Raw genomic sequence first — 283,304 nt, forward strand, 5'->3', positions numbered from 1 at the left:
GACCGCAATGGCTTTAAAATTAAAATGTGGTCCAGCGCTGAGTAGCAAATGGTATCAAAAGCCCACAAGAGAGTGATGTTTATATTGTTGTGTTTCGCCGAGCTGGTTGTTTTGTTCGATATGTCCTACATAAAATATGTATATATTTATATTGTAACGTAGTAGTTTTGTTCTATTAAATAGCCCCCATTTTTTAATGCTGTATGTATATTTTTACATTTTTAAACATATGATTTAAAAACATTGCACATTTATATTTGTGATGGTTTGATAATGTTTGAATTTTTTTTATGTATTTAGGTTCATTTTGGTTGATTTTAACATCAAAAAGTGTATTTATATCTGCAGGTAACATGAGTATGACTGTTACTGAAACCTATTTCTGTATTAAAGAATGTAAATTTTCACACCCTGGACCATCACTTATCAAATGCATTTTCACAACCTCCTGGAACTACACAAAGGTAAGGATCACCGGTTAAATGTATTGAAGAGAACCTCAATGTTGATTCGACGTCTAGATGTTCAAATGATCACTAGCTATTAGTGCTGATCGCGCTAATAGCTATTAGCCATCATTCGAACGTCTACTCAATAAACGTCTAAAAAAAACTTTCACATATAGACGTCTAATAGACGTCTATTCCGTAGCTGTCTTAAGGACGTCGAAAAGACGTCTATACCATAGACGTCTAAAAGACGTTTATAGCATAGCCGTCTATTAGACGTCTTTTCGACGTCATTTAGACGTCTATGCTATAGACGTCTATGGCATAGACGTTGTTGGATTTAGTTAGATTTGGTCCACAATTTGGGAAGTGTGCTATCTGCGCCTCACAGCAAAAGCCATAGCAAATCATCTGTTATCTAATTTACTCACTGTGTGTTCATTTTCTTTTTCAGTTTTAGGAAAAGACTAAGACACCGAAACAAACTTAGACCTATAAAATAAGTAATCAGTTACTTTTTCGAAACTGATACCCAGATTGAGGGGGCTTGTGACGGACGAAAAGACTTAGGTTGAATTTAGAATTATGGTCTCATTATTACTTTTCTTTGTTTTATGATGACTTATGACTTATGTGAAGTTGTGGGTGTGACATCAATTTGTTAATGTTCCCTGACTATGCAAAGTTCTTACCATTTACCATGCATTTGTTTGTTCTTTTGTCACTCCATGTACTTGTTTACATTGTCACATTCTTAGTTTAATTATGCTTCCAACCGTATTTTTCATTATGAAGTTATAAAAACCTATGTCATTCCCAAATATAAAAATGTCGTTATATCTTCTTTATTGGTTTGATGTGTAGGTATAGTTTTTGCTTAAAATGTTTCTTTTATTGATTTAACATGTCAGTATACTTGTCTTCTTATGTACTTTATTCAATGAGGTTTGAGCATATCTGGTTTTGTAGCTAGGCAGGACTTCTGTCACAGCGTGGAATGGAGCAGGGCGCCCAAGTGCAGCTTGGACGAGGGTTTATTGACAAAACTCAAAATCCAGACTCAATAAACTGACATGACTTCACAAAACAATAACATGACTGACTAACCAAATCGTACTTCAAGATGACAGGAACCAAAAGGACATGAAGACGACACTACACTAAAACAACAAGCAACAGCAACCACAACAAAACTACATTAAGACAATGATCAGACGGGGAGTGAGGGGCAGACAGGATTTATATACACGACAGGTAACAAGAGGCAGGTGAGAACAATCAAACCAATCATGGGCACACAGGAGGGGAGGGGCGAGCACACAGACAGAAACCAAGACAACCGACATAGTGGAACAGCTGGGGACGAGACGTGACAACTTTTTGTATTTCGACCCCATTCCTTCAACGTCTATATTTTTTACACTTTTTAGACGACTTTTAGCCGAGACGTCTGGTTCGCATACAGATGTCTAATAGACGTGTATTAGACGTCAAAATGCTCGTAGGGTAATTAAATACATTAAATAGTGTATATTCACCCAAAATATAAGTTCACAACTGGATCAGAGTAAAACAAAATATCAACTCGCACGAAAGGCGATCGGGGAGAGTACCCTAAATCATAAATACAATGCATGGACGTAAATAAAACTTAGACTCGACGGCTATGGCTCAGTGGGGAGGTTTTGGTCAGCTTGTCCACGTCAGTGTTATTGATTTTACCGTAAAAAAAAAAAAAAAGTCATAAAGACCTGTTGTTTTGTTTTCCGACAGCAGGGGGCGGGCACGCGTGTGTTTCCCTCGGAATTCCATGAAGGAGGAGGCGCGGCCATACCTGTCCACACCTGCACGGACTCGACTTGCCTTGACACTGTCTGCCTCCGAGGTAGCTGCGTGGACTACAGTGGACTCGTCTGATCTGGATACATTGTGGGTCAACTTTCCAGGAAGTGACAGCAGCAGACATGGTGAGGCCAACGTCTTGGTGACACACCTTTATCCTGGTTCTGCTCCGTGTGTGTATGTGATCGTGGTTCTGCTCCTTGTCTTGGTGCTGGTTCTAATCCACATCTCGCCTCTGATCCTTGTACTTGGGGCTGTGAACGCTTGCTTCTATTCTGGAACGTTTACCTTGACTTTTTTCTTTCTCCTGGTGGTCCTGGTTTCTGGTTTGTTTAGCAGATCAGAAGATCAACGTATCAAACATTTTTCAGGCAAAATGGTTAAAAAAAAAAAAAAGACGATGCCAAAAAATTATTGTGACCCAAAAGTACATTGCCATACTAGCTCTGGGCATCAATACACACACGCGAACACGCACACACACATGCACACACATGCACACGCACGCACACAACCCTGAGTCGAGGCACAGGCTGAGTGTGTACGTGTGTCCACTAACATGAGCCAACAGGACTTTGGAATGCTGGAAATTCAGGAGACACACCCACAGCTCACATTATCAAGACGTTCTCTGACATTGTGCACCAGTAAAGCCTGAAGCCAGTTTGAGTGCAAAACCACCATTTTTACCTTTGCCCTCAAATCTGTCTTCAAATGTGTTGAACAGAGTGGGTTCACTCAATGTTCTCAGCCTTGCACTGGAAGTGTGTGTTTGGTATGTGTGTGTGTTCGTGTGTATGTGTGCGCGTGTTTTTGGGGACAAAAAAATTGAGCAAGCGGCCGTGATTGCCCCACCCACACAGGGCAGCAAAGAGCGCTATCATTGGCTGGCTCAGGACGTGAAGGTGAGCGGCGTGGACGACATGGTGCTCCTGTCCAAAATCAACGAGGACGCCATCACGGAGAACCTCAAGAAGAGATACATGGATGACTACATCTTTGTATCCTCAAACACACGCGTGCACTGTTTTCAGTCCATCACAGTCACTGCTCGTGTAACCCTTGACCCATTTTTGTCAGACCTACATTGGACCAGTTCTGATCTCTGTCAATCCGTTTAAACAACTTCCCTACTTCACGGACCGAGAAGTGGACCTCTACCAGGGCGCGGTAGCACATGCACGCTCGCACATCCACATTTGTAATCGTCAACCTGCAACGTCAGCTTCGGCTTGCTGGTAGATTTTGAAGCTGTCGCATATAAGCCTGGCACAGAGATTCTCAAGCGTTGAGTCCAAAAGTGCCTCTTTAAGAAAGTAAGGCCCAACACAATGCCATAAAAGTCAATCCAGTCCAAGGAAATATTCCAAGTGCACAAAATGCAGTTTCCACATGTCACATCATCATGTTTTATTTTAGGAAAGTCCCTGAAGCCGCTAGGTTGCTTGCGGGGTGTAGCAATGCGCAAGACGTAATCGTACACGGTCAGAAATGCACAGCCGTGTTTTTTTTGTTTTTTTTTTTACTACTAGTTGTCATAACCACCCCAAAGTGGCTCCACCCGCCTGTTTTGAGTCCTGAGCCCCCCCTCCCCACCACCACCATGTGTCTCTTGACGATGACCTGTGTCGCAGGCTCATTACGAGAACCCGCCTCATGTCTACGCGTTGGCTGACAACGTTTACCGCAACATGATGATTGACTGCGAGAACCAGTGTGTCATCATCAGGTGGGCAGGACTTTGTTTCCTAAAGCTGAGAGGGAGTCCCCTCTGACTTCCCATCTGACTTTGTGGCCCATCCTCAGTGGTGAGAGTGGCGCAGGGAAGACGGTGGCGGCCAAATACATCATGAGCTACGTATCCAAGGTGTCAGGGGGTGGTGACAAGGTGCAGGTGAGTGGAGGGGCTCCAGCGGAGGCGGGGCCCTAAGTAATGTGTGTGCTGGTGCAGCACGTGAAGGACATCATCCTGCAGTCCAACCCCTTGCTGGAGGCCTTCGGGAACGCCAAGACGGTCCGGAACAATAATTCCAGCCGCTTTGTGAGTATTGGAACGAGCATGCAGGTCCACACCCCAACACAAATGCGCATGACGAGTGCACTCGCCTGACAGGGAAAGTACTTTGAGATCCAGTTCGGCCGCGGCGGCGCTCCCGACGGAGGAAAGATCTCTAACTTCCTGTTGGAGAAGAGCCGAGTGGTTTCGCAAAATCCAGGAGAGAGGAATTTCCACATCTACTACCAGGTACTAGCAGGTCCCAGCGGGCAGCAGAAGATATGAGTCAGGACTACCAGATAGGATCCCGGATTTTGCCAGGCACGAGCTGTTCCCACTGCAGCTAGCTGTTCCCACTGCAGCAGGCAGCGCTCGGCCAGCGCTTCAAACTCAGTCTGCTCACCTTTGACCTCTCTGGCCCTCAGCTGCTAGAGGGGGCGAGTGGGCAGCAGAGGGAAAACCTTGGGGTCACAACCCCCGACTACTACAACTACCTTAACCAATCAGGAACTTTCACAGTCGAAGACGTCAACGACAAGAAGGAGTTCTCTGACACCTTGGTGGGTCTGCACCTTCCCCCCCCTCCCCATTTTTCGCTCGTTCAATGTCTCCGTCCCTTTCTGTCCGTCTGTATTTATGTGTGTTTACGTGTCAGGGCGCCATGTCGGTGGTAGGCCTGTCCATGGAAGACCAGGATTCGGTTGTTCAGCTGGTCGCGGGCATCCTCCACCTTGGCAACATAAACTTTCGCGAGGAGAACAACTTTGCGGTGGTGGAGAGCGTTGACTGTAAGATACGCATGACGGAGGTGGCGGGTGAGCTCATGTAACGCCGTGCGCTTGCTTCAGTTCTGGCCTTCCCGTCCTTCCTGCTGGGGATCCCCCAGGACGCTCTATGCAGCAAACTGACCAGCAGGATCATGGATAGCAAGTGGGGCGGCAAGAGTGAGTCCATCTCAGTCACCCTCAACACGGAGCAGGCCTGCTTCACCCGTGACGCCCTGGCCAAAGCCCTCTACAGCCGCCTCTTTGACTTCCTGGTGGACGTGAGTCTGCATCCACACTGTCCTGCTCCATCACCTTTCACTGATTGTGTGAGTGCATGCGTGTCAGTGTGTCAATAGAGCCATACAGAAGGACCGGGAGGAGTTCAACATCGGAGTCCTGGACATCTACGGCTTTGAGATCTTCCAAGTGCGACCACACGACCACACGACCACACGCCACACGACCACACACACACACACACACACGACCACACACACACACACACACACACACACACACACACACACACACACACACACACACACACACACACACACACACACACACACACACACACACACACGACTCGCTAACCCTGCGTTTGCTTTGTGACTTCAGCAAAACGGGTTTGAACAGTTCTGTATCAACTTTGTCAACGAGAAGCTGCAGCAGATTTTCATTGAACTCACATTGAAGGCGGAGCAGGTGTTATGATTTTACCAGCCCCTCCTGCCATCCAAGAACCTCCCTGTCAGACTTCTGTCCCTGTGTGTGTAGGAGGAGTACGTTCAGGAGGGCATCAAGTGGACGCCCATCGAGTATTTCAACAACAAAGTTGTGTGTGACCTCATTGAATCCAAGCTGGTGAGTTGTCCAATGGCACAGTTTTTCAACATTGCATCGTCTTTACTTCAAATTCATGCTTGGTTAATTCTGGCTCAGGGTCTTCGCAATCCGCCATTTTGGCAGCTGCTGAGGACCTTTTCATTCCAAAGTTCTTGAGCAATGTGAACGAGTCTTTTGGATGCAATATCTGAGTTGACCGCCCAACATCTTCCCAGAATCCTCCTGGCATCATGAGCGTGTTGGACGACGTGTGCGCCACCATGCATGCCAAAGGCGATGGCGCCGACCAGACTCTGCTGCAGAAACTCCAAGGTCAAGTGGGCTCACATCAACACTTCAGCAGCTGGAACAAAGGCTTCGTGGTGCACCACTACGCCGGAAAGGTGTGGGCAGGCGGAGCTTGTGCGGCCCCTGCTCGTTGACCCCGTCTGAGGGAGCATGTGTCATTCAGGTGTCCTATGACGTCAGCGGCTTCTGCGAGAGGAACAGAGATGTGCTGTTCAACGACATCATTGAGCTGATGCAAGGCAGCGAGTTGTAAGTCCTCGGCGGCGTGCTACGCCACAACTTTGTAGTCGTGAGCTGACGGCTGCGCGCCACGCTTTTATGTCAGTCCCTTCATTCGAGCGCTTTTCCTCGAGAACCTGGACGCGGACAAGAGAGGACGGCCCACCACGGCTGGCAGCAAGATCAAGGTGGGCGGCTCGCTCTGGCTCTTGCTCGTGTGGTGAATTGTCTTCGTGGCTCCGCTGGTCTTCACAAAACACTTGATGAAAAATGGCTGGCTTAAGAGAAGGAAAGCTTCAGTGACACATGGCTGGTTGGAAAAAGATTTTATTCAGCCGATGTCAGATGATGTTTTCTCACGCCCCACAGACACGATGGTAAAAGTCCTTCCGTCTGCCGGGCAACGCCTCTCTTATACCTGGCGAGACTCATGATCTCATCGCTCTCAATAGTAGCTACGCTTTGAGACCCCGTACATGTGTTGGCTGTCTGCCCTTAAAAGGCCTTCGACTTGGTTGTTTTCCTGATCCTGAACAACTGGCCATTCTATATTTCTGTCATGCCTATACATCACTGAAAGTACGCACATTTGCTTAACGCAAATAACTCTTGTCCCCCTCACTGCCGGTACGCATATCCCAGCTGTCCTTGGGCCTCATACAGAGACATGTGCAGGCAAAAATATACTACACTCGCCTCCTTCTGATCCTCCCTCCTCTGCGTAGAAACAAGCCAACACGCTGGTCCAGACACTCATGAGGTGTACGCCTCACTACGTTCGCTGCATCAAACCCAACGAGACCAAACGCCCTCGGGACTGGGAGGAGAGCAGAGTACGGCACCAGGTGGAATACCTGGGCCTCCGCGAGAACATCCGGGTCCGCCGAGCCGGATATGCGTACCGGCGCCTTTTCAGCAAGTTCCTGCAGAGGTCGGTGTCGTGAGATGAAACACCAATGGCGTCACCCGCCTTCTCTGACCTCTCTGCTGCATAGGTATGCCGTCCTGACCAAAGAGACCTGGCCCACCTGGCAAGGTGACGAGCGTCAGGGTGTCCTGCACCTCCTGAACTCTGTCAACATGGACCAGGACCAATTCCAGCTGGGGAAGACAAAAGTATTTGTCAAGGCTCCCGAGTCGGTACGAAGGCATGCGGCGCTAACGCAGGTGCCGGCGCAGGTGCCGTGGCTGGCGCTGGTGTAGGTGCTGGTGTAGGTGTTTTTTTTTTCCTTCAAAAGTAAAAATCCGCTGTGTCTCCTGCAGCTCTTCCTGCTGGAAGAAATGAGGGAGAGGAAGTACAACGGTTATGCCCGGCTCATCCAAAAGGCCTGGCGGAAGCATGTCGCCGTCCGCAAGTATGTCAAGATGAGGGAGGAAGGTGAGACCTCATCTCCGCTCGGCACCGTCATCGTTCTCGCGGTTTTCTTTCTTGGTCTTCCAGCGTCCGACATCCTGCTGAACAAGAAGGAACGGCGCCAGAACAGCTTGAACCGCAACTTTGTGGGCGATTACATCGGCACCGATGTCCATCCGGAGATCCGGCAGTTTGTCGGCCGCAGGGAAAGGATCGACTTTGCCGACGTGGTCATCAAATTTGACCGCAGGTTCAGGGTAAGGCAAGGGACACTGAACTGGAGGCACCATGGAGGAGAAAGCTGCTCGGCCTCACACCTCACACTTTGCTCTTTTCCTTTGGAGCAGATGGTGAAGCGTGACCTCATACTCACCCCCAAATTCTTGTACCTGATCGGTCGTGAGAAGGTGAAACAGGGGCCGGACAAGGGTCAAATACGGGAGGTTCTCAAGAGGAAGGTGGAACTCGCAAATATCCGTTCTGTCTCCTTAAGGTACGACAGTACGGTCAGAAGGCAGACTTGGACCGGTTTTGAAAAACCAAGCGCAAAAAACATTGAGCAAACGGCACGACAACAATTTTAGGAGCGCACCGTTTGGTGACAAAGCTGCAAGCCTGCTGAAATGTGGCAATCTTTGCGTATTGCTTGTAGCGCCCTTCAAGACGACATCTTCATCGTCCACCAACAAGACTATGACAGTGTCCTCCAGAGTATTTTCAAGACCGAGTTCCTCAGTCTACTCGTCAAACGTCATCACGAGCAAACTCAGAGTAAACTTCCGCTTAAGTTCAACAACCTGTTAGTACCCACAAGTCCATTGGGTGTCCTCGCGCCAGCCTAGTCAGGCTCCCAGTTCAGATTGATTGGGCTTCACCTCCCCCTCCACTTTCAGTTTGGAGTTCAAGGTCAAGAAGGGAGGCTGGGGCCCGTTCAGCTCATCGGGTTCCAGACAGATCCAGTTCCAGCTGGGTCAGGGGGACGAGGCAGTCCTGAAACCCAGTGGCAAGGTTCTGCATGTCTCCATTGGACCGGGTCTGCCCAAAAGCTCGCGTAAGCACCAAACGCTCTGGTCAGCACAAGCAGTCTTTCTGACTCACTGTCTTTTCTCAGGACCCACCAGGAGGGACAACCGTAAGAGTTTCTACCGAGAGAATCAGGCCGCACCCACCGCCCAGAATGACTCGGGTACCGGTTGAACATCCCATAATTTTAAGGACGGGGAGCGTGTGGCTGATTTTCCCCCTCCGTGACTTCCTCAGGTCCTCAAAACGGAGGCATCGGGACACGCCGAGGAAGCTCCTCCAGAGGCGCATCGCTGAGGAAGCAGTCCAGCATGGAGCAGCCCAGTCTTCCCCGACTCCAGAACCGGCATCGGCGCGACAGCGGCCATTCTCAGCACGTGGACATGGGCTTCATGAGCGTCCCAGACCAGGGCGCCGCCGGGTGAGAACACTCAGACCAGTGCTCATTGTTATGCCGAATGCCAAAGGCTTTTGAGCTGGGGGCAGGCGAGTTGAGCCAAACGAGTTGGCCAATTGCTATGTGACGTGCGTATAAACACGATTAAAGCCTTTCAAAATCGACCCGACGATTGTACTGAGTGACCTTAGAGATAGCCGCATGCAAAGTCCGGGACATGAAGTTAGGCAAGCTGGCGGGGGATGTGTTACACCGGTACAGCTCCACCCACTCGGCTTGTGCTTGCCTTTAGGCTGCAGCGTCGACGTTCCAAGGAGCTGAAGCCGGTCCCTGGAGCGGGCCGACCAAAACCGGCGCCCAAGTCGAGGCCTCGTTCCCCACAGTGTCGCGCCCTCTTCGCTTACGATGCCCAAGACACAGATGAGCTCAGTTTCAACATGGCTGATGTCATTGAGATTCTCACTGAGGGTACCAGTGCAGCTGCAGCACTCGTCTTCTTCGCCTCCTTCTCTTCATATTTTCCCTTCCTCCTCTTCCTTCTGAAAAAATGACTTTTCATTGGCTTGTCGTTTAGATCCGTCGGGTTGGTGGTTTGGACGCCTTCGCGGACGAGAGGGAATGTTCCCCGGAAACTACGTGGAGAAGATCTAGATGTTGAGGTCATAGCAAACTGACCATTCGTTTACTATTTCAGAAAAAAAACTTTGTTTTTACAGACTGACATGTCAGTCTTCACCCCAGGGGTCACGGGTCAATGGGGTAGCTGGCATCAAAGTGGCTTGTTGCCATGGAAAACAGGAAGAAAGTCAGATTGAGTCAAATTCACCTTTATTCATTTGAAGCCAATTGATGTTACTGAGGGTTCTGTTCGCCTGAAATCAACTAAGTCACTCATCTTCAATAAAATGAACGAGTCGGGATGCACACTTTTGTTCTTTTTAAGCCTTCCAAGTGTAGCGTGTCTCGTGTGATGTCAGCCGGAGGTCAACAACACCAAGAAAAAGTGACATCTGTTGTGTTGTCTGGATTCGAAAAGGCAAGGCACCTTTATTTCTGTAGCGCATTTCATACACAATTAGCAACTTGTTGTGCTCTACATCAGTGGTACCCAACCTTTTTTGTGCCACGGACCGGTTACGCGTCAGAAATATTTTTGCGGACTGGCCTTTATATAAATAAATAATAAATTTATTATAAATATATAAATACAATGAAATAAAATGATACAACTGGCATAAAACAAATATAAACCACAGAAAAAAAAATTCACCATTATGTTGAATTATTGGGAGCACCGAGCTTGTTTTTCAGAAACAAGCCGGTCCCATCTAGGCGTAATCGGAAACAATGACACCTGAAGTGGTTATGGTTTGTCTTTTAATGCAGGATGGTTGGTCTCCATGTGCCGAAGCAGTTTTGAAGGCTTCATAGCCTCGTCAGCTAGCCTGTCACCACTTGTGCCGAGTGGGCTTGGCGCGTCAGTCACCTGTGGCGATAAATCCATATTTTAAGTAGGACTCCAGAAATGTTCTTTTAAATGCAGCTTTCCTTTTCTTAGAAGTAGTAGCCTCTTATCCTGCAGTCTCCTCATTGTTTTTTTCCCTTTCCGAAGAAGCTTTCCAAACTTCTCTGTTTCTTGCTCATTTTTGCTAAACCTCGCTGGCTCGACTGGGGTGACATGTCGTCACGTGACCAAGACGAGCGTCTTGTGTCAAGAGACAGCGATGGATGCAATTGGGAGAGAATTGCCACATTTAGGGCACCCTGCTCTACATGATTGAAAGTTCACCTTTGAACACCAAGCCTACTTAAGACATTTTAAAAAGAAAGCTTACAGAAATGACCAAAAGAACGTAGCTAGTGTGCAAATAAAAGATTTGAAAATGCTTAAATATGAAAAACAGTTCTCGAAAGACAAAAATTCAAAAGTTGCCTTTTTAAGTTCGGTCATGTTGCTTCCGGGCGCTAGTGGGACGTACGTGCCTCGAACACGTTCCCGTCCTGTTGTGTTTGAACGTGACTGAGTGCATCGACATTGCTCGACGCTTGGCGTACGCGGGAAGATTTTGTCAAAGCCACCAAATCGTTCTGGCGTGATGTATTTGGCCGTCGATGACGTCACCATACATCAGCGGAAATAATAGAGGGGGTATTTGAAAAAGAGCAACTTACACATATTTCGCCGAAAATAGGGCACGTGCGACACAATGTGTGCGCGTTGTTTATTCTGTAACTTGGAGGGGTTTCTAAAACGTCTATTCGTGAACAAAACTCAGAAACACTGTTTTACAAGTAAGATAATGGTACGGTCACTTTTTGATGACGTAATCCACGCGCCGAACAACGACCAGGCTTCCCCCACAGTCGACGCTCGGACTGGAGCTTGGATGGATGTCAATTATGGAGCCTCGATGACACAACAGTAGACGAAGTAAAAGATTCCCATTGGGAGAAGACTGTGAAGGCAACTTTAACCTCTCACACGCTCATCGCCACACAGCAACACAAACATTCGAACACTGGACCGGAAACGTGCATGACCCATGGACGATTTTCTATCTACTTGCCACGCAGCCGTCCAGGTAGCGCACACACACGCACACAGAGTCGCGCGTCCACGGCGGCAATGACAGTCATCGAAGGTGGGGCCGTTTGACACATTTTTTGTTTGACACACGCTTGACATTTTCTCCTTGTAGCAACGCGAACGTGAGCTTGCCTCAATCCCGCGAGACATCGAGCTGCGTCAACACAAGAGAATGGCAGGCAGTCACACGTGGCCTCTGCCAATTTAACTCAAAAGAGAACAGTTTTCGCGGTTGGAGATCTGCCTCGTTTTGCCAGTCGGATGTAGGCCGGGATTTAGGGGGGGGTAGGGTGTTGTAGCTGGTGAGACGGATGCTGCATATCATATGTTTTTTGTGGGCTGCCCTTGGCTCAGGGAAGTGCCGGCTTGCCGTCTGGCCGTCCGTTCCACGTGGTTCTGGGAAACGAGGCCTGCGACCTGGACTCCATGGCGTCTTCATTGGCGTACGCCTACTTCCTCTCCAAGGTGAGTCTATGTCCCGTCTCGCTTCGTCTCGTCCAATGTGCTGTGCAAGCGGCCACATTTTCTGGGCAGACCTGCGGCATCGAAGAGGCGCTCGTCGTGCCGCTGCTCAATATCCGGCGGGAGGAGCTACCGCTCCGCTCCGACAACGTGTTCCTGCTGCGCCAGATAGGCTTGTCTCCGGACCTCCTGCTCTTCCGGGACCAGATTGACTTGGCAGCGCTGCGGCGGTTGGGTCGCCTGCGCCTCACGCTCGTCGACCACAACGTCCTTCCCAGGTAAAAACTTGGAAGGTTGCTGTCCTGCAAGGAGGCACGAAAAGATCATAAAAAGTGCATCAATACAAACAAGTCAAACATTGTAGTGATGTTCAATCAGAGGCGGTCCTGGCTACTTTTGCGCCCTGGGGGAACCAGCCATCGCCACCCCCTGCTCGCCCCCGCAAAAAGGTTTTTGCAAACACCACCTGGTCCGTCAAACAAACTTAACTTAACATTGATCACGTCACGTATGCATGTATCAGGTAATGCATACACTGTCTGTTTTTTAATATATTTTTTTGTGTGCAAATTTTTCACATAACCCAATTCATTACATGTGGATAGGTATTATTATTTTTATGAATAAGTAAAATTTATTTGGAAGCAGTTTTGTGGCGTTGGAATCCCTCGCTCCCTTTCCTCTCCGGTCTCTGCTGCCGGCCGCCGCTCTCTTGCCTGCTGGGGGAGGGAGGGGCGGGGCAAGAGGAGAGGGCTGCTCTTCTGACACGCACGCACGAAGAACGAAAGAACCCCGACACAACTCTCAGCAGCAAAATGACATCACCCCAGTGCCCACTGAACAGATTTGAGATGGAACTGAGTGAGCTAGAAAACTGGCGATTTTTTTTTTTATGTTTTTTTTTTCTTCTTGAGCGTGCTCATGAGCCCCCACGTGGATTGCGCCCTAAGCGGTCGCCCATATTGCCCATAGCAAAAATCGGCCCTGTGTCCAACCACTGGCAGTTGGGGCTTAGGAGGAGTGGGGTGACCTTGTCAGGTGTTTGTCCCTGCAGTTCAGATGCCATCCTTGAGGGGGCGGTGGTGGAGGTGATCGACCATCACATGCTGGAGCGAGAGCCCAGCCCCTCCTGCCCGGCTACCGTGGAGACAGTGGGCTCCTGCGCCACTCTGGTGACTGAGCGCCTCCTGCAGAAGGCACCACACATCATGGACCGGCAGCTGGCGCAGCTTCTCTACGGTAAGCAAGGGTTTAGAGCCGCCAGGTCGCCCCTGACTGATGAGCATTGGGTGTGTTGTTTAGCGACAATCCTGGCGGACTGCGTCAACATGGCACCCGCGGCGGGGAAGGTGACGGCTAAAGACAGCCTGTTCGCCACTGCCCTAGAAGCGCGTTTCCCCTCCCTGCCACCGCGTGCCGCTCTTTTCCAGGCCCTGCACAATGCCAAGTTTGATGTGTCAGGTGAGTCCGCCCTGCTCGGGGCCTATTATGTCACGCGTGAGGTCACGTGATTATGTCATCGTCCTCAGGCCTCAACACGGAACAGATGTTGATGAAGGACATGAAGATGCTCAAAGGAAGTTTGTCCATGGCCATCTCCGTACTCTACGTGCCCATTGAGGTTCTCTCGCTCTCTTGCTCTCTCTCACTCACACAGCTCTTTGTGTGTGTAACTCGAGGTCGGGAAAAAACTTGTGTGTATGAGCATGTGTGTTAAACCTTACATATCACTATATAAATTGTGCGTTAAACTTACATATCACTATAAATTATATATAAATTCTTGCATTTTACGCATTCAGTTGTGGTCTATGTAAAGTGGAACAGCGATGCTTTTGTCCGAATTTCTTGTTTTGATTGCGGTCCCTCTTATATTTGTTCTGAGGTGCGGGTCAGAGCATGCTGTTTTGGTGCGGTCTCTTTAAATGCAAATGAGATACTTCACAACCTACTCCTTCCAGGCCGGAAGATGTGCGCCTCCTTTTCCGGTCGCACATATTTGTAAACAAGCACTGCAGTCAAGATATGAAATCAGCTAATGCTAGCGTTAGCGAGAAGCTAACGAATGCATTTAACACATTATTGTGTTCTTAAGAATAAAACATCACCTTCAATGCAATTCATCTGATACAACTAGTCAAAATACACTCAAGAAGTGAAAATATAGAGCGCACAGCTCTAAAATCAGCAGAGACTGATGCTAATGCTATAGAAACCAATGCATAGAAACGCAATATTATTAAAGTGAAAGACAGTTTATTATTTTTATGTCATCTCAAGTTTACCGCTTTACTGTGTTCGTTGTTTCCATAGATTGAAGGAACTGAACCGTCAACGAAACAAAGTTGGCAAATCCTTTTCTATACTGACAAAGATTTTCTGAAACACTTGTCCTTGAACTAACAGGACTTTGCCCACAGATATGGGAACCAAGCTTGAAAAATAACATTTGATCAGGCACTTCTATGATGTTCTGATGCTGGTGGACAATGCAATAAGTTGTGATGCATTCTACAATGAAACATTTTGATCTCTCCACTTTGGCATCCTTGAGTTGTTTGGACTACAAAAGTCTCTCAGACTGGCGGATTTGAGAAACCGTTTGGTCGCGGCCGTTTTGTTTGGTAGTTCCGCCCCAACGGATGTGACTTAACAGATGAAAATATGTAATGGAAAATGGAGAAAACTGAACAGAGTAAAAAATAGCCCCCAAACAGATCATAAACGTAAATCTGCAACACCTGGAGGGATAACTTACACTTTTCTACAATTTTGGAGACTCCAAGTGCACAATAAAATGAATTTAAAAGCAAAAAAAGTGGATTCCCCATGATATGTGGCGGCTGTGGCTCAGGCAGTAGTGGATTGTTTAGTAACCGGAGGGTTGGCGGTTCGATTCCAGCTCTGTCACAGTCACATGTCGTTGTGTCCTTGGGCAAGACACTTCACATACCTTGCCTCCAGGTCGCCAATGTAAATGAAAAATGTTCTCAATTGGCTTACCTGGGAAAACATTGAATTAAAAAATATGTCTTCGTGGGTCATTGTGAGTGTGTGTGTCAGGTGTTCCTGCAGAGGGCGGAGCTAGAGGAGGAGCTTTCTGGATTCTGCCGCAAGTTGGCTTTGGATGTGCTGGTTTTGATGAGTATCTCCTTCACAGAAGCCAAACAGCCCATCCGAGAGCTGGCACTCTTTAGTCACAGCGCCACCTGCAGGGAACAGGTAAGCTGTACGCGTGTGCGCGCACGAGGCTGGCTCTGGAAGCCCTTTGTTCCCTGTCTTTTTGTAAGGAGCGGCGATGAAAATGGTGCATATGGTTTGATGAAATGACCTCTCACGACCACTCCCCCGCCTGCCCCTGACAGGTAAGCCACTTCCTGGAGCGGGCTGACGACCCTGCTCTGGACCTGCATGCCATCAGCTGCCCTCATGCCCACGTGGCGGCCTTTCACCAAGGTAAGACGCGTGCCCTCCAAGATTAAAAATGAGCACCATGAGCTGCTGGTAAAACACAGGAACCATGCCGCAGTTAGAGTTGGATCTCAGCCATTGGAAAGTCACAATCTGATTCGGCATGGGCAATTGGGTAAAATGGAATTGTGGTTTGAATTTTGGCGACTCGCCATTCGAAAAGCCTTTTCATCCAAGAAAAACAAAGCCATCAATGTGCCTCCCTGCAAATGTGCTGCTGCGGACAGACTCTCAGCGAGGCGATCCCGCCTTTGCCTCCGGCGCTTCGTGATGCGCCCAGCCCTGCCGAGCTTTTTGGAACCATCTCGACTGTTGATTCTCAATCAAAGCAATTTGATGTCTTTTGATCAGGTTCAAAAGTTGAGTGCAAAATCGCTAAAATTGATTCATTTGTCCTTGTATGGCTTTATTTTTTTTGTCTTCTGGGAAATAGGTCACTTAGTGACATACATGCGGTTGGCGTTAGGATGAAAGTGTGGGAAGGTGTGAAGAAAAAAAATTGTTGAGCTGCAGCTTTCACCCCACAATGAGTCGCGCACGCACCCACGAGCAAGCTACCCTCATGAGACTGACGACACGATGCGACAACTCGGACCTAGCAGCTTTTCCTCTCAAGGACAGGCCGCTACTGATTCCTCAGCTTTTCACTCTCATTAGTTGCTGTTGCTCTCTCCGCTGTAGTTTGTCAACCTCCTCAGACAGGTCATTGGAATGCGTCACCATCTGCAAACTCTGGGCCTTCTTGTACGGGTTGGGGAAAAGGCCTCATTGAGGCCTTGTGAGGCCAAAGCAGCGTGGAAGGTTGCCACCAATGGGGTTGTCTTTGGTCCATCTGTTCTTCAGGTAATGCGTCGGCGTCGCGAAAGAAGCTTCTGCCGCTGCTCAAAGACTTTGTGGGGGCGCGCCGCGGCCAGGACGACGAGGACGTGGAGCGCCAGTTGCCGCCTACGCCCGCCAACAGCCTGGTGGAGGGCTGCCCCCTGGATGCCGGACCGCCCCCCATCAGTGACCATGCTCTGCACGACAAGTTTGGCCAGATCGACGCTCGTTGAGCCCGCAAGATGTGCTCTTCTCCAACTGCACTGTCATTTATGTGCAAATAAAGGTAATAAGTCAAAGTCCGCTTTATTGTCAATTCCTTCACATGCCAGGCACACAAAGAGATCGAAATTACGTTTCCCACCGTCCCACGGTGACTAGACAGTACACAACACACATCAAATAGCACAAAGAGTAAAAACGAACAGACAAGAGCAACCTCACATGGGTCACTTTTCTTGTGCACTGCAGCAGGCAATGTCGAGTTGGGTGAAAGGGCCTCTGTGTGTGAGAGGAGCGCTTCGGAGGAGCGCTTCGGAGGAGCGCAGCGTGAATGTTTTGGCTTGCACTGGCATTCTAAAATCAAGGTACATCTGTCAGTGCCGCTTGAGGACTGCTCTGCCCATCGGGAAATGAATCGCCTGGCAAATGTTGAGATCGCCCGCAGATTTCACCACACTAAGCTGACGTGCTCTGGATAGCGGAGTTGGCTCCAGACTCCATCCTGTTTACAAGCATGTAGGATGGCCGCCCTCTGGCATTTCTCGGTTGCGAAAGATTTTGTGGGACGCCTCATGGTCTGACTTTCTACCACTGACAGCTAAGTGTGTGCGTTGATGACAGCGTCTCCTTCCCACAGGATGCCTGCGTGTGAATTCATAGACACGAGAATAATGTGCGATGAGAGCGGCGCCACAACAACCAGTGCTTGGCCTGCCAGTAGGCAACTACACATCGCCAATTTATTCCACGGTCTAGGAAGGTGGGCTTGATACCGCCTCGCGTTGTCTCTGTTGCAACATAGATGGCTGACAGCTACAACTTAACTCGTGTGCACCCGATCCCAAGGGGCGCTCAACTTCCCGCCTTGCAGCAATCAAAAAGGGGCTGCTCTCCTCAAATTAGGGCAAACACCTTTCACAACACGACGCTCTGGGATAGCCTGTCTATTGGCTTCCTAATTCTGGCTTAGCATTAAGGTAGCCAAGGCCAATTGATCTTTTTGGTGAGCTGTCGTACTTTGTGGCTCTCTTTCCCATGCATGTACGCACACCGGCATCGTTTTTGCACATCTTTTTCGCACTGAAGCCTGTGTCAGCTTTCGGTTCTCACATAAAGCAACCCAACAGACCAACTTCATGATGCCTAAGCTGAAAATCTCAAGTCAGACTTACTTTGTCAAATAAAAACAAGGATTTGGCGTAAAACTCAATGTATTTCAGTAAAAAGTTAACATTGAACATGAAAAGGAATTAAAAAAAGAAAGCTGGTTGTTTCGTCTAAGCGTTGCCACGGCAATGGCCTGAAGGTTTCAGTATACGGCTTCGTCCATGTCTTCGTCGCTTTCGGTGCCAAAATCTTCGCCGTTGTCAAAGTAGGACATGATGTAATCTGTGTCCTGTCACAAACACAGAGTGACCTTTCAAAATAAAAGCCGTTCATGCACGGGCTCACCTCCTCCAACTCTTCTTCGTACTCCTCGTCGACCTCCTGATCGTCCTCCTTCTTCTCCTCCTCGTCCTCGGAGCCCCGATGCTCCTTGTTTGCCAGCGTCTCCATGACGACCACATGCGGCAGATGATTAGTTGAAAGAGAAGTGACGGACAGCAGCCACGTGTCTACAGCACAACCGAAGGTAGCGAGCGAAACGTGTTGAAGGTGGTGAAGAGTGTGGAAGGCAGCATTGAGGGTACCGGCGTGTATTGAAGGCGGAATGAGGGGTGTTGACGGCGGTGAGGTGGACTTGATGTTGTTAGTGGTTGGCTCACCTCCAGTTTGAGGAGGACTTGTTGTTTTTCTTTCACGCTTTCCTTCTGCTCATCTGCCCGACCTCTCTTGGATCGCAGCGCCGCTCCAGACACACCTAATGTTTGGGTTTGAGCAAGGACACCACATTGCGTTCTGTATTTATTTGCTAGTGGCTAAATTTGGGCAAGTTGTTGAGTGCCACGCCAGACACACACATCCTGTGTTGGATTGTCAGTGCCAAAACTGGTGAGCGTTTTTCTCGCTCTTTATTAATTTAGGTGACAAGCTGACAATCACTGTAAATTTGGCCAAGTCATTGACTGCCATGCCAGACACACACATCCTGTGTTGTCAGTGACAAAACTTGCGACACGTCGACGTTTCTCTTGCGTTTCATTAATTTAGGTGACGAGCTGAAAATCACCACCGAATGTTTAACTGTGCTTCCTTCAAATCCAAAGTGATGGATGCTACCATCTCCTGGTGTCTGTTAATCATTGCAGTGGACGTGAACTGACTGGCTGGTGCCTGGCGGGCAACGCTTGGCTTCAACGTTGCCCAAGAAAAACATTCTCGGCTAGGGATGTCCAATTTGCACATCTAATCATTGGACATAAATTTTCATCATAAAATCTATAATATGTGGCCCGCCAGGACTGTTGACTCTGGCTGCATGAACCTCTGACTCCTTACAGCCAATTATTGAAATGGCGACCGCAAATAAAAATGGAAAGTTGACAGGGAGAGTCGGCGCTTCCAGGACAAGTGGAAATACGACTATTTTTTTTATTGAAATACAAAACAACTGTGTCCACCTAATTTGCCAAGAGACTGTCTGTTTTAAAGCAATACAATGTCAATAGACACAACCAGACTAAACGTGACATATACAACAAGGTAACAGGGAAGGAACGCAGCGAAAAACTGCAGCAGCTGGAAGGTGGTTTAGCAGCGATTTTTTACAAGAGCCAGAGAGTCAAATGAAAATGCCACAAAGGTGAGCTACGAGGTGGCAAAGCTGATTGCGAAGCACTGCAAACTTTTTACCAAGGGTGAATTTGTCAAAGACTGTGTGTGATGTCAATGGTAGAGAAAATCTGCCCTGAGAAAAAGCAAGAATTTGCCAATGTTTGCCTGATGTGAAGAATTGAAGATATTTTGTCAGATATTAAGAGCCAGTTCAGGGCCAGAGGAGAGAAGTTTGACTTGTTTTCCTTAGCTTGCGACAAAAGCATGGATGCATCGGAACCGCTCAGTTACTTTTTTTTTTTTTTTAAAGGAGTGGACAGTGAAATGAATGTGACTGAAGAGGTACTTGACCTCAAGAGCCTAACAAGCCAAACAAAGGAATGGATTTATTCACTTCTGTTTGCTCCCCTCCGTGAGTCGTCACCTTATCGTGGTGGAGGGGTTTGCGTGCCCCTATGATCCTAGGAGCCATGTTGTCTGGGGCTTCATGCCCCTGGTAGGGTCACCCATGGCAAAAGGGTCCTAGGTGAGGGGCCAGACAAAGCACGGCTTAGAAGACCCCTTATGATGAAAAAGATATATGGATGTCGTTTTCCCTCGCCCGGACGCGGGTCACCGGGGCCCCTCTCTGGAGCCAGGCCTGGAAGTGGGGCTCGAAGGCGAGCGCCTGGTGGCCGGGCCTTCGCTCATGGGGTCCAGTCGGGCATAGCCCGAAAAGAAAACGTGGGTCCCCCTTCCAATGGGCTCACCACCTATAGGAGGGGCCAAAGGGGTCGGGTGCATAGTGAGCTGGGCGGCGGCCAAAGGCGGGGACCTTGGCGGTCCAATCCCCGGCTGCAGAGGCTGGCTCTAGGGACATGGAATGTCACCTCTCTGGCTGGAAAGGAGCCCAAGCTGGTGTGTGAGGCAGAGAGGTTCCGACTAGACCTAGTCGGACTTGGCTCCACACATAGTTTGGGCTCTGGTACAAGCCCTCTCGAGAGGGGCTGGACTCTCTTCCACTCTGGAGTTGCCCACGGTGAGAGGCGCCGAGCAGGTGTTGGCACACTTATTGCCCCCCGGCTGGGCGCCTGCACATTGGGGTTCACCCTGGTGAGCGAGAGGGTAGCCTCCCTCCGCCTTCGGGTGGGGGGGACGGGTCCTGACTGTTGTTTGTGTCTATGCACCGAACGGCAGCTCAGAGTACCCACCCTTCTTAGAGTCCCTGGAGGAAGTGCTGGAGAGCGCTCCTTCTGGGGACTCCATCGTTCTACTGGGTGACTTCAATACTCACAGAACTATGTGATCCAGTTTGGCTGGTTGATTTGGGCTTTTTAGTCGACACAAGAACGCACCTGAACATGCTGAACACTAGCCTTCAAGGGCCCAATGCAGTGGTAAGCCAACTGTATTCACACATCAAAGCCTTTTGGAACCAAGATGCAACTTTTCCAAAGGCAACTGTCACAAACGCAGCCTCATACCACACACTTTCCATCGCTGCAGGAAATCATGACCAGCTTTCCACACAATAATATCAACGCTCAAACAAAGAGGAACGCGGCAGACATCTAATCTCTGGCTGAGTTCCAACAACGCTTTCGGGATTTTTCAGCAATTGAGAAAGAGATCACAATTTTTTCCTCTCCTTTCTCCCTGGACCTCGATGTTGCTCCAGACCACCTGAAACTGCAAGACACTGCAACATTAAGCTGCAGTGTGACGCAGATTGCCGCAGTCGACAACTACAGCTCTCTTTTGCGGACTTTTACTGCCATAAGGTTCCATGAGATTCTAACCAAGAAAATGCTGCGCTTGTTTGGCTTGACGTATTTGTGTAAGAAGACCTTTTTGGTTATAAACAAGAGCCGCGGAAGAACACTACTAACTAATCCTCCTTTGCGTAACATCTTGCACATCAAAACCACTGCCTTTGAGCCAGACGGTGTACTAAAGTTCAGATAGTGTGAAGGCGAAGGCCTTCACACTATTATTCTACTTTATTTTTCTTATTATTATTATTAGTGTGAAGGCGAAGGCAAATTTGTGCCTTAAAATCCCCCATTCATTCTTAATGGCGCATTCAACACGAGCGACGTTCACGAGTGAGTTCGAATTTTGACATCTGACAACTTTTATCATGATTTCTTTCCTTAACTCATTTATTTTTTTTATTTTTTATTCATTCATTTATTTATTCATTTAATTTTAGTTTAAAAACATCATTTTAATAATTCATTTCAGTCATTTACCATTTATTTCTTGTTTAATAGCATCATTCCACCATGATCTACCGCCGTGATAGTGTGTCACTGTTTAGCTCAGTAAATAGAGAATGGCGATTTCAACTCTTGCCACTTTGACGAGTGAGTTCGAATCCCATTTGGCCGTTATTTTTTATTCATTAATTTTTCATTCATTCAATTTTAACACATCACTTTAATAATTATTTGCATCATCATCATTAATTTACCATTATTTTATTTAATCATCATTATTAATTTACCATTTTTATTTCATTTAATCATTATTTTGAGTCCCACAATAGTGTGAAGTGCCTTCGCCTTCACACGCAATTTCTCCAGAAATTGCCAATTCTAGTTAATTTTGTTTTGTGTATCAAAGCCCCATTTATGTGTTTGTACTCCTGAATAAGATTAGCTATTTCTCTGTTTTGAATTTAAAAGTTCCAATATCTTGTCGTGTTTACAGTGAGCATTTACTTGCCAATAATGTCATTTTTCAAAAAAACTGACATCTTTAAGCTTCTAGAAATATAAATAAGAAAGGCTCATAAAATGAGTGACTTAGTCAAAATTGTTTGGATTTGTGTTCCATGTCAAGAATGTCAGGCTGAATGGTCAGCCCTCACACATTTTCCCCTCACCAAATCTGGCCCTTTTAAATAAGTTTGGACACCCCTGTTGTCGGCAGTCAACAATGATGAGCCCGCTTCTACTTGCCGCTGTGCGTGCGCGTGTTTCTATGCACTCACCTGTTTTTAGAGATCTTCTCACACAAAGTTGTATTTCTTTTGGGAACCTCTTCCAGTCTGGACAAGAAAAAACAGAAAATAAAAGTGAACCCGTTGAGGCAAATCTGCAAGAGACACCCATGTGACTGAAGACGGCAGCGGCGATCTGGCCAATGCAAGCACACACCTGAGTTCTCAAGACTCAAAAGGAAGCTGGGAAACGGCGCGACCAGCTCGACTCATGGAAAAGGAATGGTGGAGGTAAAAAAGCTTGCAGATGCTCTTGGTTTGTGCGCCAATGTTGCTCAAGCTTGTAATATTTGCACTCGGGACGCAAACACTGCTGCTGTGTTGCCCTGCTTGGTTGAGTCTCGGATTGATTTCATTTCATGGCAAGAGCCATCAGTTTTCTTTTCATGACTGAAATCCAAATCTAACTTCAACCATGTTGAACCTCCTGAGAGGAAACACGCCGACTGGGCTCTTGTATTTTTTTCCATGGCTCTTTGGTGTGTTCAACTTGTTTTGAAGACAAAACCTTATGAGAAACAAACAACAAGAATTTCCGCTGTGTTCGCGGTTAATGACATTGAAGCTTAAAATGCCTTTGCTTTACAGTCAGTGACTTTGGAACACGGCGTATTGTTTGGCAACTCTTGAGTACATATAAAAATGCCAATCGAGCCTTCGCATATCAAATGTAATAATTTGGTGAACCAAAAGACAATGGCTCAGTAGAGACGCAAAAAAAGCCGGTCACAATTGAATGGCTCCAAAATGTATTGAAAGTAGGGCTCCTAAAATCTGAAAAGTAGCTTCAAGAATCATCATCTCTTGGCAGCAATTGTACTAGTTGTTGAGCAGATCTCCTTGACGTGGAGACTGACAGTGCTCCCTAGTGGTGGGATGCTGAGTAAGATCGTTACCACACATCGTGGCAAATGTTGTTGACCCTCAACCCCTGCTTCTAATAATAATAATAATACATTTTATTTGTATGGCGCCTTTCACGGCACTCAAGGTCGCCGAACACACATGAAATCGACACAATTAAAAGAAAAGAAGTCTAAAAGCAAAGAGACCTCTTGAGCAGAGCAATAAAATTAGACAAATGCCTGCCTAAACAGGTGGGTTTTGAGGTGAGATTTAAAAAGTTCGATGGAGTCAATGTTTCTGATGTCCGGGGGGAGGAAATTCCAGAGGCGAGGGGCAGAGCAACTGAAGGCTCTGGCCCCCATAGTTGACAGATGAAATGAGGGGACAGTGAGGGTGATACTGGAGGCAGACCTGAGAGACCGGGTAGGACTGTGTACATGAAGGAGGTCTGACAGGTATGGAGGAGCAAGGTTATGGATGGCCTTGAATGTGTGAAGGAGAATTTTATAATCAATGCGCTGTTTTATGGGGAGCCAGTGAAGTTGGTGTAGAACGGGAGTGATATGATGGTAGACAGTGGTTCCAGTGACAATGCGAGCAGTAGCGTTCTGGACCAGTTGCAATTTATGGAGGAGTTTTTGAGGGAGACCAAAAAGGATGGAGTTGCAGTAATCTAAGCGAGAGGTGACAAGTGAGTGGACTAAGATAGCAGCGCTGGATGGGGTGAGTGATGAGCGGAGGCGATTAATGTTACGGAGGTGAAAATAAGCGGAACGGATAGTGTTGTTTATGTGGGTGCTGAATGATAGGTTGCAATCAAGGACGACACCCAGACTCTTTGTCTGAGGGGAAGGGGAAACCGAGGAGGTGTCAATGGTGAGAGTAAAACAGGGTCGTTTATTGAGAGAAGCTTTGGAACCTATAAGGATTACCTCAGTTTTGTCGCTGTTTAGTTTAAGGAAGTTTGAGGTGAACCAGGATTTTATTTCTTGAAGGCACGCACTGAGAGATGAGGTTGTGAGGCTGAAAGGGGGTTTTGAAGAGACATAGAGCTGGGTGTCGTCCGCGTAACAGTGAAAATTAATGTTATGTTTACGGAAAATCTGACCAAGTGGGAGGAGATAAATGATAAATAGGAGGGGACCAAGGACAGAACCCTGGGGAACACCAGAGGACACGGGGGAGGGTTGAGATGTGAATGATTTTAACTGGATAAATTGAGAACGGCCAGAAAGATAAGAGTGAAACCAGTGCTGGGGTGTGTCAACCAGTCCAATAGCAGCTAGTCTTCCTAAGAGGATGGAGTGAGAGATAGTGTCAAAAGCTGCACTTAAATCAAGAAGAATGAGTATGGATATGAGACCAGAGTCGGCTGCAATCAGGAGATCATTAGTGATTTTAATAAGGACTGTTTCTGTACTGTGTCGAGGGCGAAAACCAGACTGGAACTGTTTGTATAGATTATTATTAGTGAGGTGGGTGTGGATCTGAGATGCAACCACTTTTTCAAGAATTTTGGACAGAAATGGCAGGTTGGAGATGGGACGGAAGTTACTGAGGATATTGGGATCTAAACCTGTTTTTTTAATAATTGGGGTAACTATAGCAGATTTGAGAGATAGAGGGACAGAACCAGAGGTGAGGGAAGAATTGATAATAGCAGTAATCAAGGGGAGCAGAGAGGGAAGGGAGGCTAAAACCAGAGGAGTAGGCAGAGGGTCAAGTTGACATGTAGATGGCTTTAAATTTCGAATGAGTTTGGATAGATCAGCAGCAGAGGGATGTTGGAAGCAGGAAAGAGAGGTGGGGTGGGATGAGGAAGGAAAGAAGATGAATAGCTAGACATGTGAGAGGTCAGTTGTTGGTGGATAGTGGCTATTTTATTGTCAAAGAAGGACATTAGGGTGTTACAGTGACCGATAGAGTAGAAATGTGGGGGGAGGGAGTCACGTGGGCGGGTTGAATTATTAATTATGTAAAACGGCTCTGGTGTTCCCCGCACCAGCTGCAATTTTCTCCGCAAAATCACACTATTTTGCGGAGGAAATTGCAGCCTTATATTGCATTATGTGAGTATGGTACAACAGTTTATGAATCATGAGTCCAGTTTTGCGAGAAAGCCGTTCCAGCTGTCGTCCTTTGGTTGACGTAGATGAGTTGAGAACCAGGCTGCAGAGTGGGGGAAAGAAACAGTTCGGGTTTTGAGGGGGGCAAATGAGTTTAGCAGAGTTTGTAGTCCAGTGTCGTAAGCAGAAACAAGCTGATCCGGGGTATATGGGGGAGTGACGGTGGGGAGACTGCCAATGGCTGAGGTGAAATCTGCTAAGTTGATATTTTTGATATTGCGGAAGGATATGGTACGGGATTGTTTGATTTTGGACAGTGTGAGACTGAGATTAAAAGAAACTAATAAATGATCAGAGAGGCCTGCTCCCAGATCAACAGGAGAGCAGTTAAGAGGAGTGACACCAGAGCAGCAGACTAGATCTAAAATATGGCCTTTGGTGTGGGTGGGGAAATTAATGTGTTGTTTAAGTCCAAAACTGTCCAGGCAGAACATAAAATCCTTAGTGAGAGTGGTGTTGGAGTTGTCCATGTGGATATTTAAGTCCCCAAGCAGAATGATGTTGTATGAAAGTGAGCAGATGTAAGTGAGGAATGTAGTGAATTCCGAAATAAAGTCCTTATTTGGTTTGGGTGGACGGTAGATATTAGCTAAAATAATTGGAGTGGGTCCATTTAGCTGCAGAGCAACCGATTCAAAAGAACTGGTCTCTGGCAGCAACCGAAACAGATGAGACCTTCCAAGTTTTACGATGAAATATTGCTAGACCTCCTCCTCGACCAGTGAGGCGTGGTTTGCTCATATAAACAAACCCGGGTGGACATGATTCATTCAACTGAGAAAAGTCACCAGGATGTTGCCATGTTTCAGTCAAACACAGAAAGTCAAACTTGCTGTCAAGGAGGAGGTCCTGTAGCAGCTGTCCTTTGCCGGTGAGGGAGCGAATGTTAAGTAGTCCCAGATTGACGTCACAGTGTTGGTTCGAGCAGGAAGCATTAGCTACCCTAGCTAGGCTAGCCAATGCACTGTGATCCACCTTCCTGTTCATGTTTCTCGGTGGATGGCGGCGGGTGTAGGACCAGATGGTGTTTATGGCAGTGGAGTCATCGATGTGGTAGTTGCGTCGAGCTCCACGGTGGCTGTATCTCCGGTGGTGACGGTGAGCGATGTCCGGAAAGCATTGCAGTGCAGGTGGGGGAACAAACCGGCAATGCTGGAGCTGGAGAAGCACTGCGTTTGTGTAACGAATCCGGGTTGACTTCATGCTGGATGAATCATGGCGGACAGGGAAGTCCACCAGAGCATGGAGCTCACAGCAGGTTTGATATGTATGATACACGGGCCAGACAGGAAAACAGCGGAGCAGCGACCAGCTAGCACACAGGTAGCAGCTGAACAGTGTAGGCAACCACGCTACAAACAAACAAGTCCACTTGAGAGTTGTCCAAGAGTAAAACGACATTCGTCCAAGTTTAGTGATCTGCTGCAGACTTTGCAGGAAATCGAGCAAAACGTCAAAAAACATAAAAAATTGTCCAGAGAGCAGCGGCAGCAATACGCGCCAGCGTTCACTCACCAAGGGGGTTCTGGGAAAAAACTCAAAATCTGACTGCTTTGAGAGCGAACCGGGTTGGTTCGCGAGCCTCGGGATGGACCCCGCTAGTTTAAGCTGACGTCTCGCCATATGGGACTCAGGTGGCAGAGTCCAATAAGCGGAGGGTCTGCCATTTGAATCCCACTGAGTCATGCGTGGTCGGTCGGGCAAGACTTTTCACCCTGCTTGCCGCTCGTTTGGTGGCAGTGGGAGGGTCCTCGTGAGCATCGGCAGCCACCCCACCGTCTGTCGGCCTGCCTACACGGGGCAGCCGTGGCGACTGTCTAAAGCCAATGCATAATAATCGCGACTGGAGTACTTGATGGTTGTGAAGTTTTGCCTCACACATAATTTGTCACCTGCACTTGTGCACGAGCAAGAAGTGGTCTCCCCCGTTTTGACTGTCCTGGGAAAAGAAAGCCACCTTATCGTGGTGGAAGGGTTTGCGTGTCCCAATGATCCTAGGAGCCATGTTGTCTGGGGATTCATGCCCTTGGTAGGGTCACCCATGGCAAAAGGTCCTAGGTGAGGGGCCAGACAAAGCACGGCTCACACAAGCCCCTTATGAAGAAAAACATAAATGGACTTCATTTTCCCTCGCCCGGACGCAGGTCACCGTGGCCCCCTCTGGAGCCAGGCCTGGAGGTGGGGCTCGAAGGCGAGCATCTGGTGGCTTTCGCCCATAGGGCCCGGCCGGGCACAGCCCGAAAAGGAGACATGGGTCCCCCTTCCCATGGGCTCACCACCTGTGGGAGGGGCCAAAGGGGTCGGGTGTGAAGTGATCTGGGCGGCGGCCAAAGGCGCCGGCCAAGGGAGTGACCCCTTGGCGGTCCGATCCTCGGCTGCAGAAGCTGGCTCTTGGGACATGGAATGTCACCTCTCTGGTTGGAAAGAACACCGAGCTGGTGTGCGAGGCAGAAAAGTTTCGACTACACACAGTTTGGGCCCTGATGCAAGCCCTCTTGAGAGGGGCTGGACTCTATTCCACTCTGGAGTTGCCCACGGTGAGAGGCATCGAGCAGGTGTGGGCATACTTGTTGCCTCCTGGCTGGGCGCCTGCACATTGGGGTTCATCCCGGTGAACGAGAGGGTAGCCTCCCTCCGCCTTTGGGTGGGGGGACGGGTCCTGACTGTTGTTTGTGTCTATGCACCAAACGGCAGCTCAGAGTACCCACCCTTTTTGGGGTCCTTGGAAGAAGTGCTGGAGAGCGCTCCTTCTGGGGACTCATCGTTCTACTGGGTGACTTCAATACTCACGTGGGCAATGACAGTGAGACCTGGAAGGGCGTGATTGGGAGGGAACGTCTGGCAGAATCCCCTGTCAGGAAGAGTTTCAACTCCCACCTCGGGCAGAGCTTTTCCCATATCCTGGAGGAGGCAGGGAAAATTGAGTCCAAGTGGACCATGTTCTGTGCCTCCATTATTGAGGCGGCTGACCAGAGCTTTGGCTGTAAGGTGGTCGGTGCCTGTCGTGGCGGCAACCCACAAACTAGCTGGTGGACACCGGCAGTAAGGGATGCCGTCAAGCTGAAGAAGGAGTCCTATCGGGCCGTTTTGGCTTGTGGGACTCCGGATGGCCAAGCGGAACGCAGCTTGGCCGGGCGTGGAAGGAGTTTGGCAAGGCCATGGAGAATGACTGCCCCAAGTGGAGGAGTTCAAGTATCTTGGGGTCTTCTTCACGAGTGAGGGCAGGATTGAGCGTGAGATCGACAGGCGGATTGGTGCAGCGTCGGCTGCAATGCGGACTCTGTACCGGTCCGTCGTGGTGAAAAGACAGCTGAGCCAAAAGGCAAAGCTCTCAATTTACCAGTCGATCTACGCTCTTACCCTCACCTATGGTCACGAGCTATGGGTCGTGACTGAAAGAACGAGATCCCGGAAACAAGCGGCCAAAATGAGTTTCCTCCGCAGGGTGTCCGGGCTCTCCCTTAGCGATAGGGTGAGAAGCTCGGTCATCCGGGAGAGACTTGGATTATAGTCGCTTCTCCTCCACGTTGAGAGGAACCAGATGAGGTGGCTCGGGCATATCATCAGGATGCTTCCTGGACGCCTCCCTGGGGAGATGTTCTGGGCATGTCCCACCGGCAGGAGACCCCGTGGACGACCCAGGACACGATGGAGAGACTGTCTCTCAGCTGGCCTGGGAAAGCCTTGGGATTCCCCGGAATGAGCTGGATGAAGTGGCTGGGGAGAGTATGGGAGGCCCTCAGAAGGGCTGCTGCCTCCGCGACCCGACCCGGATAAGCGTAAGATGGATGGATAGGAAAACAAAGGTATGGCAAGCGGGAGTCCAAGTCCATAAATGTACCTGTGATCCAGTTGGTCAGCGCATCCGTTTGCTCGCTGGAGTTGTGATATTTGTCCGAATATCTTTCCACATCTGAATATCAGATCAAAATCAAACAACGGATCTACATATGTGCAGCAGCAGCGCAAGGTCTCTGACCTGCGTGTGACCTGTGACCCGCATGCGGCTGGATAAAACCTGGTCGCGCGCCCATGGCGCCTCTGAGCTCCTGCTTGAGGGCCAACAGGTACTCTGCCTCTTCGCCACACGTCAGGGGGAGGGGCTTGTGCTCCATCACCTGCGCCGCACAGGACAAAGATCAAAGGTGACAAGTCGAGCCGGGCCAATTCCGATGTTGGTCACTTACGGGAAACAGAGGACTGGGCTGCTGGACGGACGGCAGGAGCGGTTCGCCTCTGGTGACACTTGCGCCCTCTGCACTGCGCCGGCCACGACCACGCCCCGACATCCCGCCTACGAGGCACCAAAAGCATGACTGTTTTTGCTCGGGAGGTGGTCGCCGTGGCAACGCAAGAAAGCCACAACTTATGTGTTCATGTAAGATGCAACTGTAGTGACCTTTGGCAGCCGGTTGTGAACTACAGTGCCTTCAAAAAGTATTTCCCTTCTGAATATGGAACAAAATAGAAAGGTTCAAGAGTGCACCATATATTATCCAAAAGTAGGACTGCGAAAATAAATAACAGGTCAAATCAATTGTAGATGAGAAGCAGAAAAGAAAAACTTCAAATAAAATCATTCATGTTCAGTAGAATATATTTAACCAAATGTTTGATCAAATCAACATGTGATTTTTTTCATTCAATCACTCTTTTATATTGATTAAAATACATCAATTAACCAACCAATTAATAACAAAGAGTCAAACCTCTACATACGATTGCTTAAACAAACGAATTCTTCAACATAGGATGTGAAATTAGATCAAATATTTGACCCAAAATTCAATATAAAACAAACATTTTTCATCATATCATGTGAAATTAGATCAAATATTTGACTCAATAGCCAAAGTAATTTTGTTGGGGTGACGTCAGTTAGTGTCCCAAGATGGCTAACGCAAATGGTAGTTGTGGTGAAAAAAAAAAGTTGATGATGATCTGTTAATGTTTCGAGTAAATTTACGGATCGATATGGGAGGGAAACATAGGTAAGCAGTACCGAGGTGTTAGATCGAACTTTAGTCAGTTCTGATAATTTTTTTAAGCCCTCGTTTGAGAAACGCGATTGTTTACACTTTGCTGAGGCTCATGAGAGTCTGCGAGCTGAGGCTCATGTGAGTTTGGCTAATGCTATAGTGATAGCTGCTATACGCACGATGCTATTTCATGTCAAAATAGGCTGCTCTGTTCATGTTTCGAGTAAATTTACGGATTGATATGGAAGGGAAACATAGGTAAGCAGTACCAAGGTGTTAGATCGAACTTTAATCAGTTCCGATCATTTTTAAGGCCTCGTTTGAGAAACGCGATTGTTTACACTTTGCTGAGGCTCATGGGAGTTTGGGGGTGGCTAATGCTATAGTGATAGCTGCTATACGCACGAGGCTATTTCATGTCAAAATCGGCTGCTCTGTTAATGTTTCGAGTAAATTTACGGATCGATATGGAAGGGAAACATAGGTAAGCAGTACCAAGGTGTTAGATCGAACTTTAGTCAGTTCTGATCATTTTATAGGATAGTTTGAGAAACGCGATCGTTTACAGAGGGGTCATTGGTTATTGGCTAATGGATGCATATCGCAACCCTAGTCAATCACAGTTTGTTGCAGTATAGCTTCTATTTTATGCGCCTTATAATCCGGTGCGCCTTATATATGGACAAAGTTTTACAATGGGCCGTTCATTGAAAGTGCGCCTTCTAATCCGGTGCACCTTTTGGTCCGGAAAATACGGTATATATATATAAATAAATAAAAAAGCCAAGTTAGTTTGAAGTTCACGTACTGTGGTACAGTAAGTTATGCAATATATGTTTCTGTCTCTCTAAGGTACAGTGACAATAAAAACTCTTTTATTAATGATTTCTTTGCAATTGATTTCTTTTTACGTCTCTCTGATATGATGCATTTGGTTTTTTGACATGTGTAATTATCTGCAGTATTTATCAGGGAGTTATCGGGTTTTTTTTGGGGGGTGGTTGTGGAACGAATTAAAGTGTACCGTAATTTTCGCTCCGGAGTATAAATCGCACCAGAAATGCACAATAAAGTGAAAAAAAAACATATATAGGTCGCACCGGAGTATAAGTCGCACTTTTGGGGTACATTTATTTGTCAAAATCCAACACCAAAAACAGAAATGAACCAGCAATAACAGGCTAAACAATACGGTATGCTAACGTGACATATACACAAACGAGGAGCTGAGAACGGGCCTGACGTAACATTCAGAGTTATTCAAGTAAGTATTACATAAATAACACGTTTATCAAACCATCTGTGTCACTCCAATTCATTAAATCCATCGATCGTGCTTTATGTAAACAATGCCGAATGCGCCGCATATGATGACGTCGGACCCGTTGTAAGTTGCATTTCTAATTATTCCACAGATCCATATAACCATATATAAAATATATTTCAAATAACTATCATATTAAAACAATATTATCAAACCATCTGTGTTACTCCAAATCATTAAATCCATCGATCAAATTCCTCATTCTTTATGTCAACAACGCCGCGTTGTAGCGTTAACAAAGTACCAGGAAAGACGTGGGTTTGGTAAACGGCTCTTTATTTAACAAAACAAGAGTTCAACGAGCCAACAACTACTGAACTTCCAGCCACGGAGGTGGAAGAGAGCTCCATAGAATAGGAGCGGGCGTGCGTAAAAGCCATGTCCGAGCCCCATCCACAGTCCCCGGACAGCCACCCGGCCGAGCGCCGGCGCCCGACTTCCATCCACGGAGGTGAAAGAAAGCTCCGTAGAGTATGACCGGGCGTGCGTAAAAGCCATGTCCGAGCCCCATCCACCGTTCCCCGGACAGCCACCCGGCCGAGCGCCGGCCCCCGACTTCCATCCACGGAGGTGAAAGAGAGCTCCCGTCGAGAAGGACCGGGCGTGCGTAAAAGCCATAATAGTTTTTCAAACCTTCTGTGTCACTCCAAATCATTAAATCCTTCAAACTCTTCGTCCTCCGTGTCACATACAAACAAAGCTGCTAATGGTGCCGATAGTACGTGGGGCCCTTCGTCATCCCGTGATCGAATCCTTTGCCCTTTATGTAAACAACCGCCGCGCGGCACGGGTGACGTCACTTGCAGTTCAAATGACTTGCTACATCGCGGTTCGTTTATCGCGGTTTCACTACATCGCGGATTTTTGAATTTTGAAAATTTGTGAAAAAAATCACATATAAGTTGCTCCTGAGTATAAGTCGCCCCACCCCCACCCAAACTATGACAAAAACCGTGACTTATAGTCTGAAAATTACGGTATTCTTATTTGATCCAACATACAAATATTTCAACATACGAAGTAGGTCCCGGTGTTACGTGTCAACTTGCTCCCATGTTATCTTGCTCCCCGTCTCGAGTTACGACTATTATGGTAAAGTGGTTTTGTGTTTCGCGACTGGAGACCTGTCACAAGCGACTTGGAACTTGCCTGACTGCAAAACTGTTCAAATTCTCAATAAAAACGCTGAACGAAACGTCTCGTTTGCATTTTTGACTGGCTGCGACACATAGCAAACACACAAAAATATATAAAATAGAAAAATCATAAGCGGGATTTGAACACGTGACGCAAAGAATTAACATACAACATACTAAGCCCAACCTTAACCGCTGCGCTAGAGAACAAGATTTCTCAAATGGTTGTCTGTCATGCGATGCACGGAGGGTGAGCGGTGGGAGATACAAAAGTAAAATTCACCTTTACTGACTTTACAGTTGTTTGTCTCTAATTATTCATCACATTGTAACGGTCCTTACACTACTATTTCAAAATCCATGCATTGACATCATCCCTGACATGGTGGTGTAAAGAAACTTGAACATTGTATTCAGATGCCTTGAAGGACTTTCGAATGTCAAACATAGAACAACAATTCATCCTTGGCTGCTGTTAAACTTTTGTTCACCCTCCGCGCGTCGCATGACAGACAGCCATTTGAGAAATTTTGTTCTCTCCACACTCCTATCAATACACGCAAAGCCGATCAATATAACACCGCTGCTTCAGTACTTGGACCAATTCCTTATGTGTCTAGAAAGTTGATCATGTCATAAATGCATGATGCCCAGCTGCGAGGTTGGCGTGAAGCTTTGAAACGCGACCATGTTAAGTTGGTTCCGAGGAGCCAGTTAACATGGGCGGGTATACACAAGGCATCAGCTCAACACGTACCGCCAGGTAATTTAGTATTGGTTATATAGAACATTATCTACTTCATTTGCTCTATGTCACGATAGCACAGCGGTTATGGCGGTTCACGGTACGCAAATTGTTGTTTCTTTGCGTCACGGGTTCAAATCCCGCTTATGACTTTTCTATTTTATATATTTTTTAGTGTTTGCTATGTGTTTCAGCCAGTCGGAAATGCAAACGAGGAGTTTCGTTCAGCCTTTTTTATTGAGAATTTGAACAGTTTTACAGTCAGGCAAGTTCCAAGTCGCTTGTGACGAATCTCCAGTCGCGAAACACAAAATCGCTAGACCGTAACAGTCGTAACTCGAGACGGGGAGCAAGATAACATGGGAGCAAGTTGACATGTAACACCTGTTCGAATTAAATTTGTATGTAGAGGTTTGTGTTTGTTTTAATTGGGAAGACGATTTCGTTTACGTTTCGTTTATTTTTTTATTTCAAACGTGGAAATAACTGACTATGTGAATGTTGCATTAAATCGCCACCAAAACATACTTTGTTCAGCCATCGAAAATTCGATTGTTGGTTTACTCAATCTAACATCCAACTTGGACGTAATGTCATTCGAGACTAGTGATGAAGTCAGTTCTCCTTTCAGTCGTGCACTGTAGAACGTCGATAGGATGGTGACCGTGACGTTATCAGCGAGAGAAAAAAAGCATGCCGTCAAGCGCAATCGGAGAGCGGACATATTTCGTCGTAGTTGATGTCCGTCTTACTGGCCACGTGTTAAACAAATGAAGCAAGTTTTCCAAGCAGACACGACAACGCGCCTTGCTTGAAGCTCCACTCACGCGTTGAGTGAAGCTCCACTCAGCAGTCGTCGTAATGCACTAAGTTCAAACATTTTGCGCAAAGCTTTCTTTCTTCTTTCCATCCAAAGTCTTACTTTGGCTGTGAGTCGTCAGTCGGCGGAAAAATAAAGCCTTTCGTAGTCGCCTGAGTCCTTATGCACCAGCCGCCATCTTCTTGTTGTTTCTACTTTCGGCTGTTTGGATCCTTCAGCCAATCAGACGTCAGTGCGCCGTCTCCTGGCGGCTCGCCGAAGCACTGCAGCAAACTCAACTTCAGATCCTGGCAAACCAGGCCATTGCTACAGCGATCGGTCTGGTGCTAGTGGGTATAGCGTGACTATAATAAGACACACTCGACTCCGCGCGTGGCGTTCGTGATAACGTACTTTATTTTCTCACAGACACGTACCACCTCACAACATCCCGCATGTAGCAACACTAGATGGCACGCGCCTAGTGATGGGTCCATGAGGCCTCGTGTGTCGTTCCTACACATTGGCAAACTGTATTGACACTGTGTCGATACTGTGTCGCTGACTGCTGACACCCGCTGGACCTTAAAAACCAGCTCAGTGGCCTAGTAGTAGTGTCCGCCCTGAGACTGGAAGGTTGTGCGTTAAAACCCCGGCCGGGTCATACCAAAGACTATAAAAATGGAACCCATTGCCTCCCTGCTTGGCACTCAGCATTAAGGGTTGGAATTGGGGGGTTAGATCACCAAATGATTCCCGCGCGCGGCACCGCTGCTGCTCACTGCTCCCCTCTCCCCCAGGGGATGGATCAAAATCACATGGGGATGGGTTAATTGCAGAGGACAAATTTCGCCACACGCAGATATGTGTGATGATGATCATTGGGACTTTAAATACAACAGGCATCGTAGTTGACACATTCAATTGACACTGATTTGATGACCTAGTTTATACATTAATTCATCCATCCATCTATTTTCTGAATTGCATTGTCCCCACGGGGGTTGCGGGTGTGCTGGAGCCTATCCCAGCCATCATTGGGCAGTAAGCAAAACACCCTGGACCAGTTGCCAGCTAATCGCAGCGCACACGGAGACGAACAACCATTCCTACTCGCACTCATACCTAGGGACAATTTAGAGTCTTCAAACGGCCTACCAAGCATGTTTTTGGGATGTGGGAAGAAACCGGCGAAAACCCACGCGGACACGGGGAGAACATGCAAACTTCACACAGGGAGGGCCGGAGGTGGAATCGAACCCGCACCCTCCTAACTGTGAGGCGGACGTGCTACCCAGTGCGCCACCGAGCCGCCTATACATTAGTATGTTTAAGTAATTATATGTTATATTGTAAAATCTAATATACATTTTCTGGACCCCTTTATCCCCACGGCGGTCGCGGGCGTGCTGGAGCCTGTCCCAGCCGTCATCGGGCAGCAGGCGGGGGACTCCCTGAACTGCTTGCCAGCCAATTGCAGGGCACACAGAGACAAACAGCCATCCGCACTCGCGCTCACACCTAGGGGCAAATGAGGGGCAAATGAGGGAATGCTCAATCGGCCTACCAAGCATGTTTTGGGGGTGTGGGAGGAAACTGGAGTGCCTGGAGAAAACCCACGCGGGCTCGGGGAGAACATGCAAACTCCACACAGGGAGGGCTGGAGGTGGAATCGAACCCGCACCCTCCTAACTGTGAGGGGGACATGCTATCCAGTGCGCCACCGAGCCACCTATAATATATATTTGAATTTAAAATATATTTTATTTTTTTGTTACAGTCACTGTGAACATGTAAGAGGATGCTTGTGGACTGGGATTTGTGTTTTACAGATTTTTATTAAAAAATAATGTTTTTCCAATGTCTTAAAATGTAACCGTGTTGCCGTTTTGATTTCTTTATTTAGATGTATTCTTTCACTGATTCCTCGAGATGATGTATCTGGTCAGAATGTTTGCCGTTTTATATGATTTTGCCTCATACAATGAACATCTTTCATAAATCTGACCTGCAAGTGTTACAGGTTAACTTGCTCCCATGTTATCTTGCACCCCGTTTCCAGTTGCGTTCGTTAGGGTAAAACGAGTTGCGCAATCTTGTGTTTCGTGACTGCATATTTGTCACAAGCGACATGAAATTTGCCTGACTGCAAAACTGTTCATATTCTCAATAAAAATGGTGAACGAAACGTCTCATTTACATTTCCGACTGGCTGCAAGGAATAGCAAACACACACACACAAAATAGAACAGTCATAACCAGTATTTGAACCCGTGACGCAAAGTAATAAAGAATAGCTCACGGGCCATCGGCTTAACCGCTATGTTAACCCACTACCACCAGGGAAAATTATTTTACATATACCTAAAACCAAATTACCCGGCATGGGTACGAGTTAATCTGATGCCTAGAGTATACCCGCCCATGTTAACTGGCTCCTCGGAACCAACTTGACATTGACGCGTTTCCAGGCTTCACGCCAACCTCGCAGTAGGGCATTTATGACTTGATCAACTTTCTAGACACATAAGGAATGAGTCCAAGCACTAAAGCAACGGTGTCACCAATGTTATATTGATTGGATTTGACTATTAATAAGAGTGTGGAGAGAACAGAATTTCACAAATGGTTGTCTGTCATGTGACGCGCAAAGGGTGAGCGGTGGGATATACAAAAGTTTACAGCTGAAAACGTGGTAGACTTGCGCAGCCTCCCAGCCAAGGATAGTTTATTGTTCCGTTAAGTTCTGTTAAGTTTGATTAGTTTGAGTTTAAGCACTCTTTGCACAATGTTGACATTCAAAAGTCCTGTTAGGATACGGATTTTTAGCTGTTGATCTGACTCCAAATTGCGATCAACACTTAACAGAAGTTTCTATGTCCCAATCCACACACTGGCGCACCTAACAATTTTGCGAGTTCGTTCTGTCAAAGAGAAGACCAGTAGATCAATCAGACCAAATTTACCAATTGTTTATTCCTAACAAAGCGCACTAATACAGGCCTGGGTCCCGGGTCCCTCACACTAAAACTCGTGCGTTTTTGTGACCACCAAAAGACGACACATTCTTCCGGGTTGCCCAGTTTTAAAGAAACACAATATGAATATTAAAGCATGCAAAATATTGTGTGATGATTAGTCGATGGCCATCTCCTCCTCGTCGAGGTGTCATCTCTGTGGTCAGAGAGGGTTTTTTCCTCTCGAAGCCCGACCACCTGGACGTGGTGTTGTTCTTTGTTCTCGTTCCTCACCGACCTTGAGGTGTTATCGTCCGGTACTCCCCTCGTCCCGTACCGTCCCGTACTCCCTGTCTGGGCCTGTTTTACAACACTTCGCAGAAAACAAGTTCATGCAGTGTGCCTGCACATTCCTCCCCCCCCCACCAATCCACACAAGCACTCCAATACTAGATATTATATTGATATGATTATATGTTTAACACAACCTTAAAAAATATGTTTGCAAACTGCTGAAGCACATTTCCCTTTATTCCTTCTCATGACCTCATTTATGAGGTCATCACCCGTTACTCTAGCAAACAGCTACCAGCGCGCTATCGGTCCTTCCTTACCCCCGCGGCTCATCTTGAGTCACCAGGGTATATTGGCCTATCGGTGGCAACGGTTTTCTCGATCAACTGGACAGTGAGTGATCTAATACATGGAATACAACAACAACCGCAGAACATCATAATTGTAGTAAAAATAGCCACAGAAACAAGCACAGACATGATGAGCCCCTTTCCAGTTTCCGAACGTTTTTATCCAATCAGACCAAATATCGGTGTGTAACACCTGAATGATCTTTCATCTTTTTGTTCAGTGTCTTTAGTCCTTCCAACGCCTTGGTAAGTCGTCCCCCTGGTGCCGTGTTGTTTGGGATGAAAGTACAACATGCATCACCAAACATTTCACACACACCATGTTCCTTAGCCAATACCATGTCCAACGCAATTCTATTTTGGAACGCCATTAATGACGTTGCGGCCAATTGTTCATGAACTGCAGCAAACGATTCAGCTGTATAATTACCCAGTCGTTGGACATTCTAATGAACGTAATTAATACAGTCTACATTTTTATTGGGGGTGATCCATAGGAAGATATTTTCAAATCCCGAGGCCACTTGATTAATGAGTTTATACTCATCTGGTACACCTCGGGGCACTCCTATAACGTCAATATATGTTGGATCGTCGTCGCTCAACCACGGGGGCAAAACGTCTCTTTTGGCTCGCTTCAGGAGCTCCGCCAATGGGGACTCCAGGTCCCAATTGAGATTCTGTATTTCAATGGGGACAACCACCACAGGCATTATCAAAGACACAAGGGCACAGATACCTGATGCATTCTTTGGCAAGCAATCATATAATTTGTCATCACCACACCACAACCAGATGTCTGCACGAGTGAGAGGAGAGGTTACAGTCAGTGACAAATTAAATTTGCACCATGTGGAATCTATTGTCCCAATACTTATGCCAGTTCCCTTTAACTTTAAACATGTCATATTTTGTTGAGTCACATGGTTGTCAAAAATGGGCTTTCTTTTTTAGTGAATAATTGTATGCCGTGACTCTCCAATGCCCTCTCAACTGAGGACAAACCAAACTCATTCCCTAAGCATTGAAAAACCATAAATAAAATAAAACAACCACATTTCTCCATATGTTAACTTCTTTTGTCCATGACATGAAGCAACTACAAACTGTCCATCCTCTTTACATTCGTGAATGCATGTCCATTCTCTGTCTGGTGGGGCTAAATCCAATACTTCCTTTACCTGTTCAATTTGCTTCCTCCAGACCCTTCTCTGGTACTTTTCTAATTTGTCCTGTAACGTTTGGTTTGTCTCCGTCCAATTAAACAATGTGACATACGTTTGCCAATTTCCGCTGTCACATCTCCGTCTCAAACCCCCCTGTTCCTCTCGTGAGAGCTCTGCGGTTGTGTTCACCTCAGCTTCATAAACTACTTTTCCTCTGCATCGATATTGTCCATTGGTGGGTGAAATTTGAATCTGGGACGTTTTCTGCTGGATGGTCTCATCAATTGTCATCAATGTCCACACAAAAAGAAAACTTAATAATAGCACTACTGAAATAAATTCTGAAACATTCGAAAAACCTTTCCGGCCCTCCCCTTTGCTTTTCCATATTGCTGCTCCTTCTCCTTCTGTCTCCCCCGTCTTGGCCGGGTCCGGGACACGGCCAAACAGGAATACCTTCATCCTGACGGAACAAACTCTGGGACCGGACGTAAGTGTGAGTAGTGATACCACCGGCGTCCTTTGAAGTCGAGCTGGGCCGCGTGAGACGTCCTGGCCAAGACACGAAAGGGGCCCTTCCACCGGGGGTCCGTCCACTTTCTGGAGATATCTCGGACGTACACGTATGCGTGAGCTGTTTCTCCACCGACACGCCTTCCTCCGCCGCAGCCGCAGCGGATTTCTCTCCAATCTGTGCAGAAACACTGGACACCAAAGCAGACAAATAGGACCAGTATGCTGTATGAGACAAATTTGGTACCGTAACATCCTCCGGTGGGACGAGCGTCGTTGCTGGTCCCGGCATTAGACGACCTGTCATCAATTCAAACGGTGCAAATCCAGTGTGCCTGTTAACAGATTGCCGCACAGACAACAAGGCAAGCGGAATCGCTTGAAGCCAATTCATTTTCGTTTGAGCCATAATTTTGGCCAGTTTTTCCTTCAATCTTCGGTTCATTCGTTCAACTTTGCCCTGGCTCAGAGGATGGTAGACACTGCCAAATCGATGCTTCAAACCCAAAATTGATTCCACCTTGACCAAGGCTTTGTTGTTAAAGTGTGTACCATTGTCAGAGCGGATCAGGGCCGGAAAACCATGTGTGGGGATGCAATGGGTGATCAAAGCCTTGATCACAGCAGCAGAATCTTCTTTCGAGCACGGATATGGCTCAGGGCAGCCTGAGTAAGCGTCAACCAACACAAGCAAAAAGCGTTTCCCATTCACTCTTGTATACATGTCGGTGAAATCAATGATCACCTCTGTTCCCGGCTACGGGGTCGGCTGAAACAGGCCAGGCTTAGGCTTCAACGTAGGACGTGCATTGAATGTCTGGCAGGACTCACAATCCGCAACGAATTTCCAGACCATGTCCGAGAGTCTGGGATGCCACCAACTTCGAAGATGGATCATCATGGGATGGGGACCCACATGGGAAGTTGTGTGTGCCTGTGACAGGATCTCTGCCATTAGCCTTCCCTCCGGAAGAGCGGGCTGGCCTTTGGGTCCTACCCACAAGCCATCTGATCGTTTGACAGCCTTTGCTGCCAGCCAGACTGATTTTTGTTCTGGGGACGTGGCATCCTGGGCGGCACACAGATCGGCATGTGAGAGCGACAGAGGCAAACAGCAGTCGGGGTGTTCCCCGTCCAGGATTATTGGACCGCGGGACACCATCATCATCTCCAGCAATCCTGTTTCTGCCATGGGTTGTTTAATTTGGTATGCATTCTGAGACTCAGACCAGTACAAATTAGGAATGTGAGTTTTCCGCCAATCGGTCTGTTGCAACAACTGCTTGACCATTGAGCCCAATTGTCTGGCCTCGTGTCCTGGGGCAATAGCCAGCGAAATGTGTGGCACCCCTTTCTCTGTCATTTTGAACCACTGCATTTGTTCATATGTCAGTTCAGTTGCCGCTGCAACTCCCTCTTTACCAATCAAAATACGTGACGAAGTTAAATCCCACATGTGCCCTTCAATTTCTTCAAACAAATCCCGATATACATCATCACTTTTTCGGTCATAATATAGAGTGCAATGCAAAGGATCAACAGGTGGGTGGTATGGCGCCAGTGAGCAGATCCAAGGTTTCCAAAGTAGGTAGGTCGAGAACAGACCACCACCAGCATGGGTTTCTGGCTCCAGCTTGGCCCAGTAGATGGTTGCAGTTTCTGCTTCTGTCGGTAGGGGCGCCATCAGCCACTGACCATGTTGTTGTATTTGTTGTGAGCACTGGATGCTGACGCCATTTGGAAATTGAATAATCACTGTGTCCACTAGCATCTGCACAGGTTTTTCCTCCACTGTCACATGAAGCACTGGCTCCGCTGGGCCACTGCTTCTCTTGCTCCCCGGGCAGCCCTATTCAAATTGTCCACACCAGAGATCATCATGTTGGTAGTACTGACCTCCGTGTGTTTGTGGCTGTTGCCAGGGCCGTTCACCAGACGGAGCTGTTCCTGGTTGTTGCATCGGCGCCTCGGGTTGATGTGGCGGGCCTCCGGCTGGGCAGGCGGCTCCGCGCGGTCGATACTGCGGGCATTCTCTTGCCCAGTGAACGGTTTCGCCGCAGATGAAGCATGCGTTGGGCGAATGGGGTTTGTATGTTGCCCTCCCCGGGTAAGCAGGTGCATTCCCTCCCCGGCCTCTGTATCCGCCTGAGGAGCCTGTGACATTTGCATTTCCTTTTTCTGTGATTTAGACTGTTTAGCTTCACCATGCATTTTTGCCAACTGTAATTTCAACAACTGTCTGGATAATGCGTCTGTCTCGTTATCAACTTTAGTTTGTGACTCAGTGAACATTCTGCAGTGATGCAAAAGATGACGTTTAAATCGTTCCTCGGCACAAACCAGAATGTCAGGGTCTGACATTAGCTGCTTCTTCACATCTGACGGAAGTCCATCCACCAGCGTCGTCCGGAAGAGCACCTCTGCCTCGTGCGTGAGAGCCGGATAGCGACCTGTGGTTTCAATCCAACTCTCCACACATGTTACATAATGTTGGGCAGGTGACATTTTCACATCATAAGGAAACATAGTGGGGGCCAGATTGGTGGGTTGTGGGAAAGTCATTTTAATGTTTTCAAACTACTCCTGCTACTTGTGGCAAGGGCACCTCCCTCCCCAGTCTCGCTGTGCCTGCTGCTTCCTCAATCGCCTGTAATTGCACTAGGGAGCATGCTCCTGCCAACATCTGGCGCATGTCACCAAGTGTGCAGGTCTGCCCACTCGTCAGAGCCAAAAATTTGTTCAGCCACACCTTGCCTCCTCTGCTTTTCTCACATTAACAACACTTTCTACGGGCAGTTTCTTCTGAGTGGCGAACAAAGCTGTTGCAGCTGTTGCCATATTGTGCAAAGAGCGTCGCTATTCCTCTCTCTCCCTAATGTGCTTCTTGAGCACCTTGCGCTCACGCCAGCCGGCCCCTTTCTGCTCGTCTTCTAAGGAGAGCTTTCTATTCAGCACCTGACCCTCTTTTTGCTGCAATTGCCGTGAGAGACGTTCCATGTCCCAAGTTGTTGAAAAACCCTGAAACAATTTGTCAGCTTCCAATTTTGCGAAGACTTTTTGGTGTCTCACACGCTCCTTTGCCACCTTCTTTCTGTCAATGCCACTCACAATTTGCGCTTAACACAAGTTTCTATGTCCCAATCCACACACTGGCGCACCTAACAATTTTGCGAGTTCGTTCTGTCAAAGAGAAGACCAGTAGATCAATCAGACCAAATTTACCAATTGTTTATTCCTAACAAGGCCTGGGTCCCGGTCCCTCACACTAAAACTCGTGCGTTTTTGTGACCACCAAACGACGACACATTCTTCCGGGTTGCCCAGTTTTAAAGAAACACAATATGAATATTAAAGCATGCAAAATATTGTGTGATGATTGGTCGATGGCCATCTCCTCCCCGTCGAGGTGTCATCACTGTGGTCAGGGGGTTGGGTTTTTTCCTCTCGAAGCCCGACCACCTGGACGTGGTGTTGTTCTTTGTTCTCGTTCCTCATCGACCTTGAGGTGTTATCGTCTGGTACTCGCCTCGTCCCGTACCATCCCGTACTCCCTGTCTGGGCCTGTTTTACAACACTTCGCAGAAAACAAGTTCATGCAGTGTGCCTGCACATTCCTCACCCCCCACCAATCCACACAAGGACTCCAATACTAGATTTTATATTGATATGATTATATGTTTAACACAACCTTAAAAATTATGTTTGCAAACTGCTGAAAGCACATTTCCCTTTAGTCCTTATCGGCATTTGAATACACGCGCACGCCCACACACACTCATGGTGGAGAATTCCGAATGGAATACAATTTAACACAGAGGTGTCAAACTCATTTTGGTCTGCGGGCCGCATACACCTTAATCTGAGCTCAAAGGGGCCAGACCAGTAAACTCATTCCAAAATTACATAGAACTAACAGCAAGTCCACTTTTTTTCTTTGTATTAATGCAAAGAAGAAATAAATTATAAAAATCCATCCATCCATTTTCTGAACCGCTTTGTCCCCACGGGGGTCGCGGGCGTGCTGGAGCCTATCCCAGCTGTCATCGGGCAGGAGGCGGGGGACACCCTGAACTGCGGTATAGAAAATGGATGGATGGGTATTTAAGTGCATTATACATTTTTAAAAAAAACTCATCACAGTGATTGTACAATGTCCACACACTTGAGATTTAAAGTGGCAGCTTTACAAACATTTGATTAAGTAAATTTGCCCCCTTCCTTGTTAACGCATAAAATGTAAATAAATAAATAAAAACGCACATAGATCACATATGTGGCATGCATAAGACATAATATTTTACTTAAAGTTAAAGTCCCAAAGTCCCAATGATCATCGTCATACACACATCTGGATGTGGTGAAATTTGTCCTCTGCATTTAACCCATCCCCATGTGATTTTGATCCATCCTCTGAAGGAGAGGGGAGCAGTGAGCAGCAGCGATTTCGCGCTCGGGAATCATTTTGGTGATCTAATCCCCTAATTCCAACCCCTTAATGCTGAGTGCCAAGTAGGGAGGCAATGGGTCCTATTTTTATAGTCTTTGGTATGACCCAACCCGGGGTTTGAACCCACAACCTTCCAGTTTCAGGGAGGACACTCTACCACTGGGGCACTGAGCTGAGTTTCTGACTTTCACAGCAATTACTAGTGCAAATATTCACATTTGTTGATTTTATAGTGCAACGCTCAAAGCAGCATTCCATAAAATTTTGTCTCGCTCAGTCCTTGCCCCTGAAACTTGGCATTTTTTAGCCTGTACAAGTGCATCAATGTCAGGCATCATATCCTGCAGCCAGTTCCAGAATCTCATTTAAGTGCTTATGTGTGAGTTTTGAGCATAGCTTGGTTTTATTAATGTTCATTAGTGAGTAAATTTGCTCACAAAGGTAGGTGTCATGGTTTTAGCGATTTGTTTGGCCCACATGCAGAAACCAACTCAGGAGTCCCAGATGGATATGGAGTTTTTATTGAAGGGAGTGAGGTAGCGATAGCGCTGGAGGGTCCGAGCCAGGGGTACGCAGTTGGAGCTGTGATGGTGGAGCGTGGGCTGCTCGGTGTTAGGATACGGATTTTAGCTATTGATCTGACTCCAAATTGCGATCAACACTTAACACAAGTTGCTATGTCTCAATCCACACACTGGCGCACCTAACAATTTTGCGAGTTCATCTTCATCCTTCATCTTCTTCCCCGCTTGTATCCTGGATCTCGTTCTTTCGGTCACGACCCATAGCTCGTGACCATAGGTGAGGGTAGGAGCGTAGATCGACCGGTAAATCGAGAGCTTTGCCATTTGGCTCAGCTCTCTCTTCACCGTGACAGACCGGTGCAGAGTCCGCATTACTGCCGACGCTGCACCGATCCGCCTGTCGATCTCGCGCTCCATCCTGCCCTCACTCGTGAACAAGACCCCAAGATACTTGAACTCCTCCACTTGGGGCAGGATCTCATCCCCGATCCGGAGAGGGCATTCCACCCTTTTCCGACCGAGGACCATGGACTCGGATTTGGAGGTGCTGACCCTCATCCCGACCGCTTCACACTCGGCTGCGAACCGCTCCAGTGAGAGCTGGAGATCACGGACTGAAGAAGCCAACAGCACCACGTCATCTGCAAAAAGCAGTGACGCGATGCTGAGGTCCCCAAACCGGACCCCCTCAACGCCTCGGCTGCGCCTAGAAATTCTGTCCATAAAAATTATCAACATAATCGGTGACAAAGGGCAGCCTTGGCGGAGTTCAACCCTCACTGGGAACGAATCCGACTTACTGCCGGAAATGCGGACCAAACTCTGGCATCGGTGATACAGGGACCGAACCGCCCTTATCAGTTGGCTCCCTCCAGAGAACGTCCCGAGGGACACGGTCGAACGCCTTCCCCAAGTCCACAAAACACATGTCCCAATCACGCCCTTCCAGGTCTCACTGTCATTGCCCACGTGAGCATTGAAGTCACCCATTGGAGTCCCCAGAAGGAGCGCTCTCCAGCACTTCCTCCAGGGACTCTAAGAAGGGTGGGTACTCTGAGCTGCCGTTCGGTGCATAGACACAAACAACAGTCAGGACCCGTCCCCCCATCCAAAGGCGGAGGGAGGCTACCCTCTCGCTCACCGGGGTGAACCCCAATGTACAGGCGCCCAGCCGGGGGGCAATAAGTATGCCAACACCTGCTCGACGCCTCTCACCGTGGGCAACTCCAGAGTGGAAGAGAGTCCAGCCCCTCTCGAGAGGGCTTGTACCAGAGCCCAAACTATGTGTGGAGGCAAGTCCGACTATGTCTAGGCGGAACCTTTCTGCCTCACACACCAGCTTGGGCTCCTTTCCAGCCAGAGAATGTCACTCCATGTCCCTAGAGCCAGCCTTTGCAGCTGGGGATCGGACCGCCAAGGTCCCCGCCTTTGGCCGCCGCCCAGCTCACTATGCACCCGATCCCTTTGGCCCCTCCTATAGGTGATGAGCCCATTGGAAGGGGGACCCACGTTTTCTTTTCGGGCTATGCCCGACCGGACCCCATGAGCGAAGGCCCGGCCACCAGGCGCTCGCCTTCGAGCCCCACCTCCAGGCCTGGCTCCAGAGAGGGGCCCCGGTGACCCGCGTCCGGGCGAGGGAAAACGACATCCATATATTGTATTCATCATAAGGGGTCTTCTGAGCCGTGCTTTGTCTGGCCCCTCACCTAGGACCCTTCTGCCATTGGTGACCCTACCAGGGGCATGAAGCCCCAGACAACATGGCTCCTAGGATCATAGGGGCACGCAAACCCCTCCACCACGATAAGGTGACGACTCACGGAGGGGAATTTCATATTCAAATCAACATAAATTGCAACACCACCCCCACCTTTACTTTGTCTGTTATTATGTATGAATTCATAGCCTTCCATCTCAAAGTGCATTCCCTTCTCAGTCGTAATCCAGGTCTTAGAAATAGTAATTATATTAAATGGTTGTTTGAATGTGTTTCAGTAATCCCGAATGCTACTAAAATTTCTATATAGACTCCGGCCATTGAAATGGATAATAGATAGTTCATCTTTTGTTAAGATGTCCGTGTTGTACTGATCATTGCTATAATAATAACATGTGTTGTTTGTGGTGGAGAAGAAATTATTGTCTGGGTCAATGTCCTGATCTATGTCCAGAGTGCTGCTTTCACTGTAATCAACGTTAGTTGGAGTTGTTCATGTTCTTGTATCCACTGTGTTACATGTCCATTGTTGCTTGATGTAGGTTGAGTAGTGTCCCTGAGCATTATGTTTATGTTTTGTGTTGTTACCTCCATTCAGTTCCAAGTCCACTCCAGTTAATTTTCTATTGAGGATACTTAGTCAAAGTCAAAGTCCGCTTTATTGTCAATTTCTTCACATGCCAGGCACACAAAGAGATCGAAATTACGTTTCCCACCGTCCCACGGTGACTAGACAGTACACAACACTCACATCAAATAGCACAAAGAGTAAAAACGAACAGACAAGAGCAACGAATAAGTAATAAGCAAATAACCCAAATAAATAAACAATAAATAAATAAATAGACAAATAAGAGCAGCAAAATGGAGCAAGCGCGCTAATAGCAGACAGCCAGATCATAGCGCAAAAGAACAGGACGTCATGTAGCAGAGGGTGGAGTGTGGAGGATCCGGACAGCTTGGAGCACAAAGCTGTCCCTGAGTCTGGTGGTGCGGGAGCGCATGCATCTGTATCTCTTCCTAGAGGGCAGAAGTACAAACAAAGAGTGAGCGGGGTGACTCTCATCACACACAATCGCAGCCGCTTTGCGGGTGAGACGGGAGGCGTAAACTTCCTTCAGGGAGGGGAGTGGAGCCCCGATGATTTTACTCGCAGTGGTCACTATGCGCTGCAGGGCCTTCATGTTGTACTCAGAGCAGCCACCACCCCACACAGCGATGCAGCTGGAGAGGACGCTCTCAATGGTGCCACGGTAGAATGTGGTCATGACGGCGGGAGGAGCACAGACAGACAGACAGACAGACAGACAGACAGACAGACAGATAGATAGATAGATAGATAGATAGATAGATAGATAGAGAGAGAGAGAGAGAGAGAGAGAGAGAGAGAGAGAGAGAGAGAGAGAGAGAGAGAGAGAGAGACTCTCAATCCAAATACCATTTATTCTCCATCACTCCAAAGACGCGTTAGGGGAAGGGGCGAGACAAAGGTTTGGGGTTAAGAGAAAGGAATGGGATTGGGCTTCTCTCTTTCTTTCTCCTGCCCTCCATCCACTTCCAACCTCGGCAGTGCAGCAGCGCCAACTACGAGGATGTCTGGTCAGTGGTCACTATCGGCATGGCCCACCGCCAATGCGACCCGGTGGGAGGCTCCCACGTATGGGGCGGCGGCTCGCTTCCGCGTGGGGGCCACGGCGCTACTGTTTGCCATAGCAGCCGCCGGCAACCTGACGCTGATGGCCAGCGTGTGGGGCGGGCGCAACCGACGTCATTCAGCCTCTCGCCTGCGACCGCTCATGGTCAGCCTGGTGTCAGCCGATCTCATGATGACCTTTGTGGTGATGCCACTTGACACAGCATGGAACGCCACAGTGCAGTGGTACGGGGGCGACGCCTTGTGCAAGTTGCTCAGCTTCCTGAAGTTGCTGGCCATGTACGCCTCGGCTTCGGCGCTGGTGGTCATTGGCCTGGACCGCCATTGCGCCATTGTGCGACCTCTTCACGCTCTGAGCGCCCGGCGCAGGAACAGACGCATGATGGTGCTGGCCTGGAGCCTCAGCCTGTTGCTCGCTGGACCACAGGTGTGTGCTTTGGAGTCACGATGGCCGTGAGAGGTTGCTTTGGCGCTACAATGGCCATGAGTCGTTGTTGCGCACCGCCGGCGGCGCCACCCTCATGAAGTGAAAATGTTGCGGTTCATGTAGCGGACGAGCAGGAATGGGGTCGCCGGTATGTTGGGTAATCCATGGGCGATCGTGACCCCGATAGCAGTGAACATGGAAGACGCTAGATCATTAAAATCGTGAACGATAAGATTGGCAACTTGCGTGGAAGGTTGCCCATCCGAGTGTGTGCTCAGCGGAGGCCGCAGCAGCGAGCAGTAAATCTCGTCTGGAATGTTTTGGAAATTTAATGATGAGGACCACCTGCTGCTAGCTCGGGCTAATGCCACGAGGAATGCTCACAATGCTGACAATGCTAAGAGGCTCCCTGCAGAAAGCTAGCAATACTCGAGACTTGTTTTCTTCATGTCGTGATGTCCCGTTTTCATTGTGTCAAGTTTTGGTGACGTCACCGTGCTCTGGTATCAATTGCAGCTGTTTGTGTTCGGCACGGTGGACGCGGGCGTCGACTTTACACAGTGTGCAACGCACGCCACGCTCAGTGTCCACTGGCAGGAAACGTTCTACAACATGTTCCACTTCAGCACCTTGTACGCGCTCCCCCTGCTGGTGATGAGCTGCTGCTACGGCCGCATTATGCTGCACATCAACAACACGCACCTGAGGAATAAAGGTAAGCTGAGCAATACGTCCAACGCCCTTGAAATGCGCCCACCATCCAATTTTCACTTTGCTTCTTCGAGATTTTTTTTGTTGGGGGGGGGGGATAACAGTCGTGGGTGAAGGGGAGAACATGACAAGCAACATGGCAGAAGGTTAGCATTCAAGAGCCAAGAAGGATGGCTTTTAAATGCGGCACCTGACGGTGTGTCCTCAGGCCAACTACGTCGTAGCGGCACCGACGGCATCTCCAAGGCCAGGATGAAGACTCTGAAGATGACCGTGGTCATCGTGTTCTCGTTCATAGTGTGCTGGACGCCGTACTACCTGCTGGGAGTATGGTACTGGTTCCAGCCCGAAGTGGTCCACTTCACGCCCGAGTACATCCACCATGGCCTCTTCCTCTTTGGGAACCTCAACACTTGCTGCGACCCACTCATCTACGGCTTCTACACACCCTCCTTCCGGGCAGACCTGGCCGCTTGCTGCTGCCCCAATCGGCGGGGACCGGCCCCCGCCGACTTTGGGCTCCCCGTCCCCCGTGCCCGGAACGAGTCAGAAGGACGAGAAAGGCTGCCGTGTCCCCATGCCCAACAGGAAGGAACAGGTCTCAGCCTTTTACCAACAATTTGCCAAAAATTGCCAAGTGTGAACACATCGGAAAAGAAGTCTGTACGTGACGAAATGAACGATGGGAATAGGCCTGGCAATTTCTTTCCAGCGAGTGTCCTCTAGGTGGCGCAATGATAAACCATCCGTCAATATGAACATAATGTGCTGTGCCTTAATATATATTATATTATATTATCCATCCATTTTCTGAACCGCTTAGTCCCCACGGGGGTCGCGGGCGTGCTGGAGCCTATCCCAGCCGTCATCGGGCAGTAGGCGGGGGACACCCTGAACTGGTTGCCAACCAATCGCAGGGCACACAGAGACGAACAACCATTTGCACTCGCACTCACACCTAGGGACAATTTGGAGTGCTCAATCGGCCTATCAAGCATGTTTTTTGGGATGTGGGAGGAAACCGGAGTGCCCGGAGAAAACCCACGCGGACACGGGGAGAACATGCAAACTCCACACAGGGAGGGCCGGAGGTGGAATCGAACCCGTACCCTCCTAACTGTGAGGCGGACGTGCTACCCAGTGCCCCACCGAGCCGCCCTATATTATATTATATTATATTATATTATATTATATTATATTATATTATATTATACTATATTATATTATAATATATTATATTATATTATATTATATTATATTATATTATATTATATTATTATTGGCGGCTCGGTGGTACACTGGATCACATGTCCGCCTCACAGTTAGGAGGGGCGGGTTGGATTCCACCTCTGGCCCTCCCTGTGTGGAGTTTGCATGTTCTCCCCGTGTCCGCGTGGGTTTTCTCCGGGCACTCCAGTTTCCTCCCACATCCCAAAAACATGCTTGGTAGGCCGATTGAAGACTCTAAGTTGTCCCTAGGTATGAGTGCGAGTGCGGATGGTTGTTCGTGTCTGTGTGCCCTGCGATTGGCTGGCAACCGGTTCAGGGTGTCCCCCGGCTACTGCCCGATGACGGCTGGGATAGGCTCCAGCGTGCCCGCGACCCCCGTGGGGACAAAGCGGTTCAGAAAATGGATGGATGGATTATATTATTTTAATGACCTCGCCACAACACGCAGATATAACAATAATCTCATCCGACTGAAATGAGCTGAAATGCCATTCATCTGCTCCAGGATAAAAAGGCTTTTCTTTTTACTGCAGAAAAGTATTTTTTCCTATGGTAATTGTAGTGAATTGTGTGCAACTGTCTGCCAGCACCCCTTATTTTTACAGTGGAGCCTCGGTTTTCGAACACAATCCGTTCCAGAAGGCTGTTCGAGAAGTGAATCGTTCGAATTCCGAATCATGTTTTCCCATTACAAATAATGGAAAACAAATTAATCTGTTCCAAGAAAAAACCCCGCCTTTTTAAAGCATTTTTTCATTTGCACATTTCTGTCCAATCGCGCAGCTGAATATTTTTAAAGTCCTGATGTACTTTCCAAAATTGAAGTGGACCTCAGTGCGCAGGGATCTTAATTTTGTCCGATCGCGCAACCGTAGCGCGTCACCGACCGCGCAACTGCACCGCGCTGGTTGCATTATTGTGACAGAGCCGTCGCTGAAATTTAGAAAATATTTTTAAAGCCCTGATGTACTTTCCAAAATTGAAGTGGACCTTAGTGCGCAGGGAGCTTAATTTGGTCCGATCGCACAACCGCAGCGCGCCGGCCGGGCGCTCACTGTCACATTCCTTGAGGAGCGTCTTTGTGTTTTAGGATGGCTTTACTGCTCCCACTTGCTTCATTTGGAGCCATTATTAGAGTTGATGCAATCCTCAGAGTGACGAGAATGTAATAACGAACGGAGTCAGTTGGCATACAGGTCCTCTCGGCTCATCTCACGAGTTTCGACAACCAAATTTCGTCCGACATCCGAAGCAAAAAAATCTCCAATTTTTTGTTCAAATACCGAATTGTTCGAGAGCCGGGACGTTCGAAAACCGAGGCTCCACTGTATTTATTCGTTTGTTATTGGGCACCACTATACTCAGAATAGATTAGTTAGTGGAAGTGGTTAGCCTGACAAGCTAGACCAGGGGTGGCAAACCTTTTGACTTGCGGGCCGATTTGGGTTCTAAATTTTGACCGGGGGGGCCGAACCAGGAGCAGATGGATGTCGTGTTTGTGTGAAGTAATGTGTAAACATGTATAAACATGTAAAGGTCATTCCATAAACTGTTTTGGCCTTTAGTCGGTAGGAAAGCATAGATATTAAAAAAAGAATTTATTAACAGCATTAAAAAATATATTTCACCCAAAACTACTATCACTAATTCTCATTAAATACGACACTGTTATTATGAATAACAGTTTCCATCACTTCAGCACCTGTGTTACAGGTTAACTTGCTCCCATGTTATCTTGCTCCCCGTCTCCAGTTGTGCTCGTTAGGGTAAAGTGAGTTGCGCAGTCTTGTGTTTCGTGACTGCAGATTCGTCACAAGGAACTTGCGGACTGCAAAACGGTTCAAATTCTCAATAAAAACATTGAACGAAACATCTCGTTGACATTTCCGACTGGTTACAAGAAATAGCAAACACAAATAAAAACTAGAATTTGCAATTTCTGGAGAAATTGCGTGTGAAGGCGAAGAAGCTGAATATTTTTTGGGGGGAATATTGCGGAATGATTTTGGAATGAGTTGAATTTCTCGAGAAACGTAGAATTTAGAGGTGAAAAACGGAATTTTTGAGAATTTGGTGGAATTTCGAATTTGAAAATGTGGAATCTATGGGAGATGGGAATTTGCGGAAAGAAGATGAAGAGTTGAAAGTCAGAATGGGTTGAATCGGTGGAAAAATGTGGAAATTAGAGGTGAAAAACGGAATTTTGGAGAATTTGGTGGAATTTCAAATTTGAAAATGTGGAATTTATGCGAAATGGAAATTTGGGGAATAGGAAAGAAAAAGATGAAGAGTTGAAAGTTGGAATGGGTTGAATCAGTTGAAAAATATGGAAAATAGAGGTGAAAAACGGAATTTCGGAGAATTTGGTGGAATTTCAAAAAAATATAAATATTTCTGTTCAATTTGGGTAACTTCCGGTTTATTTGGGTCACTTTCGGTCCAATTTAGGCCACTTCCGGTTTATTTGGGTCACTTCCGGTTAAATTTAGGACACTTCCGGTTTAGCTGAGGTCACTTCCGGTTTATTTGGGTCACTTCCGGTTCAATGTAGGCAGCTTCCGGTTTAGCTGAGGTCACTTCCGATTTATTAGGGTCACTTCCGGTTGAATTTTGCCCACTTCCGGTTTAGCTGAGGTCACTTCCGGTTTATTTGGGTCACTTCCGGTTCAATTTGGGCCACTTCCGGTTTAGCTGGAGTCACTCCCGGTTCATTTTGGGTCACTTCCGGTTTGCCTGAGGTCACTTCCGGTCTATTTGGGGTCACTTCCGGTTTGCCTGAGGTCACTTCCGGTCTATTTGGAGTCACTTTCGGTTTGCCTGAGGTCACTTCCGGTTCATTGGGGGTCAATTCCGGTTCATTTGGGGGTCACTTCCGGGGTACCTGGGGTCACTAAGGGTTGGAATTGGGGGGTTAGATCACCAAAAATGATTCCCGAGCGCGGCGCCGCTGCTGCTCACTGCTCCCCTCTCCCCCAGGGGATGGATCAAAATCACATGGGGATGGGTTAAATGCAGAGGACAGAGCCCTTTGAGACTGCTTGTGATTTAGGGCTATATAAACTTGACTTGATTGATTGATTGACTTCCAGTCCAATCAGGGCTCATTGGGGTCACTTTAGGGTCAATCCAAGATGGCCGCCACATAGTGGAAGTGGGGGTCAAGGGGGTGAATATGGGAAGCATAAGGTGAATAAAGTTGGAATGGGTTGAATCGGTTGAAAAATGTGGAATTTAGAGGTGAAAAACGGAATTTTGGGGAATTTGGTGGAATTTAAAATTTGAAAATGCGGAATTTTTGGGAAGTGGAAATTTGGGGAATAGCGTGGAAGAATATGAAGAGTTGAAAGCTAGAATGGGTTGAATCGGTTGAAAAACGTGGAATTTAGAGGTGAAAAACGGAATTTTGGGGAATTTGGTGGAATTTGGTGGAATTTGGTGGAATTTAGTGGAATTTGGTGGAATTTCAAATTTGAAAATGCGGAATTTTTGGGAAGTGGGAATTTGGGGAATAGGGAGGAATAACATGAAGAGTTGAAAGCTGGAATGGGTTGAATCGGTTGAAAAATGTGGAATTTAGAGGTGAAAAACGGAATTGTGGGGAATTTGGTGGAATTTCAAACTTGAAAATGCGGAATTTTTGGGAAGTGGGAATTTGGGGAATAGCGTGGAAGAATATGAAGAGTTGAAAGCTGGAATGGGTTGAATCGGTTGAAAAATGTGGAAACTAGAGGTGAAAAACGGAATTTTGGGGAATTTGGTGGAATTTGGTGGAATTTCAAAATTGAAAATGCGGAATTTTTCGGAAGTGGGAAGTTGGGGAATGTTGAGAATCTTTCCCAATGTGATGTGAATGTGCTGAATGGTGTGAATTTCAAACTGGAACGACGTGAATGTGAAATGTTGAATGTGCCATTGAGAATGAATGGGGAAAAATTTGTCGGAAATTTGGGAATTTTGCGGAATCTGAGAATTTTCGGAATAAGAAAAATGGAAGCGCTCATCTTGGGAATATTTGGAATGTGTGAAAAGTGGAATGGAGTGAATGGGTTTAATTGTGTGGAAGAAGGACAGAAATCGCGGAGAATAAAATAGAATAATAATAATAAAATAAAAGGCCTTCGCCTTCACACAATAAAAAAATAGAACAGTCATAAGTGGGATTTGAACCCGTGACGCCAAGTAATAAAGAATAGCTCACTGGCCATAGGCTTAACCGCTACGTTATTGTACACCCACTGCGACTAGGGCAAATTATCTTGGATATAGCCAAAACTAAATTATCCGGTGAGGGTACGAGTTGATCTGATGCCTAGTGCCCATGTTAACTGGAACCAACTTGACATGGTCGCGTTCCCAGGCTTCATGCAAACCTCACTGTAGGGCATTTTGCATGTATGACATGATCAACTTCCTAGACACATAAAGAATGGGTCTTAGCACTAAATCAACGGTGTCACCAATGTTATATTGATCGGCTTTGCGTATTGTTAGGATACGGATTTTAGCTATTGATCTGACTCCAAATTATGATCAACACTTAACACAAGTTTCTATGTCCTAATCCACACACTGGCGCACCTAACAATTTTGCGAGTTCGTTCTGTCAAAGAGAAGACCAGTAGATCAATCAGACCAAATTTACCAAATGTTTATTCCTAACAAAGCGCACTAATACAGGCCTGGGTCCCGGGTCCCTCACACTAAAACTTGTGCGTTTCTGTGACCACCAAAAGACGACACATTCTTCCGGGTTGCCCAGTTTTAAAGAAACACAATATGAATATTAAAGCATGCAAAATATTGTGTGATGATTGGTCGATGGTCATCTCCTCCCCGTCGAGGTGTCATCACTGTGGTCAGGAGTTGGGGATTTTCCTCTTGAAGCCCAACCACCTGGACGTGGTATTGTTCTTTGTTCTCGCTCCTCACCCACCTCGAGGTGTTATCGTCTGGTACTCTGTTGGAATAATCTCGGGGGAAGCCTTGGCCTGCCAGACCAGGAGGCCTTATCTTTATGAGTTTACGACTCTCCTTTAAACTAAATGCTTTCTATTTGGTTCAAGGAATGTCTTTTGATCCCCGTCAGCCTTATGTTTCCTTCCTGTCCTTATGTTACTTTTGTGTTTGTTTTGTAAGAAGTCTTCAATGACAATGAGCAGAGCTTCTTTGCATAGGCGAAATGTTCTTTGTCAGTTTAAAGGGACTTCATTCCTTTTAGTTAACTGTAGCTTTGATTCATAGATTGTAGATGATCAAAATTGGTTATATACAGTTTGAAGAAGTCACATTAAAGTTATCCCATATTTACTCAATGTTCGTTTAAGGAACTGTATATCAGTTACCTTACATTTACTTAATATGTGCTGAAAGGTTTAAGTAAGGTTAGATATTATTATTATTATTATGTGTTGTGTTAGTTTACTAAGAAGTTAAACTTAGCAAGGGGTTAGTTGCATTGTTCCACAGGTAAGCGACATTCAAAGTGCTTCAAGTTATCTGATCACAGTTGAGCAGGAGTCGGCCACCTGTGGAGAGGACAACTGGTTGGGGGAAGAAAGCAGACTCTGCACTCCCAATGTGGGGGTCGAGAAGATCAATTCACACTACACTACATTCCTTAGCTAATCAGCGTTGCTACAGCCACTATCTCCCCTCCCTTTAGTGTAGCAACGCCTCTGTAGCCAGGGCATCCAAGACATTAAAAGGAGGAGCACGTGGGGGAGGAACTCAGAACTGGTGGAGATTGTAACTGAGCTTCCTTTCTCTATCGTTCTCCTCGCGAGTAAACTCATCCTGGTTGTCTTCTCCTCTTTGTTCCAGCATGTGATTTAATGTCTGATCATATTCAGACCTAACATACTCCCTTCGTTCCGTACCGTCCCGTACTCCCTTCCTGGGCCTGTTCCATAACTCTTAGAAGAAACAAGTTCATGCAGTGTGCCTGCACATTCCTCACCCCCACCAATCCACACAAGCACTCCAATACTAGATATTATATTGATATGATTATATGTTTAACACAACCTTGAAAAATATGTTTGCTAACTGCTGAAAGCACATTTCCCTTTAGTATTAATAGAGGATATGCACGTGACGTCACAGACCGGCTGACGGTTTGTTTGGGTGGCAAAAAGCGGCAGACGCTAATAGGGCCAAAGCTGAATTAAGCTTTAGAGATACGTGTACTGGGGCATTGTTTTAGCATTTTATCGGTGGCAGATCGGGGCAGAGTTTTTACGTTGCAACTTTGACCATGGTGAAGAGTTGTTGTGCCATAGAATGTGCCTATCGCTTCCAAAAAGGCGATACCAAGAAGCTGTATCGGTTCCCTGCGGACCAGAATAGAAAGAATAGCTGGGTGGCGGCGCTCCGTAGGGTGGAACAGGGCCGCAACAGCTCCAAGCTTAGAAAGCCAACTATCCATTTTTACATCTGCTCAGATCACTTTGTGGGAAGTACGTAATTTTGTTTTATTGACGTCAACATTCATCTGTGAGGTATACTGGATGTAGTGCTATAAGGTCCAACATCAGAGGACGCTGGCATGAATGCCTCTCATAACATTTGAAATGTACTCTTCATTTATTTTAAAATATGTGATGTTTGTTTTTTATCCTGTGGGCCAAGACCCTCCTCTCCAGCACCCCTGAATAGACCTTAATAGGGTGGCTGAGGAGTGTGATTCCCCTATAATTGGAACACACCCTCCGGTCCCCCTTCTTAAAGAGGGGAACCACCACCCCAGTCTGCCAATCCAGAGGCACCATCCCCAAAGACCATGCAATGCTGTAGAGGCGTGCCAGCCATGACAGCCCCACAACATCCAGAGCCTTTAAGAACTCCGTGCGGATCTCATCCACCCCTGGGGCCCTACCACCGAGGAGTTTTTTAACTACTGTTAGGATACTAATACAGGCCTGGGTCCCGGGTCCCTCACACTAAAACTCGTGCGTTTTTGTGACCACCAAAAGACGACACATTCTTCCGGGTTGCCCAGTTTTAAAGAAACACAATATGAATATTAAAGCATGCAAAATATTGTGTGATGATTGGTCGATGGTCATCTCCTCCCCGTCGAGGTGTCATCACTGTGGTCAGGAGTTGGGGATTTTCCTCTCGAAGCCCGACCACCTGGACGTGGTGTTGTTCTTTGTTCTCGTTCCTCACCGACCTTGAGGTGTTATCGTCCGGTACTCCCCGTCTGGGCCTGTTTTGCTACACTTCGCAGAAAACAAGTTCATGCAGTGTGCCTGCACATTCCTCACCCCCCACCAATCCACACAAGCACTCCAATACTAGATATTATATTGATATGATTATATGTTTCACACAGCCTTAAAAAATATGTTTGAAAACTGCTAAAAGCACATTTCCCTTTATTCCCTCTCATGACCTCATTTATGAGGTCATCACCCGTTACTCTAGCAAACAGCTACCAGCGCGCTATCGGTCCTTCCTTCCTCCCGCGGCTCATGTTGAGTCACCAGGGTATATTGGCCTATCGGTGGCAACGGGCCTCGATCAATTGGACAGCGAATGATCTAATACATGGAATACAACAACAACCGCATAACATCATAATTGTAGCAAAAATAGCCACAGCAACAGGCACAGACATGATGAGCCCTTTCCAGTTTCCGAACGTTTTCATTCAATCAAACCAAATATCGGTGTGTACACCTGAATGATCTTTCATCATTTTGTTCAGTGTTTTTAGTCCTTCCAACGCCTTGGTCAGTCGTCCCCCTGGTGCCGTGTTGTTTGGGATGAAAGTACAACATGCATCACCAAACATTCCACACACACCATGTTCTTTAGCCAATAGCATGTCCAACGCAATTCTATCTTGGAACGCCATTAATGACGTTGCGGCCAATTGTTCATGAACTGCGGCAAATGATTCAGCTGTATAATTACCCAGTCGTTGGACATTGTAATGAATGTAATTAATACGGTCTACATTTTTATTGAGGGTGATCCATACGAAGATACTTTCGAATCCCGAGGCCACTTGATTAACAAGTTTATACTCATCTGGTACACCTCGGGGCACTCCTATAGCGTCAATATATGTTGGATCGTCGTCGCTCAACCACGGGGGCAAAACGTCTCTTTTGGCTCGCTTCAGGAGCTCCGCCAATGGGGACTCCGGTCCCAATTGAGATTCTGTATTTCAATGGGGACAACCACCACAGGCATTATCAAAGACACAAGGGCACAGATACCTGATGCATTCTTTGGCAAGCGATCATATAATTTGTCATCACCACACCACAACCAGATGTCTGCACGAGTGAGAGGAGAGGTTACAGTCAGTGACAAATTAAATTTGCACCATGTGGAATCTATTGTCCCAATACTTATGCCAGTTCCCTTTAACTTTAAACATGTCATATTTTGTTGAGTCACATGGTTGTCAAAAACGGGCTTTCTTTTTTAGTGAATAATTGTATGCCGTGACTCTCCAATGCCCTCTCAACCGAGGACAAACCAAACTCATTCCCTAAGCATTGAAAAACCATAAATAAAATAAAACAACCACATTTTTCCATATGTTAACTTCTTTTGTCCATGACATTAAGCAACTACAAACCGTCCATCTTCTTTACATTGGTGAATACATGTCCCTTCTCTGTCTGGTGGGGCTAAATCCAATACTTCCCTTACCTGTTCAATTTGCTTCCTCCACACCCTTCTCTGGTACTTTTCCAATTTGTCCTGTAACGTTTGGTTTGTCTCTGTCCAATTAAACAACGTGACATACGTTTGCCAATTTCCGCTGTCACATCTCTGTCTCAAACCTCCCTGTTCCTCTCGTGAGAGCTCTTCTGTTGTGTCCACCTCAGCTTCATAAACTACTTTTCCTCTGCATCAATATTGTCTATAGGTGGGTGAAATTAGAATTTGGGACGTTTTCTGCTGGATGGTCTCATCAATTGTCATCAATGTCCACACAAAAAGAAAACTTAATAAAAATAGCACTACTGAAATAAATTCTGAAACATCCGAAAAACCTTTCCGGCCCTCCCCTTTGCTTTTCCATATTGCTGCTCCTTCTCCTTCTGTCTCCCCCCTCTTGGCCGGGTCCGGGACACGGCCAAACAGGAATACCTTCATCCTGACGGAACAAACTCTGGGGCCGGACGTAGGTGTGAGTAGTGATACCACCGGCGTCCTTTGAAGTCGCGCTGGGCCGCGTGAGACGTCCGCAGCCGCAGTGGATTTCTCTCCAATCTGTGCAGAAACACTGGACACCAAAGCAGACAAATAGGACCAGTATGCTGTATGAGACAAATTTGGTACCGTAACATCCTCCGGTTGGACGAGCGTTGTCGCTGGTCCCGGCATTAACCAGTCATCAATTCAAACGGTGCGAATCCAAGGTGCCTGTTAACAGATTGCCGCACAGACAACAAGGCAAGCGGAATCGCTTGGAGCCAATTCATTCTCATTTGAGCAATAATTTTGGCCAGTTTTTTCCTTCAACGTCCGGTTCATTCGTTCAACTTTGCCCTGGCTCTGAGGATGGTAGACACAGCCAAATCGATGCTTCAAACCCAAAATTGATTCCACCTTGGCCAAGGCTTTGTTGTTAAAGTGTGTACCATTGTCAGAGCGGATCAGGGCCGGAAAACCATGTGTGGGGATGTAATGGGTGATCAAAGCCTTGATCACAGCAGCAGAATCTTCTTTCGAGCACGGATATGCCTCAGGCCAGCCTGAGTAAGCTTCAACCAACACAAGTAAAAAGCGTTTCCCATTCACTCTTGTATACATGTCAGTGAAATCAATGATCACCTCTGCTCCCGGCCACGGGGTCGGCTGAAACAGGCCGGGCTTAGGCTTCAACGTAGGACGCAAACAGGAGTATGGATGTTCCCCGTCCAGATTACTGGACCGCGGGAAACCAACATCATCTCCAGCAATCCTGTCTGCCATGGGTTGTTTAATTTGGTATGCATTCTGAGACTCAAACCAGTACAAATTAGGAATGTGAGTTTTCCGCCAATCGGTCTGTTGCAACAACTGCTTGACCATTGAGCCCAATTGTCTGGCCTCGTGTCCTGGGGCAATATCCAGCGAAATGTGTGGCACCCCTTTCTCTGTCATTTTGAACCACTGCATTTGTTCATATGTCAGTTCAGTTGCCGCTGCAACTCCCTCTTTACCAATCAAAATGCGTGATGAAGTTAAATTCCACATGTGCCCTTCAATTTCTTCAAACAAATCCCGATATACATCATCACTTTTTCGGTCATAATATAGAGTGCAATGCAAAGGATCAACAGGTGGGTGGTATGGCGCCAGTGAGCAGATCCAAGGTTTCCAAAGTAGGTAGGTCGAGAACAGACCACCACCAGCATGGGTTTCTGGCTCCAGCTTGGCCCAGTAGATGGTTGCAGTTTCTGCTTCTGTCGGTAGGGGCGCCATCAGCCACTGACCATGTTGTTGTATTTGTTGTGAGCACTGGATGCTGACGCCATCTGGAAATTGAATAATCACTGTGTCCACTAGCATCTGCACAGGTTTTTCCTCCACTGTCACATGAAGCACTGGCTCCGCTGGGCCACTGCTTCTCTTGCTCCCCGGGCAGCCCTATTCAAATTGTCCACACCAGAGATCATCATGTTGGTAGTACTGACCTCCGTGTGTTTGTGGCTGTTGCCAGGGCCGTTCACCAGACGGAGCTGTTCCTGGTTGTTGCATCGGCGCCTCGGGTTGATGTGGCGGGCCTCCGGCTGGGCAGGCGGCTCCGCGCGGTCGATACTGCGGGCATTCTCTTGCCCAGTGATCGCTTTCGCCGCAGATGAAGCATGCGTCGGGCGAATGGTTTTTGTATGATGCCCTCCCCGGGTAAGCAGGTGCACTCCCTCTCCGGCCTCTGTATCCGTCCCGGAACTGGCCCCTTCCTCGCCCCACCACCTGAGGAGCCTGTGACATTTGCATTTCCTTTTTCTGTGATTTGGACTGTTTAGCTTCACCATGTATTTTGCCAACTGTAATTTCAACAACTGTTTGAATAATGCGTCTGTCTCGTTATCAACTTTAGCTTGTGACTCAGTGAACATTCTGCAGTGATGCAAAAGATGACGTTTAAATTGTTCCTCGGCACAAACCAGAATGTCAGGGTCTGACATTAGCTGCTTCTTCACATCTGACGGAAGTCCATCCACCAGCGTCGTCCGGAAGAGCACCTCTGCCTCGTGCGTGAGAGCCGGATAGCGACCTGTGGTTTCAATCCAACTCTCCACACATGTTACATAATGTTGGGCAGGTGACATTTTCACATCATAAGAAACATAATGGGGGCCAGATCGGTGGGTTGTGGGAAAGTCATTTTAATGTTTTCAAACAGGGGCGCTGCTACTTGTGGCAAGGGCACCTCCCTCCTCAGTCTCGCTGTGCCTGCTGCTTCCTCAATCGCCTGTAATTGCACTAGGGAGCATGCTCCTGCCAACATCTGGCGAATGTCACCAAGTGTGCAGGTCTGCCCACTCATCAGAGCCAAAAATTTGTTCAGCCACACCTTGCCTCCTCCGCTTTTCTCACATTAACAACACTTTCTACGGGCAGTTTCTTCTGAGTGGCGAACAAAGCTGTTGCAGCTGTTGCCATATTGCGCAAAGAGCGTCGCTCTTCCTCTCTCTCCCTGATGTGCTTTTCGAGCACCTTGCGCTCACGCCATCCGGCCCCTTTCTGCTTGTCTTCTAAGGAGAGCTTTCTTTTCAGCACCTGACCCTCTTTTTGCTGCAATTGCCGTGAGAGACGTTCCATGTCCCAAGTTGTTGAAAAACCCTGAAACAATTTGTCAGCTTCCAATTTCGCGAAGACTTTTTGGTGTCTCACACGCTCCTTTGCCACTTTCTTTCTGTCATCGCCACTCACAATTTGCGCTACCACATTGCATACATTCTTTCAATCTCACTCCATTCATTCCTCTCAGCGCACACACACCTCTCATCACACACACTATCTCACTCCATTCATTCCTCTCAGCACACGCACTCTCATCTCACACACACACACACACACACACACACACACACACACACACACACACACACACACACACACACACACACACACACACACACACACACACACACACACACACACACACACTCCCCCCAATTTGATTCATTTTGGATATTTTAGCGGTCTGATCTCTCACAGGAGGAACTGTTACCACCAGATGTTTTTGGGAGGCTTCACTTCTCCCAGGATCTCAAAAAACCTTGCTATTTGGATACGCTCGTCAACGTACCCTTGTCCACCACGACGAAGCTAGGTCCCGGACCTATCCGTTTTACGCGTAAGTCCCTGACTTTACCGTACACGTCACACACGTAAGTTCCAAACTTATTCACCGTATCTTTTGCACACTTTATTTGATCTGAACAACAGTCTCCTCTTAAATTTCCTCTTTCAATTTGCAGAATTTCAACTTATAGTAACAGGTATTCTGCTTACATTAAGAGTGACGAGCGCTCAGGGTTGAGGAGACGTACCAGCTCAACGTTGTGCACTTTATTCCAAACGGTTCGCCGACCGAGAGACAGCGTCCCAGACGCTGTCCGGTGTCCTGGATACAGACCACGAGTTGTCAATTACCCTTCTCTTGACATCACGTCGGGGTCACCAAGAAATTGTTAGGTTACGGATTTTAGCTATTGATCTGACTCCAAATTGCGATCAACACTTAACACAAGTTTCTATGTCCCAATCCACACACTGGCGCACCTAACAATTTTGCGAGTTCGTTCTGTCAAAGAGAAGACCAGTAGATCAATCAGACCAAATTTACCAATTGTTTATTCCTAACAAAGCGCACTAATACAGGCCTGGGTCCCGGGTCCCTCACACTAAAACTCGTGCGTTTTTGTGACCACCAAAAGACGACACATTCTTCCGGGTTGCCCAGTTTTAAAGAAACACAATATGAATATTAAAGCATGCAAAATATTGTGGGATGATTGGTCGATGGTCATCTCCTCCCCGTCGAGGTGTCATCACTGTGGTCAGGAGTTGGGGATTTTCCTCTCGAAGCCCGACCACCTGGACGTGGTGTTGTTCTTTGTTCTCGTTCCTCACCGACCTTGAGGTGTTATCGTCCGGTACTCCCCGTCTGGGCCTGTTTTGCTACACTTCGCAGAAAACAAGTTCATGCAGTGTGCCTGCACATTCCTCACCCCCCACCAATCCACACAAGCACTCCAATACTAGATATTATATTGATATGATTATATGTTTCACACAACCTTAAAAAATATGTTTGAAAACTGCTAAAAGCACATTTCCCTATACCACCTCAGTGACTTCGACTCCAGAGATTGGAGAGTCCGCCTCAGAGTCTCCAGGCCCTGTCTGGATATGTTACTGGCGAAAAAGTCACCTTATCAGAGGACCAATCGAGGAGGGGGGAGGGAATTCAGGATCTGGACAGCTTGGAGTACGAAACTGTTTCTGAGTCTGGTGGTGCGGGAGCGCAGGCATCTGTACCTCCTCCTAGAGGGCAGAAGTACAAACAAAGAGTGAGCCGGGTGACTCACATCACACACAATCGCGGCCGCTTTGCAGGTGAGACGGGAGGCGTAAATTTCCTTCAGGGAGGGGAGTGGAGCCCCGATGATTTTACTTGCAGTGTTCACTATGCGCTGCAGGGCCTTCATGTTGTACTCAGAGCAGCCACCACCCCACACAGCGATACAACTGGAGAGGACGCTCTCAATGGTGCCACGGTAGAATGTGGTCATGATGGCGGGAGGAGCACTTGCTCGCCTGAGTTTCCGCAGAAGGTACAGGCGGCGCTGAGCTTTCTTCGCCAGCGACGCAGCGTTGGTGGTCCAGGAGAGGTCCTCACTGATGTGCACCCCCAGGAATCTGGTGCTGCTCACTCTCTCCACCACAGCACCGTCGACAATCAGCGGCAGGTGGTGGGTGTGACCCTTCCGGAAGTCAATGATAATCTCCTTGGTCTTGTTGATGTTCAGCGGAAGGTTGTTGTCCCTGCACCATCCGGCCAAAAGGTCGACCTCCGATCTGTAGTGAGTCTCGTCGCCACCGGTGATCAGACCCACCACAGTCGTGTCATCGGCATATTTCAGCACGCGGTTGCTGCTGTAGGTCGCAGTGCAGTCATGCGTCAGCAGGGTGAAGAGCAGCGGACTGAGCACGCAGCCTTGAGGGGCCCCGTGCTCAGCGTGATGCTGCCGGAGACATTGCCCACACGCACTACTTGAGGCCTCTGACAGAGGAAGTCCAGTAGCCAGTTGCAAAGGGAGGTACTGAGGCCCAGCTTGTCGAGCTTGCAAATGAGACGCTGTGGAACAATGGTGTTGAATGCAGAAGGGAAGTCCACAAACAGCAATCTCACATACAAGTCCCTGTTCTCCAGGTGGGTGAGGGCAGAGTGGAGGGCAGAGCAGACGGCATCCTCAGAGGACCGATTGGGTTGGAAGGCAAACTGGAAGGGGTCAACGGTGGGGGGAAGAACAGATCTGATGTGCGCCAAGACAAGCCGCTCAAAGCACTTCATGACAATGGGGGTCAGTGCCACAGGGCGGTAGTCATTGAAGCAGGAAGGAGCAGGAACATGGCCACTTTGTAATATTTAATATTAAGTAATATTTACTTTTGAATCACAGCCCCGCGTGAAGAATCGCTGTTGTGATGCCAGTTCAGCTTGGAGCTGCTTCACTTTATCAGCGCGGTCACTCCCTGTTAACTTGTCGTATGTGTTAGCAAGTTTAGTCTGATAGTGTCTCTTTAGGTTGAAATCCTTAAACAAGGCAACCGTCTCTTTATAAATTAGACAAACACAATTGCCTTGATTTTCATTGAAGAAATAGTATTGTAATTCCCATTTCTCTTTAAAGCGACGGCCCTCAATGTCGTTTTCTTTGCAGTCACCATGGCAGAAATCAGCGGCAATGGGTGGTGCTTTCACCTTTTGGTAATAGGAGGAATTACAGTTTCAAGTTTCATGATATTTTTTCTAATTCAGTTTGACAGTGCAGGCGGTCCATAAATAATACATTATAAAATCGAAGCTGCGGGCCGTATGAAATCTGAATGGGGGCCGGATTTTGGACAAGCTTGCCTTAAAAGAACTGGAATGCACATTACTAACTTGAATACACGTGCATGCCTGCGCGCACGCACGCCCCCCCCCCCACACACAGAGTTTGAATGTTCAAGTTTGTTTGCACTATGTCAGGCATGATGTCAATGCATGGATTTTGGTATACTAGTGTAAGCTACTTAAATAAAGATGGATACCTGATCTGTTAAATCAGTGGTGTCAAACCTACGGCCTGCGGGCAAAAACCGGCCCAGGGATAAAGTTGCATTCTTAAAAAATGAAAAATGAAAAAAGAATAAACTTCATTTTCTTTCAAATCTGCAGTTCCTATGTTGGTCGCTCGATGTGTTGTGTTTTAGTCAGTTCAATCGGTTTACCTGCTTTTACTCTTCGAACAGGCACCCTCATCAGCGAAAAAGAGAAAAGTGGACAAAGAATGTCAGATTTTTCAAGAAAAAATTGACTTCTCCCAATATGTTCACAGAGGTGAATGGGAAACCCGTGTGCCTGGTGTGCATGCAGCATGTTTCGGTGCTTAAGGAGTGCGACATTCAGCGCCACCATGAAATTCAGCTTGGTGAAAAATACAACAGCTTGCACAGAGAACTTAGAAAACAGAAGGTAAATGAAATGTTGGTTGGTCTGAGGAAAGGCAATCTGTTTTCACCCGGAGCCGAGATGTCAGTGATGCTGCGGTGAAAGCCAGCTACTGTTAGGCTACGGATTTTAGCTTTTGATCTGACTCCAAATTGCGATCAACACTTAACACAAGTTGCTATGTCCCAATCCACACACTGGCGCACCTAACAATTTTTGCGAGTTCGTTCATTCAAAGAGAAAACCAGTAGATCAATCAGACCAAATTTACCAATTGTTTTTTCCTGACAAAGCGCACTAATACAGGCCTGGGTCCCGGGTCCCTCTAAAACTCGTGCGTTTTTGTGACCACCAAAAGACGACACATTCTTCCGGGTTGCCCAGTTTTAAAGAAACACAATATGAATATGAAAACATGCAAAACATTGTGTGATAATTGGTCGATGGCCATCTCCTCCCCGTCGAGGTGTTATCACTGTGGTCAGGGGGTTGGGTTTTTTCCTCTCGAAGCCCGACCACCTGGACGTGGTGTTGTTCTTTGTTCTCGTTCCTCACCGACCTTGAGGTGTTATCATCCGGTACTCCCTTCGTCCCGTACTCCCTTCGTCCGGTACTCCATGTCTGGGCCTGTTCCACAACACTTCGAAGAAGACAAGTTCATGCAGTGTGCCTGCACATTCTTCACCCCCCACCAATCCACACGAGCACTCCAATACTAGATATTATATTGATATGATTATAAGTTTAACACAACCTTAAAAAATATGTTTGCAAACTGCTGAAAGCACATTTCCCTTTACTACGTAATTGCTAGCCAAGTAGCATTAGCGTCAAGGCTGTATTCTGAGAAGAAAACCTGTTCAGAAATTACAGTGCCCACTTTGGCTGCAGGACCCAAAAAATGTGTAACAGTATTATGACAGCATACGTGCATTCAAGTTAAAGCTCACGTTATGGGAGACGCAGATAACAAGCAGAGACCCTGCTCATTTTCCCTGTCTCCGAGATGTGTGCTCACAAAGTGGTAATCCTGATGTGAAACAGTACAAAGACAAGATTTCAGGGTTGCTGAGGGAGTTTGAAAAACGATTTCAGGTCTTTAGCGAACCCGAGACAGAATTCGCAGTTTTTCGCTCACCAGAGCTTCTGATGTGCCTGTTGACATGCAACTTAACATGCAACAATAATTGATTTGCAGTGTGATGTAGAATTAAAGGACAAATTTGCCTCTGTGGGCTTGGACACATTTCACAAGTATCTCCTACCACGCTATCCTAAATAGATAGCACTGGCTGCAAAAATGTTGTCCGTGTTTGGGACTACCTACTGTCAGGGTCCGGGAGGTTTTCCCTCTTATCCACAGGGGGCAGCTGTGAGCAGAGTGACAGAGGACCCACAGGTGTGGCTGATCAGGCTCATTAAGAGGAAGCTTTTTAAGGAGCGTACTGCCAGAATGTCTGCCTACATTGTAGTCATAGCTTCTTTCGGAGGACCCTTATGACTGTCAACCCAAATAAATGTATGAGCACCACATATTTCCATAATTTTGAGACTATAAGTCCCTCCGGAGTTTAAGTTGCACCAGCCATAAAATGCACAATAAAGTGAAGGAAAAAAAAACATATATAAGTCGCACCGGAGTATAAGTCGCATTTTTGGGGCATATGTATTTGTCAAAATCCAATACCAAGAACAGACATGAACCAGCAACAACAGGCTAAATGATACGGTATGCTAACGTGACATATACACAAACAAGGAGCTGAGAACGGGCCTGACGTAACATTCAGAGTTATTCAAATAAGTATTACATAAATAACACGTTTATCAAACCATCTGTGTCAGCCCAATTCATTAAATCCATCTATCGTCCTTTATGTTGTTGGAATATTTTTCTAATTTAACATGAACTCGAGTTACTAATCTGACTCCAATTTGTGACTTTACCCAACTGCCACTCATCCAACAATATGCGCGCTCGTTCTGCAATAGAAAGGTATCAGGAAGCCGGCATTTTCACACACGAGTGGATTTATTCCTAACACACAAATCTAATACATCACCTGGGTCTCGGGTCCCTCTCAATACACCTCTGTACGCCTCTGTTGCCACCAGCAGACGTACTCTACATCCGAGTTGCCCAGCCATTAATTATACTACACAATATGCAAATGGCACATCAACAAAGGCATTCTGTCATTATTCTATTGGCTATGTGTCAACTGCAGTTAACTTTAGCTTGCTCTCATTGGTCTTTCTTCTCCTGCCGAATAACTTGCTCGCTCCTCCTGGTTGTAGTTTTCCATATAGGGTCACCAGTTGTTATCGATCAGCTGGCCCTGTGGGTCGTCCTTGTTGCTGCTCCTGGGTTATCTTTTTGTTCTGGAACGCAGACGTCCTCGCACCAACCACATATTTTGTTTTGTTCCCACTGTCACACACTCAGCAGTTTCATACTCTCATGCACAAGATGTCTAATGAACTATTTCAAGATCAAATTCTTATATTCCTTCATTCCCTCTCATGACCTCAGACCACTGAGGTCATCACTCGAATACCTTGTTTTCTTGTTAAACACAAGCTAAAAATCACTAGCCGTAAGCTAAAAATCAGCAAACAATTTAATTCTAGTAGACAATCAGGAGAAAATTTCATACCCTCCCATGGCCCCAGGTCCCTGAGGCCACCTTCACATACTCACATCCCGGAGGGCCACAGCTTTCTCCGCCTCCTGGGGGTCCTTCTGAGGGATCATCATGTACTGGCCACCCGGAGGGAGTGGCCCCAACGTGCGTTCAATTGTCTTAACAGTTAATGATCTGATACATGGAATACAGCAACATCCGCATAACACCATAATAGCAGCAAACACAGCGATAGAAATCAGTACTGATGCAATCAAGCTTTTATATTTGCCAAAGACGTTTAACCAGTCAGAGTACCAACTGGTGTTCACACCTGAGTGCTCCTTCATTTTGTTACTTAGCGTGCGCAGACCCTCCAATGCCTTAGTGAGCCGACCGTCAGGAGACGTATTGTTGGGAATCAGAGTACAGCACTGATCCCCAAAAATACCACAGACTCCTCCTCTTTCCGCTAACACCATATCTAAACCTATTCTATTTTGGAATGCCATAAGAGACGTGGCTGCTAATTGCTCATGCACTGCCTGGAGTGCCGAGGTGGTGAAGTTCGCCAATCGTTGGACATTGTAGTGGACATAATTAATCCGGTCCACATTTTTGTTTACTGTAATGAGCAGGAAAATACTCTCCCATCCTGCCGCCACTTGATTCACCAATTTGTATTCATCAGGGACCCCTCTCGGAACTCCAATTGCATCTATGTACGTGGGGTCTCCTGCATTCAACCATTCTTGCATGTCCTTTTTCCTCCTCACAAGGAAGGGGATTCTTCCCCACCGTCCAACGCCTTCCCAATTTATTCTGGACACGTCTAATGCTGTCACACTAATTGGCATGATCAGCGTTACTAGGGCGCACTTACCTGAGGCATTGGAGGGAAGCCTATCGTACAACACTTTTGCTCCACACCACAGCCAAACATCAGCACGAGCTAGAGGGATTCCTGCTGGCAAAGACACATTTTCATTACACCATGACTCCTGGATATTTCCAATCCCAGGGCCAGTCCCATTTAACTTTAGGCAGGTGAAATTTTGTTGTGCAACATTGCCGTAAAAAATTGGCTTTTTCTTTCCTGTGGGCGTACCAAGGGCCAGTCCTGGTACCGTGGTTGATAATTGTCCAATTTATCTAACAAATCAAGCCATTGTTGAGTCCAGTTGAAATTTGTCACCCAAGCTTTCACCTGTATCGGTTGTTTATACCTCAGATTTAGCAGTAGTTGTTGTGTCTGTGGCTTCAGCGTCTTACCACCATCTTGCTCTGCTTCATACCATACCGTTCCATTACAGGAATGATACACCATCACTCGTTCTTCTTTCGCTCCATCACTTCTGAAAATAGTCAATAAAGTTAAACATTTGCATCGTCGTCGTCGTCGTTGTTCAGACACTTTCGAGTCCGACTTGGATCCAATTCCCGCCATTGTCACATTCCCTCTCTTGACCTGCCTGTCCAGGCGGTCAACCTTTAAGCCCACCATTGGCAGACACTGTGCCCCTGTGTCCTCCATACCTTTGGCTGCTTCCTTCGGCCATCAATATTGAGGACGGCGGACCGGACTGGAGCAATCAACTTCCAATTGGATCGGCTGAACCGTATGACAAAAACCAACATCAAATGGACCCTGTGACCACAAGGTCTGTGGCATTTGATCCAGCATCGCCTGTGCAGACTCATGGTCCGTCTGTTCCCGCCCATGATGGCGGTCCAGGAAGACCAATTCAAGGTCTGACTCATCTACCATTTTTGCCATTGTCCTGTAACTTTTGGTTGCGGCCGAATGCCACACATCTGGAATCTCAGTCATCATCCAGTCATGTTGTTGTGTTAATCGTTTCACCATGGGCCCCAATTGGCGGGGCTCATGGCCTGGCGACACAGCCAGTGACACGTGCGGCAAACCTTCCTCACTCATTCGATACCATTGCTCTTGCTCCGGCGACAACTGTACATATGCTGCCACCCCCTCGGGGCCCACAAAGATGCATGGTGATTGTAATGTCCAATCATCTCCCTCAATTTCTTCAAACGCATCTCTATATATCTCATCTGATTCTCTATCATAATATAGAGTGCAATGCAATGGATCCACTGGGGGGTGGTACGGTGCCCATGCCTGGATCCACGGTTTCCACAAGAGGTATGTGGAGTAGACACCTCCCCCAAACGGAGTCTCAGGTTTCAATCTCGCCCAGTAGATTCGTGCCGTTTCTGGTACTGTGGGGAGTGGTGCCATCAACCACTGACCCTGAGGTGTCACAGGCTGGGAGCATTCCAGAACCTGTCCGTCAGGAAATGTCACTGTAAGTCCCTTCTCGCCGCACAGAATCTGGGCTCTCAATGCTGACAACATGTCTCTGCCCATCAAGTTGATGGGTGTGTCCATTGCATGAACATATGAATGATATAGTTTCTGTCCGGTGTTTGTGATTTCCGTTTTCAATGGCCGAGTAAAGGGCAGAGTCTGAGGACGTCCCGAGAAGCCGACCAACGTTGTAACTCGTTTTGACAACGCTGTACTTGGCAGTGGCATGTTGATCGATGAATGTGTTGCTCCAGTGTCCACCAACATCTGGACCGGAGTGTCTGCCACTGTCAACTGAAGCATTGGCTCTGCCTGACCAGTGCTTCCCGAGCTTCCCAGGCCCCCCTATTCGTCCGGGCCGTACCACGGGTCGGCTTGGTAATACTGCCCCTGTGGATTCGGCTGTGGCCACGGGCGGGGCTGCTGCGGTCCCCTTTGGTGTGGTGGCCCTGCTTGCTGGTTCTGCTGCTCCGCCCCTGGTGGTGGTGGGTTGCCATTACAATCTCGTGCCCAGTGATCAGGGGACACACAGTTGAAGCAAGTCCCTAGAGCGAACCAATTCCGCCCTCGTCCCAGGGGGGCGCCACGACCACGCCCTCTGTATCCACCACGGAACCCTTGGCCTCGGCCCCGTCCAGCCCCCACTGGAGTCTGATACATCTGTTTTTGTTTAACCTTTTCTTGTTTTGCCTCACCATGCAACTTTGCCAACTGTAATTTAACCAAACTAGTCGCCAGAGCGTCAGTTTCCTTTTGATCTTTATTTGCTTTTTCCATGTAGATGCGGCAATGGTGTATCAAATGCCTCTTGAATCTCGGTTCCGGACAGACCAAAATGTCCGGATCACTTCTCATAATCGCTTACACCTCATTTGGGAGGCCGTTCAGCATCGCCGTCCTGAACATCATCTCAGCTTCAGGGTAGCTGCCTGGGTGTTTACCTGTGGTCTCAATCCACATTCATTTTAAAGATATTAATTTCATTCGTTAACATCTACATCGGTTGTTGACAAAGTACACAAATAAACATCATACTTTCTCCATGGCCAGATGCAACACAGCGGATCACACTGCAAAGGCCAAATTGATCTTTTTTAAATCAACACAATGCAGCATAATTTTGAGAGTGTTCTATATAAATTGCCAACTCATCTCTCCCCTATTCATTATGACTCTTAGTTCCCACAAATACCATATTGTTAAAGTTAACAAAACAGCAACCAAGATGGCCACCTAACATGCAATAACGTCATTGTTTCTTTACATAACGTTTTTGCCACTGTTAAGGCATTCAGTGTTAATTTTGAAACAATTCAATCCATTTTGAGAATGCATCTATTATGATCAGGCATTATAACCCTATGGATTCTCTTTAGCACATGTCAAACAAGCTCTACAAAATGTATGTTTATATAACTTAGAGAACCCATATAAGGTGTTATATTACTACATACGATTACATTATCATTTAATATGACACATCTTTCAAAATTGCTTTTGTTTTGCGGTGCAAATCAGATAGACTACAGTCTAATAAATTCTTTTTATTTACCTATTTTAGCCAATTTCATCCTTTTAACACATAACACTGACAGCACACAGAGAACACAAAAAACAGCAGAGACACAGCTCACAAACAATAACAACAAATAACGCTGCGCAAACGTCATAGAGGATGACGTTTTGGTTATACTTTTTTTCATCAGCGCCTTCTATCCTTCATGCAAATGTGCATCACTCTTCTTCAAACATTCTCTGAAAACCTCACACTTTCTCTGCCTCACCTGCAGCCATAACACGAGGGGGGACGCGGCATCAATGTTGATTGCTCACAGGCTGGCCATTTCCTGCAACAATCATGATGCCGGCCCACCACACACACGAGCATAGCACAGACCCACGACTACGCGCAAGCGCAGCACGCTCCTCAATCTCACCCTCTCAAAGTGCAGGCCTACTTTACTGTTCCCCCTTCATCATGTTCACATTCAACATCTTTCACTGTCTTCTACACAACATTTTGTTGTCTCTTATTCTCATCCTATCAGGCCACCTTTCTAGTCACTTTCTGTCACACACTTTATAGTCTCTACTGCCACACACCTTATTTTCTCTACTGCCACACCTCAATCATCTTAGTTTCTCCAACCAACTTAAACATACTCATCGTCTACTTCTCAACTTCCCTATTATCGCTCAACAGGCTCCTGAACATTCTCCATGACTAATTTCTTCCATAGGACACACATCTCACTCACACACACGTATACATACACACACACACACACACACACACACACACACACACACACACACACACACACACACACACACACACACACACACACACACACACACACATACATCCACACACTCATTCATGAGGATCCTCTGCGCACACGCACGCTACACACACGTTTGGCGCACAACATAAAAGACCACAAAGAGCACACTAAGAACACCTTTTTGCTCATCTTACTTGTCTGATTTATTCTCTATTTTACTTTTAGACGCTATTTGTAATTCTTTTCCTTTTATTTTGCAAATTTTAACTTCAGTGTTTCTCTCTTACTTTTCCTTTAACGCGAATATCTCCTGTACATTTAAGATAATTTCCGTTTCTTTTTTTTTTCCTCAGCCAGGTTCCCACTCTGTTACATGGGTTTGATCCGTTTATCTAGATTTTTATTTCGATCAGGATCCTGCCTTTCACTTATTTTCCAATCTTTACATTTTAAACTATCTCGGATATTAATTTTGCTCTTTCTCCATGAAACAATTCATCCTTCTTTAATTTCAGAAACAACTTCTGACACCGTTCTTTTTCCTTCTTAATTTTCTTACTTTTTATTCCATTAATTTGAAGGGACCCTTACTTTGAAGGGACCCTTAATTTGAAGGGACCCTGAGGGACCTTTAATTTGGAGGGACCTTTAATTTGGAGGGACCCGAGACCATTATCCCACTTCCTCTTATCCGCCATCTTTAAATCCACTCGTGTGTCTCCCAACCACTTTTTACGCAGAACAATTTTAGATTCCACACTCTCACTCCCACTCACACTGCTTTCACACTGATACGTAAATCCCAGATTTTAAACCGTATCGTAACCACGAATAGTTCCAAACTATTCTAGTAGGTAAATCCCAGATTTTATACCCTACTAAATCCACACTTGTACTGATACGTAAATCCCAGATTTTAAACCGTATAGTAACCGCAAATAGTTCCAAACTATTCTAGTAGGTAAATCCCAGATTTTATACCCTACTACACACTTTCACTGTTCCGCTCATCCTTCCTCTTATAATTTAGCGTTGTCAATGTGCAGAATTTGAAAAGGAATCTGCTTACCTTGTCTCACTGTGGGCCCAAGAGGAAAGACGGTCGGACGTGTGGCGTCTTTATCAGGTCGTCACCTGGTGTGGACGTGGGTCCCAGACCCCGAGTCCCAGACTCTTGTGGTTACTGAAGTCCCAGACTTCTTTAGAGTCCCAGACTCTTTTACCTCTCATGCATCACGTCGGGGTCACCATAAATTGTTGGAATATTTTTCTAATTTAACATGAACTCGAGTTACTAATCTGACTCCAATTTGTGACTTTACCCAACTGCCACTCATCCAACAATATGCGCGCTCGTTCTGCAATAGAAAGGTATCAGGAAGCCGGCATTTTCACACACGAGTGGATTTATTCCTAACACACAAATCTAATACATCACCTGGGTCTCGGGTCCCTCTCAATACACCTCTGTACGCCTCTGTTGCCACCAGCAGACGTACTCTACATCCGAGTTGCCCAGCCATTAATTATACTACACAATATGCAAATGGCACATCAACAAAGGCATTCTGTCATTATTCTATTGGCTATGTGTCAACTGCAGTTAACTTTAGCTTGCTCTCATTGGTCTTTCTTCTCCTGCCGAATAACTTGCTCGCTCCTCCTGGTTGTAGTTTTCCATATAGGGTCACCAGTTGTTATCGATCAGCTGGCCCTGTGGGTCGTCCTTGTTGCTGCTCCTGGGTTATCTTTTTGTTCTGGAACGCAGACGTCCTCGCACCAACCACATATTTTGTTTTGTTCCCACTGTCACACACTCAGCAGTTTCATACTCTCATGCACAAGATGTCTAATGAACTATTTCAAGATCAAATTCTTATATTCCTTCAATGTAAACAATGCCGCGTATACGCCGTATATGCGCCGCGCCGCGCCACTGACATCTGACTCGTTGTAAGTTGCATTTCTAATTATTACACAGACCCATACAATGATATATAAAGTATATTTCAAATAACTATCATATAACAACAATATTATCAAACCATCTGTGTCACTGCTAAACATTAAATGCATCGATCAAATTCCTCATCCTTTATGTCAACAACGCCGAGCGCGCGCCGCACAGATCTAGTATATAACTATAGTGTAGCGTTAACTAAGTACCAGGAAAGACGTGGGTATGGTAAACGGCTCTTTATTTAACAAAACAAGAGTTCAACGAGCCAACAAGTACTGAACTGTAACGATAAAAACATATACAAGTTGCGACACGAAATAAAATATATTAAATAACTATAACATAAATAAGTTTTTCAAACGTGTCATTCAAAATAATTAAATCCTTCAAACGTGTGGGGCCCTTCGTCATCTTCGTCATCCCGTGATCGAATTCTTTGTCTTTTATGTAAACAACCGCCGCACGGCACCAGTGACGTCACTTGCAGTTCAAATGACAGTAATCCCTTGCTACATCGCGGTTCGTTTATCGCGGTTTCACTACATCGCGGATTTTTGAATTTTGAAAATTTGTGAAAAAAAATCACATATAAGTCGCTCCTGAGTATAAGTCGCCCCCCCACCCAAACTATGAAAAAAAACGCGACCTATAGTCTGAAAATTACGGTATATACAGTAAAAGTAAAAACAAATAACTCGTTTTCAAATCAGATGAGTAAAAACTGGTCAAATATTTTTCAAAAAAGATATTAAAAGTGAAGACAATTTGCAATTCTAGTAATGACACAAATTTGATGCACAATTTGTCATCACGGGCCATATAAAATTATGTGGGGAGCCGTATCTGGCCCCTGGGCCTTGAGTCCGACACCTGTGGCCTATGTGATCTCTACGGCTGTGCCTCTAGCAATTATTGAGTCAACCCTACTCGTCTACACTGCGTCTCCTGATTCTCCAGTCTGCCTGCTCGATCTTTGCCTTATTTCCACGGAACTCTCTGACCCTTTTGTTGTTGCCTTCCAGCTCTTGGATTCCCCTCCATGGACCTTCAACCAAATCCACTCTGTTCTGACCACTAAAGAGAAATGTGCTTTCAGCAGTTTGCAAACATATTTTTTAAGGTTGTGTTGAACTTATAATCATATCAATATAATATCTAGTATTGGAGTGCTCGTGTGGATTGGTGGGGGGTGAGGAATGTGCAGACACACTGCATGAACTTGTCTTCTTTGAAGTGTTGTGGAACAGGCCCAGGAAGGGAGTACCAGACGAAGGGAGTACGGGACGAAGGGAGTACCGGAGGATAACACCTCAAGGTCGGTGAGGAACGAGAACAAAGAACAACACCACGTCCAGGTGGTCGGGCTTCGAGAGGAGAAAGCCCAGCCCCTGACCACAGTGATGACACCTCGACGGGGAGGAGATGGCCATCGACCAATCATCACACAATGTTTTAATATTCATATTGTGTTTCTTTAAAACTGGGCAACCCGGAAGAATGTGTTGTCTTTTGGTGGTCACAAAAACGCACGAGTTTTAGTGTGAGGGACCCAGGCCTGTATTAGTGCGCTTTGTTAGGAATAAACAATTGGTAAATTTGGTCTGATTGATCTACTGGTCTTCTCTTTGACAGAACAAACTCGCAAAACAAACAAACAAACAAACAAAAAAAATTCCCCTCCGTGAGTCGTCACCTTATCGTGGTGGAGGGGTTTGCGTGCCCCTATGATCCTAGGAGCCATGTTGTCTGGGGCTTCATGCCCCTGGTGAGTCACCCATGGCAGAAGGGTCCTAGGTGAGGGGCCAGACAAAACACGGCTCAGAAGACCCCTTATGATGAATACAATATATGGATGTCGTTTTCCCTCGCCCGGACGTGGGTCACCGGGGCCCCTCTCTGGAGCCAGGCCTGGAGGTGGGGCTCGAAGGCGAGCGCCTGATGGCCGGGCCTTCGCTCATGGGGTCCGGTCGGGCATAGCCCGAAAAGAAAAAGTGGGTCCCCCTTCCAATGGGCTCACCACCTATAGGAGGGGCCAAAAGGGTCGGGTGCATAGTGAGCTGGGCGGCGGCCAAAGGCGGGGACCTTGGCGGTCCGATCCCCAGCTGCAAAGGCTGGCTCTAGGGACATGGAATGTCACCTCTCTGGCTGGAAAGGAGCCCAAGCTGGTGTGTGAGGCAGAAAGGTTCCGCCTAGACATAGTCGGACTTGCCTCCACACATAGTTTGGGCTCTGGTACAAGCCCTCTCGAGAGGGGCTGGACTCTCTTCCACTCTGGAGTTGCCCACGGTGAGAGGCGTCGAGCAGGTGTTGGCATACTTATTGCCCCCCGGCTGGGCGCCTGTACATTGGGGTTCACCCCGGTGAGCGAGAGGGTAGCCTCCCTCCGCCTTTGGATGGGGGGACGGGTCCTGACTGTTGTTTGTGTCTATGCACCGAACGGCAGCTCAGAGTACCCACCCTTCTTAGAGTCCCTGGAGGAAGTGCTGGAGAGCGCTCCTTCTGGGGACTCCATCGTTCTACTGGGTGACTTCAATGCTCACGTGGGCAATGACAGTGAGACCTGGAAGTGCGTGATTGGGAGGAACGGCCCCCCCCGATCTGAACCCGAGCGGTGTTCTATTATTGGAATTCTGTGCTCGACACGGATTTTCTATAATGAACACCATGTTCAAGCATAAGGGTGTCCATGTGTGCACTTGGCACCAGGACACCCTAGGCCGCAGTTTGTTGATCGACCTTGTAGTCGTGTCATCGGATTTGCGGCCGCATGTTTTGGACACTCGGGTGAAGAGAGGGGCGGAGCTGTCAACTGATCACCACCTGGTGGTGGGTTGGCTCCGATGGTGGGGGAAGATGCCGGTCCGACCTGGCAGACCCAAACGCTCTGTGAGGGTCTGCTGGGAACGTCTGGCAGAATCCCCTGTCAGGAAGAGCTTCAACTCCCACCTCCGGCAGAGCTTTTCCCACGTCCCGGGGGAGGCGGGGGACATTGAGTCCGAGTGGACCTTGTTCCGCGCCTCCATTGTCGAGGCAGCCGACCGGAGCTGTGGCCGTAAGGTTGTTGGTGCCTGTCGTGGCGGCAATCCCCCAACCCGCTGGTGGACACCGGCAGTAAGGGATGCCGTCAAGCTGAAGAAGGAGTCCTATAGGGCCGTTTTGGCCTGCGGGACTCCGGAGGCAGCTGACAGGTACCGGATGGCCAAGCGGAACGCGGCTTCGGCGGTTGCTGAAGCAAAAACTCGGGCGTGGGAGGAGTTTGGCGAGGCCATGGAGAATGACTTCCGGACGGCTTCGAGGAAATTCTGGTCCACCATCCGGCGTCTCAGGAGGGGGAAGCAGTGCACGGTCAACACTGTTTACAGTGGAGATGGTGTGCTGCTGACCTCGACTCCGGATGTCGTGAGTCGTGGGGGGAATACTTCGAAGACCTCCTCAATTCCACCGACACGCCTTCCATTGTGGAAGCAGGGCCTGAGGACTCTGAGGCGGACTCTCCAATCTCGGAGGTCAAAGTCACTGAGGTAGTTAAAAAACTCCTCGGTGGCAAGGCCCCGGGGGTGTATGAGATCCGCCCGGAGTTCTTAAAGGCTCTGGATGTTGTGGGGCTGTCATGGCTGACACGCCTCTACAGCATTGCGTGGACATCGGGGACGGTGCCTCTGGATTGGCAGACTGGGGTGGTGGTTCCCCTCTTTAAGAAGGGGGACCGGAGGGTGTGTTCCAATTACAGGGGAATCACACTCCTCAGCCTCCCTGGTAAGGTCTATTCAGGGGTGCTGGAGAGGAGGATCCGTCGGGAGGTCGAACCTCGGATTCAGGAGGAGCAGTGTGGCTTTCTTCCTGGCCGTGGAACAGTGGACCAGCTCTACACCCTCGGCAGGATCCTCGAGGGTGCATGGGAGTTCGCCCAACCAGTCCACATGTGTTTTGTGGACTTGGAGAAGGCATTCAACCGTGTCCCTCGAGAGGTTCTGTGGAGGGTGCTTTGGGAGTACGGGGTGCCGAGCCAACTGATAAGGGCGGTTCGGTCCCTGTATCACCGATGCCAGAGTTTGGTCCGCATTTCCAGCAGTAAGTCGGATTCGTTCCCAGTGAGGGTTGGACTCCGCCAAGGCTGCCCTTTGTCACCGATTCTGTTCATAATTTTTATGGACAGAATTTCTCGGCGCAGCCGAGGCGTTGAGGGGGTCCAGTTTGAGGACCTCAGCATTGCGTCACTGCTTTTTGCAGATGACGTGGTGTTGTTGGCTTCTTCAGGCCGTGATCTCCAGCTCTCACTGGAGCGGTTCGCAGCCGAGTGTGAAGCGGTCAGGATGAGGGTCAGCACCTCCAAATCCAAGTTCATGGTCCTCGGTCGGAAAAGGGTGGAATGCCCTCTCCGGATCGGGGATGAGATCCTGCCCCAAGTGGAGGAGTTCAAGTATCTTGGGGTCTTCTTCCTGAGTGAGGGCAGGATGGAGCGCGAGATTGACAGGCGGATCGGTGCAGCGTCGGCAGTAATGCGGACTCTGTACCGGTCCGTCGTGGGGAAGAGAGAGCTGAGCCAAATGGCAAAGCTCTCGATTTACCGGTGGATCTGCGCTCCTACCCTCACCTATGGTCACGAGCTATGGGTCGTGACCGAAAGAACGAGATCCAGGATACAAGCGGCCGAAATGAGTTTCCTCCGCAGGGTGTCCGGGCTCTCCCTTAGAGATAGGGTGAGAAGCTCGGTCATCCGGGAGAGACTCGGAGTAGAGCCGCTGCTCCTCCACGTTGAGAGGAGACAGATGAGGTGGCTCGGGCATCTCATCAGGATGCCTCCTGGACGCCTCCCTGGGGAGGTGTTCCGGGCATGTCCCACCGGTAGGAGACCCCGTGGACGACCCAGGACGCGCTGGAGAGACTATGTCTCTCGGCTAGCCTGGGAACGCCTTGGGATCCCCCGGGATGAGCTGGATGAAGTAGCTGGGGAGAGGGAGGTCTGGGAGTCTCTCCTAAAGCTGCTGCCCCCGCGACCCGACCCCGGATAAGCGGAAGAAGATGGATGGATGGATGGATGGATGGATGGACGGACGGACGGACGGACGGACGGGCGGGCGGGCGGGCGGGCGGGCGGACGGACGGACGGACGGACGGATGGATTGATGGATGGATGGGTTCGACAGTTCTTATCTTTGTATTCAGCCTTTTCCGGAATAAATTCCATCCACTTGTCAAAAGGAATATGAAGCTGAAATGATGTGTTTTTTTTTCAATTCTATATTGTATGAACTTTTTATTTTCTTTATTTTTTACACATTTTACTTACATTGGTCGATGGTCACTTCCCAGAAAAAACGCTTTCTGTCACTCACTGTTATTAAATCTTCGGAGATAGTTGTGCATTTGTCGCTTGAAAAAGTTGCACGTCTTTGTTTTTCGCCACCCTGTTGCCACATGTCTTACCGCCCTGCAGAGGTCACTTTGCATGGTAATTAGTTGGGTAATACATGTGTAAGAATTGAGGAGTTGTCAGGAGGTCAAGTAAAAAAACCTTCGAATAAAATACATGACAGGGGGTTAATGAAGATCCATGATTTTAATCATGAAAAATTGCAATGGCACAAACAAATGGTTAAATAACGATCTATGGAGCAAGGATTTGACATTTCCAGAAGATAAATTAATATTAAATAAATGGAAAATTGAATGATTCACTGAGTGCAAACTAACTTTTTTTGCGGCACAATCGGTACCATTTTGGGTCCATTTGGAGTTAAATGGGGGCTGAGTGACGACAAACAAAACTTTTTGCAGCACAAACCAGCACAAACGAAGCACAAACAAAAATTGGGTCCATTTGGAGAAAAATGGGGGGTTGGGTGACGTCATCGCCATAAAATAATTGTCTAATATCTACGAAACCGGAGCAGCACAAACCAAAATTTTTGCAGCACAAACCAGCACAAACGAAGTACAAACGAACGGTACCATTTTGGGTCCATTTGGAGGAAAATGGGGGGCTGGGTGACTTCATCGCTATAAAATAAATGTCTAATATCCACGAAACCGGAGCAGCACAAACGAAAATTTTTGCATCACAAACCAGCACAGACGAACGGTACCATTTTGGGTCCATTTGGAGTAAAATGGGGGGCTGGGTGAACTCTGGATGACCTATAAAAGAATCTTTCATAACTAAAAAACCATAGCGGCACAAACGAAAATTTTTGCAGCACAAACCAGCACAAACGAACGGTACCATTTTGAGTCCATTTGGAGGAAAAAGGGGGGCTGGGTGACGTCATCGCAATAAAATAAATGTCTAATATTTACGAAACCAGAGGAGCACAAACGAAAATTTTTGCAGCACAAATGAATGGTACCATTTTGCGTCCATTTGGAGTAAAATGGGGGCTGGGTGAACTCTGGATGACGTATAAAATTATCTTTCATAACTAAAAAACTATAGCAGCACAAACGAAAATTTTTGCAGCACAAACCAGCACAAACGAAGCACAAACAAACAGTACCATTTTGGGTCCATTTGGAGGAAAATGGGGGGCTGGGTGAACTCTGGATGACCTATAAAATAATCTTTTATAAGTCGAAAATTGTTGCTGCACAAACGAAAATCTTTATGGCACAAACCAGCACAAACGAAGCACAAACGAAACAGACTATTTTCCTTAAATTTTGCGTGGGATGGAGGCCAGCTTCACGCAGGTCAATCTTCAGCTCAGTCCAACTGAGCATGCTGACTTATGTACCGACTGCCGTGTAGAGAACATACTGATTGTGAATGATGATGCCTTCATTTCTACCAAACACGCTGAACTCAGCAACTGGAAACAGAACAATGTGTTTGAAGAGGTCAAAGATGAAGGTCAGAAATGCATCTCCACAAGGTGGGTGTGCACACTCAGAGAAACACCACAGGGAGGGGTACCTAAAGCCAGATTAGTTGCAAGAGGCTTTGAGGAAATGAACAGACGAGCTCCCAAAAGACTCACCCATATGTGCCTCAGTCTTTAAAAATGATTATGGCTGTTATATGTCAGAAGGAATGGCAGCTGAACTCTGTGGACATTAAAGCAGCCTTTTTGCAAGGTAGTTAACCAGAAATGTCTACATTGAAAAATTGAAAAAGTGTGTTTTTGGCCTGGCAGACGCATCTCTGTACTGGTACAACAGGGTGAAAGACATCATGCATCAGTCAGGAGATACTGTGTCAAAAGTGGACCCTGCAGTGTTCTACTGGTTAGATGACTGGCAATGTGATGGGAGTCCTTGCTTGTCATGTGGATGACTTCATTTTTTGGGTCAGAAAGATTCTCCATGACAGTCATTTCACACTTGAAAGCTGTCTTTCAAATTGGACGTGAAGAACACAACAGCTTCAGCTGCATTGGAATGGAGGTTCTCTCTGGCAAGCATGAAATACAGGTGCAACAAGGGACCTACATAAAAAATCTTCAACCCATTCCTATTGACCCCAAGGAGCCACACAGTGAGGGGCCCCTTAAAAGACACTGAACATGACATGCTCAAGTCAACAATTGGACAGATACTGTGGGTAGCGAGACAAAGTAGACCTGATATCATGTGTGACATATCCATCCTAGCATCCAGTACAAAGCATGCCACAGTCCAGACTCTGCATTGTGCAAATAAACTGATCAGGAAACTTAAATCAGAGGACGTGACTTTGAAGTTTCAGTACTTCGGAAAAGACAGCTCCCTAAAGCTGGTGGTGTTCAGTGATTCGTCCATGGGAAATCTTCCAGATGGAGGCACTCAAGGGGGGCATCTCATCATGCTTAAGATTCTCACCTATATGGTGGCAATCAAAGAGGATCAGGAGAGTTGTTCGAAGCACTTTAGCAGGAGAGACTTTGGCACTTGGAGATGGTATTGACAGTGCAGGCTTCTTAGGCACACTGTATTCAGAGCTCACCACAAGTGACTGTAAACAAAACAATTTGCCTATTGTTTGTAACAGACAACCACTCTCTTTTAGACGCCATCAAATCCATCAAATCTGTAATAGAGAAAAGACTCAGACTCGAGATCAGCAGTATGAAGGAACTCCTCAGCTCTGGGACTATTCAGCAGATCCTGTGGTCATCGACTAAGGAGCAACTCGCTGACTGTTTGACCAAAAAAGAGGCGTCTGCACTTGTTTTGCTGAGGGCCCTCAGTGAAGGTGTATAGCAGCTTAAAAACTAAATGGACTTGACACAAAAGACCTTTTGTTCATACTCTTGTTATTAAAGCTGAAACCTTAAATTTGGTTATGTTTATAGGAAATATTTTCTTTGTACTGAATTTCTTTAAAGAAAAAAAGGGGAGTTTGATATGCTTTTCCTCCTGCGCGTTTGTTGTATGCATTTGTAATATGCTTTCCCTACTGCACATGTGCAGACGTGTTGTATGTTGGGAGTGGGTGAAATGATTGGGTTGTGGGAACATGGTCACGTGGTGCAGGTGTACAAGTAAAGTCTAGTGAGACGCACAGTTGTTGTTATTGTCATTATTCAACTTAACACAACTACGGAGCAGATGATTGAGAAGCCTTCCTCCTCTAGCAGCTGTTCACGCAGGCGCTCCATTTTGAGATCAGGTTCCATACCTCGTCCCCACCACCGCATTTTTCTTGCCCGCTTGTCTCTGCTCGCTTGCCTCAGCGCACAAAATGGGTTAAGATCTACACAATTTTATATTCTGTGAGAGTATCAGCAGCAAACCTACCAAAAGAGTTCTTTCGCCAGGCAATCCGATTTCTCACTGCATCTTTAATCAATTCACCAACAAAAAAACAAAGGCAAGAAAGTGCAAGTAAATACGTCAGGCTGTTGGCCTCAGGGCCTGGAATGTGAGCTGTCCCTAGTTATCTGACTCCCAACGTTTTGGCATTTCTCTCACTCTTACTCAACTTGACAAGCTGAGATTCACACCCTGCACGCTATCTCAAGTCCAAAAGCTGCGCTGATCTCCAATCCAAAGCCCCCCCATGTCTGCATCGACACGGTTTGTTGGCTGACGCCGTGGTTGTCCAACTTGCAGACAAACCGGGCGAGATCTCTTTTTCGTCTATGGCGGTCAAGGCTCAGATTTCAGTAGACAAGGCGTGCCCAAGTCGACCCAGCCTGTTTGCGATGGAGTCCACCAACAACACATTGGGCGTATTGCCGTCGGGATACATCGCCAATAGGCTGGGTCCATACGGGAGCAAACTGCAGTTGACCAATAGAAACGCCTCTGGCAGTGGAGACCGAAGGATTTGAGGGTATCCGCTGCCGAGCTGATGAGCGTGTCGGGATCAGGTCCAAGGTGAGCGAGCCCCAGGACGTGATCAGGGGGAGCCCCTTCATAATCAAGATGGTGGTCAACTTCTGCCGACACGAGCACGGCCGCAACGTCTTGCGGGAGGTGCTGGGTCTGGTGGTGCGTGAGGTCCTGGCGGACGGAGAACTCGACATCAGGACCGACCCCCTGGACATCTACAAGAGCTGGATCTACCAGACAGAGAGCCGGAGTGGACCCAAGAGGTTTGACCGTGCCCTCCCGAATCCCGACCCGTCAGCCACCTGCTCACCTGCCCCTCCCGCCAGCTCGCTTCCCTACGACGTCTCCCCCGAGGACGCTCTGTCTCATCCTGAAGTCCGCCACCGTGTCAACATCGCCGTGGTGAACCCAAAGGATGCTCAAGGCCATCACCTCCAACATCAATAAACTTCCGTGCGCTGTCTTTGAAAGCCCCCCCCCCCTTTTTTTCACACCAGTGCTCGTGTTTGTGCAGATATGACTTTCGCTACACATCGAAGGTTCTTTGGGACAGCCTGAGGGCAACGTTTCCAGCTGCCAGTGAAGATGACGTCTACAAGGTCATCACAAATGTTTCTTACTGAAGCGGGTCCTTTTGGAACGGTACGAAGCAGGTCCGTTGCGGTGATGTAATCCTGTCTGCGCACAGGTACTTTGCAACCTGGTGTATTATCGCTTCATGAATCCCGCCATCGTGGCGCCGGACGCTTTTGACGTGTTGGAGCCTTCGGAGGTGATGGCCCGCCTGCTGCAGAGCCCTTCCTGGGACACGGCGAGCACGTTGATGCCCTCAACTGCTACGTTGCGCGTGCGCGCACCACTTTCAGGTCTGGATGCATACCACTGCCTCTTCAATAAATAATAACCGCACCTTATCTAAGCCAACCATGGAGGAAATGGTCACTTTGTTTGAGTGCCGCCATCTACGAGAGGAAGGATATCTGTGGCCTTAAGAGTGTCATCTCGGCACGCAGCAGGAAGTTTGTGTGGTGGGTATTGTTAGGGTTTATGAACTATCTTGATCGTATGATTATGTTGGGATGTAGACTAGAATGATGAACTTTGTTTTAACCTGTTTTAACCTTTTACCTTTCCTTGACTCTGAAAGGTTTAACCATTTAGTTGTTGCCACTTTCCAAATGGTGTGTTGTTTAGTTAGTCATCTGGAAGGCTCCACTAGGTTTTATTTCCACGACCTCGTAAAACAATAAACTGGGACCCTCTGAAGTGGTTAACCATTTGCTGAGGTGACCACCACACATGTAAATTGTCACCCCCACCTTGGCCACTCTCACCCCCACCCTTCTTTTCTCAATAAATACTCTCTTGCATGACTCCAACGGCAGACTTTGTTCGGATATTGCTGTATCTACAGTAACGAACAAATTCTCCACTTGCAAGTGTTCAAAGGGCATACTGTCTCTCGTGTGGTTCTTGCAAAATAAGTTAGAGTCAGAACATCCCTAACATTTTGGTGCCGTGACCCGGATTCCAACATACCCACTGCTGATCGACGGAGGACGACGTGCTGCATTGTCGACAAACCAGCGTCCATTAGGAGGACCTGGTAAAGAAAAGACCTGGCAAGAAAATTCTTCGCTGGGCCAGCATCTTAGGTCTGCCTTTGTCTGACAACAGTGGATTGACGGGATCCGGCAGTGCAACGAACCAGGGGACAAGTAAGTTAAAGCCCTAAAATTGTGTGATTGTGTTGTTGTGAAACGCGTGAGAGTGGAAAGTGCACGAAATATAGCTTGGGTTCAAGTCCCAGTGGAAGGAACAGACTAAGAAAAACAGAGCTTCCTTTTCGTTCATCGAAGATGTGCGTAGATTCTTCTTTGTCTGTTCTTCCAAGCTACGGGATCTGGCTTGGGTTGGAGTCCCAGTGGAAGGAACATGCTAAGGAACACAGAGCTTCTTTTTTCTGATTCAAAGAAGGGTGTAGATTTTTCTTTGTACGTTTTTCCGAGCCATAGAACAGCTTGGGTCCAAGACCCAGTGGAGGGAACGGGTTAAAAAAGACAGAGCTTCTTTTTCTTAATTGGAGAAGGGCGTAGATTCTTTTTTGTCCGTTTTTTCCCAGCTGTTTGGAAGGGTTTTTATACCCATCCGAGATAGGCCAAAAAGTAAAAAAGCGCTAAGTTGTGTGGTTGAGTGTGTGACTGGTAGGATAATTTGACTAAGAGGCAATTGCTGTTGAACGGTCAATTTAAACCTGCATTGAGGATCCTCAAAGAAAGAATTTTTTTTATATAAATCCTGAAAAACTAAGTTAAGATGGGAAATAAAAATGGCAAATCTCTAGCTCTCGAAGGTGATGAGAAGTACACGGCAAGTAGATTTCTTAATTGTATGCGATACATGCCAAAGTGGAAGAAACTGTATGGAGTAGAAGGGATGTTGAAAGTTGAAATGTGGAAGAAGTGATAGAGGTTTTGGAGGAGTGTGGCTAGGAAGACAAAAGGGATTGAGAAAGGAAAGAAAAGAGAGAGAATTGCAATGTGCTAGAGTGTGGTTGAAAACTTCACAAGAGCGAAGAGAACAAATTCAAAAGACCAAAAATGGAAAGCTAAAAAGTGATGAGGCTGCCATTCCATTAAGATTTGAAAAAGAATTTAGGGTGCATAATGGCATCCCATTCAAAGATGCAGCTGAGAGTGCTTATCAGCAACAGCTAAAAAATGCGCTCCTCACTGCCCCCCCCCCCCCTGAATTAGACAACTGGGCGCGGAAACACTTGGTGGAAGCACACAGATGATAATCATCTAGATGAAGATGCAACAGTCTTCTTCCAAAGTTCCCAATGGGGCAGAGGAAGAGGTCAAGGCCAACAAGGTCGCAGGCCGCCATATGGTTCAAAACCCCCACCAGATTCTGACAACTGTTGGTACTGTGGGAGACGAGGACACTTTGCGAGAGTGTGTCGATATGCAAAACGAGACCAATCAAAGGGTGGAGGAAGGGGCAGAGGAAAAGCCAAATTTTCAGCATAACGGGCTTCCTCCCCTTTGACCGCTCATGCTCCTACTTTTGGTTTAGAACATTTTTTTAGGTTATTAGAACTCCTGTACATACAATGAAATTATGACAATGCTGATTGTATGCCCAACGGCAAATGACAAGGGGTCAAATTATGTGTGCACACTGAAGTTAAAATTTGCAAATCAAGTGGTAAAGAAATACAACTTGTTTCTAAAAGATAAATAGAAAAATTAGAATGTGCTGTCCTCGTGTGCGTGGGTGGGACCAGCTTCATGATCGACCGCAAGAAATGGCCAGCTTGTGACGAATCATTGATGCCAGGTCCCCTCCCCTCGCACCGAGAGCTGTACGTGTGTGCACATTTGTTAAACTGATCAAATTGGCTAAACCTGTGTACAAAGAAATTTGTTAGACTGTGGTCTATCCAATTTGCACCGCAAAACAGAAACAATTTTGTAGAATAAAAATAAAAAAAAAATAGAAAAATAAAAAAGAGAGGAAATGAAAGAAATCTGTTTGAAGGCAGAAACTGGTTTACACTAGTGCTCATTAGTGTCTCATCCTGATGACAAATTCAAAAGACAGAGAAAACATGTTTTCTGGAATTGGATGAAGCAAAATTGTGGATTTTATACATTGCAAAACTAAATTTGAAAAAAAAAAAGATTAGTTGTGTTGTAAGAGTCTACAAACTTCTATATTTTAGTTAAATCCGAGAGATTGAGTTGGTTAATTTAAAAAATAATAATAATAATCTGATTAATTCGCCGGCTGTTTTTTTGTGTTGAGTTTTTTTTGGATTGGTGAATTGTTCTATTGGGAACATTAGGAATAATTACGAAAGGGATTGTGTTGAGAATGGTGTATGAATGTTGTGTGGAGGACTTGGATAACTTGAGACCAATCTGATGAAAAGACTCCTCTTTGGTGACTGTGTGTGAGATGCAAATGAGCAGGGACGAATGATTTCCTGGATGAAAGGAGAATATAGGTTGAATGGTTGAAGTTGTTGGAGACTACTATGAGAAATTGGTAGAGCAACTTTGATGAAAGAGTGATTTTGTGCAAGTTAAATGCTAAGAAAACAAAAACAAAAAACCCTAAGAAAATGTTGTTTTTGGATTGCTAATTACTAACGAAGCTGTGAGGAAGTGGTGTGGGTGTTTAGAAGGGCACGCGCTTATGCGCTTCCCTGGCTAATCGGCATTTGTTTGACTGATCAAAGGAACCATTTGTTACAGGACTTAACATCCAAATCCAACCTGGTTCAGAGAATCTCCTTTAAACCAGGAGGCAATAAATGGGACAGCCCCTGTCATAAATGGTCTATTGTCAGGAGGAATCCTTAGGAAGTGCTTGGATTCTCCCTGCAAGACTCCTGTTTTTCCAGTCCAAAGGGCCAATAAAATTGATTGGCGAATGATACAAGATTTACAGACAGGAGCACCTGATGTGCCTGACCCATACACGCTTCTAAACACTTTTTAAGGCAGCAGCAATTGCGACACATGGGCCTTGCCATGTGTCGACAGGAGGGATGAGGTCAATTCACGACCTTTGGTTTAGATGCTAACTTAAAAAATTTTTTTTTGTAAAGCATGTCCTGTTTGTGTGAAACATAATCCACAAGGAAACATGAGACCTAAGAGAGGCTCATTTCCAAAACCGTCTTACCCATTCCAAATCATGCACATGGATTTTATTGAACTCACACAAAGTGGACCTCACAAATACTGCCTAGTGATGATTGATGCATTTTCCAAATGGGTTGAAATAGTTCCATCTAAACGAGCAGATGCCTTAACAGTGGCAAAAGCCATTTGCAAAACCGTCATACCGGTTCATGGCACCCCGCAGATCATTTACAGTGACAATGGTCCAAACTTTGTGAACCAAGTTGTACAAAACATGGCTGTACACCTTGGGATAACGTTAAAAAAAAAACACTGTGCTTGGCACCCATCCAGTGCAGGCCTGGTTGAACGAGCAAACACTACTATCAAAAGCAGGTTGAAAAAAAATGTATGGAATCAACAGGCAGAGCCTGGCTGGAGTGCCTAGACTTGGTGAAACTCTATATGAGAATCACCCCCAATTCAGAAGGGCTATCACCTTTTGAAATCATCCATGAGAGACCATATAGACTACCCGTGTTCACTCCAGATTTGCAAAAAGCAGATGAAGAACAGTCCTTGGCAGATTACATGATCAGAACGCTCAAAATGAAAGATGTGTTAAATGCAAATTTACTGCCGCTTGATTTTTATTCCCCACAGGTCAACAACCGCTCCAAGCCAGGAGACTGGGTTGACATAAAGGTCGTCAAAAGGACAAACTAGGCCAACCATGGTGGGAGGGACCATTCCAAGCCCTACTCGCCACACCCACTGCCGTTAAGATTGCAGAAAGACCCAGCTGGATACATCTCAGCCACTGTAAGCTGCAGAGAGTGCTTGGCTCCTAGGCCCTGGTCAGGGTGAAGTCTGGCTACAAAGGGGGTGTCAATTATAGTTTGGCATCAGTCTCAAACCAGTGAAACACTCAGAACCCTGGCCATTTAGCTCCCTAGGGGTTCAGGTGTCTTTGTGGAACTGAATAGAAAATGGCACTCAGAGGAGTGCTTGTCTGTGCTGTGGCTGTAGCATGCTTGCAAATAACATGGAGTGTCCAGGATCCCAAAGGGGAAAATGGAACTCCCGCTTGAATCAAGAGAATGACGACCGAACTGTTGACAAAGTATATAAAACTAAACCCAGATGCAGACAACATGTGGTACCAGTATGTGTCAATGTCGACCAAGGACAAAGATGGTCACATGATGAGAACTTTGAGGACTGGTCATGGGACCCCAGAAACCCATACGAAACCAACACTTGGTACCGGTATGTGAAGTTCACCGTGAGAGCTCACACACAGGAGGGATGCTATGTGTGTGTTCCAAACTCCCCCCCCCTTCCTCCACAAAAGTTTACCTGGAGGCAAGAACAATGACTGTCACTGAAGCAAATGCATGGCCTTTGTGGGAGGGTTTTGGATTTCAACACCGTGCTCTCCCAGTCAGTGATGGTACCCCTACCGCCCTGGACTCACAGAAAAGAACCTGTGATCGAACTCTTTTGGATTAATGTCAACGCGACTGTTAAAGGACGAACATTGCCGCAAGTGGCCTACACAGAGAGACCAGCTGGAGTGAACTACACATGTTACATCCAAGGAAACGAGACCCACAAATGCATCAACGACGACTGCTCTCCAGGAGGAAACTGGATGGGAGCTTTGGACATCACCGCTGAGTGTCAGGATAAGAGAGCCATTTCAAGTGGTGAGGGATCTCCCACCGATATGGCTGCACCATCAAACGGGACCTACTTCATACAGAATGGCTGGTGGCTTTGTGGTCACAAGGTTTATCCGATGCTGCCCGCCAACTGGACAGGAGTGTGTGCTCCAGTGTGGGTGACAGACCACACCTACAGGATACAACATCATCAGCTGACGACAGCACACAACTCTTCTGGACGTCGACGCAGGGCTGTTGCAACCTTTGACCCTCATGATCCCTGTCTGGGGTGCGAACGTGCCAGACGATCATAAAATATGGTCCGTCGTAGACAAAGTTGTTCATGCGCTTTTTCCTTGGATCGGAGTTGGAAAACAAGGACTCTACATCGAGACACTGAACTATCGTTTCCAATCGTTTGTGAATCTCTCGCTGCAGATCAATGATGGTCAAAACAGAGAAATTCAGGCTATTAGGCTAATGGTCTTACAAAACAGGATGGTTCTGGACTTGATGACTGCAGCGCAAGGTGGTGTGTGCCACATTATTGGGACCTTCTGTTGCACATACATACCAGGAGAAAATGACACGCACATCAACGACGCCATGAATTCACTGAAGAACTTACAGCAGGCCATGTCAAAAGACAAAGTCCCACATCAATGAGATTTCTTTTCGTGGCTATTCTCTGGCAACTGGTGGCAACTGCTGTTGAAATTTGTGACTCCTGTGCTTTTTGTGCTTGTGTTGATGTGCTTATTTGCAACCTGTGTTATCCCGTGTTTGAAGTCTGCTGTATCAAGATTTTTATCTTCTACCATAGCACAAGTGCAAATACAACATATCAGACATGTCAAATGTGATGACTATGATGGCTGAACAATCATGAGCAGTTTTTGTCTTGACTGTTGTTATTGATAACATTATGGTCGCCTAAGGCAGAGGGACCGTGTGAGACTTTTCCTGCATTATAACATCTTGCCGCAGGTTTTTCACTCACACACTAAAATTGATCTACGTAGATTGCGTAGATGATGTTTAGCCGAGCATGTTTTACAGAAACTTAATGATTTGACCATCGAAAATGCTTCGCAAGTGATGGGTACAATGATGTGCTGTTTCTGTGTTTTGATTTTATTGTTGTTTTTCTTTCTTCATTATATTTTCTTACTTATGTTTGATTGATCGGGGTGGGCATAATCATATGATAAACAGGAGGGATATGTTAGGGTTTATGAACTATCTTGATCGTATGATTATGTTGGGATGTAGACTAGAATGATGAACTTTGTTTTCACCTGTTTTAACCTTTTACCTTTCCTTGACTCTGAAAAGTTTAACCATTCAGTTGTTACCACTTTCCAAATGGTGTGTTGTTTAGTTAGTCATCTGGAAGGCTCCACTAGGTTTTATTTCCACGACCTCGTAAAACAATAAACTGGGACCCTCTGAAGTGGTTAACCATTTGCTGAGGTGACCACCACACATGTAAATTGTCACCCCCACCTTGGCCACTCTCACCCCCACCCTTCTTTTCTCAATAAATACTCTCTTGCATGACTCCAACGGCAGACTTTGTTCGGACATTGCTGTATCTACAGTAACGAACAAATTCTCCACTTGCAAGTGTTCAAAGGGCATACTGTCTCTCGTGTGGTTCTTGCAAAATAAGTTAGAGTCAGAACATCCCTAACAGGTATGTGACGTTCCCGAGCTGCCAGAGCGCTTTGCGATGGACGAATACTCTGAGACGCTGATGTTCAGCTGGTCGCTCGTCTACATCTCACTGGATGAGCTGCTGGACACGCACAAGAACGCACTGAAACTAGGCCAGACTCTGTGCTGCCTGCGCGCCAATAGCGGCTTCCTGGGCCAGCAGGTGTCACAAACATTCCTCCCTGTTTGGACCGGCTGACGGCCGTCGAGTAAGCTGCTCTCGTCAGCTGCTCGTCAGCTGCTCGTCAGCTGCTCGTCAGCTCCTTGGCACCCAGCGGCCTGTGACGCTTTGCAGGCGACCCGGTGGTAAGAAAATGGAGGATGCGCGAGCCAAAAAGAAGTTTCCGCTTGTGAGCTACACAGCCACGCGCCGAAACAAGAAAGGCATTGTGCTGGAGATCCGGGACCTGCCCCCCCCCACTCAGTGAGTGTGCATGCGGTGGTTGGTTTGTAGAAATAAAACTGGTCAGCGCTAAGAGGAGCGATTTGGCCTTGGCTTTCATGAAGAAAACCAAAGACGGACTCAAAAGATGGTGCTCCTCATCCGGCCAGATGCCACCAAGTTGCAACGCCTGCTGGCGCTTTGGCCCCCTTTTTAAAAAGAAAGCTGCTGCGTCTAATCGTACTTTTCTTACACATTAGCATGTGGGACCCTACTGGTTGGTACGGAAGAGGATTACGGCCAGTGAAGAAAAAAAAACGAGGGGTGATCTATATTTATTTATTTATTTATTTATTTATTTATTTATTTATTTATTTATAACAGTAGTCATACTATCCAACCGGTGGTGGCATTTCAATGTCACTAGTTCGAATACTTGCTAGAGACATCGAACCTTGTTCTTTTGATGTTGCTGTGACATCATCATTCTACCAGTCATGACTTCATTGGGATGCCGTCACAAACCCCAAGATAGATAGATAGATAGATAGATAGATAGATAGATAGATAGATAGATAGATAGATAGATAGATAGATAGATAGATAGATAGATAGATAGATAGATAGATAGATAGATAGATAGATAGATCGATCGATCGATCGATCGATCGATCGATCGATAGATAGATAGATAGATAGATAGATAGATAGATAGATAGATAGATAGATAGATAGATAGATAGATAGATAGATAGATAGATAGATAGATAGATAGATAGATAGATAGATAGATAGATAGATAGATAGATAGATAGATAGATAGATAGATAGATAGATAGATAGATAGATGAATTGCGTTTTGAGTGAATATGCACAATTGAGTCATTGCCAAAAACAACCAAAAGAGTTGAGCCTTCCCATAACGCTTCTTCTTCTCTCTTTTGGCTGAAGGTTTAAGAATGTGGTCTTCGATATCACCAACGACGCAGAGAAAGGAAGCTTCCTTGTCAAAGCTCGCTTTCCCGGCGTGGACATGGAAGAATTCCACATCAAATACCAGGTAAAGCTAAGCATGTGTGTCAATGCCGAGACAGCCGTCAATCAATCGCTCATGTGCCTTTAGGTCCTCCTCCAGCTGCAGTACGATGGCGTGGTGGTAATGAAGATGTTTGACAAAGCCAAAGTCAACATCAACTTGCTCATATTCCTCCTGAACAAAATGTTCTTTATCAAATGAAAAAGAAACCTTTGGGAGTTTACTTTGTTTTTATCTTTCAATTGAGCCACAGATAACCATCATCACTTTTGTACTGTGTACATGTTTCTTTCTTCACATTTGTTAAGAACTATCCTGTGCGAGACAAGACATGGAAGTGTTTTTTGACAAGCACATGTGGACAGTACAACATGCATGTGGCCACGTGGCACTCGCGTGTGCTCCTTGCGAATGCCAATGTGCGCTTAGGCGAAAAGCTCATTAATAGAAACCCGTCCTGAAGACAAATCAGCATTGAAAAATTTGACTGGCCAGAGAAACGTCTTTTCAGCTGAAGTAGAAGCATAAGCTTTCAGTCGCTTGTCGTGCCACTTTGGAAAGTAAATCGATCGAGTGATCAAGTGAGCGAAAAATCAATAGATTGTCAGCAAATGAACAATAAGCCAATCTTGTCGAGTGTTCTGAGAGTTAAATAGAAAATGTTTTAACCCAGCAGGGGTCTGCCCACTTTTCAGCTCCACCCCCTCTCACTCGCCTCCACTTGCCAGCTGTTTTCATTGTACCCAAAACAGCTAGGTTCCTCCGTTCCCGTGCCAGGTTTTTGGGGCTCTGCGGTCACATTGGAACCGTTCCTCAGAACGAACCAGCAGGCTGTGTCGTCACTATCCTTTGATTGGCCGACAGATGTTGGGCGTCAACTCTATTGCGCATGCCCGTTTGCCTGCTTTCGAGCCAGTCGGCCACCGTCAACTCGTTAAGCCGTAGAAACATGTATTATGTTTGTTCATATTGACTATTTCATGCATACAGATTGAAGAAATATTCAAACTTGTGGTTAAAAAAAATAAAAGAAAAAAATTATCAGGCAGCGCACATTGTGAGCCCTCCATTCAAATGAACAAGCAGTGAAGCAGTGATCCCGCAAAACCTGCCGGTGGTCTTGAGACCGACAAAGACGTCCTCCAGTCGAAGCCTTGGCAATCCCCCGGTCCGACAGTCACGGCTCTCACCTCGGATGATGAAAAGATATCAAACACATAAGCTTTACTCATCAACACTCTGTCGGCACGAGCTAAGATAGATCTGATCCATGTTGAGAACAATATGTTGCCAAATAACTGAGCTGACACATCAATATCCAGTATGTTTATCGCCCCTTTGTGTGTCTAATTAGGATAGTGACGTGATCAAACATGGCAAAGCCTGTGCTAAAGAGATGTTTCTTAGCGGGAGCCCCCATTGAAGAGCAGAAGCGGTCAGCCCATCCATGAAGATGTCAATCGCCGTTTGACTCCATGACCTTCTCAGCCAGAATCTCTTGGAAAGTGGAGAGCTGCTTCATCTGCTCCGTCTGCATGGAGTGCCTCCTCGTGAGCTTTTTTTTCACCTTGAAGTCGGGACCACGTTTGGGCGAAGCTGGGACCACGGGAACCAAGATTTTGTGAGCGGCGTGGACCGGCGAGGGGGGCTTGCTGTTGCAGCGGATATCTGGGATGGGTCTCTGGAGGTTCATGTTGAGTGGTGGCAGGAAACCGGGCCTGGTGTGTGCTATGCGATCCAGGAGTAAGGTGCCGGACCCGCGCCGCTCCAGGAGTCCGGGGCTCCGGCGATGCGCTGCCGCAGGGGACAAGGGGTTGGGGATGTTGTCGAGAGACTCCCGAGATGAGCTTGCGACCAGGGAAAGGGGGGATGCATTGTACCTCTTCCGCTCCACGGACACCCGCCCAGATTCAGGGGATGCGGGTATGGATTCTGGGCCCGCGTGGCCGTCAGCCTCGTAATACTCCATCCGGGTCAGTTTGGGATATACCAAGCTCTGTGGACCAGCGGCGTGTTCTTGGGACTCCGGCGGCGGTTTACTGCAATGTAACGTTTGGTGCTGCTGAACCTTGTCCACCCAGGTGGAGTGAGCGAGGACCTCGGAGCAGGGCCGCTCTGTGCCTTCTGGGGAACAAGGCTCATGGGTCTCGATGCTGTGTCGCCGAGACAACAGAGGTCTGGCAGACTCGCTGAGGCACAGTCCGTTCATTCGATGACTGAGACGGCAGACGCCCTCCGCTTCCTCCGGAAACCCTCTGACGCTCTCCTTAGGAAGCCCGCCCGAGGCCAAGGGGGCCACCAGACCCCAAGGCTCTGAGTTGAGCCTCTTGAGCAGCTTGTGAGGAGGTGCCGCCGCCGCTCTCTTGTCTCCCTGAGGCCGGCTGTCGAGTAGCGGCAACGCAGAGGCCAGCGGGAAGCTGAAGATTCGATCCTCACCTCCTCCCGTGTCACGCCCCGCTGGAGAGGAGGTGACGATCTCCACGTCCGATGGAGACATGCAGGCGGCGGGTGTGCACTTGGGGGACACCTTGTCGGCCACGCTCGGAGACGGAGGGGAGTTTAGGTACTGCTTTGTCTTTTTGGTACCGGATGGTGACGTGTCGGTGGTGATGATGATGACTTCCTTGCCTTTGGCCCGGCAGGCATCCAGCAGGACCTGCAGGGTGTCACGGTCGCTCGTGTTCAGGGCATGCATGAGGGCCGAGCATCCCGAGTAGTCTTTGAGACTGGGATCGGCCCCATTCTCCAGTAGGAGGGAGACGGCTTCCTTCCCGGCCCGCTTGGCGCAGGCGTGCATCAAGGCCGTTCTGCCACTCTTGTCTGGGATGTTGGGGTCAGCACCCTTCTCCAGCAGGAAGCGCACCATCCGCAGGCGGTTCCGAGGGTCCCCGTAGTTGGCCAGGCAGGCCGCTGACACTGGGGTTTGGCCCAGCTCGTTCCCCTCATTGACATAGGCGCCGCCCTCCAGCAGCAGACGGGTCAGCCTCAGCTTCCCCTGGGAGACGGCTTTGAGGAGGGCGTTGCCTTCCATCTGCGGCCGCTCCGCGTCTCCCATGGTCAGGAGGTCTTTTCAAGATATTGCCGGACCTGGGGAAGGAGCCCAGACAAAGTGTTGGTGGGTTTTGCCGTAGATGTTTTTTTGTCATTCCGTCTCTGGTCATCTTAGTAAAGCAGCAAATGCCAAATGCTTCAAAACATTGCTCTCCCATCCAGGGCAGACTGGTTCTGTTTGGAAGCCGCCATTTTCGCGTGCGTAAACGGCGACGTCGCCAGGCCAAGACCAATTTGCACACTCCCATTACAGCGTGTTGCAATGGGCTAAAGGAACAGAGCACCCCTGCCAATTGCAGCCCATCATTCCGATCGATGTGGTGCTTTAAGTGGCCAGTCTGAGGTACCAGTACTTTTCAATGTTAGCCTCTAGCTATCGTGCTGCCAATTTTTCCACAGTACCTTCTCTTCTGCGTTATGCTTTGTGCCACAGTCGCTGGTGGTCTTGAGGTACATTTGCCTCTCTCTCTCTCTCTCTCTCTCTCTCTCTCTCTCTCTCTCTCTCTCTCTCTCTCTCTCTCTCTCTCTCTCTCTCTCTCTCTCTCTCTCTCTCTCTCTCTCTCTCTCTCTCTCTCTCTCTCTCTCTCTCTCTCTCTCTCTCTCTCTCTCTCTCTCTCTCTCTCTCTCTTGATCTCTCTCGATCTCATTCTAGGCATACCGGGCACTTTTACCCATTTAAAGCACTGGATTGAGGTGTTTAGATGGAGCATTGTCATTCGATTTGGTCACCACGGGAACCTGGCTAGTGACATCGCGGTGACATGTTTATGTAACAGTGACATCACAGTTGCGTTTGTGATGTCACCTTGGTATCATTGGTATCATGATGATGTCATAGTGGGGTTTGTGACGGCATCCCAATGAAGTCGTGGCTGGTAGAATGATGATGTCACGGCAACATCAAAACAACAAGGTTCGATGTCTCTAGCAAGTATTCGAACTAGTCGTTAGCATAGCATTTACCTGACATGTTGATGCCGTCTTGTATCGCTGCACGCGCACCGTCACGTCAAATCGACATTTCAAGACTCTTGCCTCTTTCTCGCGTGCACACGTGCACACACACACACACACGCACACACAGACACACACACACGCACGCACACACACACACACACACACACACACACACACACACACACACACACACACACACACACACACATAACACACACACACAAACGAAGGGGCGCTAGAGAATAAATAGATTTTACTACCTACCGCCGGGCGAGAGATTCTTCATCGCCATCCTCATCTTGCTCATCTTTATAAGAAAGCCGTGAACGACTGACGCATTGATTCTCCTCTTCTTCTTCCTCCTCCTCGTCCTCATTGAGCAGTTTAACCCTTAGCTGGCTGCATCCGAGTCACGTGGCTACGTTGGCATCAGCATGTAACTTGACTGTCACTATGGCAACCGAGAACTGCCACTTCTTTGCAGGTACCTGAAGCCGTGCCTACCGACGAATCAGCTCGAGCCGTGAGAGTGCAAGTGTCTAAACACTTTAATTTTTGCTTCCTTTATTCATGAGCTGTTTTCGCGGGAAGCCCCAGGCGCACTTGTGCACATGTCAGGCTGTCCACACAGCATCTTGATGTGCCACACCTGTGAGATGAGTTGTATTTTAACAGCTTTGGAGAGCTTTGTGTGCAGTATTTGCGAGAAAGGCCTTTGCGTAAACGGGAACGGGTTAGTGAGGTCAGTGTCAAAAGTCGAGTGTGTGCGCGCTTGCCAAAAAGGGAAAAAGGGCAAGTATTTATTCTTTTGTAAGTATTTTGTGGCATATTTAAACTCTACAGTACAGAAATAAATATTGAAAGAATGAAATGATGATGTAAATGAAATACAGTACATAACATGCATAAACCGTTTATGTATGTGTTATATACCGTATTTCATTTACACCATCGTCGTTTATGATAAACGGTACGTAAACACCGCATGACACGTTGAATCAGATTTTGTTGGTCTTCGTGGGTTTTCGCTTGATGTCCCGATCGACCTCCAGGTCGGCAGGTGGCGACATATCGATGTTGCTGTGCACCACCTGCCGCCATTTCAGCCGGAGCCGGATTGTTGGCGGAAATGAAGCCAGGATGTTGCCAGTTGGCTTGAAGCAAACATTCGACGGTAAATTATCTTCTTTTACTGTTTCTACGTCTTCGAGCCTTTAAAACAGACATTTGTTCAACAATTTGGGACATCGATTCTTGCTTTACAAGCGCAGTGGCATTTATTCAGACTGGCTTTTTCAGGCTGTCGTGCATAACGTTCCAGACTTTTAGTGACTGAGCAAAACGTCCTCATCATCTTTGACGGCTCAAACGACACAAGCACATCTCAGTTGCCGTTTATTTTTGTCGCTGTAACTAACCTCGGGGTAATTTTTGACCAAACGATCTCCTTTCAAAAGCACATTAAGAATATAACCAGAATTGCGTTTTTTCACCTTCGTAATATTGCTAAGATTCGCCCAATCCTCTCGACCGGTGATGCGGAAATTATTATACATGCGTTTATCACGTCGCGCCTGGACTACTGTAATGCATTATTTTCTGGTCTTGCCAAGTCCAGCATCAAAAGTCCACAGTTAGTACAAAATGCTGCTGCAAGGCTGCTCTCAGGGACTCGAAAATTTGATCACATTACCCCAATATTAGCCAATTTACACTGGCTCCCGGTCCATTTAAGATGTGACTTCAAGGTTCTTCTATTAACCTATAAATCATTGCATGGCTTAGCGCCTTCCTATCTCATGGACCTATCCTTATGTTCTGTCTCGTAACCTTCGTTCGTAAAACGATAGTCTTTTAGTGACACCGAGGGCCAAGAAAATGTCTGCAGGGTCTAGAGCATTTTCTATTCGGGCTCCAGAGCTCTGGAATGCCCTACCAATGGATATTAGAACTGCTACCTCAGTAGAAACATTCAAGACATGTTTAAAGACATATTTCTATGATATGGCCTTTAATTAACCTGTAGTGGCCGATGCGGCTGGAGTTTGTTCTTGCTCCCTCTCCCCGGGCCCACTTCCCCCACCCCTCCCCGGTTGGGGAGGTGGTTAGGTGACACCCAAGCTGACAGCGGCTATCTAGATTCTCGTGGACCAATTCAGGATGAGGGAACTGCAGAGGATTACCCTCCTCGAAGACACTGCCAGGACAATCGAGGGCTGCTCTGACAGCTCTTGGCTTTGGCCTGGACATCCACTTTTTGATTTCCATATTATGTATTTTATGTGCCCTCTTTGCATCTATTGCAGCCTGGTGGGAGCAAAAACAAACTCCAACCGAATCGGCCACTACAGGTTGATTAAAGGCCATATCATAGAAATATGTCTTTAAGATTCAAGAATTTGTGTTCGCCATGTTTGAGCGTCCCAAACAAGGAATTTGACTTTGGTACATAACAGCCTCTGTTCAACATTTACTAGGTGACTAACAACACTCAGGACATGTGAAAATGACAAATATTCTCAGCCATCCCCTGATCTTAAACTCCCATGAGCGCAAGGAAAAACTCAAAACTCCGACTTGGCGAAACGTGTCTTAAATGTTTCTACTGAGGTAGCAGTTCTAATATCCATTGGTAGGGCATTCCAGAGATCTGGAGCCCGAATAGAAAATGCTCTAGACCCTGCAGACATTTTCTTGGCCCTCAGTGTCACTAAAAGACTAGTGTTTTGCGAATGAAGGTTACGAGTGAAAGATGGCCTGCATAGTTAGGTTTGATTAATCCCTCAACGGTCATGATAAAATAACTGCATAACTTGTTTGTCTTTGTGTAGATAGATGGCGAGTAGAAAAAAATCAAGTCTCTTTTTTTTGTTTTTTTGTTAACGTCATCAGCAGGGATGCGCGAGGACGATGCAGACGAGGGAGAAGTGTCTTTTTTGTTCAATATCAGCAGTGCTGGACTGGAAGATGACTGGAGACCATTGTCAGGTGACTGAGAACGAATGTGACATCATCACCATCATGCAACATCAGCACAGTCACATGACGGATGTTGTCTGCCATGTTGCTCAGGTGGGCAACAGCCGCAGAAGTTCAGTGAAGACGAGCTGGGCCGACTGGACATCGATCTGGCCAGAAAATCCAGACGGCACAACTTGACGTCTGGCAACGTGCGCACCATCCTGCATGTCAGTCTCTCTCTGTCGCTCTCTGACGAGCACACATAGCTGAGGGCAACGGAATTCATGTCAGCCATGACTTGGAGTTGCACCCCCCAAGATGTCAAGATGTTACTCTGCTGAATAGAACATCTTCATGGCTGTATTTCTTGTATTATTATCATCTAAATAATTCTCAAGACGTCTGATTTAGAGCCCAAGTCGAATTCTTGCGATGTACCCTGTTGGCTTTACAATTGAACCGATAGCCACAAATAAGTGCTTTTTATGGGTGGGAAAGGTCCGAGAATGGTATAAAGGGGACCATTTGTCTTCCTTTTTTTTTTTTTTTTGCATGTAAGGGTAAAACGCGTGCAAGGTCTGCAAGTAAATGCCACTGTTGTAAAACACCAAAGGGAAGCGGAATTCTCCCCACCAGGGTTGGGAAACTTTGTGCACCTAATCTTGTGCTTTTCTCAGGAGGTGATTACTCACGAGCGTGTGGTGGACATGATGAAAGCTGCCATCAGAGCAACCCAGGACATGCCCATGTTTGTAGGTCACGGCGGCATGGATGCCATTCATGAGAATGCGTGCTTATTATGCCTTGTCCCTTGTTGCCAAACCAGGAGCCAAAGATGACGCGCTCAAGATTGAAGAGAGCCATCCAGCAGGGACAGGTAACCGGTTCGCTATGCACAACTTCGTTGTTGTCATCGGTGTCATCTACTTGACAAACTGTCCTTGTGCCAGTGTCTCGACTGGAATTTGTCCGCAGAGCAAAATTTGCTGGTAAAACAAGATAGCCGCCCCTCCAATGTCAGCGCGCTGAGTCAAATGCTGATGCCGTATTTTGTCTTCAAGCAGCCTCAGTTTGTCGACATCCATCTCAATGCCGATGAAGACTCCTCGGATGAAGAGTACTGTCCCGAAGATGAAGACGACGATGACACAGCTGAAGAGGTCCGTCCGTCTTTGAGAGCGGCCTGATGAACGCTTTGAAGCGTGTGGCTTCCGCCTGTCATGTTGCTGCATCATGACTCAAAGCTTCTCTTGTTTGCTCTTTTGTGCGAACGTAGACTTTCCTCAGTGATGGTGACGTCATTTCGCCTGACAAACCTTGTGACTCCAGCTCCCAGGTAACCTGTGACCTCCCCCTATGTTGCCTGGTGGTGTGCGTTGACGTGGCCTCTGGCGGGATTCTTTTTCAGGGGTACTCGATTTTGGCCGCCCACCAACTCACAGACGCTGCTGGTCCTTCCTTCCTGGAACGCCTGAATGCTGTGGAGGAGGAGCTCAACTGTGGTCCCGCCTATGCGTCCTTGCCGGTAAACATCCGCAGTCGGAGTGTGGGACATGGCGGCACGCAAACTTTGAAAAATGGCCGCGGCATCAGGGGTCACCAAGCAGGTGGCCGCCAAGGAGTGCAGGAGTACCGTCAGGCGGGTCTGTTCTTAAAAATCCGCGCCACGTATGATGCATTTGAAATAAATCCATCTGTTTTAATACATGTTGTGCCCTATAATATTAAGTTGTTTTTTTTTTACAATTTTTTTCCCCCACAAATTTTTACTTGTTGTTTTTCCATTTCCGAGCTTCCAAAAAAAGCCAAAGTTCAGCATCCCTTCTTTGGTGGTTGAGGTAAACACAAATAACCTTTGTGCAAATACACTCACATACTGGCACAAATGTTGACAGTACTATCAGTGGAGATTATTTTCTTGTAAAGTTGTTGAAGTGATCGTTTGAAAATGTAAAAAACCTGGCAACGTGTCATGAAAAGAATTTCTTACATTCTGCTAAGAGTGGTTCTTAACCTTGTTGGAGGTACCGAACCCCACTAGTTTCATATGCGCAATCACCGAACCCCTCTTCAGTAAAATTAAAATGAATTTTTTTTCAAATTCAAGACAGATTTTTTTTACTGGTGCACAAAATGAGCCGTGCATGAACATCACCTTGTTCAAAGAACAAAACCAACACAATGCATGAACTCATAACAAATTACATATCAGGAAATCAGTGTGACTTCTGCGTCATCACAAATTTACACAACATACAGGTGTGTTCGGACCTCCGCAGTGGAGGGTCTGCTGAACCCCTGAGACTGACCCACCGAACCCCTAGGGTTCGATCAAACCCAGGTTAAGAACCACTGTACTAAATGGTTGAGAAATTGTTAACACATAAATGAATGTCATTTATTATGAATTGACATATAAAGCAGATTTTTTTGCAAATATTGCAAATGAACATACATCAATTCGAAAACCTTCATTGTCATTGTGTGGTGCCGCAACCACCAAAACGGGCTTCAGGAACATCAAAGAGAACAGGCAGTACAGGAATGATGATGATATTGTAGCATACCCACACCACCGTCGGGATTGTCAACGCTTGGGCCTCCAGTTCATTTGCCTTTGTGTGCAGTCTCACAGGACAGAAGATGTGGAGGAGGAGGAGCTGAGGGATGAAGGCTCCAGCGGCTTGGCGTTCCGCACGCGTTCTAAACTTCGCCTGGTCAACATCCCCCTGGAACAGCTAGAGGCGAGGCTTTTGGCTCCCGACATCACAGCCGACATGTATGAACAAAGCCCCTGCTGCAAGGAGGAAGACCGCCACTGGGCACGCTGGCTGCAAGGACTCATGGCCACCGACAACCAAGGTCAGCAAAAGATGAACGATCGCTCGCTCACCACTTGGGCAAAAAACGCAAAGCTTCAGCCCTGTTCAACTCCAATATGACCACCTTTGTCGTTTGGCATGTACTTGTATAACGTGTTGGTATTTTCAATTCAGTTCTTTTCAGTTGAAAGTTACTCGTCAGCACCAATGTGAGTATTTGGAAGGAAGACCTCACTCCCTCAATGCAAGTTCCTTCTTTTTTCAACGACTTAACTCAATCCTCGTGCCGCCACAATTCTCCCGTCTCAAGGAGACCCAAAAAACACACAAAAAATGTCTAAAATATTGACCAAAATTGGACGTAAGAGGTTTCTACCCAGCGATTTGTCAAGGGCCATGAGACAAAACAAAGGTTAACCTTGAAAACTCTCTAAATAGTTTTGTTTTTGGTCCAGAAAGAGCAGTGTTTGGAGTCTTTTCTAAGCTTTGTTGAACCCATCCATCCCTATTTTCACTTGTACCTATTTTGAATTCGAACATTTGTGCTCATCAGTTGGATGACGCTGGAAGAATGTGTTATGGCTTTGTGCAGAGGAAGCTGACGACGACGACGACCCAGAGTACAACTTCTTGGATGACCTGGATGAACCGGACCTGGAGGACTACAGGACGGACCGGGCTGTTCAGATCACCAGTGCGTGTCCCATGATGATGTTTGGGCCAGCGTGTACATCCCGCTTTTCAGTCCTAGTATTGATCAGTCCTAGTATCGAGATCCCAACTATTGATACTAATTGATTCATGGGCAAGTCAAATCTCAAATGCTCTTGACAATAACGTCTTCTATGCTGCTCCACTCATCCAAAGATGCCATTCGACTGAATCTCGTTTTTGTGGAAAATGAATGAGGCCGCCAAAGCCACCCACTCATGTGTCAGTATCTCGGGGAGGGGGGGGTTAGGGGGCGTTACGAGAACAAACTCAGAAAACAGACGGTCGTCGTTACCTGACCCCAAAGCCACCCTAATGTCATTTTCAGTCAATAACGAGCAGAAGTGGGCAATTTCCCAAACTTCCATCAAAACCCACTAAATCTGTGGCAGAACCGGCGACCGAGCGTGGACTCGTGTCCAGCCCCAAAAGCCAAGAGTTGGACGAGAGCTGCGAGCATTGCGATGCTTTACAAGCACCTTTCTCTCGCTCTCTCTCTCTCTCTCTCTCTCTCTCTCTCTCTCTCTCTCTCTCTCTCTCTCTCTCTCTCTCTCTCTCTCCTTTTTCAGAGAGGGAAGTCAACAAGCTGCTGGAGGAGCTCTTTGACACGGTGGGTTAATCTTCTTTCTGCCGCCTGCAAGGATGCGGGCCAGATGCTTGAGGAGTTGATAGGCTTTGTCATCGTGCGTTTGCAGCTCTGGGATGACCGTCCGACTGAGGAAGAAGACGAGGAGGACGATGAGGAAGAGGAGCATCCAGCTGAGGAGGAGGAGCCAGAGGCCAGCCCTGGCTTCAATATCCCGCAGCCTTTGTGGTAAGACAACACAGCTCGGGTTTTGCGTCCCGATGCGCCCTCTTGTTGGGACGTTCCAGCAAAGATGTGCTGTGAGCGTTTGGGTCAGGAGGAAGAGCAACGTGCTCCTCTTGTGCAGAATCTTCAAATAAGCGCTGCGAAGGAAGACTAGTTGACCTGGAGAGGAAACATTCCTTCTTGGGAAGGGTGGGGCGGGGGGCTTTCCGTTCACACTTTTTGCCACGTTTGCCCTTTGTAGCTTGGAGCCACCTTTAACCGGCACACTAACTATGCGGAGACGGGAACCATTCAGGAGAGCCCTGCAAGACACCACCAACCACCCGTGGCATGCAGCCGCACCCGCTCCGTTGTTGCTTCCTAAAGTGCTGTGCCCCATTTTGGCCCACAAACGCCAACTGCAACAACAAATCCAACAGGTGCTCACCCTTTCTTTCCTTTCCCCCAATTAAGCAACGTCTGGTCTCTTGATCTGCTCCCCTCTCTCAGCACGTGCAGCTTCTGACAGAAGTTCATCTGCTGAGTCGAGGCGTCAGCGCCCTGAAACACGAAGCGTCTGTCACCAAACACTTCTTGGTCAGTCGAGTCAAGAGCAGGGCAGAAACACTGCTGACCAAACACACAAACCAAAGCATGTAACGTGTCGAGCAGGAGGAGCTGCAGCGTTTTGCCGTGCAGCAGGAGCAACTCTTGCGCGCCTCGTCTTTCCGGGCGTGCAACCTGCAGGGAGCACTGGACCTTCTTCGGGAGATTGAGCATCGAGTGGATCTTCCTCCTCCCCCACCTCCCGTGTCCAGGCGCTGGCTCCCTGTGATGTCTTCTTCAACCATTAGTAAGGACAAATGACCCCACCACCACCACCACCTGTTCCCAGCCTTGTGACTAAAGTTCCTGCTGTGTTTAGGTCACGCCTTTCCCGTATTGCCCTCTGACACTGCCTGGTTGCTTGCCACACGAGTGGTTTTCCTCTACCCAGAACTACTTCCTGTTTGTAACCTGGATCCCTCCGACCACCCACGACCCCATCGCAGTATTTTTACTGCAGGAGAGGACGGGTAAATAAATACACACGTTCGTTCTTAGGCAACTTGATAAGTTGAGTTTCCCAACTTATTTAGAAAAGGTCAGCCGGCTCTCAATCAGATTTTCCATAAAATCTTTGCTCGATCGTGTTATAACAAATGGTGTTGGCGTCTAGGCTGATTGTTTTAGGTCTAAAGCACTTTGAGGGGGCCATCCAGCCCGAGCATTTGATCAGCTCCTACCTGCTCTGCAAAAGCGCTTGGAAGTTGACTAAACACATCCGTGAGATGAGCAGCTCTAGAGCGCCGTGTGAAAATGTGCTCAAGGTGAATATGGGAAAAGGTCCCTTGTTGGACACAAGTTGTTGAGCTCTTTCTGCTCGTTGCAGATGTTCCTTGCTCGTCGGCTTGCTACGCCGTTGCCACTGGCCTGTGCGAGAGTGCAACCTGGAGACCAGCGCCCTCCAGTGGAGAGAGATTCCTCCATCATGCCCTTTTGGCTCAAGGTATGAATGAGAGACCTTCAATCGCAGGGCTGATTTCTGTCCTCGTGATCAGAAGTTGCTGCACGAGCCAAAGTCTTTCCAAAATTAGGACATGAACTAAAATACATACCGTAATTTTCGGACTATAAGTCCCTCCGGAGTATAGGTCGCACCAGCCATAAAATGCACAATAAAGTGAAAAAAAAACATATAAGTAGCACCGGAGTATAAGTCGCACTTTTGGGGCAAATTTATTTGTCAAAATCCAACACCAAGAACAGACATGAACCAGCAACAACAGGCTAAACGATACGGTATGCTAATGTGATATATACACAATCGAGGAGCTGAGAACGGACAGGCTTGACGTAACATTAAGAGTTATTCAAATAAGTATTCCACAAATAACACGTTTATCAAACCATCTGTGTCACTCAATTCATTAAATCCATCGATCGTCCTTTATGTAAACAAATATGCGCCGCTGACATCGGACTCATTGTAAGTTGCATTTCTAATTATTCCACAGACCCATATAACGATATATAAAGTATATTTCAAATAACGATCATATAACAACAATATTTTCAAACCATCTGTGTCACTCCAAATCATTAAATCCATCGATCAAATTCCTCGTCCTTTGTCAACAAAGCCGCGTGTGCGCCCTGACGTCAGCCTCGTCGTTATTCCACAGATCTAGTATGTAACTATATTGTAGCGTTAACAAAGTACAAGCAAAGACGTGTGTTTGGTAAACGGCTCTTTATTTAACAAAACAAGAGTTCAACGAGCCAACAACTACTGAACTTCCAGCCATGGAGGTGGAAGAGAGCTCCATAGAATAGGACCGGGCGTGCGTAAAAGCCATGTCCGAGCCCCATCCACCGTCCCCGGACAGCCACCCGGCCGAGGGCCGGCCTCCGACTTCCATCCACGGAGGTGAAAGAAAGCTCCGTCGAGTATGATGGGGCGTGCGTAAAAGCCATGGCCGAGCCCCATCCACCATCCCCGGACAGCCACCCGAGCGCCGACGAGCGCCGGCCCACGCCTTTCATCCACGGAGCTGAAAGAGAGCTCCCGTCGAGAAGGACCGGGCGTGCGTAAAAGCCATAATAGTTTTTCAAACCTTCTGTGTCACTCCAAATCATTAAATCCTTCAAACTCTTCGTCCTCCGTGTCACTCCGGGGACGGTGGATGGGGCTCGGACATGGCTTTGCCCCAAAAGTGCGACTTATACTCCGGTGCGATTTATATATGGGGTTTTTTTTCACTTTACTGTGCATTTTATGGCTGGTGCGACTTGTACTCCGGAGGGACTTATAATCCGAAAATTACGGTATACCCACACCTGCTCGACGCCTCTCACTGTGGGCAACTCCAGAGTGGAAGGGAGTTCAGCCCCTCTCGAGAGGGCTTGTACCACAACCCAAACTGTTCTGGAGGCAAGTCCGACTATATCTAGTCTGAACTTTTCTGCCTCCCCAACAGCTCGGGCTCTTTACCAGCCAGAAAGGAGACATTCCATGTCCCTTGAGCCAGCTTCTGCAGCTGGGGATCAAACACCTTTGGTCGCCGCCCAGCTCACTATTCACCCGACCCCTTTGGCCCCTCCCACAGGGGGTGATCCCATGGGAAGGGGGACCCATGTTCCCTTTTTGGGCTGTGCATGGCTGCGCCTCATGGGCGAAGGCCCGGCCACCAGACGCTCGCCTTCGAGCCCCCACACCAGCATGCTTGAATCAGTCAAATGGAAATACCAGGAGGGACGTTTTTTCAACTCAGTTCTATTTTTTGAGCACTTTTAAAACACAATACAAACAATGATTAAGACAAGTTATTTGATTGCAATATCCAAAAAAAGATTCCTTTATGTTGGCATTTAGTGTACAGCTACTCCAGAATGGTTCAGGTGTCCAAAAAAAAAAAGCCACAGTTCAGGAGTGTCAAAAAAAATTTGTGCTGCATCTGAATGCGGCAGTCTTGCTTCTCAAGTCCTTATTCTTCTCAGAATCAGCATCACTGTCTGCTTTCCAGAATAGCCACCAGGTCATCCAGATGACTCACGTGAACGCCTGTTCGCCAGGCTACCCTCGCTTCCTTCCCAAAGGCTGCAACTTGAGGCTTTACCCCTCCCGCCTCCAAAAGCCCTCACGCCAACCCGGCTCCTCCCAGAGACGTCTTTTCACGCTGGCCCATAATGCATCGCTGCAGCCCATCTGCTCAGCAGAAAGAAAGACGGAGCTGCTTCTGTCCTCTGAGTCTGAGCCACGTGCGATCCAAGCAAGCAACTTCCTCCTTCAAAAGGACGCCACCTCGCAAAATGCATCTTCCGCACCCGTGCCAACTCCCAACGCATCCATAGAGCTGGGCAAGGCGCGCCATCAAAAGGCATCCCACTCCCAACAGCTCGGACGCCGCCGGACCCATGCTAGTGAGGGTGACGAGCGACACAGAGGAGAAGGACAGGGGCGTTGCGGTGAGATGCGGGAGCCAGCAGAGGAAGGACAAGGTGAGGAAGAGGAGCAGGAAGAAGCAGATGAAGGCGCAGGAGAGGAGGCGGGGCGGGAAGGAGAAGAGGCAGGGAAACCTCAGGAAGAGGAGCAGGAAGCAAGGGAACAAGGACAAGGAGAGGAACAGGAGCAAGGCGACGGAGAGAAGGATGAAGATCAAGAAAAGCAGGAGGAGGAGGATGACGACGAAGACTTTGATGAGCTTACGCAGGATGAAGATGAGGAGGAGGAGGCGATGTCGTCGGCCTCGGAAGAGTCTCTGTTGTCCATCCCAGAGCTGCAGGTGACCATTGGGCTTGGCCTGTGGGAGTGCCCTAAGCAGCTGACCTTTGACCCCTGTCCTGCTCAGGAAACCATGAAGCAGCTGGCCCGGCTGGCGTCCAGGAGGAGGCCAGCCGCCGAGTCAGAGGAAGACCACTCACCCGGATCGCAGGAGGAGGAGGATGAGGAGGAGGAAGAGTCACCGAAAGGCCACCAGGCCGCTCGAAGGACAGCTGCTGTGGTGTCCGAAGATGAAGACGCTGCAAACGCTGGCGAGGAAGAAGCGCCCCGAGTAGGACGAAGAGGAGGGGGCAGGCGAGGAAGAGGTGAGATTTCTTGAACTGCCTTACTCTGTTGCCCTCCAAATTTCCAGGCATTCTTTGCATTGACCTTGTCCCAAAAACATGTCAGTCCCCCAAATGAAAAAGCAGTTCCAGATCCAGCAATGTGTGGATTTTGTTTTTGTGCATTAGGTCAGCCAAGTCGAGCTCTCGGGGGGACGCGGCGAGCGAGTCGGGAGCATCACAGGAAATACCAGAGCAAAGTGTGTCTGCTCTACGATGAAAACATGCTGGAGAACGACCCTCAGCGCCAAAGCAAAGATGTGGCCTTCGCTCAGAGCTACCTAGATAGGGTGAGGTGCTTTTGCACAAGTTTCCTTCCAGCACTGCTTCCCCATTCTTTGCTGCGAGCTGCAAGCTGTCTGCTTGAGTGAAGCGAGACCTGCAATGTCAGTTAGAGCTCGCTCTTGGTTTGTCCGTCATTCGAGGTGTGACTTCTTGTTCTCTCTCCCTCCCGATGTATGCAAAGGTTTGGGCACCCCTTATAAATCATTGATTGTTTGGGTCAGCAATTTCAGTTAAATATATTATATAGCAGACAAACAGTAATATTTGAGAAGTGAAATGAAGTTCATAGGATTTACAGAAAGTGTGCAATCATTACTTGAACAAAAATAGGCAGGTGCGTAAATTTGGGCACCCCAACAGAAAAATTCTCCTTTTGCAGAAATTCCAATGAGAGTATGGATTCTGGTTGAAAGTATTTTGGCCATTCTTCTTTACAAAACATTTCTAGTTAGGGTTATTTAAGGTGGTCAGTTGCAAGTTGTTCTCCTCTTTGCGTCTTCTCTGAAGAGTAGCAACATGGAAGCCTCAAAACAACTGACGAATGACCTGAAAACAAAGATTGTTCAACGTCATAGTTTAGGGCACAGGTGTTAAACTCAAGATCCGGGGGCCAGATACGGCCCGACACAACATTTTGTGTGGCCTGCGAAGACAAATTGTGCATCAAATTTGTGTCATTACTAGAATTGCAAATTATCTTCACTTTTAATATCTTTTTTTTAAATATTTGACCAGTTTTTACCCGTCTGATTTGAAAACTAGTTATTTGTCAGTTTGTTTTGTAGCTTTTACTGTATATAATATGAGGTGCTCATACATTTATTTAGGTTGATAGTCATAATGGCCCTCCGAAAGAAGCTATGACTACAATGCGGCCCATGAAAAAAATGAGTTTGACACCCCTGGTTGAGGGGAAGCATACAAAAGCTAACTCAGAAGGTTCAGCTGTCAGTTTTCACTGTGAGGAACAGTGAGGAAATGGAAGACCACAGGCACAGTTCTAGTTAAGGCCAAGAGTGGCAGGCCTCATGCAGATGGTGACACTGTGCATCATTCAACTATTCAGTGCACTTTGTACAAGGAGAGAGAGGGGGAGAGAGAGGGGGAGAGAGAGAGAGATTTTTAATGATTTTGAGTGACTTTAATGATTTGGAGTGACACAGATAATACAGATACAAACACAGATACTGATAATTTCAGTATTTCCATTTGACTGATTCAAGCATGCTGAAGTGGGGGCTCGAAGGCAAGCGTCTGGTGGCCGGGCCTTCGCCCATGAAGCGCAGCCATGCACAGCCCAAAGAGCGAACATGGGTCCCCCTTCCCATGGGATCACCCCCTGTGGGAGGGGCCAAAGGGGTCGGGTGAATAGTGAACTGGGCGGCGACCAAGGGTGTTTTTTTCCCCGGCTGTTGAAGCTGGCTCAAGGGATATGGAACATGGAAACATGGAGTTTCCGCAGAAAGTACAGGTGGCGTTGAGCCTTCTTCGCCAGCGACGCAGTGTTGGTGCATCCCCAGGAATCTGGTGCTACTCACTCTCTCCACCACAGCACCGTCGACGGTCAGCGGCAGGTGGTGGGCGTGACCCTTCCGGAAGTCAATGATAATCTCCTTGGTCTTGTTGACGTTCAGCAGAAGGTTGTTGTCCCTGCACCAAGCGGCCAAAAGGTCGACCTCCGATCTGTAGTGAGTCTCGTCGCCACCGGTGATCAGACCCACCACAGTCGTGTCGTCGGCATATTTCAGCACGCTGCTGTAGGTCGCAGTGCAGTCATGCGTCAGCAGGGTGAAGAGCAGCGGACTGAGCACGCAGCCTTGAGGGGCCCCCGTCCTCAGCGTGATGCTGCCGGAGACATTGTCGCCCACATGCACTACTTGAGGCCTCTGACAGAGGAAGTCCAGTAGCCAGTTGCAAAGGGAGGTACTGAGGCCCAGCTTGTCCATTTTGCAAATGAGACGCTGTGGAACAATGGTGTTGAATGCAGAACTGAAGTCCACAAACAGCAATCTCACATACGAGTCCCTGTTCTCCAGGTGGGTGAGGGCAGAGCAGATGGCATCCTCAGAGGACCGATTGGGTCGAAAGGCAAACTGGAAGGGGTCCACGGTGGGGGGAAGAACAGATCTGACGTGCGCCAAGACAAGCCTCTCAAAGCACTTCATGACGATGGGGGTTAGTGCCACAGGGCGGTAGTCATTGAAGCAGGAGGGAGCAGGATTTTTCGGCACAGGTATGTTGGTGGCGGCCTTGAAGCAAGAAGGGACGACGGCCTGCCGCAGGGAAATGTTAAAGATGTCCGTGAAGACATCCATCAGCTCCTCAGCGCAGTCCTTCAGCACCCGTCCCGGGATGTTGTCCGGGCCCGCCGCCTTACGGGTGTTGATAGCAGCAAGCGTCCTCCTCACGCTAACGGCAGAGAGGCACAGAGGCTGCTCATCCGGATGGGGAGGGGTCTTCAGCGGGCAAGTGTCGTTCTGTGCGTCGAAGCGAGCAAAGAAGCGGTTCAGTACGTTGAGCAGAGGGACGTCGCCCTCACATCTCTGCGGCGCGGGCTTGTAGTCCGTGATGGTCTGAATGCCTCGCCACAGGCCCCGAGCATCCCCGCTGTCCTTGAAGTGGGCATTCATCTTGGAAGAGAACGCCTTTTTCGCATCTTTGATGCCCCGGGACAGATTCGCCCTAGCTGATCTCACGCCCGTTTCATCCCCAGCCCTGTAGGCTTTGTCCCTGGCCCTCAGCAGCCCGAGGACAGCCCCTGTCAGCCATGGCTTCCAGTTAGCCCGAGTGACGACGTACTTCGTGAGGGTCACATCATCAATGCACTTAGCGATGTAAGAGGTCACAGAGTCAGCATACTTCTCAATGTCCGTCTGATTGTCGTAAGTGGCTGCCTGCTTAAACATTTCCCAGTCTGTAGTGCCAAAGCAGTCCCGAAGAGCATCAGAGGCCCCCTCAGGCCACACCCTAACACGTTTGCGAACCAGCCTGGAAGTTCTCACTCTCTGTCTGTACGCGGGGGTAAGCAGAACGGTGACGTGGTCAGAAAGTCCGATGTTGGACTCTTCGTCCTCCGTGTCACTTACAAACAAAGCCGCTAATGATGCCGGTAGTACATGGGGCCCTTCGTCATCTTCGTCCCGTTATCGAATCCTTTGCCTTTTATGTAAACAACCGCCGCGCGGCACGGGTGACGTCACTAGCAGTTCAAATGACAGTAATCCCTTGCTACATCGCAGTTCGTTTATTGCGGTTTCACTACATCACAGATTTTTTAATTTTGAAAATTTGTGAAAAAAATCACATATAAGTCGCTCCTGAGTATAAGTCGCCCCCCCCACCCAAACTATGACAAAAACCATGACTTATAGTCCGAAGATTACGGTAAATGTATTGTTACTTCAAAACATAACAATGAATATGTAAAATGCTGGCAACAAACGTGAGTAGACCCTCACTGAAAATGTCAAAATTGGACCTTAATGTCAATATTTTGTGTGGCCACCAGTAGAGCTTTTAGACATGCAGTTCACCAGAACTTCACAGGTCGCCGCTGGAATCCTCTTCCATGATGACATCACGGAGCTGGTGGATGTTGGAGACCTTGCGCTCCTCCACCTTCCGTTTGAGGATGCCCCACAGATGTTCAATAGGATCTAGGTCTGGGGACATGCTTGGCCAGTCCATCAGCTTCACCCTCAGCTTTTTTAGGAAGGCAGTGGTTTTCTTGGAGGTGTGTTTGGGGTCGTTACCGCGGCCCAGTTTACAGAGGTAAGGGATTATGCTTTGCTTCAGTATTCCACAGTACATGTTGGCATTCATTGTTCCCTCAATGAACTGTAGCTCTCCAGTGCCAGCAGCACTCATACAGCCCCAGACCATGACGCTCCCACCACCATGCTTGACTGTAGGCAAGACACACTTGTCTTTGTACGCTTCACCTGGTTGCCGGCACACACACTGGACACCATCTGAACCAAATATATTTATCTTGGTCTCAACAGACTACAGGACATGGTTCTCGTAACCCATATCCTTTGTCTGCTTGTCTTCTGCAAACCTTTTGCGAGCTTCCTTGTGCATCTTTAACTGAAATTGCTGATCCCAACAACCAAGGATTTATAAAGGGAAAATCTTGAAAATGATCAGGGGTGGGCACCCCTGCAAACTTTTGCATACGACTGACTGTACATGCTTTGGCTCATCTCATGTGAAAATTGGCCTCCAAGTCACGTGGTTGCTCGTTTGGCCCCCGAGGTCCGGGAGGCGCTGCGTGACGTCCCGGAGAAGATGGAGGAGTTTGTGTCGCTGCTCAACGATTTGGAGCGGCTAGAAGGGCGGGAAGTGGTCTGCGTCTTCAGGAAGCTGCGCTGCATCCTGGGTAGCTGCACAGAATTGATGCGGGACTTTGCCGCCTTTCTGCATCCCGAGCAAGCACTTGAGTGCGGACTGGTAAGAAGACTCTTGCGGGGAAAAGCGCAAGGCCATTGAAAAGCATCAGTGGTTCCCCCTCCCTCGCAAATTTACAGAGCCCTTCTGGCTTTCTTTCTTTTTTTGGGAGTGGGTCGCAGCTAGTGAAAAAGTTGCCACCCATGAAGGGAAAGGGACAAAAACTGTTCCTTTTTCTTGTGCTCTCACGACAAATGCATTGCAAACCCATTGTTATCGGCTTCTTGTCAAGTAGGTGGCAACAAATGCGGGTCCCAGGCCCACTTTCTCCATGTCAGTAATTTGCAGCGTGTGCTGTGCTGTGTGCAGTTTCAAGAACAGCAAGCCTTCGAGCGCAGTCGACGCTTCTTGCGGCAACTGGAGATAACGTTTGGAGATAATCCGTCTCACTACAGTAAAATCATCAAGGCCCTGCAGCCTGGACCACACCTCAGCCCCGCTGGCGTCAACGAGGTATGTTCCTCTTTACCCTATGGGGCTGCTCGTCGTCAACTCTGTCCGTCTGCCGCTGGCCGTCCCTCAGCTCAAGGCGCAAATGGCCGCGCTGCTCAAAGGACACCCTCATCTGCAAGCCGAATTCTGGGTGTTTTTCGACGAGCTCCGCCCGCCCCCCGCTTGCCCGGGACAATTCGAAGAAGCTCATTGGCCGGAGGAAGCCGGAACAGGTGAGGGCCCGGGCCACCTGATCAGGGCCGTGGCCGATGGCGCTTTTGAGGAAGTCACTTTACCGGACGTGGATATGGATGAGGACGGACACAAAATGGACGTCGCCATGAGCCAGCGCCAGAGGAGGAAGCACCGGTCGCACGCGGCCGACAAGGTGGGAACAGACAGGAAGCCTCACGGAAACGGCCTATGCAAGCTCATTTTTGGACTTTCTTGTCAGGAGTCCAATTGGCTGTGCTTCGGTCACCACTCCAAGAGCCGCACGCACTGTCGCAGAGGATGTGCTCGTTGCCACGCCAACAAGGTGCACACGCCATACCTCGACCACGCCGTCAGCCGTGTGATGCATCCTGTCCAGGCCTCAGGAGGCGTGTCTGGGGCCATGAAGAGTCTCGAGCCGCTCTACGCTCAGATAGGCTCTGCCTCAGAGGACAAAGATGGCGAGACCAAGGTGGCAGAATGCCAGCGTGCCGGCGTGCCCTCTTGGGAACGTTCATTCCCGTTAGTCGGCGATGAAGAAACAGATGACGGCGACACAGTGGAGTCGCCACTTCCCAAGAGGAAAAGGGGAGTGGAGCTCCATCCTCCCTTCCTGGGCTCCTCCAGCCCAGCCTCGATGCCTCTGGACCTCCCTGTGCGTGCCAAAAATATTTCTGTGACGCCGAGTGGAGAGAAGGTTATCCTGTGGACCAGGTGCCCCCCCTTTCCCTCTGACTGGTCAGGGTGTGCCGAGTTCAATAAACTGTGACTTGTTTTTTAGAGAAGCCGATCGAGTCATTTTGACTACGTGCCGGCAGGAAGGAGCCAATCAAAACACCTTCCAGGGCATCTCCGGTCGACTGGGGAACAAGACTCCCGGCGAGGTGATTGGCCACTGTGATGCGTTGGGCAGAAGCTCTCGGTCGGTCGTTGTGCTTTTTTTGCAGGTTCAATCAGTCAGACGTTGACATTGTTGTTGTGCTTTTGTTGCAGGTTTCGCGACGCTTTCGAGACTTAATGCGTCTTTTTCAGAGCGCGATTCGTAACGCAGGCTCAGAGGATGAGGCTCCGCCCACTGAACTTGTGGCCAATGAAGAACAGGAATGATCTGTTTGGGATGTGTCACCTGTAAACAAGTGTCCTCTGCTCACTATTGAAAGGTGTATGAGAATAAAATAACCTGCGGACTTTTGGTTTCCTTTTGACAGCCATGGACTAAGGGCAGCCAACAAGAAGAACATTTTGGAGACTCCCCTCTAATCTGAGTCATTCCAAACAGGAAGGTTCAAGTGCCAATTTTTTTGGCAACCGAGAACTGACATTTCTACGGCGTCCGGTAAAATGCTCTGACACATTTATACAAACCGGATTTGGTTGAAGTTGGGAAATTGTGTAAAATGTAAATAAAAACAAAATACAATCCTTCTCAACCCATATTCAATTGAATACACTACAAAGACAACGTATTTAATGTTCAAACTGATAAACTTAATTGTTTTTTGCCAATTAATAATTAACTTAGAATTTCATGGCTGCAACACGTACAGTAGAAGTTGTGAAAGGTGGCAAAAAATACTGAGAAAGCTGAGAAAAGCTCATCAAACACCCATTTGAAACAGCCCACGTGATCAGGCTAATTGGGAACAGGTGGGTACCATGATTGGGTATAAAAGGAGCCTCCCCAAATATGCTCAGTCATTCGCAAGAAAGGATGGGGTGAGGTTCACTTTGTTCACAACTGCGTGAGAAATAGTTGAACAGTTCAAGAACATTTCTCAAAGCGGAATTTAGGGATTTCAACATCTACGGTCCATAATATCATCTAAAGGTTAAGAGAATCTGGTAAAATCACTGCACGTAAGCGCCACGGCAGGAAACCATAACTGAATGACCGTGACCTTCGATCCCTCAGACGGCACTGCCTTAAAAACCGACATGAGTGTGTAAAGGATATCACCAAATGGGCTCAGGAAAACTTAAGAAAACCACTGTCAGTAAATACAGTTCGTCACTACATCAGTAAGTGCGGGTTAAAATTCTACCATGCAAAGCAAAAGCTGTTTATGAATAACATCCAGAAACGCCGCTGGGTTCTCTGGGCTCGAGCTCATGTATAATGGACTGATGCACTTTGGAAAAGTGTTTTGTGGTCTGATAAGTCCACTTTTCAAACTGTTTTTGGAAACACTGGACGTCGTGTCCTCCGGACCAAAGAGGAAGCAGACCATCCGCACTGTTATCAACGCAAAGTTCAAAAGCCAGCATCTGTGATGGTATGGGGGTGCATTAGTTCCCATGGCATGGGTGACTTACATTTCTGTTAAGGCAACGTAAACGCTGAGAAGTACATACAGATTTTGGAGCAACATATCCTGCCATCCGATGTCTTTTTCATGGACGCCGTTGGTTATTTCAGCAAGATAATGCCAAGCCGCATTCTGCACGTTACAACAGCGTGGCTTCGAAGTAAAAGAGTCCAGGTTCTCCCCTGGCCCGCTTGCAGTCCAGACCTGTCTCCCATTGAAAATGTGTGGCGCATTATGAAGCATAAAATACAACAGGGAAGCGAAGGAACTGAAGCGGTTCCTCAAGCAAGAATGGGAAAGGATTCCACATGAGAAGCTAAGAGAATTAGTCTCCTCTTTTCTAAAACGTTTGAGTGTTATTAAAAGGAAAGGTGATGTAACGAAGTGGTAAACATGCCCTTTCCCAACTTCTACTACACGGATTGCAGCCATGAAATTCTAAGTTAATTATTATTTGAAAAATAAAGTTCATGAGTTTGAGCATTAAATATGTTGTCTTTATAGTGTATTCAATTGAATATAGGTTGAAAAGAGATTTTCAAATCATTGTATTTTGGTTTATTTACATTTTACACAATTTCCCAACTTCAACCGAATCCGCTTTGTAGGTTTAGTAAAACGTAAATGAATTAAAGAAACAAAAGAGTTTTTTATTTTCGAAAAGTACATATAATGCCGTTTGGTTTTGTTTCATTTCATTTTTGTTTCATTTTCGAATAATGTTATTTTGTTTCGTTTCAGTTGCTAACATGAATTGGACCAGTGAGCATCGGCTTTCATTGTGGAAACGTTTATCAAGAACGAATCTGTAACTGCAACACAACGAGCGTTCCGTTTGTGCTTCAGACTTGGTAGACATCATCCCGTACCTGCTCAAAACAATCTTGTTATGGGTTACGAACTTCAGAGCCAGTGGATCAGTATTGAAACGAAAATCAACCGGCTGACCTCGCACCACCAGAACTCCAGAAAATGTGGCAGCGTTAAGACCAAAATAACATTATTCGAAAAGGAAAGGAAACAAAACAACATTGTAAGTACCTTTCTAAAATAAAAAACGTTTTTCTTTAATCTATTTGCATTTTATTAACCCAACCAATGTGTCAGATCATTTTGTCGAACCCAGAATGAGATGTGTTCAAGTTTACAGAGGAAGTTGTCTACAAGAATAGAATAAGAATAATTTGTTTTATTTTGAAAGCACCAAGCAAATGCTTGAAAAACTGCAAGGTCAAGTTGATGTCACTGCAATTGTTTCTCTGCAACTCTTGCTGCTTTTCATCCCCAGAACCTCTGGCGGCCCACGGGCGACGAAGCGTCGGGACGCTGGGGCGAGCTCCACAGGTATGCAGATGATTCTGCCGTGAAAACGAACACCAAGTTGGCAGTCATCATGGCCAGACTGGGCAGCAAGGACAAACCCTGTCCAAAAGTGCGAACGCTGCTGCCCAACGCGGCGGCCAGCCAGTAAACCGCCCTACGGAGAGAAAGTTGATTTATCCCTGTTGCACCAGAGCCCAAGGCCAAACCAGCCTCACCGTCCCAAGGCGAAGACGAGAGCGAGCAGAGGCACAAGCTTCAGCTGCTCCTGGCTCAGGTACATTGCCATAACTACCAGTTGCAGAAAGTACAACAGGAAGAGGCTGACAGACTGACGAGTGTAGTTCCTGTGAACGCTGAGGTCCTCAACATCCGCCGCCACCTCCGCTTCATTCAAAAGCGGCCTAACCACGCCAAACCTGAGACGTGCTACGCCCACCGCCAGCCAGCCTGACCGGCGCGCACAAAAAGGCAAAGGACATGTAAGTCATACGCACAGAAGGACAGAGCGAGCGGATGGGTCAGCAAAGATTGTAGTTACCCAGGGCAACCGGCGTGGCACCAAAGACGGAGCAGCGTAACGCGTAGAGCATCCTGAGGGGTGCGCTGTCCAGCAGGGGGGCATCAAAGGGCAAAAAGACAAACCCACCCCACACCAGGAAGGGGAAGAAGATCGCCGAGGTCAGCAGAGACACGCCCACCTTCAGGATATGACGACTGGGACAGCCATGGGTGCCTGAGACAAAAAAGGAAAAAAGGGTGGCGGCCACGCAGGAAGCACCGACCAATCCAGGGTTTGAAGAGTTCCCAGGATTTACCTCCAGCGGGGGACCTGTCACCCCAGTAGCTGCGTCGCTTGAGACCTTTGGCGAGATTCCTCTCGTCCCTTTCCCAGAACGCTTGGGCCTCTTCGGGCTCGGCCATGGGTGTCGGGCCTGCTCAGCGGGGAGCATGACAATTACATGCTTTGACTTTGCATATTTGTTGCTTAATTTATCATAGTGCTTGGAATATCACCATGTAGAAATGTCACAATACAGCAAATATGATAACCTGTGTAAACTTGATTTTATTCACAATAAGTTCATCATTGGAATGAATTATGACATGAACAACGTCATGGGAGCTATTGCGTCGTCCTTAACTGTAAACCAACTCAAGTCAACCTTTTAAGCCGAGAATTTGGAAAACAAAACAAACCCCCCACGTTAGTACGATTATGAACATTGCCTACATCAGATTAATTGTGAACGTTCATGGCAGACTCGATTCACGTTCACAGGCTAACATGCTAATTGACGACAGCAAGAAGTCAAACATTTAAAAGGATTTGAACGAAGTTCGACTGACCACTGAGAGCTCTCGTCCTGTTTGTTCCTGTCGGGGTAGTTGGCCGACCGGCAAGCTGGCGTTAAAAAAAGTTAAGTGTGCTTCAGGTGAGCGATGTAAACTTAGCAAACTCCTCCTTTGAAAAGTTGGAAAGCGGAAGTGACATTTCCACTCCGACGTCCAACTTGTTAAGAGAATGTAAATGCAGGTCCAGAAAGTCAAAACCCTTCCACAATTTGGATTTAGCTACGGGTGTTTCTACTAAACCAACAGGTAAACTGCAGTCTGCAGCATTGTTTCTCGTGCTCAAGCAGGTAAAGCAGGATGCTCGAGCTCGTTTACCTGCTTGAGCACGAGAAAACCACCAGTGGCTGAAACCAAGGGTTGGCAGATTTTTTACTTTAAAGGGAAATGTGCTTTCAGCGGTTTGCAAACATATTTTTTAAGGTTGTGTGAAACATATAATCATATCAATATAATATCTAGTATTGGAGTGCTTGTGTGGATTGGTGGGGGGTGAGGAATGTGCAGGCACACTTCATGAACTTGTTTTCTGCGAAGTGTAGCAAAACAGGCCCAGACGGGGAGTACCGGACGATAACACCTCAAGGTCGGTGAGGAACGAGAACAAAGAACAACACCACGTCCAGGTGGTCAGGCTTCGAGAGGAAAAACCCCAACTCCCGACCACAGTGATGACACCTCGACGGGGAGAAGATGACCATCGAACAATCATCACACAATATTTTGCATGCTTTAATATTCATATTGTGTTTCTTTAAAACTGGGCAACCCGGAAGAATGTGTCGTCTTTTGGTGGTCACAAAAACGCACGAGTTTTAGTGTGAGGGACCCGGGACCCAGGCCTGTATTAGTGCGCTTTGTTAGGAATAAACAATTGGTCAATTTGGTCTGATTGATCTACCTGTCTTCTCTTTGACAGAACGAACTCGCAAAATTGTTAGGTGCGCCAGTGTGTGGATTGGGACATAGAAACTTGTTTTAAGTGTTGATCGCAATTTGGAGTCAGATCAATAGCTAAAATCCGTAACCTAACACTTTCTACGCCAGAATTTCACAGCTCCAGTCTTGGAATGATTTCTTCACGCAATAATCCAATTACTTGTTTTGTGTCTCATTTACTGTTAAACACGACGTTGAAGGTTGAAGAGAGCTTGAAGTGGAAACCTGAAAACCTGAGTCTATCATTGATGTTTCATCTTGCAACTTGAACTGCGAGTATATATGTCCATCCATCCATCCATCCATCCATCCATCCATCCATCCATCCATCCATCCATCCATCCATCCATCCATCCATCAGGTGACAGAAATGTGTTGGTTTGTTCTTGTGGACTTTTCATTGTTTGAATTGTATGCCTTCTTTTGTTAATGTGATATTTTGATATAACAAATATTAAAATGTTGTCCCCGAGTGGTAACACGACATCTTCGTCTTCGCCCGCTGCTTCAAAGAGATTACTTGCAAATTCTTGTAGATTTCTTAACTCAAAATGTCATTTTTCCTACACACTCAAATTATCCTTTTTTGTGTGTGCATCCACGAGGAGTCCGTCCACGTTACATTTCATTTTTGTATTAGCTTTTTTTTTTGTTTGTTTGTTTTCTGATATTTTTCTACCTCATCCTCTACCGCTTATTCGGGGTCAGGTCCCGGGGGCAGCAGCTTTGGGAGGGACGCCCAGACTTCCCTCTCCGCAGCCACAATGTAAGGCGTGTCCGTGGAACTTGCAACATGTCCGAAGTTCGGCCCGCTGGCCAAATCCGGTCCCCGGTCAGATTTCATACGGCCCGAAGCTTCGGTCTTATAATGTATTATTTATGGCCCGCCTGCACTGTTAAACTACATTAAAAAAAGAAACTTGAAACTATAATTCCTCCTTTTACCAATGGGTGGCAGCACCACTTTAATAATATCAGTCTGCATCCGTGTAGCGAACCCCTCTCCGCTCATTTCTGCCATGCCGACTGCAAAGAAAGCGAGGAAAGTTGACATTGAGGGCCGTCGCTTTCAAGAGAGATGGGAATTACAATACTTCACTGAAATTCAAGGCAATTGTTGTACTATGTTCAAACCTTTTTTCAATTGTCAATTATTTTACTGGTTCTTTTTATCACAAACAAATTATTTAGGTTTCATACATCCCTGCGAGCATTTTGACGTCTAATAGACGTCTATAAGACTTGGTTACATGCCAACCAGACGTCTCGGCTAAAACACGTCAAAACGTGTAACAAATATAGACATCTGTGCCATAGACGTCTAGACATGCTCATTTCTAGCAGAAAAGTACTTCAGGAACAAGCCACAAGGAAAGATAAGAGAAAAAAAGCAAAAATTTCAAAAACGGGGGGGACGTCTACGGCATAGACTTCTATTAGATGTCTCTATGTGAAAGGGTTTTTTTTTACGTTTATTGAGTAGACGTTCGAATGATGGCTAATAGCTATTAGCGTGATTAGCGCTAATCACGCTAATAGCTAGTGATCATTTGAACATCTAGACATCTATTCAACATAGAGGTTCTCTTCAATACATTTAACCGGTGATCCTAACCTTTATGTTCCAGGATGTTGTGAAAATGCATTTGATTAGTGATGGTTGTGTTATTGTTATGTTACCTGCAGATATAAATACACCTTTTGATGTTAAAATTAACCAAAACAAAAAATGAGCTTAAATAAATACATTTTTTTCAAACGTTATACAACCATCACAAATATAAATGTGCAATGTTTTTAAATCATATGTTTAAACCCCTTCGTGAGTCATCACCTTATTGTGGTGGAGGGGTTTGCGTGACCCTATGATCCTAGGAGCCATGTTGTCTGGGGCTTCATGCCCCTGGTAGGGTCACCCATGGCAAAAGGTCCTAGGTGAGGGTCTAGACAAAGCACGGCTCACCCAAGCCTGACTGTTGTTTGTGTCTATGCACTAAACGGCAGCTCAGAGTACCCACCCTTCTTGGAGTCCTTGGAGGAAGTGCTGGAGAGCGCTCCTTCTGGGGACTCCATCGTTCTACTGGGTGACTTCAATGCTCACGTGGGAAAGACAGTGAGACCTGGAAGGGCGTGATTGGGAGGAACGCCCCCCGATCTGAACCCGAGCAGTGTTCTATTGTTGGACTCATGTGCTCGACACGGATTTTCTCTAATGAACACCATGTTCAAACATAAGAGTGTCCATGTGTGCACTTGGCACTAGGACACTTTAGGCCGCAGTTTGATGATCGACTTTGTAGCCGTGTCATCGGATTTGCGGCCGCATGTGAAAGAGAGGGGCGGAGCTGTCAACTGATCACCACATGGTGGTGGGTTGGCTCCGATGGTGGGGCAAGATGCCGGTCCGACCTGGCAGACCCAAATGCTCTGTGAGGGTCTGCTGGGAACATCTGGCAGAATCCCCTGTCTGGAAGAGTTTCAACTCCCACCTCCGGCAGAGCTTTTCCCACGTCCCGGGGGAGGCGGGGGACATTGAGTCCGAGTGGACTATTTTCTGCGCCTCCGTTGTTGAGGCAGCCGACCGGAGCTGTGGCAGTAAGGTCGTCGGTGCCTGTCGTGGCGGCAATCCCCGAATCTGCTGGTGGACACCGGCGGTAAGGGATGCCGTCAAGATGAAGAAGTCCTATCAGGCCGTTTTGGCCTGCGGTACTCTGGAGGCAGCTGACAGGTACCGGATGGCCAAGCGGAACGCGGCTTCGGCGGTTGCTGAGGCAAAAACTCGGGCGTGGGAGGAGTTTGGCGAGGCCATGGAAAATGACTTCCGGACGCCTTCGAGGAAATTCTGGTCCAGCATCCGGCGTCTCAGGAGGGGGAAGCAGTGCACAGTCAACACTGTTTACAGTGGAGTGAGGTGCTGCTGACCTCGACTCGGGACGTCGTGAGTCGGCGAGGAGAACACTTCGAAGACCTCCTCAATTCCACCAACACGCCTTCCATTGTGGAAGCAGGGCCTGGAGATTCTGAGGTGGACTCTCCAATCTCTGGGGTCGAAGTCACTGAGGTAGTTAAAAAACTCCTCAGTGGCAGGGCCCGGGGGTGGATGAGATCCGCCCGGAGTTCTTAAAGACTCTGGATGTTGTGGGGATGTCATGGCTGACACGCCTCTACAGCATTGCGTGGACATCGGGGACGGTGCCTCTGGATTGGCAGACTGGGGTGGTGGTTCCCCTCTTTAAGAAGGGGGACCGGAGGGTGTGTTCCAATTACAGGGGAATCACACTCCTCAGCCTCCCTGGTAAGGTCTATTCAGGGATGCTGGAGAGGAGGATCCGTCGGGAGTTCGAACCTCGGATTCAGGAGGAGCACTGTGGCTTTAGTCCTGGCTGTGGAACACTGGACCAGTTCTACACCCTCGGCAAGATCCTCGAGGGTGCATGGGAGTTCGCCCAACCAGTCCACATGTGTTTTGTGGACTTGGAGAAGGCCTTCGACTTTGTCCCTCGGGAGGATCTGTGGAGGGTGCTTCGGGAGTACGGGGTGCCGAGCCAACTGATAAGGACGGTTCGGTGCCTGTATCACCGATGCCAGAGTCTGGTCCGCATTTCCAGCAGTAAGTCGGATTCGTTCCCAGTGAGGGTTGGACTCCGCCAAGGCTGCCCTTTGTCACCGATTCTGTTCATAATTTTTATGGACAGAATATCTAGGCGCAGCCGAGGCGTTGAGGGTGTCCGGTTTGGGGACCTCAGCACCGTGTCTCTGCTTTTTGCAGAGGACGTGGTGCTGTTGGCTTCTTCAGGCCGTGATCTCCAGCTCTCACTGGAGCGTGTCGCAGCCGAGTGTGAAGCGGTCGGGATGAGGGTCAGCACCTCCAGATCCGAGTCCATGGTCCTCGGTCGGAAAAGGGTGGAATGCCCTCTCCGGATCGGGGATGAGATCCTGCCCCAAGTGGAGGAGTTCAAGTATCTTGGGGTCTTGTTCACGAGTGAGGGCAGGATGGAGCGCGAGATCGACAGGCAGATTGATGCAGCGTCGGCAGTAATGCAGACTCTGTACCGGTCTGTCGTGGTGAAGAGAGAGCTGAGCCATAAGGTAAAGCTCTCGATTTACCGGCTGATCTATGCTCCTACCCTCACCTATGGTCACGAGCTATGGGTCGTGACGGAAAGAACGAGATCCAGGATACAAGCGGCCGAAATGAGTTTCAGGCTCTCTCTTAGAGATAAGGTGAGAAGCTCGGTCATCTGGGAGAGACTCGGAGTAGACCCGCTGCTCCTCCACGTTGAGAGGAGCCAGATGAGGTGGCTCGGGCATCTCATCAGGATGCCTCCTGGATGCCTCCCTGGTGAGGTGTTCTGGGGATGTCCCACCGGTAGGAGACCCCGGGGACGACCCACGATGCGCTGGAGAGACTATGTCTCTCAGCTGGCCTGGGAACGCCTTGGGATCCCCCAGGATGAGCTGGATGAAGTGGCTGGGGAGAGGGAATTCTGGGAGTCCCTCCTAAAGCTGCTGCCCCACGACCCGACCCCGGATAAGCAGAAGAAGATGGATGGATGGATGGATGGATGGATGGATGGATGGATGGATGGATGGATGGATGGATGGATGGATGGAAAAAAAACACGACTACCTGTAAAATAGTTTTTCTTTGATGCATCTCATGTCAGTCGCACATTTCAAACATGTAATAATAGCACAGGAATGAACAGACAGGTTTTTTTATTATTATTTACCAGCGCTATCAGAGCCTGAGGGCCCTCTGCACGAGTCACACGAGCATGCATATTGAACGTTGTCATTTATGTTGAGTCTACAACAGAAAAAAAATGTCAACATTGAGCGCAGCCACCACATTGTAAGCCTTCACTGTTGTCTTTTTTTAATCTACAGTACAAATGTCAAACTAATCATACCGGTCCATGGTCTTGGAAACACGCAGGTCTTCAAATCAGCGGCCTCCTAACACAAGACTGCTTTGCAATCTGTATACAAGGAATTATGAACAGTGTCTCAGAAGAGTGGAATTAAAAGTAGACAAAATTGAATTGAGGACTATTTTTCATGTAAATCAAGCAAAAATGCAACTGAAAAGCCACAAACTTTGACAGTACAGCAATTAGACCAAACAGAACCCTACAGGTTCCATTTTTAAGCTATCAAGAGTGTGTGGGGGGGGACATCCAAAATTTTTACTAACTAATAACTAACTAATTCTAAGCGTAATCATTCTGTCATTCAGTTTTGCATCCTGTTTGTCATTTATTTCCTTGGACATCATGTCAAAGGTCTCTAGATCAGTCATGGGCACCGCCCACTCTCTGCGTCACATTCTGAACGAGCGTTGAGGATCCTCAGCCCAGGGATTGCCAGAGGGGGCTCCACGATGACCTTCAGAAACTCTGAGAATAAAGAGAAATAGAAAAAAAATACTCACTTAAATTACTGCAGATATGACCTCTTTTTAAATGACTAATGCCTACAAAAGAACTCTTACTTTTACCTGTCATAGGTGTTTCACACTCACTTCCTAGCTGTTGAAGAATGAAGCAAATGTCAGCTGCAATATTCAAATGAACCATTCTCCAATGATACACTTTGCCCTGTTTGAAAAAAAATTGTGGCATTCTGTCGGTGCCTTTGAATGTGGTGCAAATTAATTTAGCTGTTGTACATATCCAATCACGTTATTTTAAAATAGTACTGATAAAGTTGTTATCCAAATGATGAAAATGTACAGGGTAAATCTGGGTTTTATTTTGCACTTTGACATCCGCCATGGTTTCTGGAGTGTAAAAGTCAAGGCAATGAATGGCATGTCATAAATGCAAGTTCTATATTGAAGATTGCAATTACAACATACACTTTTTGCATATGCGCGACAGTAGCTAAGCATACATAAGTATATTCAAACCATCAATAACAGAGCATTTTCCAAAGATAACGCAAGGCAGTTGTGATTACATCTACAATCAAGAATAAATCAAAATTCCATCTGTACCTTGTGGAGTCCGGTCAGTTTTTGATACAGATCCTCCTCTTATCTCCAGACTTGAAGTCTGAAAAGGGGAAAGGGAAAAAAAGGATGTCTGATTTGACAAATCACCCATTAACCGCTGTTAATAACATGACTCAGCACAATTTTAACTTCTGAAGTTCCAAAACAAAGTTAGGTGCACATTTTAATGACATCAGAAGATAAACACCTACTTTTTCACGTGCCACTCGAGCTAAATCTGGAGTCACATATCCAAGGGTAAAAAAGCTATTTTAGCTAAAAAAGATGACAAAATTAATAATTAATTAATTATTAAATAATTATTTAATAATTATTATAATTATCAAATATTATAATTATTACTTTACTCTGATCCACTTGATGAGCTATTTTTTTGAGCGTACACTATCTATCTATCCATCCATCCATTTTCTGAACCGCTTTGTCCCCACGGGGGTTGCGGGCGTGCTGGAGCCTATCCCAGCCATCATCGGGCAGCAGGCGGGGGTCACTCTGAACCGGTTGCCAGCCAATCACAGGGCACACAGAGACGACCAACCAACTGCAATTGCACTCATACCTAGGGACAATTTAGAGTCTTCAATCGGCCTACCATGCATGTTTTTGGGATGTGGGAGGAAGTGCCCGGGAGAACATGCAAACTCCACACAGGGGAGGGCCGGAGGTGGAACCGAAGCTGCATCCTCCTAACTGTGAGGCGGACGTAGGCGTACACTATCTAATTAACTATTTAATTCAATCCGCCACATGGTCAGACAATTTACAAGTAGACGTCCATTTATCCATTTTCTGAACTGCTTTGTCCCCACGGGGGTCGCGGGCGTGCTGGAGCCTATCCCAGCTGTCGTCGGGCAGTAGGCGGGGGACACCCTGCCAGCCAATCGCAGGGCACACAGAGACAAACAACCATCCGCACTCGCACTCATACCTAGGGACAATTGAGAGTCTTCAATCGGCCTACCAAGCATGTTTTTGGTATGTGGGAGGAAACCGGAGTGCCCGGAGAAAACCCACACGGGCTCGGGGAGAACATGCTAACTCCACACAGGGAGGGGCGGAGGTGGAATCGAACCCGCACCCTCCTAACTGTGAGGCGGACGTGCTACCCAGTGCGCCACCGAGCCGCACAAGTGTATGGTTGAAATTAATAATAATTGTTTGAAATTTTGTACATTATACCACTTACAGCTGGTTCTGAATTTTATATTTTAATTTATATGTCTATTTTAGGTTATTCTATAGCCCTAATATCAGGTTACCGAAATAACCACACTTAACACGGCAATGGTTGTTTAAAACAGAGCATCACAACTTCTGTACAATATTAAAATTTAATATTAAATTTAGAAATTCCCATTTTCAAATGGGTAGGCTCTGCCTATTTTGTGCCGTGGATTTTTTTCCGTTTGTACCTGTTGTTTGTACAGAGTCATAGTTTGAATGACTTTCACCTTGCTCGTGCTTTTGACTGTATTTGTCTTCATTTGATTGGTTATGTGTGGTTTGCCTGTTCGAAATGAATGAATTCAATCCAATTCAATTTAATTCAAATTTCAGATTGGTTTTGGGCTTTATGTTTCATATTTGATGCATTTAATTTTGTCGTCTATTTTAGGTCTATGTGTAGATTCTATTTTAGGTTATTCGATAGACCCAATATAAGTCTATGTGTAGATTTACCGTAATTTTTGGACTATTAGTCGCTCCAGAATATAAATCGCACCACCGATAAAATGCACAATAACGTGAAAAAAAACATATATAAGTCGCTCCGGAGTATAAGTCGCACTTTTGGGGCAAATGTATTTGTCAAAATCCAACACCAAAAACAGACACGAACCAGCAACAACAGGCTAAACGATACGGTATGCTAACGTGACATACACAAACGAGAGGCTGAGAACGGGCCTAACGTAACATTCAGAGTTATTCAAATGATTATTACATAAATAACACGTTTATCAAACCATCTGTGTCACTCCAAATCATAAAATACATCGATCATCGATCGTGTAAACAATGCCGCGTACGCGCGCCGTCGGACTTGTGATTTGCATGTCTAATTATTCCACAGACCCATATAACGATATATAAAGTATATTTCAAATAACTATCATATAGCAACAATATTACCAAACCATCTGTCACTCCAAATCATAAAATATATCGATCATCGATCGTGTAAACAATGCCGCGTACGCGCGCCGTCAGACTCGTGATTTGCATGTCTAATTATTCCACAGACCCATATAACGATATACAAAGTATATTTCAAATAACTATCATATAGCAACAATATTACCTATAAAGTATATTTCAAATAACTATCATATAGCAACAATATTACCAAACCATCTGTCACTCCAAATCATAAAATACATCGATCATCGATCGTGTAAACAATCCCGCGTACGCACGCCGTCGGACTCGTGATTTGCATGTCTGGCGTGATGTGTGCTTGCATGCTGTCCATCGCTTGCATCCTAAATTGCATTGCTGCCCCGACAGTTTTTTTTTTTTTCTTTACATCACCACACTAAATCCTCTTCACCAGACCTGTGCTTTTTAAAAACTCAAAAAAACAGCGCTTTCCCCTCCCAGTTGTTGCGTCACGGCCAGTGGTGAAATTTAAATCACCCTCGTTCAGTTTAGTTTGAAAATAACTATATTCCTTTTTCAGTTTTTTTTTTGTTTATTTGTTTCATGAACTTTAATATTGTGCTTTAAAGTGTGAATTGCTTTATTCGTTTTTTCAGTGTATTAAAAATAATATGTGAGGTGATCAACTGTACTAGTAAGTAATGTGTTAATGATCAAGTAAATTTTTTTGAAAAAAAAAACATAAGTCGCTCCTGAGTATAAGTCGCCCCCCCACCCAAACTATGAAAAAAAACGCGATTTATAGTCCGAAAATTACGGTAATATAGACATCTAAATTAGGTTCATGGATCGACCTAATATAGACATCTATTTTACGTCGATATATAAACGTAATTTAGACATCTATAAAATAACCTAAAATAACCTAATTTAGACGTCTATTTTAGGTCTATCTATAGATAGACGTAATTTAGACGTCTATAAAATAACCTAAAATAGACGTCTATATCAGGTTACAGAAATAACCAATTCACATGTACGGATCAATATGCTTGTTTAACACAAATCCAAACAACTTCTGTAGACATCTAAATTAGGTTTATGGATCGACCTAATATAGACATCTATTTTAGGTCGATATATAAACGTAATTTAGACATCTATAAAATAACCTAAAATAACCTAATTTAGACGTCTATTTTAGGTCTATCTATATATAGACGTAATTTAGACGTCTATAAAATAACCTAAAATAGACGTCTATATCAGGTTACAGAAATAACCAATTCACATGTACGGATCAATATGCTTGTTTAACACAAATCCAAACAACTTCTGTACATTATTTATACAATTTACAGCTGGTTCAGACTTTAAAATTTTGAAATATGATCATATTTAATGTCTTTAATTTAGACGTCTATTTTAGGTCTATACCGTAACCAATTTTAGACGTCTAAATTAGGTCTTTACATGACCAGACGTCTAATCTATGGCTGACAGGGATGCTAACATATACAAAAAGCTAATTGGGAGTGACCGCGCTGATAAAGTGAAGCAGTTCCAAGCTGAACTGGCATCACAACAGCGATTCTTCACGCAGATATTGACAATAACAGATAAAGCATGCTACGAAGTGGCCATGTTAATACTGTGGATGTTATGAACCTGTTGACATGACACCAACTATGACTTTCTGAAAGAGATTATAAATGACAAGACCAAAATTCAATTGTTTTAAGTTTTAATAATAACAGACAACTTTGCATTACTTATAACTCCGGTTTAAAATGCTCATGAGGCAAAAATTATTTTAAACTCATGTAAATTTAAGGTATTTCATACAGTTTGTTCAATGTAATCTGACTCTTCAGATGTGAATGAAAAGAAGAATTTGTGTTTTTAGAGCTGTACACATCTGCCCAAGTGGCTTATATTTGGTTATTTTGTCATTTGTGACAATGAAAATTGTTTTATAACCCCGTGCCTGCGTGGGTTTTCTCCGGGCACTTGGGTTTCCTCCCACAGTGTGTATTTGCATGACAATTTTGTTGTTAAAAAATGTCCGAAAAAACTATTGGCCCCTGGGCCCCTTCACTTGATCAATCTGGCCCTCTTTGCAAAAGGTTTGGACACCCTTGTAAGGACATGAAGTATTCTCCCCACCGATTCACGACGTCCCGAGTCGAGGTCAGCAGCACATCGTCTCCACTGTACACAGTGCGAACGGTGCACTGTTTCCCCCTCTTGAGATGCCGGATGGTGAACCAAAATTTCCTCGAAGTCGTCCGGAAGTCATTCTCCATGGCTTCGCCAAACTCCTCCGCAACTGCCGAAGCCATGTTCCGCTTGTCCATCTGCTACTTGTCAGCTGCCTCTGGAGTCGCACAGGCTAAAATGGCCTGATGGGACTCATCCTTCAGCTTTACGGCATCCCTTACTGCTGGTGGTATTTGTGAGGGTCTGCTGGGAACGTCTGGCAGAATCCCCTATCAGAAAGGGTCTCAACTCACACCTCAGGGGACATTGAGTCTGAGTGGACCATGTTCTATCCCTCCATTAGGGCGGTCGACCGAAGCTGTGGAAGTAAGGTGGTCGCATCGTGGCGGAAATCCCGAACCTGCTGGTGACACACATTCTCATGTAGCGCGTGGTGGGGATTGTCCATGATGGATGTTAGCTTTGCTAACATCCTCTTCTCTCGCACCACCACTTCATACACCGTTAAGACTGCTGGGTTAAAATTTAACCGATCTGGGAAGTTGGGTTGGTTTGACCCAACTTTGGGTTGTTTTGCAAAGAAAGAAAAATCCCAAAACAATATGTTGGGAGGTGGCACGGTGAGCCACTGGTTAGCACGTCCGCCTCACAGTTCAGAAGGTACGGGTTCGATTCCTCCTCCAGCCTTCCCTGTGTGGAATTTGCATGTTCTCCCCGTGCCTGCGTGGGGGGGTTCTCCGGGCACTTGGGTTTCCTCCCACTTCCCAAAAACATCCTTAGTAGGCTGATTGAGCACTCCAAATTGCCCGTAGGTGTGAGTACGGATGGTTGTTTGTCTCTGTGTGCCCTGCGATTGGCTGACAACCGGTTTAGGGTGTCCCCTGCCTCCTGCCCGATGACGGCTGGGATAGGCTCCACCATGCCCGCGACCCACTTGGGGACAAAGCAGAACAGAAAATGGATGGATGGACAATATGTTGGGTTATATTGCGCAAACAATTCAGGAAGTTGGGTCGATTTCCAACCTGGGTTGGTCCAATTTTTTTTCCAAATTGAGTTGTTTTCAACCCATCATATTTAAGGATGCTGTTTCCCAATGAATATGAGAAATCATCAATATGATGATCAGTGTCTATTAATACCACACAATAGTTGCATACTTAAAAGTAATTTTAGGAAATTTATTTCAGGAATGGGGCGGCTCAGTGGAGCACCGGGTAGCACGTCCGCCTCACAGTTAGGAGGGTGTGGGTTCGATTCCTCCTCCGGCCCTCCCTGTGTGGAGTTTGCATGTTCTCCCCGTGTCCGTGTGGGTTTTCTGTGGGCACTCCGGTTTCCTCCTACATCCCAAAAACATGCTTGGTAGGCCGATTGAGCTCCAAATTGTCCCTAGGTGTGAGCGTGAGTGCGAATGGTTGTTTGTCTTTGTGTGCCCTGCGATTGGCTGGCAACCAGTTCAAGGTGTCTCCCGCCTACTGCCCGATGACGGCTGGGATAGGCTCCAGCATGCCCACACCCCCGTGGGGACAAAACGGTTCAGAAAATGGATGGATGGATTTCAGGAATGTATATCCTCTGTATCTGTCTGTTTCAAAAATGTTGGCAAGCCCAGAACATGACAATTTGAGAAAGAATTTGGGGATTTTGAAAAAAAAAAAAGTGACGTCTCTCTTGCTTTTATTTGTACATCACCGGCGTACCCCGGTGATGTACAAATAAAGGATACCATAGCGGGTTCCACGTCATCAGAAGAATGTGGAGCCAGCCACTTCACTTCCGACAGGATTCTGAATGGCTCTCAAGCGCCACGTGATCAGTCGACACGTTGTAATAGTAATGGACTCCGCCCACACGACTCCGCCCCGCCCTCCGCCACGTCCCGGGATACAAAGCGAACCCCTCTAGAGTGTGCTGGGCGGGGCTTCGCGTAGGATCGTCTCAGGTATTGGTCAAAGGCTCCGACTGTTGTCTGAGCTGCTATTGGACAGCACCGCCGATGCTGCCTGTCACTCCAGAGCTAGCCCCGCGCCCAGACTGCAGCCTGTTCGTGGACCTGGACCCGAACCTCAACCCAATCCGACGGATATCAATCGATGACTGATCGAATGACCGATTGATTTAGTATTGACTGACTGTTGGCTCCACGTGAACACTTGGGCGGACAGGATGTCCCGGCTGTTGGAGGGAAGGAACAAGGACAAGATGAAAGAAATGAACGCAAAGGTGAGCCCTCTTGAAAGCAAAATGAACGAATGCCGTCATTGTTAATTGATTATTAGCCGTCAAAAGATTTAGTTTAAAGCAAGTCTTTTTTCGGCTCTTCTTTGGTTCCGTCCCCCCCCCCCCCCCTCCTTTAATGTTTCATCTACCTAAAGTCTGTAAAGCCGATATTTACCCGTGATCGGGTGATTGGTCGCGCGATCACTTTGCGTTTGGAACAGTGGGAAGAGTTTGCGCGCGCGTGATCTGAAGCAACTTGGCGGAAATTGAAGCGTTTTTTTCCTGTTGAGATTTGAAAACCAAAATAAATAAGAATAAAGGACGTTTTTACTCCCGGTAGTGGCGTGTTGTGATTGTGGTCTTGCGTATCGTTTTAGCGCTTCTTTTGAGCTTCGTGTGTGTCTAAGTCCGTTACTCTCAGCGTGGCCGCTTTGTCCTACAGAGGAAACGGGCGGGGGGAGGGGAGGCCCGAAGTGCGCGTGTCCAAACAGGAAGTGAAAATGTATAACTACAAATTGTTAAGAGCACTTCATCAAAGACTTTCATATGAATTATTATTACAGAGTTGTAATGATTACAACTGTATTGGTCTTTATAAAAAAAGTTTTGTAACGGTTAATCAAATACTGTTTAAATAATTAGGGTTAGGGATGGATTGAAAGGATTGATAACAGTTCATGAGACATTACACGTGCATGCATGCCTGTTACATTGCGCGTTGACCCCAAAAATGCAATTTGACTAATGAAACTAAGAGTGGGGTGCCTCAAGGATCAACTTGAGGTCCAGTTCTTTTTCATCTTGACCTGCTTCCCTACATCAGCTTTCATGTTTACACAGACAAAGCACAGCTGTACGTTGCCATGTCTCAATCTGGGATATTAGTGTCATGTTTGTCTCTGGTACCAAAGATGGGCTTTTGTATTTTTTTTTCACCATTTGAAGTGTCTGTGGTGCGTTTTGAATGTATGTAAATGATTCTGGAAAATAGATTTGATTTGTGACCGGCTAGCAACCAGTCCGAGCTGTAGGCCAAGTCTCGGCCAAAGTACCATCTTGGCCTGAATATAAAACGACCCTGATTATTAGATGACCCCCTCTTTTTCAAGACTCAAGTTTGAAAAAAGACTTTTTGAACACCAATTTTAATTTATATACAGAAAATAATTACATTACATCTGAAACAAATGGCTTTGGCCTGGGGAGATAAAAGATATTCAAAGATATCTGGCGCCATCTAGCGTTGTGAATAGGTATAATGTATAGACCCCGGATGTTAGACGAGCCCCATTTTCAGCCTTATTCCAATGCAAAAAACACCATCTTATATTCGGACCAATATAGTATATGATATTTCTTTGCAGTGGCATGCTTAGATCTTTCCTGTGTGGTGCTATGAGGGTGTGCTTTTTGCTGGTGGTCAAGCAGTGTGACTGGTGTCTCATGACGCCTGCACGCTCGCATGCACAGTGAGTCTTGATTCTTGTCAGCTGATATCTGAACCGTTTGAGAGGCAAAAGAGACACCGGTCTTCTTTTTGTTGTTATTTTATATCCATTCATTACTTTTATTTGTTGACATTTGAATGGAAAGCTGCAAGCTGAAATTATAAATCGGATTGTTGAAAATCCTTCTTGTGTGAAGACATGTAAACTACTATACGCACACTTCCTGTCCTGGGTGTGTGGCACAGTAACTAAGTGAAAGAAGAAAAGTCATCTTCATTATTTACATTGCATTTCAAACAGGAGCCTCATGTAAACATTTCATCTCCTGAGGTCACTGTGTGTGTGTTTGTGTTGTTGTCAGAACAAGGAAAAGGAGCGAGTTAAGGAGCGCGAGAAGGAGGCTCGCTCCAACAAAGGTCACCTGTTCACGTCCCTCACAGTCTCATCCACCACGTTGTGCTCGGCGTGCAACCGAAGCATCACTGCCAAGGAGGCCCTCAGCTGCCCTGGTAACACGCACATATGCACGCAGGCAATCGCGGCAATTGACAGCACCGACAGTGACGATGATTGAACGATTGACTGTCTCTAATTGGTCCGTCTGTCAGGTTGTAACGTGACCATTCACAACCGTTGCCGAGACAGTTTGGCGAGCTGTGCCAAGATGAAGCAGAAGGTAACTGACAACGCAAGACCTGGTCCGCGAGGAACGTTAGTCTGCTTCCAAAGAACTAGATCTCATTCACAAATGGGAATGGGCAAAATTGGAAAATCGTTCACGTTCTTTGTGAGTGCCATTTAAAAAAAAAAAGAGGTAAATCGCAAGTAACCAAGGGATCTTAAAAACATGCTGAAAAAAATCTGCAACAGAATGTGAGAATTTGTGACAGGCAAAGCACAATTACGCAGGAGTCATCCGTGCTTCCAGTAGTACTGAATGGCAGCGGACCTGTCTCGCTCTTATGTCGGTCTCTTGCCTGTCTGGTTAACAGCAACAGAAGCTGGCGATGGCCAGAAACAGTTCAGCTCTTCAGAATGTTGCTCTGCGGGCAAAAAGTGAGTTGACCTAATTCTGCCGGTCCGCAGTGTTTGTGCGTGCGTTTGTGTGTGCGCGTGTGCACGTGTGTGTGTATTGTGCGTGGATGGGTGGTTGTGATGTGACGAGTTTGTCACTTGGCTGTTCAGCTCCGGCTATGAAGCAGCGTCCCAGTTCGGCCATCTACCCATCAGACAGCCTCCGCCAGTCTCTGCTGGGTTCCCGACGGGTCCGCTCCGGCCTCTCGCTTGCTAAGAGCGTCTCCACCAATAATATCGCAGGGTAAGTGGTGAGCGCTGGCCGACTTCTCCTTCGCCCAGTGTCACATCGTAGCCTACCTGTTAGAAGAAATCCATCCGTGTGTCCAGCGCGAGCGAGGACCCGGTCGGCCTCAGGAGGATTCTGTCTCAGTCCACTGAGTCTCTCAACTTTCGAAGCAGGACTTTGTCCATGGAGTCACTCACTGATGACGGTGCGTATTTTTCCGACACTGCTTATTGTTTGTCGGAGTGGGGTGAAAGTGAAGGCTGCCGTGTCCTAGGAGACTGGTGGTGGAGCCCCCTACTGGAGGAGCTGGAGACGGAGGGCCGGAGCGTACAAGCCGACAGTTGGAGTCTGGTGGTGGAGCCCAAATTCCTGCAGACGCTCCACAAAGACCTGATTAAACAGCAAGACGTCATTTACGGTACGCCGCATCCCACATGGGATGCTAACATACAGCTTTGAGTGTCCTCGTTGTTGCGACGATGGCCACGCCACGGCCCTTCGTTTGCTCGCTGTGCAGAGTTGATTCAGACGGAATTCAACCACGTCCGCACGCTACGGATCATGGAGGGCGTGTATAGGCGGGGCATGCTGGAGGAGGTGATGTTGGAGGCGGGCGTGGTCCATACCATTTTCCCGTGCCTGGACCAGCTGCTGGAGCTCCACACCGCCTTCCTAGCCCAGCTCGTGGCCCGCAGGAAGCAGGGCACGGCCGAGGGCAGTGACGCCAACTTCATCATCCCTAACATTGGGGAGCTGCTCCTTGCGCAGGTGGTAATGCCAGCCTGAAGGTGATAGGTGAAAGGTGATAATCGGTCGGCTCTGCGTGTGTGTGTGTTTGCGCGTCTAGTTTTCAGGTCAGAGCGCAGACGACATGAAGAAAGTTTACTCGGAATTTTGCAGTCGTCACCCGAAAGCTGTGAAACTCTACAAGGAGGTTTTAACTCGTGACAGAAGACTGCAGTATTTCATCAGGGTGAGAAAGCACCTACACCTGAATTTCAGTTGAAGCAGTAGGAGGAAATCACCTACACCTGAATTTCAGTTGAATCAGTAGGAGGACATGAGATCTGTATCGGGTCCCCTAGCCTCACGCAGACATGACTCCAATGCAAGGAAGACATTTTGCCAGATCTTGGACCTACCCGCAACAGTCAAGCATAATGGTCTACCGCCAAGTAGTTGTGTCTGGGTCCCAACACAGACAGGTCTGGCCTATGGAGACTGACACTCGTTAGGGTTTTGGTGATCTGCAAAAGGTTGAAATAAACAGGGCGGCTTCGACTAGTTAGATGTATCACTTAGCATATGCACTCGTTGGACTGAGGGACATATCTCTGTTGTTGTCTGTGCTCCACTGGTTGCTGTTGAAGCTTGTCCACTAAGAGTGGTGCTCTTTTGCTTGTTTCCCATCCTGCTCAGCGTGCCTGCCGCGGTCCTCTGCTGCGTCGTCACGGCGTTCCAGAATGCATCCTGCTGGTCACCCAGAGGATCACCAAATACCCTGTTCTCATTCAGAGAATCCTAGACAACACCAAAGGTACGCGCGGCACTTCCCGTCCATCAATTTGGGATCCCACATATCACAGGTGTGCTGGAGTCCTTCCAGCCCACTTTGGGCAGAGGCAGAAATAGCTGGACACAGTATATGGCAAGACTTGGAAAGGGACAGCCTAGAAAGCGAAGGCTCCATCATCGGGTTTGTGGAAGGCCTTTGCGCTATCCATTGAAACGAAAGAGCATGTATTAATTGGATTAATTGATTAATTGGAGCACCAAAGCAGTCCGTTAGCCATTCCCCCAAACATCATGTTAACATGTGAATCTTCAAGGTTAAAATGGCAAAGGGGGTCATTTTGCAACCTGGTTGCGGGTTGCTCATCAAGGTCGCCGTAGTCAATTGCTCACCACGTCCTGACCTCCCTCCCGCTAGGCAACGAGGAGGAGGGGCAAGCTCTCGACCGAGCCTTGGTCCTCCTCAAGGACCTGATCGTCTCGGTGAATAAGCAGGTTCTGGAGTTGGAACGTAGCAGAAGGCTGCAGGAAGTCCAAGCTCGTCTGGACCCCCGAGCTCAAGCTGAGGTGCGTGGCGGAGGTGTGTTCCGAGGAGGGGAGCTTCTGCGAAGAAAGCTCCTTCATGAAGGAATGCTCCTTTGGAAAGTCCAAGGCTCCAGGATGAAAGGTACCAGGCGGGAGATGCGAACCGGCCCGCCAGCCAGCCGGCGCTTACGCAATCGGGTGACTTCGTTTTATTTGTATTTCCAGATGTGCATGTCCTGTTGATGTCGGACATCTTGGTTTTTCTCCAGGAAAAGGACCAGAAGTTCACCTTTGCGTCCTTTGTAAGTTCTTGCCGGTGACCCTGAGGGATTCATCGCCTGCCCACTACGGCTACAATGTGCGTGTTGTGTGTATGACAGGACAAGTCTCCGGTGGTTTCTCTGACCAAGCTCATTGTCAGAGACATAGCTAATCAGGAGCGAGGGATGTACCTGATCAGTGACTCCACCCCCCCGGAGATGTATGAGCTGCACGCTTCTTCCAAAGATGACCGACGCACTTGGATGAACCTCATACAGCAGGCCTCGCTCAGGTGACCCCCGCGACACTGCCTCTGCCTGGCTCGGGTAGCATACGCAAGTTGGTCATTTATGGCGTGGAATTTTGGAACGCTATGTGGTGTTGGGGTATGCTCGCCCGACGCGGGCAGTGAGGGTTTGATTCCCGTTCAGTGTTGCCATGTGTGCGGCTATGGCTGGTTGTTCATCTCAATATGTGCCCAGCGACCGACTGGCGACCTGCTTGGGGTGCAGTCTGCCTTTGGTCCAATGTCTGCCGGTATAGGCTCCGGCACCCGCCGCAACCCTGAACAGGATAAGCGGTGTTGAAAATGAATGGGCGGGTGGTTTGGAATGCAACCGTCAACACCCTTTATGTAGCGGCGCTTCGATCGCTCCATTTCTGTGGATAAGTCGGCCTATGTCGATCACTGCTGTTCATGGCCTATCACAAAAAAACGCCGCAGCCTGCGTGCAGTGTAGCGTCTACTCATCCCTTTTCTGAACACTGCACGAGCACGTCACAAAGCAAACAAATCTGCGGTCGTGCGGAGCTGTTGTGGAATTTGAGAATGTGCAGCTCATGCAAATGATCGGAATTGGGATCGTCCAATCTCCCCCTTGGTTAATTGGCACGGGAGTCAGTAGCGTCAAATCCTGATCAAAGCAAGCTTGGATTTATGACACTCTCATTAACCTTTCCCGTACTCTTACAAACTAATTTATAGGGCTGGGTCCATGGAATATTTTTAGAATCCAAGCCACCATCTCATGAATTGTACAAATGAGTGCATAGAAATTGATTTTTTCCACAAACCCGTCAAATTCATCAATGGTGAGGCAAAGGTATTCTTTCTGTCCATTTGGGATTGCCATTCTCATGTTGTAATCTGTCGCATTTGGGCCCTTGACTAGGCATGCCTTTAAAAGGCGGGGCCTGGCGAGTGATGTGGGAGGCAGTCCGTGAACGTTGATAGCTCAGGTTTGCCCAAGTGCGCGCTTTATGGCCAAGGCGATTGTGTGTTTGATTTTGTCATCGTTTGGACAATAAGGTGATGGGTGGCTATCCATGACCACCTGTGGAGGGATTACCGTCACATCTAATATGCGGTAGTACGATGCATGAAAGTAAGTATCTAGCCATCTTGAACATTTACAGTTGACACTGTCTCTCGTGAGGTGTAAAATGATGCCAAATGTGTCTGTCTCGGGCACACTTTTTTAGCAGTCATTATTACTATATGAGTGCAGTAACGTAAGCCTGCCATGTAGCTAGAAATCTGCCATAGAAAGCAAGTTTATGCAATTGAATGAAACATTTGGGATTCATTGAGAGCATGAAAAGTAAGGCGGGATTTGACGAGGGACGACTGTTCCTATTTCATGTGAGACGGCAGTTCATAAACATGCACACCGCACCATTGCACTGATGACATACGTACATTCACATTGTCTGTCCACATCTTCTGCCTGTGCGTGTGTCTTTGTGTGCATGTGCAGTTGCCCTTCCAGAGAAGAATTGCCTCTAATTGAAACCGAAGACAAAGCTCTACTGCGACGACTTAAAGGTAGCGCCGCCTTACTTGCTCTCGCTCATTGTTATCATTGTCTTGACGGTGCGCTTGTTGGTCAGCGGACATCTTGCAGAAGGATCGTGAGGTTTTGGAGCTACTCCAGGAGCGCGTGACTTTGTTTTCTGAGCTGGCCGAGGCGATGGGAAAAAGCGGAGCAGGGGAAGGAGCTCCAGATGTTGGCTGCGCACCTTCCAGGTCGTCCGACAACAGGAAGCTGTTCCGAGCGGACGTCGCTCACGTGCCTCTTGCCGGCCCGCTGCTCGCAGGCGCCATCTGTGAAGGTGAAGACCAAAGTTGCTTGTCGCTGGTCTGCTGGAAAGGATGAAGGACTCACCACTGTAACCCCTTGTTACAGTGGACAAACTGAGCCATCTGCTGGCAGGATGCAGCATCATTAAAGCGTCGCTCACCAACTGCAACCGGGAATTGAGCAGTGAGGGGCCGCTGTCCTCAACACTTCCAGAATAAGAATAATACTTCATCTTCACTTGATGTTGTGTTTGCATCAGACGGTGAACCCGCGACACTCAACACTTCTCTTGAGCTCAACGCTTCAAAAGTAAGTTGACTGGCTGTCAAGCAGGCGCCATTCAAATGGATGAAACTGGGCGCTTTGGGGAGCAAAGGTTATGTATGACGCCATTTTTTTTGCCATATTTGTCTATTGTGACACTCGAAGCTTGATTGGTAGTGAATTTAATCCAAATTGCATGATCAGTCAGGAAAATGGCAATTAAATTGTTTCCTGAAATGCTGTAATGCTTGCTATGGAGCCTTTTACACATTGGCCAAGACTACGTACAGTCTTCGTCACCTCCTCGTTCTTGCTGCAGGACACAAATGGAAACCAGCTGCAGGAAGTTGTGTTGAAGGAGGTGAGCCTCCCGTCCCGCGTGTGCCGAGCGCGTGTGCGTCCGTGCTAATCGTATACTTTCTGCAGGAAGTGCGCGAGCGTCTGGTCAGCGTGAGCGCACAACTTCACGCTCTTCAGGTCAGGGGTCGTTACCTTGGTCTGGCCCGACCGGTTTCCTCTTGGCTCACTCTTTGACTCCGCTCCCAGGCTGCTGTCATTCGCCAGGACTCGGCGGTAGAGCTGTTTGTCCGGACCGGCGCCGCCCCCAAGCCCGCCTCAGGACCCTTCCTCAGCCGCTCGATGTCGTGGGACTTGTGTCTGGACGGCGGCGAGGCGGCGCTGCTGAGACGGCAAGTGGAGCTTCTGCAGGGCGAAGTTAAACGGCTGCGGCCTCGAGAGGAGGGGCTTGGCAAGCAGGAGGCGCAGTCGGCTGGCAGGAGGAGGAGCAACGGAGACCTGAGCGACATTGTCAAGGCAGAGTCGGTAAGGAACAAGCGACGGCACCCGAGTTTGATGCGGGTCGCTGCCTCATGTTTTAATGAGCAAGCAATATTTGAGTCGCAACATGGCTGATGTAATGGCCAATCAAGTCAAGTCAAGTCATGTTTTTATATAGCCCTAAATCACAAGCAGTCTCAAAGGGCGCTGTCCTCTGCATTTAACCCATCCCCATGTGATTTTGATCCATCCCCTGGGGGAGAGGGGAGCAGTGAGCAGCAGCGGCGCCGCGCTCGGGAATCATTTTTGGTGATCTAACCCCCCAATTCCAACCCTTAATGCTGAGTGCCAAGCAGGGAGGCAATGGGTTCCATTTTTATAGTCTTTGGTATGACCCGGCCGGGGTTTGAACCCACAACCTTCCAGTCTCAGGGCGGACACTCTACTACTAGGCCACTGAGCTGGTCTGAGCAATCAAACATGAGCTTTCGCCGTAGAAAATGTCTTTTCCAGCTACCAGGCGACATCCAACAGTATCAAAACAGTAGATACAGTGTATGTAGTTTTGTTTGGGATGAATGACGTAAGTTTTATTATTTGATAAAAAAAGAGAGAAAATTGGAAATTATCCTGGACTCGGGGACCAAAGAGGTTCAAAACAATGCTGAAAAGGCAAGTGCCAGATGGCAGTATGCATGGCGAGCAGTGAGCCAAAATAGGTGGGGCCTTTTCAATCGTGTTCCTAATGAAGTGGCCTTGGGTTGATACATTGATGTGTCCTACGCCTTTCCTCGCATGACCAATTTCTCCTTTGCACTTTGACCAGGCGAGGAAAAGGCGGGGCAGTCGAGAGTTGGAACTCCACCCCCTCGCTCCATTAGCCACTCATGACCCGCTTGACCAATTAGACGGCCTTCAGGAAGCCAATGAGGACGAGCAAGACCAACAGGTCGTAAAGATTTCTCCTCGATCTGACAGCCCCAGAGGTCAGTCGCCGGTACAGAGTGCCAAGGGCAGGGCCGGACTGGGAGATTTTTTCAGGCCAGGAGTCAGTTATGTAACCAGGCCACCCTGGCCTTGCCCACATGTGCATGTTCACACCCACACTTAGAATGTATGGGCACAAGCAAAACGCATTTGTCCGCACACACATGCACACAATCATTCTTTGGGTTTTGTTGGTGGTGGTACTGGAAAAACAAATCAAAATCTCTAGAATGAGGACGAGCAAAATAATCAAAAGGTCTCTCTGAGTCTGACTGTCTGTCTGTGTCCTGAGTTGGCCTTTCCCATCCACTGCTCCATGGACTTGTCTTGCCAGTATACTCTGCATCTGCTGGGAGTGTCTGGACAACCAGCATAATAATTATATTATCGACAATAACACATTTAATCAATATCAAAAGAATGATATGGTTAAATATATGCTTTTTTTTTCCAAATGTTTCATGCATAGCCTATTCAATCCCATGCAGTGATAGATGACTGTTCTTTACCTGTTAGCTGCTCAGAGCTTGTACGGGCTTACTGTCTGAAGCACTAAAAGTGGCAAGATTTCCACCTTTGCATAGGAATCATAGAGATATATTTTAATTTTAATTTAGCCAGGGCCAGTTACAAAGTTTAGATGACTGTGGAAGTAAGAAAGAATAACAAATGACTCTTCAACTTACAAAATCAACTAGAACTAAATCTAACAATAAATCAGCAGAGGGACAGCCTTATTACATGGCAGCGGCACATATGCACACAACACATGCAAACTGGCATGCCTACACGCGCGGGCACACACAGAAGTTTTAATGGGACCGTGTGTGTGTGTGTTGGGGGGGGGCTGAATAAATCCATAACTTTTCTGCATTTGGCCGCATTCTCCTCCAGCACCTTTTTTTGTTTTTTGTCCCTCTCTTACAACGTTCGAAGTCCATTATTCTCACTTGCACCCCTCGCTAGCTACACAGCAGCCAGCACCTGACATGCGTAACACACCCCTTCCTCCACTGTGTGGTTGAGACGGACTGTCGAGGCGGGTGTTAATTGATATAAACCAATCGTCTTTCCCTCCTCACCTGCTCCTGGCCTGAGTGGCCTGGCCTGTCTCTCTGATAGGCGCGCCGCCGCGACCAGCGAGCTAGCATGGTGCCAAAAAAAAAACAGCGGGCCAATCCTAGGCCGGCGCTTCGGGAATTCTCCCGGTTCTCCCTATGGTCAGTCCGGGCGTGGCCAAGGGCACATACATATGGAAAGCACGTTGGCCTGGTCCTCTGAATGTATGTGTGTACAAATTGTCCCTCGCGACTGAAGCTGGAGTACGGTCATCTTAGATTGCTACTATTACTGACAAGCTCTGTTCATAGTGCGTGTTGTATACTCGGATTCCTGTATGGAGTCAGGATGGCCTTTTAAAGGGGTCAGGAGTGGGGGTAGTGCCAGTGGCACCTGTGGCAGGTGATGCTATTAACCACTTGGCCAATGCTGCCCGTGGTTCACGCTTGTGGCTTTTCCGTGGGTAGTCTTTGCCAATCTCCCGCATTCCAAAAACGTGCTTGCATGAGAGCATCATTGAAGACATGTGCTACAGTGCTGGACAAATCTGGACCCAAACCTCACTGGCCGCCCGCTGAACGCAAAAAGTCTGTATGCGTGGAGTCCATTGAGCTGGAGTAGCAGGTTTTCTGTGCTTTTTAATGCTACGACGTTCGTATCAAAGAGGAGCTGCTGTGCATGCATAACTTATAATACAAAGTGCATGGGGAAGGATGACTGAAAATACATCGGAGGTAGGCTTCACATAATCAGACAACACGGATGAACAAAACAACTTTACAATATTTACTATTCAAGCTACTCATAAGAAAATACAGTCAATGCACAAATTCTATAACTTTCTAAGTTTACAATTTCATGTTGATGTCATCCTTTCAAATCCATTTGGTGAGTGGTGCTGTGCTGGATATTGTAGTTTATGGCTAACAATGACCTCTGACCTTTCAGACTTACAGGACATCCCAGAGGAGAGCGAGTGTGGAGCTGAACCCAGTTAATGTCTCACTGTGATGTCACTGGCAAATAGAATAGAGTCAGCACACAAGACGTCATTGCCTGCTCCAGATGGACTTTTCCCAACAATGCTGTCTAACTTGAAACAGGAAGCACATAGGAGTGGGTGGGGCTGGTGATGTGTGTAAAGCTCACTCAGAGACTTGTCTACTACACCAGCCACAATGCCTTTGGCCAAAATCCTCAAGACTATTTATTTGCCTAGAGTAGAAAAGACTAAAACCTTGCATCTGATTTTTAATGGCTGATGAAAGCAAAGAGGGAAGCTCTCAGCATGCGAGCGAGAAGGTGATTTCAAAATAGAGAGCAGACATTCGTCTCTGAGACATTTTGAGGCACTTCCATTTCAAGGGAAATCCGGGCTGCTCTTAATTTGTTATCATCCGATTTTTTCTCTGTAATCCTCAGAACTCATTGTTGTTGTGTTTTTTTTTTATTTTATAAAACCGTTTAAAGACCATGTACATTAGTTGTGATGTAAATCAAATAAGCTTGTCATTACTGCTGCATGCTCTCTTATTCTTGAATATTTCGGGACGTGTTTATGAAATACAAACTACGACAATAAAGGACTATACAATAGTCCATACATATACATGTAACTATACATAAGTCATTAATCTATTTTATATTTTATTGACCAAAGTTGGCGAGGGTCGTCTTTCTGCGTCACTTCCTGTTCGCAAAAACGCGGAAAAAGGCGGAGTTCCAACTTGGGTGTTGGTTGAATACGGAAGCCGAGTCGTGCTGAGCGCAACCTAGAGCAACACCCAAACCGGAATCTACGCCAAACTCTAGACAGGGGTGATCTGCACACCTTCTAGCTGAAGACAAGAAGTTTTGCTTCCGTCATTCGCATTCCGCCTGCTATCAGTAGCTACTAACGTTTGACGACTCGTCCAGGTAACGAATGTTCGCACGCGCGCGCACACACGCACACACTACCACGCGTGTACGTTTGATGCTAACAGGACAATGAGACCGTGAGGGCCGGTGGTCCTCTTTAGGTTCAGGAGCGAGCTAGCATGGTGCCATCGAGTAACCCTTACTCGGCAGCTGTCGTTTGTCGCAAAGTTTGCCACTTTTTACCTCCTACTAATGAGAAAACGAGGACAGTGAACGCGTCATGACACGTTCGTCTTGTGACGTCACAAGAACACTACACGCCTGGATCCACCCAAACCTGCTTCACTACACCTAAGCGTCAGTGGGAATGTTTGTGATCCTTTTTCATGAAGCCACATCTTTGATTTTGGCGCCTTATTAAGAAATTAATGAACTACATGTCTTGTTCCCTTCTCATTGTCATTCACACAAAAAGTAACTTATTGCTATTTCCTTGATAGAACAAGAACATGAGCGGAGTAAGCAGCATTGAGGCAGTGAAGAAGAAGATCAAAGTTCTTCAGGGGCAAGCGGAAGAAGCTGAAGAACGAGCAGAGGTGCTGCAAAGACAACTTGAGGAGGAGAAGAGGGCTCGTGATGAGGTTAGTTAAAGCATGCACACAACTGTGACCTTATTTATTGTTTATTTGTTTGGGTTATTTGCTTATTACTTATTCATTGCTCTTGTCTGTTTGTTTTTACTCTTTGTGCTATTTGATTGTATGTGTTGTGTACTGAGGCGGCTCGGTGGGGCAGTGGGTAGCACGCCCGCCTCACAGTTGCGGGTTCGATTCCACCTCCGGCCCTCCCTGTGTGGAGTTTGCATGTTCTCCCCGTGTCCGCGTGGGTTTTCTCCGGGCACTCCGGTTTCCTCCCACATCCCAAAAACATGCTTGATAGGCCGATTGAGCACTCCAAATTGTCCCTAGGTGTGAGTGCGAATGGTTGTTCGTTTCTGTGTGCCCTGCGATTGGTTGGCAACCAGTTCAGGGTGTCCCCCGCCTACTGCCCGATGACGGCTGGGATAGGCTCTAGCACGCCCGCGACCCCCGTGAGGACTAAGCGGTTCAGAAAATGGATGGATGGATGGATGGATGGATGTTGTGTACTGTGTCTAGTCACCGTGGGACGGTGGGAAATGTAATTTTGATCTCTTTGTGTGTCTTAACATGTGAAGAAACTGACAATAAAGCGGACTTTGACATTGCGTGTGCTGATTGGCTGTAATTTGACTTGCAGGCAGAGGCGGAAGTGGCATCGCTCAGTCGGCGTCTTCAGATGACTGAGGACAACCTGGACCAGACACATGAGCAGCTCACTTCTGCCATTGAAAAGCTGGACAAGCTGGAGAAGGTGGCCGACGAGAGTGAGAGGTCAGCTCCCATTCGAGTGATGGTGATGATGGTGATGACGGTCTCGACGATGATTATGACAATGTTCTCAGAGGAATTCGTGTAATTGAGACTCGAGCCATGAAGGATGAGGAGAAGATGGAACGTTTGGCCGTTGAACTCAAGCAGGCTCAAATTATTGCTGAGGAGGCTGACCGCAAATATGAGGAAGTATGTACGCAATATATATACACACACACACACACACACACACACACACACACACACACACACACACACACACACACACACACACACACACACACACACACACACACACACGTATGGTAGGACTAGACAATTCCAGCCTAAAGGATCATCACGACTATTTCGATCAATATTGTAACCAGAATTATCAAGTAAAAATTATTCGGGTATTCATGTAAAACAATTTGTGATGGTAGTGAATACATGTATATTTCGTTGCCAAAGATGCTTTCAGCTCAAATGGCAGCAGGGCAAGCCCAGAAAATACAATAGTTTAATTTCTGGGAGTGAAGAATGGAGCAGTGTCCTGTCGTACAATGCCATCTAGTGGCTGCTCATACGCTGGATGATAGCGCACTGCATCAACACATTGAGCTTCTTGAGTTGCTTGTTGTAGTTACACACGTTTGTTGTACGGTATGGCTTGTTTGCTGAGTTGATGTTTGATGGACAGGTGGCTCGCAAACTGGTGATGGGGGAGCAGGAACTGGAGCGTGCTGAAGCCCGAGCTGAGCTAGCTGAGAGGTTACCCCACGCACGCACGCACGCACGCACGCACGTGCACAAAACACACACAGTGTCCATCCTGTTTTTCCCCACGTGGCTTACGATAATGCTAGTAGACAAGGTGTTTGGTCCAATTGGTAAAGGGTCACCTGAACCCGCCGGTATTCGACCGCCTCAGCCAACTCAAACCTGTGCTTTTCCCCACTGTGTTTGTGACCTCGGCCCCACAGCAAAACTCGCGCCTTGGAGGAGGAGCTGAAGAGTCTGATAGCCAGTTCCAAGAGTTTTGAGTCTCAGGCTGAGAAGGTGAGAGATGGGCCGTGAGACCTGTGCTTGCTCAGCGTGTTTCATCTCGCTGTTTGTTCTTGTAGTTCTCTATGCAGGAGGAGCGCAGCGAGCTGGAGCTCAGCAGCCTCAGGAGTAAACTGATGGAGGTGAGACATGCTCTTGAGCTGTCCCCGGTTTGGGTTAGGCTGAGGGCATTGACGCTCACGCAGCACTCACACTGCTTCCTCTTCACGGCACGTCCAGGCAGATAACAGGGCCGATTCTGCCGAGCGCACAGTGGCCAAGCTGGAGAGAACAGTGGACGATTTGGAAGGTGCGGCGCGCCCCCGGTGTGCCGACAACCCCAAGCCGCGCAATGCTGACCCGTCCGTCTTTGCGTGTTTGCAGAATCGCTGGCGGTGGCCAAGGCGGCCAACCTAGAGCTGCACGCCACGCTCAACCGGACTATGGAGGAGCTCAATGCCTGCTGAACATTCCTCATCCTTTCACCTTCGACAGTGGGATCAATAATCGAACATGCGCTTTATTTCTTGCTCGCTTTGTGGGCATGTGCTTGGAAGGGAACAGCCAATCAGGCTTTTCTGCCAACTCTATGGGGCCAATTATAGGTCAGTCACACCACTGCATTCCGCAGCAGCTGTCGCTCATTTAGGCTGTGGTGATGTCAATGTGTGACATCATCACAGCATAAAGTCAGGGGCCAATCAGAGGTCATAGATGTCTACCTGATCAGTTGTCACGTGGTCTTACGCTGTGATGTCATGGTAGCCTTTTTTTCTGAAATAAAAGCACTATGTCATTTATTTGCCGTCTTTATTGAGAGGTTAAGTATGGACTGATAATCAAAATCAAATGGGACATGATTTGGCCAATTTGTACATACAAATACAAACAGTGGACGTCCGTGTCGGGTTACCACCAGGATGGGGGATTTGCCAACAGGAATCAAACATTCAAGCTTGTGCCCTTGCAAATACACATCTGGGGCTTTAAGTATTGGTCGTGAGCAGGAGGAGGGTGGGACTTTAGGTATTGATCGTGAGTGGGAGGGGGACTGTGAGGCTTTAGGTATTGATCGTGAGTGGAACACAGGTTAGAGTCTAATATGTTGAACAAACAGATGACTCAAATGTTTGCACCCCCCTAAAATTCATCACCAAAGGGAGACAGATGCTGAAGTGAACGCACAGTTGCTATAGCATAACCAACAAAATTGTGAAGGGGCATTAGTCGCGAAGATGCACATCAATGATTTTGAAACCAATTAATTTTGTTTCAAAACTGGTATTGTTTTCAAACAATAGGTCTTTGATGGCCTTGGCCAAAATAGCGAGTTCTAGCAATTACATCTCAAATGTAAACATTGATTTCGTTCTGTGAAAAATATTCCTTCCAGGCGGTCTAATTTGGAAAGTGTCAAGTGCGTCGTCACGATAGATAGACAGACATAGATAGATAGACAGACAGACAGACACTATATCGATCCCTGGGGGGTAATGATCAGCCGAGTCATAAAGCTGTGTTGAATGCGGCTTGGCTGGTTTTGGTCGATCAGTGACGGGTCGCCTCCGCCGCCAGTGCGAGGATTGGCCGCAACTGGTCATCTAACGAGGGGGCGTCGTCCTCATTTGTGATGGTCCAATGGAAGTCCACCCCACTGTCCAACCCGCACTCAGACTCTGCGTCATCCACGCCTGTGGTACGCACGCACGCACGCACGCACACACACACACACACACACACACACGCACACACACACACACACACGCACACACACACACACACACACACACACACACACACACACACACACACACACACACACACACACACACACACACACACACACACACACACACACACACACACACACACACTAAATTAAGATGGAAAGGAGGGCAGGGAGCTAAATGGGGCCCGGTCCATCGTACCCGGTGTGAAGATCCACCCCCTACGCCTGCGCGTTTCTTCTCGACTTTCCACACGCACACAGCGAGTCTGTTGAGGGAATTTGGCCCAAAACCAGCAAAGGTCCGACATCCGCCGCGCATCACTCACCACCTGAGCAATCACAGAGCAGGGTAGCGCTCGCCGGTTGCCACGGCTACATCGGAGGTCACTGAGGGACGTACCCAAACCGGCTGGTGCGCTCCTCTTGTCGCCAGCTGGCAGAAAAATCCGGGATCTCGCCATCTCCGAGCTTCACCCCAGCTGATCATGTCGGCCCGGTAGAGCTCTTTGTAAGGGCTGGAACCCGATAGTTGCTTGGCGTCCAGTCCGTGTTCCTGCACATGCGCGTTCGACACTGTGACAATGACGAGCACACATTCACACAAGCGTGTGCCGAACAGGCCTTTCCGTTGGGAGACCAAGATGTCAAAGTCAAAGTCCGCTTTATTGTCAATTTCTTCACATGCCAGGCACACAAAGAGATCGAAATTACGTTTCCCACCGTCCCACGGATTCTTCAGCTTTTGACACGGCATTGATTGTTTGGTTGTAGCCGATTTCTTGTGTGTCTAGTTTATTGAAATGTCGTTTTGACTTTCTTTGATTTTAAGTCAGTTTTTACTCCAAGTACAGCACTTTGTTTGCACCTGTTTTTTCTCTCAGCGCTCCGTCAATAAGTTACATTAGTGCCTGAATATTTACGTCAAAGATTCGTCTAGTTGTTTTTTTTAAGTGGACTTGAATTATTCTTAAGTTTGGGGTTTATTATTCCATTACTTCGTTCTTATAATAGAAATCCAGTTTGCGATTTAAGTGTCGTTCTAACACGCTTGCTAGTTTCGTTGATTGTTCGCTGGCATTTGCTTCTTCCCCCACACACACACACACACACACACACACACACACACACACACACACACACACACACACACACACACACACACACACACACACACACACACACACACACACACACACACACACACACACACACACACACACACACGTATGGTAGGACTAGACAATTCCAGCCTAAAGGATCATCACGACTATTTCGATCAATATTGTAACCAGAATTATCAAGTAAAAATTATTCGGGTATTCATGTAAAACAATTTGTGATGGTAGTGAATACATGTATATTTCGTTGCCAAAGATGCTTTCAGCTCAAATGGCAGCAGGGCAAGCCCAGAAAATACAATAGTTTAATTTCTGGGAGTGAAGAATGGAGCAGTGTCCTGTCGTACAATGCCATCTAGTGGCTGCTCATACGCTGGATGATAGCGCACTGCATCAACACATTGAGCTTCTTGAGTTGCTTGTTGTAGTTACACACGTTTGTTGTACGGTATGGCTTGTTTGCTGAGTTGATGTTTGATGGACAGGTGGCTCGCAAACTGGTGATGGGGGAGCAGGAACTGGAGCGTGCTGAAGCCCGAGCTGAGCTAGCTGAGAGGTTACCCCACGCACGCACGCACGCACGCACGCACGTGCACAAAACACACACAGTGTCCATCCTGTTTTTCCCCACGTGGCTTACGATAATGCTAGTAGACAAGGTGTTTGGTCCAATTGGTAAAGGGTCACCTGAACCCGCCGGTATTCGACCGCCTCAGCCAACTCAAACCTGTGCTTTTCCCCACTGTGTTTGTGACCTCGGCCCCACAGCAAAACTCGCGCCTTGGAGGAGGAGCTGAAGAGTCTGATAGCCAGTTCCAAGAGTTTTGAGTCTCAGGCTGAGAAGGTGAGAGATGGGCCGTGAGACCTGTGCTTGCTCAGCGTGTTTCATCTCGCTGTTTGTTCTTGTAGTTCTCTATGCAGGAGGAGCGCAGCGAGCTGGAGCTCAGCAGCCTCAGGAGTAAACTGATGGAGGTGAGACATGCTCTTGAGCTGTCCCCGGTTTGGGTTAGGCTGAGGGCATTGACGCTCACGCAGCACTCACACTGCTTCCTCTTCACGGCACGTCCAGGCAGATAACAGGGCCGATTCTGCCGAGCGCACAGTGGCCAAGCTGGAGAGAACAGTGGACGATTTGGAAGGTGCGGCGCGCCCCCGGTGTGCCGACAACCCCAAGCCGCGCAATGCTGACCCGTCCGTCTTTGCGTGTTTGCAGAATCGCTGGCGGTGGCCAAGGCGGCCAACCTAGAGCTGCACGCCACGCTCAACCGGACTATGGAGGAGCTCAATGCCTGCTGAACATTCCTCATCCTTTCACCTTCGACAGTGGGATCAATAATCGAACATGCGCTTTATTTCTTGCTCGCTTTGTGGGCATGTGCTTGGAAGGGAACAGCCAATCAGGCTTTTCTGCCAACTCTATGGGGCCAATTATAGGTCAGTCACACCACTGCATTCCGCAGCAGCTGTCGCTCATTTAGGCTGTGGTGATGTCAATGTGTGACATCATCACAGCATAAAGTCAGGGGCCAATCAGAGGTCATAGATGTCTACCTGATCAGTTGTCACGTGGTCTTACGCTGTGATGTCATGGTAGCCTTTTTTTCTGAAATAAAAGCACTATGTCATTTATTTGCCGTCTTTATTGAGAGGTTAAGTATGGACTGATAATCAAAATCAAATGGGACATGATTTGGCCAATTTGTACATACAAATACAAACAGTGGACGTCCGTGTCGGGTTACCACCAGGATGGGGGATTTGCCAACAGGAATCAAACATTCAAGCTTGTGCCCTTGCAAATACACATCTGGGGCTTTAAGTATTGGTCGTGAGCAGGAGGAGGGTGGGACTTTAGGTATTGATCGTGAGTGGGAGGGGGACTGTGAGGCTTTAGGTATTGATCGTGAGTGGAACACAGGTTAGAGTCTAATATGTTGAACAAACAGATGACTCAAATGTTTGCACCCCCCTAAAATTCATCACCAAAGGGAGACAGATGCTGAAGTGAACGCACAGTTGCTATAGCATAACCAACAAAATTGTGAAGGGGCATTAGTCGCGAAGATGCACATCAATGATTTTGAAACCAATTAATTTTGTTTCAAAACTGGTATTGTTTTCAAACAATAGGTCTTTGATGGCCTTGGCCAAAATAGCGAGTTCTAGCAATTACATCTCAAATGTAAACATTGATTTCGTTCTGTGAAAAATATTCCTTCCAGGCGGTCTAATTTGGAAAGTGTCAAGTGCGTCGTCACGATAGATAGACAGACATAGATAGATAGACAGACAGACAGACACTATATCGATCCCTGGGGGGTAATGATCAGCCGAGTCATAAAGCTGTGTTGAATGCGGCTTGGCTGGTTTTGGTCGATCAGTGACGGGTCGCCTCCGCCGCCAGTGCGAGGATTGGCCGCAACTGGTCATCTAACGAGGGGGCGTCGTCCTCATTTGTGATGGTCCAATGGAAGTCCACCCCACTGTCCAACCCGCACTCAGACTCTGCGTCATCCACGCCTGTGGTACGCACGCACGCGCGCGCGCGCGCGCGCGCGCGCGCGCGCGCGCGCACGCACGCACGCACGCACGCACGCACGCACGCACGCACGCACGCACGCACGCACGCACGCACGCACACACACACACACACACACACACACACACACACACACACACACACACACACACACACACACACACACACACACACACACACACACACACACACACACACACACACACACACACACAAAATTAAGATGGAAAGGAGGGCAGGGAGCTAAATGGGGCCCGGTCCATCGTACCCGGTGTGAAGATCCACCCCCTACGCCTGCGCGTTTCTTCTCGACTTTCCACACGCACACAGCGAGTCTGTTGAGGGAATTTGGCCCAAAACCAGCAAAGGTCCGACATCCGCCGCGCATCACTCACCACCTGAGCAATCACAGAGCAGGGTAGCGCTCGCCGGTTGCCACGGCTACATCGGAGGTCACTGAGGGACGTACCCAAACCGGCTGGTGCGCTCCTCTTGTCGCCAGCTGGCAGAAAAATCCGGGATCTCGCCATCTCCGAGCTTCACCCCAGCTGATCATGTCGGCCCGGTAGAGCTCTTTGTAAGGGCTGGAACCCGATAGTTGCTTGGCGTCCAGTCCGTGTTCCTGCACATGCGCGTTCGACACTGTGACAATGACGAGCACACATTCACACAAGCGTGTGCCGAACAGGCCTTTCCGTTGGGAGACCAAGATGTCAAAGTCAAAGTCCGCTTTATTGTCAATTTCTTCACATGCCAGGCACACAAAGAGATCGAAATTACGTTTCCCACCGTCCCACGGATTCTTCAGCTTTTGACACGGCATTGATTGTTTGGTTGTAGCCGATTTCTTGTGTGTCTAGTTTATTGAAATGTCGTTTTGACTTTCTTTGATTTTAAGTCAGTTTTTACTCCAAGTACAGCACTTTGTTTGCACCTGTTTTTTCTCTCAGCGCTCCGTCAATAAGTTACATTAGTGCCTGAATATTTACGTCAAAGATTCGTCTAGTTGTTTTTTTTAAGTGGACTTGAATTATTCTTAAGTTTGGGGTTTATTATTCCATTACTTCGTTCTTATAATAGAAATCCAGTTTGCGATTTAAGTGTCGTTCTAACACGCTTGCTAGTTTCGTTGATTGTTCGCTGGCATTTGCTTCTTCCCCCAAGAAATTGATTGGTGCGTGTGACAGTGACCGCGTTGTAAGAATGACGTCACTGACCTGAGCATATGCTTGTTTGAGTGGCGCAGAAAGACGAACGACGCCACAGACGTCTTCTCCTAAACTGCAGCACCACAACACACGATCAATGAGCGTATCAAAACGTGATCAACGGAGGAAGCAAGGTGGACTTTCTTTGTTTAAGGGAGGTGCACTTTACCGATCGAGGATGACATCCGTGACGTAATCTTTCCCCGACTTCCGTTTACCGCTGAAAATCAAAATGAGTTTTGGTTCCGAGTGTGAGCATTCCATAGCAGAAGAGGTGCCTGTCACACAAGATGAAGGTTCATTAGTCGATCAAATTGTCTTTCACGTCTCATGCTGAGAGGTGCCGGAAGTGACGGACCCGACTGGAGGCACTCCAAAACAAGAGTCGTATCACGGCGTTCACATCGTGTTTAAGTCCTTCACGCAACAAAGCTGCAGCAGTATGATGGAATTTCGGCTTTCTTTCCTGTTGACTTTATTTTTTCTTCTACTTTTTAGTATTACTTTCTTTATTTTTTTGTCAACACTTTCTTTTGAAAAGGTGCGCGTTTACGTCCTGGACAAAAATCTGATTCAGAAGATTTTGGCAACATGGCGGCGTTGGTTCTTGGACGGAAAACCTTTCAAACTTTCATGGCGGTGAGCCACACTTTTAGTGGAACTGCACTTAAACATTGTTTGATATTTTCTGTCCTTTGTGAATATTAATGTCGTGTTTAGTCTCGACCGTTGGGCTCGCTTAAAACATTAGTCAAGACAATTTCTGAGGTGACCAATCGATATGTAAAAACTGCAGCTTTTGCGTTTTGAAATTTTCGTTCTACTTCTTTGCCAGGTACATTTGAGTTTGGGACATTCATTTTACACCGTCCTCTTAGTTCAAATGTGGGACAAACTAAAAACTTAACAGTCTAATGCAGAAAGCCCGAAGTCCCGAATTGACCATGCTATTTAGATTGTCTTGAGACAATTTTTTTTTTTTTTTTTAAACTTCTGTTGCGATATCGGATACGTGGTTTTATTTTTTATGATTTTCGTATGAAATGTTCAAGGAGACTTGATCAAGTGATACAATTCAGACAAAGAGCAATAGTCAGCAATGTATGAGAAAATCTGACCTATTTATTCCAAACATTTGGGTTGCATAAATTCAACCTTGAAAATGCCAGTGGAATGCACTTTAATAAAAGTAAATACAAAAAAATCAATTAAAGGACCCTGAGAAATAACCCAAATGTTATATAAAAGGCTCAAATGTGAAACACTTTGCATCCATTTCATCAAGCGTTGGTCCACACATGACGTGGCTGCGTGGTGCCTTGCCAGTCGTGTTTCCACAGCTCACCGGCCGTCGCTCAGCAGCCGCCTCTTCCTCAGTCGCGCTTCTTCCCGCCGCTGGAGGCAGCCATGCTGCCGCCTGGAACCTTTCAAGACAGAGTGGCCTTCATCACGGGGGGCGGGACTGGACTGGGGCGCGCCATGACCGCTACGCTTTCTCACCTGGGGGCGCAGTGCATCATCGCTAGCAGGTCAAACCCCCGCGTAGTTTCTAAGTAGGGATTTGATCTAGGGTGTCTTGGTCAGATATGGGGTGGGGGTTCACGCTTGAGTTTGGAGACAGCGTCTATCTTAAAGTTTTGGTGTCTGGCCATATGTGCCAGCTGAGGCTAATGTGAAGTGTTTATGGTACAGGAATTTGGAGGTTCTGCAGCAGACGGCGGATGAGATCAGCCGTCAGACTGGAAACAAGGTGGAAGGTCAAAGAAAAGGCACAACATGCTGGTCTTGGTCTCAGCCTGCCTGACTCACCGATGAGGTCTTGCCTTGATGTTTCAGGTCCATGTGGTCCAGCTTGATGTCAGAGATCCTCAGGCTGTCACGTGTTGTATGGAACATGTGGAAAGTCTGACAGGCTTGCCTGATGTAAGTGCACGCGCACACACCTAGTGCGCAGATCCAACATCATTCCGATGCGATGAAGTTAAGCTGAAATGCATCCGCCATTTGTGGATGAAGCGATGTCACAAAGTTTTCCTGGCAATGAAATGAACCAATCGGACAACTCGTCAGCGCCTTCCTTGTCACCATCATCAGTGAATGCAGAGTGACAGGCGTGTCATGGCAAAGGGGAAGTTGGCTTGTCAGATGACATCACAGTTGTGCACGCAGGTGATCATCAACAACGCGGCGGGAAACTTTGTGTGTCCGTCGGAAAATCTGTCGGCCAACGCTTGGAAGAGTATCAGTGACACAGTCCTGAACGGCACCGCGTTCGTCACGCTGGAGCTGGGCAAGAGACTGGTCCGCAGCCAGAAAGGTCATAGGGTGCCAAAGTGTTGGGGCAGCTAAGGTCAGGCTTCACTGGCTTACTCGCAGTCCTGTGTCTGTCAGGTGCTGCATTCCTGGCCGTCACGACCATCTACGCTGAGTCGGGTTCTGGCTTTGTGGTTCCAAGCGCTGCCGCTAAGGCTGGGGTCGAGGCGCTCTATAAGTGAGTCACGCGCGACAAGCACTGATGTCCGGAGCCTCATCCATGGGGTCCCTGCTATGACCTGCTGGCCACTAGGATGACTGGCGTCTTGACAATGGGGTTATCACCTTGTCAATCTAATCGGCATAGTGCTGGGCCCCTTGTCAAGGTGGTCACCACAGTGACCGGTGCCTCATCAGGTCTTTGGCAGGAGAGTGGGGACGCTACGGCCTCCGCTTCAACATCATCCAACCTGGTCCCATCAGAACTAAGGTAGTGTATGCATTCCTCAGTTTTTTCCACATGTCGAGCTGCTGCGGTGATGTTTATAATAAGGCTCATAATACTTAAAGGGCGCCTTCAGCCGCTTGGACCCTACGAGGCAATTTGAAGCCAGAATGCTGAGTCGTATTCCGACAGGTCGACTGGGCCGAGCTGCTGAAATGGCCAACTTGGCATCGTACGTGTGCAGCGACTACGCCAGCTGGATGTCGGGAGCGGTGAGTTGGACCCTCACTTTTTCCCATAGGCTAGCCAAGAGTTTAACCCAATTGTTTGCCTTCAGGTGATTCGCTTTGATGGTGGCGAGTATGTGATGATGGCGGGAGAATTCAACGAGCTGCGCACGGTTGGAGCTTTTCCGCCTTTTCTCTTCTCGCTCTTCTTTGCATTAGCTTTGCTTCTTCTGCCCCGCTCAGGTCACAGCCGATCAATGGAAGGTGATGGAAACGATGATCAGGAGCACCAAAGGAGCCTAAAGAGCCTCCCGCTCTGTGATGTCATGGTGAAACTGAGCTGCTCTGTTTTTGTCAACATAATAAACAAATGCAAGCATACTCCAAAGTGTGTGCAAGTACGTAGTTTTGTACGCTAAACACGTTTTTTGTACGCTGTTATTTCCAGTGTATTGCGACGTGCTCACACGGAAGCCATTTTGGAACAAGGGCTCTCACACTCGCAATAAACTGGCGCTGTTCGTTGAACTTGCCGTCCATTTGCCGAAAAACAATGTCGCAAACTCCAATATGAATATATCCCGTAATTTTCGGACTATAAGTCGCGGTTTTTGTCATAGTTTGGGTGGGGGGGCGACTTATACTCAGGAGCGACTTATATGTGATTTTTTTTCACAAATTTTCAAAATTCAAAAATCTGCGATGTAGTGAAACCGCGATAAACGTAATCACGATGTAGCAAGGGATTACTGTCATTTGAACTGCAAGTGACGTCACCCGTGCCGCACGGCGGTTGTTTACATAAAGGGCAAAGTATTCGATCACGGGATGACGAAGATGACGTAGGGCCCCACGTACTACCAGCATCATTAGCGGCTTTATTTGTAAGTGACACGGAAGACGAAGAGTTTGAAGGATTTAATGATTTGGAGTGACACAGAAGGTTTGAAAAACTATTATGGCTTTTACGCACGCCCGTCCTTCTCGACGGGAGTTCTCTTTCACCTCCATGGATGGAAGTCTGGGGCTGGCGCTCGGCCGGGTGGCTGTCCGGGGACGGTGGATGGGGCTCGGACATGTCTTTAACGCACGCCCGCTCCTATTCTATGGAGCTCTCTCCCACCTCCGTGGCTGGAAGTTCAGTAGTTGTTGGCTCGTTGAACTCTTGTTTTGTTAAATAAAGTGCCGTTTACCAAACCCAGGTCTTTCCTGATACTTTGTTAACGCTACAATATAGTTATATACTAGATCTCTGCAGCGCACGCGTGGCGTTGTTGACATAAAGAAAGGAATTTGATTGATGAATTTAATGATTTGGAATGACACAGATGGTTTGATAATATTGTTGTTATATAAACCCACGTCTTTCCTGGTACTTTGTTGACACTACAACATAGTTCTATACTAGATCTTTGCAGCGCACGTGCGACGTTGACATAAAGAACGAGGAATTTGATCGATGGATTTAATGATTTGGAGTGACAGATGGTTTGATAATATTGTTGTAATATGATAGTTATTTGAAATATACTTTATATATTGTTATATGGGTCTGTGGAATAATTAGAAATGCAACTTACAACGGGTCCGACGTCAGCATATGCGGCGCAGACGCGGCATTGTTCACATAAAGCACGATCGATGGATTTAATGAATTGGAGTGACACAGATGGTTTGATAAACGTGTTATTTATGTAATACTTACTTGAATAACTCTGAATGTTACGTCAGGCCCGTTCTCAGCTCCTCGTTTGTGTATATGTCACGTTAGCATACTGTATCGTTTAGCCTGTTGTTGCTGGTTCATGTCTGTTTTTGGTGTTGGATTTTGACAAATAAATTTGCCCCAAAAGTGCGACTTATATATGTTTTTTTTCACTTTATTGTGCATTGGTGCGACTTATACTCCGGAGCGACTTATAGTCTGAAAATTACGGTAATATCAGATATCTTTTTTATGTTACATTCGGTATGTACCTCAATTTACCGCTTTTACTGCCGTAATTTAATTCCATCTACGTATGTATTTCGTTGTAGTTGCCGTACATTATGCGCATGTGCCATATGTTGCGCAGAGCCGCAAATAATAGCTGCCACCGACTGGAAGGCCAAGCTCGAGTTTTTACTTCACTGCTACTTTATTGAAGTTTTCAAATAGTTTTAAGGAGCAAAATTGCCAAAATCAACCAATCAGCTTTTATTAGCCAAGTTTGTGCATGCCAAGCAAGGAATTCGACTCCAGTTGATCTCAGCCTCTGTACAACATTTAAGTGACTGGTAACATTCAGGTGACTAACAACATTCCAGTGGCAAGAGCAGGATGTTATTACCCAGTGATGTCTCTGAGACTCTATGAGTGGTGTGAGTTCATCAGAGCGACAGCCTGGGGGAAGAAGCTGTGTCTGTGTTTGCTGGTTTTGGCGTACAGCACTGTAATACCGTCTGGAGGGGAGTAGTTCGAACAGACTTTGTCTTGGGTGAGAAGGGTCTATAGAGATGTTACTTGCACATTTTCTGATTCAGGACAGGTACAAGTCTTGGATAGATAGAAGGTTGGTCCCGATTATCTTTTCCGCAGTTCTGATTGTGTGTTGCAGTCTGTGCTTGTCTTGTTTGGTGGCTGATCCAAACCAGACAGTGATGGAGGTGCAGAGGAAAGACTGGATGATGGCAGTGTAGGAGGTCTTCAGCAGCTCTTGTGGCAGGTGGAACTTCCTGAGCTGTCTCAGAAAGTACAACCTCTGCTTGGCCTTTTTCCGGACAGAGTCTATGTGGTCCTGGGTGTTGGAATAATTATATGGTCTGCCTGACCAAGGGCCTCTTAATTTACGAGTTGGGAGTCCTTTGCTTCAACAAAACTCTCTGTCTAGCCCCAGAGAATTCCTTTGACTCCCTTCCTTTCTTATCTCTCTAATTCTCTGTTTAATTCACAAGAACTTCTCTCCCTTCAAGTCAAATCTGTAGCTTTTATCTATGGATTGTTGTTGATCGAGACTGTTTGTCTTTAAGTGTTACAGAAAAGGCATATTTCTGTAGAAGTAGTTGCATATAAGTTATCCCATATTTACTCAATATTAGTATTGTGTGAAACTTAGCAAGAAAGTCTAGTTGCATTGTTCCACAGGAAAACGGCACTCAACACGCTTCGAGATATCTCATCAAGGACGAGTCTGCCAACCAGCAGCCAACCGCCTGAGGAGGAGCAGGATAGACTGCAACATAACTGCTGGGGTCACGGAACGGCCAAGGCCATGCGGCCTCGCAACACATAACATTCGTTAGCTAATCAGCGTTGCTACAGCCACAATCTCCCCTCCCTTTAGTGTAGCAACGCCTTTGTAACCAGGGCAACCAAAACATTAAAAAGAGTAGTACGCAGAGTAAGAACTCAGAATTGGTGAAGGACTGTAACTGGGCCTTCTACGTAATTCTCCTCGCGAGTAAAACAAATACTGGTTGTCTTCTCTTTGTTTCAGTGTGTGAATTAATGTCTGATGGTATTTAGACTTGACACTGGCAGATTGTAGATCCCAGAAACTTGAAGGTGTCTGTGGTGGGAAAAGCATTACTGGGGATGGTGGGGGATGGAAGTGGTGAAGGGTCTCTCCTGAAGTCCACTGTCATCATCTTGTCACATAAAATTTTGTGTTTCGCGTGTTTCTCCTTCAAACACCTCTTTTCATCGTTCCCCGGTCTTGAGCGGGTTCAGCTCCAGGTGGTTCTGGCTGCACCAGTAGACCAGCCGCTCCACCTCTCGTCACTGTCCCGGATCAGTCTGACTAGAGTGGTGTCGTCCGCATACTTCAGGAGCTTCACAGAAGACAAAATATGGTTTAGGTGTTACACTAACTTTTACTTTTTATTTTTTGTTGCGCCATTCGCATTCTCAGGGTGCGCTGAATAGGTTTTCTAATGATCCACCTCCCTTCACTGTGGTTTGGTTTTTACTGGCATAAAAGCTTTGGGGGACTTCAGAGTGCCGAGTTGACCAAGGCACATGAAGATATGACCATCTGCAACGTTTGGTTTAGGTGTTACCCCAACTATTACTTTTATTGCTCCAGTCGCATTTTCAGGCTGAGCTGAGCAGATTTTCTAATTGTCCACCTCCTTCACTGTGGTTTGGTGGGCATAGTAAAAAAATGCTCTTAAGGACATCAGAGTGCCCAGTTGACCAAGGCACATGAAGAAATGACCACCGTCAACGTTTGGTTTAGGTGTTACACCAAGTTTTATTTTTATTGCTCCAATCGCACCGTCATGCTGCGCTGAGCACATTTTCTAACTGGAGCGCCAAGAGCCGCTGCACCTGTGCGTGCTGCAATCTTAGATTTATGTATAAAGTAATCACATTTTCTCAGAGTTGCATTGTCAACTGCTGGAACTTAATTTAGATCTTGGGTGGTTCTGAAGCTAATGCTCTCCTGAATTACCGTGTAATGTTTGCATGGTTTGATTGTGAGCATGGTGGCCTCTGAATCTAATAATACAAGTTCAAGTCTCGGTGCAACTTCCAATTTGTAGTCATTCAAACATTTGGAAATTCAATTCAGTACTTTGTGTACAGCCCTATGAGTCTGTAAGCCCTGCCACCGCTAATTTTGTCAATTTTGTAAACCCTTCCCTGCGAGGATTTTGACATCTAATAGATGTCTATTAGATGTCTATATGCTACCCAGACCTCTCGGCTAAAACACGTCTAAAAAAGGTCTAAAAGTGAAATGTTTATAGACGTCTATGCCATAGACTGGCAGATGAAGGGCAGGTTAAGTAGGAAAAAGGTGGACATACATTTTTTGGAAAGGAAAGCCTGCAACTGAGCCAAGAATCCACGATGTGGGTTTTGCTATCAAGAACTGCCTCATACACCACCTCTATGAACTCCCTGTGGGCATTAACAAGCGCCTAATGACCATACGCCTGATGCTTGCCAACAGTCAAATGGCCACGGTCATTAGTGCCTATGCACCAACACTTGATGCACAGGACGAAGTTAAGGAGGCCTTCTACGCTGACCTAGACAAAGTCCTATCGGAAGTCTCCAAGGAGGAAAATCTAATCCTGCTTGGAGACTTCAACGCCAGAGTGGGACGAAATCACCCCCTATGGAGGGGTACGCTGGGGAGAGAAGGGGTTGGAAACACAAACTCTAATGGCACATTACTACTCACCAAGTGCTCAGAACACAACCTGGTCATCACCAACACACTTTTCCGTCAAAAAAACAAGTTTGAAACATCTTGGATGCATCCTCGCTCCAAACTGTGGCATCTCATCGACTATGTCATTGTCTGCTCTAAAGACCGCCGCAATGTCCTAAACACCAGAGCAATGACCAGTGCAGACGACTGCTGGACCGACCATCGCCTCATTCGCTCCATCATGTCCATCCCCTTAAAGCAGAAAAGACGGATGCAGAAAAGACAGTGAATTAATTGAAGAATTAAGATCGAGCTGTTGAATGACACCACCTACCAACAACAGCTGCAGGAGGCTCTGAGTGCAGCGCTGCCCAAACAGTACCCAGAGGATACTGAAACACACGGGAGCACACTTTCGACTGCCATAATGAACACCTGCACAAAAAAAAATCCTCGGTCACAAAAAGCGGACGCATGAAGACTGGTTTGATGAGAATGACACTGAGATCCAGCAGCTAATTAACAACAAGCGGCAAACTTTCATCACCTGGCAAAATGACATCCACTGCAAGGTGAAAAGAGTAGCCAATGCCAAAGTGAAGGCAGCTGTCCAAACACAGGTTAGGAAACTGAAGAACCAATGATGGACAAAGAAGGCTGGAGATCGAGCAGCTTGCTGACTCTGGAAACACGAGAGGCTTCTTTGATGCCACAAGAGCGGTGTATGGTCCCAGCCACCGCTGCCTGACCCCCCTTCGTTCTAAGCATGGATGGCCTGCTGCTGGAGGACAAAAAGGCAATTGCAAACAGGTGGAAAGAACACTACGAGGACCTCTGGAACAGGGACACTATACCTGAGATGGAGGCTCTTGACAAACTACCACAACAGCCCACAGCTGAAAGCATGGGAGAGCCATCCAGCCTGAACGAACTGCAGGATGTCATTGGGAAGATGAGGAACAACAAGGCTGCTGGGCCCTGTTAGAGATGTTCCGACTCTAACTTATTTTGCAAGAACCACACGGGAGACAGTATGCCCTTTGAACACTTGCAAGTGGAGAATTTGTTCGTTACTGTAGATACAGCAATGTCCGAACAAAGTCTGCCGTTGAAGTCATGCAAGAGAGTATTTATTGAGAGAAGAAGGGTGGGGGTGAGAGTCAGCCAAGGTGGGGGTGACATTTGACATGTGTGGTGGTCACCTCAGCAAATGGTTAACCACTTCAGAGGGTCCCAGTTTATTGTTTTACGGCGTCATGGAAATAAAACCTAGTGGAGCAAAACAAGGATGTTTCTACACCATCTGGAAAGTTTCAACAACTGAATGGTTAAACCTTTCAGAGTCACGGAAAGGTAAAAGGTTCAAACAAAGTTCATCATTCTAGTCTACATCCCAACATAATCATACGATCAAGATAGTTTATAAACCCTAACAGGCCCGATGGAATTCCAGCAGAGGTCTTGAAGAAAGGCAGACCCGACCATGCCCTGCTTCCCAAAATATGGGAAGAAGAGGAAATCCCTGGGCAGCTCAGAAAGGCCTTAATCGTCTCTAGATTCAAGAAAGGAGACAAGGCAGACTGTGGGAATTACCGTGGCATTTCTCTCCTCTCCACCATAGGGAAAGCCGTCACTTTGGTTCTGGCCGACAGACTCACCGCCCTGGCAGAAAGCATCCTTCCTGAGTCTCAGAGTGGATTTCGCCCAAGCAGAGGCACCACAGACATGGTTTTCCTTGCTCGACAACTGCAAGAAAATTGCCGGGAACAAAATCAACCACTATAGACTACCTTCATAAACCTCACCAAAGCCTTCGATTCAGTTAACTGTCAGGCCCTTTGGCTGGTTCTGTCCAAGATTGGCTGCCCAGACAAATACATCAGACTACTGAGACTACTGCATAACATGTCAGCAACAGTGCTCAGCGGCAGTGGAGATGAGACAGAACCCTTCAGGGTTGACACAGGTGTCAAAGAGGGAAGCGTCATTGCTCCAACACTATTTTCCATCTTTATTGCTGCTATCCTCCACCAAACAAGCAAGCATCTGCCCCACGGAGTCAAAATCATGTACAGAACAGACGATCAACCTCTCAACGTCAACCGATTCAGGGCTAAAGGTCAAACCACCATATCCATCATGGAGCTGCAGTATGCGGACAACAATGCCCTTGTAGCCCTCTCGGAAGAAGACCTACAGAGTATTCTCTCTGGCTTCGCGAAGGCATACAAACAGCTTGGTCTAGCCATTAATATAAAAAAAGACCCAAATTCTCCACCAACCACTACCAAACGGCAGTTTACCTTTCCGCCCCCCAAACATCTCTATTGATAACATCCGACTGGAGAGGATTCCAGGGGGCGTGAGCGGAGATCCAGAAAGACCGCGCGTGGCAGGACCTCCCTAGGTGGGGTCCTGGAATCCTTTTCAAGGGCTGGCTGTCTGCTTGTCAGCTGGCATCTGAAGGTTGAAGGCAGTCAGAGGTGCAGAGGTGAAGAGAACCAGAGGGTGAGTTTGTTTTTTGTTTAAAAGAGTGGTGCGGCCGAGAGCTCGTCGTGCCCTGTAAAATCCTAGATGAGAGAGAAGGACAATGGAAGTCCACAGACCCTGCATAACTGAAACTCCGCAAAGGACAGTGATGTCCAAGTAGAAGGTTGTATGAATGTAAATTCCGTAAAACTGTGTTGTTAGAGATGTTCCGACTCTAACTTATTGTGCAAGAACCACACGAGACAGTATGCCCTTTTGAACACTTGCACGTGGAGAACTTGTTCGTCATTGTAGATACAACAATGTCCGAACAAATTCTGCAAGTGGAGAGTTTGTTCGTTGCTGTAGACACAGCAATGTCCGAACAAAGTCTGCCGTTGCATTCATGCAAGACAGTATTTATTGAGAGAAGAAGGGTGGGGGTGACAATTTACATGTGTGGTGGCCAAGGTGGGGGTGAAACACCTGGCCTCTGATCACATCATAGCGGGGGATGTTTTACGATGTTGAGTAGACAGAACAACTTTGATTGCGTCTTCTACAATTGGTCAATCAGTGCAAAGGATCTTAGCACTTTGTTAAGACAGGACAAGCTTAGGTTAATTATTACTGATTACATTCCAACATAATATGATCAACCTAATCTATTCAACCCTAACATATCCCTCCTGTTTATCATATGATGTTGTCAGGAAAAACAAACAAGAAAAAAAAAAAAACAACAAAAACACAGAAACAGCGTATCATTGCACCCATCACTTGCGAAGCATTTTCGATGGCCAAATCATTAAGTGTCTGTAAGACATGTACGGCTAAACAGCATCATTGCAATCTACGTAGATCAATTTTAGTGTGTGAGTGAAAAACCTGCGGCAAGATGTTATAATGCAGGAAAAGTCTCACACGGTCCCTCTGCCTTAGGCGACCAGAATGTTACCAATAACAACAGTCAAGACAAAAATTGCTCATGATTGTTCAGCCGTCGGGGGCTTGGCACGCCCACTGTTGGAGGGTGAGCACAATTCTCACCCCCTCTGCAGCACTGCTTCGTCGGGGGAGAACCTGGAAGTGTCTGCCGTGTGGTTGTCGTCTTCAGTGGCCAGGGTAGACTACCTGGCCACCAAGGGGGAAGAGGATTATTCTGCCTCTATTTGAATTGGGGGCGGGGACGCTGTCGATGGTGGATCTGCTTCCTTGCTGGAACCGTCGTGTTGCAGTCATCAAGTCCAGAACCATCCCCAGACAGGATCATGAGAGTCAAAGGTCACAACAGTCCTGCGTCGACGTGCAGAAGAGTTGCGTGCTGTCGTCAGCTGATGATGTTGTATCCTGTAGGTGTGGTCTGTCACCCACACTGGTGCACACACTTGTCCAGTTGGCGGGCAGCATCGGACAACCACTTGAAATGGCTCTCTCATCCTGACACTTAGCAGTGACATCCAAAGCTCCCATCCAGTGTCCTCCTGGAGAGCAGTCGTCGTTGATGCATTTGTGGGTCTTGTTTCCTTGGATGTAACATGTATAGTTCACTTCAGCTGGTCTCTCTGTGTAGGCCACTTGCGGCAACGTTCGTCCTTTAACAGTTGCGTTGACATTAATCCAAAAGAGTTTGATCACAGGTTCTTTTCTGTGAGTCCAATAAAATCCATGTGCATGATTTGGAATGGGTAAGATGGTTTTGGAAATGAGCCTCTCTTAGGTCTCATGTTTCCTTGTGGATTATGTTTTACACAAACAGGACATGCTTTACAAAAAAAATTAAGTAAGCATCTGAACCAAAGGTAGTGAATTGACCATTTTTTTTTTTTTTTTTTTTTTTTTTTCTTTTTTTTTTTTTAAGTAAGCATCTGAACCAAAGGTAGTGAATTGACCTTTTTTTTATTTTTTTTATTTATACTACCATTCACACTCTCAATCACACAACTTTCATGCAAACAGCTCGGAAAAACAGACCAAAAAAAGAATCTATGCCCTTCTTCAATTAAGAAAAAGCTCTGGGTTTTTTTTTTTTTAGCCTGTTCCTTCCCCTGGGGCGAGAACCCCAGCTGTTTCTTAGCTCGGACAAACCAAAGCCGTATCTCATAGCTCGGATAAACCAAACCGTAAACTTCATACCTCGGACAAACCAAAGCCGTATCTCATAGCTCGGACAAACCAAAGCCGTATCTCATAGCTCGGACAAACCAAAGCCGTATCTCATAATTTTTTTTTTTTTTTTTTTTTTTTCTTTCAACCCCTTTCACAACAACACAATCACACAATTTTTAGGGCTTTAACTTACTTGTCCCCTGGTTCGTTGCACTGCCGGATTCCGTCAATCCACTGTTGTTCGACGAAGGCAGACCTTAGATGCTGGCCCAGCGAAGAATTTACTTGCCAGGTCTTTTCTTTACCAGGTCCTCCTAATGGACGCTGGCTTGTCGACAATGCAGCACGTCGTCCTCCGTCGATCAGCAGTGGGTATGTTGGATCCGGGTCACGGCACCAAAATGTTAGAGATGTTCCGACTCTAACTTATTGTGCAAGAACCACACGAGACAGTATGCCCTTTTGAACACTTGCACGTGGAGAACTTGTTCGTCATTGTAGATACAACAATGTCCGAACAAATTCTGCAAGTGGAGAGTTTGTTCGTTGCTGTAGACACAGCAATGTCCGAACAAAGTCTGCCGTTGCATTCATGCAAGACAGTATTTATTGAGAGAAGAAGGGTGGGGGTGACAATTTACATGTGTGGTGGCCAAGGTGGGGGTGAAACACCTGGCCTCTGATCACATCATAGCGGGGGATGTTTTACGATGTTGAGTAGACAGAACAACTTTGATTGCGTCTTCTACAATTGGTCAATCAGTGCAAAGGATCTTAGCACTTTGTTAAGACAGGACAAGCTTAGGTTAATTATTACTGATTACATTCCAACATAATATGATCAACCTAATCTATTCAACCCTAACATGTGTGATTGAGAGTGTGAATGGGAATACGAATCACTAGATATAGTATTCCATATTAAAGCAGTGGGGAACACATAACGTGGTTCTGTGGACGCAATAGGCAAGGATTCTCCACCAGAACGCTGGTCGAAGTGAGAATCACCACAGGATCTTTTTGTTATCCCACTGGGAACACCCGACTTTAGAAACCCGTATGGTTTTACAGTTGGGGCCAAATTGATTAAAATGGGGAATGGGAAGAGCAAAATTAATAATTCAGAGATAATCTAAAATGTAAAGATTGGAAAACAATTGAATGGCAGAATCCCGACCTACTTCAAAATCTTGATAAATAGGTTAAAAAATATACATTTGAGGGACAACTAAAAACAACCAAACTGACAGAACTTAGAGGTGCCATAAAAGAGAAAATAAAAAGAAACCCTAAAAAATTGAAAGAGTAAGGGGATGAGGACGTGTTGTTTTGGCTCAAAGTAGCAGGAGAGAGAGAGAGAGGAGAAAAAGAGAAAGTGGAAAAAGCGCTGCATTGCAGGAAGGAAGATGATGAGAATGGGCCTAACAGTAGGCAGGCAAGAGAAAACCAAAACTTACATAGAGCTGGAGAAGAAGGGGGAGGTCTAGAGGACTACACCCCCCCTTCTCTCTCTTATGGGTTAACAGACAGAGCCACAAGACAAGAAACCCGATAGTAATATATTGGTCAAAGAAAATGGGGCCAAACCATCCATTGACCCCTAAAACCAAACCTAGGCCTTCAGCTCCATTAGCTGAATAAACTAGCGTTGAAAAGTCTGAATTAAATCCAAACATGCCACTATATCCAATGATACAAGTGGCCAACCCAAATTATGATCCATGAAATGAACAAGTTCACCCCAGGGTGGTAATGGTTTACAGAACATGGACAATGGATGATATAAGAAAAGCATTAGAAGGGGTAGTTTCTTATAGGGAGGATGTGGAACAGTTCTGTACAGGATGGAAGACTTGAGGAGATCTTACAATTTGAACGGAACTGAGGTCCGACAAGTGTGGATGACCGCTTTGGGCCCAGATTGGCATTTAGGCAGAGGGGAGTGGGCACCCATAAATGCTTGGGGTCAACCCTTGCCCTATAACAGCCCAGAATTAATTAATCAAATGGAAGGGCTGATTAATCGGGTATGCAAGAGATATAGAATGAGAGCAAATTATACAGAGATAGGGAGGACAAAGAAAATGATAATGAAACCTTTGATGAGTATCGAGTGCGCATGACAAACACACAGTGGACTGGTGGAAGATAATGCGCCTCAAGGTGCTTATCAACGGCTACTAAAAAATGCCATCCACGCAGGGTCCATGCAATACATAGCTGGGTGACCAAACATTATACAGGCATTAACACCGGAACTTTGGAGGAATACATAAATCACGCCCTCCATGCAGAAAAGGTAGTAATTGACAAACAAAAACAAAAACAAGCGAAACTAACAAAAGACACCTTTCTGATAGACCAGGACAGTAACACATTGTACCAAAATGCAGGCAGGGGATAGAAAAGCAAAAGAGGACGAGGAGGATCAAATAGAGGAGGCTCCAAGGGCCACGGAAGAGGATATGTACCTTATAGTCAACAAGAATGTTGGAATTGCGGAGAAAAGGGCCACTTTGCACACAATTGTCCAGATAAACAAAAATATTTATGACAAGACCAAGATCAAAATAAATCAGATTCTCATGTAACAAAGTGGGAACCTGACTGCCAAAACCCCGCCGTGAGTCGTCACCTTATTGTGGGGGAGGGGTTTGCGTGCCCCTATGATCCTAGGAGCCATGTTGTCTGGGGCTTCATGCCCCTGGTAAGATCACCCATGGCAAAAGGGTCCTAGGTGAGGGGTGAGACAAAGCACTGGTCAGAAGACCCCTTATGATGAATAAAATACATGGACCCAGTTTTTCCTCCCCCGGATGCGGGTCACCGGGGCGCCCCCTCTGGAGCCAAGCCTGGAGGTGGGGCTCGAAGACGAGCGCCTGGTGGCCGGGCCTTCGCCCATGGGGCCCGGCCGGGCATAGCCCGAACAAAAAACGCGGGTCCCCCTTCCCATGGGTTTACCACCTGTGGGAGGGGCCAAAGGGGTCGGGTGCAAAGTGAGCTGGGTGACGGCTGCAGAGGCTGGTTCTAGGGACATGGAATGTCACCTCTTTGATTGGAAAGGAGTCCGAGCTGGTGTGTGAGGCAGAAAAGTTCAGACTAGACATAGTCGGACTTGCATCCACACATAGTTTGGGCTCTGGTACAAGCCCTCTTGAGAGGGGCTGGACTCTCTTCCACTCTGGAGTTGCCCACGGTGAGAGGCGTCGAGCAGGTGTGGGCATACTTATTGCCCCCTGGCTGCGCATCTGGACATTGGGTTTCACCCCGGTGAACGAGAGGGTAGCCTCCCTCCACCTTCGAGTGGGGGGATACGGATCCTGACTGTTGTTTGTGTCTATGCACCAAATGGGAGCTCAGAGTACCCACCCTTCTTGGAGTCCCTGGAGGAAATGCTGGAGAGCGCTACTTCTGGGGACTCCATCGTTCTACTGGGTGACTTCAATGCTCACGTGGGCAATGACAGTGAGACCTGGAAGGGCGTGATTGGGAAGAACGCCCCCCCCCCTCAATCTGAACCCGAGCGGTGTTCTATTGTTGGACTTCTGTGCTTGACATGGGTTTTCTATAATGAACACCATGTTCAAACATAAGGGTGTCCATGTGTGCACTTGGCACCAGGACACCCTAGGCCGCGGTTTGATGATCGACTTTGTATTCATGTCATCGGATTTGCGGCCGCATGTTTTGGACACTCGGGTGAAGAGAGGGGCGGAGCTGTCAACTGATCACCACCTGGTGGTGGGTTGGCTCTGATGGTGGGGGAAGATGCCGGTCCAACCTGGCAGACCCAAACACTCTGTGAGGGTCTGCTGGGAACTTCTAGCAGAATCCCCTGTCAGGAAGAGCTTCAACTCCCACCTCCGACAGAGCTTTTCTCACGTCCCAGGGGACATTGAGTCCGAGTGGACCATGGCGCATTCATTGTTGAGGCAGCCGACCGGAGCTGTGGCCATAAGGTCATTGGTGCCTGTTGTGGCAGGAATCCCCAAACCCGCTGGTGGACACCGGCGGTAAGGGATGCCGTCAAGCTGAAGAAGTCCTATCAGGCCGTTTTGGCCTGCGGGACTCCGTAGGCAGCTGACGGGTACCGGATGGCCAAGTGGAACACGGCTTCGTCGGTTGCTGATTTAAAAACCCGGGCGTCGGAGGAGTTTGGCGAGGCCATGGAGAATGACTTCCGGACGGCTTCGAGGAAATTTTGGTCCGGCGTTTCAGGAGGGGGAAGCAGTGCACAGTCAAAACTGTTTACAGTGGAGATGGCGTGCTGCTGACCTCAATTCGGGACGTCGTGAGTCAGTGGGGAGAATACTTCAAAGACATCCTCAATTCCACCGACACGCCTTCCATTGTGGAAGGAGGGCCTGGAGACTCTGAGGCGGACACTCCAATCTCTGGGGTCGAAGTCACTGAGGTAGTTAAAAAAACTCCTCGGTGGCAGGGCCCTGGGGGTGGATGAGATCCGCCCGCAGTCCTTAAAGGCTCTGGATGTTGTGGGGCTGTCATGGCTGACACGCATGCGTGGACATCGGGGTCGGTGCCTCTGGATTGGCAGACTGGGGTGGTGTTTCCCCTCTTTAAGAAGAGGGATCGGAGGATGTGTTCCAATTACAGGGGAATCACACTCCTCAGCCTCCCTGGTAAGGTCTATTCAGGGGTGGTGGAGAGGAGGGTCCGTCGGGAGGTTGAACCGCTGATTCAGGAGGAGCAGTGTGGCTTTCGTCCTGGCCATGGAACAGTGGACCAGCTCTACACCCTCGGCAGGATCTTCGAGGGTGCATGGGACCAACCAGTCCACATGTGTTTTGTGGACTTGGAGAAAACATTCGACCGTGTCCCTCGGGAGGTTCTGTGGAGGGTGCTTCAGGAGTACGGGGTGCCAAGCCAACTGATGAGGGCGGTTCGGTCCCTGTATCACCGATACCAGACTTTGGTCTGCATTTCCGGCAGTAAGTCGGATTCGTTCCCAGTGAGGGTTGGACTCCGCCAAGGCTGTCCTTTGTCACCGATTCTGTTAATAATTTTGATGGCCAGAATGTCTAGGCGCAGCCGAGGCATTGAAGGGGTCCGGTTTGGGGACCTCAGCATTGCGTTTCTGCTTTTTGCAGATGATGTGGTGCTGTTGGCTTCTTCAGGCCGTGATCTCAAGCTCTCACTGGAGCAGTTCACAGCCGAGTGTGGAGCGGTCAGGATGAGTGTCAGCACCTCCAAATCCGAATCCATGGTCCTCGGTTGGAAAAGGGGGGAATGCCCTCTCCGGATCGGGGATGAGATCGTGCCCCAAGTGGAGGACTTCAAGTATTATGGGGTCTTATTCACGAGTGAGGGCAAGGCGACAGGCGGATCGGTGCAGCGTCAGCAGTAATGCGGACTCTGTACCGATCCGTCGTGGTGAAGAGAGAGCTGAGTCAAAAAGCAAAGCTCTCGATTTACCGGTCAATCTATGCTCCTACCCTCACCTATGGCTTAGGTGGCAGCTAGTGCAAGCTAAGTGGTGGAGGATGGTGCAAGATTTGCAGGCGGTAAATAAAGCTGTCATTCAAGGAGCTCCATGTGTACCAGACCCACATACGCTGCTAAATCAATTAAGACCTGATGCTAAGTATTTCCCGTAGTGGACATCACCAATGCAATTTTTTTCTGTACCAATTGATAAAGGAAGTCAATTTTGGTTTGCATTTACATATGAGGGATAGAGCTATACGTACACCAGATTACCTCAGGGGTATTGCGAAAGTCCTACTATTTATTTGCAAGAAATGAATGCAAACATGTCCACGTTTCAACCTATGGGAGGAAGCCAAATTTTGGTGTATGTAGATGATGTGTTGTTAGCCTCACCCGATGAGGAAAGTTGCAAACGAGATACCATAGAATTACTCAGTCATTTGGCAAAACTGGGGCACAAAGTGAACAAAACAAGTTACAATTATGTAGGTCAGAAGTAAGATATTTAGGACATAACTTAAGTGCAGGAGGAAGAACAATTGTTTCAGACAAAAATTGCTATACTGCAAGCACCAAAACCAACAACAAGGAAGCAAATGATGTCATTCCTGGGGTTAACAAACTACTGTAGATGTTGGGTACTGTTGCGTGTTGTGCGGGATGTCCGTTGTTGAGCCAGGAAAGCAAAGGTGTGGAGTTTGGAGTTGGTTCTTTATTGGCAAGATCTTGGGTTGTTTAATGGCGGTCAATACACAAGGCACAGCAGCAGATGAAACAACAACTTCTGTCTCCAGGTCAGCTTGTCTTATACTGTCCGGAAAGGCGGGAACTTGTCACATGACCATTTCATACCTGGGGTGGGAACTTGTCACATGACCAGTTCGTACCTGAGTGTGGGGGGCGACACCCCCCAGTGTGTGTGTGTGTGTGTGTGTGTGTTGTATTCGTGTTCTGATTGAGCAGTTATGTTTGCATGAAATGATAAAAGAATTGTACATATGAGCATCATATTGTATAGAGATTGTCCACCCTGATAGAACATGTCCACATTGCCGTTGCTCCCTCTTCAATCCCCCTTTTGACCTTGAAAGAGGTCACCAAAAACAGAGCACAAAAAAACAACACTAAAGGTAAATGATAGGGGACATGTAGGATCGTGAAGGGTGATACATGATAAAAAACAGCAAACAATGACAGCAATAATTCTCAGTGAAGAGGAGGTTTTGCCTCAATATTCCAGTCCAATTTTAGTGTGTGAGTGAAAAACCTGCGGCAAGATGTTATTCTGCAGGAAAAGTCTCACACGGTCCCTCTGCCTTAGGCGACCAGAACATTATCAATACAGTTTAGGACAAAAAAAATTGCTCGCAATTTTTCAGCCGTTGGGGGGTTGGCCCACTGGTGGAGGGTGAGCACAATTCTCACCCCCTTTGCAGGTCTGCTCCGTCCGGGGAGAACCTGGAAAATGTCTGCTGCGCGGTCGTTGTCTTCATTGGGCCAGGGTCGACTACCTGGCCACCTAGGGGGAAGAGGATTATTCTGCCTCTGTTTGAACTGGGGGCGGGGACGCTGTCGATGGCGGATCTGGTTCTTTGCAGGACCCTTTGACTGGGGCGCACTGGGACAGATGATGCCACGTTTCTCCTTTGCCGGCCAACCAGACAGCATGTGAGGTGCGCTCCACCACTTTGTAAGGACCCGTCCACCTTGGCTTCTTCATGTAGAATGATCAACTTGGTGCTCTCGAGCCTCCAACAGCCCTTTTTATAATGCCAAATTAACCAGAGTGACGGGAGAGCGACATTTCAGAAAACGTGCTTAACTCGGCGAGAAAAGGCAATTTCGGCAATAAAAATTAAAACGCGTGTAAAACGTAAACCAAACGTTGAAGGTGGTCATTTCTTCATGTAGAATGATCAACTTGGTGCTCTCGAGCCTCCAACAGCACTTTTTTTAATGACAAATTAACCAGAGTGACCGGAGAGCGACATTTCAGAAAACGTGCTTAACTCGGCGAGAAAATGCGATTTCGGCAATAAAAATTAAAACGCGTGTAAAACATAAACCAAACGTTGAAGGTGGTCAGTTGTTCATGTAGAATGATCAACTTGGTGCTCTCGAGCCTCCAACAGCACTTTTTTTATGACAAATTAACCAGAGTGACCGGAGAGCGACATTTCAGAAAACGTGCTTAACTCGGCGAGAAAATGGGATTTCGGCAATAAAAATTAAAACGCGTGTAAAACATTAACCAAACGTTGAAGGTGGTCGTTTCTTCGTGTATAACAGGGGTGTCAAACTCATTTTGGTCTGGGGGCTGCATACAGCTTAATCTGATCTCAAGGGGGCCAGACCAGTAAACTCATTGCAAAATTACATAGAAGTAACAATAAGTCCACTTTTTTCTTTGTATTAGTGCAAAGGAGAAGAAGTAAATGATAAAATTGTTATATTAAATGAATTGTCCTTTTACTAAATATATTATGAACAACTTAAGTTTTTAAGAAAAGTATGTGCAATTTCAACAACACTTTTACTCAGTTTAACATTTATTTAAGACTTAAATAATAAATAAATATTATAAGTGCTCTGTAATATCAACCATAAATGCAAGGTCCATCAGCCATAGTGGGCACTGAAATTCCTTAACAGGTTTTCCTTTTTTCTCCATGAATTGTCCGATTTCCCCACGTAGATCAAAGAAGCGCTTTAGCACAGCACCTCTGCTTAACCATCTTACCTCAGTGTGGTATGGCAGACCATGGGTAATGTTACAGTCCCTGAGAAGGCTGTCAAACTGACGATGATTGAGACCTCTGGCTCTGATGAAATTAACAGTTCGGACAACCACCTCCATGACGTGATCCATTTTTAACGACTTGCAGCATAATGCCTCCTGATGCAAAATGCAATGAAATGTCCAAAAATCACCCCCTCCATTTGCGGCTTGTACTTTCTCTCTGAACTTTGTCACACCTGCCTTTTTCCCGATCATTGACGGCGCACCATCAGTAGCCAGGCTTACAGCACGGGACCAGTCCGCCCCGACTCTGTCCAGCGCTCCAATGACGGAGCGGAAAATGTCCTCAGCTGTTCTGGTGTCGGTCATAGGCACCAACTCGAGAAACTCCTCTGTGACAGTCAAAGTCCCGTCAACTCCACGAATGAATATGGCCAGTTGAGCGACGTCTGTAATATCAGTACTCTCATCATTTGCAACAGAAAATGCCAGAAATGACTCCACTTTGCGTTTCAGTTGGCTGTCCAAATCTGTCGATAGTTCCAAAATCCTGTCTGCCACGGTATTTCTCGTCAAGCTAATATTGGCAAAAGCTTGTCTCTTCTCAGGACACACAATTTCGGCAGCCTTCAGCATGCAGTTTTTGACGAACTCCCCCTCACAGTACGGCTTTCATGCTAATGCTATTTGGCTAGCAATTAGATAGCTGGCTTTCACCGCAGCATCACTGGCCTCTCGGCTCCGGGTGAAAACAGATTGCTGTTTCTTCAGACTCACCAACATTTCATTTACCTTCTGTTTTCTCATTTCTCCGTGCAAGCAGTTGTATTTCTCGCCATGCTGAGTTTCATAGTGGCGCCTAATATTGTATTCCTTAAGCACCGAAACTTGCTGCATGCACACCAGGCACACAAGTTTCCCATTCACCTCCGTGAACACATAGGAAGAGGTCCATTTTTCCTGAAAAATCCGACACTCTGTGTCCACTTTTCTCTTTTTTGACAGTGACATTTCGCTGATGAGGGTGCCAGCGTCAACAGAAAAAGCGGGTAAAGGGATAGAACCAATCAGTGCTTCACTCTGCTGTTAGTTCCGCCGCAGCGCCCTAGTGGACAATATAGGAACTGCAGATTCGAAAGAAAATGAAGTTCATTCTTTTTTTTTTAATAATGCAGATTTATCCCCCGGGCCAGACTGAACCCCTTGGTGGGCCGTACGTTTGACACCCCTGGTGTATAATGATCAAGTTGATACTCTCGAGCCCCCAACAGCCCTATTTTTTATTACAAATTAACCAGAGTGACGGGAGAGCGACATTTCAGAAAACTTGCTTAACTCGGCGAGAAAATGCGTTTTCGGCAATAAGAATTAAAACGCGTGTAAAACATAAACCAAACGTTTCAGGTGGTCATTTCTTCATGTATAATGATCAACTTGGTACTCTCGAGCCTCCAACAGCACTTTTTATCATGCCAAATTACCAGAGTGACGGGAGAGCGACATTTCAGAAAACGTGCTTAACTCGGCGAGAAAAGGCGATTTCGGCAATAAAAATTAAAACGCGTGTAAAACATAATCCAAACGTTAAAGGTGGTCATTTCTTCATGTATAATTATCAACTTGGTGCTCTCGAGCCTCCAACAACACTTTTGTTTATGACAAATTAACCAGAGTGACGGGAGAGCGACATTTCAGAAAACGTGCTTAACTCGGCGAGAAAAGGCGATTTCGGCAATAAAAATTAAAACGCGTGTAAAACATTTTTTTGACAAATTAACCAGAGTGACCGGAGAGCGACATTTCAGAAAACGTGCTTAACTCGGCGAGAAAATCAAGTGGAGGACGGCCGCCTCCTTAAACACGGGCCGAAAAATGACCAAGTGTCAACTGCGAACTTTGTCCATCCAAGGAAGGAGCGTGAGGGCCGGCTCCTTAAACACGGGCCAAAAAATGACCAAGTGTCAACGGCGAACTTTGTCCATCTAAGGAAGGAGCGTGAGGGCCGGCTCCTTAAACACAGACCAAGTTTGGCCCTAAACACAGACCAAGTGGAGGACGGCCGCCTCCTTAAACACGGGCCGAAAAATGACCAAGTGTCAACTGCAAACTTTGTCCATCCAAGGAAGGAGCGTAAAGGCCGCCTCCTTAAACACGGGCCGAAAAATGACCGAGTGTCAACTGCAAACTTTGTCCATCCAAGGAAGGAGCGTAACGGCAGCCTCCTTAAACACGGGCCGAAAAATGACAGAGTGTCAACTGCGAACTTTGTCCATCTAAGGAAGGAGCGTGAGGGCCAGCTCCTTAAACACAGGCCGAGTTTCGCCCCGGACGGGCCGTCTTCTCCCGGCGCCCGCCCGCGTATGCCCCCCATCCCCGGTCGCCCGTCTGCTCCCGGCGGGCCTCCGAGTACCCCCTCACCCAACTGACCGACTGGCACTCATGACCCGTCTTGGTAGGGCCCCCATCGGCCTCGGCTTGCCGACGTCGGGCGGACGGTTCTTACCCACTGCGGGTCGCACTCAGGCGCCGCGGCCGCCGCGCGAGCGTGCGTTCCCGGTGCGCGAAGACCTCTGCGAAGAAACGAAAGTATAGTTTGTGAATGTGGTGCATGCAAGCAAGTGGAGGACGGCCGCCTCCTTAAACACAGGCCGAAAAATGACCAAGTGTCAACTGCGAACTTTGTCCATGCAAGGAAGGAGCGTAACGGCCGCCTCCTTAAACACGGGCCAAAAAATGACCGAGTGTCAACTGCAAACTTTGTCCATCCAAGGAAGGAGCGTGAGGGCCGGCTCCTTAAACACAGACCAAGTTTCGCCCTAAACACAGACCAAGTGGAGGACGGCCGCCTCCTTAAACACAGGCCGAAAAATGACCAAGTGTCAACTGCGAACTTTGTCCATCCAAGGAAGGAGCATGAGGGCCGGCCCCTTGAACACAGGCCGAGTTTCGCCCCGGACAGGCCGTCTGCTCCCGGCGCCCGCCCGCGTACGCCCCCCATCCCCGGTCTCCCGTCTGCTCCCGGCGGGCCATCGAGTACCCCTTCACCCAACTGACCGACTGGCACTCATGACCCGTCTTGGTAGGTCCCCCATCGGCCTCGGCTTGCCGACGTCGGGTGGACGGTTCCTGCCCACTGCGGGTCATACTCAGGCGCCGCGGCCGCCGCGCGAGTGTGCGTTCCCGGTGCGCGAAGACCTCTGCGAAGAAACGAAAGTATAGTTTGCGAATGTGGTGCATGCAAGCAAGTGGAGGACGGCCGCCTCCTTAAACACGGGCCGAAAAATGACCAAGTGTCAACTGCGAACTTTGTCCATCCAAGGAAGGAGCGTAACGGCCGCCTCCTTAAACATGGGCCGAAAAATGACCAAGTGTTAACTGCGAACTTTGTCCATCCAAGGAAGGAGCGTAACGGCCGCCTCCTTAAACACGGGCCGAAAAATGACCGAGTGTCAACTGCGAAAGTTGTCCATCCAAGGAAGGAGCGTGAGGGCCGGGTCCTTAAACACAGACCAAGTTTCGCCCTAAACACAGACCAAGTTTCGCCCTAAACATAGACCAAGTTTCGCCCCGGACGGGCCGTCTTCTCCCCGTGCCCGCCCGCGTACGCCCCCCATCCCTGGTCGCCCGTCTGCTCCCGGCGGGCCTCCGAGTACCCCCTCACCCAACTGACCGACTGGTACTCATGACCCGTCTTGGTAGGGCCCCCATCGGCCTCGGCTTGCCGACGTCAGGTAGACGGTTCTTACCCACTGCGGGTCGCACTCCAGCGCCGCGGCCGCCGCGCGAGCGTGTGTTCCCGGTGCGCGAAGACCTGTGCGAAGAAACGAAAGTATAGTTTGCGAATGTGGTGCATGCAAGCAAGTGGAGGACGGCCGCCTCCTTAAACACGGGCCGAAAAATGACCAAGTGTCAACTGCGAACTTTGTCCATCCAAGGAAGGAGCGTAAAGGCCGCCTCCTTAAACACGGGCCGAAAAATGACCGAGTGTCAACTGCGAACTTTGTCCATCCAAGGAAGGAGCGTAAAGGCCGCCTCCTTAAACACGGGCCGAAAAATGACCGAGTGTCAACTGCAAACTTTGTCCATCCAAGGAAGGAGCGTGAGGACCGGCTCCTTAAACACAGGCCGAGTTTCGCCCCGGACGGGCCGTCTTCTCCCGGCGCCCGCCCGCGTACGCCCCCCATCCCCGGTCGCCCGTCTGCTCCCGGCGGGCCTCCGAGTACCCCCTCACCCAACTGACCGACTGGTACTAATGACCCGTCTTGGTAGGGCCCCCATCGGCCTCGGCTTGCCGACATCGGGTGGACGGTTCCTACCCACTGCGGGTCGGACTCCAGCGCTGCGGCCGCCGGCGAGCGTGCGTTCCCGGTGCGCGAAGACCTCTGCGAAGAAACAAAAGTATAGTTTGCGAATGTGGTGCATGCAAGCAAGTGGAGGACGGCCGCCTCCTTAAACACGGGCCGAAAAATGACCAAGTGTCAACTGCGAACTTTGTCCATCCAAGGAAGGAGCGTAACGGCCGCCTCCTTAAACACGGGCCGAAAACTGACCAAGTGTCAACTGCGAACTTTGTCCATCCAAGGAAGGAGCGTGAGGGCCGGCTCCTTAAACAAAGGCCGAGTTTCGCCCCGGACGGGCCGTCTTCTCCCGGCGCCCGCCCACGTATGCCCCCCATCCCCGGTCGCCCGTCTGCTCCCGGCGGGCCTCCGAGTACCCCCTCACCCAACTGACCACTGGCACCCATGACCTGCCTTGGTAGGGCCCCATGGGCCTCGGCTTGCCGACGTCGGGTGGACAGTTCCTACCCACTGCGGGTCGCACTCAGGTACCGCGGCCGCCGCGCGAGCGTGCGTTCCCGGTGCGCGAAGACCTCTGCGAAGAAACGAAAGTATAGTTTACGAATGTGGTGCATGCAAGCAAGTGGAGGACAGCCGCCTCCTTAAACACAGGCCGAAAAATGACCAAGTGTCAACTGCGAACTTTGTCCATCCAAGGAAGGAGCGTAACTGCCGCCTCCTTAAACATGGTCCGAAAAATGACCGAGTGTCAACTGTGAACGTTGTCCATCCAAGGAAGAGCGTGAGGGCTGGCTCCAAATGTCGTTTCTCAAACCCTCCGGCTTGATAGCTGCGGCACCACGGGAAGCCGTCCACACCGTCCGACCTCTATCCGAAAAGCCTTCCCGACCAACCGCGGTCGCGGGGGCGTCTGTCGCTCCACATCGGGGGGGCGTATGGCTTCCGCGCTACGCGCTGTGGGCTCGGGGGCGCCGCAACGGCTGAGTCTGACTCGGCCGGGGCGCAGCTTCCCTCCCGGCCGTCAGCAATAGTGCCGATCGCGCCTGCCACCAGCCCCCTCCCCGACGGTTTCGTCGGCGCCGGCCAGGCCGCGCGCGCGACGCCTCGCAGCTGGCCACAGCGGGCCGCACCGACCGGGTCTGACCCGGCCGGGGCGCAGAGTCTCGTCTGGGTGACAGCCGCGGCGCGGAGCGCTCGCCGCCATCCGCCTTCGTTCCCCGAGGGCTCCAAACCAGCGCCGATCCAACTCCGCATCCTGGCCGCACAGGGCGAGACCGGGTGGCCGCGCCGACCGGGGGCGCAGGTCGCCCGGGCCTTCTGCTCGCGTGCCTCGCGCGGGTAAGTTGCCGGCGCAGCGCCGAGCTCCCGACCCCTGCTTACGGGAATAGTTGAGGGCCTCAGCGAGCCGCACCGCCCGAGTCTGACTCGGGCCGGGGCGCAGATTCCCGCCTGGGTGACTGAACGTTCCCCGCTTGTGCCGGAGGGCAGACGCCCGTCCCCCCCTTTCGCACCTTTCGAACCGCCTCCGAGGCCACTTCGCCCGGGTCATCCTCTGCTCCCTACCAATGCTTAATCGATGGGGCCGCCCTGCCAGATTCGCACCCCCCTGTCCACCGCGAGTCCCCCGACCAACCCGAGTTGATCTTGTCGCTCTGCCAAACGAACTAGTTGCCGGCCTTCCAGCCCCAAACGCGCGGCGGGATAGTGGCAAGGCGGCGGCGGCGGCCACCGACGTCGGGGTGAACGAGCCCCGGAGAAGAGGTGTCCTACGAGGCCGGGCGCAGCTCCCTCTCGTTTAGGGGTCCCCACGGGTCGCATTCAAGGTTCCGCGTCTTCGGCTTCGGCGCGCCGGGTCCAGCCCGATCCATCTTACCCCGCGGCAAACTCAGACTACCTATAGCCCCCGTGAACCGCAGCTGGCGTCTGGAAAACAGTCGCACGAGCCCCCGCTCCGGCGGGCCGGCGAGCGAGAGGTGCTCCCCAGCCACCCTCCTCTATCTACCTGGTTGATCCTGCCAGTAGCATATGCTTGTCTCAAAGATTAAGCCATGCAAGTCTAAGTGCACATGGCCCGTACAGCGATTAAAATCAGTTATGGTTCCTTTGATCGCTCCATAGTTACTTGGATAACTGTGGCAATTCTAGAGCTAATACATGCAAACGGGCGCCGACCTCCGGGGACGCGCGCATTAATCAGACCCAAAACCCACGCGGTGCCTGGGCGCAAGGGCCCAGGGGTCGCGCCGCGTCCGCGCCGCGCCGCGGCCCTCCGCGCGTCCGTTCCGGCCTCCCTTGGTGATCCTCGATAACTTCCAGCCGATCGCCGGCCCTCCGCGGCGGCGACGTCTCATTCGAATGTCTGCCCTATCAACTTTCGATGGTACTTTCTGCGCCTATCATGGTGACAACGGGTAACGGGGAATCAGGGTTCGATTCCGGAGAGGGAGCCTGAGAAACGGCTACCACATCCAAGGAAGGCAGCAGGCGCGCAAATTACCTACTCCCGACACGGGGAGGTAGTGACGAAAAATAACAATACAGGACTCTTTCGAGGCCCTGTAATTGGAATGAGCACAGTCAAAACCCTTGGGCGAGAACCCATTGGAGGGCAAGTCTGGTGCCAGCAGCCGCGGTAATTCCAGCTCCAATAGCGTATCTTAAAGTTGCTGCAGTTAAAAAGCTTGTAGTTGGACCTCGGGACGCGAGCTGACGGTCCGCCGCGAGGCGTGCACCCGTCTGTCCCGGCCCCTGCCTCTCGGTGCGCCCCCGGGATGCCCTTGACTGGGTGTTCCGCCCGGGGCCCGAAGCGTTTACTTTGAAAAAAATAGAGTGTTCAAAGCAGGCCAGCGCCGCCTTGCATACCGCAGCTAGGAATGATGGAATAGGACCCCGGTTCTATTTTGTGGGTTTTCCCTCCTGAACTGGGGCCATGATTGAGAGGGACGCCGCTAGAGGTGAAATTCTTGGACCGGCGCAAGACGAGCCAGGGCGAAAGCATTTGCCAAGAATGTTTTCATTAATCAAGAACGAAAGTCGGAGGTTCGAAGACGATCAGATACCGTCGTAGTTCCGACCATAAACAATGCCGACCCGCGACCCGCATGACCCGCCGGGCAGCGCCCGGGAAACCACCAAGTCTTTGGGTTCCGGGGGGAGTATTGTTGCAAAGCTGAAACTTAAAGGAATTGACGGAAGGGCACCACCAGGAGTGGAGCCTGCGGCTTAATTTGACTCAACACGGGAAACCTCACCCGGCCCGGACACGGACAGGATTGACAGATTGACAGCTCTTTCTCGATTCCGTGGGTGGCGGTGCATGGGCGTTCTTAGTTGGTGTAGCGATTTGTCTGGTTAATTCCGATAACGAACGAGACTCCGGCATGCTAAATAGTTACGCGGCCCCCGAGCGGTCGGCGGGCAACTTCTTAGAGGGACAAGTGGCGTTCAGCTTACGCACGCGCGCCGCCCCGAGAGAGCGGCCGGTGCGGGCGCGCGGCGGAACTACACCCCCCGTCGCCCGGAGCGACCGACGCGCAGGGACGAAGGGGTCGGAACCGGCCCCCCAACCTGCCATCACCCAGCGAGCGAAAGCGATCCTGCGGCAGCCGGCGGTCGACGGGCGCCTGAGGAAGGAAGGAGGCAGGGGTGTCGGGCTTGAGGCGCAAGCGGTAAGGTGGCCCGCGGGCGTGGGTAGCGCGCGGGGGGACGTAAGGCCTCTCCCCCCCTTCCCACCGTCTCGCGACGTCGCCTTCCGCCCAAGACACAAAGGTTCGGGCGATTGCGGAGAGCGGGTTGTGGCCCGCGAGCGTGGCTAGCGTGCGGGGGAGGTACGGTCAAGAGGCCGGCCTCTGCCCCCCTTCCACCGTCTCGCGACGTTACCGTCCGCCCTGCTCCGCTCACGAAGGTTCGGGCGATTGCGGAGAGCGGGCTGTGGGCCGCGAGCGTGGCTAGCGTGCGGGGGAGGTACGGTCAAGAGGCCGGCCTCTGCCCCCCTTCCACCGTCTCGCGACGTTACCGTCCGCCCTGCTTCGCTCACGAAGGTTCGGGCGATTGCGGAGAGCGGGTTGTGGCCCGCGAGCGTGGCTAGCGTGCGGGGGAGGTACGGTCGAGAGGCCGGCCTCTGCCCCCCTTCCACCGTCTCGCGACGTTACCGTCCGCCTTGCTTCGCCGCCCGCCCCCACCACACCCCAACCTCGTCAGCGCGCGCTCGGCTTAGCCGGCGGCGGAATTTGGCTCGCCATCGCATTGGTCTAGGGCGGCACGCGGCCAGGCAGGGTCGGCCCGGTCCCATCGCGACACCGCCCGCTCGGAACTTACCCCAATCAGCGCGGCGGGCACCTAACTAACGGCCCTCCTTCGGCGGACCGTCGGGGGTTTAATGTCTGCTCGACGCGTCGCAAGACGCGGACGTGCGGCGCCCGTCGCCGTCGGCCGGATCAAACCGTTTTTTCATCGGAATTTGGCAACTCCTTCCGCGGTGGATCACTCGGCTCGTGCGTCGATGAAGGACGCAGCTAGCTGCGAGAACTAATGTGCATTGCAGGACACATTGATCATCGACACTTCAAACGCAATTTGCGGCCCCGGGTCCGTCCCGGGGCCACGCCTGTCTGAGCGTCGGTGGCATATCAATCGGGAGCGCAGGGGCGGAAGGGTCACCGTCGGCGAGTACGTCGCGCAACGTCAAATCACATTCGACGTGAAGGCGGTTAGCGGGGGGATCGTGCGCGGGTCGAGTGGGAGTCGACCGCGGCGTTCCCCCTCTGTTCGCATGACTCTGGGGATCCCTTCGAGGTGTTATCCTGTCGTCGCCCTGGTCGGGTAGATCACGCTTTGGCCCCGCTGGGGGCCTGCGATGATCATTGGTGGGCCGGGTTGCGATGGGAGCAGCCATCGGAGGAGGACGGTGCGGCTGGGAGTGAGTCGTCTTGTACGGATGTGCTTGCTACGGCTGTGGTTGTAGAGGGGCCCGTACTGTATGTCGTGGGGGCAGCTCCAGCTTGTGTCTGGGTGCGCTAACCCCGAGTACGGTGTGGGCATAGTCGGTGGTTTGGTAACGAAGGGCCAGATGGGGTCTCGTAATGATTAAAATGCGGTTTATCACACTCCGATTTCGTGAATGCAAAGATGGTGGATCGTCCGCAGATCATGCTCACGTTAGATGGCTTTTTGACTTGACGAGCGAGTGTAATACTCGAAAAGCGGACTGATTGCGTAGCGGATGTCGGCGACCACGGTGGTGGCTCGCCCTGGCAGCATCCCCGGGCCGCGGACCCTGGAGCGGAACTTAGTCTCCATAGAATGACGGCGGGCGTACGTAAACGGCGCGTCCGGGGATGAGGCAGCATCCCCGGGCCGCGGAGGGGAGGAGGCAGCCTCCCCGGAGCGGAACTTAGTCTCCGTAGAATGATGGCGGGCGTGCGTAAAGGGCGCGTCCGGGGATGAGGCAGCATCCCCGGACACCAAACCGGGCATCAGCCCCTACCCGCCGGGGCCAAAAAATCCACTCCTGGTACCTAAAATTTTCCTCCGCGGCGGGCTGGGGGCCTAATCTTTCTCCGGGCTGGGCGGCAGGCACTTTCCCCGGACACCAAACCAAGGCGTCGGCCCCTAGCCGCCGGTGCAAAAAAAAATCCACTCCTGGTACCTAAAATTTTCCTCCGCGGCGGGCTGGGGGCCTAATCTTTCTTCAGGCCGGGCGGCAGGCACTTTCCCCGGACACCAAACCAAGGCGTCGGCCCCTAGCCGCCGGTGCAAAAAAAATCCACTCCTGGTACCTAAAATTTTCCTATGCGGCGGGCTGGGGACTATAACCTTCTTCCTCCCGCCCCACCACCATCAACGTCGGCCACCACCAACCCCGACCGACACCGAGGCACCCGCCAAAGGCGGGTGCCGAGTTCACCGGCCCCAAGCGACAACGGTCACCGAGGCACCCGCCGGAGGCGAGTGCCGAGTTCACCGGCCCCAAGCGACAGCGGTCACCGAGGCTCTCTGGCGGGTGCCGAGTTCACCGGCCCCGAGCACCAGCGGTCACCTCCAGCACTTCCATAGCTCCAGCCACGGAGGTGGCACTTCCACACTTCCAGCCACGGAGGTGGCTGTTCCATACTTCCAGACTTCCAGCCACGGAGGTGGCTCTTCCAGACTTCCAGCCACGGAGGTGGCACTTCCATAGCTCCATAGCTCCAGCCACGGAGGTGGCACTTCCACACTTCCATAGCTCCAGCCATGGAGGTGGCTGCACTTCCATAGCTCCAGCCAGGGTGGTTGCTCTTCCATACTTCAATAGCTCCAGCCACGGAGGTGGCTGTCCGGTACTTCCATACTTGCAGCCACGGCGCTGGCGAAAATTGCACTAAGTGCGAAAAGCCCATTCATTTACAACGGCGTGTCCGCAAGGCGGCGACATTTCCCCGTTACCGGTGGCTGCGCGGCGGGAGATTGACAGAGCGCATCCGAGCGGCTGGAACTCTTTTCCGGCATGTTTGAGCGGCTGGCCTCTGCACTTTGGGTGAATCTTCGAGCCACGGTGGTGGCACTTCCATACTTCCAGCCACGGAGGTGTCTGGCCGGTACTTCCATAGATCCAGCCACGGAGGTGGCACTTCCACACTTCCATAGCTCCAGCCACGGAGGTGGCACTTCCATACATCCAGCCAGGGTGGTGGCTCTTCCATACTTCCATAGCTCCAGCCACGAAGGTTGTTAGGGTTGAATAGATTGGGTTGATCATATTATGTTGGAATGTAATCAGTAATAATTAACCTAAGCTTGTCCTGTCTTAACAAAGTAGTAGAACAAAGAGCTAAGATCCTTTGCACTGATTGACCAATTGTAGAAGACGCAATCAAAGTTGTTTTGTCTACTCAACATCGTAAAACATCCCCCGCTATGATGTGATCAGAGGCCAGGTGTTTCACCCCCACCTTGACCACCACACATGTAAATTGTCACCCCCACCCTTCTTCTCTCAATAAATACTGTCTTGCATGAATGCAACGGCAGACTTTGTTCGGACATTGCTGTGTCTACAGCAACGAACAAATTCTCCACTTGCAGAATTTGTTCGGACATTGTTGTATCTACAATGACGAACAAGTTCTCCACGTGCAAGTGTTCAAAAGGGCATACTGTCTCGTGTGGTTCTTGCACAATAAGTTAGAGTCGGAACATCTCTAACATTTTGGTGCCGTGACCCGGATCCAACATACCCACTGCTGATCGACGGAGGACGACGTGCTGCATTGTCGACAAGCCAGCGTCCATTAGGAGGACCTGGTAAAGAAAAGACCTGGCAAGTAAATTCTTCGCTGGGCCAGCATCTAAGGTCTGCCTTCGTCGAACAACAGTGGATTGACGGAATCCGGCAGTGCAACGAACCAGGGGACAAGTAAGTTAAAGCCCTAAAAATTGTGTGATTGTGTTGTTGTGAAAGGGGTTGAAAGAAAAAAAAAAAAAAAAAGATACGGCTTTGGTTTGTCCGAGCTATGAGATACGGCTTTGGTTTGTCCGAGCTATGAGATACGGCTTTGGTTTGTCCGAGCTATGAGATACGGCTTTGGTTTGTCCGAGCTATGAAGTTTACGGTTTGGTTTATCCGAGCTATGAGATACGGCTTTGGTTTGTCCGAGCTAAGAAACAGCTGGGGTTCTCGCCCCAGGGGAAGGAACAGGCTAAAAAAAAAAAAAAAAACAGAGCTTTTTCTTAATTGAAGAAGGGCATAGATTCTTTTTTTGGTCTGTTTTTCCGAGCTGTTTGCTTGAAAGTTGTGTGATTGAGAGTGTGAATGGTAGTATAAATTAAAAAAAAAAAAAAAAAAAAAAAAAAAGAAAAAGGTCAATTCACTACCTTTGGTTCAGATGCTTACTTAAAAAAAAAAAAAAAGGTCAATTCACTACCTTTGGTTCAGATGCTTACTTAATTTTTTTTGTAAAGCATGTCCTGTTTGTGTAAAACATAATCCACAAGGAAACATGAGACCTAAGAGAGGCTCATTTCCAAAACCATCTTACCCATTCCAAATCATGCACATGGATTTTATTGGACTCACAGAAAAGAACCTGTGATCAAACTCTTTTGGATTAATGTCAACGCAACTGTTAAAGGACGAACGTTGCCGCAAGTGGCCTACACAGAGAGACCAGCTGAAGTGAACTATACATGTTACATCCAAGGAAACAAGACCCACAAATGCATCAACGACGACTGCTCTCCAGGAGGACACTGGATGGGAGCTTTGGATGTCACTGCTAAGTGTCAGGATGAGAGAGCCATTTCAAGTGGTTGTCCGATGCTGCCCGCCAACTGGACAAGTGTGTGCACCAGTGTGGGTGACAGACCACACCTACAGGATACAACATCATCAGCTGACGACAGCACGCAACTCTTCTGCACGTCGACGCAGGACTGTTGTGACCTTTGACTCTCATGATCCTGTCTGGGGATGGTTCTGGACTTGATGACTGCAACACGACGGTTCCAGCAAGGAAGCAGATCCACCATCGACAGCGTCCCCGCCCCCAATTCAAATAGAGGCAGAATAATCCTCTTCCCCCTTGGTGGCCAGGTAGTCTACCCTGGCCACTGAAGACGACAACCACACGGCAGACACTTCCAGGTTCTCCCCCGGCGAAGCAGTGCTGCAGAGGGGGTGAGAATTGTGCTCACCCTCCAACAGTGGGCGTGCCAAGCCCCCGACGGCTGAACAATCACGAGCAATTTTTGTCTTGACTGTTGTTATTGGTAACATTCTGGTCGCCTAAGGCAGAGGGACCGTGTGAGACTTTTCCTGCATTATAACATCTTGCCGCAGGTTTTTCACTCACACACTAAAATTGATCTACGTAGATTGCGTAGATGATGTTTAGCCGAGCATGTTTTACAGAAACTTAATGATTTGGCCATCGAAAATGCTTCGCAAGTGATGGGCGCAATGATACGCTGTTTCTGTGTTTTTGTTGTTTCGTTTTTTTTTTTCTTGTTTGTTTTTCCTGACAACATCATATGATAAACAGGAGGGATATGTTAGGGTTGAATAGATTGGGTTGATCATATTATCTTGGAATGTAATCAGTAATAATTAACCTAAGCTTGTCCTGTCTTAACAAAGTAGTAGCACAAAGTGCTAAGATCCTTTGCACTGATTGACCAATTGTAGAAGACGCAATCAAAGTTGTTTTGTCTACTCAACATCGTAAAACATCCCCCGCTATGATGTGATCAGAGGCCAGGTGTTTCACCCCCACCTTGACCACCACACATGTAAATTGTCACCCCCACCCTTCTTCTCTCAATAAATACTGTCTTGCATGAATGCAACGGCAGACTTTGTTCGGACATTGCTGTGTCTACAGCAACGAACAAATTCTCCACTTGCAGAATTTGTTCGGACATTGTTGTATCTACAATGACGAACAAGTTCTCCACGTGCAAGTGTTCAAAAGGGCATACTGTCTCGTGTGGTTCTTGCACAATAAGTTAGAGTCGGAACATCTCTAACAGAGGTGGCACTGCCATACATCCAGCCACGGAGGTGGCTCTTCCATACTTCCATACCACCAGCCACGGAGGTGGCTCTTCCATACTTCCATAGCTCCAGCCACGGAGGTGGCTGCACTTCCAGACTTCCATAGCTCCAGCCACGGAGATGGCACTTCCATACATCCAGCCACGGAGGTGGCTCTTCCATACTTCCATAGCTCCAGCCACGGATGTGGCTGAACTTCCAGACTTCCATAGCTCCAGCCACGGAGGTGGCTCTTCCATAGCTCCAGTAATATCGAGATGCGTCAGCATTCTGTAAATAGTAGAAAAGAAGCGTCTATTACATATTGATTTCATCACGTCATCGTAATTCTTGTAGAAATAAAAGCTCTCATGTTTAATGTAGAGGCATGTATGTCTCATCTGGGAAAGATCGTTGTTAGGGTTGAATAGATTAGGTTGATCATATTATGTTGGAATGTAATCAGTAATAATTAACCTAAGCTTGTCCTGTCTTAACAAAGGAGTAGAACAAAGTGCTAAGATCTTTTGCACTGATTGACCAATTGTAGAAGACGCAATCAAAGTTGTTCTGTCTACTCAACATCGTAAAACATCCCCCGCTATGATGTGATCAGAGGCCAGGTGTTTCACCCCCACCTTGGCCACCACACATGTAAATTGTCACCCCCACCCTTCTTCTCTCAATAAATACTGTCTTGCATGAATGCAACGGCAGACTTTGTTCGGACATTGCTGTGTCTACAGCAACGAACAAATTCTCCACTTGCAGAATTTGTTCGGACATTGTTGTATCTACAATGACGAACAAGTTCTCCACGTGCAAGTGTTCAAAAGGGCATACTGTCTCGTGTGGTTCTTGCACAATAAGTTAGAGTCGGAACATCTCTAACAATCGTCCAATTCACAAGCCAAACAATTGATTGCGCTATGTTTTAACAGCGTTTCGTGTAATAAGTAAACTACCAACAATTTGATTCTTACGTAATCAAGTGGCGACACCCGCGGTGGAGCGTTTTCGTTTTCAAAACTGTCACTGTTTGATGACGAGGATGATGGCAACGAAGAAGCCCCGGATGTTGATTTGTCGGGGTCGGTGCTCAATACTGCCCCCTTTGATGAATTCTCGCGGTCGTTGTTCGTTGAGACCTCCGATGTTGATTTGTCGCGGTCGGTGCTCATTACTGCCCCCTCTGATGAGTCGAGATCTGGAGGCGCAGGCTGGTTTGCAGAAAGGGAGACATTTTCCGTTTCAAATGGCGGGATTGCCAGCTCGGGACACCATAGCTCCGATTCCACCGGCTTCTCCAGCGTGATGAAAGGCTGTCGTCTAGCCTCCTTTGCGTGCCAGGTCCCCGGCTCCTTCAACAGACGTGTGAATCGACGATCCTCGGGGTGAGATGTTTTTCCCTCTTCTTCTTCTTCAGCCGAAGAAATGATGATGACGGATTCAGCGATTAGCATCGGTTCGAAATCTTTTAAACATTCTCGAAAGCAGTAATCTCGGCCGCATCTGGAATCAGAATGGCGGGCCTCCGGATACGTAACGGTGCGTTCCGGGCAAATCGTTGTGGAAGTCTGCATGTTGATGTCAGCTTCATCAGAACCGCAGCCGCGGGGCATCATGGGTGAGGTTTGAGGAGTAGTTTCAGCCGAACACAAATTAATTACCTCTTTGTGATGACGTTGTAGGCCTTTTAGAATCTTTTGTTCTGGTTCCTTGTCTGCATCTTGGAAGGTAGGCAGAAGATTTCTGGCGCAACGTTTGTCAGACATTTTGTCTTGATCAGCGAGATGTTTCTTGGCGAGATTCGTTGAGGTTTGAGGCTTTGGGGCAGATTTTTTTCTTATACAGAGCAGATGAAAACGGACCACGCCCTCCCCCTGGAGATTTAGGGGTGGGTGTGCTTGGAGTAGGCGGTACTTTGATTGTAGGGGTTGTAAAAATTAGAACGTATTGAGTTGCTAGTCAAATATTAATTTTTTTCTGACCCCCACAATCGTGATCCACATTCTACTACACAAATACTACTCTGTTATAATGTCAGTTAAGGGATTAATTCTCCTCTGCCACTCTGATAAAGGGACTTGTAGAATCGTCTGAAGAACACCACACTCACTGTTGAAGACCTGAAGGGTGAGTAGACCATCACATAATTCACCGTCTTCCTCTGGGGATAGCTGAGGTGAAACTTTGAGGCGGAAAAACCAGCGGCCATTCGGTCCTAGTCTCGAAATCCAAGTTAGTGTGAGCTCGCCCTTCAGCCCCGTTTCTCCAACAAATTGGGGAAGGAGCCTTGGAAACAATTGACTGATGATGGCCCAGTCATTCGAGTTGAGGGATCCAAATCCATGAGGCATGGTATACTTGCCATCATCCCGCATGAAAAAGACCAATTCTCCCAGGTGGTGGATTTACTGGTAGCCCCAGGAAAAAGTACCAGTTAAAGGCCAATTATTCTCAAGCTCCGCCACATTTAGAGGACTCTGTTGCAATCTTCTGACAAACATTTGCTTCTTCCTAGGGGCCTGTAAAAGTCCATCTGCACCCGGGGGTGAGACATGAACCGTTACAGGTGTTTCGGAAATCATACTTCTCAGTAGAAGGTTCAAAAAATCAGATCGACAACCTCCACTCCCCAGACTCTATATACCCGCATTGCCGATCCCACCCACTTTTTGCCTTTCATCGTCACGTGTTATATTTTCAAAGATCTTGTTTGAACATTTTTTAACTTCATTTCTCCTGCATACAGATTTTTTATTGAAATGGAAACTCAATCACCAGCTAATTTCCTCCCTCGGACGGTAAGATTCATTTTCGCCTCATACTATATTTAAATCTTTTTTTTTAAATGAAAGATACCACGAAAAAACAAAATATATGTTTCACAAAACACATCTCTACAGACACACACACTGACTCCCCCACAACTCCAGACACACGCGGGGTCATAAAAAATCTAACACCCCCATGATCTTAAGACCAGCCAACATCAACAGGACATGCTTAGACATATCCCCTAACCAAAAAACAAACAAACCAAGATTTACAGACATCCTGAGATACGAATGGTAAGGTGTGCAAGTTTCTTATCTTATGAACCACTTAAACACCCCCTACAGGACGAGGTAGAAAGCAGCAGCTCACAACACAAAACTCTAAACAAAACACAACACTTTGACTTTCAATCACGCACATTCTCTCACCCTAATCCCTTGCCTTTCATTATTACCAATACGGTCATAAAAAAAACATTTGACCTCACAACCTAACCACAACCTATAACCTATGACCTCATTAACTCATTTAAAAAAAAAAAAAAAAAAAAATATATATATATATATATATATATACATATATATATATATATATATACATATATATATATATATATATATTCAGCATATTTTTTTACCTTTTAATTAAGGCCATAAATCACTACTCCATCAAAGTTTGTCATTTAATCCATATTTCCCTCTCTCCCAGGAGCAGCAAGGAGGACAAGATAACCACAGGGCCAGCTGGTAGATAACAACTGGTGACCCTGGAAGGAAAACTACAACCAGGAGGAGTGAGCAAGTGATTCTGCAGGAGAAGAAAGACCAATGAGAGCAAGCTAAAGTTAACTGCAGTTTACACATAGCCAATAGAATAATGACAGAATGCCTTTGTTGATGTGCCATTTGCATATTGTGTAGTATAACTCATGGCTGGGCAACTCGGATGTAGAGTACGTCTGCTGGTGGCAACAGAGGCGTACAGAGGTGTATTGAGAGGGACCCGAGACCCAGGTGATGTATTAGGTTTGTGTGTTAGGAATAAATCCGCTCGTGTGTGAAAAGGCCGGCTTCCTGATACCTTTCTATTGCAGAACGAGCGTGCATATTGTTGGATGAGTGGCAGTTGGGTAAGGTCACAAATTGGAGTCACATTAGTAACTTGAGTTTATGTTAAATTAGAAATAAATTCCAACAATTTATGGTGATCCTGACGTGATGCAAGAGAGGTAAAAGAGTCTGGGACTCTAAAAGAAGTCTGGGACTTTGATAAAAACCACAAGAGTCTGGGACTCGGGGACCCACGTCCACACCAGGTGACGACCTGATAAAGACGCCACACGTCCGACAGTCTTTCCTCTTGGGCCCACAGTGAGACAAGGTAAGCAGATTCCTTTTCAAATTCTGCACATTGGCAACGCTAAATTATAAGAGGAAGGATGAGCGGAACAGCGAAAGTGTGTAGTAGGGTATAAAATCTGGGATTTACCTACTAGAATAGTTTGGAACTATTCGCGGTTACGATACGGGTTAAAATCTGGGATTTACGTATCAGTGTGGAAGCGGTGTGTGAAAACTAAAATTGTTCTGCGTAAAAAGTGGTTGGGAGACACACGAGTGGATTTAAAGATGGCGGATAAGAGGAAGGGGGATAATGGTCTCGGGTCCCTTCAAATTAGGGGTCCCTTCAAATTAAGGGTCCCTTCAAATTAGGGGTCCCTTCAGATTAAGGGTCCCTTCAAATTAAGGGTCCCTTCAAATTAAGGGTCTGTTAGGGTTGAATAGATTAGGGTGATCATATTATGTTGGAATGTAATCAGTGGTGATTGACCTAGATTAGGGTGATCATATTCTGTTGGAATGTAATCAGTGGTGATTGACCTAAGCTTGTCCTGTCTTAACAAAGGAGCAGAACAAAGTGCTAAGATCCTTTGCACTGATTGACCAATTGTAGAAGACGCAATCAAAGTTGTTTTGTCTACTCAACATTGTAAAACATCCCCCGCTATGATGTGATCAGAGGCCAGGTGTTTCAACCCCCACCTTGGCCACCACACATGTAAATTGTCACCCCCACCCTTCTTTTCTCAATAAATACTCTCTTGCATGGGTGCAGCGGCAGACTTTGTTCGGACAGTGCTGTGTCAACAGCAACGAACAAATTCTCCACTTGCAGAATTTGTTCGGACATTGTTGTAGCTACAATGACGAACAAGTTCTCCACGTGCAAGTGTTCAAAGGGCATACTGTCTCCTGTGTTGTTCTTGCACAGTAAGTTAGAGTCGGAACATCTCTAACATTTTGGTGCCGTGACCCGGATCCAACATACCCACTGCTGATCGACGGAGGACGACGTGCTGCATTGTCGACAAGCCAGCGTCCATTAGGAGGACCTGGTAAAGAAAAGACCTGGCAAGTAAATTCTTCGCTGGGCCAGCATCTAAGGTCTGCCTTCGTCGAACAGCAGTGGATTGACGGAATCCGAACGTGCAACGAACCAGGGGACAAGTAAGTTAAAGCCCTAAGTGTAAACGCGTAAAGGTGCACAAGATATACGGCTTTGGTTTGTCCGAGCTATGAGATACGCGTAAAAAATTAAAGGTGCACAAGATATACGGCTTTTGGTTTGTCCGAGCTATGAAGTTTACGGCTTTGGTTTGTCCGAGCTATGAAGTGTACGGCTTTGGTTTGTCCGAGCTATGAAGTGTACGGCTTTGATTTGTCCGAGCTATGAAGTTTACGGTTTGGTTTGTCCGAGCTATGAAGTGTACGGCTTTGATTTGTCCGAGCTAAGAAACAGCTGAGGTTCTAGCTGTTTGCATGAAAGTTGTGTGGTTGAGAGTGTGAATGGTAGGATAATTTGACTAAGAGGCAATTGTTGTTGAACGGTCAATTTAATCCTGCATTGAGGATCCTCAAAAAAGTAAAACAAAAAATTGAATAAAAATTGGAAAAATCGAAAAATACCAAGTTAAGATAGGAAACAAAAAAAACGGTAAATCTCTAAACTCTTGAAGGTGATGAGAAGTACATGGCAAGTATGCGATACATGCCAAAGTGGAAGAAAAAGTATGGAGTAGAAGGGAAGTTGAAATGTGGAAAATAGTGGTTGATGGTTTGGAGGAGAGTGTGGCTGGGAAGACAAAAGGACTGAGAAAGGAAAGATAAGAGGGAGAATTGCAATGTGCTAGAGTGTGGTTGAAAACTTCACGAGCGATGGGAACAAATTCAAAAGACCAAAAATGGAAAGATAAAAAGTGATGAGGCTGCCATTCCATTAACATTTGAAAAAGAATTTAGGGTGCATAATGGCATCCCATTCAATGATGCAGCTGAGAGTGCTTATCAGCAACAGCTAAAATATGCGCTCCCCAATGGTTCCCCACCTGAATTAGACAACAGGGTGCGGAAACACTTGGTGGATACAGATAATATCCACCGCATCAATGACAAACCTGTTTTACCAAAATCACTTTTTAAGGCAGCAGCAATTGCAACACATGGGCCTTGCCATGCGTCGACAGGAGGGATGAGGTCAATTCATGGTCAATTCACTACCTTTGGTTCAGATGCTTACTTAATTTTTTTTGTAAAGCATGTCCTGTTTGTGTAAAACATAATCCACAAGGAAACATGAGACCTAAGAGAGGCTCATTTCCAAAACCATCTTACCCATTCCAAATCATGCACATGGATTTTATTGGACTCACAGAAAAGAACCTGTGATCAAACTCTTTTGGATTAATGTCAACGCAACTGTTAAAGGACGAACGTTGCCGCAAGTGGCCTACACAGAGAGACCAGCTGAAGTGAACTATACATGTTACATCCAAGGAAACAAGACCCACAAATGCATCAACAACGACTGCTCTCCAGGAGGACACTGGATGGGAGCTTTGGATGTCACTGCTAAGTGTCAGGATGAGAGAGCCATTTCAAGTGGTTGTCCGATGCTGCCCTCCAACTGGACAAGTGTCTGCACCAGTGTGGGTGACAGACCACACCTACAGGATACAACATCATCAGCTGACGACAGCACGCAACTCTTCTGCACGTCCAACTCTTCTGCACGTCGACGCAGGACCGTTGTGACCTTTGACTCTCATGATCCTGTCTGGGGATGGTTCTGAGCCTTGATGACTGCAACACGACGGTTCCAGCAAACATATCCACCATCACCAGCGTCCCCGCCCCCAATTCAAATAGAGGCAGAATAATCCTTTTCCCCCTTGGTGGCCAGGTAGTCTACCCTGGCCACTGAAGACGACAACCACACGGCAGACACTTCCAGGTTCTCCCCCGACGAAGCAGTGCTGCAGAGGGGGTGAGAATTGTGCTCACCCTCCAACAGTGGGCGTGCCAAGCCCCCGACGGCTGAACAATCACGAGCCATTTTTTGTCTTGACTGTTGTTATTGGTAACATTCTGGTCGCCTAAGGCAGAGGGACCGTGTGAGACTTTTCCTGCATTATAACATCTTGCCGCAGGTTTTTCACTCACACACTAAAATTGATCTACGTAGATTGCAATGATACGCTGTTTCTGTGTGTTTGTTAAATTGTTTTTCTTGACAACATCATATGATAAACAGGAGGGATATGTTAGGGTTGAATAGATTAGGGTGATCATATTATGTTGGAATGTAATCAGTGGTGATTGACCTAGATTAGGGTGATCATATTATGTTGGAATGTAATCAGTGGTGATTGACCTAAGCTTGTCCTGTCTTAACAAAGGAGCAGAACAAAGTGCTAAGATCCTTTGCACTGATTGACCAATTGTAGAAGACGCAATCAAAGTTGTTTTGTCTACTCAACATTGTAAAACATCCCCCGCTATGATGTGATCAGAGGCCAGGTGTTTCAACCCCCACCTTGGCCACCACACATGTAAATTGTCACCCCCACCCTTCTTTTCTCAATAAATACTCTCTTGCATGGGTGCAGCGGCAGACTTTGTTCGGACAGTGCTGTGTCAACAGCAACGAACAAATTCTCCACTTGCAGAATTTGTTCGGACATTGTTGTAGCTACAATGACGAACAAGTTCTCCACGTGCAAGTGTTCAAAGGGCATACTGTCTCCTGTGTTGTTCTTGCACAGTAAGTTAGAGTCGGAACATCTCTAACAGGGTCCCTTCAGATTAAGGGTCCCTTCAAATTAAGGGTCCCTTCAAATTAAGGGTCCCTCAGGGTCCCTCTGTGGCACTTCAGACGAACGGACTGAAGTCTGGTCGGAGATTATGGGTCATTATGATAAACTGGAATCGCAGTTGATTAGTGGAATAGAAAGTAAGAAAATTAAGAAGGAAAAAGAACGGTGTCAGAAGTTGTTTCTGAAATTAAAGGATGAATTGTTTCACGGAGAAAGAGCAAAATTAATTTCCGAGATAGTCTAAAATGTAAAGATTGGAAAATAAGTGAAAGGCAGGATCCTGATCGAATTAAAAATCAGGATAAACAGATCAAACCCATGTAACAGAGTGGGAACCTGGCTGAGGGAAAAAAAAAAAAAAAGAAACGGAAATTATCTTAAATGTACAGGAGATATTCGCGTTAAAAGGAAAAGTAAGAGAGAAACACTGAAGTTAAGATTTGCAAAATAAAAGGAAATAGTGTCTAAAAGTAAAATAGAGAATAAATCAGACAAGTAAGATGAGCAAAAAGGTGTTCTTAGTGTGCTCTTTGTGGTCTTTTATGTTGTGCGCCAAACGTGTGTGTAGCGTGTGTGTGCGTGCGTGTGCGCGCAGAGGATCCTCATGAATGAGTGTGTGGGTGTATGTGTGTGTGTGTGTGTGTGTGTGTGTGTGTGTGTGTGTGTGAGTGAGACTTGTGTCCTATGGAAGAAATTAGTCATGGAGAATGTTTAGGAGCCTGTTGAGCGATAATAGGGAAGTTGAGAAGTAGACGATGAGTATGTTTAAGTTGGTTGGAGAAACTAAGATGATCGAGGTGTGGCAGTAGAGAAAATAAGGTGTGTGGCAGTAGAGACTATAAAGTGTGTGACAGAAAGTGACTAGAAAGGTGGCTTGATAAGATGAGAAGAGACAACAAATGTTGTGTAGAAGACAGTGAAAGATGTTGAATGTGAACATGATGAAGGGGGAACAGTAAAGTAGGCCTGCCCTTTGAGAGGGTGAGATTGAGGAGCGTGCCTGCGCTTGCGCGTAGTCGTGGATCTGTGCTATGCTCCTGTGGGTGGTGGTTGTTGCAGGAAATGGCCAGCCTGTGAGCAATCAACATTGATGCCGCGTCCCCCCTCGCACGGGGGGTGCTATGGCTGCGGGTGAGGCAGAGAAAGTGTGAGTTTTTCAGAGAATGTTTGAAGAAGAGTGATGCACATTTGCATGAAGGATAAAAGGCGCTGATGAAAAAAGTATAACCAAAACGTCATCCTCTATGACGTTTGCGCAGCGTTATTTGTTGGTATTGTTTGTGAGCTGTGTCTCTGCTGTTTTTTGTGTTGTCTGTGAGCTGTCAGTGTTATGTGTTAAAATTATGAAATTGGCTAAAATAGGTAAATAAAAAGAATTTATTAGACTGTAGTCTATCTGATTTGCACCGGAAAACAAAAGCAATTTTGAAAGATGTGTCAAATTAAATGATAATGTAATCGTATGTAGTAATACAACACCTTATAGTGACATAAACATACATTTTGTAGAGCTTGTTTGACATGTGCTAAAGAGAATCCATAGGGTTATAATGCCTGATCATAATAGATGCATTCTCAAAATGGATTGAATTGTTTCAGAATTAACACTGAATGCCTGAACAGTGGCAAAAACGTTATTTAAAGAAACAATGACGTTATTGCATGTTAGGTGGCCATCTTGATTGCCGTTTTGTTAACTTTAACAATATGGTATTTGTGGGAACTAAGAGTCATAATGAATAGGGGAGAGATGAGTTGGCAATTTATATAGAACACTCCCAAAATTATGCTGCATTGTGTTGATTTAAAAAAGATCAATTTGGCCTTTGCAGTGTGATCTGCTGTGTTGCATCTGGCCATGGAGAAAGTATGATGTTTATTTGTGTACTTTGTCAACAACCGATGTAGATGTTAAAGAATGAAATTAATATCTTTAAAATGAATGTGGATTGAGACCACAGGTAAACACCCAGGCAGCTACCCTGAAGCTGAGATGATGTTCAGGACGGCGATGCTGAACGGCCTCCCAAATGAGGTGCAAGCGATTATGAGAATTGATCCGGACATTTTGGTCTGTCCGGAACCGAGATTCAAGAGGCATTTGATACACCATTGCCGCATCTACATGGAAAAAGCAAATAAAGATCAAAAGGAAACTGACGCTCTGGCGACTAGTTTGGTTAAACTACAGTTGGCGAAGTTGCATGGTGAGGCAAAACAAGAAAAGGTTAAACAAAAACAGATGTATCAGACTCCAGTGGGGGCTGGACGGGGCCGAGGCCAAGGGTTCCGTGGTGGATACAGAGGGCGTGGTCGTGGCGCCCCCCCGGGACGGGGGCGGAATTGGTTCGCTCCAGGGACTTGCTTCCACTGCGGGTCCCCTGATCACTGGGGACGAGATTGTAATGGCAACCCACCACCACCACCGGGGGCGGAGCAGCAGAACCAGCAAGCAGGGCCACCACACCAAAGGGGACCGCAGCAGCCCCGCCCATGGCCACAGCCGAATCCACAGGGGCAGTATTACCAAGCCGACCCGTGGTACGGCCCGGACGAATAGGGGGGCCTGGGAAGCTCGGGAAGCATTGGCCAGGCAGAGCCAATCCTTCGGTTGACAGTGGCGGACACTCCGGTCCACATGTTGGTGGACACTGGAGCAACACATTCATCGATCAACATGCCACTGCCAAGTACAGCGTTGTCGAAACGAGTTACAACGTTGGTCGGCTTCTCGGGACGTCCTCAGACTCTGCCCTTTACTCGGCCATTGAAAGCGGAAATCACAAACACCGGACAGAAACTATATCATTCATATGTTCATGCAATGGACACACCCATCAATTTGATGGGCAGAGACATGTCAGCATTGAGAGCCCAGATTTTGTGCGGCGAGAAGGGACTTACAGTGACATTTCCTGACGGACAGGTTCTGGAATGCTCCCAGCCTGTGACACCTCAGGGTCAGTGGTTGATGGCACCACTCCCCACAGTACCAAAAACGGCTCGAAACTACTGGGCGAGATTGAATCCTGAGACTCCATTTGGTGGAGGTGTCTACTCCACGTACCTCTTGTGGAAACCGTGGATCCAGGCATTCGCACCGTACCACACCCCAGTGGATCCATTGCATTGCACTCTATATTATGATAGAGAATCAGATGAGATATAAGAGAGAATGACAAGGCAGCTTCCTTTGATGTCTATTGTTATGCAAATGTAGCAGGTGTTTATGCTAATGAGTATGACATCCTTGTGTGACATCCGGTCAGGTGTCACATCCTGATATGGCATCCTTGTGTGACATCCGGTCAGGTGTCGCATCCTGAGTCAGGTGTCACAACCTGATTTGGTATCCTTGTGTGACATCCGGTCAGGTGTTCTATCCAGATGTCTTGTGACATCCTCTGATGTCAGACAGAAAGGCGCCATCTCGTGGGGTCAGGTGTTACATGGTGATGCTCGTCCCATCCTGGGTCAGGTGTTACATGGTGATGCTCGTCCCATCCGGTCAGGTGTTCTATCCTGGTGTCAGACAGAGAGGCGTCATCTCGTGCGTCAGACAGAAAGGCGCCATCTTGGCTGGCCAAGATGGCGTCTTCCTGGTTGTCGCGGGGGGAGATCGCCCTATTGGTTATCGCGGCCGGCGGCATGTCTGGGCATGTATTTTTTACTTTACCAAGCTATTTTAGCTATTTTAGCTATCGCCATATTGGTCATGGTTAATATTACGCTAGTGTACATGCTAAACATGCTAATGTGTTTGATGGCCTGGTGGTGCATGTATTGGGGGTATCACCAGTCAATGTGTAAATTGATGAAAGCGGATGAAGACAAACTGTCTCCATTTTACCAGAGTGTTTTTGCATCACATATGATGTGTAAATGTATTTGGGGTGTAGCCATATTGGTTGGTGGTATTATAGCTTTAGCCATATTGGTGGAGGCAATGTCTGTGGCCCCACATGCTAATGTGTGGTATTTTAACACGTTAATGTATTTGGTTGCATTTCATGACTGTATTCGTGTCTCTTATAGTGCCCCTATCTGCGGTTCTACATGTTAGTGTGTGGTATTTTAAGCCATATTGTTGGAGGCATGTTGGAGGATGGTTATGTATTTGGTTGCATTTTTTTTTGGCTGTAGCCATGCCCTTTGGAGGCCTGTTGGGGGATGTTAATGTATTTGGTTGTAGTGTTGATGGCCCTACATACTAATGTGTTTGACGGTACTTTTATTTTTAGCCATATTGGTGGAAGTGAGTTGTGGCATGTTTATGTATTTGGTTGTATTTTTTGGTTGTATCCATGCTTCTTGTAGCAATGTCTGCAAAAGAAAGCATGGTCAATGTGTTTTTTCACATTACTAGACCATCTTAGTCGTCTCCATTTGATGGCTCTAGCCGTCTCCTTAGGGGGGTGATGATCAGACAGGGTGGAGCCGTTGGAGCATGTTTATGTATTTAGTTGTATTTTTTGGTTGTATCCATGCTTCTTGTAGCAATGTATGCAAAAGTAAGCATGGTCAATATGTTTTTTTTTCACATTACTAGACCATCTTGGCCGTCTCCATTTGGTTGTCGGATGTCACACAAGGATGTCATACTCATGAGCATAAACACATGCTACATTTGCATAACAATAGACATCAAAGGAAGCTGCCTTGTCTTTCTCTCTCTGATATATAGATATATAGAGATGCGTTTGAAGAAATTGAGGGAGATGATTGGACATTACAATCACCATGCATCTTTGTGGGCCCCGAGGGGGTGGCAGCATATGTACAGTTGTCGCCGGAGCAAGAGCAATGGTATCAAATGAGTGAGGAAGGTTTGCCTCACGTGTCACTGGCTGTGTCGCCAGGCCATGAGCCCCGCCAATTGGGGCCCATGGTGAAACGATTAACACAACAACATGACTGGATGATGACAGAGATTCCAGATGTGTGGCATTCGGCCGCAACCAAAAGTTACAGGATAATGGCAAAAATGGTAGATGAGTCAGACCTTGAATTGGTCTTCCTGGACCGCCATCATGGGCGGGAACAGACGGACCATGAGTCTGCACAGGCGATGCTGGATCAAATGCCACAGACCTTGTGGTCACAGGGTCCATTTGATGTTGTTTTTTGTCATACGGTTCAGCCAATCCAATTGGAAGTTGATTGCTCCAGTCCGGTCCGCCGTCCTCAATATCGATGACCGAAGGAAGCAGACAAAGGTATGGAGGACACAGGGGCACAGTGCCTGCCAATGGTGGGCTTAAAGGTTGACCGCCCGGACAGGCAGGTCAAGAGAGGGAATGTGACGATGGCGAGAATTGGATCAAAGTCGGACTCGAAAGTGTCTGAACAAAGACGACGACGATGCAAATGTTTAACTTTATTGACTATTTTGCTTGCTGGCTTGTGCTTTGTGTGGACTATGTTGGCGTTTGAACATATGGTGCGGGATGACAGAAGTGATGGAGCGAAAGGAGAACGAGTGATGGTGTATCATTCCTGTAATGGAACGGTATTGTATGAAGAAGAGCAAGATGGTGGTAAGACGCTGACACAGACACAAGTCAAGTCAAGTCAAGTTTATTTGTATAGCCCTAAATCAGAAGCAGTCTCAAAGGGCTTCACACAGACAATCAATTGACAATAATTCTCAAAGCATCCCCTGATCTTAGGCTCCCAAAAGGGCAAGGAAAAACTCAAAAAACCCCGACCAGGGGAAAAATGAGAAACCTTGAGAAGGGACCACAGATGGAAGGATCCCCCTTTCAGGATCACCAGGCTGCAATGGATGCAAAGAGGGCACATAAAATACATCATATGGAAACCAAAAGTGGATGCCCAGGCCAAAGCCAAGAGCTGTCGGAGGTGCCTTCGATTGTCCTGGCAGTGTCCTCCAGGAGGGTATTCCACTGCAGTTCCCTCATGGTGAATTGGTCCACGAGAATCTAGATAGCCATCGTCAGCATGGGTGTCACCTAACCACCTCCCCAGCCGGGGAGGGGTGGGGGGAGTGGGGTCGGGGAGAGGTTAAAGGCCACATCATAGAAATACGTCTTTAAACGTGTCTTAAATGTTTCTACTGAGGTAGCAGTTCTAATATCCATTGGCAGGGCATTCCAGAGCTCTGGAGCCCGAATGGAAAATGCTCTAGCCCCTGCAGACATTTTCTTGGCCCTCTGTGTCACTAAAAAACTAGCGTTTTGCGAACGAAGGTTACGAGACGGAACATAAGGAACAACTAAGTCGACGAGATATGAAGGCGCTAAGCCATGCAATGATTTATAGGTTAACAAAAGAACTTTGAAGTCACATCTTAAATGGACCGGGAGCCAATGTAAATGGGCTAATATTGGGGTAATATGATCAAATTTTCTTGTCCGTGAGAGCAGCCTCGCAGCAGCATTTTGCACTAACTGTAGACTTTTGATGCTGGACTTGGGAAGACCAGAGAATAATGCATTACAGTAGTCCAGGCGCGACGTGATAAATGCATGTATAATAATTTCGGCATCACTGGTCGAGAGGATTGGGCGAATCTTAGCAATATTACGAAGGTGAAAAAATGCTATTCTGGTTATATTTTTAATATGCTGTTGAAAGGAGAGCGTTTGGTCAAATATTACCCCGAGATTAGTTACAGTATCACTCTGAGTGATAGTACGGCTATCTAGAGTTATAGCGGTTTCCTTAAATAAATGTTGATAACGAGCTGGACCAATTATCAACATCTCAGTTTTATCTGGGTTCAGACGAAGGAAGTTGAGAGACATCCATTGCTTGATCTCTGCAAGGCATGCCTCAAGATTACAACAGTCCCGCGGATCTGTCATTGATAATGGCATATATAATTGGGTGTCATCCGCATAACATTGAAAACTAACATTATATTTACGTATTATGTTCCCAAGCGGAGTCATATAAATATTAAATAGAAGTGGTCCGAGCACCGATCCCTGTGGGACACCACACGTAACTTTATAGAGCTCAGAGGACGCATTGCCATGGACCACTCGGTGCGTCCTGTCTGATAGATACGAACGAAACCAGTCTAGTGCTGACCCCGAAATACCAACACAACCTTTAAGACGCTCTAACAAAATATTGAAGTCAACAGTGTCAAAGGCAGCACTAAGATCTAGTAGTAACAATACCGACGAAGTATTTGAATCCATAGCTAAGAGGAGATCATTAGTCACTTTAGCAAGTGCTGTCTCAGTGGAATGATTAGCTCTAAACCCAGACTAAAAAGATTCATATAGATTATTAGCGACCATGTAATCAATAAACTGCTGCGCTACTACTTTTTCAAGCAGTTTTGCTATGAATGGGAGATTTGAAACTGGCCTATAGTTACCGAGACAGTCCGGGTCAAGATTTGGTCGCTTAAGTAGCGGTTTAATGATAGCGGTTTTAAAGGCTGTAGGCACTATCCCAGAGGAGATAGACAGATTAATTATATTTAGAACGGACGGTCCTAAGATTTGAAATAATTCTTTAAGCAGTTTGGTTGGAAGCGGGTCAAGTAAACATGTTGTTTGTTTAGCCGCACTAACTAATTGTGTAAGCCTTTCGAGGGACACGCATTCAAAATTTGAAAAGGTTATCGCATGATCATCGGCGCCGGTAATCGGCGGTCCTGACTGAGTGATCGGAATGGTCATCTTGATCTCATCCCTAATGGAGTCAATCTTCCGAGCAAAACATTTCATGAACTCGTCAGCCGAGTGAAAGGAGCTATCGGGGGTTGGCTGGCGTAGTGTTAGCTTTGCCACCGTATCAAATAGGTATTTAGGATTGTTCTTATTGAGATTAATGACCTGCGAAAAATAACGAGTTTTAGCTAAGATAAGCGCATCTTTATATTTCAGGAGGCTGTCGCGCCATGCCTGATGGAAAACCTCAAGTCTGGTTAAACGCCATTTGCGCTCATGCTTTCTACTTAATTGTTTAAGCGAACGTGTTTCATCTGTGAACCACGGAGTAGGCAGTCTACGGCGAGTTTTTAGACGTAGCGGCGCCACCGAGTCAATGGCATTTAACAATGTAGCATTGAATTCATTCGCAAGATTATCAATAGAGCCGGTATATGAGGGCAATACGGCAGTTGCTGGTCGCAGTAGCTCAGATAGCGCAGTCGCAGTCATGGAGTTAATATTACGGCTGCTGTAATTCTGATTGCTATCTTGTCTTTGACTAAGAACTAAAATTTCAAGTTTTATTAAGTAGTGATCAGACAAAACAGTAGTGTATGGCAGTACTGTTATATTAGAGGTTGCCAGTCCTCGGGATAATACCAAATCTAAGGTATTACCATTCTTATGCGTTGCTACCTGTACGGCTTGCGTGAAACCAAACGTATCAATAAGAGTCTGAAACGCCGAAGTAAGTGGCTCAGACGGTAAATTCATGTGGACGTTAAAATCGCCCATGATTATTATATTATCCGCGTTTGTCACCAGATCAGCCACGAATTCTGAAAATTCATCCAGGAAGCTAGCGTAAGCCCCAGGTGGACGGTAAATAACAGCAAGATAAAATGACGGTAAAGCTGTAGATCGGACAGTGAGAACTTCAAACGTTTTAAATATGTTAGTCGAACGAGGCGTAAATCTAAGATCGGAATTCGAGATGAGGGCAACACCCCCACCCTTTTTTCGAGGACGCGCCACATGCGAGCTCACAAAATTTGGAGGCGAGGCCTCATTAAGCGGTAGCAGTTCATTAGGTCTCAACCAGGTCTCGCAAAGACCAAATATATTTAGATTATGTTCCGTGACGAGGTCATTAACGAGAACTGCTTTTGTATGAAGCGATCTAATATTCATAAAACCAAGTTTAAGTGTAATCGGTTGGTCAGGGGTCGCAATTATCAGAGGATTTTTGAACGAAATGAAAGTAAGATTGTGTTCTCTAGGCCTGACATCACCTCTCAATTGTTTATTCGCGCGGCGGGACGATACGACCGTAGGAATTTGATAGTAAACATTTGGTACACACGTAATATTATCTGAAACAGGCACCATATCATCAGTTATACCGGTCGGGGTGGAGCGTTTGGATTCGTCTGCCACCTCAGTAGAAAGTGTGTTCAGGTGTACTGTAGCACTATTCAAACTGTGACGCCCTAGTCTACACAAGGAGCTATGTGCATGCTGGAAGTCTAGCCTAGCGCTAGTTAACTTGAACTTAACTGCTGCCGGGCGAGTTGGGTTCGGCGCTAGCCTGGTCCGGACACCTCCGCGCTTTCCCCTCTTCTGCCTCCTCGCACACCGCTTGTGTGTGTGACGCTGCTTGTCCGGGGAAGGAGTAGTAGACGAGTCCGGCGATGATTCAGACCGAAGCAGTCCCAGCGACTTTAACGTCCCCGTATCAAAGCCCGAAACGCCGCAAAACTCGCTTTCGCCGATGCCGAGCAGAACCTGCCTGCTGTACTTGTAGCGCAACATGGTACGATCAGACAAACAAGAAAACATAAAACTGTCAGACAAACACTCATTAAATGAACAAAACACCGATTGGTTGAGACAGAGAGAAGCCGCTGCGTGTGCACGCGCCGCCATCTTGGACACAACAACTACTGCTAAATCTGAAGTGTAAACAACCGACACAGGTGAAAGCTTGGGTGACAATTTTCAACTGGACGCAACAATGGCTTGATTTGTTAGATAAATTGGACAATTATCAACCACGGTACCAGGACTGGCCCTTGGTACGCCCACAGGAAAGAAAAAGCCCATTTTTGACGCCCATGTTGCACAACAAAATTTCACCTGCCTAAAGTTAAATGGGACTGGCCCTGGGATTGGAAATATCCAGGAGTCATGGTGTAATGAAAATGTGTCTTTGCCAGCAGGAATCCCTCTCGCTCGTGCTGATGTTTGGCTGTGGCGTGGAGCGAAAGTGTTGTACGATAGGCTTCCCCCAATGCCTCAGGTAAGTGCGCCCTGGTAACGCTGATCATGCCAATTAGTGTGACAGCATTAGACGTGTCCAGAATAAATTGGGAAGGCGTTGGACGGTGGGGAAGAATCCCCTTCCTTGTGAGGAAGAAAAGGGACATGCAAGAATGGTTGAATGCAGGAGACCCCACATACATAGATGCAATTGGAGTTCCGAGAGGGGTCCCTGATGAATACAAATTGGTGGATCAAGTGGCGGCAGGATGGGAGAGTATTTTCCTGCTCATTACAGTAAACAAAAATGTGGACCGGATTAATTATGTCCACTACAATGTCCAACGATTGGCGAACTTCACCACCTCGGCACTCCTGGCAGTGCATGAGCAATTAGCAGCCAGGTCTCTTATGGCATTCCAAAATAGAATGGGTTTAGATATGGTGTTAGCGGAAAGAGGAGGAGTGTGTGGTATTTTTGGGGATCAGTGCTGTACTCTGATTCCCAAAAATACGTCTCCTGACGGTCGCCTTACTAAGGCATTGGAGGGTCTGCGCACGCTAAGTAACAACATGAAGGAGCACTCAGGTGTGGACACCAGTTGGTACTCTGACTGGTTTAACGTCTTTGGCAAATATAAAAGCTTGATTGCATCAGTACTGATTTCTATTGCTGTGTTTGCCGCTATTATGGTGTTATGCGGATGTTGCTGTATTCCATGTATATCAGATCATTAACTGTTAAGACAATTGAACGCACGTTGGGGCCACTCCCTCCGGGTGGCCAGTACATGATGATCCCTCAGAAGGACCCCCTGGAGGCGGAGACAGCTGTGGCCCTCCGGGAGTTCGGGATGTGAGTATGTGAAGGTGGCCTCAGGGACCTGAGGCCATGAGGAGGGAATGAAATTTTCTACTGATGTTCTACTAGAATGAAATTGTTTACTGATTTTTAGCTTATGGCTAGTGATTTTTAGCTCGTGTTTAACAATAAAACAAGGTATTCGAGTGATGACCTCAGTAGTCTGAGGTCATGAGAGGGAATAAAGGAACATAAGAGTTTGATCTTAAAGTAGTTCATTAGACATCCTGTGCATGAGAGTATGAAACTGTAAAGTGCTGAGTGTGTGACGGTGGGAACAAAACAAGATATGTGGTGCAAGGACGTCTGAGTTCCAGAACAAAAGATAACCCAGGAGCAGCAAGGAGGACAAGATAACCACAGGGCCAGCTGGTAGATAACAACTGGTGACCCTGGAAGGAAAACTACAACCAGGAAGAGCGAGCAAGTGATTCTGCAGGAGAAGAAAGACCAATGAGAGCAAGCTAAAGTTAACTGCAGTTTACACATAGCCAATAAAATAATGACAGAATGCCTTTGTTGATGTGCCATTTGCATATTGTGTAGTATAACTCATGGCTGGGCAACTCGGATGTAGAGTACGTCTGCTGGTGGCAACAGAGGCGTACAGAGGTGTATTGAGAGGGACCCGAGACCGTGGTGATGTATAAGGTTTGTGTGTTAGGAATAAATCCGCTCGTGTGTGAAAAGGCCGGCTTCCTGATACCTTTCTATTGCAGAACGAGCGCGCATATTGTTGGATGAGTGGCAGTTGGGTAAGGTCACAAATTGGAGTCAGATTAGTAACTTGAGTTTATGTTAAATTAGAAATAAATTCCAACAATTTAAGCCTCTCGTTTGTGTATGTCACGTTAGCATACCGTATCGTTTAGCCTGTTGTTGCTGGTTCGTGTCTGTTTTTGGTGTTGGATTTTGACAAATACATTTGCCCTAAAAGTGCGACTTATACTCCGGAGCGACTTATATATGTTTTTTTTCACGTTATTGTGCATTTGATGGGTGGTGCGATTTATACTCCGGAGCGACTAATAGTCCAAAAATTACGGTACTGTGCAAGCTGGATTTATAATTTACCAGCTCAGTGGCCTAGTAGTAGAGTGTCCGCCCTGAGACTGGAAGGTTGTGGGTTCAAACCCCGGCCGGGTCATACCAAAGACTATAAAAATGGAACCCATTGCCTCCCTGCTTGGCACTCAGCATTAAGGGTTGGAATTGGGGGGTTAGATCACCAAAATGATTCCCGAGGGCGGCGCCGCTGCTGCTCGCTGCTCCCCTCTCCCCCAGGGGATGGATCAAAATCACATGGGGATGGGTTAAATGCAGAGGACAGAGCCCTTTGAGACTGCTTGTGATTTAGGGCTATATAAACTTGACTTGATTGATTGATTGATAATAGTTAAGGGTGTAATTACACCTATCTTGACCATGGTACTGGTGACCAGCAGTTGTGTATTGAGTTGTTATTGTCTTTGAAGAAGTCAAAGGAAAATTTTGTGAGTGAGGCCCACTTTGGCTGCAGGACCTTGCATTTATGGTTGAATAATCTGAACAGAATTTTTAAGAGACGCCAAAAAATTGGAACACAGTATTATGACAGCATACGTGCATTCAAGATCAAACTCACGTTAGTGGAGACCCTGCTCATTTTCCCTGTCTCAGTGATATGTGCGCAGAAAGCGTAATCCTGATGTGAAACCGTACAAAGACAAGATTTCGAGGTTGCTCAGGGAGTTTGAGAAACAATTTCAGGTCTTTAGCGGACTTGAGACAGAATTCGCAGTTTTTTGCTCACCATTCACAGTCAGAGCTTCTGATGTGCTTGTTGACATGCAACTTGAAATCATTGATTTGTAGTGTGATGTAGAATTAAAGGATACATTTGCCTCTGTGGGCTTGGACACATTTTATAAGTATCTCCTACCATGCTATCCTAAATTGACAGCACTGGCTGAAAAAAATGTTCTCCGTGTCTGGGACTACCTACCTTTGTGAGCAAATTTTCTCACTAATGAACAGTAAATGAACAAAGCTACGCTCAAAGCTCACACATAAGCACTTAAATGAGATTCTGAATTTGGCTACTACCCAGGATATGATGCCTGATATTGATGCAGTTGTGCAGGCTATAAAATGCCAAGGTTCAGGGAGAAGTACTGAGTAAGACTGAATTTTATGGAATGCTGCTTTGAATGTTGCACTCTAAGATAAACAAATGTGAATATTTTCACTGGTAATAGCTGTGAAAGTTAGAAACAGATTTACAAGAGAAGAGTATTGTTAAGTGAAATATTATGTCTTATGCATGGCACATATGTTATCTATGTGTGTTTTTTTTTACATGTTATGCATTAACAGAGAAGGGGCCATATGTACTTAATCAAATGTCTGTTTAAAACAGCTGCCACTTGAAATTTCAAGTGTGTGGAAAATGGATTTTAAATTCGTTGATTTCTAAATTTAGATGTGTTTAACGTCCAGGGCAGTGTTTTTAGGTTCCACAAAACTGTTGACTAAATGTTTTAAAACATTGTACAATCACTGTAATCAGTTTTTTTTTTAAATGTACAATGCACTGAAATATCCATCCATCCATCCATCCATCCATCCATCCATCCATCCATCCATCCATCCATCCATCCATCCATCCATCCATCCATCCATCCATCCATCCATCCATCCATCCATCCATCCATCCATCCATCCATCCATCCATCCATCCATCCATCCATCCATCCATCCATCCATCCATCCATCCATCCATCCATCGTTGCTGGTCCCGGCATTAGACGACCTGTCATCAATTCAAACGGTGCGAATCCAGTGTGCCTGTTAACGGATTGGCGCACAGACAACAAGGCAAGCGGAAGCGCTTGGAGGCAATTCATTCTCATTTGAGCAATAATTTTGGCCAGTTTTTTTCTTCAATGTCCGGTTCATTCGTTCAACTTTGCCCTGGCTCTGAGGATGGTAGACACAGCCGAATCGATGCTTCAAACCCAAAATTGATTCCACCTTGGCCAAGGCTTTGTTGTTAAAGTGTGTACCATTGTCAGAGCGGATCAGGGCCGGAAAACCATGTGTGGGGATGTAATCGGTGATCAAAGCCTTGATCACAGCAGCAGAATCTTCCTTCGAGCACGGATATGCCTCAGGCCAGCCTGAGTAAGCGTCAACCAACACAAGCAAAAAGCGTTTCCCATTCACTCTTGTATTCATATCGGTGAAATCAATGATCACCTCGGCCCCCGGCCACGGGGCCGGCTGAAACAGGCCGGGCTTAGGCTTCAACGTAGGACCTGCATTAAATTTTTGGCAGGACTCACAATCCGCAACGAATCTCCAGACCACATCCGAAAGTCTGGGATGCCACCAACTTCGGAGATGGACCATCATGGCATGGGGACCCACATGGGAAGGTGTGTGTGCCTGTGATAGGACCTCTGCCATTAGCCTTCCTTCCGGAAGAGCGGGCTGGCCTTTGGGTCCTACCCACAAGCCATCCGATCGTTTGACAGCCTTTGCTGCCAGCCAGACTGATTTTTGTTCCGGGGACGTGGTATCCTGGGCGGCACACAGATCGGCATGTGAGAGCGACAGAGGCAAACAGGAGTCGGGGTGTTCCCCGTCCAGGATTACTGGACCGCGGGACACCATCATGTCCGCTGCCCCGTCTGTTTGGCCAATTCATCAGCCGCTTGGTTTCCCCTGGCCACTAAGGTGTGAGCTTTGGAGTGACCAGGCACTTTGACAACGGCTACCTCGCTCGGGTATTTCAACGTCTCGAACAGCTGCATCATCAAGTCCTTGTGTGCAATCTCTGAGCCTCTGGCCGTTGTGAACCCATTCTGTAGCCACCCTACCAGATCGATTAAAGCCGCCGACACCGCATAGGCGGAGTCAGAGTAGATGGTCACGGCCTCCCCCTTACACTGCTCTAAGGCTAATACCAATGCAAAAACTTCCGCCGCCTGGGCCGATGGGCGGGCGGTGAGCTTCATCACTTTAAGGGGTTGGAAGGAACCATCCCTCCACTCGACCGCAGCCGCTGCCGCATGGAGGGAGCCTTCTTTGTCTCTCCAACAGCAGCCATCTGTGAACACCACCCGACCGTGCCCGAGTGGTGGAATAGAGGTCAGGTCGGACTTTCGCCACTGTCTGGACCTTTAATGCACACTCATGTGGACCCACCAACAGTTGATCGGCCATGTTCACTCCGGAATGGACATAGTTGACATTTGGAGCAGTCAATATTTTCAACAACCGTGTTTGTCGCAGCGGAGTCAACGTGAACGCTGCTGACGCGACAAATGAGGATACCGCATGATCAGTCAACACATAAATGGGATGGCCCATTACTGTGTGGGCTGTTTTGAGTAAGATCTTTGCCAGGCCAGCAGCATATCTGGAACAGTCGGGTTGTCATTGCTCAATGTTGTCCAAGGGGACGCTGCAATACATCAGCACTGCACGTCCATGCTGCATTTTCTGGTACAGAGCTCCATTCACAACTTTTCCTGAAATGGAGACATCTAAATGGAATGGCAGAGTGTAATCAGGAGTGGCCAAAGCTGCAGCAGAGGCCAGCTCCTGCACCAGTGCTACAAAGACCTCGGCAGCCTCCGGTGTCCAGACCAGGCAAGCCTTGAGATTCCTGGCTCCCTGTTCACGGATCAGGGTTCGGAGGACACCGGTTTTGTCGGCAAAGCAGGGTATGTGGTGTCTGCTCTAGCCGCACAACCCCAGGAATGATAGCATCTCCTGCACAGTGGCGGGCCGTGGATGGCGGAGGAGGGAGTTTCTATGCTCAGGCGACATGGCGAGGCCACTAGGGGTCAGCACTCGACCCAGAAAAGTGACCTGTTGGCGACAGCATTGCAGTTTCTTCCTTGACACCTTGAATCCTTTCTCTCCTAACCACAACAACACTTTCTTTGTTCCTGCAAGACACGCCTGCTCATCCTTCGCTGCAATCAAAACAAATCATCAACATACTGCAACAACAAAGTTTCATCCGGCATTTGGCATGGTTCGAGGAGTCCCTTGAGAACCTGATTGAACAAACCTAGCGAGTTTTTGAATCCCTGCGGCATACGAGTGTATTGCAATTTTATCCCATTGTAGGTGAATGCGAACACGTGCCGCACTGAGGGGGAAAGTGGAAGACAAAAGAAAGCATTGGCCAAATCAATCACTGTGAACCACTGGTAGGCAGGATTCAATGACGCTAGGATCCGGTGCGGGTCCGGCACAGGAAGAACAGGAGTGATAGTGACATCATTTACTGCTCTCAGATCATGTGCCATGCGCCATGTTCTCCCATCTGCTTTCCGCACTGGCCTTAGCGGGGTGTTCCATTCGGAACACGACACTTCCAACACCCCTGCGTCCCAGAGGCCACACAGAGTGTCTTCCATGCCTTGGTCCGCTTCTTCCGGCCAACGATATTGAGGCCGTTTGATAAGCTACGTCTCATCCATTTGGAGATCAATAGGGGCCACCGAGTGACAAAATCCGACATCAAATGGACCCTGGGACCAAAGTGTGTCGGGCAAGGCCGCCGGCATTACTTCAGCGTCCTCATGGTCAGTTAATTCCCTACCGTGTGTGCGGGACACTATCGTCATCTCCAGCAATCCTGTATCTGACATGGGTTGTTTAATTTGGTATGCATGCTGAGACCTAGACTAGTACAAATTAGGAATGTGAGTTTCCCGCCAATCGGTCTGTTGCAACAACCGCTTGACCATTGAACCCAATTGTCTGGCCTCGTGTCCTGGGGCAAGAGCTAAGGAAATGTGTGGCATCCCTTTTTCTCTCATTTTGAACCACTGCATTTGTTCATGTGTCAGTTCAGTTGCCGCTGCAACTCCCTCTTTACCAATCAGAATGCATGATGAAGTTAAATCCCACATGTGCCCTTCAACTTCTTCAAACAAATCCCGATATACATCATCACTTTTTCGGTCATAATATAGAGTGCAATGCAAAGGATCAACAGGTGGGTGGTATGGCGTCAGTGAGCAGATCCAGGGTTTCCACAGTAGGTAGGTCGAGAACACACCACCACCAGCAGGGGTCTCTGGCTTCAGCCTGGCCCAGTAGATGGTTGCAGTTTCTGCTTCTGTCGGTAGGGGCGCCATCAGCCACTGACCATGTTGTTGTATTTGTTATGAGCACTGGATGCTGACGCCATCTGGAAATTGAATAATCACTCCCTCTTCACAGAATTTTGGCTTCAACGGCTGACAACAAGTCCTCCCCATCAAATCGATCAGAGTGTCTGTGGAATGGATGTATTTGTGCCACAGTCTACACCCCGTCCGGGTGATCACAGTTTCAAGTGGTTTGGTAAAAGGCAGAATTTGTGGTTTTCCCGGGAAGCCGACTAAAGTTGTTGTTTTCTTTGACAGTGAGGATACAGGAAGGGCAGTGTTTATGAATGAATAAGTTGCTCCTGTGTCCACCAGCATCTGCACAGGTTTTCCCTCCACTGTCACATGAAGCATTGACTCCGCTGGGCCACTGCTTCTCTTGCTCCCCAGGCAGCCCTATTCAAATTGTCCACACCAGAGATCATCATGTTGGTAGTATTGACCTCCGTGTGTTTGTGGCTGTTGCCAGGGCCGTTCACCAGACGGAGCTGTTCCTGCTTGTTGCATATGTGGCGAGCCTCCGGCTGGGCGGGCGGCTCCGTGCGGTCGATACTGCGGGCATTCTCTTACCCAGTGATCGGTTTCGCCGCAGATGAAGCATGCGTTGGGCGAATGGTTTTTGTATGTTGCCCTCCCCGGGTAAGCAGGTGCACTCCCTCCCCGGCCTCTGTATCCACCCCGGAACTGGCCCCTTCCGCGTCCCACCACCTGAGGAGCCTGTGACATTTGCATTTCCTTTTTCTGTGATTTAGACTGTTTAGCTTCACCATGCATTTTTGCCAACTGTAATTTCAACAACTGTTTGAATAATGCGTCTGTCTCGTTATCAACTTTAGCTTGTGACTCAGTGAACATTTTGCAGTGATGCAAAAGATGACGTTTAAATCGTTCCTCGGCACAAACCAGAATGTCAGGGTATGACATTAGCTGCTTCTTCACATCTGGCGGAAGTCCATCCACCAGCGCCGTCCGGAAGAGCACCTCTGCCTCGTGCGTGAGAGTCGGATGGCGACCTGTGGTTTCAATCCAACTCTCCACACATGTTACATAATGTTGGGCAGGTGACATTTTCACATCATAAGGAAACATAGTGGGGGCCAGATCGGTGGGTTGTGGGAAAGTCATTTTAATGTTTTCAAACTACTACTGCTACTGCTACTTGTGGCAAGGGCACCTCCCTCCCCAGTCTCGCTGTGAACGCTCTTTCTGTCTCCACTTGCTCTTCACGTCTTGTCTAACTTTTCCGTTACCCATTTTAACATCTGCGCTTCCTGTCTACGCTGCTCATCAACTTGCTCAACTTTCTTCTTTAGCTCCTCGTTCTCGGCAGTAAGTCTATGCCAGCTTTCTCTACCTCCTCTGCTTTTCTCACATTAACAACACTTTCTACGGGCAGTTTCTTCTGAGTGGCAGACAAAGCTGTTGCAGCTGTTGCCATATTGTGCAAAGAGCGTCGCTCTTCCTCTCTCTCCCTAATGTGCTTCTCGAGCACCTTGCGCTCACGCCAGCCGGCCCCTTTCTGCTCGTCTTCTAAGGAGAGCTTTCTTTTCAGCACCTGACCCTCTTTTTGCTGCAATTGCCGTGAGAGACGTTCCATGTCCCAAGTTGTGAAAAACTCTGAAACAATATGTCAGCTTCCAATTTCGCGAAGACTTTTCGGTGTCTCACACGCTCCTTTGCCACTTTCTTTCTGTCAATGCCACTCACAATTTGCGCTACCACATTGCATACATTCTTTCAATCTCACTCCATTCATTCCTCTCAGCGCACACACACCTCTCATCACACACACTATCTCACTCCATTCATTCCTCTCAGCACACGCACTCCTCTCATCTCACACACACACTCCCCCCAATTTGATTCATTTTGGATATTTTAGCGGTCTGATCTCTCACAGAAGGAACTGTTACCACCGGATGTTTTCGGGAGGCTTCACTTCTCCCAGGATCTAAAAAAAAAATCTGGCTATTTGAATACGCTCGTCAACGTACCCTTGTCCGCCACGACTAAGCTAGGTCCCGGACCTATTCGTAATACGCGTAAGTCCCTGACTTTACCGTACACGTCACACACGTAAGTTCCAAACTTATTCGCCGTATGTATCTCTTGCACACTTTATTTGATCTGAACAACAGTCTCCTCTTAAATTTCCTCCTTCAATTTGCAGAATTATAGTAACAGGTATTCTGCTTACCTTATCAGTGATGAGCGCTCAGGGTTGAGGAGACGTTGTACCAGCTCAACGTTGTGCACTTTATTCCAAATGGTTCGCCGACCGAGAGACAGTGTCCCAGACGCTGTCCAGTGTCCTGGATACAGACCACGAGTTGCCAATTACCCTTCTCTTGACATCACGTCGGGGTCACCAAGAAATTGTTAGGATACGGATTTTAGCTATTGATCTGACTCCAAATTGCGATCAACACTTAACACAAGTTTTTATGTCCCAATCCACACACTGGCGCACCTAACAATTTTGCGAGTTCGTTCTGTCAAAGAGAAGACCAGTAGATCAATCAGACCAAATTTACCAATTATTTATTCCTAACAAAGCGCACTAATACAGGCCTGGGTCCCGGGTCCCTCACACTAAAACTCGTGCGTTTTTGTGACCACCAAAAGACGACACATTCTTCCGGGTTCCCCAGTTTTAAAGAAACACAATATGAATATTAAAGCATGCAAAATATTGTGTGATGATTGGTCGATGGTCATCTCCTCCCCGTCGAGGTGTCATCACTGTGGTCAGGGGGTTGATTGTTTTCCTCTCAAAGCCCAACCACCTGGACGTGGTGTTGTTCTTTGTTCTCGTTCCTCACCGACCTTGAGATGTTATCGTCCGGTACTAACTTCGTCCCGTGCCATCCCGTACTCCCTGTCTGGTACTCCCTTCCTGGGCCTCCCTGTTCCATAACTCTTAGAAGAAAACAAGTTCATGCAGTGTGCCTGCACATTCGTCACCCCCCACCAATCCACACAAGCACTCCAATACTAGATATTGTATTGATATGATTATATGTTTCACACAACCTTAAAAAATATGTTTGCAAACCGCTGAAAGCACATTTCCCTTTATTCGGGACTACCTTTTTAAGAGGTACCTACACTGTGTATTTGGATAGAGACTGCTGAAAGGAGACACATATATGCCTCGTGAACAAATAAGTGGGCAGACAAGTTTGCCGATTTATTAGTGCCCAGAAGAGCAGCACTCTGTTCCGTACTGTAACCGTCGGTGAGAATGGGTTGACAGGGATGCCTGTAAGCAAGTCCGTCACTCGTATATTCCATCGCTTCTCTGCCTTTTGGCTAAGATCAATTGTAGTATATGTTCTTAGCTGGCTCGGGAGGCGATCACCTCTACTGATTTGCAAGTTCTCATCCATGGCAGTGAACTCAGCCACTGACGTGACAGTGAACTTGACTCACTTTGTGGAGGAAATAGTAACATAGCATTGTGTTACAAATAACCTTATACTTTTGTTACAGAATCTACTATGGTAGGTTACTTTAATTGACTTTGTGTTATTTTGTAGTTGTTTGGAATTATTTATGTGTTTCTTTCCTTGAATCTACATCTCTTTAAGTGGTGCTTCCGCTATGGTAGCTCCCCATGCTGCCATGCGGAGGCACCATAGTGTACGCTTTACTTTTAAGGAAATGAATGGTGAGTCGCTGGTAATGTCAATGTCTGGGAAGATATTGCACGGTTAAAGGCCAGGCTATGACGGTGAGTAGTGATGGGTCCTGCAACACTGATGCGTCGGCGCATGTGTCGAGCTCATAGAGCGAAGCCCCGTGTCGGTGCGCGTATCGCTTTAAAAAGGTCACGTGACCGAACGAGCAGCAGTAGAGTCTGTCAAGGAAGCGTGCCAAAGCTCTGTTAAAGGAAGCGCATTGTCAATGGATGGATCTGCTAAAACAATATTTGATCTTTTGCGGTTCATCCTCGAAGTTATCAAGAATTCTGGAGCAGCCCCAAGCCAGATACTGGGACAATCAAAAGACACTGCACACCAGCCTCATCTGTGCCGTGTGAGTGGGTGTTTTCAAAGGCGGGAGAAATTGTGTCCAAACAGCACAACAGGCTCAATTTCAAAACATTTGAAAAACTTATTGTTTTAAATAAAAATTTGTAAAAAACAAATCCTACTGCACAAGCATCCTGTTTCACGACACGTTCACTTCGATTTTCATGTTATGATACATGTTCACATTATTGATTGAATGTAACTAAAAAAAGAAAGTATATTTTAAATTTAAATGAATATGTGAAAGAATACAATATAAAATATAATTACTTAAATTAATTAATGTATATACTACGTCGTCAAATCAGTGTCAGTCGAGTCTGCCAACTAGGTTGCCTGTAGTATATTTAAGGTCTATCAGGTGTCAACAGTGAGCGACACAGTATCGACACAGTGTCAATACAGTTTGGTAATGTGTCCAAACAATACACGAGGCCTCATGGACCCATCACTAATGAGATGAAGAGAATGAAGAGATGAAGATGGAATCAGGAATTGTTCCTGGCGGGCCCCCATTCAACAATGGGAGGACCCTCAGGGGTTCCAGGGCCTCAAAAATCTCCCATCAATGAGTTTTGGGAGAAAACCGAGGCTACATCTATTATCAGGGCCAACCCAAGCTCTGCCACAAGTGTGGACGGCATGGGCACTTTGCAGAAGCGTGTGAGTAAATAATATGCCGGAAATGTAGAGTAATTAGTCACACTTTTGAAGAGTGTACCAATGGCAGAAAGTGCATTCTCTGTAAATAACCTGATCATCTCTACAGAAAGTGCCCAAAGTCTTTTGCCAACTGAAGGCTGGGAGAGAGTTGACACAGGTGAAAGAAAATAAAGCTATCAAACATTTTGGAAATTCAAATTTCCCGCCAAGGCCTGTCTGTGATTGGTGGAGAGGAAACGGATGAGGAGGGAACAGGTGAGGAGGAAACATGTGACGAGGGAACAGGTGATGAGAGAACAGGTGACGAGAGAACAGGTAACGGGGGAACAGATGAGGAGAGGGAAGGGGAGGGGCATGTGTCACCCCCACCAACAGAGAATGCAGAGGAAATTGATAGAGTAAACGAAATGCCTAGTGTAGAGGAAACAAGTGAGGAAAAGGAAGGGGCATGTGGGAAGCAGACAAACCAAAAGTGACATGTCACAAGAAATAACCACAGATGAGTTGAGTGCAGACACCCAGATTCCTTGTGCGCAAAAAGCTAAACGACTCGCATCTGAACAGTCCTTCCTCTGAATCGCCGTCAATATCAGAAAAGAGAGGAAAGCCTGGGAGCCCAGATAGTGAGCTGGAAGTGCACAGAGTATTCACTTCCTACTTGTTAGGGTTTATAAACTATCTTGATCGTATGATTATGTTGGGATGTAGACTAGAATGATGAACTTTGTTTGAACCTTTTACCTTTCCTTGACCCTGAAAAGTTTAACCATTCAGTTGTTGAACCTTTCCTAATGCTGTGGAAACATCCTTGTTTACATAGTCATCTAAAATGCTCCACTAGGTTTTATTTCCACGACCTCGTAAAACAATAAACTGGGACCCTCTGCACTGATTAACTATTTGCTGAGGTGACCACCAACTGGGACCCTCTGCACTGATTACCCATTTGCTGAGGTGACCACCAAACATGTCAAATGTCACCCCCACCCTACTTGTTCTCAATAAATATGCTCTTGTAAGAGACTAACGGCAGAGTCTGTTCAAACATTGCTGTACCTACAGTAACGGACTAGCTCTCCACTTGCAAGTGCTTAAAGGGCATACTGTCTCTCGTGTGGTTCTTGCAAAATAAGTTAAGAGTCAGAACATCTCTAACACTACTCACTAAATGAAATCTCCTTTTTAAATATGGCTACATTTGACACTCTAAAGCCGCAATACCTTGAATTTAAGGTTGAGAGAGATGGACCGTGGTCAACAACAGAAATAAGAGAACTCCCACTAAATTTAGCGGTCAGCACAACCGGAGTGCAATGTCTGAGCCTCGCCCTGAGTGAACCACCTTTTAGATCATGGTGTCTTCCCTGACAGGTAAGTATGAGTTGTACAAGTTGCCGGGACGTCATCTTTACCACACATCTTTAGTCACGGGCTTAATTGCTACAAGTGTGTGGCACACACACACTCAGTGGATGAAACAGGATTCGTAGATCTGTTTAAATAGTACTTTTAGTTCTTGCAAAACCAAAGCATTATAAAGTAAAAAATAGATTAAAAAAACTACCATCATGCTTTAATTATTTTTCTACCCAAAATTGTCCTTACCCCCACCCAGTGTTCACCTTCTTTCTCTTAGAGTCGCCATCTAGGGGTGATGGGAGCAACCATAATAAACCATAAAAAATGAAGTAAGTAATATATCTACAAAAACATGCCCATCATGCATTGCCTCTTTTAAAATAAAAACCCTAAAACTGAATGAATTTGAATCTCCAACATTACCATTGAATAATATATGTTTTTTTTAACAAGTTTTGTATTTGACATTTTCTTAAAATTTCAGAATAAGAATTGTAATAGGCGGCTCGGTGGCACACTGGTTAGCACGTCTGCCTAACAGTTAGGAGGGTGCCGGTTCGATTCCACCTCTGACCCTCCCTGTGTGGAATTTGCATGTTCTCCATGAGCCCGCGTGGGTTTCCTTCGGGTACTCAGTTTTTTTCCCACATCCCGAAAACATGCTTGGTAGGCCGATTGAGCACTCCAAATTGCCCCGAGGTGTGAGTGCGGATGGTTGTTCGTCTCTGTGTGCCCTGCAATTTGCTGGCAACCGGTTCAGGGTGTCCCCGCCGAGCGGTACAGAAAATGGATGGATGGAATTGTAATAAAAATTCCTGGTACAATGATAGGAAAATGTCAAGCAAAGAAACATCCATCCATCCAGTTTCTGTACCGCTTTGTCCCCATGGGGGTCGCGGGGGTGCTGGAGCCTATCCCAGCCATCATCGGGCAGTAGGCGGGGGACATTTAGAAACACATTTTAATTATATTTTAGAACGGGTACGTACATTCTTGCTGCCTCTCAAGTCGCAACGTCTTACATTTAGATCAGACCCCATCAAGTCATAATTGACTGCTTAATCCTGTAAGAATGAAGAGAACGGATTGAAATGGTTTTCTAACATACAGACTATTGATTTGACCAGTAGAGGGGGTGCATCTTTCCTGGAGATACTGCTATACCAGGTCGATGAGTGGAGTGAACAGGGCAAGCCCCTATTCCAACTCCCTATTCCAAAAATCAATTTAATATGTGGTCCCCAGAAAGGGGATGTATCAGATATTAAACTCTCTCATTTCACAGACAAACAAGTTCCGGTTTGATTGAGCTTCGCTCGGCATGGAGTACCAGTTGTCTCTTGTCGCCCGTTTGACATCAAGTCAGCAAATTTGCAAGCAGAATCAAGACGCGGTGTAAGCCAGTGCTGTGCCGCCCAACTCGCTTGTATTCTTCGATCAAAAATCAACAAGACCTTGAGCTCCAAGCGATTCTCCTAGAACGCCGGAGTGACTTGATTGAAAGATGGCGAAGGAGGAGGCGCACGTCCCAGGGTAGTGACGACGATGACGACGATAAAATGGAGGAGATTAGGAAGGCCTTGAAAGACCTGGCAAAAGAAATGGACGGAATGGTGGAAAATGTAGGAAAAATAAGTGGTCTGGTTGAAGATGTGAGGAAACTAAACAACCTACTCGCGCTGAAGGATGAGAAAATTGCGGAGTTGGAAAAGAAAGTTGACAAGTTGGAGCAATATACACGGTAAGAGGACGTGATCATCAGCGGTCTGAAAACAACACACCGCAAATACTCCAACATCACCCGAGGAGAGAACAACGATGCGGACTTGACTGAGGGAGAAAAGCAGTCGCTGGAGAAACAGGTGATTCAGTTCTTTAACAGAAATGACATTAACATTCATAAGGAGAGTATCGCTGCCTGCCATATTCTTCCCCCAAAAAATGCACAATCAGAGCGAATCATCATTCTGAGATTTGTAAACAGAAGACACAAAACGGAGCTTTTGAAACAAGGAAGGAAACTGAAGAACACACAGGTGTACGTGAACGAACACCTTACGAAGAGGAACGCCAAGATAGCCAAACGTGCGAGGGTTCTGAAGAAACAAAAGAAAATCTATTCAACATGGACAAGAGACTGTAAAATCTGGATTCGCACAAATGGTTCACTTGGTGAGGAGGCGAGTCCTGCTTATCCGGGACCTCAAAGACCTGGAGAAATATGAAACTGCATAGCCGAATAGAACATCCTCTAGCTGCCCAGATTTATTTGTTTGTCACTGTTCGGTATCCTTCCGCCAATTGTTTTTTGGAATTACTGGAAACAGTTCTATCCTATTGTCGCTGGACTCATCTTGGAAATACTCTTTTTTTTTTTTCATATTGTGGATGCCTTTTTTGCACTTGAAGAGCACGGCTTGGTAGTGGTGAGTAGGTGTCTTGATACTTACTATGCCGGATTACTGGTAATTTTTCTCTTTTGGCTAAGAACGCCGACTGACTCTATCACAATCACACTTTCTTTCAATATCCCCCATGAACTCAAACTGGACTTGTTTTTCATCAATACACCTGCAGAATTTTTATACCACCATTACGCAACTTTTTTGCTGGACTTATATTGGTTAAATTGTCTCAACTATTTGGCTGCCATTACAAATGATATGTGTGCATGCGGGTGCGTGTGTGTGGACGTGGAGCTGTGGGTGTGAATGTGCTCAAATTTGGATGTGTGTGGATGGGAAGACGACTGTTTGCATTTACCTCAAACAATTACCATGCAGGTACAGAATGTAGATATAGACCCGGAAAGCCATTTCTTTGATTATGTAAATAGAAACTGCTGTTATTACACTGAAAATCAATTCAAGGAGAAATTCAACTTAGAGCAAGATATATCAATATTACACTTCAACAGTAGGAGTTTATACTCAAACTTTGATAAGATTAAAAATTATTTACAGCATTACACCATGCAATTCAATATAATTGGAATTTCTGAGAGTTGGCTTAGCCACGTCAAAGGGACCGATTTTGAATTAGAAGGATATAATTTCAACTTTGTGAATAGGGCAAATAAAAAGAGTGGATGAGTTGCACTGTATATACAGTAATCCCTCCTACTTCGCGGGGGTTACGTTCCAGACCCACCCGCGAAATGGGAATTTCCGCAAAATAGAAACTAGATTTTTTTGAGCTATTCTTGGAAGATATTCTATTTTTATCGCTGACATCAACCAGCTCGCTGCTAGGGGACTTTCATATCAATGGACTGTGCGCTCCGCATTCATGCCTTAGCGACGAGACTAACAGTGTATTGCTATGTCCAGATGAAGGCCACCGCCGGTGGAGAGTGTTATATCTTTACTATTTTCCAGGTTCTGATGTAGCAAGCATGGTTCGGACAACGACGTGATGGATACTGCTTTATTCCTTTCATCACAGTCAGTTCACTGGCCGTACATCGCAACACTGAACGTCCCCGAAGCTCCCCCTCCCACATCCGGGGTTTTCCCACTACGGAACATGAGTTAGTCCAAAATATACAACAGAGAGAACGCCCTGAAGTCACATGTGACGATAAAGTATACTGTACTGACTCTTTAATTTATTCATTTCAAAACAAGAAAACGACTTTTAAACATAAGCTATCATTATTAAAGGAAAATGAAGAAACTCAAGTGGCCGCGAAACCTCGTGAAATGATGAAATTTCTGCGATAAAATAATTAATTTATTTTTGAAAACCCGCGATACAGCGAAGCCGCGATAGTTGAAGCCGCGAAGTAGGAGGGATTACTGTAGACAGTAGGTTAAAGTAGAGGATTGTAGAAAGCATGACAACTGTTATTGATGACTTTTGTGAATGTATTGCTGTTGAAATTGTGATGGGTAAAATGTCATTGTTAGCTGTGTTTATAGAACACCCAACTCTAGTATTGAAAATTTCAAAGAAGTATTTGAGGCCCCCCTCCGTGAGTATTTGAGGCCCCCCTCCGTGAGTCGTCACCTTATCGTGGTGGAGGGGTTTGCGTGCCCCTATGATCCTAGGAGCCATGTTGTCTGGGGCTTCATGCCCCTGGTAGGGTCACCCATGGCAGAAGGGTCCTAGGTGAGAGGCCAGACAAAGCACGGCTCAGAAGACCCCTGATGATGAATACAATAAATGGATGTCGTTTTCCCTCGCCCGGACGCGGGTCACCGGGGCCCCTCTCTGGAGCCAGGCCTGGAGGTGGGGCTCGAAGGCGAGCGCCTGGTGGCCGGGCCTTCGCTCATGGAGTCCGGTCGGGCATAGCCCGAAAAGAAAACGTGGGTCCCCCTTCCAATGGGCTCACCACCTATAGGAGGGTCCAAAGGGGTCGGGTGCATAGTGAGCTGGGCGGCGGCCAAAGGCGGGGACCTTGGCGGTCCGATCCCCGGCTGCAGAGGCTGGCTCTAGGGACATGGAATGTCACCTCTCTGGCTGGAAAGGAGCCCGAGCTGGTGTGTGAGGCAGAAAGGTTCCGACTAGACATAGTCGGACTTGCCTCCACACATAGTTTGGGCTCTGGTACAAGTCCTCTCGAGAGGGGCTGGACTCTCTTCCACTCTGGAGTTGCCCACGGTGAGAGGCGTCGAGCAGGTGTTAGCATACTTATTGCCCCCCGGCTGGGCGCCTGCACATTGGGGTTCACCCCGGTGAGCGAGAGGGTAGCCTCCCTCCGCCTTCGGGTGGGGGGACGGGTCCTGACTGTTGTTTGTGTCTATGCACCGAACGGCAGCTCAGAGTACCCACCCTTCTTACAGTCCCTGGAGGAAGTGCTGGAGAGCGCTCCTTCTGGGGACTCCATCGTTCTACTGGGTGACTTCAATGCTCACGTGGGCAATGACAGTGAGACCTGGAAGGGCGTGATTGGGAGGAACGGCCCCCCCGATCTGAACCCGAGTGGTGTTCTATTATTGGATTTCTGTGCTCGACACAGATTTTCTATAATGAACACCATGTTCAAGCATAAGGGTGTCCATGTGTGCACTTGGCACCAGGACACCCTAGGCCGCAGTTCGTTGATCGACCTTGTAGTCGTGTCATCGGATTTGCGGCCGCATGTTTTGGACACTCGGGTGAAGAGAGGGGCGGAGCTGTCAACTGATCACCACCTGGTGGTGGGTTGGCTCCGATGGTGGGGGAAGATGCCGGTCCGACCTGGCAGACCCAAACGCTCTGTGAGGGTCTGCTGGGAACGTCTGGCAGAATCCCCTGTCAGGAAAAGCTTCAACTCCCACCTCCGGCAGAACTTTTCCCACGTCCCGGGGGAGGCGGGAGACATTGAGTCCGAGTGGACCTTGTTCCGCGCCTCCATTGTTGAGGCAGCCGACCGGAGCTGTGGCCGTAAGGTTGTTGGTGCCTGTCGTGGCGGCAATCCCCGAACTCGCTGGTGGACACCGGCGGTAAGGGATGCCGTCAAGCTGAAGAAGGAGTCCTATAGGGCCATTTTGGCCTGCGGGACTCCGGAGGCAGCTGACAGGTACCGGATGGCCAAGCGGAACGCGGCTTCGGTGGTTGCTGAGGCAAAAACTCGGGGGTGGGAGGAGTTTGGCGAGGCCATGGAGAATGACTTCCGGACGGTTTCGAGGAGATTCTGGTCCACCATCCGGCATCTCAGGAGGGGGAAGCAGTGGACGGTCAACACTGTTTACAGTGGAGATGGTGTGCTGCTGACCTCGACTCGGGATGTCGTGAGTCGGTGGGGGGAACACTTCGAAGACCTCCTCAATTCCACCGACACGCCTTCCATTGTGGAAGCAGGGCCTGGGGACTCTGAGGCGGACTCTCCAATCTTGGAGGTCGAAGTCACTGAGGTAGTTAAAAAACTCCTCGGTGGCAAGGCCCCGGGGGTGGATGAGATCCGCCCGGAGTTCTTAAAGGCTCTGGATGTTGTGGGGCTGTCATGGCTGACACGCCTCTACAGCATTGCGTGGACATCGGGGACGGTGCCTCTGGATTGGCAGACTGGGGTGGTGGTTCCCCTCTTTAAGAAGGGGGACCGGAGGGTGTGTTCCAATTACAGGGGAATCACACTCCTCAGCCTCCCTGGTAAGGTCTATTCAGGGGTGCTGGAGAGGAGGATCCGTCGGGAAGTCGAACCTCGGATTCAGGAGGAGCAGTGTGGCTTTTGTCCTGGCCGTGGAACAGTGGACCAGCTCTACACCCTCGGCAGGATCCTCGAGGGTGCATGGGAGTTCGCCCAACCAGTCCACATGTGTTTTGTGGACTTGGAGAAGGCGTTCGACCGTGTCCCTCGGGAGGTTCTCTGGAGGGTGTTTCGGGAGTACGGGGTGCCGAGCCAACTGATAAGGGCGGTTCGGTCCCTGTATCACCGATGCCAGAGTTTGGTCCGCATTTCCGGCAGTAAGTCGGATTCGTTCCCAGTGAGGGTTGGACTCCGCCAAGGCTGCCCTTTGTCACCGATTCTGTTCATAATTTTTATGGACAGAATTTCTAGGCGCAGCCGAGGCGTTGAGGGGACCTCAGCATCGTGTCACTGCTTTTTGCAGATGACGTGGTGCTGTTGGCTTCTTCAGTCCGTGATCTCCAGCTCTCACTGGAGCGGTTCGCAGCCGAGTGTGAAGCGGTCGGGATGAGGGTCAACACCTCCAAATCCGAGTCCATGGTCCTCGGTCGGAAAAGGGTGGAATGCCCTCTCCGGATCGGGGATGAGATCCTGCCCCAAGTGGAGGAGTTCAAGTATCTTGGGGTCTTGTTCACGAGTGAGGGCAGGATGGAGCGCGAGATCGACAGGCGGATCGGTGCAGCGTCGGCAGTAATGCGGACTCTGTACCGGTCCGTCGTGGTGAAGAGAGAGCTGAGCCAAATGGCAAAGCTCTCGATTTACCGGTCGATCTACGCTTCTACTCTCACCTATGGTCACGAGCTATGGGTCGTGACCGAAAGAACGAGATCCAGGATACAAGCGGCTGAAATGAGTTTCCTCCGCAGGGTGTCTGGGCTCTCCCTTAGAGATAGGGTGAGAAGTTCGGTCATCTGGGAGAGACTCGTAATAGAGCCGCTGCTCCTCCACGTTGAAAGGAGCCAGATGAGGTGGCTCGGGCATCTCATCAGGATGCCTCCTGGACGCCTCCCTGGGGAGGTTTTCCGGGCATGTCCCACCGGTAGGAGACCCTGGGGTTGACCCAGGACGCGGTGGAGAGACTACGTCTCTCGGCTAGCCTGGGAACGCCTTGGGATCCCCCGGGATGAGCTGGAGGAAGTGGCTGGGGAGAGGGAGGTCTGGGAGTCCCTCCTAAAGCTGCTGCCCCCGCGACCCGACCCCGGATAAGCGGAAGAAGATGAAGATGAAGCTTCTGTAAAGTGCCCATGCCGTCCACACTTGCGGTAGAGCTTGGGTTGGCCCTGATGATATATGTAGCCTTGGTTTTCTCCCAAAACTATCATTGATGGGAGATTTTTGAGCCCCTGGAACCCCTGAAGGTCCTCCCATTGTTGAATGGGGGCCCGCCAGGAACAATTCCAGATGCCATCTTCATCTCTCACCGTTAGCGATGGGTCCATGAGGCCTCGTTTATCGTCTTGACACATTATTCAACTGTATTGACACTGTGTTGATACTGTGCCGCTCACTGCTGACACCCGGTAGACCTTAAAAATGCTACAGGCAACCTAGTTGGCAGACTCGACTGACACTGATTTGATGACCTAGTATATACATTAATTAATTTAAGTAATTATATTTTATATTGTATTCTTTAACATATTCATTTAAATTGAAAATATATTTTATTTTTTAGTTACATTCAATCAATAATGTGAACATGTATCATAACATGAAAATCGAAGTGAACGTGTCGTGAAACAGGATGCTTGTGCAGTAGGATTTGTTTTTTACAAATTTTTATTTAAAACAATAAGTTTTTCAAATGTTTTGAAATTGAGCCTGTTGTGCTGTTTGGACACAATTTCAATCATAACATGAAAATCTAAGTGAACATCTTGTGAAAGAGGATGCTTGTGCACTGGGATTAGTTTTTTTACAAATTTTTATTTAAAACAATACTTTTTTCAAATGTTTTGAATTTGAGCGTGTTGCGCTTTTTGGACACAATTTCCCGCCTTTGAAATCACCCACTCAAACGGCACAGATGAGGCTGGAGTGCAGTGTCTTTTTATTGTCCCAGTATCTGACTTGGGCTGCTCCAGAATTCTTGATATCTTCGAGGATGAACCGCAAAAGACCAGATATTGTTTTAGCAGATCCATCCCGTTGACAATGCGCTTTCTTTAACAGAGCTTTGGCACGCTTCCTTGACAGACTATACTGCTGCTCGTTCGGTCACGTGACTTGTTTAAAGCGATACGCGCACCAAAACAGAGCTTCGCTCTATGAGCTCGACACATGCGCCGACACATCGATGTTGCAGGACCCATCACTACTCACCGTCATAGCCTGGCCTTTAACCGTGCAATATCTTCCCAGAAAATAACAAATGTCCTCTGCATTCACTGTTTCATTAAACATTCTGACAATAACTGTTTTCGCAGTATTGTCGGTCAGCTTTTCAACATTAAACAAAGAGAACTGTGATTTAACATTTTCATAGCCATTCCAAAACTCACGCAGGTTTGCCGCAGAGCAAAAGCTCACATCAAAGCCTTTGCTAAAAGTCAACGTTATAATGCAGTTCAAATCATCCATCCATCCATCCCTTTTCTGAACCGCTTTGTCCCCACGAGGGTCGCGGGTGTGCTGGAGCCTATCCCAGGCATCAGCGGGCAGTAGGCGGGGTACACCCTGAACTGTTGTCCAGCCAATCACAGGAAACACTGAGACAAACAACCATTCGCACGCACACTCACACCTAGGGACAATTTGGAGTGCTCAATCAGCCTACCAAGCATGCTTTTGGGATGTGGGAGGAAACCGGAGTGCCCGGAGCGAACCCACGCGGACACGGGGAAACATGCAAACTCCACACAAGGAGGGCCAGAGGCGGAATCGAACCCGCACCCTCCTTACTGTGAGGCAGACGTGCTACCCAGTGCACCACCAGTTCAAATCATCTGCTTTAAATTTCAGTGTTTGTTGGATGAGCTTTCTGGAAATGACTAACCTTGACATTACCAGCGGCTCACCATTCATTTCCTTAAAAGTAAAGCGTACACTCTGGTGCCTCCGCATGGCAGCATGGGGAGCTACCATAGCGGAACATATACTACAATTGATCTTAGCTAAAAGGCCGAGAAGCGATGGAATATACGAGTGACGGACTCGCTCACAGGCATCCCTGTCAACCCATTCTCACCGACGGTTACAGTACGGAACAGAGTGTTACTCTTCTGGGCACTAATAAATCGGCAAACTTGTCTGCCGACTTATTTGTTCACGAGGCATATATGTGTCTCCTTTCAGCAGTCTCTATCCAAATACACAGTGTAGGTACCTCTTAAAAAGGTAGTCCCGATGAACATGAAAGGCAAAGATTGATAAATCGCAAAGAACTTTCCAGGGTCATCATATGTACCCAATAGCTGCGCCGAAAAGAGTTAGGCCAGAAGTATAGAGTGAAACTGATGCAGAAGTGGCAGGATTTGAACCCTCACTTCAGGAGTGCCTAGAGCCTAATTCCAGCATCTTAGACCGCTCGGCCACACTACCTACCAGCTGCAATCTTGACAATGAATTTTGTTGACAATTCTATTAAAACGTGAAGGCGGATAAGTAGGTTTCTCCACCAGCATCCAGGTTAGTGCTTCCCGACTGAGCTTTATTCATAATGTAATGAAGCCTGTACACAACAGAGGCGAAACAATATGAGTGACAATCAAAATCCAGCTCTAAGTTGGAACCAAATGCTTGTTTGCCAATTAGAGGACATCATGAATTACTAGCAGAGTGGCGCAGCGGGAGCGTGCTGAGCCCATAACCCAGAGGTCGATGGATTGAGACCATCCTCTGCTATTTGTAACTTGTATCCTTTGGAAAGCTTTGGACCTTCTCTCGAGGTGTTGCATTGAGAAGAAATGTTGTGCCTGTATATATATATATATATAACAAAAAAAAAAATATATTTTTTTTCCTGTTCGGCTTGGCTTCTCGGTACCAAGTGACCCACGGACCGGTACCGGTCCACGGACTGGTACCGGTCCACGTACCGAGGGTTGGGGACCTCTGGTTTAAAGCGCTTGGCCACATTACCTAGAAGCCTCAACTTCAATTTAAGATGCAGATGCCAAGTGCCTGCTGCGGCCCTGCAACAGGATTTGCGAGCATTTGTTTCTCATTTGGTTTAGGACTCTCTGTATTTAACAATCAAATCAGGGAGAGCGCAGACACACTTTCCCGTTCTTACAAACTATGCAGTCAAAATTGCCGCATTTGGAGAACTCGCAGGGGTCAACACGACCCTCAGTGCAATGGGCACACCTCACACTTGGTGAACCACCTTTGTGATCACGTTGTCTCCCCTGTCAAGTAAGACTTCTTAGGCCAGGGCACGCGACCACTTATTTTACATCCTCTCTGTTAGATGATGGTGCCATTTGTAAACTGGCGAATGACGTGATGGTACTAGTGGGTTAGAAGTGTGTGTGTACCACACATTGGGCATAAGAGGTCATGCCAATGAGCTAATGCGACAAGCCTCTGGTGATGGTCGCAACCTGGGTTTGACTCACTGGAACTGGTGAGCAGTAGAGCAAATGTTTTTCGGTCAAGTGTCCGTCTGGCTGTCCTGAATGCATTGTTTTCTTTTGCAAGGCGCGCCATAAAAAACTGAGCAGTGCTCATAAGCCAAACAGCATCTGAGCGGTCCTAGCTGTGTTTTATTGAATTTGCATTTCAATTGACCAACATTGGAAGGTGCACTAGTCCCAGATATATTGCAATACCAGTTGATGCGCAGAGTGGGGAGAGCAAGCTCTGTACCCCATCTTCCTGTTCCAAAAAGTAATTTCATATTAAGTCCCTCAATAGTGATGTATCAGATATTTACCTGATAAGAACAAATACTACACTTAATCTTAGCCAAAAGACCAAGAAGCGTCGGTGTGTATGAGTGACGGACTCGCTGACAGGCTTCCCTGTCTACCCATTCTCACCGACGGTTACAGTATGGCACAGAGAGCTGCCCTTCTGGACACTGGTAAATCGGCAAACATGCGTGCCGACTTCTTTGTTCACTCTTCTTCAGCTGCAGAATGCATGTAGTTCACGAGGCATATACTGTATGTGCCTCCTTTCAGCAGTCTCTATCCAAATACACAATGTAGGTACCTATTAAATGGGTAGTCCCGATGAAGATGAAAGGCAAAGCTTGATATTTCGCAAAGAAATTTGCAGGGTTTCTGATAAAAAACTAGCAAGTTGGTCCTTTGCGCTACAGCTAGTAGCGCTCTAGTATTTGTTCCTACCACAGTGCATGCACAGTTTGAAAAATAGAAATTAGGGGGAACTACAACAAGCCCCCATAAAGCAGAATTGATGAAAGCGGCTGTCGGAGTAATATTGCATTATGATTTATTATGTGTTATGATACATTTGTGATCACTGTGGAAAGTGTGTTGTGAAAAACAAACAGGAGCAGAGGAGCCATAACTTGTTTTCTCTGGTTGGCCCCAGCTGATCTCAAGCCGGCGGAGAGGAAAGAGGAAAACACCGAAGACCTTTCTGCTGTTAGATGATATGATGAAATGACGTGCAAAAGAGCTAATCTGTTAATGTCTGCTTGCAGAGACTCTGCTAGAAAAACATGTAAACAAATGCTGATTTCCCCACGCCTTAGAGTTGTGTAATTTAGGGATCTCAAACCAAATAAAAGTGGGATTGATGGGAGAGCTGATTGGAAGTAGTTGAGACCAGCGTACGTCTCTCCTATTTCTCCTTGCGGAGGGAATTGTGAGAACCATTAAGCTCGCCTATTCTCCTTTCAAAAAAACGGAAACATACACTCTTCATTATTTATGAGTTGTTTAGGAAATGAAACCTGGCAGTGGTGGGATTTGAACCACCATCTAAGAAGTTGTTTGCTCCCTCTCCCCGACCCCACTCCCCCCACCCCTCCCCGGCTGGGGAGGTGGTTAGGTGACACCCAAGCTGACGACGGCTATCTAGATTCTCGTGGACCAATTCAGCATGAGGGAACTGCAGTGGAATACCCTCCTAGAGGACACTGCCAGGACAATCGAAGGCACCTCCGACAGCTCTTTGCTTTGGCCTGGACATCCACTTTTTGATTTCCATATTATGTATTTTATGTGCCCTCTTTGCATCCATTGCAGCCTGGTGATCCTGAAAGGGGGATCCTTCCATCTGTGGTCCCTTCTCAAGGTTTCTCATTTTTCCCCTGGTAGGGGTTTTTGAGTTTTTCCTTGCCCTTTTGGGAGCCCAAGATCAGGGGATGCTTTGAGAATAATTGTCAATTGATTGTCTATGTGAAGCCCTTTGAGACTGCTTGTGATTTAGGGCTATACAAATAAACTTGACTTGACTTGACTTCTTAATACAACGCCTTAGACCACTCGTCCTTACTACCGACCACTGAGGGCTCCCATGTCAATTCTATTAAAAAGTTAAATTGGAGGATGAATACATTTCTCCACCAGCATCCAGGTTATTGCAGCCCGACTGAGATTTGTTCATAATGTAATGAAGCCTGTATACAACAGAGGCAAAGCAATATGAGTGACAATCAGAATCCAGTTGCGGGTCGGAACCGAATGCTTGTTTGCCGATTAGAGGACATCATGAACAGGTACTGCTGAACGGCAGAGTGGCGCATCCAGAGTGTGCTGGGCCCATGACCCAGAGGTCTATGGATCGAAACCATACTCTTGCAACTGGTGGGGTTAGGACACCTTTGGACCGTCTTTCAAATCATGCTTTTTGAGAGGAAATGTTGTGCGGGTGATATTTTCCACACGGCTGTGCTGCATGGAGGTCTAGCCATCCTCAATGCATACTGTCTACGAGGCATATATGTCCCTTCTCTCACCATTCTCAGTCCAAACACACGGTGTCATTACCAAACGCACGGCCCGCGGGCCAGAACCGGCCCGCCTGGGGGTTTAGTCCGGTCTGTTAGGGTTTATAAACTATCTTGATCGTATGATTATGTTGGAATGTAGACTAGAATTATTTACTTTGTTTAAACCTTTTACCTTTCCTTGACTCTGAAAAGTTTAACCATTCAGTTGTTACCAAATCAGTGGCCTCGTAGTAGAGTGTCCTCCCTGGGACTGGAAAGTTGTGGGTTCAAACCCTGGCCGGGTTGTACCAAAGACTATAAAAATGGAACCCATTGACTCCCTGCTTGGCACTCAGCATTAAGGGTTCGAATTGGGGGGTTAGATCACCAAATGATTCCAGAGCACGGCACCGCTACTGCTCCCCTCTCCCCCAGGGGATGGATCAAAATTACATGGGGATGGGTTAAATGGAGAGGACAAATTTCACCACACCCAGATGTGTGTGTGACGATGATCATTGAGACTTTTGTTGAAACTTTCCAAATGGTGTGGAAACACTTTCTTGCTTAGTTAGTCATCTACAATGCTCCACTAGTTTCTGTTTCCACGGCCTTGTAAAACAATGAGCTGGGACCCTCTGCACTGATTAACCAGTTGCTGAGGTGACCACCAAACATGTAATTACGTAATACATGTAGTGGTTGTTAGGGTTGAATAGATTAGGTTGATCATATTATGTTGGAATGTAATCAGTAATAATTAACCTAAGCTTGTCCTGTCTTAACAAAGTAGTAGAACAAAGTGCTAAGATCCTTTGCACTGATTGACCAACTGTAGAAGACGCAATCAAAGTTGTTCTGTCTACTCAACATCGTAAAACAACCCTTGCTATGATGTGATCAGAGGCCAGGGGTTTCACCCCCACCTTGGCCACCACACATGTAAATTGTCACCCCCACCTTGGCCACTCTCACCCCCACCCTTCTTCTCTCAATAAATAGCCTCTTGCATGACTCCAACGGCAGACTTTGTTCGGACATTGCTGTATCTACAGTAACAAACAAATTCTCCACTTGCAAGTGTTCAAAGGGCATACTGTCTCCCGTGTGGTTCTTGCCAAATAAGTTAGAGTCGGAACATCTCTAACATTTTGGTGCCGTGACCCGGATCCAACATACCCACTGCTGATCGACGGAGGACGACGTGCTGCATTGTCGACAAGCCAGCGTCCATTAGGAGGACCTGGTAAAGAAAAGTCCTGGCAAGTAAATTCTTCGCTGGGCCAGCATCTTAGGTCTGCCTTCGTCGGACAACAGTGGATTGACGGGATCCGGCAGTGCAACGAACCAGGGGACAAGTAAGTTAAAGCCCTAAAATTGTGTGATTGTGTTGTTGTGAAACGCGTAAAAAGTTAAAGGTGCACAAGGTTGTGAAAGGTGCACAAGATATACGGCTTTGGTTTGTCCGAGCTATGAGATATACGGCTTTGGTTTGTCCGAGCCATAAGGTTTACGGTTTGGTTTGTCCAGGCTAAGAAACAGCTGGGGTTCTAGACCCAGTGGATGGAACGGGTTAAAAAAGACAGAGATTCTTTTTCTTAATTGGAGAAGGGCGTAGATTCTTTTTTGTCCGTTTTTTCCTAGCTGTTTGGAAGGGTTTTTATACCCATCCGAGATAGGCCTAAAAGTTAAAAAGCGCTAAGTTGTGTGGTTGAGTGTGTGACTGGTAGGATAATTTGACTAAGAGGCAATTGTTGTTGAACGGTCAATTTAATCCTGCATTGAGGATCCTCAAAAAAAAGAAAAACAAAAAATAGGAAAAAAAAAAATGGAAAAATCTAAAAATACCAAGTTAAGATAGGAAATAAAAACGGTAAATCTCTAGCTCTTGAAGGTGATGAGAGAGAATTGCAATGTACTAGGGTGTGGTTGAAAACTTCACAAAAGCTGAGAACAAATTCAAAAGACCAAAAAATGGAAAGATAAAAAGTGATGAGGTCACAAGTGTTTGTCAGACCAGAACACAATAAGGCCCCAGTGCGCAGACGCAAGGCCGCCATATGGTTCAAAACCCCCACCAGATTCTGACAACTGTTGGAACTGTGGGAGACGAGGACACTTTGCAAGAGAGTGTCGTTATGCAAAACAAGACCAATCAAAGGGTCGAGGAAGGGGCAGAGGAAAAGCCAAATTTTCAGCAAAACGGGCTTCCTCTTCTTTGACCTCTCATGCTCCTACCTTTGGTTTAAAACATTTTTTTTAGGTTATTAGAACTCCTGTACATACAAGACGTATGATGACGAGGGGTCAAATTATGTGTGCACACTGAAGTTAAAATTTGCAAACCAAGTGGTAAAGAAATACAACTTGCTTCTAAAAGATAAATTGAAAAATTTGAATGTGCTGTCCTCGCGTGCGTGGGTTCGACCAGCTTCATGATCGACCGCAAGAAATGGCCAGCTTGTGACGAATCATTGATGCCAGGTCCCCTCCCCTCGCACCGAGAGCTGTGCATGTGTGTGCATATTTGTTAAACTGATAAAATTGGCTAAACCTGTGTACAAAGAACTTTGTTAGACTGTGGTCTATCCAATTTGCACCGCAAAACAGAAGCAATTTTGAAGAATAAAAATAAAAAAAATTACAAAAGAGAGGAAAAGAAAGAAATCTGTTTGTAGGCAGAAACTGGTTTACACTAGTGCTCATTAGTGTCTCACCCTGATGACAAATTCGAAAGACAGAGAAAACCTGTTTTCTGGAATTGGATGAAGCAAAATTGTGGATTTCACACACTGCAAAACTAAATTTGGAAAAAATAATTGATTAGTTGTGTTGTAAGAGTCAACAAACTTCTATATTTTAGTTAAATCTGAGAGAGTGAGTTGGTTAATTTAAAAAAAAAAAAATCTGATTAATTCGCAAGCTGTTTTTTGTGTGTTGAGTTTTTTTTGGATTGGTGAATTGTTCTATCGGGAACATTAGGAATAATTACGAAAGGGATTGTGTTGAGAATGGTATATGAATGTTGTGTGGAGGACTTGGATAGCTTGAGACCAATGTGTTGAAAAGACTCCTCTTTGGTGACTGTGTGTGAGATGCAAATGAGCAGGGATGAATGATTTCCTGAATGAAAGGAAAGTATTGGTTGAATGGTTGAAGTTGTTGGAGACTACTATGGGAAATTGGTAAAACAGCTTGGACAAAAGAGTGATTTTGTGCAAGTTAAATGCTAAGAAAACAAAAACAAAAAACCCAAAGAAAAAGTTGTTGCTAATTACTAACGAAGTTATGAGGAAGTGGTGTGGGTGTTTAGAAGGGCACGCGCTTATGCGCTTCCCTGGCTCATCAACATTTGTTTGACCTATCAAAGGAACCATTTGCTACAGGACTTAACATCCAACCGGGATCAGAGAATCTCCTTTAAACCAAGAGGCAATAAATGGGATAGCCCCTGTCGTAAATGGTCTTTTGTCAGGAGGAATCTTTAGGAAGTGCTTGGATTCTCCTTGCAAGAATCCTGTTTTTCCAGTCCAAAAGGCCAATAAAATTGATTGGCGAATGATACAAGATTTCCGAGTAGTAAATGAAGCAGCACCTAATGTGCCTGACCCACACACGCTTCTAAACACTTTTTATGGCAGCAGCAATTGCGACACATGGGCCTTGCCATGTGTCGACAGGAGGGATGAGGTTAATTCACTACCTTTGGTTTAGATGCTTACTTAAAAAACTTTTTTGTAAAGCATGTCCTGTTTGTCTAAAAGATAATCCACAAGGGAACATGAGACCTAAGAGAAATTCATTTCCAAAACCGTCTTACCCATTCCAAATCATGCACATGGATTTTATCGAACTCACACAAAGTGGACCTCAAAATACTGCCTAGTGATGATTGATGCATTTTCCAAATGGGTTGAAATAGTTCCATCTAAACGAGTAGATGCCTTAACAGTGGCACCCATCCAGTGCAGGCCTGGTTGAACGAGCAAACGCTACTATCAAAAGCACTTCAGAAGGGCTAACGCCTTTTGAAATTATACATGGGAGACCATATAGACTACCTGTGTTGCCTGCAGATTTGCAAAAAGCAGATGAAGAACAGACCTTGGCAGATTACATGATCAGAACGCTCAAAATGAAAGATGTGTTAAATGCAAATTTACTGCCGCCTGGTCTTCTTTCCCCACAGGTTGACAACCTCATTAAGCCAGAAGACTGGGTCTACATCAAGGTCATCAAAAGAAAGAACTGGGCCAGCCCACGGTGGGAGGGACCATTCCAAGTCTTGCTGACTACCCCCACTGCAGTAAAGATTGCTGAACGGCCCAGCTGGATTCACCTCAGCCACTGCAAGTCGCAGAGAGTGCTGGACCCCTCATTCGGAGTGGTGGGGAAGTCCGACTTCAAAGGGGTTTCATCGTTTAGGGTGGAACGTCTCAAAGTTGGTGAAGAATCCAGCGATCCCCACTCCGCTAGGCGAGGAGATGTCCCGGTGTCTCTGCCATCCTAGTAGCAACGGAATTCCATATGCCAGGTGGATTCTATGCTGCGCTGTGGTTGGAGTGTGCTATGGTTTGTGGGCTCATCTGAATGGACCAATGGACAGTGTCATTCGTGGAAGAAGATGGTCGCATGATGAGAATTTCGAGGACTGGTCATGGGACCCCAGAAACCCATACAAAACCTACACTTGGTACCGGTGTGTAAAGTTCACTGTGAGAGCTCACACACAGCAAATGCATGGCCTTTGTGGGAGGGGTTTGGATTTCAGCACCATGCTGTCACAGTCAGTGATGCTACCCCTACCGCCCTGGACTCACAGAAAAGAACCTGTGATCGAACTCTTTTGGATTAATGTCAACGCAACTGTTTAAGGACGAACGTTGCCGCAAGTGGCCTACACAGAGAGACCAGCTGAAGTGAACTATACATGTTACATCCAAGGAAACAAGACCCACAAATGCATTAACGACGACTGCTCTCCAGGAGGACACTGGATGGGAGCTTTGGACATCACTGCTAAGTGTCAGGATGAGAGAGCCATTTCAAGTGGTTGTCTGATGCTGCCCGCCAACTGGACAAGAGTGTGTGCACCAGTGTGGGTGACAGACCACACCTACAGAATACAACATCATCAGTTGACGACAGCACGCAACTCTTCTGGACGTCGACGCAGGGCTGTTGTGACCTTTGACTCTCATGATCCTGTCTGGGGTCAGTGATGGACAAAACAGAGCGATTCAGGCTATTAGGCTAATGGTCTTGCAAAACAGGATGGGTCTGGACTTGATGACTGCAACACGACGGTTCCAGCAAGGAAGCAGATCCACCATCGACAGCGTCCCCGCCCCCAAATCAAATAGAGGCAGAATAATCCTCTTCCCCCTTGGTGGCCAGGTAGTCTACCCTGGCCACTGAAGACTGAAGACGACAACCGCGCGGCAGACACTTCCAGGTTCTCCCCCGACGAAGCAGTGCTGCAGAGGGGGTGAGAATTGTGCTCACCCTCCAACAGTGGCGTGCCAAGCCCCCGACGGCTGAACAATCATGAGCAATTTTTGTCTTGACTGTTGTTATTGGTAACATTCTGGTCGCCGTGTGAGACTTTTCCTGCATTATAACATCTTGCCGCAGGTTTTTCACTCACACACTAAAATTGATCTACGTAGATTGCGATGATGCTGTTTAGCCGTACATGTCTTACAGAAACTTAATGATTTGGCCATCGAAAATGCTTCGTTAGTGATGGGTACAATAATATGCTGTTTCTGTGTTTTTTTTTAAATTGCTTTTCTTGACAACATCATATGATAAACAGGAGGGATATGTTAGGGTTGAATAGATTAGGTTGATCATATTATGTTGGAATGTAATCAGTAATAATTAACCTAAGCTTGTCCTGTTTTAACAAAGTAGTAGAACAAAGTGCTAAGATCCTTTGCACTGATTGACCAACTGTAGAAGACGCAATCAAAGTTGTTCTGTCTACTCAACATCGTAAAACAACCCCTGCTATGATGTGATCAGAGGCCAGGGGTTTCACCCCCACCTTGGCCACCACACATGTAAATTGTCACCCCCACCTTGGCCACTCTCACCCCCACCCTTCTTCTCTCAATGAATAGCCTCTTGCATGACTCCAACGGCAGACTTTGTTTGGACATTGCTGTATCTACAGTAACGAACAAATTCTCCACTTGCAAGTGTTCAAAGGGCATACTGTCTCCCGTGTGGTTCTTGCAAAATAAGTTAGAGTTGGAACATCTCTAACAGTGGTAATAGTTTGTCTTCTTTTTTGTTTTTCAAAAAAGTAATTTAGTAGTTTGTTGGAGCTACTATTCACCTATTTCACCCCCACCCTACTTGTTCTCAATAAATATGCTCTTGTAAGAGACTAATGGCAGAGTTTGTCCGAACATTGCTGTACCTACAGTAACGAACAGGCTCTCCACTTGCAACAATAGTTAATTTTGAAGAACTAACTTTGAAGTAACTCCTACTCAGGCCCCCTTCTTCAGGTCTTCCATGTCAAGCTTTGAAATTTGGAATTTCATCTTAGCCAATTCGTCTGGGCCAAATCCAATACACACGCACCATCTCTTACCATCCTATCCACCATGTAACTTCACACACTTTATTTCCTACTTTTCTCCTTTTTCTTTCTTTCTATTTGTCCGTCGGCAATGCTGGTGCCTTCTACCGCACCTCGGCGTGTGCAGATCGTTTCGGATCGGATTTTTTTCCCCCCTGGGAGCCGGGATGGCTGCGCACATTGGTCGGGACCGGCATGACTCTTCGACGGCCATCCTGCTCATCCGGCCGGTCCCTCGCCTTGGCCTTGCAGTCGCGGCCCCTGTGGGAGGTTCGCTCCCCCGTGCTCGTCGGAACCAACGACCTTAGCCGTGCCAGCCCCATGGTGACCATCTGCATGTGCCCCAGTGGGTGCCCAGGACACTGCTCACGTTTGCCTGTTTTGTGATGTTTTACCGGTTCACGACCACGGTCCATTGGGCGCCGTTGAACTTGACTGACCTACACCTGTTTATGGACCCCGTGGAGGCTATTCTGTGTGTTTCATAGTTTACATGCAACAAATTAATCTTATACTGTTACATGAATATCATATTGTTAAATGTCAATCCATTAATCAGAAAGCTAATTGGTCAATGCAGTCAAGGCCCTGCAGCGCATAGTGAACACGGCCGGTAGGATTATCGGTGCTTCACTCCCCTCCCTGAAGGACATTTACACCTCCCGTCTCACCCGCAAGGCGACCACGACTGTGTGTGATGTGCGTCACCCCACTCACGCTTTGTTTCATCTGCTGCCCTCTGGGAAGAGGTGCAGGAGCCTGCGCTCCCGCACCACCAGACTCGCCAACAGCTTCATACTCCAGGCTGCTAGGATCCTGAACTCTCTCCGCCCTCGGCTGCATAACGTCCTGACCTTTTGGGCCGCGTTGGCTGCCTTGCACTACTCTTGCGCTATATTCTGACTGTCTGCTGTATGCACACTTGCTCCGTTTTTGCTCCTCTTATTTGTTTATTTATTTATATTTATTCATCGCTCTTGTTTATTTATTGTCTGTGCCTTCTTGATTTTACTTTTTGTGTTGTTGTTTTGGATGTTTTGTTATGTCTTGTCACCGTGGGATAGTGGGTAACGGAATTTCGATCTCTTTGTGTGTCTTGGCATGTGAAGTGATTGACAATAAAGCTGACTTTGACAAATTCGTATGCACACAACACTTTGTAATTGCGTACTTTATTTCTAAAGTTCTATGTTTGACACACTGGCGGTTGTCCTTATATGTTCTAAGTTACTGAATAGATATTTGAAAGAGTAATATGGGAAATGGCTTTAAAATATATGTAGTCTCCGCTCAGCATCCGTCGCCATTGAATGAATGCCAGTTTCAAGGCTGAATTCGTGTGTCACGTGACGTGCGTTCGCGTCGCACTGGAAGTCACATCACGCAGCCTGATAACTGGCAAAAAAAACCGACTTTCTGAGGATGCAGCCTGTGTATTTGGACACAGCTAGTGAGTCCTTCTTTGCAAGACCAGTTCTCTTGCTAGCAATGAGGCTTTAGCACCTACCGCTCATCAAAAATTCAAACACACTACTATCAAGCAGGGTTAGCAGATGTAGCCGTCTGTCGGACCCTGGTGGGAATTTAACTCACGCCCTCTGATTTACAATTCTAGTGCTCTTATTAGTGAGCTACGCGGCCTTGCTTGGCAAACCTGTGTCAACCTTTTCGAGGATTAACCAAAGAAACACTTGAAAATGTAGTCTAAACAGGACTCTAAGCCAGTGATTTTCATTCAAGATGGACACATTTGTGTGCCGTGAGAAATTATAATATTTCCCTTAACATCCTCAAAGACAACAGCAACTCATCACAAAACTGCTGGTCACCAGTACCATGGACAAGATACATGGAATTACACCCTAAACTCTTATAAATCCAGCTTGCGCAGCAAATGTTTAGTATAAAATCAGAATTAAACTCACGACTCCTGGTTTACAAGACCAGCGCTCTAACCACTGAGCTACAAGGACTGTTGTACTGCCGCTAATAATAAGGTGTAAAGTATTGAAGTACAATATTGCAAAGTGGAAATCAGGATGCCACCACGTTTACCTCCCATGCTACTATTCTGCGAGCAAGCAAGGCTAGATAGCTTGGCCAAGTTTGAGTACCTGTTAGTGTGCTCGAACCTCATAGCTGGTTGAAGCGCTGGTCTTGGAAAGCAGGGATTTTGATTCTCCTATATGTACAAGTTTGAATGTGACAACAGCCAGGAACAGCCGTGCTTCACGAGCAAATGGACAAGGTGTGTCCTTTCATAAAAAAAAAAAAAAAAAAAGAGGAGGCGGAGCCAGAACAAAGAGGGAAAAGACCCCTACGACACTAAAGAGGAAGAAGAGGATATCTACAATATGCCCTCATCTGGTCTCTCTTTGAAGAGTATAAATGAGGCTCAACATGCAGTGAGCAAAGGGGCGGAGCCTCCAAGTAGAGCACTTGTCAATAAATGACAACAGAAGAGAATGGAGACCACCGTGGAGGATCGCAAGCAGACGACCTCTTAGCTCCAACATCAGACAGTGATGACATGACGTCACATGCTTCTGACGCTGCACTCTGAAAACAAACACTGGAAATGTTCTCAGTGTTGGAAAATGTGTATATATAATATGTAAGAATACACACAGGAGAGAAACATGTTTCCAAAGATTCTTTCAGAAGAGGCACTTAACAAGTCATATGAGAAACCACACTGGTGGTTTTCCGGCTGAGTTTTTGGAAAAAGATTCTCTAAGAAAGAAACACACACAAGAACCCACACTGGCCACAAACCCTTTTCCTTCTCAGTTTGTGGCCAAAGATTCTCTCAGAAGGTAAACTTAAAAATACATGCAAGAACACACACAGGTGAGAAAGCTTTTTCCTGCTCACTTTGTGGCCAAAGATTCTCTCGGAAGGGACATTTAAAAACACATGCAAGAACACACACAGGCGAGAAACCTTTTTCCTGCTCACTTTGTGGCCAGAGATTCTCTCTGAAGAGAAACTTCAAAATCCACTATTTTGTCGGACCCCACGGTGTCCAAATATGCAGGGCCTGGAACTGTTCCATCTGACTTGGCCCACAATAGCTCCAACAAGATGTCTCCCAGGTCTCTTAGCTGGCTCGTATCTTTGTTTATTAGCCTTGGAAACTCACCTATCTTTTTTTAGCAGTGCGTCCTCAATTGCTTCTGAGGAACCATAACACTCCTCAAGCGGTTCCCAAATCATCTTCACACCTCCAGCGAGTACTGCATGAATCCTCTTCTCCTGTTCTACAGATCTTGGACCACCTTGTTAGTAGGTCTAACTCCTCTCTTTCTGAAAAATATAAGTCTTTAGTCGCGCCAATAAATGATGCTTTCCATGCCCAATGATTTTCTGGTTTGTTTTCAAATTTCAGTAAACCAGCGCTGACGAGTTAATTGTGGATGAGGTATTTCGCGAAGTCCTGTGCTCCGTTTGCTTTGACTGAGTTTCTATTTGCAGGTTGGAAAGCTTAGGCTAATGGTTTGAAGGCGGAGGTGTTGGTTGGACCTTTGTTTACTTCCGGTTCTTGTTTAATGTCCTCCATTCTTGGTGGTGACACGCGACGTTGTAGTTGAGAGTTTGAGCAACTTGTTTTGTTGTTCCACATATGCACTGGCTTGACAAGAGGTTTCATGCTCAGCTCCCCGCTTTCACGTTGTACTTCTTCGTATGCTGTAACCTCAGCTAATGATGCAGCTACTTCTTTTTTACTTTTCAAAATATGAAGACACACACGATTGGTGATTTATCACAAAAGCAGATGAATGTGTTTGTGGTCTACATAATTTAACCACGGCACAGAGCCACGGCGGAGAAGCGCACTTCGCCGAGTCCTCTCTCCACAAAGCCTTGGCACACACTTTGGCAGCATCCGTTGTGAAGGTTTCATCTTTGGTGGCGCCAAACACTGCCCTCCTGCGATTCTGACTTTATCCTCCTTATTCTGAATCAGAATAAAAAATAAAAAATAACTCAAACAGTTGAAATGTTTACATCAATTCTGATTCAGAATTCTGACTTTATTCTCAGAATTCTGACTTTAAAGTCGGAATTCTGACTTTGAAGTCAGAATTCTGAGATAAAAAGTCTACGGAAGAGGATTAGGGCCAGTGAAGAAAAAAAAACGAGGGGTGGCAGGAAAGTCAGAATTCTGACTTTATTCTCAGAATTCTGACTTTAAAGTCGGAATTCTGACTTTATTCTCAGAATTCTGGCTTTATTCTCAGAATTCTGACTTTAAAGTATTCTGACTTTATATACATATATATATATATATATAAAACACACTGAGAACGTCACACAATTAGACATGCGCCTTAATAAATTCTACTCTGCAACAAATTTGTAAAATATAAACTTGTCTTCAACAAAGACCTGATAGTTTCGCCACTTTCCCTTTTTATTGCGCCAATCGGATTTTCAGGCTCCGCTGAGCATCATGGACAATTCCGCACAGTGTGTGGATCTCGGCTGCGGATAGATCTGCGTTGTATATAGTGCAGCACCATGGAAAACACCACACCGTGTGTAGCTCAATGCCATTGATAGACCTGCGCCGTCTGCGATTGGCTGGCAACCGGTTCAGAGTGTCCCCCACCTACTGCCCGATGACGGCTGGGATAGGCTCCAGCACGCCCGCGACCCCCGTGGGGACAAAGTGGTACAGAAAATGTATGGATGGATAGACCTGCGCCGTAGATACTGCAGCATCGTGAATAGCACTCACACACTTTCGGCTGGCTATAGGGAAGTGTTCTTGCAATACAGCACCGTGGACAGCGCTCATGAACTTTTTGATTTTTAGGGACGATGATAAATTGACATTACAAAATATCAAACGCTATTAACAAATATTCCGCCCTCCTACGTTTAAACACAATTTTATGAAAGTTGAATGAATTTTTTATTTGATGTATTAAGTTTGTTTTGTTATTGTCAAAGTCTGCTTTATTGTCAATATTTGCACATGCCAAGACACACAAAGAGATCGAAATTCCGTTACCCACTATCCCACGGTGACAAGACATATTACAAAACATCCAAGAAAACCAACACAAAAAGTAAAAACAAGAAGGCACATACAATGAATAAAAACAAGAGTGATGAATAAATAAATAAATAAATAAATAAATAAATAAATAAATAAATAAGAGGAGCAAAAATGGAGCAAGTGTGCATACAGCAGACAGTCAGAATATAGCGCGAAAGTAGTGCAAGGCAGCCAACGTGGCCCAAAAGGTCAGGACGTTATGTAGCCATATTGGCCCAAATAATACAAAAACCATACCTGTCTGGAGCCGTAAAAATCTAGAAGACTTTTATAAGGCAGCATAGACTGTCAATACATAAGCTTTATGCTTACTAATAAAATAATTTAAAAAATAATATTAATAGTGGTATCAATTCGATCACTTCTTCTTGCGTGTCTTTAGCTTTCGGAATGATTTCGGAGATGTAATCCACTTTTTGAAAATGTTTTTTCGGTCCTCAAATTTCTCCACCAGCACTGCAATTGCACGTTTCCTCTCAGTTGCAACTGGGTGATTAGCACCAAATTTTGCATGCTTTATCTGAAAATGTTGCTCCAAATTCCTCTTCTTGTTATTTGACAACTTCTCATTGTTTTTGCAAAACTTCCAGGGAGCCGCTAGGGTCGTGTTCAAAAGCCGCATGCGGCTCTGGAGCCGCGGGTTGCCAACCCCTGGCTTGGAGTTTGAAGCTGTTGGTGAGTCTGGTGGTGCGGGAGCGCAGGCTTCTGTATGTGTTCTCAGAGGGCAGCAGATCAAACAAAGTGTGAGCGGGATGACTCACATCACACACAATCGTGGTCGCCTTGTGGGTGAGATGGGAGGTGTAAATGTCCTTCAGGAAAGGGAGTGAAGCACCAATATTGTTATTGTTGTATTGATAAGAGGCGTCATTATTGGTATTTGTGACTGCAGTAAACAGGCCAGGTTGCATCATGTCAGATTTTTAATCCAGATTAATTAATTAATTGCTTCTCAATCATTAACTTTAAAATTCCCGCCAAATTTTACAAAATTTTGTTATCCTCTTCTACATTTTCTGACCAGTTTCACTCGTTCCAAATTGTAAATTGAGTTTTTATTCACCCTCTTCGCCTTCCCACACAATTTCTACAGAAATTACAAATTCTATTTGTGATTGCTAATCCTCCGTGACCATTGTGAGGATAAGCGGTACTGATGGATGGATGGATGGTGAAGGAATATAAGAATTTGATCTTGAAATAGTTCATTAGACATCTTGTGCATGAGAGTATGAAACTGCTGAGTGTGTGACAGTGGGAACAAAACAAAATATGTGGTTGGTGCGAGGACGTCTGCGTTCCAGAACAAAAAGATCATCCAGGAGCAGCAACAAGGACGACCCACAGGGCCATCTGATTGATAACAACAATTGGTGACCCTATATGGAAATCTACAACCAGGAGGAGCGAGCAAGTTATTCGGCAGGAGAAGAAAGACCAATGAGAGCAAGCTAAAGTTAACTGCAGTTGACACATAGCCAATAGAATAATGACAGAATGCCTTTGTTGATGTGCCATTTGCATATTGTGTAGTATAATTAATGGCTGGGCAACTCGGATGTAGAGTACGTCTGCTGGTTGGCAACAGAGGCGTACAGAGGTGTACTGAGAGGGACCCGAGACCCAGGTGATGTATTAGATTTGTGTGTTAGGAATAAATCCACTCGTGTGTGAAAATGCCGGCTTCCTGATACCTTTCTATTGCAGAACGAGCGCGCATATTGTTGGATGAGTGGCAGTTGGGTAAAGTCACAAATTGGAGTCAGATTAGTAACTCGAGTTCATGTTAAATTAGAAAAATATTCCAACAATTTATGGTGACCCTGACGTGATGCATGAGAGGTAAAAGAGTCTGGGACTCTAAAGAAGTCCGGGACTTCAGTAACCACAAGAGTCTGGGACTCTGGGTCTGGGACCCACGTCCACACCAGGTGACGGCCTGATAAAGACGCCACACGTCCGACCGTCTTTCCTCTTGGGCCCACAGTGAGACAAGGTAAGCAGATTCCTTTTCAAATTCTGCACATTGGCAACGCTAAATTATAAGAGGAAGGATGAGCGGAACAGTGAAAGTGTGTAGTAGGGTATAAAATCTGGGATTTACCTACTAGAATAGTTTGGAACTATTTGCGGTTACTATACGGTTTAAAATCTGGGATTTACGTATCAGTACAAGTGTGGACTTAGTAGGGTATAAAATCTGGGATTTACCTACTAGAATAGTTTGGAACTATTCGTGGTTACGATACGGTTTAAAATCTGGGATTTACGTATCAGTGTGAAAGCAGTGTGAGTGGGAGTGAGAGTGTGGAATCTAAAATTGTTCTGCGTAAAGAGTGGTTGGGAGACACAGAGTGGATTTAAAGATGGCGGATAAGAGGAAGTGGGATAATGGTCTCGGGTCCCTCCAAATTAAAGGTCCCTCAGGATCCCTCCAAATTAAAAGTCCCTTCAAATTAAGGGTCCCTTCAAATTAAGGGTTCCCTTCAAATTAAGGGTCCCTTCAAATTAATGGAATAAAAAGTAAGAAAAAAAGAAAAAAGAAACGGAAATTATCTTAAATGTACAGGAAATTAGCATTAAAGGAAAAGTAAAAGAGAAACACTGAAGTTAAAATTTGCAAAATAAAAGGAAAATAATTACAAATAGCGTCTAAAAGTAAAATAGAGAATAAATCAGACAAGTAAGATGAGCAAAAAGGTGTTCTTAGTGTGCTCTTTGTGGTCGTTTATGTTGTGCACCAAACGTGTGTGTGCGTGTGCGCAGAGGATCCTCATGAATGAGTGTGTGTATGTATACGTGTGTGTGAGTGAGATGGGTGTCCTATGGAAGAAATTTGTCATGGAGAATGTTCAGGAGCCTGTTGAGCGATAATAGGGAAGTTGAGAAGTAGACGATGAGTATGTTTAAGTTGGTTGGAGAAACTAAGATGATTGAGGTGTGGCAGTAGAGAAAATAAGGTGTGTGGCAGTAGAGACTATAAAGTGTGTGACAGAAAGTGACTAGAAAGGTGGCCTGATAGGATGAGAATAAGAGACAACAAAATGTTAAGTAGAAGACAGTGAAAGATGTTGAATGTGAACATGATGAAGGGGGAACAGTAAAGTAGGCCTGCCCTTTGAGAGGGTGAGATTGAGGAGCGTGCCTGCGCTTGCGCGTAGTCGTGGGTCTGTGCTATGCTCGTGTGTGTGGTGGGCCGCCATCATGATTGTTGCAGGAAATGGCCAGCCTGTGAGCAATCAACATTGATGCCGCGTCCCCCTCGCACGTCTTATGGCTGCAATTTTGAAAGATGTGTCAATTAAATGATAATGTAATCGTATGTAGTAATACAACACCTTATATGGGTTCTCTAAGTTATATAAACATACATTTTGTAGAGCTTGTTTGACATGTGCTAAAGAGAATCCATAGGGTTATAATGCCTGATCATAATAGATGCATTCTCAAAATGGATTGAATTGTTTCAAAATTAACACTGAATGCCTTAACAGTGGCAAAAACGTTATGTAAAGAAACAATGACGTTATTGCATGTTAGGTGGCCATCTTGGTTGCTGTTTTGTTAACTTTAACAATATGGTATTTGTGGGAACTAAGAGTCATAATGAATAGGGGAGAGATGAGTTGGCAATTTATATAGAACACTCTCAAAATTATGCTGCATTGTGTTGATTTAAAAAAGATCAATTTGGCCTTTGCAGTGTGATCCGCTGTGTTGCATCTGGCCATGGAGAAAGTATGATGTTTATTTGTGTACTTTGTCAACAACCGATGTAGATGTTAACGAATGAAATTAATATCTTTAAAATGAATGTGGATTGAGACCACAGGTAAACACCCAGGCAGCTACCCTGAAGCTGAGATGATGTTCAGGACGGCGATGCTGAACGGCCTCCCAAATGAGGTGTAAGCGATTATGAGAAGTGATCCGGACATTTTGGTCTGTCCGGAACCGAGATTCAAGAGGCATTTGATACACCATTGCCGCATCTACATGGAAAAAGCAAATAAAGATCAAAAGGAAACTGACGCTCTGGCGACTAGTTTGGTTAAATTACAGTTGGCAAAGTTGCATGGTGAGGCAAAACAAGAAAAGGTTAAACAAAAACAGATGTATCAGACTCCAGTGGGGGCTGGACGGGGCCGAGGCCAAGGGTTCCGTGGTGGATACAGAGGGCGTGGTCGTGGCGCCCCCCTGGGACGAGGGCGGAATTGGTTCGCTCTAGGGACTTGCTTCAACTGTGTGTCCCCTGATCACTGGGCACGAGATTGTAATGGCAACCCACCACCACCAGGGGCGGAGCAGCAGAACCAGCAAGCAGGGCCACCACACCAAAGGGGACCGCAGCAGCCCCGCCCGTGGCCACAGCCGAATCCACAGGGGCAGTATTACCAAGCCGACCCGTGGTACGGCCCGGACGAATAGGGGGGCCTGGGAAGCTCGGGAAGCACTGGTCAGGCAGAGCCAATGCTTCAGTTGACAGTGGCAGACACTCCGGTCCAGATGTTGGTGGACACTGGAGCAACACATTCATCGATCAACATGCCACTGCCAAGTACAGCGTTGTCAAAACGAGTTACAACGTTGGTCGGCTTCTCGGGACGTCCTCAGACTCTGCCCTTCACTCGACCATTGAAAACGGAAATCACAAACACCGGACAGAAACTATATCATTCATATGTTCATGCAATGGACACACCCATCAACTTGATGGGCAGAGACATGTTGTCAGCATTGAGAGCCCAGATTCTGTGCGGCGAGAAGGGACTTACAGTGACATTTCCTGACGGACAGGTTCTGGAATGCTCCCAGCCTGTGACACCTCAGGGTCAGTGGTTGATGGCACCACTCCCCACAGTACCAGAAACGGCACGAATCTACTGGGCAAGATTGAAACCTGAGACTCCGTTTGGGGGAGGTGTCTACTCCACGTACCTCTTGTGGAAACCGTGGATCCAGGCAGGGGCACCGTACCACCCCCCAGTGGATCCATTGCATTGCACTCTATATTATGATAGCGAATCAGATAAGATATATAGAGATGCGTTTGAAGAAATTGAGGGAGATGATTGGACATTACAATCACCATGCATCTTTGTGGGCCCCGAGGGGGTGGCAGCATATGTACAGTTGTCGCCGGAGCAAGAGCAATGGTATCGAATGAGTGAGGAAGGTTTGCCGCACGTGTCACTGGCTTTGTCGCCAGGCCATGAGCCCCGCCAATTGGGGCCCATGGTGAAACGATTAACACAACAACATGACTGGATGATGACTGAGATTTCAGATGTGTGGCATTCGGCAGCAACCAAAAGTTACAGAATAATGGCAAAAATGGTAGATGAGTCAGACCTTGAATTGGTCTTCCTGGCCCGCCATCATGGGCGGGAACAGACGGACCATGAGTCTGCACAGGCGATGCTGGATCAAATGCCACAGACCTTGTGGTCACAGGGTCCATTCGATGTTGGTTTTTGTCATACGGTTCAGCCGATCCAATTGGAAGTTGATTGCTCCAGTCCGGTCCGCCGTCCTCAATATTGATGGCCGAAGGAAGCAGCCAAAGGTATGGAGGACACAGGGGCACAGTGTCTGCCAATGGTGGGCTTAAAGGTTGACCGCCTGGACAGGCAGGTCAAGAGAGGGAATGTGACAATGGCGGGAATTGGATCCAAGTCGGACTCGAAAGTGTCTGAACAACGACGACGACGATGCAAATGTTTAACTTTATTGACTATTTTCAGAAGTGATGGAGCGAAAGAAGAACGAGTGATGGTGTATCATTCCTGTAATGGAACGGTATGGTATGAAGCAGAGCAAGATGGTGGTAAGACGCTGAAGCCACAGACACAACAACTACTGCTAAATCTGAGGTATAAACAACTGATACAGGTGAAAGCTTGGGTGACAAATTTCAACTGGACTCAACAATGGCTTGATTTGTTAGATAAATTGGACAATTATCAACCACGGTACCAGGACTCGCCCTTGGTACGCCCACAGGAAAGAAAAAGCCAATTTTTTACGGCAATGTTGCACAACAAAATTTCACCTGCCTAAAGTTAAATGGGACTGGCCCTGGGATTGGAAATATCCAGGAGTCATTGTGTAATGAAAATGTGTCTTTGCCAGCAGGACTCCCTCTCGCTCGTGCTGATGTTTGGCTGTGGTGTGGAGCAAAAGTGTTGTACGATAGGCTTCCCTCCAATGCCTCAGGTAAGTGCGCCCTAGTAACGCTGATCATGCCAATTAGTGTGACAGCATTAGACGTGTCCAGAATAAATTGGGAAGGCGTTGGACGGTGGGGAAGAATCCCCTTCCTTGTGAGGAGGAAAAAGGACATGCAAGAATGGTTGAATGCAGGAGACCCCACGTACATAGATGCAATTGGAGTTCCGAGAGGGGTCCCTGATGAATACAAATTGGTGAATCAAGTGGCGGCAGGATGGGAGAGTATTTTCCTGCTCATTACAGTAAACAAAAATGTGGACCGGATTAATTATGTCCACTACAATGTCCAACGATTGGCGAACTTCACCACCTCGGCACTCCAGGCAGTGCATGAGCAATTAGCAGCCACGTCTCTTATGGCATTCCAAAATAGAATAGGTTTAGATATGGTGTTAGCGGAAAGAGGAGGAGTCTGTGGTATTTTTGGGGATCAGTGCTGTACTTTGATTCCCAACAATACGTCTCCTGACGGTCGGCTCACTAAGGCATTGGAGGGTCTGCGCACGCTAAGTAACAAAATGAAGGAGCACTCAGGTGTGAACACCAGTTGGTACTCTGACTGGTTAAACGTCTTTGGCAAATATAAAAGCTTGATTGCATCAGTACTGATTTCTATCGCTGTGTTTGCTGCTATTATGGTGTTATGCGGATGTTGCTGTATTCCATGTATCAGATCATTAACTGTTAAGACAATTGAACGCACGTTGGGGCCACTCCCTCCGGGTGGCCAGTACATGATGATCCCTCAGAAGGACCCCCAGGAGGCGGAGAAAGCTGTGGCCCTCCGGGATGTGAGTATGTGAAGGTGGCCTCAGGGACCTGGGGCCATGGGAGGGTATGAAATTTTCTCCTGATTGTCTACTAGAATTAAATTGTTTGCTGATTTTTAGCTTACGGCTAGTGATTTTTAGCTTGTGTTTAACAAGAAAACAAGGTATTCGAGTGATGACCTCAGTGGTCTGAGGTCATGAGAGGGAATGAAGGAATATAAGAATTTGATCTTGAAATAGTTCATTAGACATCTTGTGCATGAGAGTATGAAACTGCTGAGTGTGTGACAGTGGGAACAAAACAAAATATGTGGTTGGTGCGAGGACGTCTGCGTTCCAGAACAAAAAGATCATCCAGGAGCAGCAACAAGGACGACCCACAGGGCCATCTGATTGATAACAACAATTGGTGACCCTATATGGAAATCTACAACCAGGAGGAGCGAGCAAGTTATTCGGCAGGAGAAGAAAGACCAATGAGAGCAAGCTAAAGTTAACTGCAGTTGACACATAGCCAATAGAATAATGACAGAATGCCTTTGTTGATGTGCCATTTGCATATTGTGTAGTATAATTAATGGCTGGGCAACTCGGATGTAGAGTACGTCTGCTGGTTGGCAACAGAGGCGTACAGAGGTGTACTGAGAGGGACCCGAGACCCAGGTGATGTATTAGATTTGTGTGTTAGGAATAAATCCACTCGTGTGTGAAAATGCCGGCTTCCTGATACCTTTCTATTGCAGAACGAGCGCGCATATTGTTGGATGAGTGGCAGTTGGGTAAAGTCACAAATTGGAGTCAGATTAGTAACTCGAGTTCATGTTAAATTAGAAAAATATTCCAACAATGGATGGATGGATGGATGGATGGATGGATGGATGGATGGATGGATGGATGGATGGATTGTTATTCCTCACCTGAAGTTTCTCACATAAATTGCCACTTAAATCAATTGTTAATGTTAGGGCATCTGTTATTTAAAACCCTACTGTATTGTTATTTTCTAAAGTAGTGCCCTGTATTAGTATTTTGCTGACTATCCAGAATTAAATATTTCTTATGAACCCTCACTTCTTCAATCTCATGTATGTTATAAAAGAGTCGTAATTGATGTGTAATTAAATTTTGTCGTTTTGATAAATGTTAGGGTTGAATAGATTAGGTTGATCATATTATGTTGGAATGTAATCAGTAATAATTAACCTAAGCTTGTCCTGTCTTAACAAAGTAGTAGAACAAAGTGCTAAGATCCTTTGCACTGATTGACCAATTGTAGAAGACGCAATCAAAGTTGTTCTGTCTACTCAACATCGTAAAACATCCCCCGCTATGATGTGATCAGAGGCCAGGTGTTTCACCCCCACCTTGGCCACCACACATGTAAATTGTCACCCCCACCCTTCTTTTCTCAATAAATACTGTCTTGCATGAATGCAACGGCAGACTTTGTTCGGACATTGCTGTGTCTACAGCAACGAACAAATTCTCCACTTGCAGAATTTGTTCGGACATTGTCGTATCTACAATGACGAACAAATTCTCCACGTGCAAGTGTTCAAAAGGGCATACTGTCTCGTGTGGTTCTTGCACAATAAGTTAGAGTCGGAACATCTCTAACATTTTGGTGTCGTGACCCGGATCCAACATACCCACTGCTGATCGACGGAGGACGACGTGCTGCATTGTCGACAAGCCAGCGTCCATTAGGAGGACCTGGTAAAGAAAAGACCTGGCAAGTAAATTCTTCGCTGGGCCAGCATCTAAGGTCTGCCTTCGTCGAACAACAGTGGATTGACGGAATCCGGCAGTGCAACGAACCAGGGGACAAGTAAGTTAAAGCCCTAAAAATTGTGTGATTGTGTTGTTGTGAAAGGGGTTGAAAGAAAAAAAAGAAAAAAAAAAAAAAAAAAAGATACGGCTTTGGTTTGTCTGAGCTATGAGATACGGCTCTGGTTTGTCCGAGCTATGAGATACGGCTTTGGTTTGTCCGAGCTATGAGATACGGCTTTGGTTTGTCCGAGCTATGAGATACGGCTTTGGTTTGTCCGAGCTATGAGATACGGCTTTGGTTTGTCCGAGCTATGAGATACGGCTTTGGTTTGTCCGAGCTATGAGATACGGCTCTGGTTTGTCCGAGCTATGAGATACGGCTTTGGTTTGTCCGAGCTATGAGATACGGCTTTGGTTTGTCCGAGCTATGAAGTTTACGGTTTGGTTTATCCCAGCTATGAGATACGGCTTTGGTTTGTCCGAGCTAAGAAACAGCTGGGGTTCTCGCCCCAGGGGAAGGAACAGGCTAAGAAAAAAAACAGAGCTTCTTTTTCTTAATTGAGGAAGGGCATAGATTCATTTTTTTTGGTCTGTTTTTCCGAGCTGTTTGCATGAAAGTTGTGTGATTGAGAGTGTGAATGGTAGTATAAATTAAAAAAAAAAAAAAAAAAAGGTCAATTCACTACCTTTGGTTCAGATGCTTACTTAATTTTTTTTTGTAAAGCATGTCCTGTTTGTGTAAAACATAATCCACAAGGAAACATGAGACCTAAGAGAGGCTCATTTCCAAAACCATCTTACCCATTCCAAATCATGCACATGGATTTTATTGGACTCACAGAAAAGAACTTGTGATCAAACTCTTTTGGATTAATGTCAACGCAACTGTTAAAGGACGAACGTTGCCGCAAGTGGCCTACACAGAGAGACCAGCTGAAGTGAACTATACATGTTACATCCAAGGAAACAAGACCCACAAATGCATCAACGACGACTGCTCTCCAGGAGGACACTGGATGGGAGCTTTGGATGTCACTGCTAAGTGTCAGGATGAGAGAGCCATTTCAAGTGGTTGTCCGATGCTGCCCGCCAACTGGACAAGTGTGTGCACCAGTGTGGGTGACAGACCACACCTACAGGATACAACATCATCAGCTGACGACAGCACGGAACTCTTCTGCACGTCGACGCAGGACTGTTGTAACCTTTGACTCTCATGATCCTGTCTGGGGATGGTTCTGGACTTGATGACTGCAACACGACGGTTCCAGCAAGGAAGCAGATCCACCATCGACAGCGTCCCCGCCCCCAATTCAAATAGAGGCAGAATAATCCTCTTCCCCCTTGGTGGCCAGGTAGTCTACCCTGGCCACTGAAGACTGAAGACGACAACCACACGGCAGACACTTCCAGGTTCTCCCCCGACGAAGCAGTGCTGCAGAGGGGGTGAGAATTGTGCTCACCCTCCAACAGTGGGCGTGCCAAGCCCCCGACGGCTGAACAATCACGAGCAATTTTTGTCTTGACTGTTGTTATTGGTAACATTCTGGTCGCCTAAGGCAGAGGGACCGTGTGAGACTTTTCCTGCATTATAACATCTTGCCGCAGGTTTTTCACTCACACACTAAAATTGACGTAGATTGCAATGATGCTGTTTAGCCGTACATGTCTTACAGACACTTAATGATTTGGCCATCGAAAATGCTTCGCAAGTGATGGGTGCAATGATACGCTGTTTCTGTGTTTTTGTTGTTTTGTTTTTTTTGTTTTTTAAATTGTTTTTCTTGACAACATCATATGATAAACAGGAGGGATATGTTAGGGTTGAATAGATTAGGTTGATCATATTATGTTGGAATGTAATCAGTAATAATTAACCTAAGCTTGTCCTGTCTTAACAAAGTAGTAGAACAAAGTGCTAAGATCCTTTGCACTGATTGACCAATTGTAGAAGACGCAATCAAAGTTGTTCTGTCTACTCAACATCGTAAAACATCCCCCGCTATGATGTGATCAGAGGCCAGGTGTTTCACCCCCACCTTGGCCACCACACATGTAAATTGTCACCCCCACCCTTCTTTTCTCAATAAATACTGTCTTGCATGAATGCAACGGCAGACTTTGTTCGGACATTGCTGTGTCTACAGCAACGAACAAATTCTCCACTTGCAGAATTTGTTCGGACATTGTTGTATCTACAATGACGAACAAATTCTCCACGTGCAAGTGTTCAAAAGGGCATACTGTCTCGTGTGGTTCTTGCACAATAAGTTAGAGTCGGAACATCTCTAACAATAAAGGTAAATTAAGTTTAGCAAGTCACAACTCCTGTTGCCCGAATCCATTTGTTCACTGGTTCACCTGTAAAATTCCATGATTAAATGATTAAATATCTGTCGATCAATGTTCACTGAGTAAAGTTTCGGATCATGCTATCTGTCATATGATTTGTTATCATCAGTGTATCCTCACTGTCCATATCTATGTATTTTGTTGTTTTTAATCCCCGTTTTAGTGTCAATAAGCAGCCTTACCTAACGCTTTTTATCAAAATTCCTCAGTTATTCCTCGGCCCCAGCACCCAAACATGCTTCCATCCCTTTTGTCCCAATCTCCACCAATTTATCTTAGTTAATAATTCAATAAATGGTGGCACGGTGGCACACTGGTTAGCATATCTGCTACACAGGTCAGAGGAGGACATGGGTTTGATGTCACCTCCGGCCCTCCTGTGTGGAGTTTGCATGTTCTCCCTTTGCTTGCATTGGTTTACTCCGGGTCGTCCGGTTTCCTCCCACATCCCCAAATCTTGAGACCGATCGAGTGCTCCAGATTGCCCATAGATGTGAGTGCGAGTGTGTCCTGTGATTGGCTGGCAACAAGTTCAGGGTCTCTATATAAGCACTAGAATAACTCTGCTGCAAACACAGGTTAATGCACATGGGTTGAAAACCGAACCCTGGTCTTCGACGCAACAGGGAGATATACTATCCACAATACTAACGAGGGCCCTGTGTTGGGGCAAGATGACTGCTTGGCGGGAGAAAGGAAAGGAAGCGGGCTGAAAGGGGAACGCTCACGGAACACATGCGTGCATCACCATTACGTGGATTTTTACGTGGTTAAAAGTGAGGGGGTTACCGTTAGCGGGTTAGCAGGTTAGGGGTTAATTATTAGGGTTTGGTTATTGTTAGGGTTTTAGAATTAGCGTTCGGGCTTGAAGTTAGGAAATTGGGAGCATTAGGCCAACCAGATTCCATGTATTCCATTAATCACTGACATTCAGTCTTCAGGTCAATGTCACATGGGCTACCAATTGGAATGTAACCGGGTCAGCTGGTCTATTATGGGGCTCATTGGTGCAAGGGAATCTCTTAGGGTGCATGATTACACGGAATGTAACATGGTCGACAAGCTTTCCTTGTGGCTCGTTGGTCTAGGGGTATGATTGTCGCTTTGGGTGTGAGAGGTCCTGGGTTCAACTCCCAGACAAGCCTGTCTGTGAAACATTGCTGTCGTTCAACTATCCCCATTTAGCCTCAGGCACAAGCCCTGATCCGTGCACGGTGGATGACGGCAGGGATGTTTGAGAAGTGAAATGAAGTTTATAGGATTTGCTGACAGTGTGCAAAAATTATTTCAACAAAAGTAGGCAGGTGCATAAATTTTGGCACCCCAAGAGAATAATGACATCAATTTAGCAGATCCTCCTTTTGCAGAAATAACAGCCTCTAGACCAGGGGTGGGCAAACGTTTTGACTTGCGGGCCAAATTTCGCTTCCAAATTTTGACCGAGGGGCCGAGGAGCAGATGGATTAATATTAATCAGAATTCATTAATCACCGAAATGCAGTCCCCAGGTCCATGTCATATTCGCTACCAATCAGAATGTAATGGAGTCTGATAATTTAACGCGGTGCTCGTTGGTCTCGGGAAATGATCTGCTTAAGGTGCGAGAGGTCCCAGGTTCAACTCCCGCAGGATTCCTACTTTGAAACACAGCTGTCTCCCATTCTCTACCTTTTGTGACAGGCCAATGTCACATGCGCATCATTTACAAGTTGCATTCGTGTGTCACGTGATGCGAATTTGGACACAGCGAAGGACTGCCAAATGGAATGTAAGAGTCAGCATGGTTCTAACAAAGGAAGTGAAAGAAAGCAGTTTTCATCCAGTCTCAAATCAGGTACCACAACATAGTTGCAGCGCAAAATCGTTTTGATGTGTCAGCGAACCAACAATGACAAGAAAGATGAGAAGAAGCTGTTTCCACCCAGTCTTGAACTGGGGACATTTCACGTGTTAGCCGAATGTGATATTCACTACACGATGGTAACATCTGCTTGAGCGGCACACCTTACTTGCTGGACCAAAGGTGAGTGCTACTGGGCACCGCACCCGAACCATCACTATTTTAGATCTTTACGACTACTACCTCATTCATTCACATGTTCGGTGAAACCTCCCCAAATCCCCACCCAAACATCACAAAAACATGCTTGGTCTGCCGATTTAGTAATCCAAATTGCCCATTGCTGTGAGTGCAAGTGCAATTGATTGTTTGTCTCTGTATGCCCTGCGATTGGCTGGCAACCAGTTGCAACGTGTCCCCCTTCTACTGCCCGATGACTGCTGGGATAGGCTCCAGCACGCCCGTGACAGATAATGGATGGAATGAATGGAATTGAATGGGGATCAGTTTAGGGCCTGAAGAGGGAGCAACAGCAATGTGTAGATACTCCCATTAGTTAATACAAACATATATACTTTCTCATATCAATTAATGTGTAAATACTCGTATCAATTTGTCCAAACATAGTTGCTCAATCAGAGCACAGACAGCACACAGAGCTTTGTGACTTTCACTTACATATAGGCAGTGAGCACAGACACGGTACACAGAGATTAGTAAAGTTCCATGACACATCGTCACAAAACATTCAGTAAATAACAGGACATTCAGGTGATAACATAACTGACCTTATCCTTCCCTCCCATTCCCTTCCTAGTTCCTGATTTTGGTCAGTATAAAGCCTTCTGATCTGGAGTGTGACGTTTCATCTGTTGAAGTGCCTTGTGCACTGACCGCAATTAAACAACCTAAAATCTGTTGCAAAAACATTACTCCACATTTTTGTTTTCCTTGCTCAACGACGCACATCTTGGACAAAACGCAACAGGCCGTTTTAGCTAAACTATTCACAGTCTCGGCTCGGCAAACTGAGGTTCAATTCCCCGACACGGAGTCTATTTCTTTGTGTGAGAAAATTACTTTTACAGTTTTGTAGAGCAAATCAAAAGGATCATAAGACTTGTTTCCAACCTGTTTCACACGAGGGACATGAGGCAAATGTGATAACCACTACACCATGGAAACTGCACCGACACACATAGCCTTTTGAAAAGCCCGGCAAAAGTTCAACAAAAGTGCGAAACCTGGTCTTCACCCAGTCTCAAATCAAGTACCCTTTCGCGAAACGACTCACAGCCTGGGCTCGACAAATCGGGCTTCAATTTGCCGACACGGAGTTTATTTCTTTGTATAAAAAAATTGCTTTTCCGAGCACAGTTTTGAAAAGCAAATCAAAAAGTTCATAAGTACCTGCTTTATTCCTCACTCACTTTTGTTGAACTTTTGCCAGGCTTCCCAAAATAATTTGGACATCACAGCAGTTTCCATAGCGCAGTGGTCATCATGTTCTTCTAAGATGCGAAAGACCCCTAGTTTGAAACTGGGTGGAAACAACTTTTTCTAAATTTATTAGTCAGTGTTGTCTGCTTTACAAAGTGTGCCAGGGACACCTTGGCAAACGTGAGCCAGAAGCTCTCTGAGTCAGCAACAGCCAGGTGTGTGACATTCCGCTACAATGCTCCCCTGACCACGTATAGGGCGAAACCAGCCTCTAATCTGTGTTTCAGTGAGTGGAATTTATCAGGGTACAAATTACTTGAGCCTAAACTTTTGGTTCATGGTCACCCCTTATGATCGTTGAAACCTTTTCATGTCCATGTCGCTAATTTTGAGATGCTTTTAATCTTCATCTTGTCATTCAACGATATTGTCATTCTTCGCAATCGTTTCGCCATAGTTAGTTTATTTTTTACGATTCATTATAACTTCAATGTAGATTTGGAGAATCATGTCCACATTATATAGCTGTATTGGATATTGTGTGTGTGTGTGTGTGTGTGTGTGTGTGAGTGTGCGGGTGTGTGTGTGTGTGTGTGTGTGTGTGTGTGTGTGTGTGTGTGTGTGTGTGTGCGTGTGTGTGTGTGTTTTGAGTGTGTGTGAGTGTGTCTGTGTCTATATGTCTATGTGTGTGTGTTTACACAGTTCTGTGTGTTGTATTCAGAGTAGTTGTGTTTATATAAAATAATGAGAAGATCAAAGTCAAAGTCAAAGTCCGCTTTATTGTCAATTTCTTCACATGCCAGGCACACAAAGAGATCGAAATTACGTTTTCCACCGTCCCACGGTGACTAGACAGTACACAACATTCACATCAAACAGCACAAAGAGTAACAACGAACAGACAAGAGCAACAAATAAGTAATAAGCAAATAACCCAAATAATAAACAATAAATAAATAAATAGACAAATAAGAGCAGCAAAATGGAGCAAGCGCGCTAATAGCAGACAGCCAGATCATAGCGCAAAAGAACAGGACGTCATGTAGCAGAGGGTGGAGGGGGGAGGGAATTCAGGATCCGGACAGCTTGGAGTACGGATCTATCCCTGAGTCTGGTGGTGCGGGAGCGCAGACATCTGTATCTCTTCCTAGAGGGCAGAAGTACAAACAAAGAGTGAGCGGGGTGACTCTCATCACACACAATCGCAGCCGCTTTGCGGGTGAGACGGGAGGCGTAAACTTCCTTCAGGGAGGGGAGTGGAGCCCCGATGATTTTACTCGCAGTGGTCACTATGCGCTGCAGGGCCTTCATGGTGTACTCAGATCAGCCACCACCCCACACAGCGATGCAGCTGGAGAGGACGCTCTCAATGGTGCCACAGTAGAATGTGGTCATGACGGCGGGAGGAGCACTTGCCCGCCTGAGTTTCCGCAGAAAGTACAGGCGGCGCTGGGCCTTCTTCGCCAGCGACACAGTGTTGGTGGTCCAGGAGAGGTCCTCACCGATGTGCACCCCCAGGAATCTGGTGCTACTTGCACACATATGTACATTAAAACATATATGAGATTGTCTAACCTAACAAAATATGTACACATTGCTGTTGCTCTCTCTTCAACTACCATCATCCAGTCTATCCTCTGCACCTCCATCACTGTCTGGTTTGGATCGACCACCAAACAAGACAAGCACAGACTGTAACGGACAATCAGGTCTGTGGAAAAGATAATGGGGACCAGCCTCATCAGGACCAGGAATTGTGCAAGTATCATCTCTGCAGACCCTTCTCACCCAGGTCACAGTCTGTTCAAACTTCTCCCCTCCGGACGGCGTTATAGAGAGCTGTACGCAAAATCCAGCAGACAATGACACAGCTTCTTCCCCAGGCTGTAGCTCTGATGAACTCACACCACTCATAGAGTCTCAGAGACATCACTGTGCAATAACATCCTGCTCTCGCCACTTAAATGTTGTTAGTTACCTGAATGTTGTCAGTCACTTAAATGTCGTACAGAGGCTGAGATCAACTGGAGTCATAATCCTCGTTTGGCATGCACAAACCTGGCAAATATAGCTGATTTAGATTTTATGCAGGGGTTTTGGTGTTGGCAGGATTGGGCAGGTGTTGGTTCTGGATGCTGTTTTGGTGGGGAATACTGTAATGGAATGGTCTGACAATATCCTGGCACTGTCTGTGGCTGAGAAAACTGGACAATATGACCTGGAAGGGTAAGTGTTCCTTTTTTAATGTCAGATCATCATCAGCAGCTGCTGCAACCTCGTGTCTCAAGGACATCCAGCCCTAAGGTTAGAGTCATCCAGCTCTGCAACCAGTGACAGTCATTTCAGTACGGAGGTCGAGACGGCCGTGCTGTTCTCCGTATCCTTAGGTGTTAGTAGACTCACACATATTTTGACCTAAATGTTAGCGGTTTGGGTAGCTCAGTGGCGCACTGGTTAGCATGTCCGCATCACAGTTAGGGGGAGTTCGATTCCACCTCTGACCCTCCCTGTGTGGAGTTTGGTTTTTTCTCCCCGTGCCTGCGTGGGTTTTCTCCAGGCACTCTGGTTTCCTCCCGCATTCCAAAAACCATGCTTGGTAGGCCGATTGAGCACTCCAAATTGCCCCTAGGTGTGAGTGCAAGTGCAGGTGGTTGTTCGTCTCTGTCTGCCTTGCGATCGGCTGGCTACCGGTTCAGGGTGTCCCCCGCCTACTGCTCAATGACTGCTGGGATAGGCTCCAGCACTGCCGTGACCCCCGTGGGGACAAGTGGTATAGAACATGGGTGGATGTTAGTAGCCTATATTAATCATTATGTATTTTAGGGCAACAAAAGTGCGCAAATGATATTGAATAATGGCACTAAATGTAGGAATTTACTCATAGCCACTCAAAGTAAACTGCCTTGACAGAAAATCGAACACGAGCCTCACGCGTGAATCGTACCACTGGACTACCAATGCAACTTTTGGCAGCTACCTATCAGATTTTGGAAAGATGACTCCAGCCATCACAAACTGCTGAACTCACTGATTTTCTTTTGGCAAACTGTCGAAGCGAACATCATCAGAAACCAAAATTAGCTTTCGCTGAAATGCTAAATAATGTTAAAGTTGACTTGGAAAAGCTGTCAATTATTGTCCTAATAGGTTTCAATGGACACATATAATATGGTAGCTTACTGTTGAACGGGGAGGAAACTTGGGTCTCACCAATAGCTGTCCCCGTCAATATCCTTTGGAGCACCCGTCAGAGTCCGTTAATGATCCTAGGAAACGTCCTGACATGGTCTGCGCTGCTTCTCACTCTCTGACGCCATCTTTAGAGAACTGAAGGCTGAGTCTACTGTGCAATGCACAAGGAGGTTGTGGAAGTACAGAATAAACTATCAATGGGGAATTTCACAAAGCACATTGTCCTTCCCTAAGCCTATTGAAAGAGGCCTCAGCTTTCCAGAGGCCGAACAGAAGGCCTTTGAACTTCCATATGCCGTCACTGGTGATAGGTGCTTACTTAGGCTTGACAACTGAGGCTGGTGTAGGAGGAAGATGGTGTAGATACGAGGGAAAGGCGGTTGGCATACAGGGGTTTAAATCCACAATTTATGCAGGGGATTTTATGTTGGTAGGATTGGGCAGGTGTTGGTGCTAGATTCTGTTTCGGTGGGCAATACTGAAATTGAGTGGTTTGACAATAACCTGGCTTTGTTGGTGGATGAGAAAACTGGACAATATGATCTGGAAGGGTAAGTGCTCCTTTATTTGTGTCAGAGCAGCAACAAAAGCCAAGTGTCAGGATACGGATTTTTAGCTATTGATCTGATTCCAAATTGCGATCAACACTTAACACAAGTTTCTCTGTCCCAATCCACGCACTGGCGCACCTAACAATTTTGCGAGTTCGTTCTGTCAAAGAGAAGACCGGTAGATCAATCAGACCAAATTTACCAATTGTTTATTCCTAACAAAGCGCACTAATACAGGCCTGGGTCCCGGGTCCCTCACACTAAAACTTGTGCGTTTTTGTGACCACCAAAAGACGACACATTCTTCCGGGTTGCCCAGTTTTAAAAAACACAATATAAATATTAAAGCATGCAAAATATTGTGTGATGATTGGTCGATGGCCATCTCCTCTCCGTCGAGGTGTCATCACTGTGGTCAGGGGGTTGGGTTTTTTCCTCTCGAAGCCCAACCACCTGACGTGGTGTTGTTCTTTGTTCTCGTTCCTCACCGACCTTGAGGTGTTATCGTCCGGTACTCCCTTCATCCCGTACCATCCCGTACTCCCTGTCTCGGCCTGTTTTACAACACTTCACAGAAAACAAGTTCATGCAGTGTGCCTGCACATTCCTCACCCCTCACCAATCCACACAAGCACTCCAATACTAGATATTATATTAATATGATTATATGTTTAACATAACCTTAAAAAATATGTTTGCAAACTGCTGAAAGCACATTTCCCTTTATGTCTCAAGAAGACCTGGGGCTGGGTCTTCTTCTGCAACGAAAAAATGCAGCAAAAATCATCTTTGCATAATCTCAAGGTCACCAGTGAGTCACTCAATATATGTGCTCACTCACCAGGGACAGTCATTACTGAGGTCAAGACGGACATGCCGTTTCCTTTTTCCTTAGGTGTTAGCAGACTCAGACATTTTCTTTACCTAAATGTCAGTGGTTTGAAGGAAGCCTTTGTTAATCACAATCCATTTTAGGGCGTTCGATCATTTCTGGTGGTACCCATTTGAATTTAAATCTGTCATTTTACTTTAGGAAGGAAACATTTCTTAAAAATCCATACTTGTGATGTGCGAGGAACAACAATCTGGAGCATTCTTCAAAAGGACGGACCAACAGCCGACAAAAATGCACAGTTCCAGACTACAGTTGATAATGCTCAAAAGTCGTATTGTGTCGCGGGATGCTGATGCTTGTATCGAGTATTCCATGAAGTGTTCAGTGCAGCTTTCATCGAGGCATGTATCATTATGGAGTGGAGACCTCATCGATGAAAGAGGAGGCTTCGTCTGCTCGACGGGTGCCGTAATTGGCTGACACACAGACGAGGCTTAGTCTGCTTGACGGGTGCCGTGATTGGCTGACATATAAAAGCGGCAACGCGTCCCCTGTCTTCCCCGCGCAATTCGAGTTTCTGTGCGACAATACGAGATTTTTTGCTAACGAACCGTTTTCATGGAGCCTAAGAGAAAAAAGAAACATTCCCCAGTAGGATAACATTTTGATCTCGTTTCCCCAAATAAGGTGTTCTTTTGTATGGTGCCCCATTTCATCGACGTTTGCATTTATGTCTTGCATTCTTTTCCAAGGTGTCCCTGATGGTCCAGTGGTTAGGATGCGGAGCTTCCACAGCCCCGCCTCCTGTTTTCAATTCCCGGTCACGTCAGGCTATTTATTGTTTTTGAATAAAAAACAATAACTGTTCGGGTTTATAAACTATCTTGATCGTATGATTATGTTGGGATGTAGACTAGAATGATGAAAAACAATAAACTGGGACCCTCTGAAGTGGTTAACCATTTGCTGAGGTGACCACCACACATGTCAAATGTCACCCCCACCTTGGCCACTCTCACCCCCACCCTTCTTCTCTCAATAAATACTCTCTTGCATGACTCAAACGGCAGACTTTGTTCGGACATTGCTGTATCTACAGTCACGAACAAACTCTCCACTTGCAAGTGTTCAAAGGGCATACTGTCTCCCGTGTGGTTCTTGCAAAATAAGTTAGAGTCAGAACATCCCTAACATTTTGGTGCCGTGACTCGGATTCCAACATACCCACTGCTGATCGACGGAGGACGACGTGCTGCATTGTCGACAAGCCAGCGTCCATTAGGAAGACCTGGTAAAGAAAAGACCTGGCAAGAAAATTCTTCGCTGGGCCAGCATCTTAGGTCTGCCTTCGTCTGACAACAGTGGATTGACGGGATCCGGCAGTGCAACGAACCAGGGGACAAGTAAGTTAAAGCCCTAAAATTGTGTAAACGTGTAAAAAGTTAAAGGTGCACAAGATATACGGCTTTGGTTTGTCCGAGCTATGAGGTTTACGGTTTGGTTTGTCCAGGCTAAGAAACAGCTGGGGTTCTAGCCCCAGGGGAAGGAACAGGCTAAGAAAAAAACAGAGCTTCTTTTTCTTAATTGAAGAAGGGCGTAGATTCTTTTTTTGGTCTCTTTTTCCAAGCTGTTTGCATGAAAGTTGTGTGGTTGAGAGTGTGACTGGTAGGATAAATTGACAAAAAAACAGTACTAGCAAAAACCAACAGTAATCCTGCATTGAGGATCCTCAAAAAAGAAAAACAAAAAATTGAAAAAAAAATTGGAAAAATCTAAAAATACCAAGTTAAGATGGGAAATAAAAACGGTAAATCTCTAACTCTTGAAGGTGATGAAAAGTACATGGCAAGTAGATTTCTTAATTGTATGCGATACATGCCAAAGTGGAAGAAAAAGTATGGATTAGAAGGGAAGTTGAAAGTTGAAATGTGGGACGTAGTGGTAGATGTTTTGGAGGAGAGTGTGGCTAGGAAGCCAAAGGGATTGAGAAAGGAAAGAAAAGAGAGAGAATTGCAATGTGCTAGAGTGTGGTTGAAAACTTCACAAGAGCGAAGAGAACAAATTCAAAAGACCAAAAATGGAAAGATAAAAAGTGATGAGGTTGCCATTCCATTAAGATTTGAAAAAGAATTTAGGGTGCATAATGGCATCCCATTCAATGATGCAGCTGAGAGTGCTTATCAGCAACGGCTAAAAAATGCGCTCCTCACTGGTTCCCCCCCTGAATTAGACAACTGGGTGCGGAAACACTTGGTGGAAGCACACACTGCTTGTGTTACTACAACCATGCAGTGGGCCAGAGACGCTGACAAAGTGATCAAGAAAGGCAAATGTTCTGATGTATTTCATCTAGATGATGATGATAATCATCTAGATGAAGATGCAACAGTCTTCTTCCAAAGTTCCCAACGGGGCAGAGGAAGAGGTCAAGGCCAACAAGGTCGCAGGCCGCCATATGGTTCAAAACCCCCACCAGATTCTGACAACTGCTGGAACTGTGGGAAACGAGGACACTTTGCAAGAGAGTATCGTCATGCAAAACAAGACCAATCAAAGGGTGGAGGAAGGGGCAGAGGAAAAGCCAAATTTTCAGCATGACGGGCTTCCTCTCCTTTGACCTCTCATGGTCCTACTTTTGGTTTAGAACATTTTTTAGGTTATTAGAACTCCTGTACATACAAGATGTATGACAATGCTGATTGTATGCCCAACGACAAATGACAAGGGGTCAAGTTATGTGTGCACACTGAAGTTAGAATTTGCAAATCAAGTGGTAAAGAAATACAACTTGTTTCTAAAAGATAAATTGAAAAATTATTCCCCTCCGTGAGTCGTCACCTTATCGTGGTGGAGGGGTTTGCGTGCCCCTATGATCCTAGGAGCCATGTTGTCTGGGGCTTCATGCCCCTGGTAGGGTCACCCATGGCAGAAGGGTCCTAGGTGAGGGGCCAGACAAAGCACGGCTCAGAAGACCCCTTATGAGGAATACAATAAATGGATGTCGTTTTCCCTCGCCCGGACGCGGGTCACCGGGGCCCCTCTCTGGAGCCAGGCCTGGAGGTGGGGCTCGAAGGCGAACGCCTGGTGGCCGGGCCTTCGTTCATGGGGTCCGGTCGGGCATAGCCCGAAAAGAAAACGTGGGTCCCCCTTCCAATGGGCTCACCACCTATAAGAGGGGCCAAAGGGGTCGGGTGCATAGTGAGCTGGGCGGCAGCCAAAGGCGGGGACCTTGGCGGTCCGATCCCCGGCTGCAGAAGCTGGCTCTAGGGACATGGAATGTCACCTCTCTGGCTGGAAAGGAGCCCGAGCTGGTGTGTGAGGCAGAAAGGTTCCGACTAGACATAGTCGGACTTGCCTCCACACATAGTTTGGGCTCTGGTACAAGTCCTCTCGAGAGGGGCTGGACTCTCTTCCACTCTGGAGTTGCCCACGGTGAGAGGCGTCGAGCAGGTGTTGGCATACTTATTGCCCCCCGGCTGGGCGCCTGCACATTGGGGTTCACCCCGGTGAGCGAGAGGGTAGCCTCCCTCCGCCTTCGGGTGGGGGGATGGGTCCTGACTGTTGTTTGTGTTTATGCACCGAACGGCAGCTCAGAGTACCCACCCTTCTTAGAGTCCCTGGAGGAAGTGCTGGAGAGCGCTCCTTCTGGGGACTCTATCGTTCTACTGGGTGACTTCAATGCTCACGTGGGCAATGACAGTGAGACCTGGAAGGGCGTGATTGGGAGGAACGGCCCCCCCCGATCTGAACCCGAGTGGTGTTCTATTGGACTTCTGTGCTCGACACAGATTTTCTATAATGAACACCATGTTCAGGCATAAGGGTGTCCATGTGTGCACTTGGCACCAGGACACCCTAGGCCGCAGTTCGTTGATCGACCTTGTAGTCGTGTCATCGAATTTGCGGCCGCATGTTTTGGACACTCGGGTGAAGAGAGGGGCGGAGCTGTCAATTGATCACCACCTGGTGGTGGGTTGGCTTCGATGGTGGGGGAAGATGCCGGTCCGACCTGGCAGACCCAAACGCTCTGTGAGGGTCTGCTGGGAACGTCTGGCAGAATCCCCTGTCAGGAAGAGCTTCAACTCCCACCTCCGGCAGAACTTTTCCCACGTCCCGGGGGAGGCGGGGGACATTGAGTCAGAGTGGACCTTGTTCCACGCCTCCATTGTTGAGGCAGCCGACCGGAGCTGTGGCCGTAAGGTTGTTGGTGCCTGTCGTGGCGGCGATCCCCGAACCCGCTGGTGGACACCCGCGGTAAGGGATGCCGTCAAGCTGAAGAAGGAGTCCTATAGGGCCGTTTTGGCCTGCGGGACTCCGGAGACAGCTGACAGGTACCGGATGGCCAAGCGGAACGCGGCTTCGGCGGTTGCTTAGGCAAAAACTTGGGCGTGGGAGGAGTTTGGCGAGACCATGGAGAATGACTTCCGGACGGCTTCGAGGAAATTCTGGTCCGGCGTTTCAGGAGGGGGAAGCAGTGCACAGTCAAAACTGTTTACAGTGGAGATGGCGTGCTGCTGACCTCGATTCGGGACGTCGTGAGTCAGTGGGGAGAATACTTCAAAGACATCCTCGATTCCACCGACACGCCTTCCATTGTGGAAGCAGGGCCTGAGGACTCTGAGGCGGACTCTCCCATCTCGGAGGTCGAAGTCACTGAGGTAGTTAAAAATTTCCTTGGTGGCAAGGCCCCGGGGGTGGATGAGATCCGCCCGGAGTTCTTAAAGGCTCTGGATGTTGTGGGGCTGTCATGGCCGACACACCTCTACAGCATTGCGTGGACATCCGGGACGGTTCTTTAAGAAGGGGGACCGGAGGGTGTGTTCCAATTACAGGGGAATCACACTCCTCAGCCTCCCTGGTAAGGTCTATTCAGGGGTGCTGGAGAGGAGGATCCGTCGGGAGGTCGAACCTCGGATTCAGGAGGAGCAGTGTGGCTTTCGTCCTGGCCGTGGAACAGTGGACCAGCTCTACACCCTCGGCAGGATCCTCGAGGGTGCATGGGAGTTCGCCCAACCAGTCCACATGTGTTTTGTGGACTTGGAGAAGGCGTTCGACCGTGTCCTTCGGGAGGTTCTCTGAAGGGTGCTTCGGGAGTACGGGGTGCCGAGCCAACTGATAAGGGCGGTTCGGTCCCTGTATCACCGATGCCAGAGTTTGGTCCGCATTTCCGGCAGTAAGTCGGATTCGTTCCCAATGAGGGTTGGACTCCGCCAAGGCTGCCCTTTGTCACGATTCTGTTCATAATTTTTATGGACAGAATTTCTAGGCGCAGCCGAGGCGTTGAGGGGGTCCGGTTTGGGGACCTCAGCATTACGTCACTGCTTTTTGCAGATGACGTGGTGCTGTTGGCTTCTTCAGTCCGTGATCTCCAGCTCTCACTGGAGCGGTTCGCAGCCGAGTGTTAAGTGGTCGGGATGAGGGTCAGCACCTCCAAATCCGAGTCCATGGTCGGTCGGGATGAGGGTCAGCCCCTCCAAATCCGAGTCCATGGTCCTCGGTCGGAAAAGGGTGGAATGCCCTCTTCGGATCGGGGATGAGATCCTGCCCCAAGTGGAGGAGTTCAAGTATCTTGGGGTCTTGTTCACGAGTGAGCGCAGGATGGAGCGCGAGATCGACAGGCGGATCGGTGCAGCGTCGGCAGTAATGCGGACTCTGTACCGGTCCGTCGTGGTGAGGAGAGAGCTGAGCCAAATGGCAAAGCTCTCGATTTACCGGTCGATCTACGCTCCTACCCTCACCTATGGTCACGAGCTATGGGTCGTGACCGAAAGAACGAGATCCAGGATACAAGCGGCTGAAATGAGTTTCCTCCGCAGGGTGTCTGGGCTCTCCCTTAGAGATAGGGTGAGAAGCTCGGTCATCCGGGAGAGACTCGGAGTAGAGCCGCTGCTCCTCCACGTTGAGAGGAGCCAGTTGTGGTGGCTCGGGCATCTCATTAGGATGCCTCCTGAACGCCTCCCCGGGGAGGTGTTCCGGGCATGTCCCACCGGTAGGAGACCCCGGGGACGACCCAGGACGCGCTGGAGAGACTACGTCCATCGGCTGGCCTGGGAACGCCTTGGGATCCCCCGGGATGAGCTGGAGGAAGTGGCTGGGGAGAGGGAGGTCTAGGAGTCCCTCCTAAAGCTGCTGCCCCCGCGACCCGACCCTGGATAAGCGGAAGAAGATGAAGGTGAAGGTGAAGATTTATTTATTTTCAATTCAATCGTTCAAGCAATTTTTTTACAACACCATCACGTATGGCATTCGGAAACTTCAGCCCTAGTTTTAACTCCGACATTGAAACTATAACCCGAGTTTGAAACGTAAATTGTGTGGTGTCATCCATAGCGTTGCAGTTCACGTTTCTTACTGCTAGAGGGGAGATTATGTAGAGCAGTGGTTCCCAAAGTGGGCGGTACCGGTGGAAAGATCTGGGGGGGGCGGTGAGGAAGAAGGGGGCGGTAGGGGGGCGGCAGTCTGAAGTCGAAGTCAGAAGTTCGAGTGGTAGATTTGAGGACATTATATTGCTTGAAATACCAGACTGGGTGATCAATCCATTCCTAAATGTCGACGGTGAAGAAACTGGAGCGGCAGAGGAAGAACTGATTTCAATTCAAAATGACATTGAGCTAAGGCCAAAGTTCAAAAAGTCATATCAAGATTTTTGGTTCCAAAAAAAAATCTCTGACTGCTATCAAGTGCTGTGGAACATGGTCAAGATGTACTTTATTGCCTTCCCAACATCATATTTAGTAGAACGGGGCTTCAGTGCAATCGCCTTGCTTCTTTCCAAGCAAAGAAACCGACTGAAAATTACTGACCGCGGGGATCTACGACTTCTTCTTAGTGAGTTCCAGCCTGATGTTGAGAAGCTTGTGTCCCTGCACCAAGCACATCCATCCCATTAATATTAAGTGTGAGACAAAAATGTTACTGGTGGAGTGTTTAGGTCTTTACCATTCTATGTTGCTGAAAAAGTCAAAACTGTTCAAAAAATTAATTGGTTTGCTAAATTGAGTTTTATTTGTGAAATACACATTTGTGTTTAACCTCTCTTTTCAAATTGCAGCATACCAAATATCAAGAAAGAGGTGTTTGTTTCCATATGTGTCTGTGGGGGGAGGGGGGGCTAGGAACTCACTGGGGAGCCAAGGGGGCGCCAGCCTGCAAAACATGGATGGGAGATGTTCAGGGAATACCAGGTGCTGAAAGCCTTTTTGTTCCAACGTCAATTGTGAAAGGAAACTTTTACAACAGCCATCAAGTTGCTCGGCACGAGTTTTCAGGGGCGATTGTTTCTATAAAATGCAAAACTTTGGTGACTTCAACGGCTTACGGCCGTACTACCCTGAGAACGCCCGGTTGTCCGATCTCGGAAGCTTAGCAAGGTCGGGACTGGTTAGTACTTGGATGAGAGACCGCCTGGGAATACCAGGTGCTGTAAGCTTTTATTTATTTTTTTTTTTTTTAATTCAATCGTTCAAGCAATCTTTTACAACACCCATCACGTATGGCATTTGGAAACTTCAGCCCTAGTTTTAACTCCGACATTGAAACTATAACCCGAGTTTGAAACGTAAATTGTGTGGTGTCATCCATACAGTTGTAGTTCACGATTCTTACCACTAGGGAAAGACTATGTACAGTAAATAAAGAGCCTGGCTCCCTGTGAACTCAAAGCAGCAGCCTTTATTTGTAAAATAACCCAACATTACATACACATTGCGCTTCCATGTAGTGTTTTTACCCTTTTCATGACATTTACTTTGATACAGCAAAATGCAGGTCGCAACGGCAAATTTGTGCTACCACACAAAAAGCTGTCAATAACGTTTCATGATAGCCATGTTTCCGTGAAACACCAAAAGTCTTGGAAGAATGCTTTTTTTCGGATATGGTTGTGACATGGATCGGAGACGTTCAGGTGCTAAAAGCCTTTTTTTCCCCACGTCAATTGTGAAAGGAAACTTTTACAACAGCCATCAAATTGCTTGGCACGGGTTTTCAGGGGCAATTGTGTCTATAAAATGCAAAACTCTGGAGACTCTGATGGCTTACGGCAGGGGTGTCAAACTCAAATTGACAGTGGGCTAAAATTTTAAATTGAACAAAGCCGCGGGGCAAGGTTGAACAAAGGAACCTTTTAATATGGAATCAAACAAGTTTTGATTTTACAATGAATATTGAACAACCAAGGCTTATATAACTTAAAAGTGCAGGCGTGCAAAATCAAGTTGATAATAACACTAATAATACTAATACTAACAATAATAGTAATAATAGTAATAATAATAATGATAATAACAAAACATATCAATGGCATAATAAATACAATTTAAATAAAAATTGAATGCCTCCTTTTTGTTTGCAGCCTTCTGAGGTAAATGTCAAAATTAGCTTCTTACAGAGGCTAATAAATTTGAAAATAAAATAACATAACAACTATGAATAAATCAACCATTCAGGCCTTGGAGTAGCAAGAAAAAGTGCATGGAAAATTCCAGAAAAGACTTAAACTGGCGGTGATTGAGATCTTTGTGTTACTGTGGACATAAAATCCTCCATCTTCAGCCCTTTACCACACAGGGATTCTTGTTGTAAGATGCAGTGATAAACATATAATTCACCTGCACAGTTCTCTTCGCGCATCTTTTCACAGATCCTGCCCACCAGTCCATTTCTTTTACCACTCATGGTTGCCGCACCATCAGTGGTTAATCCCACAAGTTTATTCCACGGAAGGTTTATTTCAGTTACACATTTTCAAACCTCCTCAAAGATTTCTTTCCCTGTGGTTGTGCCATCCATTGGTTTAAATCCCAAAAGCTCCTCCATAACACACAGATATGTGTCCAAGCCGCGGACGAAGACAGTCAGCTGTGCAATATCAAACGCGTCAGTGCTCTCATCCACAGCAAGGGAAAAAGAAACAAAATATTTTTCCTTCTCCATCAACTGGACATGCAGATTGGTGGCAAGCTCGCATGTGCGGTCAGTTATTGTGTTTCTGCTCAAACTGTCCTTCATTAAAGGGTCGAGCTGATTTGGCGATTTCTTGTGCCACGATATAACTTGACTTTACAGCAGCCTCACTTTGTGTTGTGGCTTTTGTGAACATTTTCTGTTGTGAAATCAAACCTCTTTTCATCTCCTTAACTTTCTGGCTCCTTTGAGCCGTGTCCAGGTCCTTATATTTGTCCTGGTGTTTGGTTTCATAGTGTCGTCTAATATTGTGCTCCTTAGTTACTGACACGTTGGCTCCACAAACAAGACAAACAGGTCTGTCTTGTATACATATAGATATTCTGTCTCCCACCTGTCCAGAAAAGTTCAATTTTCTGCCTTTCTTTTCGCCATTTGTTGGTAGGCTAACACAGTGACAGCTGTCGTTTGAGGTCGCAGTGTGGGGGAGAGGCACGGAGATGGAGGGTGTGCACACAGGCTGTATATAAGAAATGAACGTAACATCCGTGACGTCACCCATTAGTTTCTGGACAGCTGCTCGGAACCCAATAGTATCGAATCTAGGCAGCGCCATCTCGAAAATTTCAGGTGCATTCTGGGAAAGAATGAACACAGATTCTACTTATATGGGCTTGAGGCGGAGTCATGAACGGACGTATGGGCGCCAAAGCAACAGCAGACCATTATGGGATTTGTAGTACAAGCGATGAATGCAGTGTTACAGCGCTGCCGCCGTATAACACCAGCGGGCCAGCTCGAATGTTAATTTGAAATTGCCTTGCGGGCCAAATATAATTACACTGCGGGCCAAATTTTGGCCCGCAGGCCAGAGTTTGACATCTATGTCCTAGACCAACGAGCCCCGCAGCAAATCCCCTGACTCTGTTACATTCCGATTGGTAGCGAATATGACATGGACCTGAGTACTGCATTTCTGTATTTAATGAATTCTGATCTATGTCATAGCTGGTGTGCGCGTATCCTTTCAGGTCATAATTGTGTGTCTACCGCTACCTCGTGGCAGCCAGGCCTAAAAAAAAAGGGAACACCTAAGGGAGTTAAGCCCAGATGAAATAGGAAGTGGCTAGCAAACCCGTTCAGGGTGTCCCCCGCCTACTGCCCGATGACTGCTGGGATAGGCTCCAGCAAGCCCGCGACCCCCGTGGGGACAAAGCGGTATGGAAAATGGATGGATGAATGGATGGATGAATTAGGAAGAACTTCATGAAACAAAGTTGATGTTAAAATGTAGGTGGACCTGATGTCTGGAAGCTTGTGTGGAACATTGTCAATGTTGAACAGAAAGCTGTTTGGCAACAGTGAACAACGAACAAATTCAGCAAGATTATTGAATTGACCCAGATTCATTACAGGGCAACTGCAGCCACAACGCTATACGATCATGACCAATATGCAATAGCATACAATAGGTATTATGGCCAATATGCAGTTGCAGGTCTTTTCTTTAGGATCTTCAGCCAGGACACCCAGGCAGACCATGAAAGAATGTTGATGCTAAAATGATGGTTAAACTATCCAACTGCGCAGATCCGATGATACCAAAGACTTGAGATGAGACCGCATTGGAAAGACTTATTTGTTGACAGTGTCTGTGAGTTACTTCAACCCCAAAATTTCAAATACTCATAGCTAATGTTGACCACAAAATGGCATGTGAGTTAGCCAGGAGTCAAAACTAGAATCTTCTGATCTGTTGTCAGATGCGTTATCCATTGCGCCACTAGCCCCACGCAACGCGGAGATTTGAAAATATAAGATATTTGGGGAGTTTTTGTACAGTTGGTACGGAACTACATTTGGTCCTGTAGCTGAGGCTGCCCTTGCCCTCCTCACTACTTCCTCAACCTCGCTCCAATTTGGGGACTGTCATCCAGCTGGTGTTCTGCTTGAGGTATTGGTGGCATGTCTGATGGTATCTTTCTCTGTTCAAATCTTTGGCTGTCCATATGAATGATTTTCAGGTGGTCTTCCAATTCCCTCTGTGGCACCTATCACACAGCATTGTGTCATCTTGTGCCACTTCAAGAATACCGCATCATCTTCCACATCGATTGAAACCACACCGTACATACTTTATACAATGGATAGTTTCTGGATTTGCACATAAACTGTCCCAGATGATAAGATATTAATCCACTGTGCTCAGCATGCATTGGCTTGTATCCCATCCCACCCAACAATTCCTAACCAGTTCCTAACAATTCCTAACAGGTTCCTAACACTGCGAAGATGAGGCAAAAGAGACCACAGGGCAAAGGAACCAAAAAGATGGCCTGGATCAACGCACGGTGCATGACGGCAAGCGAGATAGGTCGTCTCGTTGCGGTACTTGCATTTACAAGTAGCTCATCGCCATCCCCATAAGAAGTAGAAATAGTAAAAGTATTAAAAGTAAGTGGACTTACATCCCCTCTGTGAGTCATCACCTTACCGTGGTGGAGGGGTTTGCATGTCTCAATGATCCTAGGAGCCCTGTTGTCTGGGGCTTCATGCCCCTGGTAGGGTCACCCGTGGCAAAAGGGTCCTAGGTGAGGGGCCAGACAAAGCACGGCTCAAAAAGCCCCTTATGATGAAAAAGATATATGGACTCTGATTTCCCTCGCCCGGACGCGAGTCACCGGGGCCCCCCTCTGGAGCCAGGCCTAGAGGTGGGGCTTGAAGGTGAGCATCTGGTGGCCGGGCCTTCGCCCATGGGCCCCAGCCGGGCACAGCCCGAAAAGAAAACGTGGGTCCTCCTTTCCATGGGCTCACCACCTGTGGGAGGGGCCAAAGGGGTCGGGTGCATTGTGAGCTGGGCGGTGGCCAGAGGCGGTCCGATCCCTGGCTGCAGAAGCTGGCTCTTGGGACATGGAATGTCACCTCTCTGCCGCGAGGCAGAAAAGTCACGACTAGACATAGTTGGACTTGCCTCCACACACAGTTAGGGTTCCGGTACAAGCCCTCTCGAGAGGTGCTGGACTCTCTTCCACTCTGGAGTTGCCCACAGTGAGAGGTGTCGAGCAGGTGTGGGTATACTTATTGCCCCCCAGCTGGGCCCCTGCACATTGGGGTTCACCCCGGCGAACGAGAGGGTGGCCTCCCTGCGACTTTGGGCGGGGGGACGGGTCCTGACTGTTGTTTGTGTCTATGCACCAAACAGCAGCGCAGAATACCCACCCTTCTTCGAGTCCCTAGAAGAAGTGCTGGAGAGCGCTCCTTCCGGGGACTCCATTAGTATTGGGTGACTTCAACTTCATGCTCACGTGGGCAATGACAGTGAGACCTAGAAGGGCGTGATTGGGAGTTAGTTTTTGGAAAAAGATTCTCTAAGAAAGAAACACACACAAGAACCCACACTGGCCACAAACCTTTTTCCTTCTCAGTTTGTGGCCAAAGATTCTCTCAGAAGGTAAACTTAAAAATACATGCAAGAACACACACAGGTGAGAAAGCTTTTTCCTGCTCACTTTGTGGCCAAAGATTCTCTCAGAAGGGAAATTTAAAAACACATGCAAGAACACACACAGGCGAGAAACCTTTCTCCTGCTCACTTTGGGGCCAGAGATTCTCTCTGAAGAGAAACTTCAAAATCCACTATTTTGTTGGACCCCACGGTGTCCAAATATGCAGGGCCTGGAACTGTTCCATCTGACTTGGCCCACAATAACTCCAACAAGATGTCTCCCAGGTCTCTTAGCTGGCTCGTATCTTTGTTTATTAGCCTTGGAAACTCACCTATCTTTTTTTAGCAGTGCGTCCTCAATTGCTTCTGAGGAACCATAACACTCTTCAAGCCGTTCCCAAATCATCTTCACACCTCCAGCGGGTACTGCATGAATCCCTTTCTCCTGTTCTACAGATCTTGGACCAAGCCACCTTGTTAGTAGGTCTAACTCCTCTGTTTCTGAAAAATATGTCTTTAGTCGCCCCAATAAATGATGCATTCCATGCCCAATGATTTTCTGGTTTGTTTTCAAATTTCAGTAAACCAGCGCTGACGAGTTAATTGTGGATGAGGTATTTCGCGAAGTCCTGTGCTCCGTTTGCTTCGACTGAGTTTCTTTTTGCAGGTTGGAAAGCTTGGGCTAATGGTTTGAAGGCGTAGGTGTTGGTTGGACCTTTGTTTACTTCCGGTTCCTGTTTAATGCCCTCCATTCTTGGTGGTGACACGTGACGTTGTAGTTGAGGGTTTGAGCAACTTGTATTGTTGTTCCACGTACGCACTGGGTTGTCGAGAGGTTTCATGCTCAGCTCCCCGCTTTCACATTGTACTTCTTCGTATGCTGTAACCCCAGCTAATGCTGCAGCTACTTCTTTTTTACTTTTCAAAATATGAAGACACACACGATTGGTGCTTTATCACAAAAGCAGATAAAGAAGCGCACTTCGCCGAGTCCTCTCTCCACAAAGCCTCGGCACACTTTGGCAGCATCCGTTACGAGGGTCTCATCTTTGGTGGCGCCAAACACTGCCCTCCTGCGTTTCTGACTTTAAAGTCGGAGAAAAAAAGTCAGAATCCCGTCACCCCTCGTTTTTTTTTCTTCACTGGCCCTAATCCTTTTCCGTAAAAACAAAACGGTACCTGTAACAAACAGAAGAAAAATGCAAAAAGTATTAACATCTAAACATGACAGACTTGCTCATAGTACGAAGCCTACGAAAGCCGCATGCATCATATCAAATACACACGAGATAAACATGAAGTGAACATGAGGTAGATTCACACACACCGGCAGCTGGCGAAGACACACATTTCACACTAAAATCACTATATGGAAGTAAAATCAAATAAAAAATACTTACAAAGACGAATGTCTCTCAAGACTTAAGTGTTATGAAGCACAAACTGCGTATTATGATGTCTGTTTACACTTCAACGTTCGAGGTTTCTCTTTTCCTCACAGTTGCGTCCAAGACCCACTATTGCAAAAACGATGATCTTGCTTTGCTGAAAACCTACACGAACTATAGTGCAGAGGTCTCACTCCGACAAATTTCTCTCTCTCTCTCTCTCTCTCTCTCTCTCTCTCTCTCTCTCTCTCTCTCTCTCTCTCTCTCTCTCTCTCTCTCTCTCTCTCTCTCTCTCTCTCTCTCTCTCTCTCTCTCTCTCTCTCTCTCCTCTCTCTCTCTCTCTCTCTCTATCTCTCTCTCTCTCTCTCTCTCTCTCTCTCTCTCTCTCTCTCTCTCTCTCTCTCTCTCTCTCTCTCTCTCTCTCTCTCTCTCTCGATATATATATATAAACACACTGAGAACGTCACACAAATAGACATGCGCCTTCTTAAATTCTACTCTGACCTGACTGTCACTTTCCCTTTTTATTGCGCCAATCAGATTTTCAGGCTGCGCTGAGCACCATGGACAGATCTCGGCCGCGGATAGATCTGCGCTGTATATAGTGCAGCACCAAGGACAACACCACGCCGTGTGTAGCTCAATGCCATTGATAGACCTGCGCCGTCTGCGATTGGCTGGCAACCGGTTCAGAGTGTCCCACACCTACTGCCCGATGACGGCTGGGATAGGCTCCAGCACGCCCGCGACCCCCGTGGGGACAAAGTGGTACAGAAAATGTATCATGAAAACGGGGATAGACCTGCCCCGTAGATAGTGCAGCGTCGTGAATAGCTCTCACACACTTTCGGCTGGCTATAGGGAAGTGTTCTTGCAATACAGCACCGTGGACAGCGCTCATGAACTTTTTGATTTTTAGGGACGATGATAAATTGACATTACAAAATATCAAACGCTATTAACATATATTCCGTCCTCCTGCGTTTAAACACAATGTTTTGAAAGTTTAATGAATTTTTTATTTGATGTATTAAGTTTGTTTTATTATTGTCAAAGTCTGCTTTATTGTCAATATTTTCACATGCCAAGACACACAAAGAGATCGAAATTGCGTTACCCACTATCCCACGGTGACAAGACATATTACAAAACATCCAAGAAAAACAACACAAAAAGTAAAAACAAGAAGGCACATACAATGAATAAAAACAAGAGTGATGAATAAATAAATAAATAAATAAATAAATAAATGAATGAATGAATGAATAAAAAAAAAAATAAATAAATAAATAAATAAATAAATAAATAAATAAATAAATAAATAAATAAATAAGGCGGCTCGGTGGGGCAGTGGGTAGCACGTCCGCCTCACAGTTAGGAGGGAGCGGGTTGGATTCCACCTCCGGCCCTCCCTGTGTGGAGTTTGCATGTTCTCCCCGAGCCCGCGTGGGTTTTTTCCGGGTGCTCCGGTTTCCTCCCACATCCCAAAAACATGCTTGGTAGGCCGATTGAAGACTAAATTGTCCCTAGGTATGAGTGCGAGTGCGGATGGTTGTTTGTCTCTGTGTGCCCTGCGATTGGCTGGCAACCGGTTCAGGGTGTCCCCCGCCTACTGCCCGATGACGGCTGGGATAGGCTCCAGCACGCCCGCGACCCCCGTGGGGACAAGGCGGTTCAGAAAATGAATGAATGAAAGGATAGATAAATAAATAAATAAATAAATAAATAAATAAGAGGAGCAAAAATGGAGCAAGTGTGCATACAGCAGACAGTCAGAATATAGCGCGAGAGTAGTGCAAGGCAGCCAACGTGGCCCAAAAGGTCAGGACGTTATCAACAAGATAAACAAGAGTGATGAATAAATAAATAAATAAATAAATAAATAAATAAATAAGAGGAGCAAATATGGAGCAAGTGTGCATACAGCAGACAGTGCGAGAGTAGTGCAAGGCAGCCAACGTGGCCCAAAAGGTCAGGACGTTATGCAGCCATATTGGCCGAAATAATATAAAAACCATACCTTTCTGGAGCCGTAAAAATCTAGAAGACTTTTACAAGGCAGCATAGACTGTCAATACATAAGCTTTATGCTTACTAATAAAATAATTTAAAAATTTACAATAATAGTGGTATCAATTTGATCATTTCTTCTTGCAGCCCATTAGAGTTCACGTACCTGCATAGCAGAGCTGTCTGTTCGATATCGGAATTGATGTCCTTGATCTGATGATCGGTAATATTGTTTGTGCGGAGCGGCATGTCTTTAGTTTTCTGAATGATTTCGGTTTTATTTTTGAAGTCCGAAAATAGACACTGATATTTTAATGAATGAATCCCTGAATGGTTTTCTGCGCTTTATTATCTCCCGGGCTGCAACAAAACTTGCAGCAGTAGTCGAGTTTGGAGATGCAATCCACTTTTAAAAAATGTTTTTTCGGTCCTCAAATTTCTCCACCAGCACTGCAATTGCACGTTTCCTCTCAGTTGCAACTGGGTGATCGGCAGCACATTTTGCATGCTTTATCTGAAAATGTCGCTCCAAATTCCTCTTCTTGTTATTTGACAACTTCTCATTGCAAATCAAACATGCAGGCAATGGTTCAGCATTGGCAATGAAAGCAAATAGTTCAGTCAATACTTTCTTAAAGCCTCTGTTTTCATCAGCAATCTTTCTCTTTTTGCCTTTTGAATCCACGGCCAATCACTCACACACCTGTTTGTTTACAACTCGCAGGTGCTGTGTCGTAGACCATGAATTAATTTTGCTATTTGACGCCATTCTTAAATTCGGTATTTTAATATATTTACAACTACATACATTTTTACAGCATGGGAATTGTTCTGTCATGATTACCATATAAAAACCATATCTAAAGAAACAACAACAACAAAAACAACATATTTTTCCATTTTCACGCATTTTTGCAAAACTTCCAGGGAGCCGCTAGGGTCGTGCTCAAGAGCCACATGCGGTTCTGGAGCCGCGGGTTGCCAACCCCTGGCTTGGAGTTTGAAGCTGTTGGTGAGTCTGGTGGTGCGAGAGCGCAGGCTTCTGTATGTCTTCCCAGGGGGCAGCAGATCAAAGTAGGAGCGGGATGACTCACATCACACACAATCGTGGTCGCCTTGTGGGTGAGATGGGAGGTGTAAATGTCCTTCAGGGAAGGGAGTGAAGCACCAATATTGTTATTGTTGTATTGATAAGAGGGGTCATTATTGGTATTAGTAAATTGGTATTCCCGCCAAAGTTTACAAAATGTTGTTATCCTCTTCTACATTTTCTGACCAGTTTGACCCGTTCCAAAATTTAAACATAATTCTTAAGCATTCCCTGAGTTTTTATTCACCCTCTTCGCCTTCCCATTTGTGAAGATAAGCGGTACTGATGGATGGATGGATGGATGGATGGATGGATGGATGGATGGATGGATGGATGGATGGATGGATGGATGGATGGATGGATGGATGGATGGATGGATGGATGGATGGATGGATTGTTATTCCTCACCTGAAGTTTCTAACATAAATTGCCACTTAAATTAATTGGTAATGTTAGGGCATCTGTTATTTAAAACCCTACTGTATTGTTATTTTCTAAAGTAGTGGCCTGTATTAGTATTTTGCTGACTATCCAGAATTAAATATTTCTTATGAACCCTCACTTCTTCAAGCCCAAACATGTATGTTATAAAAGAGTCGTAATTGATGTGTAATTAAATTTTGTCGTTTTGATCAAGGTCAATTAAGTTTAGCAAGTCACCCTCCTGTTGCCCGAATCCATTTGTTCACTGGTTCACCTGTAAAATTCCATGATTAAATGATTAAATATCTGTCGATCAATGTTCACTGAGTAAAGTTTCGGAGTATTTTATTTTAAGTTTCAGTGTATCCTCACTGTCCATATCTATGTATTTTGTTGTTTTTAATCCCCGTTTTACACCCGTGGCACACTGGTTAGCATATCTGCTTCACAGGTCAGAGGAGGACATGGGTTTGAATTCACCTCCGGCCCTCCTGTGTGGAGTTTGCATGTTTTCCCTTTGCTTGCATTGGTTTACTCCGTGTCGTCCGGTTTCCTCCCACATCCCCAAATCTTGAGACCGATCAAGTGCTCCACATTGCCCATAGATGTGAGTGCAAGTGTGTCCTGCGATTGGCTGGCAAACAGTTCAGGGTGTCTATATAAGCACTAGAATAACTCTGCTGCAAAGACAGGGGAAAGCACATGGGTTGAAAACCGAACCCTGGTCTTGAACAATGAGTCTCTTAGGGTGCATGATTACACAGAATGTATCACGATCGGCAAGCTTTCCTTGTGGCTCGTTCGTCTAGGGGTGAGATTGTCTCTTTGGGTGTGAGAGGTCCTGGTTTCAACTCCCAGACGTGTCTGTCTTTAAAACATTGCTGTTGATCAACTATCCCCATTAAGTCTTAGGCACAAGTCCATATCCGTGCACGGTGGATGACGGCAGTGAAATAAAGTTTATAGGATTTGCAGATAGTGTGCAAAAATTATTTCAACAGAAGTAGGCAGGTGCATAAATTTGGGCACCCCAAGAGAAAAATGACATCAATTTAGTAGATCCTCCTTTTGCAGAAATAACAGCCTCTAGGGGTGGGCAACGTTTTGACTTGCGGGCCAAATTTGGCTTCTAAATTTTGCCGAGGGGCCGGACAAGGAGCAGATGGATTAATATTAATCAGAATTCATTAATCACCGAAATGCAGTCCCCAGGTCCATGTCATATTCGCTACCAATGAGAATGTAATGGAGTCTGATAATTTAACGCGGTGCTCGTTGGTCTCGGGAAATGATCTGCTTAAGGTGCGAGAGGTCCCTAGTATAACTCCCGCAGGATTCCTACTTTGAAACACGGCTGTCTCCCATTCTCTACCTTTTGTGACAGGCCAATGTCACATGCGCATCATTTACATGTTGCATTCGTGTGTCACGTGATGCGAATTTGGACACAGCCAAATGGAATGTAAGAGTCAGCATGGTTCTAACAAAGGGAGTGAAAGAAAGCAGTTTTCATCCAGTCTCAAATCAGGTACCACAACATAGTTGCAGCGCAAAATTGTTTTGATGTGACAGCGAACCAACAATGACAAGAAAGATGAGAAGAAGCTGTTTCCACACAGTCTCGAACTGGGGACCTTTTACATGTTGGACGAATGTGATATTCACTACACAATGGTAACATCTGTTTAAGTGGCACACCTTACTTGCTGGACCAAAGGTGAGTGCTACTGGGCACCAAGCGCACCCGAACCATCACTGTTAGGGTTTATAAACTATCTTGATCGTATGATTATGTTGGGATGTAGACTAGAATGATGAACTTTGTTTGAACCTTTTACCTTTCCGTGACTCTGAAAAGTTTAACCATTCAGTTGTTGAAACTTTCCAAATGGTGTAGAAACATCCTTGTTTTGCTCCACTAGGTTTTATTTCCACGACCTCGTAAAACAATAAACTGGGACCCTCTGAAGTGGTTAACCATTTGCTGAGGTGACCACCACACATGTCAAATGTCACCCCCACCTTGGCTGACTCTCACCCCCACCCTTCTTCTCTCAATAAATATTCTCTTGCAT

The 283,304-nt window shown here is 47.1% G+C and overlaps 13 protein-coding genes, 2 long non-coding RNA genes, 3 other non-coding genes and 4 pseudogenes across 40 annotated transcripts; 12 read left to right on the forward strand and 10 right to left on the reverse strand.

Annotated features, from left to right (window-relative positions):
• Positions 1-2,115: 2,115 nt before the first annotated feature.
• myo1eb (myosin IEb) lies at positions 2,116-10,213 on the forward strand. Its single transcript, XM_085918285.1, has 28 exons — positions 2,116-2,151; positions 2,339-2,416; positions 3,155-3,292; positions 3,372-3,461; positions 3,926-4,020; positions 4,098-4,185; positions 4,243-4,332; positions 4,405-4,536; positions 4,713-4,847; positions 4,943-5,075; positions 5,136-5,332; positions 5,400-5,480; positions 5,673-5,759; positions 5,832-5,918; positions 6,116-6,283; positions 6,352-6,437; positions 6,514-6,595; positions 7,133-7,338; positions 7,403-7,547; positions 7,671-7,785; positions 7,849-8,018; positions 8,109-8,254; positions 8,414-8,560; positions 8,655-8,812; positions 8,873-8,947; positions 9,022-9,205; positions 9,474-9,649; positions 9,756-10,213. The coding sequence occupies exons 1-28, from the start codon at positions 2,116-2,118 to the stop codon at positions 9,830-9,832; spliced, it is 3,402 nt and encodes a 1,133-aa protein (XP_085774411.1). The 3' UTR covers positions 9,833-10,213.
• A 943-nt stretch (positions 10,214-11,156) lies between these two features.
• On the forward strand, positions 11,157-16,819 carry prune1 (prune exopolyphosphatase 1). Of its 9 annotated transcripts, none has more exons than XM_085919276.1 (9): positions 11,157-11,763; positions 11,881-12,031; positions 12,123-12,508; positions 13,285-13,469; positions 13,533-13,691; positions 13,760-13,851; positions 15,282-15,452; positions 15,596-15,686; positions 16,545-16,819. In XM_085919276.1, the coding sequence occupies exons 3-9, from the start codon at positions 12,195-12,197 to the stop codon at positions 16,751-16,753; spliced, it is 1,221 nt and encodes a 406-aa protein (XP_085775402.1). In that variant the 5' UTR covers positions 11,157-11,763; positions 11,881-12,031; positions 12,123-12,194; the 3' UTR covers positions 16,754-16,819. The 9 variants fall into 9 exon arrangements, with proteins under 9 accessions (XP_085775402.1, XP_085775400.1, XP_085775405.1 ...); XM_085919277.1 differs by lacking the exon at positions 11,881-12,031 and having other exon boundaries at positions 11,158-11,763; positions 12,123-12,233; positions 12,403-12,508; XM_085919278.1 differs by having other exon boundaries at positions 11,159-12,031; positions 12,123-12,233; positions 12,303-12,508.
• Positions 16,808-34,712, reverse strand: polr3glb (RNA polymerase III subunit GL b). 8 transcript variants are annotated; one of them, XM_085919280.1, is made up of 8 exons: positions 34,519-34,687; positions 29,600-29,706; positions 29,392-29,530; positions 29,254-29,325; positions 22,432-22,488; positions 18,434-18,603; positions 18,195-18,293; positions 16,808-18,131 (listed from the first exon to the last, which is right to left on the reverse strand). In XM_085919280.1, exons 2-8 carry the CDS (start codon positions 29,699-29,701, stop codon positions 17,970-17,972), a joined length of 801 nt encoding a protein of 266 aa, XP_085775406.1. In that variant the 5' UTR covers positions 29,702-29,706; positions 34,519-34,687; the 3' UTR covers positions 16,808-17,969. The 8 variants fall into 8 exon arrangements, with proteins under 8 accessions (XP_085775406.1, XP_085775409.1, XP_085775407.1 ...); XM_085919283.1 differs by having other exon boundaries at positions 18,509-18,603; positions 34,519-34,682; XM_085919281.1 differs by having other exon boundaries at positions 16,808-18,138; positions 18,195-18,358; positions 18,509-18,603; positions 34,519-34,682.
• A 60,284-nt stretch (positions 34,713-94,996) lies between these two features.
• On the reverse strand, positions 94,997-98,043 carry ankrd34a (ankyrin repeat domain 34A). Its single transcript, XM_085917672.1, has 2 exons — positions 97,961-98,043; positions 94,997-97,033 (listed from the first exon to the last, which is right to left on the reverse strand). The coding sequence occupies exon 2, from the start codon at positions 96,999-97,001 to the stop codon at positions 95,403-95,405; it is 1,599 nt and encodes a 532-aa protein (XP_085773798.1). The 5' UTR covers positions 97,002-97,033; positions 97,961-98,043; the 3' UTR covers positions 94,997-95,402.
• Positions 98,044-98,455: 412 nt separating this feature from the next.
• On the forward strand, positions 98,456-121,129 carry LOC147053851 (GON-4-like protein). Of its 2 annotated transcripts, XM_085917671.1 has the most exons (32): positions 98,456-98,696; positions 99,007-99,128; positions 100,847-100,942; positions 101,027-101,142; positions 101,593-101,667; positions 101,742-101,792; positions 101,866-101,904; positions 101,977-102,075; positions 102,192-102,251; positions 102,324-102,440; positions 103,543-103,777; positions 104,330-104,431; positions 105,018-105,058; positions 105,144-105,262; positions 105,501-105,678; positions 105,749-105,835; positions 105,911-106,091; positions 106,164-106,314; positions 106,458-106,608; positions 106,671-106,787; positions 108,805-109,563; positions 109,630-109,867; positions 110,015-110,175; positions 114,428-114,622; positions 114,929-115,072; positions 115,143-115,439; positions 115,506-115,978; positions 116,046-116,148; positions 116,258-116,600; positions 118,312-118,603; positions 118,859-120,492; positions 120,781-121,129. In XM_085917671.1, exons 1-29 carry the CDS (start codon positions 98,566-98,568, stop codon positions 116,369-116,371), a joined length of 4,752 nt encoding a protein of 1,583 aa, XP_085773797.1. In that variant the 5' UTR covers positions 98,456-98,565; the 3' UTR covers positions 116,372-116,600; positions 118,312-118,603; positions 118,859-120,492; positions 120,781-121,129. The 2 variants fall into 2 exon arrangements, with proteins under 2 accessions (XP_085773797.1, XP_085773796.1); XM_085917670.1 differs by lacking the exon at positions 98,456-98,696 and having other exon boundaries at positions 98,876-99,128; positions 102,192-102,440; positions 105,758-105,835.
• tmem79b (transmembrane protein 79b) lies at positions 118,745-120,565 on the reverse strand. Its single transcript, XM_085917673.1, has 5 exons — positions 120,241-120,565; positions 119,709-119,825; positions 119,432-119,626; positions 119,109-119,340; positions 118,745-119,047 (listed from the first exon to the last, which is right to left on the reverse strand). The coding sequence occupies exons 2-5, from the start codon at positions 119,812-119,814 to the stop codon at positions 118,849-118,851; spliced, it is 732 nt and encodes a 243-aa protein (XP_085773799.1). The 5' UTR covers positions 119,815-119,825; positions 120,241-120,565; the 3' UTR covers positions 118,745-118,848.
• A 4,828-nt stretch (positions 121,130-125,957) lies between the features above and the next one.
• On the reverse strand, positions 125,958-129,703 carry LOC147053853 (uncharacterized). Its single transcript, XR_015066971.1, has 4 exons — positions 129,546-129,703; positions 127,181-127,238; positions 126,683-126,713; positions 125,958-126,581 (listed from the first exon to the last, which is right to left on the reverse strand). It is a non-coding gene; the product is annotated as an uncharacterized LOC147053853 (long non-coding RNA).
• A 3,787-nt stretch (positions 129,704-133,490) lies between these two features.
• LOC147053854 (rho guanine nucleotide exchange factor 2-like) lies at positions 133,491-145,581 on the forward strand. 2 transcript variants are annotated; one of them, XM_085919544.1, is made up of 22 exons: positions 133,499-133,741; positions 135,548-135,695; positions 135,795-135,862; positions 136,179-136,242; positions 136,372-136,504; positions 136,591-136,694; positions 136,764-136,907; positions 137,007-137,257; positions 137,337-137,462; positions 137,909-138,026; positions 138,420-138,668; positions 138,752-138,828; positions 138,907-139,079; positions 140,545-140,612; positions 140,678-140,899; positions 140,974-141,051; positions 141,128-141,177; positions 141,452-141,493; positions 141,559-141,609; positions 141,679-141,954; positions 142,736-142,895; positions 144,904-145,581. In XM_085919544.1, the coding sequence occupies exons 1-22, from the start codon at positions 133,685-133,687 to the stop codon at positions 144,951-144,953; spliced, it is 2,709 nt and encodes a 902-aa protein (XP_085775670.1). In that variant the 5' UTR covers positions 133,499-133,684; the 3' UTR covers positions 144,954-145,581. The 2 variants fall into 2 exon arrangements, with proteins under 2 accessions (XP_085775671.1, XP_085775670.1); XM_085919545.1 differs by lacking the exon at positions 142,736-142,895 and having other exon boundaries at positions 133,491-133,741.
• A 123-nt stretch (positions 145,582-145,704) lies between these two features.
• LOC147053855 (uncharacterized) lies at positions 145,705-149,048 on the forward strand. The gene is made up of 9 exons (XM_085919551.1): positions 145,705-145,872; positions 146,316-146,456; positions 147,094-147,227; positions 147,299-147,416; positions 147,907-147,977; positions 148,190-148,265; positions 148,331-148,393; positions 148,491-148,560; positions 148,635-149,048. Exons 2-9 carry the CDS (start codon positions 146,325-146,327, stop codon positions 148,715-148,717), a joined length of 747 nt encoding a protein of 248 aa, XP_085775677.1. The 5' UTR covers positions 145,705-145,872; positions 146,316-146,324; the 3' UTR covers positions 148,718-149,048.
• On the reverse strand, positions 149,044-151,045 carry LOC147053856 (phosphomevalonate kinase-like). Its single transcript, XM_085919552.1, has 3 exons — positions 150,380-151,045; positions 150,179-150,308; positions 149,044-149,941 (listed from the first exon to the last, which is right to left on the reverse strand). The coding sequence occupies exons 1-3, from the start codon at positions 150,731-150,733 to the stop codon at positions 149,799-149,801; spliced, it is 627 nt and encodes a 208-aa protein (XP_085775678.1). The 5' UTR covers positions 150,734-151,045; the 3' UTR covers positions 149,044-149,798.
• A 518-nt stretch (positions 151,046-151,563) lies between these two features.
• On the forward strand, positions 151,564-152,724 carry LOC147053857 (uncharacterized). The gene is made up of 5 exons (XM_085919555.1): positions 151,564-151,653; positions 151,866-151,941; positions 152,007-152,069; positions 152,167-152,236; positions 152,311-152,724. Exons 1-5 carry the CDS (start codon positions 151,568-151,570, stop codon positions 152,391-152,393), a joined length of 378 nt encoding a protein of 125 aa, XP_085775681.1. The 5' UTR covers positions 151,564-151,567; the 3' UTR covers positions 152,394-152,724.
• Positions 152,720-155,208, reverse strand: pmvk (phosphomevalonate kinase). The gene is made up of 5 exons (XM_085919553.1): positions 155,014-155,208; positions 154,854-154,917; positions 154,106-154,258; positions 153,905-154,034; positions 152,720-153,617 (listed from the first exon to the last, which is right to left on the reverse strand). The coding sequence occupies exons 1-5, from the start codon at positions 155,106-155,108 to the stop codon at positions 153,475-153,477; spliced, it is 585 nt and encodes a 194-aa protein (XP_085775679.1). The 5' UTR covers positions 155,109-155,208; the 3' UTR covers positions 152,720-153,474.
• Positions 154,852-158,150, forward strand: decr1 (2,4-dienoyl CoA reductase 1, mitochondrial). Of its 6 annotated transcripts, XM_085919548.1 has the most exons (11): positions 154,991-155,284; positions 155,386-155,483; positions 156,171-156,373; positions 156,537-156,594; positions 156,681-156,767; positions 157,014-157,161; positions 157,236-157,335; positions 157,515-157,587; positions 157,668-157,814; positions 157,880-157,942; positions 158,013-158,150. In XM_085919548.1, exons 2-11 carry the CDS (start codon positions 155,436-155,438, stop codon positions 158,070-158,072), a joined length of 987 nt encoding a protein of 328 aa, XP_085775674.1. In that variant the 5' UTR covers positions 154,991-155,284; positions 155,386-155,435; the 3' UTR covers positions 158,073-158,150. The 6 variants fall into 6 exon arrangements, 4 of the variants coding, with proteins under 4 accessions (XP_085775676.1, XP_085775674.1, XP_085775675.1 ...); XM_085919550.1 differs by lacking the exons at positions 154,991-155,284; positions 155,386-155,483 and adding an exon at positions 154,852-154,978; XR_015067014.1 differs by lacking the exon at positions 154,991-155,284 and having other exon boundaries at positions 155,291-155,483; positions 157,735-157,814.
• Positions 158,151-162,974: 4,824 nt separating this feature from the next.
• On the forward strand, positions 162,975-163,895 carry LOC147053860 (uncharacterized; annotated as a pseudogene).
• A 9,098-nt stretch (positions 163,896-172,993) lies between these two features.
• Positions 172,994-177,144, reverse strand: LOC147053861 (general transcription factor II-I repeat domain-containing protein 2-like). Its single transcript, XM_085918752.1, has 2 exons — positions 175,677-177,144; positions 172,994-174,696 (listed from the first exon to the last, which is right to left on the reverse strand). Exons 1-2 carry the CDS (start codon positions 176,310-176,312, stop codon positions 174,358-174,360), a joined length of 975 nt encoding a protein of 324 aa, XP_085774878.1. The 5' UTR covers positions 176,313-177,144; the 3' UTR covers positions 172,994-174,357.
• Positions 177,145-181,976: 4,832 nt separating this feature from the next.
• On the forward strand, positions 181,977-183,123 carry LOC147053862 (18S ribosomal RNA; annotated as a pseudogene).
• Positions 183,124-184,440: 1,317 nt separating this feature from the next.
• LOC147053863 (5.8S ribosomal RNA) lies at positions 184,441-184,594 on the forward strand. The gene has a single exon (XR_015067140.1). It is a non-coding gene; the product is annotated as a 5.8S ribosomal RNA (ribosomal RNA).
• A 6,297-nt stretch (positions 184,595-190,891) lies between these two features.
• Positions 190,892-200,031, forward strand: LOC147053864 (uncharacterized). The gene is made up of 3 exons (XR_015066911.1): positions 190,892-191,618; positions 192,238-192,289; positions 192,972-200,031. It is a non-coding gene; the product is annotated as an uncharacterized LOC147053864 (long non-coding RNA).
• Positions 200,032-217,611: 17,580 nt separating this feature from the next.
• Positions 217,612-217,836, forward strand: LOC147053865 (U2 spliceosomal RNA; annotated as a pseudogene).
• A 3,669-nt stretch (positions 217,837-221,505) lies between these two features.
• LOC147053866 (U2 spliceosomal RNA) lies at positions 221,506-221,669 on the reverse strand (annotated as a pseudogene).
• A 9,014-nt stretch (positions 221,670-230,683) lies between these two features.
• Positions 230,684-230,848, reverse strand: LOC147053867 (U1 spliceosomal RNA). Its single transcript, XR_015067015.1, has one exon. It is a non-coding gene; the product is annotated as a U1 spliceosomal RNA (small nuclear RNA).
• A 374-nt stretch (positions 230,849-231,222) lies between these two features.
• LOC147053868 (U2 spliceosomal RNA) lies at positions 231,223-231,412 on the reverse strand. Its single transcript, XR_015067128.1, has one exon. It is a non-coding gene; the product is annotated as a U2 spliceosomal RNA (small nuclear RNA).
• Positions 231,413-283,304: the final 51,892 nt, after the last annotated feature.

Source organism: Syngnathus leptorhynchus, chromosome 8 (genome assembly GCF_054491065.1).
Source record: "Syngnathus leptorhynchus isolate UIUO chromosome 8, UIUO_Slep, whole genome shotgun sequence".
In the NCBI taxonomy this organism is placed as follows: Eukaryota; Metazoa; Chordata; class Actinopteri; order Syngnathiformes; family Syngnathidae; genus Syngnathus; species Syngnathus leptorhynchus.

Coding starts and splice junctions, on each gene's coding strand:
- myo1eb (XM_085918285.1), top strand. CDS start 2,116: ATGGCTCAGTGGGGAGGTTTTGGTCAGCTTGTCCAC. Junction 3,462..3,925: donor TGGACCTCTACCAGGGCGCG/GTAGCACATGCA, acceptor CCTGTGTCGCAG/GCTCATTACGAGAACCCGCC. Junction 7,548..7,670: donor TTGTCAAGGCTCCCGAGTCG/GTACGAAGGCAT, acceptor TGTCTCCTGCAG/CTCTTCCTGCTGGAAGAAAT.
- prune1 (XM_085919270.1), top strand. CDS start 11,725: ATGGACGATTTTCTATCTACTTGCCACGCAGCCGTCCAG. Junction 11,764..12,122: donor CTTGCCACGCAGCCGTCCAG/GTAGCGCACACA, acceptor CCCTTGGCTCAG/GGAAGTGCCGGCTTGCCGTC. Junction 15,453..15,595: donor GCGCCACCTGCAGGGAACAG/GTAAGCTGTACG, acceptor TGCCCCTGACAG/GTAAGCCACTTCCTGGAGCG.
- polr3glb (XM_085919280.1), bottom strand. CDS start 29,701: ATGTCGGGGCGTGGTCGTGGCCGGCGCAGTGCAGAGGGCGCAAGTGTC. Junction 29,326..29,391: donor GGGTCACAGGTCACACGCAG/GTCAGAGACCTT, acceptor TCTGATATTCAG/ATGTGGAAAGATATTCGGAC. Junction 18,132..18,194: donor ACGAAGAAGAGTTGGAGGAG/GTGAGCCCGTGC, acceptor GACAGGACACAG/ATTACATCATGTCCTACTTT.
- ankrd34a (XM_085917672.1), bottom strand. CDS start 97,001: ATGGGAGACGCGGAGCGGCCGCAGATGGAAGGCAACGCCCTCCTCAAA.
- LOC147053851 (XM_085917671.1), top strand. CDS start 98,566: ATGTCAGGCTGTCCACACAGCATCTTGATGTGCCACACCTGTGAGATG. Junction 101,905..101,976: donor CCGCAGAGCAAAATTTGCTG/GTAAAACAAGAT, acceptor TTTGTCTTCAAG/CAGCCTCAGTTTGTCGACAT. Junction 102,441..103,542: donor CCGCCTATGCGTCCTTGCCG/GTAAACATCCGC, acceptor CTTTGTGTGCAG/TCTCACAGGACAGAAGATGT.
- tmem79b (XM_085917673.1), bottom strand. CDS start 119,814: ATGGCCGAGCCCGAAGAGGCCCAAGCGTTCTGGGAAAGGGACGAGAGG. Junction 119,341..119,431: donor TGCCACGCCGGTTGCCCTGG/GTAACTACAATC, acceptor CGCGCCGGTCAG/GCTGGCTGGCGGTGGGCGTA. Junction 119,048..119,108: donor CTCGTCTTCGCCTTGGGACG/GTGAGGCTGGTT, acceptor TTCTCTCCGTAG/GGCGGTTTACTGGCTGGCCG.
- LOC147053854 (XM_085919544.1), top strand. CDS start 133,685: ATGTCCCGGCTGTTGGAGGGAAGGAACAAGGACAAGATGAAAGAAATG. Junction 137,258..137,336: donor GGGAGCTGCTCCTTGCGCAG/GTGGTAATGCCA, acceptor TTGCGCGTCTAG/TTTTCAGGTCAGAGCGCAGA. Junction 141,494..141,558: donor AGGAAGTTGTGTTGAAGGAG/GTGAGCCTCCCG, acceptor TACTTTCTGCAG/GAAGTGCGCGAGCGTCTGGT.
- LOC147053855 (XM_085919551.1), top strand. CDS start 146,325: ATGAGCGGAGTAAGCAGCATTGAGGCAGTGAAGAAGAAGATCAAAGTT. Junction 148,394..148,490: donor TCAGGAGTAAACTGATGGAG/GTGAGACATGCT, acceptor CGGCACGTCCAG/GCAGATAACAGGGCCGATTC. Junction 148,561..148,634: donor AACAGTGGACGATTTGGAAG/GTGCGGCGCGCC, acceptor GCGTGTTTGCAG/AATCGCTGGCGGTGGCCAAG.
- LOC147053856 (XM_085919552.1), bottom strand. CDS start 150,733: ATGCCGTGTCAAAAGCTGAAGAATCCGTGGGACGGTGGGAAACGTAAT. Junction 150,309..150,379: donor GAGCGCACCAGCCGGTTTGG/GTACGTCCCTCA, acceptor GTGATTGCTCAG/GTGGTGAGTGATGCGCGGCG. Junction 149,942..150,178: donor GGGGTGGATCTTCACACCGG/GTACGATGGACC, acceptor TGCGTACCACAG/GCGTGGATGACGCAGAGTCT.
- LOC147053857 (XM_085919555.1), top strand. CDS start 151,568: ATGTTTGATGGACAGGTGGCTCGCAAACTGGTGATGGGGGAGCAGGAA. Junction 151,942..152,006: donor TTGAGTCTCAGGCTGAGAAG/GTGAGAGATGGG, acceptor TTGTTCTTGTAG/TTCTCTATGCAGGAGGAGCG. Junction 152,070..152,166: donor TCAGGAGTAAACTGATGGAG/GTGAGACATGCT, acceptor CGGCACGTCCAG/GCAGATAACAGGGCCGATTC.
- pmvk (XM_085919553.1), bottom strand. CDS start 155,108: ATGGAATGCTCACACTCGGAACCAAAACTCATTTTGATTTTCAGCGGT. Junction 154,918..155,013: donor ACGGATGTCATCCTCGATCG/GTAAAGTGCACC, acceptor GTGGTGCTGCAG/TTTAGGAGAAGACGTCTGTG. Junction 154,035..154,105: donor GAGCGCACCAGCCGGTTTGG/GTACGTCCCTCA, acceptor GTGATTGCTCAG/GTGGTGAGTGATGCGCGGCG.
- decr1 (XM_085919548.1), top strand. CDS start 155,436: ATGGCGGCGTTGGTTCTTGGACGGAAAACCTTTCAAACTTTCATGGCG. Junction 156,595..156,680: donor GCCGTCAGACTGGAAACAAG/GTGGAAGGTCAA, acceptor TTGATGTTTCAG/GTCCATGTGGTCCAGCTTGA. Junction 156,768..157,013: donor GTCTGACAGGCTTGCCTGAT/GTAAGTGCACGC, acceptor TTGTGCACGCAG/GTGATCATCAACAACGCGGC.
- LOC147053861 (XM_085918752.1), bottom strand. CDS start 176,312: ATGCTGAAGGCTGCCGAAATTGTGTGTCCTGAGAAGAGACAAGCTTTT. Junction 174,697..175,676: donor GTCTGCCATACCACACTGAG/GTAAGATGGTTA, acceptor CATTATAAAAAG/GGCTGTTGGAGGCTCGAGAG.